General features: G+C 39.7%; 2 protein-coding genes and 1 pseudogene across 12 annotated transcripts; 1 reads left to right on the top strand and 2 right to left on the bottom strand.

Annotated features, from left to right (window-relative positions):
- Positions 1 to 956: 956 nt before the first annotated feature.
- LYRM7 (LYR motif containing 7) lies at positions 957 to 145,689 on the bottom strand. Of its 10 annotated transcripts, none has more exons than XM_064366289.1 (6): positions 145,447 to 145,679; positions 127,383 to 127,455; positions 124,121 to 124,191; positions 122,541 to 122,622; positions 102,014 to 102,068; positions 100,021 to 100,756 (listed from the first exon to the last, which is right to left on the bottom strand). In XM_064366289.1, coding segments are annotated over exons 1-6 (426 nt in total). In that variant the 5' UTR covers positions 145,591 to 145,679; the 3' UTR covers positions 100,021 to 100,755. The 10 variants fall into 10 exon arrangements, 8 of the variants coding, with proteins under 8 accessions (XP_064222361.1, XP_064222359.1, XP_064222358.1 ...); XR_001106654.2 differs by lacking the exons at positions 100,021 to 100,756; positions 102,014 to 102,068 and adding exons at positions 109,407 to 109,454; positions 112,397 to 112,533 and having other exon boundaries at positions 145,447 to 145,673; XR_010338761.1 differs by lacking the exons at positions 100,021 to 100,756; positions 102,014 to 102,068 and adding exons at positions 109,407 to 109,454; positions 112,397 to 112,538 and having other exon boundaries at positions 145,447 to 145,672.
- A 98-nt stretch (positions 145,690 to 145,787) lies between these two features.
- Positions 145,788 to 161,096, top strand: HINT1 (histidine triad nucleotide binding protein 1). Of its 2 annotated transcripts, none has more exons than XM_012447878.2 (3): positions 145,788 to 145,946; positions 153,481 to 153,585; positions 160,777 to 161,096. In XM_012447878.2, exons 1-3 carry the CDS (start codon positions 145,908 to 145,910, stop codon positions 160,939 to 160,941), a joined length of 309 nt encoding a protein of 102 aa, XP_012303301.1. In that variant the 5' UTR covers positions 145,788 to 145,907; the 3' UTR covers positions 160,942 to 161,096. The 2 variants fall into 2 exon arrangements, with proteins under 2 accessions (XP_012303301.1, XP_012303294.1); XM_012447871.2 differs by lacking the exon at positions 145,788 to 145,946 and adding an exon at positions 150,838 to 151,064.
- A 26,702-nt stretch (positions 161,097 to 187,798) lies between these two features.
- On the bottom strand, positions 187,799 to 189,046 carry LOC105716219 (RNA-binding motif protein, X chromosome-like; annotated as a pseudogene).
- Between the last annotated feature and the right edge of the window lie 54,747 nt (positions 189,047 to 243,793).

Raw genomic sequence — 243,793 nt, 5'->3', positions numbered from 1 at the left:
GAATATAAACATAGCCCTTGACTTCATAAAGCTTATAAGTGGCTAAAAAGAACATGATCAAGTAGAAATGCATGTGACATTGAAAAAAAAAACGCTTTGGGTAATCAGAAAAGGAAGAAATCAAACTAATCTATACGATTTCTACAGAAAATAACAGGAAATCTCAAGGCAAAACTGCTTAAACAATAAGAAAATTTAGGTAGAGTGGCTACAGGCATAGTAAATGGGACTCTAGCTATTTTTCTCCAATTCCCTTGGATCTCCCTCCTTCACATAAGACATCACCTTCAGGCTACTAAAAAGATGGCTGCAGCACTTTCACATGTCACATCCAGGTAACATCAGCTCTGCAGAGAAGAGGGGCCATCTATTTTCTTCTTTTTCTCAAAAGCAAGAAAAATTTCCCCAAAAGCCTCTTGCAGATGTTCCTTTTGTCTCTCACTGGACAAAACCATCTCTCATGTCCATTCCTAAAACAATCACTCCCAAAGAGAATGAGACCTACCACAACCAAGATTAGAATGGATGCTAGTAACTATCATGATCATCATTTTAGCGCTGGCTGAATATTTCAATATGATATTTCAGGCCTTGGACTGAAGAAGAAATAACAAAGAAAAATGCCTAGGCAAAGGAAAGGATGTGCCTAACTGGAAGAAGAAAGCCAAGCTCTGAAATCATACATTAAACATGTTAGGGATAAATAATTCCCTTAAACTGCACTGCTGTCCTCCCCTGTAATTCAAAAATTAACATCAGCAAATGCTAAGAATGTAGAAGTCATCCTCTTTTTATGGAAAGGCTTAAGGTTATTTAATTATCAGTGGGGATAATCAGACTTACCACTCCTCATCAATAGAGTAACACATTCAGCTACTTCTGGTTTGAGAACATTCCATATTATGCATACAGATGACTCTGCAGATTCACTGTCAGTAGTTATTCCTTGCAGATTTCTTCTCATTTGGGTTCCAGGTTTCACTCAAAAATTCACACACTCAAAACTGGCCCTATCTGCAAATGAAAGTATGCAATTAGGAGGCAAAAAGCTACAGAGAGTTAATTCTCCTTCCCTCATCTATAATTAACTGATCCATAATAAGACCGAATTCAAACACTAGACTCACTAACTACCATGTTTAACCTAAGCAACCTGCACTTCAACACCATAATGTGCTTATTATACATAGTTACCACACTTTTCCCACCATATAAATTTATTGTTGCTTCCACAGTATAGCTACCCACCAGGCAGAATCCAGCAGACAGATACCTTTGGTGGACCCACACTAAGTTGGTTTGTATGGTTAAAGGATAACTGCCTACATTTATAAATCGGGAGTTTTTAATCCAGACTTCGGACCTCTTTTGAAAAATCCAAATATCTGGCAATACTAGGCTCACATTCCCATAGGGAAACAATCTACTGGAGCTGATTAGCAGCTAACTAACTCTGTGGATGGGGCTTTGCAGTTCTCCACAGAGGTCACCACTCTCTTCTATATTACAACCTGGCTCACAGTTACTTGTCTGTACCCTGCAGGCATCTGAGTCTCCAAACTCTGCTACCTATTTCTGATAGCTCCCAGGGAACATTTTATTATTTTCACAGCCAAGCATATTTTCTGACTTGAGGATATAATATAGCATAAAGGGATAACAACATGGACTTAAGAGTCAGAAGCTGGAGTTCAAATTCTGCAAATGACTAGCTGTGTGACCTCAAGTCCAAATAAACCTATAAGCCTTAACACAGTAGACAAAACAAACCTAAAATATAACATGTCCAACCAGAATTGATAATCCTAAATTCACTGCTTCTTCAGTCTTCATCATCTCAATAAATCCCACCATAATTCACGTAACTTCCGCTCAAGCCACAAACTCTCCCTTGTCTCTCAAAGTCATCACCAAGGCAATTGATTCTCCCTCCAAAATACATAATTTGAACAGACTCTTAGAATTCCAGCCATAAAAACAAACAGCAATTCATCCTTCAGAATCAACTACTTTACTGAAATTGCCTATAAATTTAACACCTTAAATAATGGTAGCTTGAAGTGTCAAGGTTCCATATTATGAGGAATACTAGTACTTCATTAAAGGAAAAATGAAAACCACTGGGGCAGTTGCATTTCACTCCTTGCAAGATATTGATATTACATTGTATATACTTACACATTTCTTCAACTCTAAACTGACAGTAAACTAAGAGGCTATGCTAACTCTGAAAATGAAATTAGGAAAACCAAAAGACTACTATTAACTGAATAAGTTTAGGAAGGTTGCAGGATCAATACTCAAAAGTCAAGATTAATACTCAAAAATCAATTATATTTCTGTAGAACAACTGTACAAAGAACAATCAGCCGGGCACAGTGGCTCGTATCTGTAATCCCAGCACTTTGGGGGGCCAGGGTGGGAGGATTGCTTGAGGCCAGAATTTGAAGAACAGCCTGGGAAAACATAGTGAGACCCTGTCTCAACAACAACAAAAAAATGTTTAAGTTAACCAAACATGGTGGAGCATGCCTGTAATCCCAGCTACTCGAGAGGCTGAGGCAGGAGAATCAGAGGCGGAGGTTGCGGTGAGCTGAGATTGTGCCATTGCACTCCAGCCTGGGCAACAGAGCAAAACTCCATCTATAAAAAAAAAAAAAAAAATCTCAGCTGATCTTTTTGTAGAAGAAACTGGCATGTTTATTCTAAAACTATGGTTTAGCCGGATGTGGTGGCACACACCTGTAATTCCAGCTACTCGGAAGGCTGAGGGCTGAGGGAGGAAGATCGCTTGAACCCAGGAGACAGAGCTTGCAGTGAGCCAAGATTGTGCCACTGTACTACAGGCAGGGTGACACAGTGAGACTCCATCTCAAAATAAATTAATTAATTAAATAAAATCACATGGAAATGCCAGAGAGCTAGATCAATCAAAATGGCTTTTAAAAAGGGCAAAAATTTTGGGAGCCTTATACAACCAGAATTCAATGTTTATTGTAAAGCTACAGAAACACTGGTGCTAGCATGTGGAGAGACTAATAGGTCAATAAAACAAAATTGAGAGTCCAGAAATACAACTACACGCCTGTGGTCAACTTATTTTCCACAAGAGTACAAAGGCAATCCAGTAGAGAAAGAATAGTTTTCTCAACAAGTGAAGCTGGAATAACTGAATACTCATACCTCATGCCAAAATTAACTCAAAATCAGTCACAGACCTAAAAGGAAACCTAAAACCATAAAATTTCATAAAACTTTATAAGATGGGCTGGGCGCGGTGGCTCACGCCTGTAATCCCAGCACTTTGGGAGGCCAAGGCAGGCAGATCATGAGGTCAGGAGATCGAGACCATCCTGGCTAACACAGTAAAACCCCATCTTTACTAAAAATACAAAAATTAGCTGGGCGTGGTGGCAGGCGCCTGTAATCCCAGCTACTCGGGAGGTTGAGGAAGGAGAATTGCTTGAACCTGGAAGAATTGCTTGAATCTAGGAGGCGGAGGTTGCAGTGAGCCCAGACTGTGCCACTGCACTCAAGCCTGAGCGACAGACCAAGACTCTACCTGAAAAAAAGAAAAGAAAAGAAAAGAAAACCATAAAGCTTCCACCAAAAAACTGTTAGAACTGATAAACCAAGTAAAGTCACAGGGTGCAAAATCAACAGACAAAAATGAGCAGACAAAGAATACAAAATCAACAGACAAAGAATCAGCGTTTCTTTATACTAACAACAATCTGAAAAAAGAAATTAAGAAATCTATTCATAATAGCTTCCATAAAATATATACATTTAGGAGTAAATTTAACCAAGGAGGTGAAAGATCTGTATACTGAAAACTATAAAACACTGATGAAAGAAACTACAGATAATACAAATAAATGTGATGGTATCCCATGTTCAGGGATTGGAATCATCGATATTGTTAAAATCACAGTACCCAAAGCAATCTACAGATTCAATGCAAACTCTACCAAAATTCCAACGTTGTTTTTAAAAGAACGCTAAAATTCATAGAAAACCACAAAAGACCTCAAACAGCCAAAGCAATCTTGAGCAAAACAAAGCTGGAGGCATCACACTACCTAGCTTCAAAATCTACTACAAAGCTATAGTAATCAATATAGAATGTACTGGCATAAAATTTACAGACACACTGACCAATAGAACAGACAGAAAGCCCAGAAACAAACCTACAAATTTATGGTTAACTGACTTTCAACAAAGTTGCCAAGAATACACAACAGAGAAAGGACAGTCTCTTCGATATAGTAATCTCCCCTTATCTGTGAGGGATATGTTCTAAGACCTCCTGCGGATATTACTGAAACCTAAATATACTATGCTTATTCAATCTGATAAACTAGACAGCTACTAAGTGACTTATGAGCAGCTAGTATACACAGCATGGATATGCTGGACAAGGGAGGATTCATTTCCCAGCCAGGACAAGCCAGGACGGCATAAGATTTCATCACACTTCTCAAATGGCACATAATTTTTAAGAATTATTTTCTGGAATTTTCTGTACACTATTTTCAGATCATGGTTTACCAAAGTTAACTCGAAGTGCAGAATGCAAAACCACAGATAAGGTGAGACTACTGTAAATGATGCTAGGAAAACTGGATATCCACAAGCAAAAGAAAAAAATTGGACCAGTGGGCCGGGCGCAGTGGCTCACGCCTGTAATCCCAGCAATTTGAGAGGCCGAGGTCAGGAGATTGAGACTACCCTGGACAACATGGTGAAACCCCATCTCTACTAAAATACAAAAATAAGCTGGTCTTGGTGGCACACCCCTGTGGTCCTAGCTACTTGGAGGCTGAGGCAGCGGAATTGCTTGAACCCAGGAGGCAGAGGTTGCAGTGAGCCAAGATCACACCACTGAACTTCATTCAGCCTGATGACAGAGGAAGACTCCATCACAAAAAAAAAAGAATAAAATTGGACCATTATCTCACACCATATACAAAAATCAACTCAAAATGGATTAAAGACTTAAACGTAAGACCTGAAACTGTCAAACTACCAGAAGAAAACATAGGGGAATAGTTACATGACATTGGTCAAAACAATTTTTAGATTTTTTAAAGATATAACCCCAAATATACAGGCAACAAAAGCAAAAATAAACAGGACTGCATCAAACTAAAAAGCTTCTGCACAGCAAAGGAAACAATTAATAGATGGAAGGGACGATCCACGTATTGGGAGAAAATATTTTAAAAACATGTATCTGATAAAGGGCTAATATCCAAAATATATAAGGAACTCAAACTCAATAGCAAGAAAACCACCTAATCAAAAAATAGGCAAAGGACCTAAACAGACACTTCTCAAAAGAAGACAACAAACATGTGAATCTCAGCAAATCACAAGCAGCCAAGCTTCAGCTAATCACAAGCTACCAACTGATCAGACCATGTTCAAATAAGGCAAACGAGGAGCTGTAACTAATCAATGTATGTATGTACTTTGCTTCTCATTTCTGTCTATTCTTACTGCCCAGGTTGCACAGCAGAGCTCTCGGAACCTTTTCTGGTCCTGAGTGCTGCCCAATTCATGTATCCTTCTTTGCTCAAATAAATTCTGCTACATTTACATTGTCTAAAGTTTTTCTTTTAACAGAGAGACAAAAACTGGAAACAATTCATCAACTGGTGGATGGATAAACCTGCGGTATACACTACTCTCAATAAAAAAGAATGATTAAATACACCCATCAACATGGATGAATCTCAAAATAATTATGCTGAAGCAAAGAAGCCACACAAAGAATATATACTGTAGAATACATTTATACAAAATTCTAGAAAATAGAAACTAATCTCTAGTGATAGAAAAGCAGATCAGCTAATTGCCTAGGAATGTAGGCAGGTGGACAAAAGAAGGGCCTACAAAGGGCTGAGAAGAAATTTTTAGGGTATCAGATATTTCCAATATCTTCAGTGTAGTTATGATTTCACAGGAATATATGTATGCCAAAATTTATCAAGCTGAACACTTTAAATATATGCATTTAATTTTATGTTTAAAACAATGTAATTGATTACATATTAATAACTGGTAGCAAGACTGGTTAAAATGAAAAGCAAGATCCTTTTACTGCATTAAATTTGAAAATTATGGCCACAATCTTTTTCTTCAGAAAGTAACTCTTCCAAAAGTATAACATCTCAATGCTAAGGATCAGAAACACTAATTACAAAGAAAGCATATGCCAAAAACAGTACTCTAACCTAATATAATATAATTTGGCATGAAAAAAGGAAATTTGGTGAATTTCCACCCTGTTAATTCGATTATAGTCCAGAGTACCTCAGTCCTCCATTACATTTGGTAGAAATTAGATTTAAAATACTGTCATTTAATTGTTGACCAAAAAGACATTTTAATATAATTATTCAATGATTGTCATCTGGATACCATTATAAAATGAACTTCATATTCTGCTTAGAATTCATGAAAAAGTCACGAAAGCAGATCCAATCTAACTGCTAAGTGCTGGTATGCCTTGGTGCTTTCTGTATCATATTAAATGCCACCTCTATCCCCAGCTGCTTGTCCTTTATACTGAAGAGACAGAGAAAGATGAATTATTTCCTTAGCTGAATTTAACCATTAAATTTTATTTTAGGTGGGGTGCACTGGCTCATACCTGTAATTCCAGCACTTTGGGAGGCCAAGGCAGGAGGACTGTTTGGGCACAGAAGTTCAAGACCAGCCTGGGCAATGTAGAGAGACCATATCTCTACAAAAAACTAAAAATTTAAAAATTTAAAATACAAATAAATTAGCCAGGCATGGTGGTGCATGCCTGTGGTCCCAGCTACTTGGGAGGCTGAGGTGCAAGGATTGCTTGGGCTGGGAAGGTCAAGGTTGCAGTGAGCCATAATCATGCCACTGCACTCCAGCCAGGGCAACAGAGCAAGACTGTCTCAAAAAAAATTTTTTTTTAGACAAGAAGAAAGATGTACACTCCACCTCTATTCAGAGATTTCTAGTCTCAAAGTTAATTAGTCTCAGTTCCATCATATTGCTATGGAGAAAAGACTGCATCTCTTTTTTTTTTTTTTTTTTTTGAGACGGAGTTTTGCTCTCGTTGCCCAGGCTGGAGTGCAATGGCGTGATCTTGGCTCACCACAACCTCCACCTCCTGGGTTCAAGTGATTCTCCCGTCTCAGCTTCCCAAGAAGCTGGGATTATAGGCATGCACCACCACACCCAGCTAATTTTGTATTTTTAGTAGAGACAGGGTTTCTCCATGTTGGTCAGTCTGTTCTCAAACTCCTGAACTCAAGTGATCCACCAGCCTCGGCCTTCCAAAGTATTGGGATTACAGACATGAGCTACTGCACCCAGCCAAGACTGCATCTTTAAAGAAGTAAGTTATCCACGCTACATCCAAATACTTTTAGGCAAGTCACAAAGAAAAATTATGCTAGTTTTGCATCATCCCAAATGGCACAATTCCAATGAATGAGTACAGGCTACATGCTCTATTAGTACATCTTTCTATGTCGCTGCCTAAAGTGGAATGTCCTGCCTTAGGGTATCTCTTATCAGAGGTCAGGATGTTAGGCTAATGATTCAAAAGTCCTGCTGACAGATGATTTAGACCAACTTTAAGATTCCTTTCAATCCTCAGATCTTCTTATAAATTAAAAATAAAATTGATTTTTAAGTGCCAATCCACTACAATTCAAAAGTCTTAGTTTTCAGCTGATAAACTACAAGACGCTAAAGTCCTAAGTCTTCCAGTAACATTTTGTGTACTTTCCACTTTCCTCAAGAGACAGTGGCTTAATTTTTCAGGTCTTGACCCTATTAAATCACTCTGATGTTGAATGAAAAATAAGTACTTAAATACATGTTCCATTTCTATGCATGATCATTTAATGTCAAATACCAATTCCCTTTTTCTTCTCAAAGAAATACAGATATGTCAGGGACAAATATAGACCTGTAAGAAATCCAGTTCGATTTCCTCATTTTATAGGCTCAGAAAGGTAAAGAAACTTGACTTAAAATCACATAACTAATTAGTACAATATCTATTAGCACTGTAATAAACCACTGTCATTTATTTCCTCTGTAAATACACTGCAAAGAAATGCAGATAATCATTCACTTAAATAGTTTAAGTAAAAAGGCATCTGAGCAAAAATGTAGCCAGTGGTGACATTAAGACTCAAGACATTTTAGTTTGATTCTTGCTATTATTTGCTGGTGCTCTTAACATTCTAAGACCCTAAACGTGTAACATGTAGTTGAGCTATAGAAGTGGGTACAGGTGAGGGTAGCTGTGAATGAGGCAAAAATTTTAAAGGGGAGAAAAGCTATTTTAACTGCTGGAGTTTCAGAATCTGCTTGTCTTAATAAAAACAAAATTTTTTTAAAAAAAGAGTCATGAGGCAATAAAAACTGACTACTCACAGTAATTCAAAATGATACAACCTCTTTTTAAACAATTTGTCAACCTTCTCATAAAGGCATATATACATTTACCATGCTCCCTAACAAACCCACTCCTAAGAGAAATGAAAACATGTCCAGACAAAGAATATAGCTAAAGGAGGCGGTACAGGATAGCAGTTAAGAAAAGAGGTGCTGGGTGGGCATGGTGGCTTAGGTCCATAATCCCAGCAATTTGGGAGGCCAAGGCAGGTGGATCACTTGAAGTCAGGAGTTCCAAGACCAGCCTGGCCAACATAGCGTAACCCCGTCTCTACTAAAAACACAAAAATTAGCCAGGCAGTAGTGGCGCAGCACCTGTAGTCCCAGCTACTCTGGAGGCCAAGGCAGGAGAATTGCTTGAGCCCAGGAGGCAGAGGTTGCGGTGAGCCAAGATCTTGCCACTGCACTCTAGTCTGGGCAAGAGAGTGAGACCCTATCTCAAAAAAAAGGCTGGGCGTGGTGGCTCACACCTGTAATTCCAGCACTTTGGGAGGCCAAGGCGGGTGAATCACCTGAGGTCAGAAATTTCAGACCAGCCTAACCAACATGGAGAAGCTCCATCTCTACTAAAAATACAGAATTAGCCAGGTGTGGTGGCACATGCCTATAATCCCAGCTACTCAGGAGGCTGAGGCAGGAGAACTGCTTGAACCTGGAAGGCAGAGGTTGTGGTGAGCCGAAATTGCACCACTGTACTCAGCCTGGGCAACAAAAGCAAAACTCCATCTCAAAAAAAAGAAAGAAAAGAAAAAAGGTGCTGCTGTCAAACTGTCTTCAGGGTTTGAAATCTGGCTCTGCCACTTACTAAATGTACTGATTCAAAAATAGGCTCTCAGAATGGGAAGGGGCTTAATATTATGACAATACATTATGCTAGTAATTAGCAAGTCGGGATTGTTTCTTTAAAGGACTTAACTTTTTAAATTTTTTAATTGACATATAATTGTACATATTTACGGGGTACATAGTGATGTTTCAATACATAAAATGTATAGTGGTCTGGGTAATTAGCATATCACTATTTCAAACATTTATAATTTGTGTTGGCCAACATTCAGTATCCTCCCTTCTAGCTATTTGAAGCTATATGTTATTAACTATAGTCATCCTCCAGTGCCATAGAACACTAGAACATACTCCTCCTATTTGTAATTTTGTATCCTTTAACCCCACCTCTCCTTCTCTCTCCCTCTTCCCCCTACCCTTTCCAGCCTCAGAAGACATTTTAAAATACATACACATACCCACAGCAACTGTAGTGTAGAATGCAGTATTTAATAGTTTATGTTAATTTTGTGTATGGTCAAATAAATATGGTTTCCAATTCTGACTGCCATAGAGAATTGCTGGGAAGCTACTTACCTCCCTGAGATTTGGTTTCACTAACTATAAAATGAAGATAATGCCATCTCAGAGGATTATTGTAAGAATGTAAAATAATATGTATAAAGTGCTTACTTAGTACAATGCTTGACATATGTAGCTAAAAACTGAAACTACTTTATTATGCAATTAGTAAGTACATTATAACTAGAGTGACCATCCTTCTTTGCTTGTGATACTCACAATTATGCCAATTTTTACAACATAATTATTAATGGACATTTTCTATATCGATAAGTTCCAGTTTAGATGATAAATTATATGGTCACTCTAACTTACAACTAAAATACAGTCAAGATTTTTTCCCTTATTTAGCTCTTTGTTCTCTTATTCCCTTTTTAGTGATATTTCTTCTTTGCTATCCAACTCACTATTCTCCCTTTTCCAACCTCTCTCTTGCTCTCACTTGTTCTCACCCCCCTTAACCAGGTGCTTGGCAACCTCAGTGCTGCAAGACCAGGTTCTTCTGTGATCCTAAACTCCTCAGTAAGGTCATGTTTTTCAAATCTTATCTTTCTCAAATTCCCATCTATCCTTTCACTGAATTCCAGAATAAAAAGCCAGTGACCCTAAAAACACTACCACCATCACCAACAGTGGGATTAATATTTGAGGTCTCTAAGAACAACAACATTTTAACAGGCAATTTCTAGAGAGACAACACCTTAAGCCAAAGTAGAGAAACTAACAACATAAATTTCAGATACTGTGACAGGCTGGATAGGATAGACCATTTGAGAACAACTTTACTTTTCGAATCAAATAATTTAGGTGGGTGTCTACTAAATACCTGTATCAGAACAGCCCTGATTTCCTACTTTTTGGTGGTTCTCAGGTAATCCAGTCAAAACACCAAAAGCTCTTAGCTCAAATACTAACATTACATTATTCTTAGGGGTTTTGTCCTATGCCCTTATCTTTCACTCTATAAATGCTCCCCTAGGTTATTTTAATCACTCCCTTGAGTTCAATTACCATCAATGCCGATAGCCAAATCTACATTTCCAGCCCACAGCTGTCTCCAGCCCAAAGCTCTCCAGACTCGGTGTCTTTTAGTTTAGTCTCACACCCAGCTGCATGTAGTATACAGCTTCACTCGATGTGCTACCTCTACTTAAAACTTTACTGAACCCTGCTTCTTAACTGAACTCTGCTTCTTCCTTACCCCACCCCAATCCTATTCAATTTATTTTCATTTAATTCCCTCTCATCCAACCAGTTTCCGAAGCCAGAAATAAGTGTTATCCTTAACTCTTGCCTTTCCATCTCATCCCTCAGTCAAACGACCATGTTCTATTTTTACAATTGGTTTCTCCCCAACCCTAGAAGTCACCAGTCGAGTTCTAGACACCACCATCATCTCTAAACAAATACCATAATAGCTGCTAACTGACCCCTGGCAACCACTCTTGGCCCTTCCAATTTGTTCCCATTTTGGCTAGAATGATACTTCTAAAATGAATGTCTGATCATGTTACTACTGACGTAAAATACCCTTTAATGACTATTATCCTCAGGAAAGTTTCCTCTTAAGACTTTTCAGGGTCTTTACAATTTGGTCCCCACTTTTCTCTTCAACCTCATTTACTACCTTTTCTATTTGATGCCCCATGACTGTGCCATCCAACCATTCTCAATTTCTTTCTGTTGCCTACAGGACATCACACTTACTGTTCACTTCTGTCTTTTCTGTGTGGCATACTCTTTAGAACTTGATATGGCTATCACTTCCTTCAGGAATCGTTCCCCAAATACCCCAAGTCTATTCAGGCACTCTTCCAATGTATCTTTTACCTTCCTTTCAGGGCATTTATATTACAGAAGTTACTAATCCTGGCTGCACCTCCAAATAATGGGGGAAACTCAGTCCCAGAATTTTAGATTCAGAAATTTGGGAAAATGACATTCAATTCTGGGTGTCAGATTTAGCTTAGCAAAAAACACAGGGGAAGATATGACACCCTTCAAAGATTTGTAGGTCTTAGCAGAGCATGTGAAAGAGGAAGCCAACCTGTTACGGGGTACCAAAGCCACTATGCAGAAGTTTCAGGAAGGCAATTTTTGGTTTAAAAAAAGAAAAAACAATCTACAAGTCTAACTGCCCCCAAAAAGATACTGGGATGCCTATAAAGTGGTGAATTCACAGTCACTAGAGATTTTTCAGTATCAGGGACACTAAAAGAATTCCTTTATTTGCGACAATGTCATGCCAGATAATATCCACAGTTCAAATCAATTCTAAGATTCTATGACACCTAAATTCATAATTTTTTTTGAGATGGAGTCTTGCTCTGTCACCAGGCTAGAGTCTTACTCTGTCACCAGGCTGGAGTGCAATGGCGCAATCTCTGCTCACTGCAACTTCCGACTCCCTGGTTCAAGGGATTCTCCTGCCTCAGCCTCCCGAGTAGCTGAGATTACAGGCATGCGCCACCATGCCCAGCTAATTTTTGTATTTTTAGTAGAGACAGGGTTTCACCATGTTGACCAGGATGATGTCAATCTCCTGACCTCACGATCCACCCACCTTGGCCTCCCAAAGTGCTGGGATTACAGACATGAGCCACTGCACCTGGTCCAAAATTCATAAAATATTTTAAAGATGACTAGACAGCAGCTGAATTAAAGAACATTACTCTAACCCACCCCAAAAGGAAGCATAACTTTCTAAGAAATGAGATTTAACTGCCTGTTTTACAAAACTCAGTGGAACTACTCATAAAAATAGCTAAATACATTACGTTTTCCTGTATTAATGAACTTTTTAAAGAAAAATATTAAAAACTGTCATTAAGACTGGAAATAGAGAGAATCCCCTAGTTTTTATTTGACCCTGTGTGAAAAAACAAAAGAAACCAATTTGTCAATGCCAATTTGTCAACCTATTATTTCTCAAAGGGTAAAATGACATCAAAAAGGCTTTTTTAGGATGCAGTAACTTTTAAAAAGCTTTGTAGACTAACAAATATTTGTCTTCTCATGTATACATGAGAAACAGGGAAAGAAGAGAAAGAGTTAAAGGTTTCTTAATGCTTTATATAATTATAATTGGGTATGGGTAGAAGAAAAACCATGGAGAAGAATGGAACTAAATAACGGCTTCATTCTCTCTGCTGTCGTATCTTATTATATCTTGAGGTCAAAGTGATCTGGAAAGAAGACACTTTTGCATAAGAGAGAAAAAAATGCAAAAAAAAAAAAAATGGAATATATGATATTTAATCTGAAGTCATCGTTTTCCTATGACTTTTATAAAAAGCACAAAAAATGTCTAGTTACTGACATCTTTAACTCACTACTATATATAATCTACATACTTTTATGTTACAACACTTAAGAGAAAACATTCTACTTTCATTATGTTAGTTATAATAAATATGCTGCAATCTTAGGATGGATTTATTAAGAGAGGTGGGGGAGTATTTTCTCCCCATAAGAAAACCTTTTATAATAATATATTTTTTAAAAACTTGTAAAACATTATCTTTCCATACAACTTTCCAAAACACATTTTCACATATGGAAGACTGCTATAGAGAAGCAACAAAATCAAATTGGAAAGCCTCTGTTATGGGTTGAATTTGCCCACTCCTCTCCAGAAAAGATATGTTGAAATCCTAACCCCCCAGGACCTCTGAATGTGACCTTATGTTGCAGATGTTACTAGTTAAGATGCGCTCATAATCCAGTATGATTGCTGTCCTTTTAAGAAGCCAACTGTACGAAAACAGAGACACACAAGGAGAAGGCCATGTGATGACAAAGGCAAGTGATTGGAGTTAAGTAGCTGTAAGCCAAAGACTGCCAGCAAACCATGTGAAGCTAAGTAGAGGCAAGAAAGGTTTTCCCTCCAGATTTCATGGGGAATACAGCCATGTTGATACCCTGATTTCGGACTTCTAACCTTCAGAATTCTAACCATGAGACACCACACTTCTGTTGTTTTAAGTCACCTAGTTTGTGGTACCTTGTGGGAAATCCAGGAAACAAATACAGCCTCCATTTGATGAGAAGAGTAAAAAAAAAAAAAAAAAAAAGTCACACAAATCTGAGTTATAATCGTGTTCACCATAATCAGTTACCCAATCAAAACAGGATTTTGGCCTTGCTTCAGCGTGGTCACTGTCAACACGGTCTCCAGCTCATCAAAACTGAATCCATGTTTCTATTAGATATCCCATTTACTCAGTATCTAGGTTAGACAGTTATCTAGTCCACTAAATTTAATAAATGTGTGTCTGTTTTCCCACACGTTACAGGACAGTCACGTTTGTACTTTATATTGTATGTATTTTGACCGGGTAGGACACACCCATAGTAAAACTGGATAAAAAGAAATGTGTTTCCCTCTCACTCTCCTGTCCACAAATCACTGTTCCCCACCCCAGAGACAAACATCATTACTAGTTTCTTCTGTGTCTTTCCAGTAAGATTCCATGCATTAATAAAAGTACTATAAATATTATGTATGTGACCCATATAAATGGTAGCATACTCTACATATTCTGAACCTTTTTTTAACCACTTCACATGTGTCTTGGAGACCATTCTGTATATGCAGAACTTATTTTTCATTTGCAGTACAATATTCCATTATGCGGATGCACCATACATATTTAACGAATTCTCTATAGATAGATATTCAAGTCACTATCAATACTTAACTTTATCACAATGATGCCACCTTTTCTTTTTTTCCAGACTCGCTGTTCCACCAGGTTGGAGTGCAATGGCATGATCTCAGCTCACTGCAACCTCCACCTCCTGGATTTAAGCGATTCTCGTGCCTTAGCCTCAGGAGTAGCTGGGATTACAGGTGCCTGCCACCATGCCAGGCATATTTTTGTATTTTTAGTAGAGATGGGGTTCTGCCATGTTGGCCAGGCTGGTCTTGAACTCCTGACCTCAAGTGATCTGCCCACCTCAGCCTCTCAAAGTGCTGGGATTACAGGTGTGAGCCACCACGTCCAGCTGAGGGCCCGCTTTCTCTTAGATGTTACCTTCTCACTGTATCCTCACATGGTAGAAGGGTAGAGCTAACACCTCTCTGGGATCTCTTTTACAAGGGCACTAATCCCAATTACGAGAGTCTAATCATCTCTCAAAGGCCTCACCTCATATTACCATCACCTTGGGGGTTAGAATTTCAACATATGAATTTGGGGGGAGGAGAGACACAAATATTGAGATCAGAGCATTATTCATTTTTAGATTATTAAAATCTGACAAATGTGCAAGTAGTATTATCAAAATATCTCTATATGTTCAATCATCCAACATTCAAATTAAGAACTATGCTCTTTTGCTGTATTATAGTTTGTTGAGATAGAGTCTCACACTGTCACCCAGGCTGAGTGCAGTGGTACAATCTCAGTTCACTACAGCCTCAACCTCCCCGGGCTCAAGTGATCCTCCCACCTCATGCTCCCATGAGTAGCTGGGACTACAGGTGTATGCCACCATGCCTGGCTGATCTTTTTTTAAGAGATGGGGTTTCGCCATGTTTCTCAGAATTGTCTTGAACTCCTTGGCTCAAGTGATCCACCAACTTCTGCCTCCCAGAGTGCCGGGATTGCAGGTATGAGCCACCACACCCAGCCCTAACTGTGTACTTTTTAAATTATGAAGATCTTTTTTTTTTTTTGATATGGAGTCTCGCTCTGTCACCCAGGTTAGAGTTCAGTGGTGCGATCTTGGCTCACTGCAACCTCTGCTTCCTGGGTTCAAGTGATGCTCCTGCCTCAGGCTCCCAAGTAGCTGGGATTATAGGCATGCACCACCACGCTATGCTTTTTGGATTTTTGTAGAGATGAGATTTCATCATGTTGGCCAGGCTAATCTCAAACTCCTGACCTCAGCCTCCCAAAGCAGAGATGAGGTTTGGTTATGTTGCCCAAGCTGATGTCAGGCTCTTAGGCTCAGGTGATCCCCTCACCTCGGCCTCCCAAAGTGTTAGGATTACATGTGTGAGCCACTGTGCCCAGCCAGGAATATCTTCATTTTTAAGATACTTAATAATCAAGAGTTAATTCCAAGAGAATATAACAGGCTGGTTTCCTAACTATCTTCCCCCCACTTCTACATATGTACAGCCTTGTCTATTACCAAGTACCAAATAACCCCTTAACTTACCACAGAAATCATCAGAAAGGGTGATGAGTCCTGGGTGGTGGTTGTTACATCAGTATTTTTGAAGGGTTATTTATATTTTAAAAGGAGAGGGAAAAGGTAATACAAAATTTGCTAGATTACTTAGATATAAGTGGCAATCTTAATCTTACATGTATTTTGAAAACTGTATTTCTAAGTAAGAATTTGTATTTTTGAAAAGTTATGGCTAGGAATACTACGCAGCCATAAAAAACAATGAGTTCATGTCCTTGGTAGGCACATGATGAATCTGGAAATCATCATTCTCAGCAACCTGACACAAGAACAGAAAACCAAACACTGCATGTTCTCACTCATAGGCCAGTATTGAACAATGAGAACACATGGGCACAGGGAGAGGAACGTCACACACTGGGGTTGGCTGGGGGGTGAGGGGCTAGGGGAGGGATAGCAGGGGGCAGGGAGGCTGGGGAGGGAAAACACTGTGAGAAATGCCTGATGTTGGTGATGGGGGCACAGAGACTGCAAACCACCATGGCATGTGTGTACCTATGCAACAACCCTGAGGGGTGTGCACATGTACTCCAGAGCTTAAAGTACATTAAAAAAAAAGTTATGACTATAAAACAATAATTTGAAGATTACTTCTTTAATAAGAAAAAGGAGCATGCTGGACTCTATAATGTTATATTTAGTCTTTTAGTGTAACAAACTGAGTTCAAGGGAAGGAGAAAGAAAAGAATAACAAACAAAACAAAATAAGGCTCAAAGTGAAAACAAATCCTTCAAAAACATAGTTTTCAATTCCAGCTGGGTAGTAAAATAAACTGGTGAGCTTTTAAAGCACTATTAATGCCAAAGCCCCACACTGACAAATTAATCAATTCCTAGGAGTGGTTCCTAGGAATCTGTGCTTTGTTAAGGGTACCTCCAGACTATCTTACTGTCTGCCAAGGTAGAGAACCACCATTCTAAATAAGTCTTTTTTAAAAAAAAACAACATTACGTACATAAATTCATGCACTATAACATTCACCTTCATTATATGAACATTTTTTGAGCGATTAAGATATGACAATTTGACATGGCTAACCAAACAGCATTAAGAAATAACAAAACTACAACTACAGACCATAGAACAATCTTACTTATTAATCAGGCACACTTTTTAAGTATTTCTCTACAAGGCTTCTTGTGAAAGCCTTCCCCATACCCAAGAGTTTTTATATTGACCTATATTTTTTCCTAGTATTTTTCAGGTTTTCCTTTTTTATACTGAACTCAGGAAAAATCAAGAATTTACCTTGGTATAGAGTAAAAGACAAAGATCCAGTTTTTTTTTTTTCCCCCAATTTTTATATTTTGGCAATCACTTTCATAAGATTTAATTACCATGTTTGCTGGCCTGTAGAGTACTATAAAAACTACACTGGTTTAATCAGTTATGGCCAGGCATGGTGGCTCAGGCCTATAATCCCAGCACTCTAGGAGGCTGAGGTGGGTGGATCACCTGAGCCCAGGAGTCTGACATCAGCCTGGGCAAAATGGCCAAACCCCATCTCTACTAAAAATACCAAAATTAACCAGTGCTCTAGTGCCAGCCTCTAGTCTCAGCTACTCAGGAGTCTGAGGTGGGAAGATCGTTTGAGCCTGGGAGGCAGAGGCTGCATTGCCCTAAGATTGTATCACTGTACTCCAGCCTGAGTGACAGAGCCACATCCTGTTTCAAAAAAATAAAAAAGTAAAAGAAAAAAGAAAGAAAAAGCCAGTTACACAGTTTCTCAAAACAAAACTTTCCAGGTAAAATTAAAAAGTGAAATAATTTACTTCAAAAGATAAATACACAATACCAATTAAGGCAGAAGATAAGCTGTTCCCTTAACTCAAGAGTCCTGAACCCAGTATAAGGTTTGACGTTTTCCAGGGGGTACAGAGGTCTAGAAAATTCTAAGGAAATCAATTTTCAGATTACCAACTGCCTTTTGTATTCTTCTAAAATTGATATATCCAAGCATCAGGATTCCTTGTCTCTTCCATCTTTACTTTCACAATAGCTCTTCTATGTTATAAAAGGAAGTTGGCTGGGCGTGGTGGCTCACACCTGTAATCCCAGCACCTTGGGAGGCCAAGGCAGATCATGAGGTCAGGAGATCGAGACCATCCTGGCCAATACAGTGAAACCCCATCTCTACTAAAAATACAAAAATTAGCTGGGTATGGTGGCACGCATCTGTAATCCCAGCTACTCAGGAGGGTGAAGCAAGAGAATCGCTGTCACTTTATAGTTAGTATTGGGAATGCAAACAAGTTAGTATTGGAAATGCTAACAAATCTCACAAGAGGGCCTCTTATGAGATTTGTAAAGCAGAAGTGATATGGAAGCTATCTTTCTGCAGCTGATTTAAGTGGTGAGGAATAACACCAAAAAGATTTAGAAGCAATTGCGATAGCCAAACTCTACTCACCAGGTATGAAGGCAACTAGAAGCAGTTATGGCACCAGATTCAGCATTCCTATGACTACTTACCAGTTTGCTTCCTGACCTCTCAGTCACAGCTATGGTCTTACGTTCTTGAATAACCTAGTGATAACCCTTTGATTCCAGCTCTTCAAATTGCCTACCATAAGGTATCTTTCTGCCTAAAAAATCCTGGAATAGAGTTTTCTTGCAAGGAACTCTGAAAGATACAATACTGTTCATTATGTTCAAAATATGTATTGCCTATATTTTTCCTCTCCGTCATTTCGGAAGTCAAATACACAAGAATTAGTATTACTCTATGCTGCTATTATAAATTGAAATTTTTAGGTCAACATGAAGAATTAAAAGTTCTCTTAGCCATAGAAGGAAATTATTTTATTTATAATACATGCTAATCGTGAATCAAAATAGAATGTTAACATTCCTCACACTGAATGATCCTGCTCTTCTTGGCTGAATAAATTTATGTCAGTAACCTACAAAGATACAGGTACTGTCAGTTTTTCGGTTTGGGGGGTTTTTTGGGCAACAGGGTCTCACTCTGTCATCCAAGCTAGAGTGCAGTGGCACAATCCCAGCTCACAACAGCCTCAACCTTCCATGCTCAAGAGATCTTCCTGTCTCAGCCTCCTGAGTTACTGGGACTACAGGTGTGTACCACCATGCCAGGCAATTTTTTTTTCTTCAGAGATGGGGCCTTTTTATGTTGCCCAGGTTGTTCTCAAACTCCCAGGCTCAAGTGATCCTCCCACCTTGACCTCCCAGAGGGTTGGGATTACAGGCATGAGCCACTGTCCCTGGCCTGGGTTTTGGTTTTTAGAGACAGGGTCTCATTATGTTGTCCAGGCTGGACTCAAATCCTTGGGCTCAAGCAATCCTCTCACCTCAGTCTCCCAAGTAGCTGGGACTAAAGCACACATCATCACATGCAACTTCTATGGTCATTTTTAAAAATTATTTTTACTTCGATTATCCAAGAAATAAATGATTATTGTAAAAAAGCGTGGAAAATACAGAAACATTTTTAAATTGGGGGCTGGGCCCTATGTAGCTCATGCCTTTTGTAATTGCAGTGCTTTGGGAAGCTATGGCAGAGGATTGCTTGAGCCTAGTAGTTCACAACCAACCTGGGCAACATACCAAGACCCTATCTCTACCAAAAAAAGTTTAAAAACTAGCTGGGCAAGATGACATGTGCCTGTAGTCCTAGCTACTCAGGGAACTGAGGTGGGAGGTCCACTTGAGCCCTGGAGTTTGAGGTTATAGCAAGTGTGATCACACTACTGCACTCCACCCTGGGCAACAGAGGAGACTGTCTCTCAAAAAATTAAAAATGAAGAAATAACCATCCCCTCAAACCAGGTATATTGAACAGCTGTACATGTACAATTCTGTATCCTACTTTAGCACTACAACAATTGTTTTCCCTTGAAATTCTTCATAATGAATTACTAAGAGAAGATACATGCAGACGTACTTAATTTAACGATTACTCTTTATTGAAAATTAAGGTAATTTTCAACTTTAAAAAAAAAATGCTTCACTGGACATTTTTGGATAAAAGCTTTTTGAAGGATAAATGTGTTCTATCCACGCAATGGAATATTATTCAGCGGTTAAAAGGAATGAAGTACTGATACATACTACAACATGGATAAACCTTGAACATATTATGCTAAGTGAAAGAAGCCAGTTATAAAAGGCCAGAAATTTCCTATACTGCTGAGAGAAACATAATATCATGCAGCCACTTTAGAAAACAGTCTAACAGTTTCACAAAATGTTAAACACAGAGTTACCATACAGCCCAACAATTCTACTCTTAGGTATATATACTCAAGATAAATTAAAACAAATCCACGCAAAAAATTGTACATGAATGCCCATATTTATAGCAGCATTATTCATAATAACTGAAATGTGGAAAGAACTCAATGTCCATTAACTGATGAATGGACAAATAAAATATTGTATAACCATTCAATGGAATAATATTCAGCCATAAAAGAGAATGATGTACTGATACATGCTATATAAATAAATCTTGAAACACTATGCTAAATGAAAAGTCAGACACAAAAGGTCACATGGCATGATTCCACTTACACTAAATGTCCAAAGAGGCAAATCTAGAAAGAGAAAATATGTAGTGGCTATCAGAGGACGTGGGGAGGGAAGAACAGAAATGACTACTCATTTCCTTTTAGAGTGATGAAAATATAAAATTAGTAGCAACCGTTGTACAACACCGACTTATGTAAAAAATGATTTTCGCCAGGCACAGTGGCTCACGTCTGTAATCCCAGCACTTTGGAAGGCAGAGGCAGGCAGATCACCTGAGGTTGGGAGTTTGAGACCAACCTGACCAACATGGAGAAACCACATCTCTACTAAAAATACATAAGTAGCCGGGCATGGTGGCACATGCCTGTAACACCAGCTACTCGAGAGGCTGAGGAAGGAGAATCACTTGAACCTAGGAGGCAAAGGTTGCGGTGAGCCGGGATCACACCTTTGCACTCCAGCCTGGGCTGGAGTCTCTGCAAAGCGAGACTCTAGCCCCCCCCCCCCCCCAAAAAAGTGATTTTTCTATGTGAATTATCTCAATCGGGTGTCATTAATAAAAATAAACAAACAACAAAAAAAAACAACTCCTCTCCCTACAAAAAAGAAATAAAGAAGGTTACTTCCTTAGGATAACCTCTCAGAAGTGGAAATACAAGGTTTTACTCTTTGACATATGCCAAAGCGCTTTTGAAACAGGTTCCAGATTTATACTACCTCCAACATATTAAGTACCTGTGTCACTGTACTCAGGTCTGAACCAGCACCATTTCTTAAATCTTAAAATCAGAGAAGAGAAACTTGTTATTGTTTATTATTTTAAAAATGAACACTTTCTCCCCATATCTTAATCACAAACTTTTCAAAGGGTCCATTCTTAGCCTTTACAATTGACTTCTCTATGCATATAACACAAATGTTTCAATTTCTCAGGAAATGTAGAAATGTACTTTTTTATAGTTTTGGTCAGCAATAATTAACTCATCCCAACTCAGTTCTATTTCAGCTTTTAACATTAAAACTTTCCTTAAAGTCAAATATATTTTGAAACAGTAAAGAACTGAAGAACTACTCTCCTCCTTAGACAGGGAAATTAAATTTCCCTAAAAGATCACTACCTGGGTTACACATGTTTCTAGTTTCCTGACTGCACTTAACTTTCAAGTAAAATGTCCAAGTGGCTCCCAAGACATTTAAAAATGATATGGTATAGTTGAAAGGAAATTAAACATTTATTAACATCTTCTACAAGCCAAGTGCTTTATGTGCATTACTTCATTTAATCCTAACAAATGTATTACTCACACTTAACTGAAAAGGAAAATGAAAATCACCAATGGTAAGAACTTGCCACCCAGCAAATACGTGACAAAGTTAAGAGATCAAATTGAGGTGTGTCTAAATTTCAAAGTCCATATTCTTTCTGCCACTTTACAGTGCTTTCCAAGCTAAATGACTATGGAAAATCAGGCAAGACTTTGAATACATGTTCTGCCACTTACTGTGTGACTAATTTCTAAACTTCTTCAGAGTAGAGTTTACAAAAAAAAGGTCACTGTTCACAAAATAAATATTAAAAGGAAAGGCTAAAAATTCACTGTGAAATGAAACTTTTAAAAAATACTATTTTTTCAACAGCAAAATGTGTGAAATAATTCTAAACTGTTTTCTTGAACTTGTCTCAAGATTCACTTTACCTTCCAACAAGCAGAAGCACTTGCATATCATTCACAAACATGCAATGTAGATAAAAAACATTTATTTAGGGACTGCCAGTCTCTTCTGTAGACCACAAACACATCATTTCTCAGTAGAAAAGGCCACATCAACAACATTGCTCTTTATTTTTCTTTACCACATGAGGAATGTTTTCAGTAACATAAGCACCATCCAGGAAGTAGCACAAGGGGTAAGAGAAATGGCTACTGAAGAGAAAAAGACTGAAGGAGCTTGTGAGCAAGCAGTAATACAACACAGAAAGGACAAGGTTAAGAACAATAAAAATGAAAGCAAAACATCAGCAGTCTATTCTATCTCAGGTAATGAATATCACTATGGTCAAGAAAAAAAATCCTTAAAGGATCTTTAATTAGCTTTTAAAATTGCTACTTAACAACCCAAACAACCACTTGACAAGTTTGAAACTGGTGATTTCCAAAGAATGCAACATACAAATATATACGTGCAATTCTTCCACAAGGATTTTTCACATTCATAAAACAAAGATCAAAGGAAACATTAACATAAGAATTCTTATATGCTAAAATTTTTCCAAGAACTACTTTGCTCCTTATTCTGACACATAAACAGAGTAGCAATATCTAATAAAATTGTCATACTACAGATAAAGGCCTTCAATAAAACACAGTTTTCTTCCAAAATTATTTTACTATTAAAAAATAAGTCAGACTTGGACAGACTAAAAAATATAAACTTATCTACAGGCTCATATTTTACCCTAGGGCTATTATTAAAATAATTCTGCTGTACATAGAATCCTGTATGGTTTTCATCAGCTAGTATAAAACAATCAGGCTATTGTGCAACGGCAAGAGGGCTCTTAAAAAAAAAATTTACTGCTGAAGTAATTCTTTTCTCCAGTTGACTTACCACATTCTACTCTCTATAAACACCATTGTTTTTAATCACAACTTTACTTACAGCTTTATCCCTGTCAAACAAAATTTTCACTTTCCAATATGACCCTTTCAAACTGAATAAAAAGTAATTTTACTATTATAATATTTGTTAAAGTGAAATGTTATAGAATAGCATGGTAAGATTTTGTTCAAAAACATGTATTTATATTGATGTATCTGGAAGGATGTTCATCAAAACATGACCACCAACTAGTTATTATATCTTAGGCTGGTAGGATTAAAATTTTTTACCTTGTGTATATTTTCTGATGTTCTACATTAAATTCGGTTTGTGTGTGTGTGCATAAAAGAGAACAATTTCAGTTAAAGGATAAGTAGTGTAGGTGCCATATTTTAATTCATCTTTACCATATTTTAGTTCAACAGCACTAGTTCAAATCCAGTTATTCAATTTAAAAAAGCAATTATTGCTCAGAAAATGCCAGTAAACTCCCTTGAGTCAACAAAGTTCAATTTTTCTTTTTTTTTTTTTTTTTTTTTTTTTGAGACAGGGTCTTGCTCTGTCACCCAGGCTGGAGTGCAGTGGTGAGAGCTTGATTCACTGCAGCCTTGACATTCTGGGCTCAAGCGATCCTCCCACCTCAGACCCCAAGTGGCCGGGGATATAGACACACTGATGCCTGGTTAATTTTTGTATTTTTTATAGAGATAGGGTTTCACCATGTTGCCCAGGGACATCTAGAACTCCTGTAGTCAAGCAATCTGCCCACCTCAGGGTCCCAAAGTGCTGGGATTACAAGCATTAGCCAACCATTGTGCCGGGTCTCAAAGTTCAATTTTTAAACAATAAATTTCCTCCAATCAGAGAATGGAGGCTATAACTTTGTGTCTCTTTATAGAACTGGGTGAGAAGGTGGGGAGAGTGTGGAGAATAGGTTGGAACGTCCAGGTGACCATAGGAAGGGTAACAGGAAAAAAACTTGGGAAAAGAAGACAAAACCATTTCACTGATTCACAAAAAAAAAATCACAGAGTAGTGGAAAGTAAATCATCAGAGAAAGTAAGCAAGCACTTAAAGGGTAAGGTAAAGCAGAAAAAAGCCAGAAAAACAACTCAAAAGAATCGAACTCAGGAGTATTTATGTAAAATCATTCTGAAAAGTGGGGGAGAGGGCAGAGGAAATACTATATAACAAGCTGAATAAGCTCTGCTTTCTTGACCAGAAAAGGACCGCTTTTCAATAGGCTTATTTAGCATCAGCAGCAAAACCAAGAACACTCTCAGAGGAATCTGAAGATCTTTTGTGCTGCTTTGGAATGAACTAAACTATTAGATATACAGTTAAAGAATATACAAACATATAAATAGCCCATTTTTATGCATTAAATGAATCTAGAAGTAATCATCAGACGTAAAGAGAACATAACTTTGAAAAAGAAAAAAGGTAAAAGCACTGATATAATTCCACTTCTTTAAACCAAAATAAGTAATTCTGCTAGATTAAACCATAAGAAATTGCCAATTTTGGCCAGGTGCAATGGCTCACGCTGTAATCTCAGCACTTTGGGAGGCCAAGTCATGTGGATCACTTGAGATCGGGAGTTCACGACCAGTCTGGTCAACATGATGAAACCCTGTTTCTACTGAAAATACAAAAATTAGTCAGGCATGATGGTGCACACCTGTAGTCCCAGCTACTTAGGAGGCTGAGGCAGGAGAATCACTTGAACCTGGGAGGCAGAGGTTGGCAGTGAGCTGAGACCGTGCCACTGCACTCCAGCCTGGGCGACAGAGCCAGACTGTGAAAAGAAAAGAAAAGAGAAAAGAAAGAAGAGAGAGGAGAGAGAGGAGGGAGAGGAGAGAGAGAAGAGAGAGGAGAGAGAAAAGAGAAAGAAAGGAGAGAGGAGAATGAGAGAGAGAGAGGGAGAGAGAGAGAAAGAAAGAAAGAAAGAAAAAGAAAAAGTGAGCCAATAATCAGGCATTTTGTCTATAAAAACAACAAATTCATATGGTCCCAACCACCAGTGGTATGTTAATAAATATTTAATCACCTTTTTGAGAAAAAGGGCCCTGATTTGTAGCTTCTGCAGTCTGCCATGTTGTAAATGTCCCACCATAGCCAGTTTCAAGCTACTAACATGATGTCACTCAACATGGAGTTGGAGAGAGAGGCAAAATCAGCTAACCAGCTCCACCACAACCAGCTCACCTGCTCCAGCACAACACTGGCTCCACTTACTACTCTGATCTAAGGATCATCACAACGGTTCCTAAATTTTCTCATTATTTTCTAAAACAGGCTTTTATCTGAATAATCCAGATCCTTTTCTAGGCTAGGAGAGATATACTTTTGACATTTTAAATTATTAATGCACTAAAATCATTCACAAGAAAGAACAGGCCAGGTGCACTGGCTCACACCTGTAATTCCAGCACTTTGGGAGACCCAGGCAAGTGGATCACGTTCTCAACTAGCCTAGCCATCAAGGAGAAACCCCATCTCTACTAAAAATACAAAAATTGGCTAGCGTGGTGGCACACGCCTGTAATTCCAGCTACTTAGGTGACTGAGGCACAAGAATTGATAGGACCCAGAAAGCAGAGGCTGCAGTGAGGCCAGATCATACCACTGAACTCCAGCCTGGGCAACAGAGCAAGACTCCACTTAAAAAAAGGTTGGGGGGGCAGTGGGCTTTATCCTCTCAACACTTTTTTTTAACTGAATACCTATTTGGTGCCAGCTATTGTTTCAGGCATTGTAGACAGCAAGGAACAAAACAAAGGAGGTCCCTGCTGTATAAAAATAAATTTTAAAAAACACGTAACTTCAAGGACTGACAAATGGCATGAAGAAATTAAAACAGTGATGGGGAGGAGCTATTTTTAACTGAGTGGTGAGGAAGCAAGAGGTGATATTTAAGCTGAGATTGGAAAGGTAAAGGGCCAGGCTGAAAAACACCTGGGAAAGAGAGGGTGCATTGGCTCACACCTGTAATCCCGGCACTTTGGGAGGCTGAGATGGGTGGATCACCTGAGATCAGGAGTTTGAGACCAGCCTGGCTAACATGATGAAACCCTGTTTCTACTAATAATACAAGAAATTAGCCAGGCACGATGGCACGCACCTGTAATCCCAGCTACTTGGGAGGCTAAGGCAGGAGAATCGCGTGAACCCAGGAGACGGTGGTTCCAATGAGCCAAGATCGTGCCATTGTACTCCAGACTTGGGCAACAAGAGCAAAACTCTGTCTCAAAAAAAAAAAACTGGAAAACTGTCAGGCATGGTAGCTCATGCCTGTAATCCCAGCACTTTGGGAGGCTGAGGCAGGCAGATCACCTGAGGTCAGGAGTTCGAGACCAGCCTGACCAACTTGGAGAAACCCTGTCACTACTAAAAGTACAAAATTAGCCGGGTGTGATGGTGCATGCCTGTAATCCCAGATACTCGGGAGGCAGAGGCATGAGAATTGCTTGAACCCAGGAGGTGGAGGTTGTGGTGAGCCAAGACAGCGCCACTGCACTCCAGCCTGGCCAACAAGAGCGAAACTCCATCTCAAAAAAAAAAAAAAAAAAACAATCTGGGAAAATACCATTTCAGTCAAAGGAAACAACTAATGTAGAAGCTCTAAGCCAGCTGGGCACAGTGACTCACACCTGTAATCCTAGCATTTTGGGAGGCAGAGGTGGGCGGATCACAAGGTCAGGGGTTCGAGACCAGCCTGGCCAACATGGTGAAACCCCATCTCTACTAAAAATATAAAAATTAGCCGGACATGGTGGCACGCGCCTGTAGCCCCAGCTGCTCAGGAGGCTGAGGCGTGAGAACCACTTGAACCCGGGAGGCAGAGGTTGCAGTGAGCTGAGATTATGCTACTGCACTCCAGCCTGGGCAACAAGAGTGAGACCCCATCTCATAAAACAAAACACCATAAGCCAAGACCAAGAATGGCATGTTTGAGAAACTATGAACAGACTAACTTGGCTAGAGTATAGTGAGCAAAGGTGAAATAAGAGGCTGTTAGGGCCAAATTATGTACAGAATGTTGAGTTTGTATTTTCTGGGTAAGTATAGTTTATATCTTATTCTGAATTGGTTGGGAAACAATTTCACATAGTAGTTTGATAAATGTACTAAATAGAATAAATGAAGGCTTTTTTTATTTTAATGACTCCTTATGAGACTGGGGTCACACCTCGTAATTGTATTCACTTTTCTCATTATGATCATTTTGATTACTTAATAATCTATACAGAATATTACGAAGCTAAAGTAGGATGACAAGCATCAAACTATGAATATAGCTGAAATAAACTGAGTGGTAGGACTATACAACAGCTCAGAAGTAAGGATCTGATTAATCCAAGATGGTTATTTTATGTGTAAAATGCTAATATATGAATTCAAGTAAGTCAATGTCAAATTCTAACGAACATGACCTAATTTGTCTATAAAATAGATTATTTCAAAACTGTAGAGAAACATTTCTAGTGTTTCATCTAACATTATTTTATTTGGTATATAAACAGGCTTTTAAAAAATTATCATGGTCATGTTTATCTTAATGTGAAAGAAAAATACAATATCAAGTCTGATTTTTATGAATATTATTAATGAGGAGTTAAAGTAAAATATCAAGCATATGAGTCTAAATTTTATCTGCATGTTACAAAAACTGTAAAGATACACACACACACACACACACACATTGTAGCCACATGAAAGTCCCAAAATACAAGTCAATAAGGACATAAATTATTGCACATTATACAATAATGGGAAAATGTTTACACTGGTTTATAGAGAATAATTTACACTTGCAGACAAATATTATCTCTTCATTCATCAACTTCTGAGTCACCTATTTTAACAATTTATCTAAAAGATTTTTTTTTTTGAAACAGGGTCTCACTCCATCACCCAGGGTGGAATGCAGTGGTGCAATCTTGGCTCGCTGCAGCCTTGACTTTCCAGGCTCAAACGATCCACCCACTTCAGCCTCCTGAGTAGCTGGCACTCTGGGTGTACATGCCTGGCTAATTTTTCTTTCTTTTTTTTGGAGAGATGAGGTTTCACCTTGTTGCCCAGGCTGGTCTCAAACTCCTGACTGGGCTCAAGCAATCCACTCACCTCAGCCTCCTAAAGTGCTGAGATCACAGACTTGGGCTATCATGCCCAAGATTTTTTTTATCAACCAACAGGAAATGAGATCTACAGCTCAGGGAAAAAAACACACACACACACACACAACTTGTCTCTGCACAATGAAATACCGAAACTTCACATATCATTAATTTCTTTTGCACTTTCATTTCTTAACTATCAGTAAAATTGCAGTTTTAGTATGTACGAGCATTTTTAAGAGCACCAATGTGTATATGCATTTAATAAATACTACTCAATAGAGTTATGTACATTATTGTAACTAGCTGCTAGTTTACCACAGAAATAAAATAAACGTACTTATATGCTCTATTTCTTTTTTTGAAAGGACAGTAACTAGGCAGTACAGCACTAAGAGGACAGGCATACTAATAAATTTTTGTTCACTGAAAAATCCCTCCCTAAAACTGTGAGACTTCAATTTGAGCTTTCAAAAACAAAAATGTGCAGGATGCCATCGAGCTATCTCAGTAACAGTAACTGCTTTTCTTTAACCAAAGAAGTTTAGCAAAAACTAGCAAAAAAATTTTTTTAAAAAATGAAGTTTTGGCCTCCAATCTTATTTTAACCTATATCTTTGATAAAAAGAAAGTTATAAGGCTGGGTACAGTGGCTCACACCTGTAATCCCAGCACTCTGGGAGGTCAAGGTGGGTGGTTCACTTGAGGTCAGGAGTTTGAGACCAGCCTGGCTAACATGGTGAAACCTCTTCCCTGCTAAAAACACAAAATTAGCCAGGCATGGTGGCAGACTCCTGTAATCCCAGCTACTTGGGAGGCTGAGGCACAAAAATCTCTTGAACCTGGGAGACAGAGGTTGCAGTGAGCCAAGATCACACCACTGCACTTGAGTCTAGGCAACAGAGCAACACTCAATCTCAAAAAGGTTATAACAGGCTGGGCGCCGTGGCTCACATCTGTAATTCCAGCACTTTGGGAAGTTGAGGCAGGAGGACTGCCTGAGATTAGGAGTTCGAGACCAGTCTGGTCAACATGGTGAAACCCTGTCTCTACTAAAAATAAAAAAAAAAAATTAGTCGGGCACAGTGGCGGGTGCCTCTAATCCCAGCTACTCTGGAGGCTGAGGCTGAAGAATCGCTTGAACCTGGGAGGTGGAGGTTGCAGTGAGCCTAGATCGCGCCACTGCACTCCAGCCTGGGCAACAAGAGTGAAACTGTCTCAAAAAAATAAAAATGAAAAGGTTATAATACAGTCCAATTTGAAGGGTCTAAGTCCATGTAAATCATCAACACTCAGAATTCAAGAAACATCACTTTAAAAAACATATGGGGCAAGACCAAAACATAATTTTTTTTTTAAGGTTTTGTCACCCTACTGCCAAATCAGGTTTTCCTTTTCTTCATGCTACTGATTTACTTCTCTTCTTTTCTTTCCTACCTTCTCTGTCACTTACGATTTTACTGTGTATTTTCACTTTACATACACAAAAACTGATTTGAAACTTACTTTATCCTCTTGTATCTAAATTTGTTTCTACTTAATTCTTACAGGACTATATGGTTTTAAGTGAAGTTCAAATACTTTTAGTTACAGAAACATTCATATAAGATTTTAACAAAGATGTGAGTAACAAGATTAGCAGCCATTCATTCAGGAAATGTGAGTGCCCATTATGTGCCATCCGCTGTTCTGAATACTGGGTATTCTGCAGTGAATAAAACAAAGCTCCATTCCTAAGGGCACTAAAACAACACTATGGCTGGCAAGTTCAAGAAACCTCAAGGAGGTCTACATGTGGCCAGAATGGAAGAAGTCAAGGAAAAACTGGTAAGACATGAAATCAGACAGACAGGAGGTATAGACAATGAAGGCTCAAGACTTCTTGAATACATAAAAGTGCATTTACTATACTTATATACTTAACTTAGGTATTAAGTATTCCAGTTTTTATAAATGATATGGCAAGCCACTAAGGGTTTGAACACAGGAGTAAAATAATCAGATTCTCATTTTCAAAGGTTCGCCCTGGTTTCTGGCTTGAGAACAGAACTCAGCAAAGCAGCAGACAGATTAGAGACTACTAAAATAATACAGGCAGAGATGACAGTTGCTTACAGAGATGGCAGCAGATAGAGAGAGCAAATCATGGTTGCATTTATTCTTATGGCAGTTTTTAAGGTAGATAAGGGACACGCTTTCATACTAATTATTTGAATCAGATGTGAGAGTATGAGAAAGAAGAGAGTCAAGAATGTCTACTAGGTTTTTGGCCAGAGAAACTGAAAGATGGAGTTGGCATTTAATAGGATGAGGAAGACCGGAATGGGAACAATTATTGGGGGGGTGGTGATAGAAAAGAGGGAGGAGTTCAGTTTCGATGTGAAATTTGGGATGTCTATTAGAAATCTACTTAAAATGCTGAGTAGGCAGATGGATATAGAAGTCTGGAGGTTAAGAAAAAGATCCAGACTGAAGATAAACATTTTAGTTTGAAATATGTAATTCTACGCTGGGTGCAATAGCTCATGCCTGTAGTCGCAGCACTTTGGGGGGCCCAAGCAGGCAGATCATTTGAGCCCAAGATCAGCTTGGGCAGCACGGCAAAAACCCATCTCTACAAAAATTACAAAAACTAGCCAGATGTGATGGCACACACCTGTGGTCTCAGCTACTTGGGAGACTAAGGTAGGAGGATCACCTGAGCCCAGGAGGTCAAGGCTACAGTGAGCCAAGATCACACTATTACACTCCAGTCTGGAGAACAGAGCAAGATCCTAAGAAAAATTTTTTTAATTAAAAAAAATAATAAAGCCGGGCACAGTGGCTCACACCTGTAATCCCAGCACTTTGGGGGGCCAAGGCGGGCGAATCACTTGAGGTCAGGAGTTTAAGACCAGCCTGGCTAACATGGTGAAACTGTGTCTCTACTAAAAATACAAAAATTAGCTGGGCATGATGGCGCGTGCCTGTAGTCCCAGCTACTCAGGAGGCTGAGGCACAAGAATCTCATGAACCCAGAAAGCAGAGGTTGTAGTGAGCCAAGATCACACCACTGCACTTCAGCCTGGGCGACAGAGTGAAACTCTGTCTCAAAAAATTAATTAATTAATTATTATAGAACAATACATAAATAAATAATACATTTCTAGCTAGACAGAATGAGATCACATGGGACTAAAAATAAATATAAATATAGAAGAGGTCTAAACATATGTCCCTGAAAACACTGCCTCATTTTTTAGAAGTTGGGACAATGAAAAGGAACCAGCAAAAGAAACTGAAAATAGGCAGTAATATCCCAGAAGCATAGGGAAGAAAGATTTCAAACATAATGATATTATCAACCACATCAAATGCTGCTACTGCTTCTACGCCCACTGAGATTAGGCTTGAGAACTAGGAATTTACCATCAACAGTCACTTAGTAATCTCAAAAAGAACTGTTATGGTAGAACGGAAGAGAAAAAAAGCTGATTGTAGTGGATTCGAACAAGACAGGGAGCACTGATGACCACAAATATTTACCTTTTGGGAGAGTAGTAACTAAAGAAAGATGTGGCATTTTGGAAAGGTTTTTTTTTTTTTTTTTTTTTTTCAAAGATGGGAGATATTTCAGTGTATCTGTATGCTGATAGGGATAATCCAGTAGAAATGGGAAAATGATGCAGCTCATTAGCATGCAGGAGAATGAGATGAATACTGAAGCAATGCAACGTCCTCAAGAGGAGAAAGGAGGAAGAGTGGAGACCATGATGACAGAATAGTAGGAAAGGCAAAGTATGGGTAAAAGATACAAGGAGACATATAAAGTTTTCTTCTGACTGCTTTCATTTTTAATATACAGGAAACAAGGTCATGAGCTGAAAAGGAAGAGGAGAAAAGGAGTGCTAGAGGTTTGATGAGAGGCATTAAAAGTCATCTGTGGTGATTCAATCAGGAAATGTACTAGGATTATAGGATTAGGCCGGGTACTGTGGCTCACACCTGTAATCCCAGCATTTTGGGAAGCCAAGGCAGGCAGATCACTTGACGTCAGGAGTTAAGAGTTCGAGACCAGCCTGTCCAACATGGTGAAACCCCATCTCTACTAAAAAAAAAAAAAAAAAAAAAAAAAAAAAAAAAAAAAAATCAGCCGGGTGGGATGATTGGCACCTGTAATCTCAGCTACTCAGGAGGCTAAGGCAGGAGAATTGCTTGAACCCAGGAGGCAGAGGTTGCAGTGAGTCTGTCTCAAAAAAAAAAAAAAAAGGACCAGCAGCACAAGGGGCTCTCCTTAGGTCAGTGGTCATGAATTTAAAGGGAAAGCCGGGTCAGCTTGTGTGTGTTTTCCTCAAAGGATGCTCAACTACCCCAGTGCAGGCTGGAACAGATGGAGAACTGGATACAGAGAGGAGGTTTGGCCAGGTGAATTACAATAGAAGAGTGCTGCAAGGGAGCTGAATATGTATGAAAAGTAGAAATTATAATAGTGGACCACAGATTTATGGCAGGGTAAATAAGTGAGGACGTGGAAGGAGGTGGTCTTGGGACAGCAAAGAGGTGGTAGCAGCAATGGATTACAGATCGCAGACATACAGAAGTACTGTTGAAGAGGGCTTTTACAGCCATTCCTCGGTATGCACGGGTGATTGATTTCAGGAACCCCGCCCCCTCCCAAATCCCCAGATGCTCAAGTCCCTTACATACATAAAATGGCATGGTATCTGAATATAACCTAGGCACATCCACCTGTATACTTTAAATCATCTCTAGACTATGTATACCTAATAAAATGTAAATGCCATGTATAGTTGTTATGCTGTAGCTTTTTACTTTGTTGTTCTGTTTTTTCTTTTTAAATATTTTTGATACACGGCTGGTTGAATACTCAGATGTGAAACCTGCTGATTTGGAGGGTCTCCTGTATTTTATGGAAGGACTTGTTAAGACAGGATATTGAGAACCCAGTGGCATTACTGAAATTGTGTCTATAAAATATCCTTAATAAAGCACGGGCAGTTCTGGTTAAAATGTTACCTATCTAAAAAATAAAAAAAAAATTCACCCTGGGCAAAGTAAGCCTTCAAGATGAAGGAGACTGGAAGGCTAAATTGAAGTTGGAGAAGAACTGTATCACAGGAATTATAACTGAAGGTTCCCAGACATAGAATCCTCAACTATTTCCAGCACTCCTGAAGAAAGAGTTAGCTTTGTGCAACCTGGCCAACTCAGAAGGCAAAAATGCCAGATCACAGATAAGCCATAATAAAACTATACCTTGCCCCACCCTCCCTCCCACCCCCAAATATTTTCTCCACTGAGCTGCATCCTGAAGTGGTAAGGATACCACTTTGAAGAGGATCTGGCAAAGCAAAAAAGAAGCCCGCTAGGATTCTTCCTCCAAAATAAGCTTCTAGGTTCAAAGCAGTTTTGAGCCAAAGAAAAGTTCTGAAATGTAGAGTTTGAACACTACTATATTGTACCTTCTAATGACTAAAATAAGACTATTATTGACAAGTGATCAGAAGACTTTTTATTACCTAAAAGTGACTTAAAAAGCTAACTGATCATGCTAAGAGCTCATCTAGAAGCAGAAAAAGACTTAATCTACAGAGAGTGTTTTGGAGGCACAGTGAGTGTTTTCTGCTTAAACCTTACCAAGTTCCACAGATACCCATAAACTCCCACTATACATAGGATGTAAAATATACACAATGCTGAATGTAGTCAAAATCCATTTTTGCTTCACCAAGCAAAAAGTGAAAGTCGGCCGGGCGCGGTGGCTCAAGCCTGTAATCCCAGCACTTTGGGAGGCCGAGGCGGGTGGATCACGAGGTCAAGAGATCGAGACCATCCTGGTCAACATGGTGAAACCCCGTCTCTACTAATACAAAAAATTAGCTGGGCACGGTGGCGCGTGCCTGTAATCCCAGCTACTCAGGAGGCTGAGGCAGGAGAATTGCCTGAACCCAGGAGGCGGAGGTTGCGGTGAGCCGAGATCGCGCCATTGCACTCCAGCCTGGGTATCAAGAGCGAAACTCCGCCTCAAAAAAAAAAAAAAAAGTGAAAGTCGATTTTTTATTAAGTAAAATGAAACAAAAATAATTTGTTTTTTTTGTTTTTTTTTTTTTTGAGACAGAGTCTTGCTCTGTCACCCAGGCTGGAGTCCAGGGACACCATCTCAGCTCACTGCAACCTCTGCCTCCCGGGTTCAAGTGATTCTCCTGCCTCAGCTTCCCAAATAGCTGGGATTATAGGCGTGCACCACCACGCCCAGCTAATTTTTGTATTTTTAGTAGAGACAAGGTTTCACAGGCCAGGTTGGTCTCGAACTCCTGACCTTAGGTGATCTGCCCACCTTGACCTCCCACAGTGCTGGGATTACAGGCGTGAGCTACCATGCCCAGCCATTAATGTTTTAGTACAAGATATAAAAATTCAATCATGCAGATTTCATATAAAATCATAGCATGAGTTTCTAAGTGGGTAAGCAACAAAATAGATATCAGGCCTCATCATTTAGTCACTTTCAAAGGTACCTAGATTTAATATGAACTTACCTAACACTTTCTAGGAAAAAGAGGGAGTATGTTTTACCACAGTCCATTTGACTAAAATACATTTACAGGTACTTTACAGTGTCAGGATAAAGACAACTTATTACCAAGTCTTTCTGGCACTTTAATTCAGGAACTCCCTTTGGATGGGGGCCCAGAGCAGTCTCAGCTAAATCCTGCACTGTTCATTATTTGTTAGCATTATAGAAAGATTCAAGTATACTTAAGCTTTGAACTGAGGTAGCAGGATCCACAAAATTAATAATTAAAAAGCTAAATTCCAAGTTTTTCCAGGTAGTATGAAAATAATCAGAAAAAAATGCCCTCACCTAACTAGCAAGTAAGTATTAAGAATAAGCACATGGTTAAGTTCCTCTCAAGAAGGCACGGGGAAACTATAATGTTCCCCTCTGAGACAGACCTAAAATATTACTAACATTCAATATTCAATAAAATGTTAAAACATTTCATTCATGAAAACTGAGGATAACAATATAGCAGATCAAAACCAATACGCATTTTTTTTTTGAGATGGAGTCTTGCTCTTGCTGCCCAGGCTGCAGTGCACTGGTGCAATCTCAGCTCACTTTAACCTCCATCTCCCAGATTGAAGCGATTCTCCTACCTCAGCCTCTTGAGTAGCTGGGATTACAAGCTCCCACCACCACGCCCGGCTAATTTTTGTACTTTTAGTAGAGACAGAGTTTTGCCATGTTGGCCAGGCTAGTCTCGAACTCCTGACCTCAGGTGATCTGCCCACCTTGGTCTCCCAAAGTGCTGGAATTACGGGCATGAGCCACCGCGCCCAGCCACCAATATGCATTTTGAATTGTGAAAAAATCTTATAAAACCTTAACAATATAGCTCAGACTCATCTCATCTTAAAGCAGATGAGGAACCTAAATAAACTCTTTCATGATTTTAAAAAGACCACTGGCTCTTAAAAACGTAATAGCAGCCTATCCCAGAAAATAATGTGAGAAATTAGTTATGAAGTATTTAAATAAACATTTTTTAAATTAAAACACTCACAATCTGCAGGCAAATGAGCACAGCTGCAATATGCCACGTTAGTATCATTCTTAATCACTTTATTAATTACATCTGAGGAAAAAGAAATGCTTTCTAAATCATTCTAAACACTCTTATAAAAAAATGAACTACCCTCTCCCCAACAGACACACAAACCCTGATGAAGAAAACACCAACATTTCAAATATTCCAGCAATTATAAAACAAGATAATCATGAAATTTATTTAGTCTCAAAACATTATGAACTTCTCCAAGGAAGGAATAATACTTTGAAAACACTTACTAGTATTTTTAAGGTACAAAAAAAAAAAAACCTCACTATGAGTTCTCATTTCTTGGAAAAATATATTTTAAGCTGTTAAAGCTGGTGATTGTCAAGAATTCTGATGATGAGCTTATTGAAAAAAAAAAAAAGTCAAACCCTTTTTACTTAACACATCACACCTTGCTTACATTGTTCTTTATCATCACTATTACTATTTACAATTAGGTTTCTCTTCAACACCAGACTATCAGTGGTACATTGTCAACTAACTCTTCCTCCCAGAAATATATATTTAAAGAAAACTTATATGTACATTTAAACAGAAAGTATCACAACTAAAATTTGAAGGATTATTTTCCTTATTACTCCTAGAAACAACTATAAAAAGGTAATAGCGCATTTTGGGAGGCCGAAGTAGGCAGATAACTTGAGACCAGGAGTTCGAGACCTATTTGGCCAGCATGGAGAAAACCCCTCTCTACTGAAAATACAAAAAATAGGGCGTGGTGGTGCATGTCTTTAATCCTAGCTACATGGGAGGCTGAGGCATGCGAATAGCTTGAGCCCCAAAGGCGGAGGTTGCAGTTAGCTTAGATCTTGCCACTGCACTCCAGTCTGGGTGACAGAGCAGACTCCATCTCAAAAAAAAAAGTTAATAGCCAGGAAGTCCAAAATCTGAAAGTTCTATTTGAATGTACACATTATCTTTAACAATGTATTAAGTATTATAAGCATTAACAGTCAAAAGGGCCACTTAAATTCCAAAGCTAAGTGTAAAAAAAAATTAATAATCTACATTATTTCATAATGATCAAGACTGACTTTTGAGCACATTAGTCTGATTCTTGAAGCAAATAAAGTATTACTGCTTTATAAACATATATAAATAGATTAAAATAGGCAATGCAACATTATGTTCAGAATAAATGCAAAACTGCAAATCTCATCCTCTTTTTAGTCAGCAGTTTCATCACTGTTGCAATACTCAAGGATAAGTCCACATATGGAACCACAAATTATTACTAATAACCCTGCCCTTTTCAGCACTATCAAGTTTATACATTACATTTATTTCATTTATTTGTAAATGGTGAACACGAGGACAAAATAAAATTCCTGAAATGGAGCTTTATTTTAAAACATTTCTTATAGAAGGGAATCCACCGTTTATTGTCAGGGATTTTTAAAAATAGAAAATGTTATTGTAAAGAATATTTACAGAAAACAGAATCAGAAGACATTATCCTTCAATAAATACACTGTACCTAAGTCTAACAGGGGCAAGAGAGAGAATAAAAATACTAGTTTATTAAATGTCTTCCTCCTTTCATTTTAAAATGTAGACAGATTCTATTAAACTGACAATATAAAAGCTTAACCCAATAATCTTAGCTGTACAAAGTTACTTATTAACCTTTAAAGACTGTTGTGAATTTACACTTCCTGCAGTTCACCTGCCATCTTTCCCAACTTGAATAGCCACTACGGGTTTAAGACAGTCCTAACTTGCGGCATCAATAATAAGGAAAGAACTTTACATTCAAGTTTAAGAAAAGGGTAATTGTGGATTTTGCTTGTGCCCAGAAACAGTATGCAACACAGGTCTCAGCACGTAACAGGTGCTTAATGAATATATGTTGAGTAAATAGTAACATTTTATTATATTAATGCAACATTAATATTTCCCCCTAAAATGTAGAGTTCTCCCTCGCTAAAAAAGCAGCAAGACCATACCGCAATCCCTTCTCAAAAACACATTAACTTCTTTATTCATAATGAAACAGAAAGCTGGGTGTCAAATACAATCTCACTACCTCTTTATCTTCTCCATTATTTTTAAAGATTAAAAATAAGGCCGGTTTTTAAGAAACAGAAAATGTATACTAACTTCTCTCAAATCAAAAAAGAAAATCCACATTTGATACATATTTTCTATGTTCATAGTATTGAGAGTAAGAACCGACTGTTCATCAACAGTATGTTATGTAGGGTAAAAACCAAAAACCAACGAGCATCAAAAATACATGTTGTTTGCTGACATTCTTTCCTTAATCAGTCAAGAGGGTATATGTGCCTAAATTTTACTAGATATGAGGTAAGCTTTGTCTGTTGCTTCAAGGTTCATTCATTCAACAAATACTTTACTGAGCACGTACTAGAAGCCAGGCCCTTCAACAAACCATTTAAAATTTGTAAACTGCACATCACCCCCCAAAATTCCCCTTAAAAAGCTCATCATTTAAAATAACTGCAAGTCAAAGAGGAATCCCCAATGTTGTCTCTTACACAGTGAAGTCAGCGGATTGGGGTTCTTTTTCAGCTGTTAATGCGGCATCAGGGAGCCGCTACCTACCACACCCGTGCCTAAAATCGCAACTGAAGCAGCAAGCGCAGGGTAAAACAACCTGTAAGAGTAGCTCAGCTCCCGCGACAAGGTGGCCAAGGGGTTTCACGCCCGGGGCTCGGGGCGAACCGCAGCAGGACCAGAGGGTGGAACGCGTCGGGCGCCTCAACCGAGAGTCCAGGCTTGGGAGCCAGGTGTCCCTGCTCCCTAAAACCCTCGCCTAGAGACCCCGGGCCCTCCCCGCCCGCCCCTCGCACCACCCTCCCGACTTCCAGACCTGAAAAGTTGGGGGGAGGGGGTCTGTCTCTTCATTTCACATCAGGCGGTCAGTTGGCTGCCTCAGCAGTCCGCCTGCGGTGAATTCTGAACTGAGTGTGTAACCATTCCTCAGAGGGAATGGAAGAAAAACAGAAGGCAGGGTCCTAGGGCAAGAGGACCTCGCCCAGACCTGAAAATGGAGCCGCAGGCTCTGCCCACAGCCCACAGCGCGCGGCTGGCAGGGCCGGGCCGCGCTCACCCCAGAGCCCTCAGAGACGAGGGTTCGGGGCTTCGGGACCCCGCCCAAGGGGCCGAGAGGGCGAGGCATGGGGGCCGACGCGCGACTGGAGCTGGCACTGCACTCACCGTCGTCTTTGTCTCCGCCGCCCGCTCCGGCCGCAGCCCCTCTCAGCGCCGGCTCCGCGGTTCCTGCCGCCCCCACGCCTGCAGCTGCGCTCCCCGGCGCGCTCGCAGCTTCCTGACTCCCCCTCCCCGCCCAGGCTCGCGCGCGGGGTGGGCGGAGCGAGAAGCGGCGCGCGCCCTCAGAGCGGCTGAAGGGGCGGGCTCCGTTGCGCAGCTGCAGCAGCCGCCGCGGTGGCCCCGCCCTTGCCCAGGCCCCGCCCCAGCCGTACCTCCGGGATAGGCGGGTCGGCCGGCAGGCGGTGGGACCCTCTGGTTTCGAGCCTCGCGGGTTAGGAATTTGCCTCTGGAGCGAACGGACGCCTGAGGGCCGGGCTGAGGCACGCGCGGTAAAGGACGCTCGGAAAGATGGCGACCAAACCTGGGCGGGAGCGGGCGGGAGCCCCTTCCTACCCCGGCCCGGGCCGCGGACATCTGCGCGGAGGGGCGCTGTCTACGCCCATTGTGGGGCGGTGGACGCGCCCAGTCGAGGGTGGGTGGGTGCTGAGCGGTTCTGGGACGAGGGATATCTCATTGACAGATGAGAGCCCATCCTCAGACCACTGGTTTTTCATGTAAAAAAAAATCAGACCACTGATTTTTCAGAATCGTTGAATCAATCATTGACTAGTTTAAGGCTGAGAACATCCACCTGGCCTTTGAAATGGGTCAAAATTACACATGTGACTGAACTGCTGTGACTCCTTTAGGTGTGTATTTTACGTATCTCACAAAGCAGAAACATGAGTGCCCTATCTAGCAGCCATTTCTCCACCAAAAGGCCTACAAAACTTTATCGTAAGGTCAAAAGTATAAAGAAAGTATTAATACCACTGAAGTAAGCTCTCAAACCTGTGCTACTTTGAATAAGTAATATGTGGTCTTCTCCTTCTAGGCTGATGGCGAGGATTTCTAGTTGCTCAGGCCAAAAATTTTATATCATCCATAACTCGTCTTATACTCTCGTTTTCACTTACAATCTGTCAAGAAAGCTTGTTGATTGTACCTTCAAAAGAGAACAGACTGGGCAACATAACGAGATCCTGTCCCTACCCCACCCCCCGCCAAAAAAAATTAGCCTGGTGTGGTGGTGCGTGCCTATAATCCCAGGTACTCTGGAGGCTGAGGCCAGGAGTTTGAGGTTAAGTGAGCCATCATCAGGCCACTGTACTCCAGCTTGGGTGACACAATGAGACCTGTTTCCAAAAAAAAATTATCAATCTTTCCTACCTTGCTCTTTTTTCTTCTTCCCATGACACCTCCCACCTTGTAATAATCTTTATAGTTTACAGTCAGCCCTCCACATCCATGGGTTCTGCGTTTCTGGATTCAACCGAACACAGATGGAAATATTTGGGAAAAAAACAACACAACAATTTAAAAATACAAATAAAAACCAATACAGTGTAACAGCTATTTACATAGCACTTACATTGTATCGTAAGTAATCTAGAGATAATTTAAAGTATACAGGAGGATATATGTGGGTTATGTGCAAATACTATACCATTTTATATAAGATACCTGAGAGGATTTTGGTATTGGTGGGGGTCCTAGAACCAATCCCCCTCGAACACTGAGGTATGCCTGTATTTATTTGATATGTTTATCTTTTAGTGTCTGCTTTCCCAGTACAAGCTGGGATTTTTGTCTTTTGTTCAACTCATGTATCCCAAGTGCCCAGAATAAATGAAAAATTTAAAAATTCCCTGAGATTAAAAGAAACTAAAGCAACAAAAAAGACCTTTTTTTATTTTAAATTTTCTCTTGGTTTCTGTTTCAGTTAACCATAAGATCTTTATCTATATCATACTATAAGCATTTTTTATTTTCCAGTTACTCTGAATACAGTGATAACCATTTACTTGATATTTAATGCAGTGTTTTTACCAATGATACTCTACAATCCTGTTTCACTGAATGAAAATAGCATGATAGAGTAGAGGAAGATTACATAAAGACTATTCTAAAAATTTCCTACAACAAACAAAAAAACCCAAAATTCCTGAACTTGATATATGTGCTTGTAAGCCTTCCTTTGAATTACAAATGTAGTAACCTTGTGTGAATGCCTTAAGTAGTAAATTTTCTATCATTCATCTATCATGTAAACATTTATTTTCAGATTTTTCATATTTTGTAACAACAGCACGTGATTGAATAGCATGATCTAATTTCAGTTGCTATAGTTATTCATACACGCTTCTCATCAGTTAAAAAAAAAGGCAATTAAGGACACAATGCCATTCATTTGAATGACACTTTTGTGAGTATGTGTGCGCGTGTGTGTGTGTGTGTGAGAGAGAGAGAGAGAGAGAGAGAGAGAAAGAGAGAGAGAGGGTCTCACTCTGTCACCCAAGCTGGAGTGCAGTGGCCTAATCTGTGTGATCTCGACTCACTGTAACCTCTGTTTTCTGGACTCAAGTGATCCTCCCACCTCAGCCTCCCAAGGAGCTAGGACTGCAAATGCACACTACCACACCTGGCTAATTTTTGTATTTTTGGTAGACAGGGTGTCGCTATGTTGCCCAGGCTGGTCTGAAACTCCCAGGCTCATACAATCTGCCCTCCTTGCCTCCCAAAGTGCTGGGGTTACAGGCGTGAGCCATGGCGTCTGGCCTGGATGATACTTTTTGTAGAGTATGTGTGCGTAATTATTTGCTCAATGTTATATTCATAGCAGTCTCTTTACACATTTAATTTATCCTTTCTGATTTAAAACAATTTAAAGCTGCAGATTACATGTTACAATCTGAATTTTTCATAAAATTAAATAGACTTGTTTATAAAAACATTGACAGTGTGTTTCATCAATGTCAATCTGTAGTTTGTAATTACAATAATGCCAAATGATATTTTTCTGAAGTCATTATGATGTATCTGCACTGTCCTTAACACTGTTACCAAGTAAAATCTTATTCCAAAAGAAAGACAAGGGTAAAAAATAGACACTGTTCTTAATTTATTCACATAATATACAGTGAAAATACTGATAAAAGTAAAAGCAACTATTATAGTCCAGAAGTAACTGTTCTGCACTCCTATTAGTCCATAACAAGTGGAAACATTACACCAAAGACAATAGGAAGGAATACTTTGTTCTAACCAACTGCTAAATAGCCTTGAGATCATTCAACTGCGACATTGGCCTGGTTCTGCACTCTTTTACTTAGATAAATTTTCCTTAAAAATGTTAAAGCAAATGGATTTTCCTGGTGCCTGCCACCACGCCAGGCTAATTTTTCTATTTTTAGCAGAGACACGGTTTCGCCATGTTGGCCAGGCTGGTCTCAAACTCCTGACCTCAGGTGATCTGTCTGCCTCAGTCTCCCAAAGTACTGGGATTACAGATGTGAGCCACCACATCAATCTATTTTTTTATTTTATTTTATTTTTTTTTGAGACAGAGTCTCACTCTGTCGCACAGGCTCCAGAACAGTGGCGCCATCTTGGCTCACGGCAACCTCCCTCTCCTGGGTTCAAGTGATTCTCCTATCTCAGGCTCCTGAGTACCTGGGATTACAGGCACCCACCACCACGCCCAGCTAATTTTTGTATTTTTGGTAGAGACAGGGTTTCACCATGTTGGCTAGGCTGGTCTTGAACTCCTGACCTCAGGTGATCTGCCCACCCCAGTCTCCCAATGAGCCACCATGCCCGGTCACTATTAATATTTTTAAAATCTGCTTTCCACAGTTTGATAGCAGTTCTTTCTTACATTTAGGGATCATGGTGTATGGAGTCAGAGTCTGGAGTTCAAATCCAAATTCTGCTGCGTAGTTAGGTGACTGTGAACAAAGTTCTTTCTAAACCTGTCTTTTCTTCTAGTTTAATGAGAACCAATAATATTACCTACCTGTGAGGTCTGTTGTGAGAAATCTCAAAGAGAACCCAAGTAAAATTGTTAGCCCCAGGCCTGGCACAGGCTGTGCTGGTAAAAGCTAGCTATTATCATTACACAAGCATATAATTAAGCTCATTGTCCTACATTTGTAATACTGAGAAAATGACTCATAAAAGGCCCCAAATGGGATGGTATGAGCTCTACATCAATATAGTATAATGTTTAAATAAATGAACATTTTTAAAGGGGCACTAACACTTCTTCTACCTCCACAATGTACCAGGCACAATTCCAGGCAACAAAGGAAGCTAAGAGAAATAAGGCCCAGACCTAGAACAACTTTACAGTTGAATGACAAGAGACATACGTTTAATAGATAACTACATTCAAGGTAGCATGACCACACTTCCTGATTTATCAGGAATCTGTTGTCCTGGCTTAATATTTATGTCTTCTTTTATGCTCAGTTGTGTCCAGGTCTGCTGATAAATTAGATGATCATTCCTAACTAGGTGTTAGGGATGCTTGGGATACAAGAGAAGAAACCATCAGTTCTGTGTAAGGCTATAGGGACTTAAATTGCTCCTTTAAAGGAACATCTGGGCCAGGCATGGTGGCTCACACCTGTAATCCCCACACTTTGGGAGGCTGAGATGGGAGGATCGCCAGAGGTCAGGAGTTTGAGACCAGCCTGGCCAACATGGTGAAACCCTGTCTCTACTAAAAGAAAGTACAAAAATTAGCCAGGCGTGGTGGCAGATGCCTGTAATCCCAACTACTAGGGAAGCTGAGGCAGGAGAATTGCTTGAACCCTGGAGGTGGAGGTTTCAGTGAGCCAAAATCACGCCACTGCACTCCAGCCTGGACAACAGAGTAAGACGCCATATGAAAAAAAAAAAAAAAGGAACATCTGAATGGGCCACCTGAATTAAAAGAAAGAGGAAAGGCAGAGGGAAGATTTAATTGTTATTATTCTGAGTCAGAACTACAAAGCTTTCTATACCTGTGCTAAAAACATTAACTGATAGGAAACAGTAAATCCACTTGACCAATGTTATATAAATTAGTTTTGGAATTTAGTATTTTTTCTTGTAGATATAACAGGTGTACTCCGAGAAACAAATGATTCAACACGTATTTTTTTATGTATACAACATACAGTATATCTATAGAGCATATACATATATTATGTATACGTGGTCTGTCTTTAGTGTGATAGAAGATACAAAAAAAAATTATAAGGCACAGACAAGCATCAAAAAATCTAATGGCAAACACCAAATATCTTGGTTAATTAGTCAATAAGGTGATGAGACATACGGCACATGAATTGTGATTTGGGAAGGTTGAGAAAAAGCAGGACTCATGGAATTTATTGAAAAAGGAGAAAATAACCAACTCTCAGGAGAACCACAGACAGAGGCCCTTTCTGTGACTGAAGCAGCCAAAGATAGGAAGGAAAGCTAAGTCAAACTTTGCTTTACACTCTTATCTGTGGCTGACCCTCGCTGCTCATCAAACCACAAATATTCATTGAATGCCTGCTGTTTGCCAGGTAGCATACCAAGTGCTGTGGAAAAATTCAGTATAAAGCATGGTCTTTGTCTTTAATGAAATGTCACACATCAACATTTGAATAAATAGACACATTAGCTTTATGAATGTGGTTGAGGGGATCACTGAGGTCTGAATTGGCTAGAAAAGTCTTTTCAAAGGGAAAGGAATTCGAGATGGGTCTCTGTGAAGAAGGTAGTCAGATCAGTGTTTCCCAAACTATGCATTGCACACCTCTGGTGGTGTGGGAGATGAGTTTAGGTAATACACTTCATTGAGGTTCGGAAGTGGAAGGATGGAGAGAGGTAGATTAGGGTACATGCAACTTGTCTAGCTTCAACACACAGCCCATGATCTAATTGCATTTCAGCCCCTCAGCTCAAAAACAAAGTTAGGAATTGTAATAAAATGCTTCTGGGGACAATCAGAGAAGAGAAAAGGAGTCTGTTGAGATCACTCTGCTATGTTAGGTCAGAAACTAGTAACTAAGAACTCTTTTTTTTTTTTTTTTTTTTGAGATGGAATCTCACTCTGTCACCCAGGCTGGAGTGCAGTGGTGTGATCTTGGCTCACTGCAACTTTTGCCTCCTGAGTTGGAGCAATTCTCCTGCCTCAGCCGCCCGGGTAGCTGGGATTACAGGTGTGTGCCACCATGCCTGGCAAATTTTTGTATTTTTAGTAGAGATGGGGTGTTGCTATGTTGGCCAGGCTGGTCTTGAACTCCTGATCTCAAGTGATCCACCCACCTTGGCCTCCCAGAGTGCTGGGATTACAGGCGTGAGCCACTGCTCCCAGCCCTTTTTCTTTTTTTTAAACAGCTAACATCTATATATGGCAAGTATTACTAATTTTCCACATATGATAACAATAAAAGTTTCCCTTATATGTTTGTTAAAGTTAAAAATATGAGTCAGCTAAAAGAAACCTAATAAGTAAGCAATAGTGGCAATAAATCTTATGGTTTTCACACAGGAAAAAAAAGGGCAATAAAGAGAAAGGGGATGTGGCGCTAATTTAGGAAGCACAAAGCTTAGTGAGCAAAGGTTCAGAAATTGGCACCTTAAAGGTGTGTTCCCAGGGAGAGCAAGAACCACAGTGGATCTTGAATTGAGTATTGGCAGGCTGGCATACAAGAGTGGGGAAAGATGAAGTCCAAAAGGTAGGTAACAAGAGGGAGTGGAGTCTGCTGGTGATTAAGACTCAGCACCAGGGCTGCAGAAGAGAGGACACTTCTCCCTGCATCTTGTGGAAGCCCCTTACCCCAGAGGAATCAACAGAACTAGCACCAGTGTGTTAGGAAGCCATTCAGCAAGCACCAGGGGGTCTCCCATCTTTGGGGTTTACCAGGAATCTGGGAAGAGGAGACACGGAGTATCTTGTTAGATGCCCTTATAGCACCTGGAGCTTTGGTGCCCTTAAATTTAGCATGTGGGGCCAGATGTGGTGGTTCATGCCTGTGATCCTAGAACACTGGGAGGCCAAGGCAGGTGGATTTCCTTAGCTCAGGAGTTTGAGACCAGCCTGGGCAAACTGGTGAATGGTAAAACCTCGTCTTTACTAAAATACAAGAAATTAGCTAGGTGTGGTGGCGCACACCTCTAGTCCCAGCTATTGAGAAGCTGAGGCTGGAGAATTGCTTGAAGCCGGGAGACAGAAGTTTCAGTGAGCCGAGATCATGCCAGCCTGAGTAACAGAGCAAGACCCTATCTCAACAACAACAACAAACAACAAAAATTAGCAAGTGGAACAGAAATGTTGCCACTTCCTCCTAGCACAGAGATACACATGTTGCTTTCAAAAGAAAGTTCATGATGAGGCCAGGTGCAGTGGCTCACACCTGTAATCTCAGCACTTTGGGAGGTTGAGGCAGGCTGATCACTTGAGGCCAGGAGTTTGAGACCAGGCTGGCCAACATGGTGAAAACCCATCTCTACTAAAATAATAATAATAATAATAATAATAATTTTTTAAAAAAGAAGTTCATGATGAGTAAAAATTGGAAGTAAAGTTGGAAGATGGGGAAACCAAGATTCTTCACAACCCATCTACATTCCTCTCCCAGCAAGTGTTACTGCCTTATAGTGATTCAGCTCTTGCTTTTGACTCCACCACTAGCTGGGCTGGTTAGCTGGGAGTGTTCTGATGCCTCGTTCCCTGCCACTGTCACTGTGGTGGTGTATATACCCTATGTAATCACCAGGACTGTGATGGGCAGATTGCTAAAAATGCACCACCCCCTTCTCCCAGTACTATTTGTCCCAATCTCCAGAACCTATGGATAGGATGAGATAGCATTCCTATGATTACATTAGGTTGTGTGTCATAGTTGACCTTAACATAAGGAGATTATCTGAGTGGGACTGGTCTAATTACATGAGCCTTTGAAAGTGAAAAGTTTTCTCTCACTGGTGGCAGAAAGAAGTCAGAAAGATTCAAAGCATGAAAAGAATGTGATACTTTGTTGCTGGCTTGAAGATGGGGGTGGGTGCACATGGCAAAGAATGCAAGTAGCCTCTAGAAGCAGAAAGCGGCCCTTGGCTGACAGCTAGTAAGGAAACAGGACCTCAGTCTTATACCGTCAAGTAACTGAATTCTATGTACAATAGAAAGAGCTTAGGAGAAGAATTCCCCCACACCTGGGAGAACTCATACTTGCAAACACCTTGATTTCAGCCTGATACTGTGATCAGAGAACCTGGCCCTGCTGTGCTGAACTTCTGACCTACAGAGAATATGAACTAATAAACAGATGTTGTTTCAGGCCACTAAGTTTGTATTAATTTGTTATACATCAATGGAAAACACAGCCACTGTCACAGACCGAAGTCTTCTCTAGACTAGCTTTGAGGTGACCCTTCAGCCTTGAGTTTCCATTCCATTGTCAAGCCATAAAGACAAATGCATCAATTCTCAGGCATTAGTAAACAAGCCTGAGATTTTTATGATTATACAGGGGAGGGAAACCATGGGAAAAGATTGGAATTCCCGATAATTTTGCATATGGGGACTGTGTTATTTCCACTTGGGCAAAAAAGCAAATGTGACATTATTTCAAAGTAACAAGCTGGTAGTCCTCTCATCTGTGGGTGGTAACAGAATTTCTGGTAGCATATGGTGCCAATCTTTGAAGACAAAAGACAGTGGAAAGACAGTGTCCTTTAGTAAAAAGAGAATGATCTCTAGTGTCAGGTGGGTTTGGGTTTATTTTGCAGATTATCTGACCTTGGGCTTATGGGCAATTTTCTTAACATCTTTGAGTCCCAGTCTACTTGTCATAAAATAGAATAATACCTTACTAATTACCTAAAAAAAATTGGCAAGAATTAAATTTAATAATTCATATAAAATCTCAATGTCTGCAACACAGTATACTATCAATAATTTGCTTCCATTATTATAGTGGAATTGTTCAACAACTTCCTTGCAGCCTTTTTTTCCCCCCGGCTGAGACAGTCTTCCTTTGTCGCCCAGGCTGGAGTGCAGTGGCGCGATCTCAGCTCACTGCAACCTCTGCCTCCCCAGTTCAAGCAATTCTTCTGCCTCAGCCTCTGGAGTAGCTGGGATTACAGGTACACACTACCACGCCTGGCTAATTTTTGTATTCTTAGTAGAGACGGGGTTTTATCATGTTGGCCAGGCTGGTCTCAAACTCTTGACCTCCTGATCCGCCTGCCTCGGCCTCCCAAAGTGCTGGGATTACAGGCGTGAGCCACTGAACTCAGCCAAGACTTACTACTACTGTACACACATGAAAAATTTCTGTAAAATGTGTGGCGTGTCCACTGGACAGAAAACCCTGTGGAATATTCAGAGATGATTCAGACAGTGTTCTTTCTCCTAAGGTAGGCTCAGAAAATATAGGACACATCCAAACATGTATGATGCAAGGTAGAACACTGAAAGAGACTATGAGAGATACCAAGACAACATATCACAAGTCTTTGTCAAAAGACAATCCTTCATAATGGGAATGAAAGGTTTCCTGGAAAAGTATCCTTTGTAAGAAGTTCTTTTTTTGAGACAGAGTTTCACTCTTGTTGCCCAGGCTGGAGTGCAATGATGTGATCTCAGCTCACTGCAACCTCCGACTCCTGGGTTCAAGCGATTCTCCTGCCTCAGCCTCCTGAGTAGCTGGGAATCCAGGTATGTGCCACCATGCCTGGCTAATTTTTGTATTTTTAATAGAGGTGGGGTTTCACCAAGTTGTTCAGGCTGGACTCAAACTCCTGACCTCAGGTGATCAGTCTGCCTCGGTCTCCCAAAATGCTGAGATTACAGGCATGAGCTACCATGCCTGGCCTGTAGGAAGTTCTAAAGCATGGTCTTTAAGGGAGGGTTAATAGGACTCAATTCAATGCAACAGATTTTTGCTGTCTGCCTACTGTGTGGCAAGCCCTATAGTAGGTAGTAGGGATTTTGTGACGGAAATCTCTATCCTTAAGTCGTTGGGTTGGTGATGAAGAATGGTGGAAGAAAATGCAGCAATTCAGCACTGTTATGTATTCCAAAAGCTCTTTTCACCTCATACTACCTCTGACATCCCTTTGCCTCTGGGGTCCTCCAAAGTTCATCTCCCATTCACCCAAACAACTTTTTGCTGCTTCTCTTTGTTTAGCCCTCTATTTAGAATATGGCTCTCAGTCTTGGTCTTGCTCTCAGAACAGCGTTACCATGAGATGAGTGTTTCATTCTCTGACAGAGGTCCCGCAGCCACATGCAGACTCTGCCCGTCCTCGGCTCTGACTCTAGCTCTAGTCAGGAAGCTGCTGAATCAAGAATCGTCTACCACAGCTTCCGGCTCCAATATTACCCTTACGTGAAGAGGAAGTTGGGCAGTTTAGAAGTATTATCGTAGAGATAGATCTAGTGAAGGGGCATTTGACCTAAACTGTTGTGATCCAGAAAGGATTCCTAAAAGAGCATATGCCTGAGAGGAACTACCCAAGAATGAAGGGAAAGGTGAAATTCTCTGTGCATAGAACAACACGTATAAAATCAGGAAGAGAGAGTTTGATGCCTTTAGGGAACTAGAGAGCGAGTTCAGGGCTAGAGGAAGGGTGCATGTGGGCTCAGTGATACTGGACCTGCAGAAAGAGGCACTAGATCATGATAAGGAGTTTTTTCTTGGTGGGGGGGAGGGGCAGTGTCTCACTCTTGCCCAGGGTGGAGTGCAGTGGTGCAATCTCGGCTCACTGCAACCTCCACCTCCCTAGTTTAAGCAATTTTTATTGTTAGATATAGTGAACTCCAAATTTCTCTTCAAAGAATCAGTATGTCAGTATGTTCAGCTCTCTTATTTTTTAATTCTCCATTTTAAAGTTTTTAACTTCCTGGTTCTCTGTGCCCCCTTGCCTCTAGTTTCAGTAAACAACTTTCCTGCCAGTTCTAATCAGTAGACATCTATTCCCCTGGTCACATCTATTCCCCCGGTCACCTGCTTTGACCTGAGTCACCCCTGGTCACCTGCTCTGACCAGTTCACATCTATTCCCCTGGTCACCTGCTTTGACCTGAGTCACCCCTGGTCACCTACTCTGACCTGTTCCATAACTGTCCTTCTCACCAAACTACCCACTCCGACACTCTGGTTTGTACCCCTGCTCTATTTAAAACAGCCAATCGGAATTAGCTTAGACTATGCAGTCCAACCCTAACCAATAGGGGAACAACATAGAAGTAGGGGCTACCTGCCTCAGGAACAAGAACCCCTTCCCCTCCCTTGTCCAGGTGTGTGCTTGCCATTGCTCCATCTGTGAGACACAACCTTCTATAGAAGTAAATTGCCTTCTGAGAAAATGTATATTCAAGTGCTACTTCTTTTGTGGCATCAAAAGTTTATATATAACACTCTCCCTCAGCCTCCTGAGTAGCTGGGATTACAGGTGTGCGCCGCCACACCCAGCTAATTTTTTAATATTTTTAGTAGAGACAGGGTTTCACCATGTTGGCCAGACTGGTTTCAAACTCCTGACCTCAGGCAATCCACCTGCCTTGACCTCCCAAAGTGCTGGGATTACAGGCGTGAGCCACCATGCCCGGCCAATAAGGAGTTTGACCTTATTTAGAGTATGATAATGAGTCAGGCAGAAGGACAAAATGTACTAATGATGTTGCTTTAGGAGTAAAGTTCAAATATATGAACATACGCTTAATATATCATACAAAACCTTTGAACTGTAAAATAGTCTTGCTTTAATTACTTTACTTATCTTTGATAAGTAGCCTTCATTCATAAAGGATAGTATGTGAGAACTTGAAATGGAATTTTAGTACCTGTGTGATCCCTCCCTCCCCTCCCCTCCCTCCCTCTCTCCCTCTTTCCCTCCCTCCATCCCTTTCTTCCTTCCTTCCTCCCTTCCTTCCTCCCTCCCTCCCTTCCTTCCTTCCTCTCTCTTTTCCTCTTTCTTTCTTCTTTCTTTCTTTCTTGTTCTGTTGCCCAGGCTCTAGTGCAGTGGCACAATCATGGCTCACTACAGCCTTAATCTCCTAGGCTCAAGCCATCCTTCTGCTGACTCAGCCTCCCTAGTAGCTAGGACTGGAGGCGTGTGCCACCATGCCCAGCAAATTTTAATTTTTTTGTAGAGACAAAGTCTCACTGTGTTGCTTAGGTTGGTCTCAAACTCATAGGCTCAAGTGATCTACCGTCTTTGGAATCCCAAAGTGCTGGAATTACAGGCAGTCACCACGCCCCGCCCCTGGTTTATTTTTTTATTAATTGAAACAGTTTTATATTAGCTGGAGTTATCTCCTTAGAAGAGTAATTGCACACATATGGGATTCAACCTGGGCAATGTTAGTTCCATGTGGCAGTCTGCTATTCATGTACTTTCTCCCAGACAATTTTTTTTTCTTTTTTTAGTTTTGCTTTCTCTCACAATATAAAATTGCATATTCTATCCTACTAAAAAGCAGGTTACATGCAAAGATAAATATATAAGAACCTGTTAGAAGAGGCTGATGACTTAAAAGAGAAAGGAAATTAACTTACTTGATGTTAACATTTTGGCTGTTTGACAAGCTGATGGGAATTTTCTAAATGGGGAAAAGATGAAAGGTTTCTTGAAAATGATTACCTTTAGTAAAAAGAATTATCTCCAGAGTGATTTCTTGGTGTAGAAAAGAAGGAACTCAAAAAGGATTATTATGGTCTTCTACTCCAGACAGGAACTACACAACATATTCTTTTGCACAATACAAAAGAATTTCAGTTCTACTTTCATATTGTTAACTGATAAATTGTAATTGAATAAAACAGATGTACAAAATGTTAAAATAAGTCATTTGTTTGTTAAGAATTCTGATAAGTAGCTATAATGTTATTGCTAATCATTTCTTAGCTTTTTTTATATAGTTTTATTATATCTGTATGTTCTTTAAAAGTACCTTAAAAAATTTAAAATTAATAAAATTTTGAAAAATAGTTTTAGGTTGACAGAGCAGAAAGTATGGAGAGTTCTCATATAACCCTACTTCCCTCTCTGTCCCTCCCTCCAGTTTCCCCTTTTGTTGACATGCTGGATTCCTGTAGCATCTTTGTTGTAATTGCCGAGCCAATATTACATATTTTTAAAAAGACCCTGGGGTCTTGCTATGTTTCCCAACTCCTGAGTTCAACCAATCCTCCTACTTCAACCTCCCAAAGTGCTGGCATTACAGATGGAGCCACCATGCCATGCCCAAGCTATAGTTTTGTTAACTAAAGTTCATAGTTTTTTACAAGAGAGCTCACTCTTTTTATTATACATTTTATGGGTTTTGACAAATGTATAATAACATAGTATCATTCAGAATGGTTTCACAGTCCTAAAAATCTCCTATGCTCCACCTATTCATTTCTTCCTCCCCTCCCCACCACCTCCTCCCCTGGCCCTTCAGTCCTAGGCAACCATTGATCTTTTTACTGTCTCCATAGTTTTGCCTTTTCCAGAATGTCATATAGTTGGATTGACAATATGATTTTCAGATTTACTTCTTTCAGTTAGCAATATGTATTTAAGTTTTTTCCCTGTATTTTTGTGGCTTGATAGCTCATTTGAAATTATTGTTTCCTATATCTAACAGTGTAGAACTTATTCTTTTCAACTAACATTATGTTGTCAATATAAGTTCATATTGTTGCTATCACTGTAAATTACTTATTTTGACTGTTGCATATTTTCTGTTGAAATATGCCACAGATTATTTATCCAGTCTGTAGATGGGCATATGGGTGGTTTCCGAGTTTTTGCTTTTGTAAAAAGTGGAGCTATGATTGTTCTTGTACCTGGTGCCTATTGTACATGTGCGAGTTTCTCTTGATGTATACCTAACAGTAGAATTGTTGACTCATAGGGCATATGAATATTCAGTTTGGAGTGATAATGACACAATTCGCCAATTTGCATTTTCTTTTTTCTTCTTTGTTTAGTACACATTATGCCCCAAAACCAACTTTCATTTTCATAGGCAATGGATCCACAGCCTTCCCAACACTTAATACAGACTCCTCAAGTTGTTGCCTTTTGAATGAACATAAAATGATGTCTCCCTATGCTCTTTTTCAGAGATAGCATCTCACTCCGTTGCCCAGATTGGAGTGCAGTAGTGCAATTATAACTCACTGCAACCTTGAACTCCTAGGCTCAAGTGATCCTCTCACCTTAGCCTCCTGAGTAGCTAGGACTACAGGCATGCACCACCACACCCAGCTAATCTCTGCAGTCTTTATTTGCATTTTTCTGATCCATAAAGCTGTTGAACAAAAGTTCTCAATTTTTTTTTTTTTAAAGACAGAGTTTTGCTCTTGTTGCCCAGGCTGGAGTGAAATGGCCTCATCTCAACTCACTGCAAACTCTGCCTACTGAGTTCAAGCTATTCTCTTGACTCAGCCTCCTGAGTAGCTGGGATTACAGTCATGCACCACCACGCCCAGCTAATTTTGTACTTTTAATAGAGACGGGGCTTTCTCCATGTTGGTCAGGCTGGTCTCAAACTCCTGACCTCAGGTGATCTGCCTGCCTTGGTCTCCCAAAGTGCTGGGATTACAGGCATGAGCCACTGTGCCTAGCCAAAAGTTCTCAATTTTAATATTTTTTAGGAGATGTTCATTACAAAGAGTTTTTTTTTTGTTGTTTTTTTGAGACAGAGTCTTGTTCTGTCCCCAGGCGCCAGGCTGGAGTGCAGTGGTGCGATCTCAGCCTGCTGCAACCTCTGCCTCCCAGGTTCAAGCAATTCTCCTGCCTCAGCCTCCTGAATAGCTGGGACTACAGGTGCATGCCAACACATCCAGCTAATTTTTGTATTTTAGTAGAGATGGAGTTTCACCATATTGGCCAGGATGGTCTCAATCTTCTTACCTCGTGATCTACTCGCCTCGGCCTCCCAAAGTGCTGGGATTACAGGTGTGAGCCACTGGACCCAGCCCTACAAAAAGTTTTTAACTTTTGTTTTTGACAGTAAAGTCATCAAAGCAAATGGAGGAGATTTTTTGATTTGGTACAAGGTAGGAATCCAGTTTCTTCCTGCTATTTATTAAGCAGTCCCTCCTTTTCCCCACTTTTCTGACATGTCATCTTTGTCATATATCAAACATTTATGTGTGGGTCTGTTTCTAAGATAGCCATTCTATTTCATTGGTTAATTTATTTATTGCTGCACCAATCACACACCATCTTATTAATTATAGTTTCATAATAAATATTGATAGTCACTAGGACAAATTCTCTCTCACTGATACTGCTTTAGAAGTAACCTGGCCAGGATCAGTGGCTCACACCTGTAATCCTAGCACTTTGGGAGGCTGAGGTGGGTGGATTGCCTGAGGTCAGGAGTTCGTGACCAGCCTGGCTAATATGGTGAAACCTCATCCCCACTAAAAATACAGAAAATAGCCAGGTATGGTGGTACACACCTGTAGTCCCAGCTACTTGGGAGGCTGAGGCAGGAGAATTGCTTGAACCCAAGAGGCGGAGGTTGCAGTGAGCCGAGATCACGTCAGTGTACTCACTCTAGCCTGGGCAACAGAGCAAGACTCTGTCTCAAAAAAAGAAAAAAAAAAAGAAAAAGAAAAAAAGAAGTAATCTGGCTAATCATGGACACTTGTTCTTCAATATATATTTTAGAGTAATCTTATCAAGTTCCGTGAAAGCTCTTGTAGGAATTTTAATTGAAATTACATTGGCTATTTTGATAAATTTGGGGACAATTGATACATTCATAATTATGTCTTCCTACACATTAAAAAGGTATAGCTCTTCATTTACTCAGAACTTTTTGATATTTCTTAATGTGTTATAATTTCCCCTAAAGAGATCTTGGCTAACTTCTGTTAGATTTATTCCTAGATAGTTGATATTCTCTGATATTACTGTAAACAGTTTATTCTCTTCATGTTTTCTAGTTGTTTGCTGCTAGTGTGTAGTAATGCAATTGACTTTTGTTTTACATCAAACATCTTGTTAATTTGAAGATTATTTTTGGGTTTCTAAGTAAACAATCATATCAACCACAAATACAGTTTTATTTCCTCCTTGCCAATTCTTATGCCTCTGTATTGGTTAGGACCACCAATGCAGATTAAATAGAAAAGATGATAGGGAAATCTTCATCTCATTCCTGTTTTAAAAGGGAAAGTTTCTAATATTCTCCCATGTAGAATGACGTTTCTTTAGATTTTCTAGTATAGATAATCAATTAAGGAAGTCTCCATCTACTATTAATGTACTAAAACTTTCTAATTATTAAAAAGTTAAAAATAATTTTTAAAATTATGACTAGCTGGATGCAGCAAACCACCACCATGTCATGTGTATACCTATGTAACAAATCTGCACATTCTGCACATGTACCCCAGAACTTAGAGTATTATAAATAAATTTTTTTTAAATTATGAATAGCTGTCAAATTTTTTTTGTTTGTTGTTTGTTTGTTTTTGAGAAACAGGCTGGAGTGCAGTGGTGCAATCTCGGCTCACTGCAACCTGAGCCTCCTGGGTCCAAGTGATTCTCTTGCCTCAGCCTCCTGAATAGCTGGGACTGCAGGCGCATGCCACCATGCTTAGCTAATTTTGCATTTTTAGTAGAGACAGGATCAGGCTGGTCTTGAACTCCTGACCTCAGGTGATCCACCCTCCTCGGCCTCCCAAAGTGCTGGGATTACAGGCGTGAGCCACTGTGCCTGGCCTAGCTGTCAAATTTTGTAAAATACTTGTTGTATTTTACAAAATTTGTAAAATACAAATTTTTGTATTTTTGGTAGAGACAGGGTTTCACCATCTTGGCCAGGCGAACTCCTGACTTCGTGATCCGCCCGCCTTGGCCTCCGGAAGTGCTGGGATTACAGGCGTGAGCCACTGCACCCGGCCTACTTTTTAATTTATTTATTTCTGGTCAACGCAGGAGGATCACTTGAAGCCTGGAGGCCAACGCAGGAGGATCACTTGAAGCCTGGAGTTCAAGACCAGGCTAGGAAACAAAGCAAGGACCTGTCTTTACAAAAAAAATTTTTAAAGTTATTTGGGCTTGGTGTGCTTAGAATCCAGCTATTTAGGAGGCTGAGGCGAGACTATCACCTGAATACAGGGGTTCCAGGTTACAGTGAGTTATGATCCTATCACTGCACTCCAGCCTGAGTGACACAGTGAAACTCTATCTCTAAAAATAAATAAATAAATAAATACTTGTTTTACATGTGTGTGGTTTCTTTTTTCTAGAATCAGAGTCTTGCTCTGTCACCCAGGCTGGAGTGCCATGGTACATTCCTAGCTCCCTGCAACTTCTGCCTCTTGGGTTCAAGCGATTCTCCTGTCTCAGTCTCCCAAGTAGCTAGGATCACAGGTGCCTGCCACCACACCAAGCTAAGTTTTTGTATTTTAGTAGAGATGGGGTTTCACCATGTTGGCCAGGCTGGTCTTAAACTCCTGACTTTGTGATCTGCCAGCCTCGGGCCCCCAAAAGTGCTAGGATTACAGGCATGAGCCACCGTGCTGAACTGTTTTATATATATTTTCTTCCAAGATGGAGTCTCACTCTATTGCCCAGGCTGGAGTGCAGTGGCATAATCTCGGCTCATTGCAACCTCTGCCTCCCAGGTTCAAACAATTCTCTGCCTCAGCCTCCTGAGTAGCTGGGATTACAGGCACCCGCCACCATGCCCAGCTGATTTTTTTTGTATTTTTAGTAGAGATGGGTTTCACCATCTTGGCCAGGCTGGTCTTGAACTCCTGACCTTGTCATTCACCTGCCTCAGCCTCTCAAAGTGCTGGGATTACAGATGTGAGCCCCCAGGCCTGGCCTCTGTTTTACATTTTTAATATGATCATACAAGCATTTGTAATTTTAATCTGCTGATGTGACAAATTACATACATAGATTTTCTAATATTAAACTATGGTTGTAGGATATTATCTTTTTTAAATACCTTGTTGGATTTGATTTGCTAATATTTTGTTTAGTATTTCTGCAAAAATAATAACTACTATTTGTCTCAAGAAAAGGCATTACTAAAAACCTAGCAAGAGACATAGAGCAAAAGATTGAGGAAAGTTTACAAGATGAAATGGAATTAAAGCAAGAGTTTAAAAGAATTGGAGTGCCAAATATAGGTAAGGATGATAAGAAAGGAGGACCAACATGTGCATAATTGGTGTCCTCACAAACATGGACCCTCTCCAACCCAAAAAAGAACCATCATATGTATTTAAGACATAAATAAAGAAAAATTATTTCTCCAGAAAAAGGTAACTTATCTCTATTATGAAATAACCAACATGAAACATATCCTAGCAAAAAAGTTGTTGAATGTCAAAGACAAAGAAAATGGCAAAAGTTTAAATCACAAAAATTGTGGCTGGAGTGCAGTGGCATGATCTCAGCTCACTGCAACCTCCACCTCCCAGGTTCAAGCAATTCTCCTGCCTCAGCCTCCTGAGCAGCTGGGATCACAGGTGTGTGCCACCATACCCGGCTAATTTTTGTATTTTTAGTAAAGTTGGGGTTTTACTATGTTGGTCAGGCTGGTCTTGAACTCCTGACCTTGTGATCCATCTGCCTTGGCCTCCCAAAGTGCTGGGATTACAGGTGTGAGCCACCACGCTCAGTCCAGAGTTTCATTCTTGTCACCCAGGCTGGAGTGCAATGGTGATCTTGGCTCACTGCAACTTCTGCCTCCTGGGTTCAAGCAACTCTCCTGCATCAGCCTCCAGGGTAGCTGAGATTACAGGCCACCACCCCCAGCTACTTTTTGTATTTTTGGTAGAGATGTATTGTATTTTAGTTTCACCATGTTGGCCAGGCTGGTCTTGAACTCCTGACCACCTCAGTCTCCCAAAGTGCTGGGATTACAGGTATGAGCCACCACACCCGGTATCATTTCTTCATAGCGCTGACTAGAAGTCAGTAAAATAATGTTCTCAAGGAACTCAAAGTCCTCAGGGAAAGAAAGCATGACTCAACAATTTTATGTCCAGTTAAACTGTTTTTTAGGTATAAAAGTAATAGAAGTACAATTCTGAATATGAAAGAATTAAGCCAATATAACCCCTGTGAGTTCTTGAACAAACTACTTCAGGATTTACTTTCAGCCAAGTGAGAGATGGAGAAACTATAGCTAAAGGACAAAATGTGAAGTATCAAATTCATTTAGCTGTCATAGACTATAAAACAGACTATATAGACTAAAACAATAGACTAAGATAAAAGTGAAGTTTATAGTTAAAGATAAGACATAAACGTCATAAATTCTGATGTTAAGGAATGTTAGTTTTAATAAAAATAGAAACAGGAAGAAAAAAGAAGGTAAAGACTCAAGTAAGCTCAAGTATTATGTTTAAATATAATTAATCTCACATTGGGATTTTTTTAAAGAAGCTCTCCAGGTGGTTCTAATATGCAGGAAAATTTAGGCACCATTACATTATGAGAATAACATTAATTACTCACCTGTGTAAGCCTCAATGGACCATGGTAAGCCACCAAACACTGTTAACTTCTATCAGCCTTCAGAACCCTTAAACTAGAACTGGAGACAGCCGTGTGTAACAACTGGTATGTTAAACATTATGTGAGAAGACTAAGTACGTTTTTATTTCTTCTTAGCATGACACATTGTTTCAATGTACAATCTTAGTAAGAACAGGCTGTTCTTGACTATGAATCTGGTCGATTGTTATAGAAATCACCAATGGTTACATTGAATAAATCCAATCATTATGTCAGTACCCAGAACAGTATCAATTATGGTGACTGACAAAAGAACAGTAGGCACAGTACAGACCAGAAATAAATAAATTAAAAAGTAGGCCGGGTGCAGTGGCTCACGCCTGTAATCCCAGCACTTCCGGAGGCCAAGGCGGGCGGATCACGAAGTCAGGAGTTCGCCTGGCCAAGATGGTGAAACCCTGTCTCTACCAAAAATACAAAAATTAGCTGGGCATGGTGGCGTGCTCCTGTAGTCCCAGCTACTCAGGAGGCTGAGGCAGGAGAATTGCTTGAACTCGGGAGGCAGAGGTTGCAGTGAGACGAGATTGTGCCTCTGCACTCCAGCCTGGGCAACAGAGCTAGACTCCATCTCAAAAGAAAAAAAGAAAAGGAAAAAAGAAAGAAAGAAAGGGGCTAGGCACAGTGGCTCACGCCTGTAATCTCAGCACTTTGGGAGGCCAAGGTGGGCGGATCATGAGGTCAGGAGATCGAGACTATCCTGGCCAACATGGTGAAACCCTGTCTCTACTAAAAATAAAAATAAAAATATTAGGTGGGTGTGGTGGTGCATGCCTGTAGTCCCAGCTACTTGGGAGGCTGAGGCAGGAGAATTGCTTGAACCCAGGAGGTGGAGATTGTATTGAGCCGAGATGGCACCACTACACTACAACCTGGGTGACAGTTCCAGACTCCATCTCAAAAAGAAGAAAGAAAGAAAGAGAGAAAGAGGAAAGAGGAAAGAAAGAGAAAGAAAGAAAGAAAGAAAGAAAGAAGAAAGGAAGAAAGCAAACAGACAAAACCCGAAAGCAACCACTTGTAAGCTTTGGTGTCTAGAAAATTCAATAATGTTTGCTGCCTCCTCCTTGGGAGGAGTTGGGGACTGACTCCCAGATGTTATTCTTGTCTTTTCCTTCCTGTTGTCATATTTATTTTCTTATTCCATTCTGGGTGTTCCCACCAGTCTATTGGTTGGTTTGTGGATTTGTACCCATAAGGCTAGCTGCAGTTCTGAGCAGCCACTGATAACCACTATCTTAGCTTTGCCATTACATTTTCTTTTTCCTTTTTTTGTTTTTGAGATGGAATCTTGCTCTATCACCCAGGCTAGAGTGCAGTGGCATAATCTCAGCTCACTTCAACCTCCGCCTCTTGGGTTCAAGTGATTCTCCTGCCTCAGCCTCCCGAGTAGCTGGGATTACAGGCACCACTACCACACCCTGCTAATTTTTGTACTTTTAGTAGAGACAGGGTTTCACTATGTTGACCAGGCTGGTCTTGAATTCCTGACCTTGTGATCCATTCACCTCAGCATCCCAAAGTGCTGGGATTACAGGCATGAGCCACCGTGCCTGGCCTTGACAGCTACTTTCTTTCAGCACATTGCTGAATTGCTGCCATTCCATTGTCTTCTGGATTCCATTGCTGTTGTTGGGATCTAACTATGGCTCCCTTAAAGGTATAAACTGCAGATATGAGCCTAGGCAGCAGGAACCTCAACTCAGATAATTTATCCACTTTCTCATGGACTGAGATTACGAGTCTGCTGGGCTAAATCAGAAACACAAGCTAAATTTACAAGCAACTTTAAATTTGTACTGATATCAGAACTTCTCTATTTTCACCAATAATCATTGTTTTAGAAATGACCAAATTCTGAGACCAGGATTGGCTACATAATTTGTAGGGCCCTGTGCAAAATGAAAAAGCAGGGCTGCTTTTAAAAAAATTATTAAAGATATCAAGTTGGCAATAGAAAAACATTAAGCCTAGTGCAGGCTCCTTCTGATCATGGAGCCCTGTGCAACTGCACAGATTGCACACCCATGAGGCTGCCTGTGTGAGAGGGACTATGGTTGCTGAACTCATCTGCAAAAATGGACTTATTTGTTCCATTAGGACTACAGTGAAATTCAAAGGATAAGAAAGGTACACACAAAAAATGAGTCATAAGATTACTCAAAGATTTCACTTTAGAAGTCCATAGTCCCCAAAAGGACTAAGGATGCATAAGTGCTTACTGCTCCAGGTAGTTCTCAATAGTTCTGGGATCCTTTACTAGTAATTTGCATGATTGTAAGAACTAGGCTTAGATAACCTCCTAACCAAAAATCAGTGCCCTGTGCCCTTTGTTCACAATGTTGACATGACCAGTATAACTGATACACTACCTCCCTTGAACCTTCTGGGAGGCTTTTCTCAGTGTATAGTTCAGGCACCATTACTTACCCTAGAGAAGTGAAGACTACTATGACTAGAAAGAATCTTGGTGTGTTGGCTAGCATCCAGTAAGAGGTTCTTAGACCAACATGGCCACCTAACCTGTGAATCCTGGCTGCCTGAAATTTTTGGTTACATTTAAAAAAAGATTAAACAAGAGCATACATATAAACTAGCTCCTGTTGTATAGGTGGTGGTTGCCAGAACTTGTGGACAGATGTGATAGAAATGAATTTTATTAATTATATAATTTTGAACTATTTAATTCAGCTAAAGTGACACCAGACCCATTTGATGAATAAAAAGATTGCATGAATAAAAGGAGTCATAAAATTTTAGAAAGAAATGGGTAATCTTCTTGCAAACATGAAAACTTTTTCTAGAGAGAATATATAAACAAATGAATTCTTACAATTTTCAGCCATTGACTTCAGAAGACTACTTATTCTGATTATTATAAGCAAGTAGAATGTCAAAGAGGTGAAAGGACTTGCTTTTGTTCAATTTTCTGCAAACATTTATAAGAAGGTAATACTGAAGCAGAAGGAAAAAAGAATCCAGAATTCAGTTCTGCTTTCCGAACATTTCCCCATGCTATTGGTTTGGTAAAGAACAGCTACTACCTGTCCTTTAGATTTCACTGTGAAAATAATAACTTAGGTGAAACAAATGCATACCAGCAAGGAAATAATAATTGTGTGATGTATGCCTGGAAAAGTATCAAGCCTAATTAAAATTTAGATATCTGATAAGATACGAGGCTTTCATTAGGTGGGGCAAATGAAAAGCAATACTATTATTCATTCATTCAACAAACGCTTATTGAGTGTTTTCCATATGTCAAGTGGCAAGATAGTGAAAAAAGATTTATATGTATATAATCTTGTATATATGTAATCTATTATACATAAGATCATATGATATTACATAGTACCAGAGATTCGTATAAAGAGGAAAAAAGCAGGCAAAAGGAGCCATAAGTAGAGAGGGGTTAAAATTTTAAATAAGGTGGTGGTCAAGGTAAACTTCACTGAGAAGATGGCATTTAAAGAAACACTTGAAGAAGATGCAGAAATTATGAGAGTTTGAGTGTTTGTGGATATGAAAAAATGGAAGATAAAAGGGAAGAAATAAATAATGGAAGAAAGTCTGGGAGGTGAGAAAGGCGTGAATCAAGGGGTATAGGCAAAGGGGGTGGGCTCAGTAAAGGGGAAAGACAATTCATTTTCTGAGATCAGAGAAAATGACCTAAGTATCAGTTAAGAGTAAAAGGGCAATTGTAACTTGTTGACTTTTATACAAAGTTAAGGTCATATCAGCAATCTTAAATCCAGTGGCATATGATGCAGTCTAAAGAAATAGTGATGATAATCAGTAGAAAAAAGAAAGGTAAAAATATATAACTTTGAGGCCTGAGGAATAGCATAAGGAAAAACAAGCTTATTTAGAATAATGCATGGATAGATTCAGTATTTAATAAATTATTATTATGACAGTTTATAAAGAAAGCACCAAGCAAAATAAGGCCCTGACTTTATAACCATGAAAGAAAACATAAAACCATCTGAAGGAAATTCAGGAAACACATTATCCAGCATATACCAGAAAAGTATCATTGCTAAACACTGGTTTGGATTCCATGGTCCCCAGCAATGAAAGCAAAAATGAATTCGATTATGGCATATATTTTTCATTTTCTGACAAAAGAGTGTTTCCAAAATCACTGGTATGGGCACATTGTTTTCCAGAACTAAGCTTTACGACAAATTCACCACAACCCCTTTTACGTTTAAAAAGAATTGGAAATATAACAGATATTTTTACCATGATTTTATTAAAACCAGGGAATTGCTACTCAAAATTTTATAAACCAGAGAATGTAACATCAAATCATGGTGAACAAGGGTGTAGGTCACTTATTCTGTGATGATCTCACAATACAAGGATGTTTACTCTTTGAGAAACTTGCTTAATACACCCCCATGCCTTTGTGTGTGTGTGCTTTTTTTCAAACAAAGAAACTTGCATAAGTTCTGAATAAGATCTGCCTGAGTTATGTTTGGTTGCACCTTGATATTATAAATACACTTTTCTGATACCTTTTACAAGGTTCTAAAATAAATGGACAGTAGATATTTGATGTAGTTTGAGAGACAACCAAGCAAAAATAAACATACAAAGAAATGTTAGGAGAGAAACCCAATACTGTTATATTTATGAATGAATGACTAGAATGGAAAAGTAGTTTAGATTCTGAGCTAAGACAAAACATAACAAAAATTCATGAATTTGTAAATTTAGAAAAATGTTGCATAAAACATGGAGAAATATTTAAAGTCTGTCACTGAGCCTATGAGAAAGAGAAAATTTCCTGGTGCCAGAAATTACAGATAACTCATTTCTAGAGTGGACAGTGTATTAACTGATACTAAGATAGATTACTGGATACAAATATTGATCCTAATAGCCTGGGGGTGGGGTGGGGGGGTGGGTTAATAATCAAAGGAGAACATAAAATACAATCTTGACCCTTCTAAAGCAGGGATATAAAACTGATACTTCCTTAAGAAAGCAATGATCTAGAGGAGGTGACAAGATGGCCAAATTAGGAACAGCTCTGGATGGCAGTTCCCAGCAAAAATGCAGAGCGTGAGTGATCACTGCATTTCCAAACTAATTTTTACTGACCACAGACCAGGAGATTCCTGGGCGGAAAAGTGCCAGGAGTCTCCAGCATGGCTGTTTCAACCAGCACAGCGGGTCTCCACACAAAAACTCACACAAATCTGGGCACCATTTCAACTGGTACCTGGAACATGTGGGAGACAGAGTCGCCCATTCAACTGAAAAAAAGTGGGCTGAAACAGGGAGCCAGGTGATCTGGCTCAGCCGGTCCCACCCCCACAAAGACTAGCAAACTGAAATGCTCTAGATGGACTGAGAGTTTCACAGCAAGCGCAGCTAGACCCATGATGGTCCAGCTCTGTGGGGGGAAGGGTGTCAGCCATTACTGAGGCAGTCCGCCATTACTAAGGCAGACCGCCATTACTGAGGCAGTTCTAACTATACCTCTATAAACAAAACAGCAAGGAAGTTCACACAGCAGCTGGGCAGAGCCTATGGCTGCTCAGCAACGCCTCTGCTGGTAGACTGTGACTAGGCTACCTTCTTGCTGGGCAGGGCATCCCTGAAAAAAAGCAGTAGCACATCAGGAACTTATAAATAAAGCCCCACCTTCCTGGGACAGAGCACCTGGGGAAAAAAAGGCGTTTATGAGTTCCACTGCAGCAGACTTAAATGTACCTGCCCAGCAGCTCTGAATGGAACAACAGAGCTCACAGCTCAGCACTTGAGCTCCTATAAGAGACAGATTGTCTCCTCAAGGAAATCCCTGACCCCTGTATATCGAAAGAGACACCTCATAAAGGAGAGTTCAGGCTGACATCTGGAGGGTATCCTTCTGGGACAAAGATAACAGAAGAAGAAACTGGCAGCAACCCTTACTGTTCTGTAGCTGCTGCAGGTGATCCCCAGGCAAACAGGGTCTGGAGTGGACCTCCAGCAGTCCTAGAGCAGAGGGGCCTGACTGTTAGAAGGAAAACTAAAAAACAGAAGGAAATAACTTCAACATCAGCAAAAAGTATGTCCACTCAGAGACCCGATCTGAAAGTCACCAACTACAAAGACCACAGGTAGATAAATCCACAAAGATGGGAAGAAACCAGCACAAAAGGGATGAAACACCCCGAACCAGAATGCCTCTCCTCTCCAAGGGATCACAACTCCTCACCAGCAAGGGAACAAGGCTGGATGAAGAATGAGTCTGATGAATTGACAGAAACAGGCTTCAGAAAGTGGGTAATAACAGACTTCTCTGGGCTGAGTGCGGTGACTCAAGCCTGTAATCCCAGCACTTTGGGAGGCTGAGGTGGGTGGATCACGAGGTCAAAGATCAAGACCATCCTGGCCAACATGGTGAAACTCCATCTCTATTAAAAATACAAAAAAAAAAAAAATAGCTGGGCATGGTGGCGTGTGCCTGTAGTCCCAGCTGCCTGGGAAGTTGAGGCAGGGGAATTGCTTGAACCTGGGAGGTGGAGGTTGCAGTGAGCCAAGATCGTGCCATTGCACTCCAGCCTGGGTAACAAGAGCGAAACTCCATCTCAAAAAAAAAAAAAAAAAAAAATTCTCTGAGCTAAAGAACATGTTCTAACACAATGCAAAGATACTAAGAACCTTGAAAAAAAGTTTGATGAAATGCTAATGAGAATAAACAGCTTAGATAGGAAGATAAATGAATCGATGGAGCTCAAAAACACAACACGAGAATTTTGTGAAGCATGCACAAGTTTCAATAGCCGAATCAACCAAGTAGAAGAAAGGATATCAGAGATTGAAGATCAACTCAATGAAATAAAATGAGAAGGCAAGATTAGAGAAAAAAGTGAAAAGAAATTAGCAAAGCCTCCAAGAAATATGGGATTATGTGAAAAGACCTAATGTACATTTGATAGGTGTACCTTAATGTGATGGAGAGAATGAATCCAAGCTGGAAAACACTCTTCAGGATATTATCCAGGAGAACTTCCCCAACCTAGCAAGGCAGGCCAATATTCAAGTACAGGAAATACAGAGAACACCACAAAGATATTCCTCAAGAAGAACAACCCTAAGGCACATAATTGTCAGATTCACCAGGGTTGAGATGAAGGAAAAAATGCTAAGGGCAGCCAGAGAGAAAGGTCAGGTCACCCACAAAGGGAAGCCTATCAAACTCACAGCAGATCTCTCAGCAGAAACCCTATAAGCCAGAAGAGATTGGGGTCCAATATATAATAACATCCTTAAAGAAAAGAACTTTCAACCCAGAATTTCATATCCAGCCAAACTAAGCTTCATAAGTGAAGGAGAAATAAAATCCTTTATGAACAAGCAATTGCTCAGAGATTTCATCACCATGAGGCCTGCCTTACAAAAGCTCCTGAAAGAAGCACTAAATACAGAAAGGAACAACCAGTACAGTCACTCCAAAAATGTACCAAATGGTAAAGAGCATCAACACAATGAAGAAACTGCATGAACTAATGGGCAAAACAACAAGCTAGCATCAAAATGGCAGGATCAAAATTCACACATAACAACATTAACCTTAAATGTAAATGGGCTAAATGCCCCAATCAAAAGACACAGACTGGCAAATTGGATAAAAAGTCAAAACCCATTGGGGTGCCATATGCAGAAAACCCATCTCACACACAAGGATACACACAGTCTCAAAATAAAGGGTTGGAGGAAGATTTACCAAGCAAATGGAGAGCAAAAGAAAGCAGGAGTTGCATCCTAGTCTCTGATAAAATAGACTTTAAACCAACAAAGATCAAAAGAGACAAAAAAGGGCATTACATAATAGTAAAAGGATCAATGCAACAAGAAGAGCTAACGATCCTAAATATATACCCAATAGAGGAGCACCCAGATACATAAAGCAAGTTCTCAACAACCTGCAAAGAGACTCAGACTCCCACACAATAATAGTGGGAGACCTTAACAATCCACTGTCAATATTAGATCAACCAGACAGAAAATTAACAAGGATATCCAGGACTTGAACTCAGATCTGGACCAAGCAAACCTAATAGACATTTACAAAACTCTCCACCCCAAATTCACAGAATATACATTCTTCTCAGGACCACATCACACCTACTCTAAAACTGACCACATAATTGGAAGTAAATCACTCCTCAGCAAATGCAAAAGAATCGAAATCATAACAAACAGTCTCTCAGACCACAGTGCAATCAAATTAGAACTCAGGATTAAGAAACTAACTCAGAACCACACAACTTCATGGAAATTGAACAACTGTCTCTTGAATGTTGACTGGATAAACAATGAAATGAAGGCAGAAATAAAGATGTTCTTTGAAACCAACGAGAATGAAGATACAACATACCAAAATCTCTGGGATACATTTAAAGCAGTGTCTAGAGGAAAATATATGGCAACAAATGCCCACATGAGAAGTAAGGAAAGATCTAAAATTGACACCCTATCATCAAAATTGAAAGAGCTTGAGGAGCAAGATCAAAAAAACTCAAAACCTAGCAGAAGACAACAAATAACTAAGATCAGAGCAGAACTCAAGGGGACAGAGACACAAAAAACCCTTCAAAAAATCAATAAATCCAGGAGCTGGTTTTTTGAAAAGATCAACAAAATAGACAGACCACTAGCCAGATTAATAAAAAAGAAAAGAGATAAGAATCAAATAGATGCAATAAAAAATGATAAAGGGGATATCACCAAAGATTCCACAGAAATACAAATCACCATCAGAGATTACTATAAACAACTCTATGCACATAAACCAGTAAACCTGGAAGAAATGGGTAAATTCCTGGACACTTGCATCCTCCCAAGCATAAACCAGGAAGAAGTTGAAACCCTGAATAGACCAATAACAAGGGCTGAAGTTGAGGCAGCAATTAATAGCCTACCAACAAAAAACAGCCCAGGTCCAGATGAGTTCACAGCCAAATTCTACCAGACATACAAAGAGGAACTGGTACCACTCCTTCTGAAACTTTTGCAAACAATCCAAAAAGAGGAAATCCTTCCCAAATCATTTTATGAGACCAACATCGTCCTGATACCAAAACCCAGCAGAGACTCAACAAAAGAAGAAAACTTCAGGCCAATAACCATGATGAACATAGATGCTAAAATCTTCAATAAAAAACTGGCAAACCAATTGCAACAGCACATCAAAAAGCTTATCCATCACGATCAAGTAGGCTTCATCCTGAGGATGCAAGGCTGGTTCAACGTATGCAAGTCCATAAACGTAATCCACTACATAAATAGAACCAAAGACAAAAAACCACATGATTATCTCAATAGATGCAGAGAAGGCCTTTGACAAAATTCAGCAGCGCTTTATGCTAAAAACTCTGAATATACTAGGTATCGATGGAACATATCTCAAAATAATAAAAGCTATTTACAACAAACCAACAGCCAATATCATACTGAATGGGCAAAAACTGGAAGCATTCCCTTTGAAACCTGGCACTAGACAAGGATGCCCTCTCTCACCACTCCTATTCAATATGGTACTGCAAGTTCTAGCCAGAGCAATAAGGCAAGAAAAAGAAATAAAGCCTATTCAATTAGGAAAGGAGGAAGTCAAATTGTCTCTATTTGCAGATGACATGCTTGTATATTTACAAGACCCCATGTGTCTCAGCCCAAAATCTCCTGAAACTGATAAGCAACTTCAGCAAAGTCTCAGGATACAAAATCAATGTGCAAAAATCACAAGCATTCCTATACACCAATAACAGACTTAAAGAGAACCAAATCAAGAACGAACTGCCATTCACAATTGCTAAAAAGAGAATAAAATATCTAGGAATACAACTAACAAAGGATGTAAAGGACCTCTTCAAGGAGAACTACATACCACAGCTCAAGGAAATAAGAGGACACAAACAGACGGAAAAACATTCCATGCTGATGGTTAGGAAGAATCAATATTGTGAAAATGGCCGTACTTCCCAACGTAATTTACAGATTCAATGCTATCTCCATCAAACTACCTATGACCCTCTTCACAGAACTGGAAAAAAATCACCTTAAACTTCATATGGAACCAAAAGAAAGCCCACATAGCCAAGTCAATTCTAAGCAAAAAGAACAAAGCGGGAGGCATCACACTACTGGACATCAAACTATACTACAAGTCTACAGTAATCAAAACAGCATGGTACTGGTACCAAAACAGAGATATAGACCAATGGAACAGAACAGAGGCCTTGGAGGCAATGCCACACATCAACGACCATCTGATCTTTGACAAACCTCACAAAAACAAGCAAAGGGGAAAGGATTCCCTGTTTAATAAATGGTGTTGAGAAAACTGGCTAGCCATGTGCAGAAAGCAGAAACTGGACCCCTTCTTGACACCACACACTAAAATTAACTCCAGATGGATTAAAGACTTAAACATAATACCTAACACCATAAAAACCCTAGAAGAAAATCTAGGCAAAACCATTCAGGACATAGGCATACGCAAGGACTTCATGACTAAAACACCAAAAGCATTGGCAACGAAAGCCAAAATAGACAAATGGGATCTAATTAAACTCCAGAACTTCTGCACAGCAAAAGAAACAATCATTGGAGTGAACTGACAACCAATAGAATGGGAAAAAATTTTTGCAATCTACTAATCTGACAAAGGACTTATATCCAGAATTTACAAAGAACTAAAACAGATTTACAAGAAAAAAACAAACCCATTCAAAAGTGGTGAAGGATATGAACAGATTATTTTTCAAAAGAAGACATATATGAGGCCAAAAAACATGAAAAAATGCTCATCCTCACTGGTCATTAGAGAAATGTAAATCAAAACTACATTGAGATACCATCTCATGCCAGTTAGAACGGCGATCATTAAAAAATCTGGAGGCAACAGATGCTGGAGAGGATGTGGAGAAATAGGAACACTTTTACACTGTTGGTGGGAGTGTAAATTAGTTCAACCATTGTGGAAGACAGTGTGGCAATTCCTCAAGGACCTAGAAATAGAAATTCCATTTGATTCAGCAATCCCATTACTGAGTATATATCCAAAGGACTATAAGTCATTCTGTTATAAAGACACATGCACACGAATGTTCATTGCAGCACTGTTTACAATAGCAAAGACTTGGAACCAACCCAAATGCTCATCAATGATAGACTGGACAGGGCAAATGTGGTACATATACACCATAGAATACTATGCAGCCATAAAAAATGATGAGTTCATGCCCTTTGTAGGGACATGGATGAACCTGGAAACTATCATTCTCAGCAAACTGACACAAGAACAGAAAATAAAACACCGCCATGTTCTCACTCATAGGTGGGTGCTGAACAATGAGAACACATGGACACAGGGAGGGGAGCATCACACACTGAGGTCTGTTGAGGGGGTACTAGGGTAGGGACAGTTGGGGATAGTCAGCTGGGGAGGGATAACATGGGGAGAAATGCCAGATATAGGTGATGGGGATGGAGACAGTAGGCCACATTGCTGTATATGTACCTATGCAATCATCCTGCATGTTCTTCACATGTACCCCAGAACCTAAAATGAAATTTAAAATATCTATCTATCTATCTATCTATCTATCTATCTATCTATCTATCTATATAAATAAACACAAAAAAAGAAAGCAATGATCTAATGAAGGAGTTCTCCTCTAAATAAGAGGATAGAAAAACTGTCAAATCAGAGACAAGGAAGCTAGCTCTGAGCCAGACTCTGTTTGGGATAGAGATCCCCTTCCCCAAATGAGAAACCAAAACTTAAAGTTAAGCCTCTTCTGGATGCGGAATCTGAATTTATTCTACCCCTATGGTGAGTGAAGTCCAAGCTGAGACATTAATATTAAAACTGATGCAGGACCCCAGTAAAAAATACCTAGGGTGCCTCGCAGAAGCAAACACAAAACTGCTCTATAGGGATGATCTTTCAACAATGCTCACATGAATTTTACACTCTAGCTAAGTTCACAATAAAACATAGCAAAGTCACTCAAAATACACAATTAAAAAAACAACAAAACATAAAATTAGATTACAGACCCTCCAAACACAATAAACAGGAGGATAAGCAACCTCAAGCCCTTGAGTTATAGAAAAATATTTCTTTTTTCTTTTTCTTTTTTGAGACAGGGTCTTGCTCTGTTGCCCAGGCTGGAGTGCAGTGGTGCGATCACAGCTCCCTGAAGCCTTGACACTGGGGGCTCAAGTGATTCTCCAACCTTAGCCTTCTGAGTAGTTGGGATTATATTCATAAGCCACCATGCCCAGCCAGAAAATGTTTCTGAAAAATAATTATCTTTTAAGTTATTAAAAAGATTTTTAGAAAACTAATTCTGAAAGAAATAATAATAATACTTTTTTTAATATGGAGTCTCACTCTGTTGCCCAGGCTGGTGTGCAGTGACACCATCTTGGCTCACTGCAACCTCCACCTCCTGGGTTCTAGTGATTCTCCTGCCTCAGCCTCCTGAGTAGGTGGGATTACAGGCACTGCCATCATGCCCAGATAATCCTGTATATTTAGTAGAGACGGGGTTTCACCATGAAGGTCAGGCTGGTCTTGAACTCCTGACCTCAGGTGCTCTGCCCTCTTCGGCCTCTCAAAATGCTGGGATTACAGGTGTGAGCCACCATGGCTGGCAAAATAATAATTTTTAAAGATAAAAAGATTTTTAAAAGACCAAAGATTTAAAAAAAGAACCAAAATTATAGGATGATGCATATGAAAAAAAACAGACATTTTTGATTTTGAAAAACAAAATTTCTAGAAATTAAAAACAGTTATTTGAATTAAAAAAAGTAATTAACTAGTTGTTAGCTAGTTGTTATTAAAGTACAGATTATACAAGCCTGAAGAAAAAAATAGTAAAATGGAAGACAAAGAAGAGAAAATTATTATTATTATTAAGGTTTTTTTTTTTTTTTTTTTTTTTTTACTTTAAGTTCCGGGATGCATGTGCAGAATGTGCAGGTTTGTTACATAGGTGTGTATGTGCCATGGTGGTTTGTTGCACCTATCAATCCGTCATCTAGATTTTTAAGCCCCACATGCATTAGTTATTTGTCCTAATGCTCTTCCTCTCCTTGCCCCTCATCCCTGAGAAACTTAGAATGCACCATGCAGTGATAAAAGGATGAAAAATATGATTGAATGTTATGAGACATGAAGATAAACGGATAGGCTCAATATATGTCTGATAGTAGGTTCAGAAAGAATAGTGAGAATGCAAGAGAGACTATGTATAACATAATGGCTGATAATATTCCAAAGATTATAAAAGAAGTAAATTCCCAAATAGAGGAGCACACTGAGACTGGAAAAGAATAAATAAAAATAAAATAAAGCCACATGCAGTGACTCACACCTGTAATTCCAGTGCTTTGGGAGGCCAAGGCAGGAGGATTATCACTTGAGGCCAGGAGTTTGGACTAAGCCTGGGCAATATAGTGAGATTCCAAGTCTACAAAAAAGAAAAATGTTAGCTGGGCCATGGTGGTATGTGTCTATAGTCCTATATCGTCCTAGCTATTCAGGAGGCTGAGCAGGAGGCTTGCCTGAGCCCAGGAATTTGAGGCTGCAGTAAGCTATGCTCATCACTGCACTCCAACCTGGTGACAGAGTGAGAGACCCTGTCTCAAAAATAAATACATACAAAAAAAATAAAATAAAATAAACACAAAATAAATGTGATGTATGTATTTCTAAACACATCACAGTGATACTAGAAAATCTCTGAAGAAGAAAAACTCTTAAGGCAACCTTGAGAAAAGATGGACATTATAAAATACCTCAGATATAAAGGGAAATCAGAAATGTAACCTGGAAAAACAGTTTCACTGACAACAGATATATCAGTAGCAACTACAGAAATCAGAAAACAAAGAATAATTATGTCAAGGTGATGAAGGAAACAAAAACAATCAGAATAGAATTCTATGTCAAGTGAAACTATCATTCAAGAGTGAAAGAGAAGTAAAAAGATTTCAGACACGCTGATTGAGGCAGTCTCCATCTTAGACTTTTTCAGAAAGAACTTTCTTAATAGAAAGAGAAATGAACTAAGGAAGAGTAGGATGCAAGAAACAATGATGATCAAAGGATTTTAAAATATTGACCTAACAAAAAACAATAAAATGACTAAATTTGGTTTTAAATGAGGTGATTCCTGCTGTCTCTGGCAAACTTTTATTTTTTGAGAACTAGATGAGCTTATTTTAAAGTTTATGTGGAAAAATAAGCCAGAATAGTTGGGATAAACTGTGAAATAGAAGAGTAATGTATGGGAACTCTGTCTATAAGTTATTAAAACATTTTACAAAGATAATTAGGGTAATGTGGTACTGGCAGGCGGAAAAACAGACAAATCAGTGAAACAATAGAAAGTACAGAAATTGTTGTAACATATATTTAGTATATAATAAAGGTCAGACTTAAGTCTTGTGGAAGACAGATCAAGCAATTAGTACCTTAAAACAACTGATAGCTATTAGGGAAAGAAGTAAATTTAATCGACCAGGCTCAGTGGCTCACGTCTGTAATCTCAACACTTTGAGAGGCTGAGGCAGCGGATAACTTGAGGACAGGAGTTCAAGATCAGCCTGGACAACATAATGAAACCCTGTCTCTACTAAAAATACAAAACTTAGCTGGCCATGGTGGTACACGCCTGTAGTCCCAACTACTTGGGAGGCTCAGGCACAAGAATTGCTTGAACCCGAGGCAGAGGGTGCAGTGAGCTGAGATCATGCCATTGCACTCCAGTCTGGGCAACAGAGCGAGACCTTGTCTCAAAAAAAAAAAAGAAGTAAATTTAATCTCTATCTACCTCAAACCCCACAAGAAAACAAAATCTAAGTGGATCAAAGATTTAAATGTAAAAAATTAAACTATAAAAATGCTGCAAGAAAATATGGAAAAATATTAAAAATCGTGAAGTGATGAAGACTTTTCTAAATCTGACAAAAAATGCAAAAACTATAAAAGAAGCTATTACTAAAGTTATTACACATAAAATTATGCAAAAATTCCTGCAGGGAAAAAAGCCAACAGACCCATAAACAAAGTTAAAAGACAAATGACAATCTGAGAAAAAATACTTGCAATTCATATGATAATCATAAGAAAAAAGCTAACAATTCTATAAATGAAGGGACATAGGATGTGAAGTGACAGTTCACAAAGAAGGAAATACCAATGGTTCTTAATATATGAACATATATAAAGAAGGTTTCTGACTTATGTCATAATAAGTGTGATGGTTAGTTATACGTGTTAACGTGAATGGCCTAAGGGATGCCAGATAGCTGGTAAAATTATTTCTGGATGCCACCGGGCATAGTGGCTCATGCCTGTAATCCCAGCACTTTGGAAGGGTGAGGTGGGCGGATCACCAGGTCAGGAGCTCGAGACCAGCCTGACCAACATAGTGAAACCCCGTCTCTACTAAAAATACAAAATTTAGCCGGCTACTCAGGAGGCTGAGGTGGGAGAATCGCTTGAACCCAGGAGGCAGAGGTTGCAGTGAGTCTAGACCACGCCATTGTACTCCAGCCTGAGTGACAGAGTGGGACTCTGTCTCAAAAAAAAAAAAAAAAAAATTATTTCTGGATATGTCTGTGAGAGAGAGTATTTCTAAAAGAGATTTGCATTTGAATCAGTAAACTGAGTAAAGAATATCTGCTTTCACCAAGCAGGTAATCTGCTGAGGGCCCTATTGGAACAAAAAGGTAGAGGAAAGAAATTATTTTTTCTGCTGCCCTTGGACATTGGACCACCAGCTTTTCTGGTTCTCTAGCTTGCAGACGGCAATAACTTCTTGGTTTCCATAATTATTGCATGAGCCCCTTCCCATAACAAATCTTCTCTTTATCTATCTATCTATCTATCTATCTATCTATCTATCTATCTATCTATCTCTCTATTGCCTATTGATTCGGTTTATCCAGAAAATCCTAATAAGAAAATGCAACTTAAAACTTAAGTAAGATGAATTCTTTACCTATCTGATTTGCAAACAACAAATATTTCTAATCATTGGTGAGGATAAAGAGAAATCTTTTTTTAGAAATTACTTCTAAAAATTTAGTGAGTTTGTAAGGTGACTAGGTAGGGAAATGCTAGTTGCTGCATTACATAAACTCCATCATTTCATTTATGTAATACAACAGAATTTTCTTTTCTTTTTGCACGTATAATAATCCAATGCAGGATTTCCTAGTGTTAGAAGCAGGTACAGGAAGAGGAAGAGGTGGGGATGGAGGTCTGATTCATGAAGTCATGTAGGGACTTAGTTGATGGTGACTCTGTCCTCTTCAACATGTGGCTTCAAGGTTGCCCTGAGTATCAACATCCACTAATAAAAGCAGAAAAAGTATGGAGAGAGGTACATGGGAAGTTTTAATGAGGAAGGCTATAGGAAGATAATGAAAGAAATTTGGAGAATTGATTGAATTAAAACATACATGCCCTTTGATGCATGCCCTTTAAGGAATTTATACTACAAATACGCTGTGTACATTGTGCAGAATGAGGTCTATACAAATATATTCACTACAATATTGTTTTTAGGCCGGGCATGGTGGCTCACACCCGTAATCCAAGCACTTTGGGAGGCCGAGGAGTGGTGGAGAAATCACCTGAGGTCAGGAGTTCAAGACCAGCCTGGCCAACATGGTGAAACCCCATCTCTACTAAAAATACAAAAAGTAGCTGGATGTGGTGGCGCATGCCTGTAATCCCAGCCACTCGGGAGGCTGAAGTGGGAGAATCGCTTAAACCTGGAGGCAGAGGTTGCAGTGAGCCGATGCTGTACTACTACACTCCAGCCTGGGTGACACAGTGAGACTCGCTCTCAAGAAAAAATTGTTTTCAGTAGCAAGGACATTAAACAACACAAAAACATAGTAGGTGATCGATATTGATATATAATATTAAATATATGATGCTACATGCACGCAATGGCCATTTTAAGAATTTTAAAACCATTATATGATCATAAATATTTATATAAATTATAAAGAATTATAGCTACATATGTACTGATAGGAAAAAATCTCCAAGAAATATTTTTAGATGAAAAAAACAACATGCAGAACAGTGTGTGTCTTATGGCATCCCTTACATGAGAAAGGAAAAAATGTATACAGACCCATATGTGTTTGTATATGCATATATTACTTTTGGTGGGATATTCGGGAAGCCAGTACTAATGGTTGCCTCTGAGAAGGTGATCTTGGAAGCAAGAGACAGAGATGGGAAGAAGCCTTTCCACTGTATACCTTTTTGGAGCTTTCAAACATTTTTTTTTCTTTTTCCTTTTTCTTTTTTTTTTAACTGTATGTAGCCTAGTCGAAACATAAAATATTTAAAAATAAATTAAAATATCAGAGAACAATAATATGGAGGATGATGGGAATTAGGCAGAAAAACTGTGATGAGAATTAGTCAAAAAGACGGTGAACACATTTTAAACTTGAGCTATTTTAAAGACAGGATAACATTTTATTTTTATTTTTATTTTTTTGAGATGGAGTTTTTCTCTTGTTGCCCAGACTGGAGTGCAGTGGCACAATCTCTGCTCACTGCAATCTCCATCTCCCAGGTTCAAGTGATTCTCCTGCCTCAGCCTCTCAAGTAGCCAAGTAGCTGGGACTACAGGCACCTGCCACCATGCCCAGCTAATGTTTGGTATTTTTAGTAGAGACAGGGTTTCACCATGTTGGCCAGGCTGGTCTCAAACTTCTGATCTCAAATGATCCACCAACCTCGGCCTCCCAAAATGCTGGGATTACAGGCTTGAGCCACTGCACCCAGGAAAATATTTTTAAAGTAACCACTAAAAGAATAAGTATAGGCAGGACATGGTGGCTCACACCTGTAATCCTAGCACTTTGGGAGGCCGACATGGGCAGATCACGTGAGCTCAGGAGTTCAAGACCAGCCTGGGCAACATGGCGAAACCTCGTCTCTACGAAAAATACAAAAATTAGCAGGACTTGGTGGTACATGCCTGTAGTCCCAGCTACAAGGGAGGCTGAGGTGGGAGGATCAAGCCACTGCACTCCAGCCTGGGCTACTGGAGTCAGACCTTGTCTCAAAAAAAAAAAGAATAGGTATCAGCCAGGCACAGTGGCTCACGACTGCAATCCCAGCACTTTGGGAAGCCAAGGCGGGTGGATCACGAGGTCAGGAGATTGAGATCATCCTGGCTAACATGGTGAAACCCTGTCTCTACTAAAAATACAAAAATTAGCTGGACATGGTGGCGCGCACCTGTAATCCCAGCTACTCCGGAGACTGAGGCAGGAAAATCGCTTGAACCCGGGAGGCAGAGGCTGTAGTGAGCTGGAATTACGCCACTGCACTCCAGCCTGGTGATAGAACGAGACTCTGTCTAAAAAGAAAATAATAGGTAATAAATGTATAGTAATTCAAGGCCAGGCATGGTGACTCACGCCTGTAATCCCAGCACTTTGGGAGGCCAAGGTGGGTGGATCACTTGAAGTCAGAAGTTTGAAACCAGCATAGCCAACATGGTGAAACCCTGTCTCTCCTTAAAATACAAAAATTAGCCAGGCATTGTGGCCTGCGCCTGTAATCCCAGCTACTAGGGAGGCTGAGGCAGGAGAATAGCTTGAACCTGGGAGGCCGAGGTGGGAGGCGGAAGTTGCAGTGAGCCAAGATCACCCCACTGCACTCCAGCCTAGGTAACAGAGCGAGACTTCATCTCCAAAAAGAAAGAAAGAAAAAAAGAAAAAGAAAAATGTATAGTAATTCTAAAATATAGGAAGGGTAAAGAAAAGTTAATGATTTCAACAGTAAGCAAAAAGGAAGAAACAAAAAGCAAGGGTAATACTGGAAGACTGGTAATAAATTCAAATACATCAGAGATCACAATGAATGTGAACTGATTAAACTTATAAGTAAAAGACAAGGTAATTTCAGACAGGCCTCTCTAGATTAACCAGCCAGCCAACCACCAGAGAGCTGAGAAAGGTCATGTTAGATTAGACCATTTAGTCCCAGCCAAACTGGCCCAGACTGAAAGAAATCATTCAGCCAACTCACAGAATCATAACAAACAATACATGTTTTTTGTTGTTTTTGCATGGTTTATTATGCAACAAAAATGAACTGACAGGGTTGGGATATTAAACATTATTTTAAAATACTTTTAATAGCTTTATGTCACTGAATTTGAAAATCTTTAAAAATGATAATATTCTAGAAAAATATTAATTCCAGAAACGGATTCAAAAAGAAAAATATGAATGAAAATACAATCATTAATCTAAAACAAATCCTCATTTAAAGTACTAGGTTTAGTGTTTTATAAGGGATTTTTAAAAAGCCAAACTTCAAATAACAGTTAATCTTCCAGAGAATTAAAAAGGAGGGAGAAGACACAAACTGGTATAACTTTGATACAAAATTACACAAAGACAGTATGGAAAAAGAAAAACTAAAGGTCAATACTGCTGATAAACATATACGTAAAATCCCTAAACAAAATGTTAGGAAATAAAATCAAGCATATAAATACACATATAGAAAACATATATACACGTGTGTGTGCATATATGTTTATAGATGTATCTATCATGATCAAGTAGGCTTTATAGTACAGATGCAAAACAGGTTTAACAATGAGAAAATCCTTACTATAATTCATTATGATCGTTAAGAGTTAAAAAGCAAAGCTGTATTATCGTCTCAGTAGCTGCAGAAAAAGTAAACAAACAATACATCCCTTGGAAGACTATGAATAGAAAGAAACTCCCCATTGTGAAGGAGAATATTGTGAAATTTATTTGACTTTTAGCTTTGGTTTCTTTCCTGATTTGCGTTTTGTGTTCTCTATCTCCAGAGGGCTGGAAGGCTGACAACTACATTTCCCATGTTCCCTTGCTGTGGTTTGGTTCTATTCTGCCAGTAGGAGACAATGGTGGGGATTTAAAGGGTGGCAAAGGGAGCGAAGTCATTTGTTTTCTTCCTCGGCTGGCTCCAGCAGCAGCAGCAGCAGCCTCCATCAGCAGAAATAGCTGTGCTGCAGCTGCTAGGAAGCACAGCCTTCCTGGGTTTGGAGTAACATCATTTTTCACATTTTTGACCCTTCGCCTTTTCAATAATTTTGTAATTAGTTCCCTGTGCTAACTTTCCTGTTTGAACTACTTAAGTGGTTTCCATTAAAAAAAATTGGTTAATAATCGAAATAGGTATCCAGTAAACTGCAACAAACATCATTAGGAGTGGTGAAACAGTAGAAACATTTCCTTTGAAGACATGTACAGGACAAAGATGACTGCCCTTAATGCTTTCCAGTGAACATTGTACTGGAAGCCTTAGATTTGGCAATAGGAAAAGCCCAAAGGAAATTTACGAAATTAAAAGGAGGCAACAGAATTGTCATTAGAACAAATAGGATGTTCAGCAACTTTCTAGTGCTTCTGGGTACTAGATCATTAAATAAAATCAGTAGCATGCTTATAAATGATATTGGAAAGGTTTTATTTCTTAAATGAAAAGAAAGAAAATATGGTAAAATGATGGTGTTAAATCTTGGCTCTGTGTACATAGACACCTATTACAGTTTTCTTTCTTTCTTCTTTTTTTTGTCACCCAGGCTGGAGTGCATTGGTGTGATCTTGACTCACTGTAACCTCTATCTCCCAGGGTCCAGTGATCCTCTCTCCTCAGCCTCCTGAGTAGCTGGGATAACAGGCTCGTACCACCATGCCTGGCTAATTTTTATATTTTTAGTAGAGATGGGGTTTCCCCATGTTGCCCAGGCTGGTTTCAAACTCCTGGGCTCAAGAGATCCACCCACCTTAGCCTCCGAAAGTGCTGGGATTATAGGCATGAACCACCATGCCCGGCCTCTCTTCTTTATTTAAAAACAAACAAACAATTTTAGGTCAGAGCTCAAAGTTCTCTTAAATTGCTAAAAAAAAAAAAAAAAAATCACAGAGTAAATTAGACAGGTGCAGTGGGACGTGACCATAATCTCAGCTCCTTGGGAGGCTGTGGCAGGAGAATTGCTTGAGCCCAGAAGTTCAAGACCAGCTCAGGCAACATAGTGAGACTCCCCTCTCAAATAAAAAAATAATAATAACAAAAATATAATTACATAGTAAATTAAATTATAGGCTACAGGAAGAAATTGTATAGGGTTAATTAATGTGCAGTATATATTAAATAAAAGAAAAATAGGCTCGGTTTAATGGCTCACGCCTGTAATCCTAGCACTTTGGGAGGCTGAGGTGGGAGGATCACTTAAGTCCATGAGCTCAAGACCAGTCTGGACAACATAGCAAGAATCCTGTCTCTACAAATACACACACACACACACACACACACACCCCAAAAGGTAATTATAATTCTATGCAGTTTTTAAAATTTCTAGGAATGAGAGCCTGGTTATCTCCATGAGAATGAGTTGATTTTGCTCCACACAGACAGTAGCATTCTGGGACTTGAGAAACTTCAGGATATACTTCTGAAAGAACTTCAGGACTGTATTAGTCAGCTCCAGCTGCCATAACAAAATACCACACACTGGATGGTTTAATCGGCAGAAATTAATTTTCTCAGAGTTCTGGAAGCTAAAAGTCCAAGATCAATGTTCTGGCTGATTTAGTTTCTAGTGAGAGCTGTCTTCCTGGCTTGCAGACAGCTAGCTGCCTTCTTGCTGTGTCCTCACATGGCCTTCCTTGGTGTATACGCTCAAGGGAGCGAGTTAGCAAACTCTCTGGTGTCTCTTCTTATAAAGCCATCCTTATGGTCACATAACCTCAATCACTTCCTCAGCGGCCCCCTTACCTAATACAGCCACACAGGGAATTAGAGCCTGAACATGTGATTTTGAGGGGGACAGAAACATTCTGTCCATGACGAAGATATATGCCCTAAAAGAGGGTAAGGAGCTAAGGGTGCTGGTGTTTGCACTATAGAAAAAATTGATGGGTTTTTTTTTTTTTTTTTTTTGAGACAGAGTTTTGCTTTTGTTGCCCAGGCTGGAATAAAATGGCATGATCTTGGCTCACTGCAACCTCCACCTCCCGGGTTCAAGCAACTCTCCTACCTCAGCCTCCTGAGTAGCTGGGATTACAGGCATGTGCCACCATGCCCGGCTAATTTTTTGTACTTTTAGTAGAGACAGGGTTTCTCCATGTTTGTCAGGCTGGTCTTGAACTCCCATTCCCAGGTGATCCGCCTGCCCCAGCCTCTCAAAGTGCTGGGATTACAGGCATGAGCCATCAAGCATGGCCCATGTATCTTAATTACTTTTAGAGTCATGTGTGTTTTATTGCAGGGAACAGAACCTTGACTAACTCACATAAAGGATACAAATCTCACAGAAGTCAAAGACTGAAGCCAAAATTCCAATGGACTTCATAGAAAATGGAAAGCTATCAGGACCAGAGTTGCTCTCTGTTTAATCTTTATTCTCTCTCCCTCTCTCTGTCTCTCTTTTTTTCTTGAGACAAGGTCTCGCTCTGTCATTCAGGCTGGAGTCCAGTGGCACAATCACAGCTCACTGTAGCCTCAATTTCCTGGGCTCTAGCTATCCTCCCACCAAAGCCTCCTGAGCAGCTGGGACTACAGGTACCCACCACCACATCTAGATAATTTTTTTTTTGAAACAGGGTCTTGCTCTGTCTCCCAGGCTGGAGTGCAGTGGCGAAATCTCAGCTCACTGCAGCCTCTACCTCCCAGGTTCAAGTGATTCTCATGTCTCAGCCTCCCAAGTAGCTGGGATTACAGGTGTGCACCACCACGCCCGGCTATTTTTTATGTTTTTAGTAGAGACAGGGTTTCGCTATGTTGGCCACACTGGTCTCTAACTCCTGACCTTCAGTGATCTGCTTGCCTTGGCCTCCCAAAGTGTTGGGATTACAGGCGTGAGCCACTATGCCTGGCCCCCAGATGATTTTTGTATTTTTTGGTAGAGATGGGATTTTGCCATGTTGCCCAGGCTGGTCTCAAACTCCTGCACTTAAGTGATCTGCCTACCTTGGCCTCCCAAAGTGCTTGGATTACAAGCGTCAGCCACTGCAGTTGGCCAAATTTCCTATTTCAAACTTCTTTATATCACCTTGAATTCTAAAATTCTGGAAATTGTTGAACTACCCCATATTTGAAAGTCACTGGATTTCAATAATGCAAATAAACAGAACTTTTCACTTTAGGTATGTATGTATGTATTTATTTATTTTTGTTTCTTTGTTTGTTTTTTGAGACGGAGTCTTGCTCTGTTGCCACGCTGGAGTGAGTGGCGCGATTTTGACTCACTGCAACCTCCGTCTCTCAGGTTCAAGGGATTCCCCTGCCTCAGCCTCCTGAGTAGCTGGGACTACTGGCATGTGCCATTATGCCTGGCTAAGTTTTTAAAGTAGAGACGGAGTTTCACCATGGCCAGATGGTCTCGATCTCCTGACCTCTTGAGTCGCTTGCCTCAGCTCCCAAAGTGCTGGGATTACAGGCATGAGCTACTGCACCCAGGCTTAGAACTTTTCACTTTTATGCTTGGTAAGAAATGTTGCCAAAGGATACCTAAATAGAAGTCAAAACTGAAATAAAATTCTCTATTTATGCCTAACTATATATAGCTAGAATCATATTAGTAACTCAGATAAACTCTAAAATAGTCTTACTTAGTAATTGTATGAGTCAGGGTTTGATCAGGGAAGCAGACCAGTTATTTATTTGGTAAGTAGAGGCAGTTGTGGTAGCTTTGATTTCACCTTTCTACTATAATAACCTTCACTCCAAAAGAAAGGAAACCAATGCAGGCTACTGCAAGCTGCTGAGTATGTCTATTCCAACTACACATGCCAGAATTGGGTAAATAACCACAGGGTGAGTTTAAGAACCTACTGAGCTTGCTATGAAGCCGAACATAGGCCAAAACTTCAACAATCACCTGACCTTCATTCATAAGACCCGACCCTACTCTGGCTGCTGGACCATAGTGGTGCTTTGGTCCTTTAGGAATTAGTGCCAATTTAAAGCCAGCATTTTGTAATCTCTACAAAGTTTGGCTATTCCACCTTCCCCAGTGTATATCACCCTGGTAAATGAATGACTCCAGGTCCCTTTGGGGAAGGTGAGGAGGAAGATTTATGGCATAAACTTTTGGCTGTGTATTAGGATTGGTCCTTCAGGAACTTGGCCTCCTCTTTATTCAAGGGTCTCTAAATTCGTGAATTGGTTCAAGTATAGGAATTGGTTAAGGGGCCAAGACTATTGTGTAATTAAAGTCGGACATCTGCTTATCAAACCTAGAGCTTTCCTGCTTATTCAAATCATACTACATACAAATGATACTAAATTGCTATACTAAAGTGAGATTCCAGTAGACTGTCCACCTAATTCAGACTTGGGACACCATGAGCAATTAGCTAACACCAAAGATCTCTGCAGGTCAACCCTCTGGTTACTACTTCGCTTTGCCGCTGATTGTGGCAACCATACCCACCTTGTCTTTGGCAATTAAACAGGGCCAGTTGACCATTACTACCCCAGGACCTATTATCCTTTGGTTCAAGGTTCCAGTGAACAGTCATGGAAATGGCTAAAGACACTTTCAGTTTCTTGGGCTAACACGTCAAACTGAGAATCTCTGCTTCATGTACCCATATCAATAAAATTGGCTTGATCCTATTTTACATTCATTCCACCAGATCCAACAGTCTTGAGATTCCAAACATGTTCCACACATTTTTATCAATCACAATTGGTAAGATCTTGCTATTTTTTTTTTTTTTTTTTGGTGTGTTTAGTTCCTTCTTATAGGTCACTTGGTAACTGGCTTCCTGAGGCCTGCTGGGATTTAAGTAAGTCTGATTGTAGGTTTAGAAACAATGAGAGATGGTAGGAATAGGTCCTGAGGAGGATCTGTCTCCTACAAAGTCACTCTCCCAGGTTCTTCATGCAAACAAAGACTGACTTTCTCAGGCAGGGAAGAGGGCAAGCAAAGGAACCTTGGCAGAACCTAGAGGTCAAGGACCAAGCGTCATTCACATCTTTCTATGGAATCCTCATACCAATTTTCAAAGCCCCACTTCTTCCCAATCAATGTTTTTGTTCAAGTACAACATTGATTGGGAAGAAGTGGGACTTGGAAAATTGGTATGAGGATTGCCTTGTAATTCAATCACCCACAGGATTAGCCTCTGTGTTTGTTTTTCAGAAACCTTGACGTCACTACTGCATGAGACAGTTTCTTTTAGGACAGTCATAAACAAGTATGTAGTTCTGTATGTCCCTATAACTCCCTGGCTTGTGGGTATACATAAAGTCACCTTAATATTTACGCCTGAAATTCCACTAGTTTGAAAGCTCTTACACAAATAACTGTAAAACTGTAGACCTCTTTTTCAAGGTTCTCTCTTATGGACACATCTCTAGGGTTTTTAGAGGTTGTTACATAGTGTCATGAATCAAGAGAAGCCACGGTCTGTGGCGTTCCTTTGCTTTGCTCCGGTCTTCCCCTGGCTCTGAGCCACCACCTTGACTCCAACCAGGCTGCTGCTCTCCTCTGAGTTTGCCTCAGGGCTCCACCTAAGCCACTGTTCACACAGCAGCTACTGCTTACCCTCTCTGCCTGCCATGCCTGCCATAGCTGCTTCATGTCGACTCCCATTGCTTGTCCACCAGTCTGCTGCTTCTGCCTCTAGGTCCCCTACTGGGCACCCGCACATAGGCTGCTGCTGGCCTAATGCCTTCACTCTACCCCGTTGCTGCTTCTGCTTGCCCTGCTGCCTTGTCCTACTCCCTTGCCTGACCTTCTGCTTTGGCTCCTGCATCAGCTGTGGTCACCCTTTTCTCTGTGGCCATGCAGCACACTTCACTCTTAAAAGAGACAATGTTGAGACTCTTGTAAGAATTTTGGCTTTCGTTCTGAGGAAAACGGGAAGTTATTGCAGGACTTTGAACAGACAAATGATAGCAGCTGTCTTACATTTATAAAGCTCACTCTGGCTGCTGTTTTGAGAACAGACTATGGAGTTTAAGTTAGAGGAAGAGAGATAGGGAGGAAGTTATTGGGTTAGGCCAGGTGAGAGAGGTTGGTGGTTCAGAGCAAGGCAGTCATCAAGGAGGTGGTGGGTGGTCAGATACTGTATATATTTGAAGGGAGAACCCAATAGGACCTCCTGACAGACTGGATGTGAGATGTGAGAGAGAGGATTCATAGCTAACTCTAAGACTTTTGACCTGAGCAGATGAAAAAATGGAGTTGCCATGAAGGCTATAGATGAGGCAGGTTAGAAAAGTAAGATCCACAATCCTGACTGAGATCTATTCAGTTTGAGATACCCAGTAGATATTCGAGTAGAGATGTTGAGTAGATAGTTAGATATGTGAGTCAGAAGTTCAAGAGAGAGGCTTGAGTTGGAGAAATCCATTGATGAATTGTCAGATTAGTGGTGGCATTGATGGCCCAGGAAACAGATGTGATTATCAAGAAAGTGAGTGTGGAGAGAGAAGAAAAAAAGGCTCCGGACTGAGTCTGGGCACTCCAACACTGAGAGGTTAGAGAATAAAGACCAAGTCAGCCAGATACTGAGAAGAAACAGAAGAAAACAAAGAGGGTGCGCCATCCTGGCAGCCAAGTGTAGACGGTACAACAAGGAGGAGGGAATGGTCAGTGTCATAAAATGCTGCTGGTCAGGTAAGGTGAGGACTGAGGATTGACCATTGGAATGATCAACATGGAGGGCACTTGGTGGCTTTGACAAGAATAGTTTTGGTGGAGTCATGTGGGCAAAAGCCTTATTGGGGTCACTTCAAGACAGAGTGGTAAGGGAAAAATTGGGGACAGAATTTACAGATGGCTATTAAGAAGTTTAGCTATTTAAAAATTGGGCAGTAGATAGAGGGGAAAGTAGACAAAAAGTTTTTTGTTCATTTTATTAAAGATGTTACACCTAATGGCATTGTAGTAGGCTGACGGAAATGATATAGTGAAGGGTGAAAAATTGGGCTAGGAAGCAGGGAATATTGGTGCAATGTCCTTTACTGGGTGAGAGGAATTAGGATCTAGTACATAAACAGAACAGAAACAGGCTTTAAAACAGAACAGAAATAGTTCACATATGGTAACAAGCAATTTGAGGGGAGTTTTTGTTTTACATAGAAAATTGCACTTTTTATCTGAGTTGTGATATTCATTATAAGAAAGCAACAGTGTTTGTTGAATCAATGGAAAGTTAGCTTCAAAGTTGGCAGCTGTGCCCCTAAGACATCTTTCCAGTACTCATCCTGCAGAAACATGCCTATCCCAAAAGCAAAGGTCAAGGGACAGATGATCAAAAACATGCCCCAGGTGTTTTTAGGGGAAAGCCAGAGAAGGGGGATTCCTGATGGTCTGAAGATGCTCCATATTATATTATAAAATGTCTGGTGGGACTAGAGGAAAGAAAGAAACAGTTATGGGGAGAGATCCAAGATGGCTGATGATTAGCAGCTCGGGCACGTACCTCCCAGTGAAAGCGCAGAGAACGAGAGGACGCCACACTTTCAGACGAATATTAGTTGCTCACGGACCAGGAGATTCCCAGTGGAGGAGTTCCACGGGTCGCCAGGGCGACTCTTGTGGCCGGCGTGGCGGTTTTGCTGGTGCCTTAGCACGCCAGTTCTTGGTGCAGAGTCTGGAGATTCCCGGGCAGAAAAGCACCATCAATCTTAACACCGCTGTTTTGGCCGGCTCAGTGGATTGCTCAGATTTCGGCGCAGGGAATCAACAAGTTGGACATCAGAGACCCAGTTAGAAAGTCGGTAATTATAAAGACGACAGACGGACAAATATATAATGAAGGGAAGAAACCAGCATAAAAAGGCAGAGAATACTCAAAATCAGAATGCCTCTCCCTCTACAGGGGATTGCAATTCCTCATCAGTAACGGAACAAGGCTTAATAGATTACACGTGTGTTCCAATAACAGAAGCAGGTTTCAAAACGTGGGTGATAAGAAACTTCTGTGAATTAAAAGAACTTGTTCTAACCCAATGCAAAGAAACTAAGAACCTTGAAAAAAGGTTTGACGAACTGTTAACGAGAATGGACAATTTAGAGAAGAATATAAGTGAATTGATGGAGCTGAAAAACACAACACGAGAACTTCGCGAAGCATGCACAAGTTTAAACAGTCGAATTGATCAAGCAGAAGGAAGGATATCAGAAGTCAAGGACCAGCTCAGTGAAATGAAACGAGAAGACAAGAATGCAGAAAAAAGGATGAAAAGGAATGAGCAAAGTCTCCAGGAAATATGGGACTATGTGAAAAGACCTAATTTACGTTTGATAGGTGTACCTGAATGTGATGAAGAGAATGAATCCAAGTTGGAAAATACTCTTCAGGATATCATTCAGGAAAATTTTCCCAACCTGGCAAGGCAGGGTAATATTCAACTCCAGGTAATACAGAGAACACCACAAAGATATTCTTCAAGAAGACCAACCCCAAGGCACATAATCGCCAGATTTATTAGGGTTGAAATGAAGGAGAAATTACTAAGGGCAGCCAGAGAGAAAGGTCAGGTTACCCATAAAGGGAAACCTATCAGACTTACAGCAGATCTCTCAGCAGAAACCCTACAAGCCAGAAAAGAGTGGGGACCAATATTTAACATCCTTAAAGAAAAGAACTTTCGACCCAGAATTTCCTATCCAGCCAAACTAAGCTTTATGAGCGAAGGAAAAATTAAATCTTTTGAGAACAAACAAGTACTTAGAGAGTTCACCACCACCAGGCCTGCTTTACAAAAGCTTCTGAAAGAAGCACTATACATATAAAGGAACAACCAATATCAGCCTTTCCAAAAATATATCAAAAAGCAAAGAACTTTAACACAATAAAAAATTTACATCAACTAATGGGCAAAACAGCCAGCTAGCATCAAACGCCGGTATTAAACTTATATATATTTTAATTGGATAAAAAGCCAAAACCCATCGGTATGCTGCATCCGGGCCCATCTTACATGTAACAATACACAAAGACTCAGAGAGAAGGAGGAAGATTTACTAATCAAACAGAGAGTAAAAATAAACTAATAAACAAAAAGCAGGAGATGCAATTCTCGCCTCTGATAAAGTAGTCTTTAAAGCAACAAAGATCAAAAGAGGCGAGGAATGACATTACATAATGGCAAAAGGATCAATGCAACAAGAAGAGCTAACGATTCTATAGATCAACGAGATAGAAAATTAACAAGGATATTCAGAACTTGAACTCAGACCCGGAACAAGTAAACTTAATAAACATTTATAGAACTCTCCACTTCTAATACACAAAACATACATTACCACCTCACACCTATTCCAAAGGTGACTATATAATTGGAAGTAAATCACTCCTCAGTAATCGCATAGCATTTCATAGGTTTAAATTAAATATTGGTTGGCTGTTTGTTTGTTATCTTCTTCCCTTATTCCTTCCTGACTACATCATTAAGTATAATTATCAGTATAAAAGAGGTTTTCAATACCCATTACTAAATTGCATTCTAGCCTGGGCAAGAAAGCAATACTCCCATTCTCTCTCCCTCTTTCTTTTCCTTCTCCCTCCTCCCCATTCTCTCTCTCTCTTTCTCTTCCTTTTTCCTCCTTCCTATTCTCTCTCTCTTTCACTTTAAAAAAAAAAAAAAAAAAAAGAGTTATGGCTGTGTGTCCTGAATGACACCTTAGGACCCATCCTGCTTCCACCTCCTTCTCCATAAAATAGAAACAAAAAAAAAAAAAAAAAAAGAAACAGTTATGTTTTATAGTCACTTAAGTTCCACAGAGGATTGGAAAGGAAGTGAAAAAAGGGTAGACAACAATTTTCTATTTTAAAGTAATTGGATAGGATAATGATGAGTCAAATTAGCTAAGCAACAGTGCTTGGAAGTAGGAGAGAAAGTAATCTGCTATTTTAAGAAAATGGATGGGGTGACAATGATTTAATTACATTAGCTAAGAAGCCAGTCAGCATTTATTACACCTTTCAGGGTGAGAGGGCTGGAGGCTTGAATCTAGGACAAAGCTGAATGCTTGGCAGCAAGAGCAGAGTCAGAAGCAAAGGCTGGAGTAAGTAGCAGGATGAAGAAAATGATATTGTTATAGTATCTGTCTTTCTGAGGAAATCACTGGGAATGTTATTGAGAAGTGAATAGTGCCATGCCCCCCACTCACATCCTCTTCTGTGTCCACGCCAATGCATATCTCACTGTTAAAGAAGCCTGCTGAGATAAAACAGCTGGACAAGGAGCAGACAGTGTGCCATCTGAGGCCAAAACAAGATTGCAGGGTACTCAGCTGACAGCGTACATGCAGTAGAAATACAGAAGTAAGTGCAGGGAAGTGGGAGAGTCTTCACCTCCATTCATTTTATGTTTGTTTAAAATTTCATGTAGCAATGTCTTAGTTTCTTTGATTCAGTATCATTATCAAATAATGCAAAGAATAGCTAACATGTTCAGTGCTTATAATGTGCCAGGTAGTGTTCTAAGTAGTTCAAATGTATTAACTAATTTCAGGTAGAGACTGTTATTCATTCTCCCTTTACAGATGAGAAAACTGAGGCATAGAGCCTAGGTAACCTGACCCTGCACATAGTTAGTGGGGAAGCTGGGAGTCAGCCCAGGCATCTTGTTGCAAACTCCTATGCTTTTAACCAGTATGTAAAAATCTATCTCAGAGAATTTTAGATTGCTAAGAACTCCTTATTGACTTTGTGTGTGCTTGTGAGAAAGCCGTTTCATTTTTGTATTATGATATTCCATCCCAAATTAGTAAAATTTGATTTAGTGGAAATTTCTTGTCATCACAGATACATTAAAGTAGAAACAGCTACTCTTTTTTATAAATTCAAACAATTTCTCAAACACTCACCCATGTGAGCATTATGTAATGATGAGTCAGAGCTGTTTGAAAGGTTGGGGAGTGATTCCTTATTAACATTGCTAATTGTCTAATCAAGCTAAAATTGTATTGACTAAAGATTCTTCATATATTATTTAAATGATTTCTGACCTCAGGTATACATATGAATAAATGGTAACTTGCTATATTCTTCTCAATACCAACATTTAACAATTAATAAAATATTAAATTTATGCAATTCACCTGTGGAAAAGAGCTAATGGGAAGTGGGAAAAGGGAGAGGAAAAAATGCTGTAAATGATAGTGAAAAAATGAGAAAGAATTCAATTTTGTAAGTGTTAGAAATTATTTATTGAAGAGAAAAAAATGAAACAAATAAGTCAGATACGACAGGCATGAAGCTTCTCCATCCTGAAATAGAAGTAGTGTGAGAAAACCTTCTGGAAAAAATGGGTATTCTAGAGCCACTTATTTTCTTTGTTTTTTCACTGATAATGTGCTCACACAAGAGAATATTACATTGTGAACTCTGAGGGTGGGGTCACATTTCTCACTTTTTTTTTCTTTTTTGGGACAGAGTTTTGCTCTTGTTGCTCAGGCTGGAGTGCAATGGCGTGATCTCGGCTCACTGCAACCTCCGCTTCCCGGGTTCAAACAACTCGCCTGTCTCAGCCTCTCAAGTAGCTGAGATTACAGGCGCCCACCACAACACCCAGCTAATTTTTGTAGTTTTTTAGTAGAGATGGGGTTTCACCATGTTGGCCAGGCTGGTCCTGAACTCCTGATCTCAGGTAATCCACCTGCCTCAGCTTCCCAAAGTGTTGGGATTAGAGGCGTGAGCCACCGCGCCTGGCCTGGTATTTTGTATAGTAGCTTATGCTGTGCTTTGCATGTAGGAGGGTGTTGATGAATATTGATTTGACTGGAAGATGGAATGGATGAGCAGAACATTTAAAGCAGCGGTGTCCAATCTACTGGCTTCCCTGGGCCACATGGGAAGAAGAATTGTCTTGGGCCACATGTAAAATACACTAGCACTAATGATAGCTGACGAGCTTAAAAAAAAAAAAAAAATCGCAAAAAAACTCATAATGTTTTATGCAAGTTTACGAATTTGTGTTGGGCGGTATTCAAAGCCATCTTGTGCCGCATGCGGCTGGTGGGCTGTGGGTTGGACAAGCTCGATTTAAAGTCTCTGGTGAGGCTGGGCGTCTATAATTCCAGCACTCTGGAAGGCCAAGGTGGGCCAATCACCTGAGGTAAGGAACTTGAGACCAGCCTGGTCAACATGGTGAAATCCCGTCTCTATTAATAATATAAAATATTAGCTGGGTGTGGTGGTGGGTGCCTGTAGTCCCAACTACTTGGGAGGCTGAGGCAGAAGAATTGCTTGAACCCAGAGGTGAAGGCTGCAGTGAGCTGAGATTGGGCCACAGCACTTTAGCCTGGGGGGCAGAGTGAAACTCCATCTCACACACACACACAAAAGTCTCTGTTGAGGTTCTCCTGGATACATTTTGGTTTGGCAGACACAAAAATGAGGATGTAGGGCTTGGAAATTGTGGTCAAATGTGTACAGACATATGCACATTCTACTGAACTGTGCTCTAGTAATCAGGTCATAACATCATAGCATATGTGTCAGGAAAACAATACCTGGCAAATGGCTCATCCTGAGCACAATTCCAGTTAACAGTTCTGCCATGATTTATTTTGTGATTGCAAGTAATGTATTAACTTCTGTCATTCTAACTTGTTTTCTGTGTCTATAATGGAATATTCTGTCAAAGTACCCTAGAGTCACTTAGCTAACTATAATGTTGCAGATGTAAATAAGTGTTATTTGCTGCTTGCTTAGAAACATTTCTGAGACAAAGGTCAAAAGTATTTTAAAAACAAGGTTATTCTTAAAACAATGGCATACTTAAATGTAAGCATATGACCACAGCATTATATGCTAACAACTTACATGTATAAAAATGCAATGTTTCTTAGTAATCCCTGATCAAACATACCGGCATGAAATATAGAGGGATTAGAGTGATTATATTACAGTTGCTGTGGCAACCCACAACTTTTTTTTCTTGTCTGTTTGAGACAGGTTCTTGCTCTGTCGTCCAGGCTGGAGTGCAGTGGTGCAATCAGGGTTCACTGCAACTCTGCCTCCCGGGCTCAAGTGATTCACCCATCTCAACCTCCTAAGTAGCTGGGATTACAGGCATGCGCCACCACACCCAGATAATTTTTTTATTGGTAGTAGAGATGGGTTTTTGCCATGTTGCCCAGGCTGGTCTTGAACCCCTGAGCTGAAGCAATCCGGCTGCCTCCTCCTCCCAAAGTTTTGGGATTACAGGAGTGGGCCACCGTGCCTTGTCTCTTTTTCTGCATTGTGTATCAAAGCCACAACATGATGTTTTTGTAAGTGACGTTATAGCAGCCCAAGGTCTGAGTACAATAGTTAATGACTCATCCCAATGAATTGTGTTTTTCAGTCTTACTTGTTCACTGCCATGGAGGGAAGTATTAAAGCCTTACAGTTCCCAGAAAAAATGGCCAGACTTTATTTTTAGTTTAAAGGGTCAAAATTTTATTCTTCTGAAAAGGATACTGAGGTGCATTGAGAATAAACAACAAATGTGGGCTTATATATCCATGAGGTGATTTCCCAGAGCCAGACTTAAATGGTTATTGATAATTTTTAAATCTTGAAACATTACAGGATTGTAGGCTTATCACTTACTTGGTTAATCTATACCATTATCAGTAACAAAAATGCTTTTTCCCCAAATATGTAATATGTTGAAGTCCCTATGTCAAGATCATAAGATCTAACAACCTAACATAAATTACACTTTATTTTGAAATAAAAATTTTTCTCATAGCATAATATTTTTAGTACAACATTTTCTTATAACAAATAAAAGCAGACAAATCACAAGTGTATGAGCTCAATGAATTCTCACAATTGCATAACCTCCACTTAGGCCAAAAATATAGAATATTGCTAGCACCCTAGTAATTCCTTGTTCTTTCTCTTTTTTTTTTTTTTTTTTTTTTGAGACGGAGTTTCGCTCTTGTTACCCAGGCTGGAGTGCAATGGCACGATCTCGGCTCACCGCAACCTCCGCCTCCTGGGTTCAGGCAATTCTTCCTGCCTCAGCCTCCTGAGTAGCTGGGATTACAGGCACGCGCCACCGTGCCCAGCTAATTTTTTGTATTTTAGTAGAGACGGGGTTTCACCATGTTGACCAGGATGGTCTCGATCTCTTGACCTCGTGATCCACCCGCCTCGGCCTCCCAAAGTGCTGGGATTACAGGCTTGAGCCACTGCGCCCGGCCCCCTTGTTCTTTTTCTTAATCACTATCTGTCTTTTTTCAAAAGTTATCCACTATCTTAGCTTCTAAGTCATAGATTGGCTTTAGCCTTTCAAAAATATAAACATTTTAATTAAAGTATAACAAATATGCAAAAAGCACACAAATCATAAGCACACAACCAACAAATTTTCATAAACCGGACATCCGTATCTAACCAGCACCCAGTTGAAAAACCAGAAAATTACCAGCATCCCAGAAGGCGATCCCCCTTCTGTCCCCATCAGGTGATTTCCTCCCCCATGGCGAGGAAAACCACTACCCTGATTTATAACATTATATGTCAATTTTACCTGTTTTCAAACTTTCATTCTCATTGCTGTATAGTATCTCATGGTATGAATACATCATTTACTCTTTCTATTGTATTGGTCATGTGAGTTGTTTCATTTGGGCTAATACAAATGGTAATGTTGTGAACATTTTTGTGCATATCTTTCAGTGGACATCATTCCATACCTCAGAGTGCAAGTGATGGGTCACAGGATATGCATATGTACAGCTGTAGTATATATTGCCAAGCACATTTCCAAAGTTGTACTAATTTGTGTTCTTATCGGTAGCATGTGCAAACTCCAAGTGCTCCATGTCCTTGCTAACCCTTGATATTATTTGTTATTTAGTCATTTTGGGAGGCATGTAGTGATATTACATTATAATTTTATTTTCCATTCTCATGATGATTAATATCATTGAACACCTTCTCATGGGTTTATTGGCCAATTAGATATCCTCTTCTTTGAGGTGTCTATTAGTCTTATGCTCATTTTTTTCTTTTCTTCTTCTTTTTTTTGTTTTATTGTTTTGTTTTTGAGGCAGGGTCTTGCTCTCACCCAGCCTGGAGTGCAGTGGTGTGATCATGTCTCATTGCAACCTTGACCTTCCAGGCTCAAGTGATCCTCCTGCCTCAGCCTCCCAAGTAGCTGGGACTACAGGCATGTACCACCATGCCTTAGCTAATTTTTGCAATTTTTGTAGGGACACAGTTTCGCCATGTTGCCCAGGCTGGTCTCCAACCCCTCAGCTCAAGCAATCCACCCACCTTGTTCTCCAAAAGTGCTGGGATTACAGGCATGAGTCACTGTACCTGGCTTCATTTTTCTGATGTACGTCTTTGTGTGTTATTTGTTGGAAGTATTTATATATTCTGGATACGAATCAGATATATGTATCATAAATATCTTTTTCCACTCTAGAGCTTGCCTATTCATTTTCTTATTGGTGTCTTTGGCAAACAGAGGTTATTAGGTTTAATGTAGTTCAATTGATCAATTTTTTCCTTTATAGTTAATGCTTTTTGTGTGTCATAGATGGGAACTCTGCCTACTCCAGAGTCATGAAGATATTTTCCTATGTTTTCCTTTAAAAGTTTTATTGTTTTCTCTTTTACGTTTAGATCTACACACCATTCAAAATGGATTCTTGTGCGATATGGTCCACTATTTTTTTCCCATGTTGATATCCTATGCACTCAGTACTGTCAGTTGAAAAGAACATTTTTTCTAAATCATGCTTTTGAGACAAGCCTATATGAGAGGCACTTTCAGAAAAGATAAGCCTTTAAAAGCAGAATTATGTCTAATTATGTGCCAAATTTGGAATGCCCTAAATTGCCAATACAGATTAATATAGGAAAATCAATTTCTTTGTTACTAGACCAGGGATCAGCAGATTCGTTATGTAAAGAGCTAGATAGTAAATAATTTAGGCTTTGTGGGCCATACAGTCTCTGTCATAACTACTGAACTGCATTGCTGTAGCAAGAAAGTAGTAGCTATAGACAATATGCAAATAATGGGCATAGTTATATTCCAATCATACTTTATTTACAAAAGCATGTGGAAGACTATTTGGTCCAAGTCCTGCCTGTAGTCTGCCACCAAAATTATCAAATAATTATGCATTTGTCTATTTCCTTGCATCAGTGAAAATCTGGTACAGGAATAGATCTCAGGCAGTTCCCTGGCCTGATCCTGCTTGATGATTATTCAATGGAGTGGATATTGATTGACCCAGTCTAAGCTACCTCAGCTCTTTCCTAAGTATCTATGGTAAGACTGAATGAATCAGTATCAACTTCTCCAGTGAACCATCCACAGGCAGTCATGTGGTGAGAGTCTTCAGGATGGTTTGTAAGGATTAATGTGGCATAAAGTTCCCCATATGGATGGAAGAGAATGGATTTCTTGAAGGAGTTGACTGGACAGTCCCCCACACTCAGGTCATTTTATTGGCAGCTTGCAATCTTTGTGGGTACCTGAAGGTTAGGGATGTTTGCACCCAGGACTGGAAACACTGGTATGTCCCCTGCTCTGTGTGTAGATGAGTTGTGTCCTCTAGCTAAATTAAAGGAGACTGTATCCCTGTGTTCTCACCCTGTGTCAATGGCCTCTGTCAATCTTTTCACAAACCCTTATGACAGCTACACTTCTGGTTATAGACTATAATTTTTTTTTTTTTTTCTTCAGACATGGTTTCATTCTGTTGTCCAGGCTAGAGTTCAGTGGTGTGACCACAGCTCACTGCAGCCTTGACCTCCCGGGCTCAGGCAATCCTTCCATCTCAGCCTCCCAAGTAGCTGGGACCACAGGCACATACCACCATGCCTGGCTAATATTTTTTGTATTTTTGTTTTGTAGAGACAAGGTCTCTCTATATTGCCCAGACTGGTCTCAAACTTCTGAGCCCAAGTTATCTGCTCACCTTGGCCTCCCAAAGTGCTGGGATTACAGGTGTGAGCTACTGTGCTTGGCCTAGACTATCGCTTTCATTTTAAGGGAATGTCAGAAATTGGCCTAAGCCATAAACCAATCAGGAATCAGGAAAAACTACCAAGTGGCTTAAACACTGAGCATATTCCTTCTCTGAAAATATTCTTTGTATATTGATTGATGTGTTATTACCAGGTGAACCCTATCAGTTTTGTTATGGGTCTAAACAGAAAAGTGAGTTTTTTATTTGTTTGTTTGTTTGTTTGTTTCAGATGGAGTCTTGCTCTTGTCACCCAGCCTGGAGTGCAATGGGACGATGTTGGCTCACTGCAACCTCTGCCTCCCGGGTTCAAGAGATTCTCCTGCCTTAGCCTCCCGAGTAGCTGGGATTGCAGGCACCCACCACCATGCCTGACTAAGTTTTATATTTTTAGTAGAGATGGGGTTTTGCCATATTGGCCAGGCTAGTCTTGAACTCCTGACCTTGTGATCTGCCCGCCTTGGCCTCCCAAAGTGTTGGAATTATAGGCATGAGCAACCATGCCTGGCCTTAGAAAACTGAATTTATAAATGAATTTTGCTGTGGGTTTTCTGCTTCAGCTTTCCTCATTTATTGTCACATTTCCAATAGCAATTTATATATTTTAATTAGCCATCATAATTTTAAAAAGACAAAAAGCATCACTTAAGGAGCAGTGAGAAAGTAATTAAATCTTATTACTTAAGTAGTTAGTTCTTTAAAAAATAAAATAGAGGATTGTACAGAGAACACAGTGAACATCTTGGTTGCCAAACATTCCTCTAAATCTTTTCTGGAAACCTCCTCTGCTGAGTTCCTTTTCCAGACCCAGGTTTTTGAATGAGAGGTTGTTCTGTTGATCTAAAACAAGGCCAATGAACTCTGTTCTCAAACAACATAGAATTCAGATAAAGAGATTTTAGCTTGAGTGTGGCTGCTCTGCTGAGTAGAGGAGTTGAAAACTCAGGAGTGGCCAGATGCAGTGGCTCATGCCTGTAATTCCGGCACTTTGGGAGGCTGAGGCAGGCGGATCACCTAAGGTCAGGAGTTCGAGACCAGCCTGACCAACATAGTGAAATCCTGTTTCCACTAAAAATACAAAAATTAGCCGGGTGTGGTGGTGCGCACCTGTAGTCCCAGCTACTCGGGAAACTGAGGCAGGAGACTTGCTTGAACCTGGGAGGTGGAGGTTGTAGTGAGCTGACATCATGCCACTGCACTCCAGCCTGGTGACAGAGCGAGACTCCGTCTCAGACAAAAAAAAAAAAAAAAAAAAAAAAAACCCAGGAGTGACCGTCAGTAGTTGTTTTCATCATGTAAACTAAAAAAAAAAAAAAAAAAAAAAAAAACAAAAAACAACAACAACGGAGTAAGCTGGACTACAGCAATAGTGAAGAATGACAAAAGAGCAGAGTTAGGGGTGCAGGACATCGCTAGGCTGCCCATAGCATTCCAGATGGTTCTGTAAGCCCAGCTCCAACACCTAGGTCTATAAGACATAATTTATTCTTTAAACCAATTCCTCCTTTTTCTGTTTCTTTTCTTTCTCTCCTTTCTTTTTAAGGCTGGCTAAAACGAGTATCTGTTACTTGCACTTAAAATAATTCTAACTAATGCATCATCTAGTCCAGACTTCTTATTGTACAAGAAAAGAAACAGAAGCCCAGGAATGATCAATGATTTGCTCAGAGACCCTATTTTCAGTGACACAGCTGTGACTAGAACTCAGTCTCCTCCTCCCTCTTTGGTGGACTTTTCTCCAGGTGATGCTAGTCTGACATTTATTGAATGAACTCACCTTGAACCTAAACTTGGAATTAGGTCTTTTTGAATGGATTTGTCATCTTCTGGTTTGGGTAGGTAACTGACTGTCCCTGAGGTCCTTACTCACCAGAAGAGAAGCACTCAGCTTTACAGTTTTGCTTCTCCTGCTTCAGCAATTTGAGCTAATTATGGAAAAGCCTTATTTGATGTAATGGATTCTGTGTACCATCCAGATGTCCCTTTCAGAAACAGACATTTATTTCCCTAGCTCCTGGGAGTGTTGGCTGCAGAAGCGGACAGATATGGCTCTAAGAGTTGCCCCACTGATGGGAATTGTCTCACTAAGGTTATGTCTCTTCCCTGGGGCAGGCCTGCCCTCAATGCTAGGGAACAGAAGCCTGGTCCCCAACTCAATTCAGAACAATTCTGAAGGCCATTTCAGCTCCAGGCCCCCTCTGCAGCTGCATCGAAAATCAACTACTCCCTCCAATCTTGCTTCCCTCACTTCCTGAGAGCACTCCCTAATTTAAACCTCCTGTGTACAAATCTCTGTACCAGTCTGTTTCTCTGGGAATCCTGTCTAAAACAGTAGGCTTTTTACTGTTCCTTTGCCAAAGAGAAAGATAAGAGGAAAAAAAAAGGCTACATAGAGCAGTTTGTGGCAGGAAGCTTAAGATCCCTCAAAGTACTCCTCCTGCAGAAACAAAATCCTGTGTTTCTCTTTCCAATTTATATATTTTTAATTTTGTTTTTTTCTGGAGACATGGTCTCACTGTGTTGCCCAGGCTAGAGTGCAGTGACTATTTTCAGATGTGATCACTGCTCACTGCAGACTTGAATTTCCTGGTCTCAAGTCACCTGCCTCCTGAGTAGCTAGGACTACAGGCTTGTCACCCAAACTCACCTCCAATTTACATTTTAAAAAATGGTGTTGGGTGTGAATTATTTCATACCAGGTTATTTCTTTAAGACACTAAAAATACATCATATTGTGTCTCTATTACATTTTACAAAGCTTGTTCTAATAATTTTTATTTTTTTAATTTTTGAGACAGAGTTTCGCTCTTGTTAACCAGGCTGGAGTGCAATGGCGCAATCTCGGCTCACCACAACCTCTGACTCCTGGGTTCAAGCAATTCTCCTGCCTCAGCCTCCCGAGTAGCTGGGGCTACAGGCGTGTGCCACCATGCCCAGCTAATTTTTGTATTTTTAGTAGAGACAGGGTTTCACCATGTTGACCAGGCTGGTCCTGAACTCCTGACCTTAGGTGATCCACCCGCCTTGGCCTCCCAAAGTGCTGGGATTATAGGCATGAGCCACTGTGCCCAGCCCATTATTTTTATATTTTTAAAACACTGTACTTAATTGCTAATTAGCACTAGTTTCATCGAAATTGCCTACTTCCTTGCTGGTCTTCCACACTAGATTGTCTTGTCTTTGAGTCACTAGCACCTATCTTTGAGACTGACTCTGGGCAAGTATTCAGTTAATCTTGGTTGAATAAATAAAGAGATTGCATTCAGTTGAAATTGGGGAAAAGATTATAGCAGAAAAAAAAATCCTAAAGGCCCAAATCATGTTTCATTGAATAAGATTTCTTATCCTCAGAAGACTAGAGATATTTAACAATGAATTGCCAGAAAGACATTTTAGAAACTTGTTTTTTGTTTCAAAAAGAATCAATATCTGGGCTAGGTGCAGTGGTTCACGCTCGTAATCCCAGAACTTTAGGAGGCTGAAGTGGGAGAATCACTTGAGGCCAGGAATTCAAGACCAGACTGGGCAACACAGTGAGACCCTGTCTCTACAAAACTAAAAAAAAAATTGGCCAGGTGTGGTGGTGTGCACCTGTAGTCCAAGCTACTTGGGAGGCTGAGGCAGGAGGATCACTTGAGCCCAGGAGGTTGAGGCTGCAGTGGAGCCATGACTGTGCCTACACTCCAGCCTTAGTGACAGAGCAATGCCTTGTATCAAAATAATAATAATAAAGGAAAGAAAAAGAAAAAAGAATTGCTATCTGGAATTCTGAGTTTGGCAATATGTAGACTAAGTTAATAGAACCCTACTCATAACAAAATTATGTATGAGATTCAATTTTAATTTCCTCCAACATTTTATTTTGAAAAACTTCAAAGCTAAAATAAAAAGTTGGAGAATAAAAAAGAGCTTTCCCCCCTTTTTCCCTTTCTCTCTTTATGAATTCATGGATGATGACGATTATATTTTTTGAGACAGAGTTTTGCTCTTGTTGCCCAGGCGGGAGTGCAATGGCATGATCTCAGCTCACCTCAACCTCTACCTCTTGGGTTCAGTCAATTCTCCTGCCTCAGCCTCCTGAGTAGCTGGGATTACAGGCATGTGCCACCATGTTTGGCTAATTTTGTATTTTTAGTAGAGAGGGGGTTTCTCCATGTTGGTCAGGCTGGACTTGAACTCCCAACCTCAGGTGATCTGCCTGCCTCAGCCTTCCAAAGTGCTGGGATTATAGGTGTGAGCCACCACGCCCGGCTGGATTATTATTATTTTTATACAACGTGCTAGTCTATCATGGTCATTATTTTTGATGCATAAATTGTCCCAAGTTTGATCAGCAAGTCTTCCTTCAATCTGACTTCTGTGTCCTTTTAACATGATCCCACTAATCTTTTGTCATTTCTTTTCATTCTGGCACATACTACATGGCTGAACTTACAAGAAAGGAAATCCCCATATGCCAGAAAGAAAAGAGATCTGAAACCAAAGTAGTGCATAACTGTACACTGACACTGATGTAGTCCTGGAGGCAATTAGGGAACTTAGAAATAAACCCTAACAGCTACACATATATAGCTAGGTGTGGTGGCAGCCTCCTGTAGTCCCAGCTACTCAGGAAGCTGAGACAGGAGAATCACTTGAACCCAGGAGTTGGAGGTTGCAGTGAGCTGAGACTGTGTCTAGCCTGGGCAACAGAGTAAGACTGTCTCAAAAAAAAAAAAAATTGCCATACTGTGTGGTGATTTAGATTATTTAAATTTAATTAAATAAAGTTATTTTACTTTACTTTTTATTTATTTTTTTCAGATGGAGTTACACTCTGTTACACAGGCTGAAGTGCAGTGGTGTCATCATGGCTCACCACAGCCTTCACCTCCCTGATCCTCCCACCTGAGCCCCCCTCGTAGCAGAGACTATAGGCACGTGCCACCGAGCCCGGCTCATTTTTAAATTTTTTTGTAGACATGGAGTTTTGCCCTGTTGCCCAGTCTGGTCTTGAAATCCTGGGCTTAAGCGATCCTCCTGCCTCGGCCTCCAAAAGTTCTGAGATTACAGGCATGAGCCACTGTACCAGGCAGTTTAGTTTTAAATTATTTGTGTGGTATGGAAATCTCCAAGATACCCTCAGGGTGCCTAGCACAGGCATGCACAAAATCTATTTGGAGGGACATTCCCATAATCCACAACTCAACATATCTTCATAGAATTAACAATTGCCATTCAAGATGTATCCACAATCAAAAATGACAAGACACATAAGGAAAGAACATGTGGTGAACAAAGAGGAGAATTGACCATGTAGTACTTGATAGGTGAGGACATTCTGAAAGAAAGTATAAAATTAGAATCTTTAATTGGTGAAAAAACGAGGAACCAAAATTAAACAAATCACTAATGTATTTTTCTAACAATTTATTTCTAATAATGTAGCAATTAAACAATAAACTCAATGAAATTATATGAGAATACACGGGGTAGATAAACAACTGATGAGACACAACTGAGGAGAGTAGTGAATTAGAGCAGGTACCAAATTTGTGAAATTGAATAAATTAACCAGAATGAAGCATAATGAAAGAAGCCTAACAGGAGTTCCTGTAGGAAAGAATAGAGATGGCGGGGCATGGTGGCTCACACCTATAATCCCAACACTTTGGGAGGCCGAGGAGGGCGGATCACTTGAGATCAGGAATTCAAGACCAGCCCGGCCAACATGGTGAAACCTCATCTCCACTAAAAATACACAAATTAGCTGGGCATGGTGGTGCACACCTGTAGTCCCAGCTACTCAGGAGGCTGAGGCAGGAGAATCGCTTGAACTAGTAGGAGCAGGTTGCAGCGAGCTGGGCAGCCTGGGCGACAGAGTGATAATCCATCTTAAAAAAAAAAAAAAGAAAAGAAAGAAAGAAAAAGAAAAATAGAGTTTTAATGAGGCAGTATTTGAAAATGGATGAGAAATTTCTAGAATTGATGCACAATTATAAATTCTCAGTAAGATGAAGCAGACTGTCAAGTGAGATAAATAAAAATAAAACCTCTACCTAGAATACCAAAGAAAAGACAAAAATCTTACAAGAAATCATAAAGAAAGGGTGGATTAGCCAAAAGGATTTGCAAAGAGATAATAGACTTTTTAGCAGTAAAATGAGAGGGTAAAAGACAATGCAATATTATCTGTGAAGTGTTAAAGGAAAATAAAGCCTATGTAGAATTCTATACCAAACTACTATTCAGGAGTAAGGATGAAGATAAATATTTTCAGGGACAGTTTCACTGAAAGAACTATTAAGAATGTACTTCAAGAAGGAGAAAATTGAATTGAAAAAGGAAAGAGGATTCAAGAAGCAATGGTGAACAAAGAAAATGTTGAATATGTAATTATATTTTAATAAGCATTTAGTGTAAATTGAAAAGTTAATGACTAATAGGGAGTGGTTAAAAGAAAGGTGAACTTAAACATAAGGAGATTAACAGTTAGAATAAATTGCCTCTATCACCTCTGTATCAGTCTGTTTGCATTGCTGTAAGCGAATACGTGAGGCTGGGTAATTCATAAAGAAAAGAAGTTTAATTGGCTCACCATTCTGCAGGCTGTACAAGCATGACACCAGCATCTGCTCTGCTTCTGATGAGGCCTTATGAAAGAAAGTGAAGAGGGAGCCAACTTATCACAGAGAAAGAGCAGGAGCAACAGAGAGGGGGAGATGTGCCATGCTATTTTAAACAAACAGGTCTCTCATGAACTACCAGAGTGAGAACTCATCACCAAGGTGATGGGGTTAAGCCATGCATGAAGGATCCAGATCCATGATCCAAACACCTCCTATCAGGCCCCGCCTCCAACACTGGGATTACATTTCAACATGAGATTTGAAGGTAACAAATATCCAAACTACATCATCATCCTCAACTTTCCTCATGCCCATTTTTAATCATTCTTGGCCACCTGTCCCCCTGCCCTCATCTCTTGGAAACCACTGATCTGCTTTCTGTCACTATTGAGACAGGCAGGATGATTAGTTCCATTTTATTGTGGTCTGGAAGAAAAGAACAAAAGCCCCTTGCCTAAGTGCTAGCTTACGTCTCAGCCAATCAGCAACAAATGCCTAAAAAACGATTAAAAACAACTGCCTCCCCCAGGGAGCTAGGGACTTGCCCAGGGCTCTGCATGTGCAGTTAGACTTCAACTCCAACCTACAGTTATCCCTTTCTCATTTTAATGCTAACAATTAAACCCAGGGTGTGGAGATTTAAAATGCTAATGCTACGTAGGATGTACGAAGAAGCATGTAGAACCACTGTGCAAGTTCTAGAAAAACCCCTCCCATATATGCCCTGACCCAAACCTTCCCTATAGAAAGACTCACTAAAACTAACCCACACACTACCCTCAGGGAGCAGCCCATTCCTTTTGTTTTCATGGTGCTGGCTTCCATGTGCACAAACTGAATAAACTCTCCTTTGCTGCGATGTGTGGTGATCTCTCGATTTATTTATTTATTTATTATTATTATTATTATCATCATTTTTTTAAAGATGGGGTTTCACCACATTGGTCAGGCTGGTCTTGAACTCCTGACCTCAGGTGATCTGCCTGCCTCAGCCTCCGAAATTGCTGGGATTACAGGCGTGAGCCACTGCGCCCAGCTCTCTCTTGGTTTCTTTACTGGGGGCAAGAATCCAAGTCATCTGCCAGTAACACTATGAATTAGTTTGTAGTTTCTAAAATTTCATATAAATGGAGTCATACAATATATACCTTTTTTTGGTCTGGTTTCTTTCACTCAGGATATATATCTTGAGATTCCTCCATGACACTGCAGTAGATATTGCTATTTCTTTGTATTCCTCAGAAGTATTCCATTGTATGAATTTACCACAATTTATCCCTTAATCTGTTGATAATATTTGGATTGTTTCCAGTTTCTGACCATTTCAAATAAAGCTACTATAAATAAATCTTTGTATGGATAAATGCTTTCATTTTTCTTAGGTAAATACCAGGAGTAGAAAATTTGGATTATATGTGAGGTATATGTTTAACTTTTTAAGAAACTGAACGCCTGGGTGCAGTGGCTCACACCTTTAATCCCAGCACTTTGGGAGGCCAAGGCGGGCAGATTATGAGGTCAGGAGCTTGAGACCAGCCTGGCCAACATGGTGAAAACCTGTCTCTACTAAAAATACAAAAAAAAAAAAAAAAAAAAAATTAGGTGGTGTGCGCCTGTAATCCCAGCTACTCGGAAGGTTGAGGCAAGAGAATTGCTTGAACCCGGAAGGTGGAGGTTGCAGTGAGCTGAGATGGTGCCACTGCACTCCAGCCTGAGTGACACAGCAAGACTCCAACTGGGTGGGGAAAAAAACACTAAACAGTTTTCCATAGTTGTTCTGCTATTTTACATTCCCATCAGCAACTTAAGAAAATTCCAGGCCAGGTGTGGTGGCTCATGCCTGTAATTCCAGCACTTTGGAAGGCCAAGGCAGATGGATCATTTGAGGTCAGGAGTTTGAGACCAGTCTAGACAATATGGTGAAACCCATCTCTACTAAAAATACAAAAGTTAGCTGGGTGTGGTGGCACACACCTGTAATCCCAGCTAATAAGGAGCCTGAAACATGAGACTTGTCAACATTTGGTATGGTCAGCCATTCTATTACTGGCCATTTTAATAGATATGTAGTAGTATTTCATTGTAATTTTTAATTTCCAGTGACTAATGATGTTGAACAACTTTTCATATACTTACTTTCCACTTGTGTATCTTTTTGGAGGAAGTGTCTGTTCAAATATTTATCTATTTTAAAAATTGGGTTGTTTTCTTATTATTGAAAGTTCTTAATATCTTGTAGGTAAAAGTTATCAGATACACAATTTATAAATACTTTCTCCCAGTCTGTGGCTTGTGTTTTCATTCTCTTAATAGTTACTTTCGCAGAGCAAAAGATTTTTATGAAGTTCAGTTAGTTTTTTAAAAATGTATTATGCTTTTGGTGTTATACCTAAAAAATCTTTTCCCAAAAAAGGTCACAAAGATTTTTCCCTTGTTTACTTCAAGTAGTTTTGTAGTTTTAGGTGTGAAAGGAAAGTATCTTGGGCCCCTAAAATCACTATGCTAAAGGGAAAATTCAAGCTGGGAACTGCTTAGGGCAAACCCGCCTCCCATTCTGTTCAGTTATTCCTCTGTTCAATGAGATAAATGCATATCTGATCCTCTTTTGGAAAGACTAAGCAGAAACTCAAAAGAATGCTACCTTTGAGTCTTGTGGGTTGATGTCTCATGTGTCCCTAAAATGTAAAAAACCAAGTTTATCCCGACTACCTTGGTCATATAGCTTCTGGACTTCCTGAGGTTGTATCATGAGCATGCATCCTCAACCTTGGCAAGATAAAATTTTTAAATTAATTGAGTCCTGTCACAAATTTTGGGGATTCACATAGGTTGTATATTAAGTTCTAATTATTGATTTTTATTTAATTTTTGTATATGGTATGAGGTATAGATCAAAGTTTTTTTAGATATGGAGATCTAATTTTAATCTTCGTCATGACTGATTTAGCTGTTTACGGACCTTTATTATTCTTCCTAAAGTTTTGAGTTTTCCTAGTTCCTTAAATCTTATGGCATTTTAATTGCAATTACAGTCAATGTAGAGATCAATTTAGGGGAAAATCAACATGAGCCTACAGTGTTTCTCCAGGTGTTTCACTGACACTGACTTGCCAAAGTCATCAGTTACCTCCATATTGCTAAATCCAACAGGCAAGTTTTAATCTAAATCTTACTTGACCTCTCAGTAGCATTTGGCAAAGGGTATCATTTCCTCTTCAATGAAACTTGGTTTCCAGGACCTCTATACCAGAGATCACCAACCTTTTACTGGAAAGGGCCAGACAGCAACTCTAAACTTTGAGGACCTTACAGTGTCTTTTGCAATTACTCAACTTTGTGTGTACTGACAACAGTGTGAAAACAGCCATAGACAATATGTAAACAAATAAAAGGCAGCAAGTCAGATTTGGCCTCTGTGAGCTATAGTTCACCAACTTTTGCTCTACATTCTCCTTGTTCTAATCCTATCTTTAATTCATCCTTACCTTACCTTTTCTGTCTCTTGTGTTTGTTGCTCCCCATTCTCCTAACCTGTTAACATCAGAGCACCCCAGGACCTAATTTTTGACTTTTCAATAGATTTGTTGATAACACCCAATGTCATAATTTTGAGCATTTTATCTATGCTAATAATCCCAAATTTATATCTCCAGCTCAGATCATGTACTGAACTCCAGATGTTATATCCAATGTCCTTTTAATATCTCCACTTTGATATCTAATAAGCATCTTAATCAAGACATGTCCAGAACTCCTGTCTTCACAAACCTACTCTGTTTCCAACATAGTATTAGTCAAGGTCTCCAGAGAAAAAGAATCAATAGGATATATGTATATTTATACCTATGTATTGACTGATAAAGGAAATCCATTATAGCTACTGGCTCACACAGTTACAAAGGCTAAGAAGTTCAACAATCTTCCATGTGCAAGCTGAAGAACCAGGAAAGCTGGTGGTGTAATTTAGCTCAAGTCCAAAGGCCTGAGAACTGGGAGCTGACAGTGTAAGTCCTGGTCTTAACCTGAAAGCCTGAGAACCAGGAGCAGTGGTATCAGTAGATAGATGTCTTAGTTCAAGCAGAGAGAGCAAATTGCCCTTCCTTAGCCTTTTGATTCTAGTCTGGACTTCAAAAAATTGGATGATGCCCACCCACATTGATGAGAGTGATATTCTTTACTCAGACTACCAAGTGAAATGATAATCTCTCCTAGAAAAACACTCACAGACACCCCAGAAATAATATTTACCAGCTACATGGGCATCCCTTAGCCCAGTCAAGTTTATCATAAACTAAAAGACAAGTCCCATATTGGAAAAAGAGAATTAACAAAGGACTAGTATCCAGAATATATAAAGCATTGGTCAGAAAAAGCCAGACAACTCAACAGAGAAAAGAAAGAGGACAAAGATAGAGACACACATTCATAATGGAATTCATAATGCGCCACCACACCCAGCTAATTTTGTATTTTTAGTAGAGACAGGGTTTTGCCATGTTGGCCAGGTTACTCTTGAACTCCCGACCTCAGATGACCCACATGCCTCAGCCTCCCAATGTGCTGGGATTACAGGTGTGAGCCACTGTGCCAAGATTTAAGGCCAGGCACAGTGGCTCACACCTGTAATCCTAGCACTTTGAGAGGCTGAGGTGGGCGGATCACGAGGTCAAGAGATTGAGACCATCCTGGCCAACATGGTGAAACCTCATCTCTACTAAAAATACAAAAAATTAGCTGGGCTAATTTGGTGCACATCTGTAGTCCCAGCTACCTGGCTGAGGCAGTAGGATTCCTTGAACCCAGGAGGCAGAGGTTGCAGTGAGCCGAGATCGACCCATTGCACTCCAGCCTGGTGACAGAGACTCTGTCTCAAAACAAAACAAAACAAAACACACACACACACACACACACACACACAGATTTAATTAAATGTTGACATTACACAACAGAAAACTTAGGTACTTAATCATCAACCTCAACATTTCAAAAAGTAGTTTACATAGCCGAGTGCGTGCATCATGCCTGTAATCCCAGAGCTTTAGGGGACTGAGGCAGGTGAATTGCTTGAGTTCAGGAATTTGAGACCAGCCTGGCCAACATGGTGAAACCCCATCTCTCCTAAAAAAAAAAAAAAAAAAGCCAGATATAATGATGTGCATGCTGTGGTCCCAGCTACTTGGCAGGCTGAGGCAGGAGGAGCCCAGAAGGTGGAGGTTGCAGTGAGCTGAGATCCTGCCACTGTACTGCTTCCTAGATGACAGAGCAAGACCCTGTTTCAATTAAAAAAATTTTTTTTTTTTTTGCAAAATAAACCCTATACAGGTGTAGTAGTTTGCTTTTTAGAATACTGATTCTCAATCTTTATTTTGCAACATGCCAAGAACTCATTAATTACTTTATCTAATTAAACTATTAAATAACCAGTTAAAATGCATTTGAAATATAAATAAATGCTTATAAGAATAGGCAGGGTGCAGTGGCTCATACCTGTAATGCCAGCACTTTGGGAGGCCAAGATGGAAGGATCACCTGAGCTCAGGAATTTGAGACCAGTCTGGCCAACATAGTGAGACCTTGTCCTTACTAAAAATAAAAAAGATTAACTAGGTATGGTGGTGCATGTCTCTAGTCTTGGTTATTCGGGAGGCTTAGGTGGGAGAATTGCTGAGCCCCAGAGGTCAAGGCTTTAGTGAGCCATGATTGCGCCACTGCACTCCAACCTGGGTGACACAGCAAGACTCGATCTCAAAAAATAAATAAATAAGTATATGCTATATAAGAATAGAGTGTCACATCTTTCAGAATTTTGTGACAGTCGAGCCTGTTGTTGACATGTTGATATACTTCACAGGAACTTTATTGTATAGTCTCACAGTATGAAAGTATACTATCACATCTACCTATCTATATCAATATATCTTAAAACCTCTAAGCCACTATCTTTAATAAACATGTAAATTATTAACCTCATCTGCTACTAATGATGACTATAAGAAAGAAATCTGGAGATATTTAAATTAATGTGAATGAAAAATGGTACCAGGGAATTCAGGTTAAAGAAAAAAAGCTCAGTGATAAAATATTCGATAATACTAAAATATAGAATACATATTAAATTTAAATGTCAGCTAACTTTCCTCTAAATATGTCATACAGATACTAAAATAACTGTAAGTCAGCACATTTATACAGTGATTATATACTGTGATGACATTCAATATTCTCATATAAAGGCAAATTTCAAATTTGAAACAACTTTCATTTTTCTCTAGGTATAATTTCTAGATACATCACAATGCTTGCATTGAGAATCTTACAAAAATTAAAAACTCTGTATCATCATCAAATGAGAGAATTTATCAGTGAATGGGAGAAAACATACTATTAACTGAGAAAACAGAATGGCAAAGATACACAGATAAAAGAGAAATAAGAAAAATATTAAACAGGATTTTACAGTTCCTAGTGTTAGACGATAGAATGCCTGGCCCTTTGTGATACTGCCCATCTTGTCAAGGACAGGACATGTGGAAGAAGAGAGGACATTTAAGTTTCATTAATTAAAACAAAGAGAATGTAGCCACCTATTACATTTCACAAGAAAGTCTAACTTGGTTTAAATACAGCTAATTCTACTACGGCCATATTAAATAGTTTAATCAAGGGTCACTATTTCCACTTTAAATTAGGATTTCTTTATTCCATAGTGACCCTAGGTGATTTTAATATTTTATTCAACTATTTTCAGAAGACTGTTAAAAAATGTCTTTATAAGAACACAGAGATACTCTGTATCTCCAAAAAGAAACTGTACAATTACATATTAGCTACAGAAATAATCCCAGTGCTTTAGAAAACAAAGGCCACTTCTGCAGAGAGCTGGCACACACTGTGATTTTTTTTGGAACAATTTAATATTTTTCAGGACTAAATATCATTTTAATCTAATAATTTAAATCTAATAATTGCATTTCATATGGGAAAAAAACTCACCAACTTGTAAAAACACCACATTCTCAAATAACTATGGAAAGACCAAATATTCATCAAGGTCAGCGAGAAGTGAATATATCTCCCTAAGCGTTTATTTTGCTTTATGGCATTTGATTTTCAATGAAAATGAAATGTTTTCTTATCTAATTTCCTTTAGAAATACTTAATTATGTTCTTCAGTTCTCAGTAATGACCTTTCAACATGAAATTTAAATATGAAGTTATTCTGTAATTCATTCATTTTCAATATGCCAGTTCAGAGAAAGATGTCTACATTTCCAGGGCTTTGGCAGTGTTACAGATTTTAAAGTTAAAATGTGCAAAGACTTATTTTATCCTAGAAAACTCATTGCTTCTGAGTTGGTGTGTCACAATATGGCACATTTTCTATAAGAAGGTCTTTCCTAGGGACCAGTTCTGAAAGAAAAAAAAAAAAAGAGAGAATAATTAACATCACTAAAATTAGAATTAAATGCAAGGACACTCATTTCCCCCTGAAGTTTATAATAGTAAAATGTCTAGTTTTAAGATAAATCTTCCAGGGATATTTTATTTCAGTTGATATCTAAGGTGGAGTCCTTGACTCTAATTAGAATTAATAGCATTCTCATTTCAGATTATATAAAAACACATATGATCAACTTAACCCTTTATCATTTATTAAATACAGCAAATTAAATAACTGAACAGAATTCAGCTAAAACTTCTATTATTAGCCATTTAATTACCAATTACTGATAATGAAAACAATTGGAAATTTTGCTTATACTATCTACTATATGAAAAGCAAGACTGGTCTCCTAATTTAAAGATTCAAAATTTCATAGAACAATGGTTCTTAAAAGAGGGTGTTTTGGGTGGTCAAATCAACTGGAGAATGCTACTGGAATTTACAGGACAGGAGTCAGGGATGCTAAATCTCCTGTAATGTGTGGGACAGTCTGGCACAGCGAAGAACTGTCCTGTACAAAATGCCCATAGTGCCCATGTTGAGAAACATCATAAAACAACAACAAAAACCTGTTAAGTCCTAGGTAAGACATCTTGCTGGAGTCAAGATAAAGCTCTTAAAATACAAATTTTTGGCCAGGTGTGGTGACTCACGCCTGCAATACCAGAACTTTGGGAGGCTAAGATGGGAGGTCTGGAGTTCAAGACTAGCCTAATCAACATGGTGAAACCCCATCTCTACGAAATATACAAAAAAATTAGCCGGGTGTGGTGGCACATGCCTGTAGTCCTAGCTACTTGGGAGGCTGAGGCAGGAGAATGGCCTGAACCCAGGAGACGGATGTTCTAGTGAGCTGAGATGGCGCCACTGCACTCTAGCCTGGGTGAGAGAGCAAGACTCCATCTCAAAAAGAAAAGATACAAATTTTTGAGGAGATACATGATTTCTTCTTTTTTCCAGAAGAGCTGAACCTAGGTGAGCTGTTATACTCAAAAAATGCTTACATGACCTTTTTTTTTTTTTTGAGATGGAGTTTCGCTCTTGTTACCCAGGCTGGAGTGCAATGGCGCAATCTCGGCTCACCGCAACCTCCGCCTCCTGGGTTCAGGCAATTCTCCTGCCTCAGCCTCCTGAGTAGCTGGGATTACAGGCACGCGCCACCATGCCCAGCTAATTTTTTGTATTTATAGTAGAGACGGGGTTTCACCATGTTGACCAGGATGGTCTCGATCTCTTGACCTCGTGATCCACCTGTCTCGGCCTCCCAAAGTGCTGGGATTACAGGCTTGAGCCACCGCGCCCAGCCTACATGACCTTTTAAAAAAATAACCTGCCTATACTTTTTAAAACATCATGGTCATGAAAGACAAAGAAAGACTGAAGGACTGCTCTAGATTAAGGATGACTAAAGAGATATGATGACTACATGCAACGTGTGATCCCCAATAGGATACTGGTCACAGGGATTTTTTTTTTTTCATTTTGTCATAAAGGGCATTATCAGGACAAATGGAAAGAGTCAAATGTTAGTATTGCATCAATGTTAATACGCTGGTTTTGATAATTATATTGCAATTACATTAGAGAATGTCCTTGTATATTTAGGAAATATACATTGAAATATTTTAAAGAAATATACTCTAAAGTATTTCTCCAGAAGCTCTAAACTCAAATGAGCTGTCATAATTTTAAAAATGCTCATTTTGGGGTAAATAGGCATTATGTCTGCAACTTACTCTCAGAAAGTTCAGGGAAAAAATTAGGAAAACATAATAAACCAAATATGGTAAAATGTTAGCACTTGTAGAATCTGGGTTATACACATATATACACACACACATATATATAACCTACATATATATACAACCTATATATATATATAACTTATACATATATATATAAAACCTTTATATATATATACACACACACATACATACTATATAGAGATATATATACACACACACTATATATATACACACATATATACTACACATGTGTATTTATATATAGGTTATATATGTATAGGTTACACACACATATATATATAAAAATACTGGCCAGGTACAGCAGCTCATGCCTGTAATTCTGGCACTTTGGGAAGCTGAGGTGGGAAGACTGCTTCAGGCTACGAGTTTGAGACCAACTTGGGAAACATAGTGAGACTCCGTCTCTACAAAAAATTTTTTTAAAAATTAGCTAGGCATGGCGGTGTACACCTGTATTCCTAGCTACTCAAGAGGCTGAGGCAGGAGGATTGCCTGAGCCCAAGAGTTTGAGGTTACAGTGAGCAATGATTATTCCACTGCATTCCAGCCTGGGAGACAGAGAGACTCTGTCTCAACAACAACAACAACAACAACAACAGCACTAAAACAAATTCAACCCAAAAGGCAAACTGAAAATTTTCCTTAAAGAAGAACTGGTCTGACAAAAATTAAGCTCTTATTAGCCAGATGATAAATTTGGCTTACAAAAATAAAAACCAGTTAAGTTAGTATTATTTAACCTTTGTTTACCTTGCACTTACTTTTACCAAACCTTTGGAGGTTTCAGCAGAAAATAAATTTTAGTGTACGTTTTAACTTGTTAACAATGGCAATAATTTGTTTCACTTATCAAACCTGTATGTGCCTGTTTCATGCCAGACATTAGGTCAATAAATTAAGGTATGAATGTGAATATATAATAGTCTCTTCAGCTTCAAGGAGCATATAATCTAATGGAAAAGACAGGTAGACAAACAACAAATTGTAGTATAATATAATGTGTTACAAAAGTGGTACAAGACTTTTATAGGAGAAGGGAAAAATGAATGGCTAAATATAGCCCTATCATTTTAGAATATGTTCAGCTCTGAATAACCAAAGTCCAACAAGCTGGTTTAAATAAGGGATTTAATTTTTCTCACATCATCAAGAAATACAGATTAAGGCAGTCCTGGGCTAGTGTTGTCCTTAGTGATACTAAAGACCCAGGCTCTTTCTCTCTTCTTGTTCTGCTACCTTCCATGAGTGTTTTGTCTTCACTGCTGCTGCCATATTACATCTGCACTCCACGTGGGAAGAAGAGAGAAGAAAAAAGGGTAAAAGGAGAGTGCCAGCTCAGTCTATTCCTTTTAAACAGGAAAACAATGACTTTCTTGGAAGTAACACCCAGTTGATAGGGTTTATATAGACCAGAAACGTGTCACATGGTCTGGAAAATAACCTTTTTTTTTTTTTTGCTAGGTACATTGCACCCTGAACACAACTTTTCAGTTAGTAAAAAAGGATAGGAGAAGCCGGGCATGGTGTCTCACGGCTGTAATCCTAGTACTGTGGGAGGCCAAGGTGGTCAGATTGCTTGAGCTGTAGTTCCAGCTACTCAGCAGGCTGAGGCACAAGAATCACTTGAACCTGGGAGGCAGAGGTTGCAGTGAGCTGAGATGGTGCCGGAAGCAGACTCTATCGCCAAAAAAAAAAAGAACAGGAGAATAGATACTGGAGAGGCAACAAGCATTACCCTTTTGGCTACACAAAATGCATCCTTCTTTCCATCTGTAGAATACATCCACTTACTTCCTGTCTCCTAAGGTCTCATCGAGACTGAAATAAAGTATTTTTGGTTATAGTGCTAGTTTTCCAGAAGGTCCTGCTGAGTCTCATTGTTCTACGATGGAGATATTCAGAAAGATGCCCTTCCTTGGGTCTTTAAAAGCTTTCATAGTCCATTTCCTGGTGACACGAGTTTAGGGGCCCAGATTTGGCCTTAAGAAGTGAAAAGAGCTAGTCAGGCCTGGAGTTTCTTGGCAATAAAATTCACTCAAAAACTTTAAGAGCTTCAAATTAGTTTCCAGTCATTTCCATGCACTAGTAGCCACAGAAAAATAAGCACGAAGACTGTCATCCTTTGGTAACAGCCTCTACATTCTGTCCAATCCCCTAACCCTTACCTTAGTGGCCACTTCTTTTTTTTTTTTTTTTTGAGACGGAGTTTCGCGACTGTTACCCAGGCTGGAGTGCAATGGCGCGATCTCAGCTCACCGCAACCTCCACCTCCTGGGTTCAGGCAATTCTCCTGCCTCAGCCTCCTGAGTAGCTGGGATTACAGGCACGCGCCACCATGCTCAGCTAATTTTTTATATTTTTAGTAGAGACGGGGTTTCACCATGTTGACCAGGATGGTCTCGATCTCTTGACCTCGTGATCCACCCGCCTCGGCCTCCCAAAGTGCTGGGATTACAGGCGTGAGCCACAGCGCCCGGCCCGGCCACTTCTTAAAGTAGTGAAGAATAATAAGCTCCAGTGAGTAAATGAATCATACATCTAATCTTTGTCTGGAAGAATAAGAAAGTCTTGAAGCATTGATCTTATTTCATGTTCAGCTCAGAATTCTCCTGTTTGCATTGGCTTTAGTTTTAGTGGATAAGAACAATTAGCATTTTTAACTCTCCAAGGTTCTAAATTATGGGACTTTTCAATCGATTAGGCTCTAGGCTGTAGACAGAAGAGTGCTTTTTAGCAAAGAAATACTTCTTTCTATCTCTGCTTTGCAGACTAGCTTAATCTGCATTCATCCTCCTTTTCAATTTTAATTATTATTATTAATTGTTGAGACAGAACCTCGCTCTGTCTCCCAGGCTGGAGTGCAACGGCACAATCTCGGCTCACTGCAACCTCAGCCTCCCGGTTTCAAGAGACTCCTGTCTCAGTCTCCCGAGTAGCTGGGATTATAGGCGCCCGCCACCATGCCTGGCCAATTTTTGTACTTTTCAGTAGAGGTGGGGTTTTGCCATGTTGGCCAGGCTACTCTGGAACTCATGACCTCAGGTGATCTGCCCACCTCGGCCTCCCAAAGTGTTGGGATTACAGGCAAGAGCCACTGTGCCCAGCCAATTTTATTTTGCCTAACTCATATCACCAGGAAGTGGACTATAAAAACTTTAACTGTCGGTCTTCGTTACAAGTCACAGAACCAGCCTCTGGCTGCTTAGAAGCTGAAAAGGCATTAAACAGGTTGTTTCAAATTGTCAAGAACCAGGCAGGCCTGAGACTAAGCTTCCAGGAGCAATGACCAAAGCCATACCACAGAAATAGGTTAATGATAAAAACGGCTGCTCTCCTCTGGGGTGCCAGAAGAAACTGCTGCCATTTTTACCCTCATGGAACACAAGACGCTACACTTCTGATGTTGCCAGAAACTCAACTTTACTATGTCTGCTCTTGCCACCATACCAATGCTACTTCTCTTCTCCATGAGGAATCTGATCCAGAAACCAATGATGCTACTCCTGCCAGCAAAACAGATTCTGTGCTGAATACAGGTGAGCGTGCTTCACCTAATCAAATGCCCATGCCTGAGCTACAAAGGAAACTGAGGAACTGAAATTTTCTAGATTCTGTTTTACAGATTTAGAATTCAGGCAGATGGAAAGTCTTGAAACAAAGCGGGGTTATTTGAAGAGTACTAAATAACCAGAAAACCTGTCAAATATCCACTATTCTGTTTCTTTACCTAATTCACCTTATTCAATAATCTTTGACATCAAAAGATACTTTACAACTGAATTCTTCTGTATTCATTAACTGTTAACTCTTTAATTAGGTCAAATGTACCACAAGTATACTGTTTTCACTATAATTTTGTTTTATTGATTATAAAATCCCTGACTTTGCTCTCCACATTAGATACTGAGTAGTATAATAGCATTAGTTTGTTGATGATGACAGATCTTCAAAAAGGAACTGCATTGAGATGATGGTTTATTTCCTGTACATTAAGCCCTTGAAATGCCTTATCTACTCTGGTCATATTAAATATATCAATAAAAAGCAATTCCTTGAAATAAAGTCTTTATCTCAATTTTGGAACAAAATAAAAATTTAGATAAAGATTTTAAAATAATTAGGTATAGCATAGTTTATAATAGTGTGACAATCAGAGAGATATTTTGAATCTGAATAATTTAAAGGACATTAAAATATTTCACACTGAAATTCCAGAAACACTTCTAAATATTTCAAGCACGTTATGTGTATTATATAAATGATAACTTCAAATTAGGGAAACTATAACCCAAAAGTGTTTTCTTCTAAGAACCTGTCCCTAACTCATGAAGTTTGGATCTGCAGCTCTGCTTATGTGCCTCAAAAATCTCTGCCTCCTATCATGGCACTGAATGAACTAAAACTGTACATTTAATTGTCTGTCTTTTACATAGCACTCTAAGTTTCACTGGATAGGAACCAGATCTGTCTTGCCCATTGTTCTATCCCAGGCATCTAGCATAATAGTGATTCATTGTTTGTTGAGTCACATTAATATGTCTTAGAACACAAACCATAAGATAGTTTTAGACAATGACAAATCTAAATAAACCAAAAGGCAGAAGTTTAAAATACATCTGAAAAACAGCTTCTTAGAGATTTTTAAAAAATTGTATCATTTGTTTAGAAGTACATCCCTATTTTTTCTTACATAAATGCCAGAGAGGAAGTTAAAAAATATGGATTTTACTAAAAAACTAAGTACCATAAAAAATAATGACCTGAAGTCCTAGGTTTTCTTGGGACCATCTTTACCATAAATTTATATGAATGAAAATATACATGTTTGTCAAAGGACAACACTGAAACCAGGTGACTAATATGCACATTAGAAACAGGGTTTTGACAAATGTCAATAATCAAATAGAAAGCAAGTATGAATAATGAATAACCTGAGTATCTTCCTAACTCATAAAGGCTATGCTAGACCAATGATGAGTGATACGAATAAAAAATTATGATTTATACAAATTCATGCACCTAAGTGTAATACAAAATACAGAAAAAGTAGAGACCATTTGAAAATAAAAATAGTTTCCAAAATATTTTTTAAAGATTTTAAAAAGAAGGAATTATTTCAAATGATGAATTATCCTTGTTATAACTTTGAATTCACCTGCAGGGATAAAGGAATAAATGTTTTCCTTTTATTATTATTTTTTTTTGAGATGGAGTCTCACTTTGCCGCCAGGCTGGAGTGCAGTGGCGTGATCTCTGCTCACTACAATCTCCGCCTCCCGAGTTCAAGTGATTCTCCTGCCTCAGTCTACCGAATAGCTGAGACTACAGGCACACGCCACCATGCCCAGCAAATTTTTGTATTTTTAGTAGAGATGGGGTTTCACCATGTTGGCTAGGATGCTCTTGATCCCTTGACCTCGTGATCTGTCCGCCTCAGCCTCCCAAAGTGTTGGGATTACAGGCGTGAGCCACTGCACCTGGTCTGTTTTTATTAAATTGATACATACTAAATATATGTATATTTAAAGGGTACAGAGTGATATTTCAATACATGTATATGTGTGATGATCAAATCAGGGTAATTAGCATATCTATGACCTCATTTATCATTTCTTTATGTTAGGAATATTCAAAATTTGCTCTTCTAGCTATTTGAAAATATACAATAAATTGTTAATTATAGTCACCCTACAGTGGTATAGAACATTAGAACTTCTTCCTCCTAGCTAACTAATTTCGGACCCATTAACCAACCTCTGGCTATCCCCCTCCAACCCTTCCTGGCCTCTAGTAACCACTATCTGCTCTCTGTTTCTGTAAGCTGAACTTTTTTAGATTCCACATGAGTGAGAACATGCAATATTTGTCTTTCGTGCCTGGCTTATTTCACTTAACATAATGTCCCCCAGGTTCACGTTTGTTGTCACAAATGATAAGATTTCCTTGTTTTTATAACTGAATAGTATTCCATTGTTATATATACAGATATACTACGTTTTCTTTGTCCATCTGTTGATGGATTCTTAGGTTGATTCTGTATCTTGGCTATTGTGAATAGTGCCACAATAAACATGGAAATGCAGCTATCTCTTGGATACAGTGATTTCCTTTCCTTTGGATACATACCCAGTAGAGGAATTACTAGATCATGCAATAGTTCTAATTTTAGTTTTTGAGGAACCTCTTTACTGTTTTTTATAATGGCTATCCTAATTTACATTCCCACCAACAGTGTATAACAGTTCTTCTTTCTCCACATTCTTGTCAGCATTTGTTATTTTTTTGTCTTTTTGACAATAGTCATATCTGGGTGAGATATCTCATTGTGGTTTTAATTTTTATTTCCCTGATTAGTGATGCTGAGTATTTTTTCATATACTTGTTGGCCATTTGTATGTCATCTTTTGAGAGATGTCTGGAAGTGATTTAAAAAAAAATGAGAGGTTACTTAAGATAAGGAGTTCCTGCTGGGATTCAACATTTAATTTCCACCATAGATATTATTTGAATGAAAGAAAAAGAGAGATGGATTTAGAATTCACTCATGCATACAAGGTGATTACTCTTCCAAATGAAGTTTCATTTTATAACTTTCAATTTCTATTATTTTTACTTTGGGACATTATATGATTTTTTTTTTTTTTTTTTTTCTGAGACGTAGTCTTGCTCTGTCGCCAGGCTGGAGTATAGTGGTGCCATCTCGGCTCACTGCAACCTCCACTTCCTGGGTTCAAGTGATTCTCCTGCCTTAGCCTCCCAAGTAGCTGGGACTACAGGCACATGCCACCATGGCCAGCTAAGTTTTGTATTTTTAGTAGAGACGGGGTTCCACCATGTTGGCCAGGGTGGTCTCAATTTCTTGACCTTGTGATCTGCCGGCCTCAGCCTCCCAAAGTGCTGGGATTGCAGGCGTGAGCCACCACGCCTGGCATTATATGATATTTTTTAGAAACACATAATCACAATTCTCCATTTTCTAAACAAGAAGCAGAATTTTAGTTCTTGCCATTTCTATGTGACAGTGTAGACACTGCTAAAATATTTTGAGGAATTGTGTTTAAAGTAACTTTTAGAAAGAGAGATTAAGGAATTAAATTTGTTACATTTTGGACATATACAAATAAAGTAGGAAAAAAGATATATATATGTGTATTCACACACGCACAGACACATACACCCACACAGAAAGAATGAGGCTATTATTAAGGCAATCTATATTAATACTCCTAAAAGAGTCAAAATATTTAATTGTGTGGGAAAATTAAAATATACATAAAACCAAAAAATAAAAAGAAATCTAAACCAATATTCAATATTGTTATATCTAAAACCAGGCATTTGAAACATAGATACTAAATTTTAGTTATTTGAAATAACCTAAAACTTTATTCATATGATAAAAATAATACATATCTGTGATTGCCAACATAAAATGTTGGCTATACTACACAGAAACTCTAAAGATCATTATTATGATAAAAGCTGATGACTACACATTTTAAATTTAGGATTAACTATGTTTGCTGCCCTTATAAACATAATTCGAATCAGCCAGGTGCAGTCATTCAAACCTATAATTCCAGCACTTTGGGAGGCCGAGGTGGGTGGATCACCTGAGGTCAAGAGTTCCAGACCAGCCTGGCCAACATGGTGAAACCTCATCTCTACTAAAAATACAAAAATTAGCTGGGCATGGTGGCAAGCTCCCATAATCCCAGCTGCTTGGGGGGCTGAGGCAGGAGAATCACTTGAACCTGGGAGGCAGAGGTTGTAGTGAGCTGATATCGTGTTACTGCACTCTAGCCTGGGCAACAAGAGTGAAACTCCGTCTCAAAAAAAAAAAAAAAGAAAAACAGGCCGAAGCGGCAGTTCGGGCGCGGTGGCTCACATCTGTAATCCCAACACTTCAGGAGGCTGAGGTGGGCGGATCACAAGGTCAGGAGTTGGAAACCAGCCTGGTCAATATGATGAAACCCCATCTCTACTTAAAACTCAAAAATTAGCCGGGTGTTGTGGTAGGTGCATGTAGTCCCAGCTACCCAGGAGGCTGAGGCAGGAGAATCACTTGAACCTGGAAGGCGGAGGCTGCAGTGAGTTGAGATCAAGCCACTGCACTTTGGGCTGGGCAACAGAGCAAGACTGTTGTCTCAAAAAAAAAAAAAAAAAGCCCCAAAAAACAGAAACCACCCCCACCCCCAAAACAAACATAACTCAGATCTAATATTTTTCTTTTCTTTTCTTTTTTTTTTTGTGACAGAGTCTGGCTCTGTCACCAAGGCTGGAGTGTAGTTGTACAATCTCCGCGCATTGCAACACCACCTCCCAGGCTCAAGTGATCCTTCCACCTCAGCCTCCTGAGTAACTGGGATCATGGGCACATCTCCATGCCTGGCAAATATTTTGTATTTCTGGTAGAGACAGAGTTTCACCATGTTGCCCTGGCTAGTCTCGAATTCCTGAGCTCAAGTGATTCACCTACCTTAGCCTCCCAAAGTGCTGGCATTATAGGTAAGAACCACAGTGCCCAGCCCAAGATCTAATAATTTTTGGTAAGTCCCCATTAACTAAAAGTAACTTTAAAAATCCTTTGGACTTACACTACCCAGTAGAAAGACCTAGTATAAGGCTGTAATAATCAAGACATTATGGTATGTGATGCAGGACAGAAAAACAGATTGAAGAGATTATAAAGTCCAGAAACAGATAGACACATATATAGTTCTTTGATTTTATGACAAAGGTGATCCTACAGAGTAGTGGGGGAAAGAGTGGTGTTTTCAATAAGTGTTGCTGGATCAACTGGATAATCACACGTAAAAAAATAAATCTTGACCCCTTATCTCACACCATATACAAAACAACTCTAGTTGATATAAACAACCAAATGGAAAACATCAAACAATATAGCTTTTTTTTTTTTTTTCGAGATGGAGTCTCACTCTGTTGCCCAGGCTGGAATGTGGTGGCATGATCTTGGCTCACTGCAGCCTCCACCTCCCAGGTTCTAGTGCTTCTCCTGCCTCAGCTTCCTGAGTAGCTGGAATTACAGGCATGCACCACCATGCTTGGCTAATTTTTGTAGTTTTAGTGGAGACAGCGTTTCACCATGTTTGCCAGGTTGGTCTTGAACTCCTGACCTCAGGTGATCCACCTGCCTCAGCCTCCCAAAGTGCTGGGATTACAGGCGTGAGCCACCACGCCCAGCCTACAATAAAGGTTTTGGAAGAAAGCATAGGAGAATCTCTTCATGATCTGGCTTGAGCTAGGCAAAGATTTCTTTTCTTTTTTTTTTTGAGACGGAGTTTCGCTCTTGTTACCCAGGCTGGAGTGCAATGGTGTGATCTCGGCTCACCGCAACCTCCGCCTCCTGGGTTCAGGCAATTCTCCTGCCTCAGCCTCCTGAGTAGCTGGGATTACAGGCACACGCCACTATGCCCAGCTAATTTTTTGTATTTTTAGTAGAGATGGGGTTTCATCATGTTGACCAGGATGGTCTCGATCTCTTGACCTCGTGATCCACCTGCCTCGGCCTCCCAAAGTGCTGGGATTACAGGCTTGAGCCACCACGCCCGGCCAAGATTTCTTTAATAGAATTCAAAAGTACTAATTATTTTAAAAAATCCATAAATATGACTACATTAAAATTAAGAACTTCTCATAGAAAGATAACATTACCAATGTGAAAAGGAAAGCCACAAAGTAGAAGATTCTTGTAATACATACACCCACCAAAAATTCTATATTCAAAACATATAAAGAAATCCTTTAAATCAACAATAAAAAGGCAGACAAACCCTTAGAAAAATGGACAAAAGTCTCAAACAGGTACTTCATAAAAAAGAATATCCAAATGTCCATTAAACAACTGAAAAGGTCCTCATACTTCATTAGTTACCAGAGAAATATAAATTAAAATCACAATGTGATACCACCACATATCCATCAGAAAGGCTAATTTTTTTTTAACCTGTGGCTGGTTGTGCATGTTGATTACATGAGTATTTTGTTTTATGAAAATTTACTGAGCTATACAATTACAAATTGAGTACTTTTTTGTTTGCATGCTCTACTTCCATAGTCTGCTTAAAAAACAAAGCCTTTCAATATATATATATATTTTTGAGGCAGGGTCTTACTCTGTCGCCCAGGCTGGAGTACAGTGGCATACTTACGGTTCACTAAAGCCTCAACCTGCTGGTGAAGCTAAAGTCTCACTAAAGGCTCACTAATGCCTCAACCTCAAGTGATCCTCCCACCGCAGCCTCCCTAGTAGCTGGAACTACAGGTGTGCACCACCACATCCTGCTAATTTTTGTATATTTTGTAGAGGTGGGGTTTTGTCATGTTACCCAGGCTGGTCTTGAATTCCTGGGCTCAACTGAGACTCCTGCCTTGGCCTCCCAAAGTGCTGAGACTACAGGAATGAGTCACTGCATGTGGCCAACAATTTTGAATGTCATCTTTTTGTTGTTATTGTCCCCAAACATTTTTTAGAGAATAAAAACAAAATATAATGTGAAATTTTATGAAGCACCATCCAGAGTCTTGAGGTATAAAGGAGGATCCTCAACTATATTTCCATTTCCTATAATCCTAAATCTTCTGACTTAAAATAACTAATTACAGGCTGGGTGCAGTGGCTCATGGATGTAATCCCAGCACTTAAGGAGGCTAAGACAGGCAGATCACCTGTGGTCAGGAATTTGAGACTAGCCTGGCCAACTATAGTGAAACCCCATCTCTACTAAAAATACAAAAACTAGCTGGGCATGGTGGTGTGGGCCTGTAGTCCTAGCTAACTAGGAGGCTGAGTCATGAAAAATGCTTGAACCTAGGAAGTGGAGCTTGCAGTGGGCCAAGATCGCACCACTGCACTCCAGCCTGGGGGACAAAGCAAGATTTCATTAAAAAAAACAAAAAACAAAAAACAAAACTAATTATAGAGAAAAAGGTAAAGAAATAGTCTAGGTAAGTGATAAATGATGCCAGAAAAATTAAGAACTGCAAATAAATATAATAAAAATGTATAGTAGTACTGCCCTTGTAGTTTTGTAATATAACAAGATAAAAATAAAAAATTAAAATTAATTAAAAAGAAACAAATGTGGTAAAACAAAATTTCATAATTCAATATTATAGACTATAACCTTATAAAATATATATGCTATATACCACATTGCCTGGCAAAATCAAGCTGTTTTACCACTCACCATTACATGTGCTATAATTATTTAATATTTTAAAACACATTGCAGTTAGAAACCATTTTTCTTTAATTTTACTTACTCAGTATATTGTGGCCTGTGTGAATACCTTGTACAACAGATGTTCTGAGTAGCAATTCAACATCAGAACCTATTTTCATTAACTGTTAAGAAAACCAAACAAATAGATTAAGTCCTTTGGGTGTTTCATATGAATGTACTGTTTTTGAAAATGATGGTTTTACTACAATTTCTTTTCAGGTAATACAGTAGTTTCTCCTTATCTACAGTTTCAGTTACCCGTGGTCAACTATAGTATGAAAATATTAAATAGAAAATTCCCCAAATAAATAATGTATAAGTTTTTTTTTTTTTTTTTTGAGACGGAGTTTCGCTCTTGATACCCAGGCTGGAGTGCAATGGCGCGATCTCGGCTCACCGCAACCTCCGCCTCCTGGGTTCAGGCAATTCTCCTGCCTCAGCCTCCTGAGTAGCTGGGATTACAGGCACGCGCCACCGTGCCCAGCTAATTTTTTTTTTTTTTTTTTTTGTATTAGTAGAGACGGGGTTTCACCATGTTGACCAGGATGGTCTCGATCTCTTGACCTCGTGATCCACCCGCCTCGGCCTCCCAAAGTGCTGGGATTACAGGCTTGAGCCACCGCGCCCGGCCATGTATAAGTTTTTAATCACATGTCACTCTGAGTAATCTCATGCCATCTGCTCCAGCCTGTCCGGGATGTGAATCATTTGTTTGTCCAGCATATCCATGTTGTATACACTGTCCACCTGTGGTCATTCAGTAGCCATCTCAGTTATCAAGATTGACTGTTGTCACACTGCAGTGTTGATATTCAAGTAACTCTTATTTTACTTAATAATAGCTCCAAAGCATAAGAGTACTATGGCTAATTTATAAATTAAACTTTATCATAGGTATGCATATATAATAAAATGTAGGATTTGGTACTATCAGAGATTTGAGGCATCCACTGAGGATTTTAGAATTTATCCTCTAAGGATAAAGGGGGACTACTGTACTGCTTTTAACTTTTTTATCATTCCAAGTAGCATAGAAAGCTCAGATATGATTTTAGTTTTAACTTTTATCTATCAATTCTATATTTTGTTCCAAAACAGATTTAGAGTATTTCTCTATTGCATTTTGGGTGCTGGCAGATGACCTTGACGAGGTGAGCCACACCAAATAAGTGAAGGTTATCTACAGTTGTGATGGCCTTAACTATCAAGTAATGTTTTTTATTTCACATAACCTCCCTATCTTTTTTTTTTTTTTTTTTTTTTGAGACGGAGTTTCGCTCTTGATACCCAGGCTGGAGTGCAATGGCGCGATCTCGGCTCACCGCAACCTCCGCCTCCTGGGTTCAGGCAATTCTCCTGCCTCAGCCTCCTGAGTAGCTGGGATTACAGGCACGCGCCACCGTGCCCAGCTAATTTTTTGTATTAGTAGAGACGGGGTTTCACCATGTTGACCAGGATGGTCTCGATCTCTTGACCTCGTGATCCACCCGCCTCGGCCTCCCAAAGTGCTGGGATTACAGGCGTGAGCCACCGCGCCCGGCCTAACCTCCCTATCTTTATCATTTCCTCTTTGTCAAAAAAATTGTATAAGTTTTACTGTAACTGAAAAAATTACTGTACCTCTTCTATTTTCTTAGGAGAAGTTTCACTTTTATTATTTTTGAATTCTTCATTTATCTTTATTCTGGCTGCTACAAAAAGAAAAATACATATAGTTACTTGCTTTTGTAATCTATAATTCCTATCTCAATAATTTACATGTTATAATTATGAATGGCTACATTTTCTATACTTCTCTAGTATAGAAAACGGTTTTGCCCTGATGAAGAACAAAGCATAAGAATAAAAAATTTGCCAGGCGCAGTGGCTCACACCTGTAATCCCAGCACTTTGGGAGGCTAAGGTGGGGGGATCACGAGGTCAAGAGATCAAGACCATCCTGGCCAACATGGTGAAAACCCGTCTCTACTAAAAAATACAAAAATTAGCTGGGTGTGGTGGTGCACACCTGTAGTCCCAGCTACTTGGGAGGCTGAGGCAGGAGAATTGCTTGAACCGGGAGGCAGAGGTTGCAGTCAGCCAAGACCGTGCCACTGCACTCCAGCCTGGTGCCTGGTGACAGAGAGAGACTCTGTCTAAAAAAAAAAAAAAGAATAAGAAGTTTACTAATGAAGTCTCTTGAAGAGCTTTTGACAGGCTGACAAATTTATAAGTAAACCTACTATAAAACTTTGGCACCCTAATACTTTTTCTTCCACTGATTTTTACTCTCAAATTCATTTGTATACCTATATCTATTGAATTCTAATAAATCTAATTTAATGTTTTATTTTTACAAATCTAAGGATTTCTATTAAAATGCTTTTTTTTAAGATGGTAAAATTCAATAGTAGAAGTATGTTAAACTATATACACACACAAAGATTGGCAGCAAACAGGATATATGTGTACATATATAAAATTTTAAGTGTCTTGGCTGACATATAAAGCGAGTGAAAAATAAAACTTTTGTTCACATATACCTCTGAGAGTCTGGTATCATCACAGTAGCATACTTTGGTAGAATCTCACTGGCCTTATTGTGCTGCTATAAGCATTTGATGGAACAATCCATATAGAGTGTTTAGCAATTATGCCACAAATTGTTAGCTGTTCTTATAACTATTCCACTTAAAAAATTTAAAGCACCAAAAGTATTCCATGTTGATAATTACCATAAAAACTTTCTTCTATGTTCTGTGTGTGTATATATACATATATATATATATATTTTTTTTTTTTCAGATGGAGTCTTGCTTTGTTGCCCAGGCTGGAGTGCAGTGGCATGATCTCAGCTCACTGCAACCTCTGCTTCTGGATTCAAGCAATTCTCCTGCATCAGCCTCCCAAGTAGCTGGGATTACAGGTATGTGCCATCATGCTTGGTGAATTTTTGTATTTTTGGTAGGGGGGGATTTCACCATATTAGCCAGGTTGGTCTCTAACTCCTGATCTCAAGCGATCTGCCTACCTTGGCCTCCCAAAGTGCTGGAAGTATAGGTGTGAGCCACCGTGCCCAGCCTATGTTGCATATATTTTAATATATAAGGTGGTTTAGAGTTTGCACTTTTGTTTTTTGGTTTTTTTTTAGACAGAGTCTTAGTCTGTTGCCCAGCCTGGAATGCAGTGGCACGATCTCAGCTCACTGCAGCCTCAGCCTCCCAGGTTCAAGTGATTCTCCTGCCTCAGCCTCCTGAGTAGCTGGGACTACAAGCATACGCTACCATGCCTGGCTAATTTTTGTATTTTTAGTAGAGATGGGGTTTCACCATGTTGGCCAGGCTGGTCTCAAATTCCTGACCTTGTGATCCCCCGACCTTGGCCTCCCAAAGTGATGGAATTACAGGCGGAGCCACCATGGCCGGCCTAGAGTTTGGACTTTTGAATCAGACGGCTTAGGCTAAATCCCAGGTCCACCTCTTACTAAGTATGATGTGGGACAAATATTTTCACATTTTATCAATTTTCTCATTTGCAAAAACAGTAATTATAATAGTAATCATCTCACAGAAATGTTATAAGAATTAAATCAGGAATTCATGTAAAGTACATACAATACATATATCTTAATCATTCAGAAATTATTTTTGATGAGTTACAAAAACTTAAATCCTTGGAAAACAGTGGGGACACTTTTCCTAGGTGCACTCTTAAGGAGGTTTAGAAATGTATGAGGAGTGGGCCAGGCACAGTGGCTCACGCCTGTAATCCCTGCACTTTGGGAGGCCGAGGTGGGCGGATCACTTGAGGTCAGGACTTCCAGACCAGCCTGACCAACATGGAGAAATCCTGTATTTACTAAAAATACAAAACTAGCTGGGCGTGGTGGCACATGCCTGTAGTCCCAGCTACTAGGGAGGCTGAGGCAGGAGAATTGCTTGAATCTGGGAGGCAGAGGTTGTGGTGAGCTGAGATGGCACCATTGCATTCCAGCCTGGGCAAGGAGAGTGAAATTTTGTCTCAAAAATAAACAAACAAATAAATAAATAAAAATAAAAAATAGAAACGTATGAGGAGTAGAATTGAACATGACTATCACAGAACCTAAATTTCAGAGCCTGTGACTTCCAGGTAAGATATAAATTACCTAAAACAGTGAGATACTGAATCTGAAATCTTTTGGGATAGCTTCTCTTTCACAGCTGCTCTTTTAGACTGACATAAGACATAACAACATGGTAATATATAGTCCTAGAAAGTGTGAAAATTTGATTATGTAACAGAAAGTTCAATGGCTTGAATATAAGGCAAGCAATGGTAAACACTGAAATTCTGGTCCCTTGCCTTTTTTTAACTGACTCTTTATCAAGACTTAATCTTTAAAAATTTTTCTTTAAGTAGATATTCCTCAAATAAGTGTAATATGGCTGGGCATGGTGACTCAACGCCTGTAATCCCAGTACTTTGGGAAGCCAAGGTGGGTGGATCATGAGGTCAGGAGATTGAGACCATCCTGGGTAACATGGTGAAACCCCGTCTCTACTAAAAATACTCTACTCTGTAAAAACCCTGTCTCTACGAAAAATTAGATGAGTGTGGTGGCAGGCGTCTGTAATCCCAGATACTTAGGAGGCCGAGGAAGGAGAATCACTTGAACCTGGGAGGTGAAGGTTGCAGTGAGTGGAGATCATGCCACTGCCCTCCAGCCTGGGAGACAGAGCAAGACTCTGTCTCTAAAAAAGCAAAAAAAAGTGTAATATAAGCTAATCTTTATAAAAGGATATTAGGGAAAGGTAGTGAAGGTCATTCCCTAAGATGGGTCTTAACCACACAGGGTTTCTCAGATAGATTAGGAGTCATCTAAAAAGTAGACTGGCTCCAAAGAGGTAAAGAACATACTTACCTTCTAATGCTCTGGCATCATTTTTAAAAACTTGTTGTCTGGTCCTGTGCAGTGTTTTAAAGAGCTGTAAAACCTGTTAAGAAAATCAGAATTCAAGGCTGGGCACAGTGGCTCATGCCTGTAATCCCAGCACTTTGAGAGGTTGAGGTAGCAGGATTGCTTGAGTCCAAGAGTTTGAGACAAACCTGGGTGATATGAAACCTCATCTCTACAAAAAAAAGAAAAAAATTTTTTTTTTTTTTTGAGACGAGTCTCACTCTGTTGCCCAGGCTGGTCGTGATCTCAGCTCACTGCAACCTCTGCCTCCCTGGTTCAAGCAATTCTCCTTCCTCAGCCTCTCGAGTAGCTGGGATTACAGGCACATGCCACCACGCCCGACTAATTTTTTGTATCTTTATTAGAGATGGGGTTTCACCATGTTGGCCAGACTGGTCTCGAACTCCTGACCTCAGGCAATCCGCCTGCCTTGGCTTCCCAAAGTGCTGGAATTATAGGCGTGAGCCATCAAGCCTGGCCCTTTTAATTGCTATTTCATAAAAGACAAGTGAAATGTTGAGACTTATGAATATTCTGAGTCTGTATTTAAAAAAAAAAAAAAGAGAAAAGAGCCTGGCATTTGGTAAAAGACAGATTGTGAAGAGGCTTTAGTGATAGGTTGAGGTCACTTCACAGTTCTCAAGTCCAAAAAGGTACTCACTACTGTTCTCCAATATTGCTCTTCTCCATTATTCTCTATTTTAGTTACTGGAGGCCACCAAGTTTCTGAAGCCAGAAATCTGTAGGTCATCCTTTTAATCTACCTTACTCTTGTTGTGGAAACTTTAGGAATGTCTCTATCACCTTTCTTATATCCTCTGTTAACAAAACTACTTACATTCAGGTGCTCCCCATCTCTTAGACTACTTTCAAAGGTTTGTCATTTTGCCACCACATCCTCCTCTCCTCCAGTCTGTTGTACAAATAATTTCTAATATTTACTAAGCATACTGTGTGCTAGTCACCATTTTAAGTGTTTTACATGTATTAGAAAACCTACAACATAAAAGGCAGACACGAAAACAGAAACAAAAAACAGCAAAAAAACTTAAAAAATAGAACAAAACCCAAGCAGCCATAAAAAACTTCCTCAAAAATACGTTATTGCAGAGGTGGAATAACATCAATGAAAAGCTATAGTAAATTTAAAAAGAAACATTCAGAAAACTCCCAAAAGCACTTGGCTATCAAACAGGTGAGAGTAAGGATTAAATAAGAAAAACTGCCCAGAATATAGAATAAAAGTTCAGAAATAGAAATTGAGGAGAGGAAAGATACGAAAATTAAGGAGAAGGCCCAACAGTTAGATTAGCAGAAGAGCCAACAAAAGAAAAAACAGAAAACAGAGGAAAGAAATTTTAAAAATTTCACTTAATGTTTGTAAAAGGGAAGAAAAAGAATTTCACTAAACAAGGCACATGAGTTACAAGATAGAAAGGGTTCCACCAAGTGCCCAACGTAAAAGTTATACCACAGCACAGCATGATGTAAGTTCAGTGTGATGCTGATAATGATAAAATCTCAGAGAAAAAACAATTCACATGTAAAGAAAAAAAAAAATCAGAATGGCCCTTGATTTCTAAATAGCATCGCTGTAAGAAGACAGTGGAATAATGAATATTATTCAAGTTTTGAAAAAAAAGTCTGCCTTAGGACACCATAGATACTCAAACTATCACTCAAAGACAAGGGCAAATACATATTCTCAGAAACACAAAAAGTCTCTTATCTGTCATACACACTTTATTGGAAAGCTACAGAAGAATATATTCCATCAAAATAAGCAAATGAACCACAAAAGGAAAAGACATGGGAACCCAGGAGACAAGTGGTCTAATGTGGGAGAAGCAAAGACCACGGGGAAGGAGAAATGCTAGTCAACATTTGTGCAGCCAGACTAGAAAGCAACTAGTCAGGACTATATAGCAAAAGGCTGAATTGCTCCAGAAAAGGTACTGCTAGGAAAAATGAAACTGGTAGACTCTTTTTGTCTAGAATTTGGGAATAGATATCTAGGATATCTATTAAAGAATATTTTTAAAAAGTAATAATTTTTAAAAGGCAGTTATTAATTTAAAGATGAACTGGGAAAAAAGACAATGTAATCATATATAGTACTAAAGGGCTCAGCTGTGGGTAATTTTTATAGTAATAACATCAAAGATAAAAGCTAATTCATCAATATTTATATACTGAAGAGTTAGTGAGTAAGGGGGAGCTAGTCCTCATCTTCCATAGTTAAAAGTCAATAAATATCTCTAAAAAGAAGTGCCAATAAATAGCAGTTTAAATATGTTATTCAGAAACATTGAGATAAATTCCAGAAGAAATAGCTAAAATGATTAAAAGTGCTTATCACTAAGAAGCAGGAATTGAAAGTAGGTAGAAGGAAATAGGCACCTAATGGTTTTCTATGTAACATTATTTTACTTCTTAAACTTTATACATTTATTATACTTATAAAAATTTATATTATAAAGAGGAAGGGAAAGAGCATTATCAAAACAGGAAAAACACCCTTTTGTCTTTGGGTCAAAAAAGAAAAGAAAAAAGAAAAAAACCCCACAGATGAGAATGTCAAGAAAACTTGAGTAAAAGAAAAAAAATCCCACAGAATGGAAGAAAATGTTTGCAAATCATATGGCTGATAAGGGCCTAGGATCAAGAGTATATAAAGAACTCTTACAACTCAACAGTAATAAAATTTTTAAATCCTAATATAAAAATAGGAAAACATATATGACAAACCCATAGCCAATATCACACTGAATGGGGAAAAGTTGAAAACATTCCCTCTTAAACCTGGAACAAGACAAAGATGTCCACGCTCACCATTCCTAGTTTACATAGTGCCAGAAGTCTAGCCAGAGAAATCAGGCAAGGAAAAGAAGTAAAAGGCATCCAAATTGGAAAAGAGGAAGTCAAATTATCTCTGTCTGCAGATGGCAGGATCTTATACCTAGAAAACCCTGAAGATTCCTCCAAAAGACTTCTAGACCTGATAAACAACTTCACCAAAGTTTCAGGATACAAAATTAAAGCATTAAACAGCTGCATTTCTATATACCAAAAACATTCAAGCTAAGAACCAAATCAAGAACTCAATTCCATTTACAATAGCCACAGACACACACACAATACCTGGGAATTCATTTAACCAAGGAGGTGAAACATCTCCACAAGGAGAACTTCAAAACATTGGTGAAAGAATTCATAGATGACACAGACACATATGGAAAAACATTCCATGTTCATTAACATGAAAAATCAGTATCTTTAAAATGACTGTGCTACCCAAAGCAATCTACAAATTCAATACAATTCTCAAATTATCAATGTCACTTTCACAGAATTAGAAAAAAAAAATCCTAAAATTCTTATGGAACCAAAAAAGAGCCTGAATAGCCAAAGCAATCCTAAGCAACAAACAAACAAAAAATAAAGCTGAAGGCATCATATTACCTGACTTCAAACTACACTACAAGACTACGGTAACCAAAATAGCATGGTACTATGCAAAAATAGACACATAGATCAATGGAACAGAATAGAGAACCCAGAAATAAAGCCACACACCTACAGCCATTTGATCTTGAACACAGTGAACAAAAATAAACAATGAGGAAAGGACATCTTATTCAATAAATACTGCTGAGAAAACTGGCTAGCCATATTTAGTAAAAAGAAACTGGATCCCTATCTCTCACCATATACAAAAATTAACTCAGGATGGATTAAAGACTTAAATCTAAAACCTCAACTTATAAAAACCCTAGAAGAAAACCTAGGGAAAATTCCTCTGGACATTGGCCTTGGTAATAAATGACTAAGATTTCAAAAGCAAATGCAACAAAACCAAAAGTAGACAAATGGAACTTAATGACACTAAAGAGCTTCTGTGCGGCAAAAGAAACAATCAACAGAGCAAACAGATCACCTACAGAATGGGAGAAAATATTTGCAAACTGTATATCCAAAAAAGGACTAATATCTAGATTCTATAAGGAATGGAAACAAATCAGCCACAAAAAAATTCCAAATAGCCCCATTAAAATGTGGACAAAAGACAAAAGAAGACATACAAGCTGCCAACAAACAAGGAAAAAAAATGTTTAACAACACTAATCAACAGAGAAATGCAAATGAAAACCACAAGGAAATACCATATCGCACCAGCCAAGATGACCATTAAAAAGAAAAAAAAAAAACAACAACAGATGTTAGGCACGGTGGCTTATGCCTGTGGTCCCAGCACTTTGGAAGGCTGAGGCGGGTGGATCACCTCAGGTCAGCAGTTCAAGACCAGCCTGGCCAGCATGGAGAAACCCCATCTCTACTAAAGACACAAAAAATTAGCTGGGCATGGTGGTACATGCCTATAATCCCAGTTACTTGGGAGGCTGAGGCAGGAGATGCTTGAACCTGGGAGGTGGAGGTTGCCGTGAGCCAAGATCGTGCCATTGCACTCCAGCCTGGACAGCAAGAGCAAAACTCTATCTCAAAAAAACCAAAATGAAACAAAACAAACCAAACAGATATTGGTGAGGATGCAGAGAAAAGGGAACACTTATACACTGTTCGTAGAAATATAAATGAGTTCAACCTCCATGGAAATCAGTACGAAGATTTCTCAAAGAACTAAAAATAGAACTACAATTCAGCCCAGCAATCCCACTAGTAGGTAACTACACAAAAGAAAATAAATGGTTTTATCAAAAAGACACCTGTGCTCATACGTTTATTGCAGCACTATTTACAATAGCAAAGTCATGGAATCAACCTAAGTGTCTATCAACAGCTGACTGGATAAAGAAAATGAGGAGAAGATCCAAGATGGCAGGTTAGGAGCAGCTCAGGATTGCAGCTCCCAGTGAAAGCGCAGAGGGTGAGTGGATGCCGCATTTCCAGATGGATTTTCATTGCCCACAGACCAGGAGACTCCCAGGCGGAGGAGCCCCACGGGTCGCCAGCGTGGCTGTTTTGGCTGGCGCGGCTGTTTTGCCAGCGCCCCGGCGCAGCAGTTCTCCGTACAAAACACACTGGTGTGGGTCTGGCGAGTGGAAGTCCGGGAAGCTACAGTTGTCCATTCATCTGATTAAAAAAGGGGACTGAAACAGGGCGCCAGGCCAGGAGATTCCCAGGCAAAAAAGTGCCACGAATCTCAGAGCCGCTGTTTCAGCCGGCACAGTGGGTTGCCGCACGGGAAATCATACAGATCCTGGTGCCTTTTTAACAGGCGAACAGAACACCTGGAAGAGAGCCGACTGTTCAACTAAAAAACAAAAGGCTCTGAGGGAGGGAGCCAGGTGATCAGGCCTGGCTGGTCGCACCCAAACAAAAACAAAAACAAAAACAAAAAAACAGCAATTGGAAATGCTCTGGATTGAGTTTCACAGCAAGCACAGCTGAACCCAGGACAGTCCAGCTCTGTGGGGGAGGGCCGTCGACCATTACCGAGGAACTCCACCACTACAGAGGCAGACCGCCATTGCTGAGGCAGTCTGCCGTTGCTGAGGCAACGCGCCATTGCCAAGGCAACCCACCATTACAGAGAGAGTCTGTCATTACAGAGGCGGGCCACCATTGCCGAGGCAGTTCTAACTACACCCATATAAACAGGACTGCAGGGAAGTTCACATGGCAGCTGGGCGGAGCCCACAGCAGCTCAGCGAAGCCTCTGTAGGCAGACAGTGACTAGGCTGCCTCCTTGCCAGGCAGGGCAGCCCTGAAAAAAAAAAAAAAAAAAGGCAGCAGCACAGCGGAAACTCATAAATAAAGCCCTAACTCCCTGGGACAGAACACCTGGGGAAAAAAAAGGGGGTTATGAGTTCTGCTGCAGCAGACTTAAACATACCTGCCCAGTAGCTCTGAATGAACAACAGAGCTCACAGCTCAGCACGTGAGCTACTATAAAGGACAGACTGTCTCCTCAAGCAGCTCCCTGACCTCCGTATATCCAAAGAGCCACCTCATAAAGGAGAGCTCAGACTGACATTTGGCAGGTATCCTTCTGGGACAAAGCAGAAGAAGAAACAGGTAGCAACCTTTACTGTTCTGCAGCTGCTGCAGGTGATCCCCAGGCAAGCAGGGCCTGGAGTGGACCTCAGCAGTCCTATAGCAGAGGGGACAGACTGTTAGAAGGAAAACTAAGAAACAGAAATAACTTCATCATCAACAAACAGGATGCCCACTCAGAGACCCAATCAGAAAGCCAGCAACTACAAAGACGACAGGTGGATAAATCCACAAAGATGGGAAGAAACCAGCACAAAAAGGATGAAAACACCCGAAACCAGAACACCTCTCCTCCTACAAGGGATCACAACTCCTCACCAGCAAGGGAACAAGACTGGATGGAGAAAGAGAGTGTGATGAAATGACAGAATCAGGCTTCAGAAGGTGGGTAATAAGAAACTTCCATGAGCTAAAAGAACATGTTCTAACCCAATGCAAAGAAACTAAGAACCTTGAAAAAAGATTTGATGAAATGCTAACGAGAATGGACAACTCAGAGAGGAATATAAGTGAATTGATGGAGCTGAAAAACACAACACGAGAACTTCACGAAGCATGCACAAGTTTCAACAGCCGAATTGACAAAGCAGAAGAAAGGATATCAGAGGTCAAAAACCAACTCAGTGAAATAAAATGAGAAGGCAAGATTAGAGAAAACAGGGTAAAAAGGAATGAACAAAGTCAACAAGAAATATGGGACTATGTGAAAAGACCTAATCTATGTGTGATAGGGGTACCTGAATGTGATGAAGAGAATGAATCCAAGCTGGAAAATATTCTTCAGGAAATTATCCAGGAAAACTTCCCCAACCTAGCAAGGCAGGCTAATATTCAAGTCCAGGAAATAAAGAGAACACCACAAAGATATTCCTCAAGAAGAGCAACCCCAAGGCACATAATCGTCAGATTCACCAGGGTTGAAATGAAGGAAAAAATGCTAAGGGCAGCCAGAGAGAAAGGTTGGGTTACCCACAAAGGGAAGCCCATCAGACTCACAGCAGATCTCTCAGCAGAAACCCTACAAGCCAGAAGAGAGTGGGGGCCGATATTCAACATCTTTAAAGAAAAGAACTTTCAACTGAGAATATCATATCCAGCCAAACTAAGCTTCATAAGGGAAGGAAAAATAAAATCCTTTGTGAACAAGCAAGTACTCAGAGATTTTATCACCACCAGGCCTGCTTTACAAGAGCTCCTGAAAGAGGCACTACACATAGAAAAGAACAACCAGTACCAGCTACTCCAAAAACATATCAAATGGTAAAGAGCATCAACACAATGAAGAATCTGCATCAACTAACGGGCAAAACAACCAGCTAGCATCAAAATGGCAGTATCAAATTCACACATAACAATATTAAGCCTAAACGTAAATGGACTAAATGCCCCAATCAAAAGACACAGACTAGCAAATTGGATAAAAAGCCAAAACCCAAAACCCATTGGTGTGCTGTATCCAGGAAACCCATCTCACATGCAAGGATACACAAAGGCTCAAAATAAAGGGATGGAGGAAGATTTACCAAGCAAATGGAGAGCAAAAAAAAGCAGGAGTTTCAATTCTCATCTCTGATAAAATAGACTTTAAAGCAACAAAGATCAAAAGAGACAAAGAAGGACATTACATAATGGTAAAAAGATCAATTCAACAAGAAGAGCTAACGATCCTAAATATATATGCACCTAATACAGGAGCACCCAGATACATAAGGCAAGTTCTTAATGACTTACAAAGAGACTTAGACTCCCACACAATAATAGTGGGAGAATTTAACACTCCACTGTCAATATTAGACAGATTAACAAGACAGAAAATTAACAAAGATATCCAGGACTTGAACTCAGACCTGGACCAAGCAAACCTAATAGACATTTACAGAACTCTCCACCCCAAATCCACAGAATATACATTCTTCTCAGCACCATATCACATCTACTCTAAAACTGACCACCTAATTGGAAGTAAATCACTCCTCAGAAAATGCAAAAGAACGGAAACCATAACAGTCTCTCAGACCACAGTGCAATCAAGTTAGAACTCAGAATTCAGAAACCAATCCAGAACTGCACAGCTTCATGGAAACTGAAAAACTTTCTCTTGAATGTTGACTGGATAAACAATGAAATGAAGGCAGAAATAAAGATGTTCTTCAAAACCAATGAGAATGAAGACACCATATACCAGAATCTCTGGGACACATTTAAAGCAGTCTCTAGAGGAAAATATATAGCAATAAGTGCCCACATGAGAAGCAAGGAGAGATCTAAAATTGACACCCTATTATCAAAATTGAAAGAGCTAGAGGAGCAAGATCAAAAAAACTCAAAACCTAGCAAAAGACAAGAAATAACTGAGATCAGAGCAGAACTGAAGGAGATAGAGACATAAAAAAACCCTTCAAAAAATCAATAAATCCAGGAGCTGGTTTTTTGAAAAAATCAACAAAATAGACAGACCACTAGCCAGATTAATAAAAAAGAAAAGAGAGAATAACCAAATAGATGCAATAAAAAACAGTAAAGGGGATATCACCACAGATTCCACAGAAATTCAAACCATCATCAGAGACTATTACAAACAACTCTATGCACATAAACTAGAAAACCTGGAAGAAATGGATAAATTCCTGGACACTTGCCTCCTCCAAAGCCTAAACCAGGAAGTAGTTGAAACCCTGAATAGACCAATAACAAGGTCTGAAGTTGAGGCAGCAATTAAAAAGCCCAGGTCCAGATGGGTTCACAGCCGAATTCTACCAGACATACAAAGAGGAACTGGTACCATTCCTTCTGAAACTATTCCAAATAATCCAAAAAGAGGGAATCCTTCCCAAATCATTTTATGAGACCAACATCATCCTGATACCAAAACCTGGCAGAGACTCAACAAGAAAAGAAAACTACAGACCAATATCCATGATGAACATAGATGCAAAAATCTTCAATAAAATACTGGCAAGCCGAATGCAACAGCACATCAAAAAGCTTATCCACCATGATCAAGTAGGATTCATCCCGGGGATGCAAGGCTGGTTCAACATATGCAAGTCTATAAACGTAATTCACCACATAAACAGAACCAAAGACAAAAACCACATGATTATCTCAACTGATGCAGAGAAGGCCGTCGACAAAATTCAACAGCGCTTTATGCTAAAAATCCTCAATAAACTAGGTATTGACGAAACGTATTTCAAAATAATAAAAGCTATTTATGACAAACCAACAGCCAATATCATACTGAATGGGCAAAAACTGGAAGCATTCCCTTTGAAATCTGGCACTAGACAAGGATGCCCTCTCTCACCACTCCTATTCAATATAGTACTGGAAGTTCTAGCCAGAGCAATAAGGCAAGAAAAAGAAATAAAGGATTTTCAAATAGGAAAGGAGGAAGTCAAATTGTCTCTATTTGCAGATGACATGATTGTATATCTATAAGACCCCATCGTCTCAGCCCAAAATCTCCTTAAACTGATAAGCAACTTCAGCAAAGTCTCAGGATACAAAATCAATGTGCAAAAATCACAAGCATTCCTATACACCAATAACAGACTTAAAGAGAGCCAAATCAAGAACGAACTGCCATTCACAATTGCTACAAAGAGAATAAAATACCTAGGAATACAACTAACAAGGAATATAAAGGACCTCTTCAAGGAGAACGACAAACCACTGCTCAACGAAATAAGAGAGGACACAAACAGATGGAGAAACATTCCATGTTCATGGTTAGGAAGAATCAATATCATGAAAATGGCCATACTGCCCAAAATAATTTACAGATTCAACACTATCCCCATCAAGCTACCAATGACCTTCTTCACAGAACTGGAAAAAACCCCACCTTAAACTTCATATGGAACCAAAAGAGAGCCCACATAGCCAAGTCAATTCTAAGCAAAAAGAACAAAGCGGGAGGCATCACACTCCCGGACATCAAACTATACTACAAGGCTACAGTAATCAAAACAGCATGGTACTGGTGCCAAAACAGAGATATAGACCAATGGAACAGAACAGAGGCCTCGGAGGCAACACAACATATCTACAACCATCCAATCTTTGACAAACCTGAAAAAAACAAGCAATGGAAAAAAGATTCCCTGTTTAATAAGTGGTGTTGGGAAAACTGGCTAGCCATATGCAGAAAGCAGAAACTGGACCCCTTCCTGACACCTTACACTAAAATTAATTCCAGATGGATTAAAGGCTTAAACATACGCTGGGTGTGGTGGCTCAAGCATGTAATCCCAGCACTTTGGGAGGCAGAGGTGGGTGGATTACGAGGTCAAGAGATCGAGACCATCCTGGTCAACATGGTGAAACCCCGTCTCTACTAAAAATACAAAAACTTAGCTGGGCATAGTGGCATGTGCCTGTAATCCCAGCTACTCAGGAGGCTTAAGCAGGAGAATTGCCTGTACCCAGGAGGCGGAGGTGGCGGTGAGCTGAGATCGCGCCATTGCACTCCAGCCTGGGTAACAAGAGTGAAACTCCGTCTCAAAAAAAAAAAAAAAAAGACTTAAACATAAGACCTAATACCATAAAAATCCTAGAAGAAAATCTAGGTAAAACCATTGAGGACATAGTCGTAGGCAAGGACTTCATGACCAAAACACCAAAAGCATTGGCAACAAAAGCCAAAATAGACAAATGGGACCTAATCAAACTCCACAGCTTCTGCACGGCAAAAAAAAACAGTCATTAGAGTGAATCGGCAACCAACAGAATAGGAAAAAGTTTTTGCAGCTTACCCATCTAACAAAGGGCTGATATCCAGAATTTACAAAGAAGTAAAACAGATTTACAAGAAAAAAGCAAAGAGGCCCATTCAAAAGTGGACAAAGGATATGAACAGATACTTTACAAAAGAAGACATACATGACGCCAAGAAACATGAAAAATGCTCATCATCACTGGTCATTAGAGAAATACAAATCAAAACTACATTGAGATACCATTTCACGCCAGTTAGAATGGCGATCATTAAAAAATCTGGAGACAACAGATGCTGGAGAGGATGTGGAGAAATAGGAACACTTTTACACTGTTGGTGGGAGTGTAAATTAGTTCAACCATTGTGGAAGACAGTGTGGCGATTCCTCAAGGACCTAGAAATAGAAATTCCATTTGACCCAGTGATCCCATTACTGGGTATATATCCAAAGGATTATAAATCGTTCTACTATAAGGACACATGCACACAAATGTTCATTGCAGCACAGTTTACAATAGCAAAGACTTGGAACCAACCCAAATGCCCATCGATGATAGACTCGACAGGGAAAACGTGGCACATATACACCATGGAATATTATGCAGCCATCAAAAATGATGAGTTCACGTCCTTTTTAGGGACATGGATGAACCTGGAAACCATCATTCTCAGCAAACTGACACAAGAACACAAAATCAAACACCACATGTTCTCACTCATAGGCGGGTGTTGAACAATGAGAACACATGGACACAGGGAGGGGAGCACTACACACTGGGGTCTGTTGGGGGGAAATAGGGGAGGGACGGGGGGGGTGGGGAGTTGGGAAGAGATAGCATGGGGAGAAATGCCAGATATAGGTGAAGGGGAGGAAGGCAGCAAATCACACTGACACGTATGCACCTATGCAACAATCTTGCATGTTCTTCACATGTACCCCCAAACCTAAAATGCAATAAAAAAATTAAAAAAATAAAAAAATATCAGTGCTTAGTTCTCACTTTCCTGCATCTAGGAAGAGATGGACTTAGTAAGCTAATATTCCTAAACTGCTGTACCACAAAGCACTGTCCATTTGATCTAAGGAGATTATTTAGATGAGTAATTTATATGGAAGAAAATAGAAACAAGTGGATCTTTCTCTGTACCATTATATTTGATACTTTATAATAATCACATGTGAAAACAGCAAAAGCTAGCCTTTCTGGCCCTAAATGAGAAAATAAAAATTACTAGTAGATGTTATCACTATCAGTCATCTAAAATATAAAGGAAGGAATCAGAAAGGTCCTGCCATTTCTGGGAAAATAACTTTTTTTTTCCTCTCTGTCCCTCCTGAGGCTGGAAACCTTATCAATTCAGGCATTTTAAACAAAAGAAGAAACTCTCTGTAGCAAAAGGCTGAAAAACCACATCTGGAAATAGATGTTCTTACTTGATATTATTATGAGTAGGAAATAAAGAGGTCCTGTTCTTCATTGAAAAAGAAAAAAAAAAAAGAAAATGTGTGTGGGGTGTGTGTGTGTGTGTATATATATATAATATATATCATGGAATACCATGTAGCCATAAAAAAGAATGAAGTCACGTCCTTTGCAGCAGCTGCTGGAGACCATTATCCTAAATGACATAATTCAGAAACAGAAAAATCAAATACTGCATATTCTCACTTATAAGTAGATGCTAAACAATGAGTATACATGGATAGAATGATAGAAGTAATAGACACTGGGGACTCCAAAAGGGAGGAGGATAGGAAAGGGGTTGAGGGTGGAAAAATTATCTATTGTGTACAATATTTACTATTTGGGTGATGGGTTCACTAGGCCAAACCTCACCATTATGTAATCTACCCATATAATAAGCCTGTATTTGTACTCTCTGAATCTAAAATAAAATTAAGAAAAATAAAAATAGTCAAAGGATTTGAATAGGTATTTCTCCCCCCACAAAAATACCCCCAGAAATGGCCAATAAGCCATGAAAAGATGTTCAATGTCCTGTGCCATCCAGAAATACAAATCTAAACCTCAATGAGATACCATTTCATCCCAGTAGAATGGCTACCATAAAAAAAGACAGTCAATAACAAGAGCTGGCAAAGATGTGGAAAAACAGGAACTCTTATACATTGTTGTTTGGCATTTAAAATGGTACAGCTGCTTTGGGAAACAGTTTCTACAGTTATCTTATGACCTAGAAATTCTACTACTAGGTACATACTCAAAACATGTTCACACAAAAACCTGTACACTAATGTTCATGGTAGTATTATTCATAATAGTGATGAAGTAGAAATAACCTAAATGTCCATCAACTCATGAAAAGGGAAGTAAAATGCAAAATATCCATATTAATAAGAGCTTAATTAGCTCTTAATAAGCTAATGCAGGCCAGACATGGTGGCTCATGCCTATAATCCCAACCCGTTGGGAAGCTGAGGTGGGTGGATCCCTTGAGCTCAGGAGTTCAAGACCAGCCTGGGCCTGGCGCAGTGGCTCACGTCTGTAATCCCAGCACTTTAGGAGGTCAAGGCATGTGGATCACCTGAGGTCAGGAGTTCAAGACCAGCCTGGCCAACATAGTGAAACCCTGTCTCTATTAAAAACTACAAAAAATTAGCTGGACGTGGTGGCGGCCACCTGTAATCTCAGCTACTCAGGAGGCTGAGACAGGAAAATCATTTGAACCTGGGAGGTGGAGGTTGCAGTAAGCCAAGATCATGTCACTGCACTCCAGCCTCGGTGACAGAGTGAGACTTTGTCTCAAAAACAACAACAACAACAAAAACAAACAAACAAACAAAACCAAACAAAAAACCAGCCTGGGCAGCATGGCAAAACCCTGTCTTTATAAAAAATAGAAAAATTAGCCAGGTGTGGTGGAGTAGCCAGCCTTTTTTTGTAAAGACAAGGCAGTAAGGCAAAACCCTGTCTTTACAAAAAATAGAAAAGTTAGCCAGTCATGGTGGCCTGTGTTCCCAGGTACTTGGGAGGCTGAGGTGGGAGGATCTCTTGAGCTTGGGAGGCAGAGGTTGCGGTGAGCTGAGATAATACCACTGCATTCCAGGCTGGGTGACAGAGTGAGACTCTGTCTCAAAACAAAACAAAAACAAAAACAAAAACACCCCCCAAAACCCAAAGAAGAGCTAATGGCCGGGCATGGTGGCTCATGCCTGTAATCCCAGAACTTTGGGAGGCTGAGGCGGGCAGATCGCCTGAGGTTTGGAGTTTGAAATCAGCCTGGGCAACATGGTGAAACTCTGTCTCTATTAAAAATACCAAAATTAGCCGGGCGTGGTGGTGGGCACCTGTAATCCCAGCTGCTCAAGAGGCTGAGGCAGGTGCTATATGTTACATTGAGTAATGTGTAGAGGCTGGCTTGACCTCGGGAGGCAGAGGTTGCAGTGAGTGGAGATTGCACCATTGCACTCCAGCCAGGAACACAGAGCAAGACTCTGTCTCAAAAAAAAAAAAAGAAGAAAAAGAAAAAGAATTATGCTAAATCTACTCTACCTGTGCTCTACAAATCAACAAAGCACATCTGTTTAAAGCACGGTTCACTGAATATTTTAAGCCCACTGTGGAGATCTACTTCTCAGAAGAAAAAAAGATTTCTTTAAAAATATTATCGCTCACTGACAACATACCTCATCACCCAAGAGCTCTGATGGAAATGTACAAGGAAATTAATATTGCTTTCATGACTGCCAAAACAACATCCATTTTGCAACCCACAGGTCAAGGTCAAGTAGTAATTTTGACTTTCAAGTCCTTTTTATTTGTTTTGAGACAGGGCCTTGTACTGTCACCCAGGCTGGAGTGCAGTGGTACAATCATGGCTTACTGATGAAGCCTTGACCTCCTGGGCTCAAGTGATCCTCCCACCTCAGCCTTCCAAGTTGCTGGGAGCACAGGCGCATGCCACCACATTGAGCTAATTTTTGTACTTTTTGTAGAGATGGGTTTTGCCATGTTGCCCAGGTTGGTCTTGAACTCCTGAACTTGAGCAATCTGCCACCTTGGCCTCCCATAATGCTGGGATTAAAGGCATAAGCCAGACTTCCAAGTCTTATTTAAAAGACTCATAAGGATACAGCTGCCATAGTGATTCCTCTGATGAATTTAGGCAAAGTATATTGAAAACCTCCTGGGAAGGATTCACCATTCTAGATGCCATTCTGAGAATTCAAGAGAGGAGGTGAAAAAAGCAACAATAACAGGCATTTGGAAGAAACTGATTTGAATACTCATGGATGACTTTGGGGATTCAAGTCTTCAGTGGAAGAATTAACTGCAGATATGTGGAAAGTGCAAGTGAAATTAGGATAAGAAGTGGAGCCTTAAGACGTGACTGATTTGCTGCAATCTTGATAAAACTTAAATGCATGAGGAGTTGCATGGTTAAGCAAAGAAAGTGGATTCTTGAGTTTATGAAGATCATCACTCACATCACTTCACTCCTGGTGAAGATGCTGTGAACATTGCTGAAATAACAACAAAGGATTTAGAATATTATATAAACTTAGCTGATAAACTTAGTTGATAAGTGGCCAGGGTTGAGAGGATTGAATCCAATTTTGAAAGTTGCTCTACTATGGGTAAAATGCTATCAAACTGGATCGCATGGTACAGCTAAATCTTTTGTGATACAGAAAGTCAATCAATGTGGTAAACTTTATTGTTGCCTTATTTTAAGAAATTGTCACAGTCATCCCAACCTTCAGCAACTACTAATCTGATCAATTAGCAGCCATCAACATTAGATAAGATCTTTCATCAGCAAAAAGATAACAACTTGCTGCAAATCAGATAATTGTTAGCATTTTCTAGCAATAAAGTATTTTTAATTTAAGGTATGTACTTTCAAAAGACATAATGCTATTGCACACTTAATAGACTACATTATAGTGTAAACATAACTTTCACATGCACTGGGACCAAAAAACTTGTATTACTTGCTTTAATGCAATATATGCTTTGTTGCCATGGCCTTGAACCAAACCCGTAGCATCATCTAGGTATGCCTGTATCTAAAAATGTGGAAGTGGCTTTGGAATTGAGTAATGTGAAGAGGCTAGAATAATTCTGAGGTGCTTGATAGTAAAAGCCTAGACTGCCTTGAAAAGATTGTTGGTAAAAATACGAACTCTGCAAGCATCATAGAATCCCAGGGACTTTAATATTGCAAGAGCAGACACATATTGCATGGGGTTTAAAAGGTGAGAAGTAAGTAAACCTAATGGTTTTACATGCTGTTTAGAGAAGACAGATGATTCCATTAGTACGACAAATTAGCATCCCTAATTTAAGAGGACTAGTATAAGAAAATGTTATCATTATTGCCATAGCACTATTGCAGTTAACATTACCTTGGAGCAGATAAACTTTTATTAAAATGTAGAAAGCCAGGTCACAGACTGTATTCTTTTTCTTATTTACTTATACTGATTGGACAAATTCAGGGAGTGTATATGAAAAGTGGATTCTTTATAGTCAGATCAGTTTGAATCTGAGATTGTCACGTAACGTAAGATTGGACAAGTAACAGCCTTTTGACCTCAATTTTCTTGAGTAATGGCTTAATTTTAAGGGTTATAATTTTTGTGCTAGGTTTCACTTTCTTTTTTTTTTGAGACAGGGTCTTGTTGATACCCTGGCTGGATTGGTCACCTTTGTATCTTTCCACATGTTGCATAAGTGCCTTCTGTACATGATAGGCTTTACCAAAAGTGTTTTTGGAATGAATCCTACTTAATTTCATTTGTATCCAAGTTTTCCAACCAAATCCCCACTTCAAGGACTTTCCATGTGCTAGCTGCCTTTTCTGGAATGCTTTTTTCTCTCCTCTAGCTAATTTCTAATCAAACTTCAGGTCTGAACTTCCTTGAGAGATTATTTATTTTTTGAGATGAAGTCTTGCTCTGTCACCCAGGCTGGAGTGCAGTGGTGCAATCTCAGCTCACTGAAACCTCCACCTTCCAGGTTCAAGAAATTCTTGTGCCTCAGCCTCCTGAGTAGCTGCAATTACAGGAATCTGCCACCATGCCAAGCTAATTTTTGTATTTCTAGTACAGAGGGGGCTTCACCATGTTGCTCAGGCTGGTCTCAAACTCCTGACCTCAGGTGATCCTCCCGCCTCGGCCTCCCAAGGTGCTGGGATTACAGGTGTGAGCCATTGCACTTGGCCCCTTGAGAGATCTTTTAAAGTCCCTCCAGGTATGTTAAATCCCAGTTATATGCTCACAAAACACTGTATTTTCAAATCAAAGCACTTACTACAACCATAACGAAATAACTGTTTAAAGTTTCCCTACCTGCTAGATTTCCTTATGAAGGCAAGGATGTTCAGTTTATTGTGGCATTCACTATGCTTAGACAATATAGGTTAAATGTTGGCTGTTGGCTATAATAATAACTATTATGGACATTTAAAGAATTTTTTGAATGAATAACCCTGAGCGGTTCTGTTTCTATTGGTGCTGTGACATTATGTATAAAAGTACATGAGGACTGTTTGGTGGCTCCCTATTATTGATCAAGCGCAAACACTGCTTTTCTTCACCGTATTATAGCAGACCATTTCCACGTTTCCTTGTTTATGTTTCAGCCAGTGACAACTACAGGTCCCAAATGGCCACGCTGATATTAAACGTTAATGGACGGCTGCCAATGAGAACTGTGCACCGGGCAGGAACAGGCATCAAGCTTGGGTGTGAGAAATGAATCTGAGATCAGGTAAGTACTCAGAGAGATGATCCAAGCACAGCCAGCACACGCCAAGCTCATTCAGTGAGCTCAGGTCTCACCAGCCCCTGCTCTGTCTTGCTGTGTTACTTCTGACAAGTAATTTTGCTGAGGTTCGGTTTCCTCGGCTGCTAGACTTCTGTGCACCTTCTGTTTATTCAAATAAACTTTTCACTTCATTGAACTGCTGTTGCTCAGGTCTGCCTTTGGCGTCTCCTATACTTCTCAGGGATGTGAAATGGGTCCCTCAGACAAATACTCGGTCTGAAGATGAAATGGGGGCAGAACTCAAGTCGCGGGCTTGTATCTTGGAAAAACACTGCGTACCTCGTAGTGAACCACACGGGTGCCTCCCGCTCTCCTCCGCACCTGCACAAACCCGCACCTGCCCCTCGGAGTTGGTCATTTGACTTCTCTGGGGTAACAGCCACATCCTCCGTAAAGGGTCCGGAACCCCAGCCTCCAGAGACTCCAGACAATTTTCTCAAGTCCGCGAACTTACCCTCCCCGTCGTCATGGCACCCACCCCTTCCCCGGGCCCTGTCACCTTGACTGCCTGGCTCATGGCGCTCCTCACCGCGGCCGCTACCTCCGGAGCAGTCGACGAGCCCCGCCTCTCAGCAACCAAGCAAAGCCTGAATTGTCCAATTCCCAGTAGCCGCATTACTAACGCGCCACAACCAATCACCATGCGGCGTCTCCGTTTTAGCCCCGCCGTCCTCGAAAAGGACCAAGCTGGAGGCGTATGCTAAACGGATGGCAACTGGTAAAACCGCGAGAAGCAGCAGAGCCCAATTACTGTTCAGAAGAGAACGGAAATCGCCTGGACGCCATGTTAGTTGGGGGTAGAGTCACTTCCGCCGCAGGGAACCGCTGTAACACAGACTGGGTTTGTATTTAGCGGATGGCCTCGGTGCCGGCGTATTGTTACCTCCTGTTGAGGGTTTAGGAGCGTCTGTAAAATAACCCTTATTTTAGCGTTTCCCAGTTGCTACCGTCTCTTTGGAAATGTGCAGAATAAAAGCCAAGTCCCAACAACTGCAGCAGGTATTGATTGGACCGCTAACTCCTAAAAATTCTATGCGTATATTCTCTTATTTATTTCCCCAGAAGGTGAGGTTAAATTACTCTCGCAGGTTCTCATGGCTAGTAAATGGACATCTGGAATGCAAATCCGCTATGCTTGACCGCAAAGCCTAGTCTTACCCTTTACATTTTGCCTATTCAACTCTCTCAACTCCTTTGTTTTGCTGATAAAGAGGTAGGAAATAGGTAATCAGCAGCAGCATAATCAGAAACAATCATAAGGCATTTATTTAAGTGTGTTTTAACTTATGACTTTGCAAGCATCAAGAAAAAACTGTAGACATGTTACTAACGTGCCACAACCTTTTCCTGTTGTTCTTATTGCATACTTGTTCTCCTTCCCTACCCCTATAGGCTTTCAGGTTAACTTTTAGGTAAAATTTACTTCTTATTGAAAATGAAAGATCTGGACCAATGGATTTCCAAGGCCCTTTTTCTTCTATGTGATCAATGTTATTTATTTTATTTTATTTTATTTTATTTTATTTTTTTTGAGACGGAGTTTCGCTCTTGATAGCCAGGCTGGAGTGCAATGGCGCCATCTCGGCTCACTGCAACCTCCGCCTCCTGGGTTCAGGCAATTCTCCTGCCTCAGCCTCCTGAGTAGCTGGGATTACAGGCATGCGCCACCGTGCCCAGCTAATTTTTTGTATTAGTAGAGACGGGGTTTCACCATGTTGACCAGGATGGTCTCGATTTCTTGACCTCGTGATCCACCCGCCTCGGCCTCCCAAAGTGCTGGGATTACAGGCTTGAGCCACCGCGCCCGGCCCGATCAATGTTATTTTAAGGAATTATTGCAAGTCATTCTGAGAATAGCAAGATAATTGATTTTTTTAAAATTAAGGTGCATTCGATTTGCAGAACATTTAACGTAAGGAAGCAATTAAACCAAGTGTACTGGATATTGTTTTTTATCTAGGAAACAATAAATTAGATGATCTTGGACCTTGCACTGTATCTCCTGAATGCTGACAGTGATTTAAAAGATGCCCCATCCTTGCTCCCCCATTTTCACTGTAGAATGATAGTGCAGCTTCCTGAAAATTTGTAACTTACTGTGATGATTTCTTGCTAGCTAGTGTCCTGTATTTAGTTAACCAAAACCACTCATCTGCTGATATTTGAAAACAGTTCATATAATGACAGAATCAGTTCAGTTCTGTGGCCCTTCTTTTCTTAGATAAATCTGCATGGGTCTTTTAACTGTTCTGCATATGAGGTGGGCTCTTTACTATCCTAGTTGTTCTGGGAACATCGCCTGGTTTGTCTTGTCACCCTAAAATAATCAAAAGGCTAAGGAACCAGTTAAAAGGGTTTATTCAGCTGGAAAGTATGAGGGCAGTCACATGGGAACATGTAGACACCAAAAATGGTGATACATGCTTCCAGTTTGAGGAAAAGTGAAGATTGTTTATAGAAGACAAAATGGAGATGCTGAAAAGAATTACAACATCTTCCGAACAACGGATAACATCCAGATTTAAGATCTGATTGACTGCTATTGATTACACCCTAAGGTGGTTACTTAATATTTTTTGTAAAAAAGTAACAATCACAAGGGTCTACAGCTCCAATATTATGTAGTCTAGGTTCGAATGAAGAATAGGGAGTCTGATTAATATATAACATTTCAACATAAAGGTCAGGAAGCAACAATAGTCATGCACCAGAGAAGAAAAACAGCTGTATTACACCACTCAGTTTTCAGGACTTAACTTTTCTCCCTTGGCTTAATAAATTTGGAAGGTTCTGAAATTTCATTTTCTTTTTAAAGTTTGTATCTCAAAATACAAGTTGCAGAACTGAACAGGCAATTCCAACATGTTCATCATGTAAGTTCACAAAGCTATGTAGTAGGCAGAATAATGGCCTCCAGAAGATGTGTTCAGATTCCAGGAACCTCTGACTATGTTATATATGACAAGAGACTTTGAAGATGTCATCAAGTATTTTGAGATGGGAAGATTATCCTGGATTGTCTGGTGGACTCTCTAATCACAAGGATCTTTATAAGTGAAAGAAGGAAACAGGTCAGGGAGAAGTTTGAAGATGTTCTGCTGCTGGCTTTGAAGATGGAGGAAGGGGCCATAAACCAAGGAAAGCAGCCCTCCTGTAGAAACTGGAAAAGGTGAGGGAATGGTTTTTTCCCTACAGCAACAAGGAGGAATGCACCCTTGCTAACACTTGATTTTAGCTTAGTGAAACTCAATTTGGACTTCTGACTTCCAAAAATGCTACCTGTTTTTGGCTCCTTCCATTTTCAAAGCCAATAATCGAGCATCTTCAAATCTCAGACTCTCACCTCTGCTTCTGTGGTCACGTTTCCTCTTACTCTCACTCTTCTTTGTCTCTCTTTAACTTACAAGCGCTCTTGTGATTACTTTGGGCCCACCTGGATAATCCAGGAACCTCCCTATTCCAAGATCCTTAACTTAATCACATCTACAGAATTCCACATACCATGTAAAGTAACATATTCACAGGATTCAGGGATTAGGACATGGGCATCTTCTGCCTAGCACACTGAGTTTGGGTAATGCCAGTAAATAAGGTTGAAATGGAAAGAAATGAGGTAGAAGCAGCAGCAATGGACCTGATCACATAGTGTCCTATAAGCCAAGGTAAGGATTTTGGATTTTATTCTGTGATGGTATACACTAGCATATTACCAGCAGGAGAGTGACATTATGATTTATATTTTATAAAGATCATTTTGGGTGCTGTGTGGCAAATTACAATGGAAGCAGAGAGGTTCTCCAACTAGGAGCCTTTCAAAGTATTCCAGGAAAGAGATGTTAGTAGCTTGGATTAGAGTAGTGGAGGTAGAGGAGGTAAGAAGTGATTAGATTCTTAGTGATGTGTGCGGAAAGTACAGAGAGAAGATTTAAGGATAATTTCAAGGCTTTTGGCTGGAGTAATTGGGTGAATGGTGGTACAGCAGATATACTGCAAAAGGAGGTTTTGGTTTGTTTGTTGTGGAGGGAATCAAAATAAAATTGCAATGCCTGGTAGCCATCTAAGTGGAGATGGTCAGTAGGCTGTGATGTATATCGTTGTGATGTATATCACAGCCTATTGACCACCTCCACTTAGATGGAATTAAGGGGAGAGGTAGGTCAAGAGACAAATACTTGAGAGTCACTACTCCATAGATGGTAAAGCCTTCAGACAGAGTGAAAGCTGCCCATAGTATTTATTATCCAAACCAGCACACATTTTAACTTTTTATTTTGACAATTTCAGACACAGAAAAGTTGCAAGAATAATACATAGAATTTGCATATGCCTTTCACTCATCCTCCAAATGTTAACATTTTATTATAATTGCTTTATTCTTTTCTATTTATCTACTTATCTATAGACAGACACTTTTTCTCTGAATTGTTTGAAAATAAGTTGCAGACATGATACCCATACCCTTAAATACTTCAGTGGATTTTTCCTACAAAGTCATTCCCTTGTATCACTAGTTCTTAAAGTATGGTTCTTGGGCCAGCTGCAACTGTATATCACCTGGAAAGTTGGAAACCTAACTTGTAGGACCCCACCCCAGACCAACTGATTTTGAAAATTTTTCTGTGGTTGTGAAAGGAAATTAACATGACTTCAAAACTATTATCTAATTTATAGGCATTATTTAGATTTTACCAATTGTCCCAGTAATATCTTTGATAGCAAAAGTACCAATGGGACACTTTTGAGATTAAAGAGAACCACAGTCAGTAATTTTGCCAAGACAGAGTAGTAGAGTGTAATCATAAAAGGCAGTTGGGCTCACACCTGTAATCCCAGCACTTTGGGAGGCCGAGGCAGCCGTCTTACCTGAAGTCAGAAGTTTGAGACCAGCCTGGCCAGCATAGGGAAACCCTGTCTCTACTAAAAATAAAAAAATTAGCCGGGTGTGGTGGTGTATGCCTGTAGTCCTAGCTACTTGGGAGGCCAAGGTACGAGAATCACTTGAACCCGGGAGGCAGAGGTTACACTGAGCCGAGATTGTGCTACTGCACTTGAGCCTGGGCGACAGAGCAAGACTCTGTCTGAAAAAAAAAAAAGGCATTGAAGAGGTATACTTTATCTTAATACGTATACTTAGAAGTCTAAGGTCTAGCATGATGAGAGCTGGAATTGTCATAGGATTTTATAAATTGATGTTCTCAGTGACCTTGACAAGAGGGAAATGGACTCAAAAATGAAAGATAAGAAAGCCGACACGGTATGTAGAAAACTCCTTTTTAAAAGGAGCAAAGATACGGAGGGGGATGTGGGATTAAGTAAGATTTTGTTCTTTTAAGGTGGGCCATTAATACATTAAGTTGATTGCTGCTGGGAAAAATTCTTTGCAGAACTGTCTAGGGAGGTTTACAAACTACGGATGCCTGGAGTAGTTTCATCTCCAAAGATTCTGATTTAATGGATCAGCCAGGCTCACGGGGACATTTAAAAGCCCCCCAAGTGATTTTAATGTGTAGTCAAGATTGAAAACCACTGGTAGAGAGAGAAAAAAATCTGCTGCAGAGAGGATTAAAAAAAATAATCTGTCGCTGGAGCAAGACCTTAAATAAATAAGTGCTAAAGTGCTAAGCCAGCACCACTTGAATGATCAAATCTTGTCAGTTACAGTATCCAACTTTTCCTACAAGCGTCCATAGGCAGACGAAGGGTTTATACCAGTAACTCCATTCCCCAGGAGACAAGAAAGGAGGATAGAAAAACGACTCAGGAATCTCCTTGTAGCTAAAGATCGGGAACTTGCTCCAGCGAATCCCCGCCGCAGTTCCTGCAGAGCTCCCGCGCTCTGGCTGCACGCGCAGCCCAGGTCGCCAGTGCGCACGCGCAGGATTCGCTGGGGCTCAAGAGCCCGGGTCCTTGCGCAGGCTTCGCTGCGCGCTCTCGCGCCGCACGCTCCGCGGGTTCCTCTCTCCTTCCGAGCCTCTCCCTTGGCCGCCGCGCGGGAGAGAGGCAGAGATGGCAGATGAGATCGCCAAGGCTCAGGTCGCTCGGCCTGGTGGCGACACGATCTTCGGGAAGATCATCCGCAAGGAAATCCCAGCCAAAATCATTTTTGAGGATGACCGGGTGGGTACCAGGCACCGCTTCGCTTGCCTGCTGAGGCGGGGGGTATAGCCCGCGGATCCTCTGGTTTCCCGTGGAGGGGTCGCGAGTGCCGCGGTGAAGGGAGGGTACCCGAGGGGACCCGGCCGCCCTAGCCGAGCGGGCCCCCCGCCAGCGGGCAGGGCCCGGGCACTCCAAGGCGGCCTGCTGGCGCGTGCCAGCGCTCCGGTTACGCGTTATCTGCCCCGGGCGCGGGCCAGGCCGCCGGGCGCCCTGGGTGCCACACCGCGGGGCCTGGGCACGTGTCGGGGCGCACTGGGGCCCCCGCGTGGAAGCCCGCCGGCTCCCCGGCTGCCTCAGATCTCGCCTGTGTCAGGAATCTCGAAATCTCGCCAGCGCTCTGCCTGACAGAGAGAAACCCGATCGCGCTCTGACTCAGGCCCAATCTCCGCGATCTCCCGCGCACAGCCAGCCGGCCTGCCAGGGCCCGGCGTTCCTGGGCGCTGCTTGGCACGATATTGTGCTCGAGGGCCCCAGGGTCGCAGGAATGCGCCGGGACCTGCTGGGCCTGCCGGCTTCTTTCGCGGGTTGCAGCTTGGCACCCTCACCCCTACCCGTACCCCTATCCCCACCCCAAGGCCCACCCTGGGCCAGCGAGGCGATCTCCCCTCCTGCGATAAGTGGGCCCGCCTGGGATTTGCTTTCCGTTGACCTCTCCAGCTGAACATTGTGGACTTAACAAACAGGGGAATGATTTCTTTTATATTCAACAGGAAGTAATTTTATGCCAAGAGACTAAGATTTTTGTTGACTTCCTCGTAGGTAAAATCCCAGTTGATGTGACTTTGAGACATCTTGTGTAAATTATTTAGTGAACAGTTGTATTTTGGGGATTGGATCTCAGATAAAGCTGGGTAGAAGATTGGCTGATTTAAATAGGAAAAATTTTGTAAACATTTTGTTAAATTTAGGAAATATGAAATATAAGAAAAACATTTATTCTACTAGGATAATGTTATCTAAGATTTAATTAGGTTCCTCCAGGTGAATTTTTAAAAAATACTTTGTCGGCCGGGCGCGGTGGCTCAAGCCTGTAATCCCAGCACTTTGGGAGGCCGAGGCGGGTGGATCACGAGGTCAAGAGATCGAGACCATCCTGGTCAACATGGTGAAACCCCGTCTCTACTAATACAAAAAATTAGCTGGGCATGGTGGCGCGTGCCTGTAATCCCAGCTACTCAGGAGGCTGAGGCAGGAGAATTGCCTGAACCCAGGAGGCGGAGGTTGCGGTGAGCCGAGATCGCGCCATTGCACTCCAGCCTGGGTAACGAGCGAAACTCCGTCTAAAAAAAAAAAAAAAAAAAAAAAAAAAAATACTTTGTCTCTAGTCAGGGGAAATTCTTTTCTTTTAGAAGAAATATTTATTTGTAAAGTTTGCAGTTGCCTTTGAGAAATGGTTGAAAAATTTACATTTGAACCACCAAAGTCCAACAGTATAACAGCGAGAAGCATTCTAAATGAATCAGCATTTTGTAGGGAGGACCCAGTAGAATTACTCCTGAGACGACTAAGTGTGGATGGGTTTTACTAAAACAGCTCTCATTTCAGCAGGGAGCAAGAAATACAAAAATACTCATGCAGTATGTGTATTTACAGACACTGTGGTAAATAATTTGTCTAAATGCTACATAATTTGTCTAAATACACAAAAAATAGGTATATTTCTTAAATAGTTAAGTGAGAATAGATATTAATCAAATATCAGACAAATATGTACTTACAAAACTCATCGCTACCATAAAGAAAAAAACCCCAGGAAATTGCACAACTAGGACTCTGCTCTGACCTGGGAATAGTGGGAGGGGGAGAGGAAGCAGAGTTTTGTTTTCTCTTTTTTTTTTCCCCTTCCAGAAATAATATATGTGCTGGGAATGGAATGGAGGAATGACCAGCAGTTTAAGTTAGACAGAAGTTGGGGTTTGGAGGGAGAGAGGATCATTGAAAAAGTCCTGAGGGCAGAGATCTCAGAAGGACAGTTTGATGTGAAGAGTTGCAGAAGATCTGGAGAGGTAGACAAGAATTAGCATGGCCAATTTCCATGCATCCATAGGCTCCCAATTTAAATGTTACTGCCTCAGAGTTGTTGTCCCTAAACACTTAATCAAAATCAGGCTTTTCCTGTGATAATCATTCATATTATCCTTTACTTTTCCTTTGTAATATGTATGACCTTTGGTGATTATACCTTTATTTAGAGTTGGTCTTCCCATAAGACTTCTATGGAAAGGACCATGGCACCATTCATAATGTGTACATTTCTGTTTTCTTAGCATCTAGTGCCTCCCATGTAGTTAGTGCTCAGTAAATACTTGTTGAAATAAGTTTTAGCCTACCAATATGCTAAAACTTTGATTTATTTGTTACTTTCCCTTTTCCCTAGTGCCTTGCTTTCCATGACATTTCTCCTCAAGCACCAACACATTTTCTGGTGATACCCAAGAAACATATAGCCCAGATTTCTGCAGCAGAAGATGATGATGAAAGTGTAAGTAAATTTCTAACATGATTTATTTTCTTGCTTTTTAAATTGGGAGATTAATTTTGTCCTTAAAGTGCTGTCCTTAAATATTAATTTCATCTTGCTAAGGTCATTACTAAAGAGAAATAGAAAAACCGTTAGGACTTCAGTTGGCCAGCTATTTTCCAGAGTTGCTGCGTCATTTTGTATTCCCACCAGCAATGAATGAGCGTGCCAATTTATTCATATCCTCATCAACACTTGCTATTATCTTTGACTCTAGCCATCCTATTAAGTGTGCAATGGTATCTCATGTTTTGATTTGCATTTCTCTAATAGTAGGTAGACTTTTAAGGTACTATTTCCAAACTATCTTTTTTCTTGTATTAATTATCTATTTGTATCATATAAGACATTTTAGTTTAATCCAGATTAATATAATCTATGAGCTCAAGAGTGTCCCAGTTTAATTCAGTCTCTCTGGCCAAGGAGATACTATTCCTCCTGTTTCTTAATTTTAACTCAAATGGTGTATACTTAATTGGGTCTCTGCCTCCTTAAAAGTAGTGGCCTGCCTGTATTGGCAATATCTTTGACACACAATTCCTTCTATTATTACTCCTAGGTAATTGTAGAAAGTACTGAAATTCCAGTTTATTTTGGAAAAGCCAGTACATGTTCAATTTGTCCTAGTTGAAGTTAAAACGTATGGTAAATTTCTATCATTCCTTTGCAGATAGATCAGTCTGCATTTCAGTCAGGCCTTGGCACACCAGTGATGTGGGGGGTGATACTAATGAAGGAGGATCGTGATTCTAGCCTCGAAAGTTAGGGAAATATACTGTATCAGAAGACAGAGCCGGGTGCGGTGGCTCATGCCTGTAATCCCAGCACTTTGGGAGGCCAAGGCGGGTGGATCATGAGGTCAAGAGATCGAGACCATCCTAGCCAACATGGTGAAACCCCGCCTCTACTAAAAATACAAAAAATTAGCCGGGCATGGTGGCACATGCCTGTAATCTCAGCTACTTGGGTGGCTGAGGCAGAAGAATCGCTTGAACCCAGGAGGCGGAGGTTTCGGTGAGCCAAGATTGCGCCATTGCACTCCAGCCTGGGCAACAAGAACAAAACTCCGTCTCAAAATAAAAGAAGACAGAGACCTCCTCTTTTTTGAGACAGTGTCTTGATCTGTCACCCAGGCTGGAGTGCAGTGGCACGATCTTGCCTCACTGCAACCTCCGCCTCCCAGGTTCAAGCAATTCTACTGCCTCAGCCTCCCAAGTAGCTGGGATCCTTTTTTTTGAGACAGGTCTTGCTATGTCATCCAGGCTGGAGTGCAGTGGTACAGTCACGGCTCACTGCAGCCTCAAACTCCTGGGCTCAAGCGATCCTCCCACTTCTGCCTCCCAAGTAGCTGAAACCGCAGACACATGCCACCACGCCTGGCTAGTTTTTGTATTTTTTTATAGAGATGGGGTTTTGCCATGTTGCACAGACTGGTCTTGAACTGCTAGGCTCAGGTGATTTGCCTGCCTTAGCCTCCCAAAATGTTGGAATTACAGGTGTGAGCCACTGCACCTGGCCTCAAGACCTCTTAATATTACATTTTCTTTGATATGTTTTTGATGTCTCATTTCAGCTATATGTTTAGTATTTATCAATCATATACTCTTATTCTAAGCAAGTAAATAAGGCAACTCTATTTTTACTTCTTAACAATTTGTCAAAGAGTGATTCAGTTTTCTAATAGCATTTTGTCTTTTTTTTTTTGAGACAGAGTCTCACCCCGTTGCCCAGGGTAGAAGTGCAGTGGTGTGATCTTGGCTTACTGCAACCTCTGCCTCCCAGGTTCAAGTGATTCTCTTATTTCAACCTCCCAGGTAGCTGGAACTACAGTTGTGCACCACCACAACTGGCTAATTTTTGCATTTTTAGTACAGACGGGGTTTCACCATGTTGGCCAGGCTGATCTTGAACTCCTGACCTCAAGTGATCTGCCTGCCTTGGCCTCCCGAAGTGCTGGGATTACAGGCATAAGCCACCATGTCCAGCCTTCTAATAGCATTTTATCTGACATCCTACTTGTTGGATATGGCCTTTATCTCTTGTGGTCTGGGGTTAACCATGTATATTTATTTCTCAGTCTGGACTCAATCTTGCATACAAACTTCATAAGTAATATAGCTACACAATGACATTGACTCTTAAGAAAGTTACGTGGCCTGAGGTAGGAATAGAGGCATTCTGTTAGAGTTAGTAAGGCTCCAGACCTCGGACATAATGGAGGTCATTACATTATAACTGAAACCTAGGAGTGATAGGCAAGATGGAAAGTCCATTTTATATCAAATCTCAGTGCCAATTTTTTTTTTATTAAAAGACTATTGACAGTCTAAGTAAATGGAGAGATATTCTATGTTCCTGGATTAGAAGACTTAAATATGAAGATGTCAGCTAAGTGCAGTGGCTCATAATATAATCCTAACACTTTGGGAGGCTGAGATGGGACGATCACTTGAGGCCAGAAGTTCAAGGCTGCAGTGAGCTATGATCGTGCCACTGCACTCCAGCCTGGGCAGCAGAGTGAGATACTGCTTCTTAAGGAAAAAAAAAAAAAAAAAGATAGGACTGGGTGTGGTGGCTCATGGCTGTAATCCAAGCACTTTGGGAGGCTGAGGCAGGTGGATCAGGAGTTCGAGACCAACCTGACCAACACGGTGAAAACCCTTCTCTACTAAAAATACAAAAGTTAGCTGGGTGTGGTGGCGCACACCTGTAATCTCTGCTACTCAGGAGGCTGAGGCAGGAGAATCTCTTGAACTAGGGAGGTGGAGGTTGCAGTGAGCTGAGGTTGCAGTGAGCTGAGATCGCGCCGTTGCACTCCAGCCTGGGTGACAGAGCGAGACTCCATCTCAAAAAAACAAAGATGTTATTTCCCTCAGTTTAAAACTATAGATTCAATTAAAATGAACATTTTGAATTTTGACAACCACTTGTCAAAATTCAGATTCCAGAATATTTGTGGAAAATGCAAAGGTTCAACAATAGTTAAAAACCTTGAAGAACAAGATAGGTCTGTTTTTTTTTTTTTTTTTTAATAGCTGCAGTAATTAAGACGGAGTGGTATCAACCCAAGGATAGTGGACCTTTAGAACAAAATACAGAGTCCAAACATAGACCTTCACATATGTGTATCTTCAGTATGACAGTTCTATTCCAGATCAGGACTGAGGAAAGGAAGGGTTTTGTTTTGTTTCTTACTTATGATGGAAAATTTCAGCCATTCAGAGAAGGGAGAATAGTAAGTGTAACAAGTTCTCAGCTATGTATCATCCAACTTCAACATTTATTAATATATTCATCCTTAACCCATATTTTCCCTATCTCCAGTTTTGCTTTTGGTTTTTTTTTCTTAAAGCAAGTTATAGACATATCATTTCAGGATGGACTTCTAAATGATTATGCTAAGATAATTTTTTTTTTTTTTTGAGACGGAGTTTTGCTCAGATAATTTTTTTTTTTTGAGACAGAGTTTTGAGGCTGGAGTGCAATGGCGTGATCTCGGCTCACTGCAACCTCCGCCTCCTGGGTTCAAGCAATTCTCCTGCCTCAGCCTCCCGAGTAGCTGGGACTACAGGCGCGCGCCACCATGCACAGCTAATTTTTGTATTTTTAGTAGAGATGGGGTTTCACCTTGTTGACCAGGATGGTCTCCATCTCTTGACCTCGTGATCCACCCGCCTCGGCCTCCCAAAGTGCTAGGATTATAGGTGTGAGCCACTGTGCCCGGCCTGCTAAGATAATTATTATTCATATTAAAATGAAATTGGACCACAACCTCATACTATGTATAAGCATCAATTCAGGTACCTTAAAGACCTATTAAGAATGATTTTTTTTAGAAGTCAAGATTAGAGAATAACTTTATGATCTTAGGGTTGGGAAGAATTCCTTAACAATAAATATAAAGTACCATCCATAAAAGAAATAGATTGATTAAATTAAGCACATTAAAGTTAAGGACTTCTTTTCTCCTATGAAGAGAGTGAAAAGGCAAACCACAAACTGAGAAGAGATTTGTAACTTCTGAATTAAGGGGGAAGGTGGAGAAAGTAACAGAATAGGGTCATTTGGAAGCCTCTAGAGTATGGTAATGTTCTGTTCTTTCATCTGGTAGGTATGTAAATATTTTTTTATTATTCTTCAAACTGTATGTTTTATACATTATCTCTATATAGTATTTTACAATAAAATTTTTTAAAATGTTGGAATTAAGAAAAGGACATTTTGCCTCTTTAGTATCTTAATTACAGTTGACCCTTGAACAGCACAGGGGTAAGGGATGCTAGTCTACACAGTCGAAAGTCCACATATTACTTTTGACTCCCCCAAAACTTGCTAATAGCCTACCGTTGACTAGAAGCCTTACAGTAACAGCTTTACGATAAACAGTGAACACGTTTTGTATGTTATATGCATTATGTATTGTCTTCTTAAAGTAAGCTAGAAAAAAGAAAAGGTGGTTAAGAAAAATCATAAGGAAGAGAAAATATATTTACTGTTCATTAAGTGGAGCGAATCATAAAGGTCTTTATCCTTGTCATCTTCATGTTGAGTAGGCTGAGGAAGAAGAGGGGTTGGTTTGGCTGTCTCAGGGGTGGCAGAGGCAGAAGAAAATTTGAATATAAGTGGACCTGCACAGGTCAAACCCATGTTGTACAAGGGTCAGTTGTATTTACTTGGGGATACCTTTTTAAAGTGAGACGTTATTTCTGAAACTTAGAAACTTCACGACATTAATTTTTAATTCAATATATTTGTACAAATCAGAGTTAAAAGATTAGAGTGAGTACTTAATGGTAAAATACTGTCTTATATGCAGTAACATTAAAACTTCAGAATACAATTTTTTTTTTTCTTGAGACGGAGCTTTTGTTCTTGTTGCCCAGGCTGGAGTGCAATTTCACAGTCTGTGCTCACTGCAACCTCTGCCTCCTGGGTTCAAGCAATTCTCCTGCCTCAGCCTCCCGAGTAGCTGGGATTACAGGCATGCGCCACCATGCCCGGCTAATTTTGTGTTTTTAGTAGAGACAGGGTTTCTCCATGATGGTCAGGCTGGTCTCAAACTCCCAATCTCAGGTGATCCACTCACCTAGGCCTCCCAAAGTGCTGAGATTACAGGCGTGAGCCACCGCACCCAGCCCCAGAATACAAAATTTTAACATTTAGTATAATTACACAATCATGGCATTTTAAGGTCAGAGCTTCTTACTCAGATGCAGCTCTTTTCTGTAAGAATAGATAAAATCTTAATTTTTACGCAGTTAACATTCTAAATTAGTGTTTTAAGGTCAGCTCTTTTACATAGAAGACAGTTGTTTGCCAGGAAACATTTACTGAACCAACTTTAAAACTGTACTAACTCGGCCGGGCGCGGTGGCTCAAGCCTGTAATCCCAGCACTTTGGGAGGCCGAGGCGGGTGGATCACGAGGTCAAGAGATCGAGACTATCCTGGTCAACATGGTGAAACCCCGTCTCTACTAATAGAAAAAATTAGCTGGGCACGGTGGCGCGTGCCTGTAATCCCAGCTACTCAGGAGGCTGAGGCAGGAGAATTGCCTGAACCCAGGAGGCGGAGGTTGCGGTGAGCCGAGATCGCGCCATTGCACTCCAGCCTGGGTAACAAGAGCGAAACTCCGTCTCAAAAAAAAAAAAAAAAAAAAAAAAAAAAAAAAAAAAAAAACTGTACTAACTCATAATTAAATTTTGTGACCAGCATAGGTATCTGCTGTACAAAATTTTATATAGATGCTCCTCAACTTAAGATGAGTTTACATTCTGATAAACCTATAAGTTGAAAATATTGTATGTTGAAATGCATGTAATACACCCAACTTACTGAACATTATAGCCTAGCCTACACGAACTTAAGCTTGCTCAGAACACTTAACATTAACCAACAGTTGGTGAAAATCATCTAATACTGAGTGTATTCTGTAACAAAGTGTTAAGTATCTCATGTAAGAGTATTTTACTGCGTATCACCAGCCTGGAAAAAGATCAAAATTTGAAGTATGGTTTCCACACCAATGTCAAGTTGAAAAATCATAATTTCCCCAACTTATGATTTTTGTCCATTGTCCATCTGTACAATGGACTTTACTGCATGAGCAGCAGAGTCCACTATCCTGGGCTTACTAAGGTAAGAGGAATAGAAACGTAAGACTCTCCCTTCCCTCTTTTCTTGCAATGGGAATTAAAGGAGTTCCCTTTCCTGAGAGCTTTTTAGAATGTTGAAGTTAACCTGCCCAACTTTTTTCTCTCACCATGGGAAAGCATAAGTAGTGAAATGGTAAAGTTTTTTTCTCTTACCAGCCTTCTCCACTTTAACTTTTAATAGGGAAGAAAGCTGGCAACACGCAAGTGGACTCCATGTGTAAATAGAGACAAATTGACTGTAGATAGAACCAAAAAACAAACAGGATGACGCAGAATAAGACTAGGTATTTGCCACAGGATCTTACAAGTCCCCAGACAATGCACTAGATCTGGTAGTGTTCATAGAAAATCCATAATGGTCACAAGGAAGTCATAAAGAAAGCAAGATGTCTTGCTTTATGAAGAAAACTTAAACACCACTTGGAATATAATTAAAATTTTTTTTTGGTCGGGCATAGTGCCTTGTGCCTGTAATCCCAGCATTTCAGAGGTTAAGATGGGCAGACTGCCCGAGCTCAGGAGTTCGAGATCAGCCTGGGCAACATGGAAAAAGCCCTGTCTCAACAAAAAAATACACAAATTAGCTGGGCGTGGAGGCATGCGCCTGTAGTGCCAGCTACTTGGGTGGCTGAGGCAGGAGGATCACTTGAGCCTGGGAGGTCAAGGCTACAGTGAGCTGAGATCGTACCACTTCACTCCAGCCTGAGTGACAGAGCAAGACCCTGTCTCTTAAAAAAAAACAAAGCAAACTTTAATTGAATAGCAGATCTTATGTCTAATTTGTTTCTTGAAATTAGTAATGAATCCAAATACCTAATCTTAATGGGTCTCCAATTGTAGATTATGCTCTGTTGGGATTAAGAGTTTCCAAGTATTTGCTCAAAGGAGTGTGTTTCAAGGAGAGTTTTAAGATTTGATATTTCAGCTTGACAATTTGTTATGTAATGGCAAAAAGTTATAAATTGCCTGTGCCTAAGAAACTTTTTTTTCTTTTCCAGCTTCTTGGACACTTAATGATTGTTGGCAAGAAATGTGCTGCAGATCTGGGCCTGAATAAGGGTTACCGAATGGTAGTGAATGAAGGTTCAGATGGTGGACAATCTGTCTATCACGTTCATCTCCATGTTCTTGGAGGTCGGCAAATGCATTGGCCTCCTGGTTAAGCATGTTTTGGGGATAATTTTCCCTTCTCTAGGCAATGATTAAGTTAGGCAAGTTCTAGTATGTTAAGTGGCACACTTATTTTTGCCTGTGTATGGAGAGATCCAATAAATAATTTTCAAACTGTATACATAATAAAAGACATTGTTGCATGGTTTACAGTCTCTCTGCATTTTGCCTTTGATTTGTTATTTTAGAAATATATTTGTTGGAATATGTGAAAGTGGGTTTATAAATTTTGGAGGTTTCTTCCCAAAGAGGACTCTATGAACATCACATTGTCTTAAAGGTGTTGTTAGTCTTTGAAGACAAATTATGAGAGATTATAAATTTAACGTTGAAATATTTTTCCAAGCTAAAATAGGTCCAAATTAGATTTTTTTTTTTGAGATGGAGTTTCGCTTTTGTTGTCCAGGCTGGAGTACAATGGTGCGATCTTGGCTCATTGCAACCCCCACCTCCTGGGTTCAAGTGATTCTCCTGCCTCAGCCTCCTGAGTAGCTGGGATTACAGGTATGCGCCACCACGCCCGGCTAATTTTGTATTTTTAGTAGAGATGGGGTTCCTCCATGTTGGTCAGGCTGGTCTTGAACTCCTGACCTCAGGTGATCCACCCACCTCAGCCTCCCAAAGTGCTGGGATTACAGGTGTGAGCCACTGCACCTGGCCTCCAAATTAGATTGTTAAGCTAATTCTCACATTTTCTAAGAACACAGGAATATTAATGTAATTGATCCAGAAAATGACCGTTTTGGGTTTAGAAACAATGCTTTCCCCTGGACTCTGGGTGTAATTTGGAAAGGATGAAAGCAGGTTTGTCACACAATCTTTGATGACCATGGGGCTATTTTCTTGCTATTTAAACTCCATCTGAATATTTATTATAAAGACTTGAAAACATTTTACCTAGAGTTCATTTTTCTGGTTGAAAACCCACTGTTCTAAATGTGTATGCACATATTAATAAAAATATTTAAGTTGTGCACGAATCTGGCCATGTCATAGAGTAGGAAAGGGAACTTGTCAGGATCTGAGTTTTCATGTAGACTGAAACCAACTTTTTGGTTTTAGTCTCACCATGTACCCTGGCCTTTTTAAATTTTGTTTTTTTTGAAACAGTCTCGCTCTTTTGCTCAGGCTGGAGTGCAGTGGTGTGATCTCAGCTAACTGCAGCCTCCACTTCCTGGGTTCAAGCGATTCTCCTGTCTCACTTAGTCTCCTGAGTAGCTGTGATTACTGTTGTGTGCCACCACACCTGGCTAATTTTTGTATTTTTGGTAGAGACGGGGTTTTACCATGTTAGCCAGGCTGGTCTCAAACTCCTGACCTCAGGTGATCCATCTGCCTTGTCCTCCTGGCCTGTAAGTTTCTATTTAATACAAGGTTAATAGCTTTGCTTCTTTGCTTTCCGTTATGTAGGCACTTTCCAGCTTCTAAAACTTGTTTTTGTTTGGTCTCTCATTCATCTTATGGGTTTCTTCCTTTTTTTTTTTTGAGACAGAGTCTCACTCTGTCATTCAAACTGGAGTGCAATGGTGTAATCTCGGCTGTCTGCAATTTCTGCCTCCTAGGTTCAAGCAATTCTGCCTCAGCCTCCCGAGTAGCTGGGACTACAGGTGCATGCCACCACGCCTGGTTAATTTTTGTATTTTTTGGTAGAGACTGGATTTCACCATGTCGTCCAGGCTCCTGACAGGTGATCCACCCACTTTGGCCTCCCAAAGTGCTCGGATTACAGGTATGAGCCATTGCGCCTGGCCTTCCATTTTTAGTCTCTAAAAAGATTGTTGTAGGGTTTTTGACACACTTAATTGAAAATTGTTTTTCTTAAAATTTTATTTCCTGTGATTTTTTAAAATAGGTTTTTTTGGGGGGTGTGAGGAGAGGAGGGAAATTTGCTTTTTATGTGTAACACATAATTTTTTTCCCGATTTGTCATTTGTCTCCTTACTTTGTTTATAGTGTCTGGGATGTTTATATAGTTAATGCATCCATTTTAAATTTATTTCACAAGGCTTTCCCACCCCAAGAGGATTTTTAAATACTATTCTTTTTTTTTTTTTGACCTAGTACTTTTGTGACTTTATATTGAGGAAAGGTGTAGGGAGGAGTTTTGGAGGGATTTGTGCCACAGTAAAGAATGAAATAATGAGATGCATTTGTATTATGTATAGGAGGGCTGGCTCTGCTTTTTCATGCATGTCTTTCCCACTGATTTAGTTAAGCTGGTGTTAATAAATTAGGTAGACAACCACCAAGTTGTCCTGCTGGTTCTGTGTGTCACCTCTCCGCCCCAAACTGTCTTGTGGCATATATTCACCAAACCTCAGGTGGTAGCCAGTCTCCAGGATAGCCCACAAGGATCCTCGTGTCTGATATTTACACCCTTGTGTCTCTTCTCATATTGAATTTGAGCTGGTATCTGTGACCAACAGTATGGAACGAGTGACAGTATGATTTCTGAGACTGGATCACAAAAAGCTCATTATGATTTACACTGTGGTTTCTTGGATTGCTCACTGCTATTGACTGAATTTTGTTTCCCAAAATTCATATGTTGAAATTCTAACCTCCAATGTGATGGTATTAGGGGGTGGGGTCTTTGGAAGGTGATTAAGTGATGAGGCTGGAGCTTTTATGAATGGGATAAGTGCTCTTATAAAAGAGACTTTGGAGAGCTCCTGCCCCTTTCACCACGTGGGAACCCAATGAGAAGAAAGTCCTTACAAACCAGGAAGTGGCTCACCAGACATTGAATCAGCCAGTGACTTGATCTTAGACTTCCCATCCTCTAGAACTGTGAGAAATTGCTGTTGTTTATGAGCCACCCAGTCTATAGTATTCATTTTTTTTTTTTTTTTGAAACAGGGTTTCTCTCTGTCACCCAGGCTGGAGTGCAGTGGTGCGATCATGGCTCCCTGCAGCCTCCACCTCCCTGGGCTCGGGTGATTCTCCCACCTCGCCTCCTGAGTAGCTGGAACTACAGGTGCATGCCATCACATCTGGTTAATTTTTGTATTTTTTGTAGAGATGGGATTTTGCCATGTTACCCAGGCTGCCACAGTATTCTTTTCTAGCAGCCAGAACAGACTAAGATACTTGGGAAAGCCAACTGTTAATAGCCAGGGACACTCAAGCAGCCCACTAAAAAGGGGTTATTATGAGAGGAACTGAGGCCTGCCAACAACCAGCAATAATATGTCAGCTATGCGAATAAACCACCTTGAAAGCAGACCCTCCCCAGCCCCAGCTGAGCCTTCAAGATGACTGCAGTCCTGATTAGCATCTGCCTGCAACCTCATGAGAAAGAACCCACAGTACAAGCACCTGTCTAATCTCCCAAATTCCTGACTCAGAAATGGAGTGATAATAAAGTCATCAAGTTTTGGGGTAATTTGTAACAGCAGTGTTAACAAAAATACCCTGTTGTCTTAATTGGTTTTGTTGTTTTTTTAGCATACAGCTAGACTGCATTTTCCTGCATCCTTTCAGCTGTGTGGGGCCATATGCCTATTGTCTGGTTAATGAGATGTGTGAGGAACTGATGTATTTCATTTCCAAGACTGTGAAGTATCTCCCATGCACTCTTCTTTGCTTTTTCTTTTTCTTAGTTGACAAGATGCAGAAAGGATTCAACAAAGGAGATTGAGATGTTTGATGGAATAAGCCTGAGTCTCCAAATGACTGCATGGAGCAGTATTCGCCACCCTCCTGACCCACATTGAATTTTGTCAAACCACTGAGATTTCGGGATTTGGGTAATAATACTTAGGAGTATTTATTGTAATTAATACAAGACCTATGATTCAGGAGTGATGAAACTTTTCTGTATAAGGTGGCTTGGGATTTTAACAATCGTAGCAGCCTATTTGATTGTTCTGCCCTTAGAAATAGCTCGAAGGTTGGGATTGTCAGGGTAAAGAGGGGTTAGAACTTGGAGATAACAATTGGGCTTTTAAGTAGAGTGTAAGCCAGTGTGGAGATGATAGTACCACATTTTTTTTTTTTTGAGCCAGAGTCTCACTCTGTTGCCCAGGATGGAGTGATGTGATTTCGTCTCATTGTAACCTCTGCCTTATGGATTCAAGTGATTCTTGTGCCTCAGCTTCTCAAGTAGCTGAGGTTACAGGTGTGCACCACCACTCCCAGCTAATTTTTTTTTTTCATTTTTAACAGAGGCGGGGTTTCACTATGTTGGCCAGGCTAGTTTCAAACTCCTGACCTCAGGTGATCTGCCCACCTTGACCTCCCAAAGTGTTGGGATTACAGGCATAAGCCATGCAGACAGCCAATACCACATCTTGATTGAACTGATCTGAGGGGGCTACATGGAAAATAACTCTTATCTTTAATATTAAATGCTAAATTTTAGAACTGAAGTGATAAGTTCAGGTCATTTGAGGAACTTAGTTTATCATTGAAATAATTTCCTTGAGTAAGCCACTCAGAAAATCAAAGTGATCTTTAATCTTTATTTTAAAATATATGTATTCTTGCCAGGTGTGGTGGCTCATGCCTGTAACCTTAACACTTTGGGAGTGTTAAGGAGGTGGGAGGATTTCTTGATCCCAGGAGTTTAAGACCAGCCTGGGCAACATGACAAAACCTCATTTCTACAAAAAGTAGAAAAAAAAAAATTAACTAGAATGGTGGTGTGAGCCTGTAGTTCCAGCTGCTTGGGAAGGCTGAGTTGCTGGGAGACTGAAGTGGGAGGAATGCTTTAGCCTGGGAGGCAGAGGTTGCACTGAGCCAAGATCATGCCACTGCACTCCAACCTGCGTGGCAGAACAAGACCCTGTCTACCAAAAAAAAAAAAAAAAAAGTGTATTTTTCATTTATGGAGGTTAGAATTAGCCTGCATAATATTAAAAAAAAAGATTTAAATGAGATAATAAAGGCTTATTTTTTCTTTCAAGTTATAGAATCCCCTAAGGTGGCAATCCAGGGCTCTTTTGGCATCTTCATGACATCCGCAAGAATTCAGGCTCCTATCTTTCTTCTCTATCATACTTTATATCCTCAGGGTCACTTCATGATGCATGGATTGATGCAGCTTCAGCTTTCAGATTCCCCCATCAAAAAGAAAAAGAGGGAAGGAAAATGGCAAAAATCATGTCAGCATTATGTATGTCCTTTTTAAAAAGAGCTTTTACAGAGGTCCTTCCAGACCTTCTGCTTATATACTATTGGTCACCCCAAGATATAAGACAGGCTGGGTACCTTGCTACCCAGAATTAAACTAAAAGGGAATAAATCTAGAGTAGATACTGACAGGTAGGTCACAGCATATGCCTCATCACTGATAGCCAGTGTTCATGACTGTAAAAGCAGCCAGGCATTCTTAGACCTTGCCAAGGTACTGAAAGGACTGCTTAGGTAGCTGCAATTTGGCTATATTCACTCTTCTCTCCAACACTGAGTCAAGACCAGCAGGCATTTTGTTGACCATCCGCTATTTTCTGTGGACAGCGGGTGCAACTGTAATTCAAAGCAAAGCTCCTTCTTTGCTACTCTCATTTCTAGTACTTTATCATACTGATTACACTTTTTTCTATTTACTTTATGGCTTGCAAAATAATAGGTAAAATTTCAAAAGCCTTCCCCACATTTTTTCATTTTTTTTGAGACATAGTCTCACCCTGTTATCCAAGCTGCAGTGCAATGTCACAATGACCTTTCACCTGAGGTCAGGAGATCAAGACCAGCTAGCCAACATGGTGAAACCCTGTTTCTACTAAAAACAAAAAAACAAAAAAATTGGCAAGGCATAATGGCAGGTGCCTGTAATCCTAGCTATTCTGGAGTCTGAGGCAAGAGAATCGCTTGAACCTGGGAGGCAGAGGTTGCAGTGAGCCAAGATTGTGCCATTGCACTTCAGCCTGGGAGACAGAGGGATACTCTGTCTCAAAAAGAAAAAAAGAAAAGAAGACTTATAGAAAAGAACAGGTGGTGTGGCAAGTCCTCTGAAGCTTTCCTGAAAGGGCCTAATAGGCATCTTGCTTGACCAGTACAGTAAAACTGAAAATTAGTATACTGATTACAAATATCAGCCTGCCATTCAAATGTGCAATAAATATACCTCTTTTTGTTTTTGTGTAACAACTTTTCTGTTTTGAGTCTCTGATCCATTATGGTGAAAGAAACTTACTTGTAGTCAATTTGGGGTTTTCCCCCTCCCATCCCTGGGGTGGTACCTAATTTCTGGAGGGTCTTAAATAGTGCCATGGGATCTGGAGAGGTGATCTAGTTCTCCTTGTCATTGGTCTCTACAGTTTACCTGAGACTTTTGTTACCTTATTTAATCCTTGTTCATTGATCCCTGTAGGTTGACGTTTTGTAATGATGATGACCATGATTATGCTAGTATTATGATAGTAATTATGAAAATATTATGGTAACATTAATAACAGTTTCTATTTGTTTAATGCTTTCTATGAGACAGGCACTATGTTATATATATTAAAAATACTATTGCTGGCTGGGTGCAGTGGCTCATGCCTGTAATTCCAGCACTTTGGGAGGCCGAGGTGCACAGATCACGAAGTCGGGAGATTGAGACCATCTTGGTCAACATGGTGAAACCCTGTATCTACTAAGAATACAAAAATTAGGTGGGCGTGGCAGCGCTGCCTGTAATCCCAGCTACTCAGTCTGAGGCAGGAGAATTGCTTGAACTCAGGAGGCGGAGGTTGCAGTGAGCCAAGATCACGCCACTGCACTCGAGCCTGGTGACAGACCTAGATTCCGTCTCAAAAAAAAAGAAAAAAAAATAGTATTGCTAAAAACAACTCTGTGTACATGTTATATTCTGTGGCATTTGCACAGAGCATATGTGTAATGGACATTTGTAATTATCAAGGTCCAGCTTTTGAAGTCCCTTCCTTTTTGAGGGATTCCTTGCCTCCCAAAACAGAAGTTGAAATGAACAGACACCTAGTATTCTAGTTCCTCTGCCAGCTGGGATGTAGGCCCTTGACTCAGGCTCTGCCGATCAGATGCACTCATCTGGGATTTTGAATTTGAAACTAATGACACAAAGAAACAAGGACAGTAGAGATTTCTTTCTGGTGTCAGTGGCAGCAGCATCAAGTCGGCAAGTACAAAAATGTCTGTGTTGCCAACTCTTGGATCCAGTGTTGAATACCAGGGATGACAACAGTGCAAACTGCAGTTCCTGTGTTCAGTGGCAGTGGTAGCAGTGTACCAGTAGACTGACTCTCTGCTTCTATTTTTTTTTTTTTTTTTTTGGGGAGACGGAGTTTCACTTTTGTTGCCCAGGCCAGAGTGCAGTGGCATGATCTTGGCTCACTGCAACCTCCAACTCCCGGGTTCATTCAAGCAATTCTCCTGCCTCTGCCCCCCAAGTAGTTGGAATTACAGGCATGAGCCACCACACCCAACTAATTTTGTATTTTTAGTAGAGACAAGGTTTCTGCATGTTGGTCAGGCTGGTCTTGAACTCCTGACTTCAGGTGATCTGCCCGCCTCAGCCTCTCAAAGTGCTGGGATTACAGGCGTGAGCCACTGTGCCTGGCCTCTAGTTCTATTTTTGTTTGTGGTATTATCTACTCTTTATTCCTGTCTGTTTTCCCAGTTTGTCTGTGAGCCATTCATTAAATAGTTTCAGAAATTAGCTGATGGAGAAATTCTTAGCAGGAGTGATTGTAGGCAATAGGAGAAGGGTAGGTGGGGTGGGGTGATGGAGAGCTTGGGGTTGGTTAATTGTCCTGGTTTAGGATGGAGGCAAAGAGAACCCAGCTAACATTAAGGAACTGGATTTTCACAGCCCATGGCAAATAGTGTTTTTTTTTTTTTTTTTCAGACAAGGGCTTCCTCTATTGCCCAGGCTGGAGGAGTGCAGTGGAGATTATAGCTCACTGCAGCCTTGAACTCCTGGGCTCGTGACCCTTTTAACTCAGCCTCCCAAGTAGTTGGGATGATAGGCCTGTGCCACCACACCTGGTTCAAAATAGCTAATTAAATCATTCATTTGATCATCTGCAGTGACATGCTAATTGAAGCCAAGGCTTAGAGTTTCCAAATCCTATTGCCATAGGATCATATAAAGGGTAGGCATGGAATTTGAGATTGTGAAGGTGTTGTCACTGCTTCTAATATTGCTGAACATCTTAAAAAATAATAACAAGGCTGAGTACAGTGGCTTATGCCTGTAATCCCAGCACTTTCAGAGGCCACGATGGGCAGATCACTTGAGGTCAGGAGTTCGAGACCAACCTGGGCAACATAATACAACCCCATCTCTACTAAAAATACAAAAATTAACCAGGTGTGGTGGCAGGCGCCTGTAGTCCCAGCTACTTGGGAGGCTGACATATGAGGATCGCTCGAACCTGGGAGGCAGAGGTTGCAGTCAGCCGAGCTGAGATTGTACCACTGCACTCCAGCCTGGGGGCGGCAGAGTGAGACTGTCTCAAAACAACAACAACAAACCAAACAAACGAAAAACAAGTTATCAGTGAAACCCAGGGAATTTCTGTGGCTCTGCTACAAAAATCTATAAGAGATTTTGCAAGACATAAGCTCTTGCAGCTGAAGAACTGGAACAATTGTAGGCCAAACACAGTGTTTGATCCTCCGGGTTGCCAAATTTAATTGGTTTGATTCATGGACTTATATATAGTCTCTTATGAGGAAGTCAGGATGTTGATCAGGAAAGAGCGGTGTCTAAATATTTAGAATGAGCTAAGATGGAGAATTTGGCTGACTCAGATGACCTCAAATTCCCAACCTACTGAAACTCCCTTTTCAGCTGAAGTGACCTTTTCTTTTGTGTGGAACCTATTTTTGGTTGCTTGAAGACGTTTTCTTGATTACTTCTCTTGTATACTACAGCTATTCCTGTGCCTCTCTCTTTAAATGGAAAGGGAACTCTCTCATACCTGATTAACTTCCTTCCATGCACCTCTTGCATTTCTTTCTTACCCTCTTTGTAATTATATATTAGAAGATCCCAAGAGATCCTAAATGGTACATTGGGACCATCCTTAGAACTTTAAAAAGAAAAATTGCCAGGCAAAACTAGCACCTTCTATTATTATTATTATTATTATTATTATTATTATTATTTGGGTTTTTTTGAGACACAGTCTCACTCTGTTGCCCAGGCTAGAGTGCAGTGGCATGATCTTGGCTCACTGCAGCCTCTGCCTCCCAGGTTCAAGCAATTCTCGTGCTTCAGCCTCCTTAGTAGCTGGGATTATAGGCGTGTACCACCACACTTGGCTAATTTTTGTATTTTTAGTAGAGATGGGGTTTCGTCATGTTGACAAGGCTGGTCTTGAACTCCTGACCTCAAGTGATCCACTTCCCTTGGCCTCCCAAAGTACTGGGATTACAGGTATGAACCACCATGCCCGGCCCTTCTATTTTGAATAGGGATGAAGAAAGATAGGAAACAACCAGGAGTTAATAATCTAAAAGTAAATAAAAAAGATAGAAAAGGAGACCCTAAAATCAAACACGAAGAGAACCAAATGAAGTAAACAGTGTAAAAATATTAAAATCATAAACACACAGAAAATATAATTCAAGTTTATTTTGAACACAGCACACTGACCCTATATCCTTAATAGGATGAATTCTAAAGACAAGGAACAAATGCAAATAAATTTAGACTTTTATCTAATAAACTTGTTGTTGTTGTAATGGTGAAATTACTTTTTGTGTGTATAGTAGGTAGCCCAAATGAGTAAAGATATTGGTTTGAATGGGAATCAAGGTTTTCGTTATGGAAGAAGAGAGATAAACACGTGGAATGGAAAAGTTGATAACCTCTGTAAAATTGAGAAATATGTCTATCCTGATTTTTTTTTTTTTTAAAGAAAATCTAGCTCTGTTTACTGTCAAGGACTAGTAACAGTAAACACTACGTAACACTCAGCTCTTGGTTTTTAAATACCATTCTCTACTAGAAGGCATCAGGTTTCTGTGAAAGAAATGGCTGATTCCAGGTGTAGGGCAAGGAAAGTTCAAGGTGAGCATGGAGCATCTTGCTGTGGTTGTAGCCTGGGAAGTGGAAGTGCTCAAAGACTGAAGAGGTTATGTCAAAAAGACATAGGAGTTAGGTTGGAGGGTTCCCTATGGCCAAATTTGGGTCAAGATGAGCATAATCATGATTAATCATGGCCTGGGCACAGTGGCCTTTAATCCCAGCACTTTGGGAAGCCGAAGCGGGGTAGATTGCTTCAACTCAGGAGTTTGATACCAGCCTGGGCAACATGGTGAAACCCTGTCTCTACTAAAAATACAAAAATTTGCCAGGCGTGCTGGTGTGTGCCTCTAATCTCAGCTACTTGGGGGATTGAGGCTGGAGGATGGCTTAAGCCCAAGAGACAGAGGTTGCAGTGAGCCGAAATCAAACCACTGCACCCCATCCTGGGTGACAGAGTGAGACCCTGTCTTAAAAAGGAAAATAAATTAATAATGTCATAATACATGAGGAAAGAAATCTGTAAATCTATATTGATATGAAAGAGAGAAATGCTTTTTTTTTTAAAAAAAAAACAACAAAGTTCCAACTAGTAAACATAGAAGAGATGATCAAATGATAAAAAAATAACTATTTTTCAATTCACAACATAAAAATGGATTCAGGCAAGGATTATCAATGCATGCTAACACCATCGGTGAAAAGCTGGGGACATGGTCTCAAAGTATCACTTCCAAGTAATTTATTAATTGTAAAGGGGAAAGATATACTTCATTTATGATGAAGAGGTCTGATAGTACATTAAATATCTTAACAAAAATAGCATCACTAATGGTGATACAATAAAATACACAACACCATCTATGTATTATTCTTGCCATCTATTTCTTATTCTGAATCTAGGGATGAAGAAACAATCAGATATTAATAATAAATCTCAAGTCCAGAGTGTGGAGCATTTTATAAGAACATTGGGCTGAACTGTTAAAACAAAAAGTCAATGTCATGAGAAACATCAGTATCACCACCACTACCAACCTCATAAACAACAAACACTACCATCAAAAGATATGAGAACTATTCTAGATTAAAAGAGGCAAAAGAGAATTAATGTAATGCAATGTACTACTAATAATCAAATCTTGGATTAAAAAACAGCTATACAAGCTAATAAAAGACATTTTTGGGACAATTAGGGAGATTTGAATATAAATTGTATATTAAATGACATTATTGATTTGTTAATTTTCCTGGGTAGATAACTGGTTGTCGTTTTATAGGAGAATGTCTTCTTAGGGGAATGCATGACTAAGTATTTAGGGATAAAATGAAGCTTAAAGAAGCCGGGTACAGTGGCTCACGCCTGTAATTTCAGTACTTTTGGATGCTGAGGTGGGCGGATCACCTGAGGTTGGAAGCTCGAGAGCAGCCTGACCAACATGGAGAAACCCTGTCTCTACTGAAAATACAAAATCAGCTGGGCATGGTGGGGCATGCCGGTAATCCCAGCTACTTGGGAGGCTGAGGCAGGAGAATTGCTTGAACCCAGGAGGCAGAGGTTGCGGTGAGCCGAGATCATGCCATTGCACTCCAGCCCGGGCAACAAGAGTGAATTCCATCTCAAAAAAAAAAAAAAAAAAAAAAGCTTCTGCAATTTACCCATAGACAGTGACTCCCTGTTTCCTTTCAAACCCACCTATCCCCAGCCCTCGGCAATCACTATCTATTTTCTGTTTTTGTGGATTTGCCTATCCTGAACATTTTATGTAAATGGAGTAATGCAGTACATATGGTCTTTTGTGACTGGCTTCTTTCATTTAGCATCCATGTTGTGGTCTCAGTAACTTCATTGTTTTTTCTTGCTAAATAATATTCTGTTGTTTAGATATGCCACATTTTGTTTACCTATTCATCAGTTGAGGGGGACTTTTGGGTTGTTTCCACATTCAGCTATTATGTATAATGATGCTGTGAACATTCATGGACAATTTTTTGTGTGGATATATGTTTTCATTTCTCTTAGTTGTATGCCTGGGAGTGGACTTGCTTTTGTGGTTACTCAATTGGTCATATGGTTACTCTGTGTTTAACATTTTGAGGAACTGCTAAACTTTTCCAAAGTGGCTGAGCCATTTTACAATCCCACCAGCTTTTGGTATCTAAGAAACCATTGTCTAATCACAGAGTTTAAGATCACAGAGTTTTTTGCTTATATTTTTTTCAAAACCTTTTATAGCTTTAAGTCTTAAATTTACATATTTGATCCATTATGAGTTAAGTCTTTGTATGTGGCATGAGGTTCAACTTCATTGCTTTGCGTGTGGCTGTCCAGTTGTTTCAGTATCATTTAAAAAGACTATTCTTTTCCATCAGACATGGGACTAAAAAAAAAAAGACTATTCTTTCCTTATTGTCTTGGCACCCTTTTCAAAATCAATTGACTTTATAAATGTGATGCTTTAATTTTGGACTCTCCATTCTCTCTTACTGACCCATATGTTTATACTTAGGTCCATACCACCATGTCTTAATTCCTATTGTCTTGTTTTAAGTTTTGAAACTGAGAAGTGTGAGTCCTCCAACATTTTTCTTTTTAAAGATTACCTGACTATTTGGGTACCTTGTATTTTCTATATGGATTTTTAATAAGTAAGCTTTTTTTTAGAGCAGTTTTAGATTCATAGCAAAACTGGGTGGAAAGTGCAGACAGTTCCTACATACCTATCCTGGACCCTATGCACATCTTCCACCACTATCAACATTCTGCACCAAATTGGTATTTTCTTTCTTTCTTTTTGAGACAGAGTCTCACTGTGTCACCCAGGCTGGAGTGCAATGGCACAATCTTGGCTCACTGCAACGTCTGCCTCCCAGGTTCAAGCAATTCTTCTGCCTCAGCCTCATAAGTAGCTGGGATTACAGGTGCACACCACCACACCCAGTTAATTTTTGTATTTTTAGTAGAGATGGGGTTTCACCATGTTGATCAGTCTGGTCTCAAACTCCTGACCTCATGATCTGCCCACCTCGGTTTCCCAAAGTGCTGAAATTACAGGGGTGAGCCACTGCGCCTGGCTGGTACTTTCTTATAATTCATGACATTGACACATCATTACCACCTGAAGTCCATAGTTTTATATTACAGTTTACTCTTGGTGTTGTATAGGTTTTGGCAAAATATAATGACATGTTATAGTATTATACAGAACAGTTTCATTGTCCTAAAAATTCTCTAGGCTCTACTTTTTCATTCCTTCCTCCCCACTAACTCTTGGCAACCACTGATTTTTTTACTGTCTTCATACATAGTTTTGCCTTTTCCAGAATGTCAAGTATTTGGAGTCATAAATTATATAGTCTTTTCAGTTGGCTTCTTTCACTTAGCAATACGCATTTAAGGTTCTTCCAGGTCTTTTCATGTTTTGATAGCTCATTGCTTTTTAGCACTGTATAATATTTTATTGTCTGGATGTATCACATTTAATTTATTCATTCACCTACTGAAGGACACTTGGTTTGCTTACAAGTTTTGGCAATTATGAATAAAGCTGCTATAAAATCCATGTGCAGGTTTTTCTGTGGGCGTAAATTTTCAACTCATTTAAGTAAGCACGTAGGAGCATTATTGCTGCATTGTTTTTTGTAAGAGTAGGTTTAGTTTTGTAAGAAACTGCTAAGTTGTCCTCCAAAGTGGCTGTACCATTTTGTATTCCCAGCAGCAATGAATGAGAGTTCCTGATGTTCCTCATTCTCACCAGCATTTGGTGGTGTTGGTGTTTTGATTTTTTTTTTTTTTTTTGAGACCGAGTGTTGCTCTGTCACCCAGGCTAGAATGCAGTGGGGTGATCTCGACTCACTGCAACCTCTGTCTCCCAGGTTCAAGCGTTTCTCCTGCCTCAGCCTCTCAAGTAGCTGGGATTACAGGCACCTGCCACCATGCCCAGCTCATTTTGGTATTTTTAGTAGAAACAAGGTTTCACCATGTTGGCCAGGCTTGTCTCGAACTCCTGACCTCAGGTGATCTGCCCACCTTGGCCTCCCAAAGTGCTGGGATTACAGGCATGAGCCACTGTGCCTGGCCTAGTTAGTGGCATTTTATTGTTTTAATTCCCCGATGACATATGATGTTGAGAATCTTTTCATATGTTGGTTGCTATCTGTATATCTCTTTGATCAGGTGCCTGTTCAGATCTTTCTGGGTTTTTTTTTGAGATGTAGTCTTTTTTGAGACTTTCTGTTTTTGTTTTTTTTTGAGATGGTCTCACTCTGTCACCCAGGCTGGAGTGCAGCGATAGATCTTGGCTCACTGCAACCTCTGCTTCCTGGGTTCAAGTGATTCTCCTGCCTCAGCCTCCTGAGTAGTTGGGACTATAGGCGTGTGTCACCACGCCCAGCTAATTTTTGTATTTTTAGTAGAGACCGGGTTTCACCATGTTGGCCAGGCTGCTCTCGAACTCCTGAATGCGAATGATCCACCCACCTTGGCCTCCCAAAGTGCTAGGATTACAGGCATGAGCCACTGTGCCTGGCCCTTTGCCCATTTTTTTTTTTTTGAGATTGAGTCTCGCTCTATCACCCAGGCTGGAGTGTAGTGGCACAATCTTGGCTCACTGCAACCTCTGCTTCAAGCAATTCTCCTGCCTCAGCCTTCTGAGTAGCTGGGGTTACAGGCATGAGCCACCATGCCCATCTAATTTTTGTATTTTTAGTAGAGACAGGGTTTCACCATGTTGGCCAGTCTGGGCACGAATTCCTGAATGCAAGTGATCCACCATCTTGGCCTCTCAAAGTGCTGAGATTACAGGTGGGAGCCACTGCGCCTGGCCCTTTTGCTGATTTTTAATTGGGTTGTTTGTTTTCTTGTTGTTGAGTTTTATGAGTTCTTTATATATTCTGATAACAATCCCTTGTCAGATATGTCTTTTGCAAATATTTTTTCCCACTCTATGGTTTGTCATTTCATTCTCTCAACAGTGTCTTTCACAGAGTAGAAATTTTTAATTTTAATGAAGTCCAACTTATCAATTATTTCTTTCAAGGATTGGGCCTTTGATGTTGTAGCTAAAAAGTCATTACCAAACCCAAGGTCATCTGGATTTTCTTCTATGTTATATTCCAAGGGTTTTATAGTTTTCCATTTTACATTTTCATCTGTAATCCAATTTGAGTTAATTTTTGTGAGTGATGAAAGGTCTGTGTGTAGACTAATATTTTTTCTTTTTTGCATGTGGATGTCCAGTTGTTACAGCACCATTTGTTGAAAATATTTTATTTTCTTTATTGTATTACCTTTGCTTCTTTGCCTAAGATCAATGAGGAGGTAGAAGTGGTGAGCAGAGAAAAAAATACAAGCTGACTGTATTTATGGGAATCTTTTTCTGGGCTCTCTATTCCATTCCAGGGATCTGTCTATTCTTTCTCCCGTAGCACACTATCTTGCCTAATGTAGCTTTATTATCCTGGGCCAGGCATGGTGGCCCATGCCTGTAATTGCAGCACTTTGTGAGGCCAAGGCAAGTGGATCACGAGGTCAGGAGATCGAGACCATCCTGGCCAACATAGGGAAACCCTGTCTCTACTAAAATACAAAAAATTAGCCAGGCATGGTGGCACTTGCCTCTAGTCCCAGCTACTTGGGAGGCTGAGGGAGGGGAATCGCTTGAACCCAGGCGGCGGAGGTTGCAGTGAACCGAGATGGTGCCATTGCACTCCAGCTGGGTAACAGAGCAAGACTCAGTCTCAAAAAAAAAAAAAAAGTTCTGAATGAAGTTGGATACTGTTATCTTTGGCTCTTCTGGGTCTTTCTTCTCTCCATATAAATGTAAGAATCAGTTTGTTGATACCCACAAAAATAACTTGCTTTGATTTTGGTCGACACTAAATCTATAGATTGTAATTCCTCAACTTCTAAAGTTTCTAAGCAACTGCCAGAGGTCAGTTAGTCCCCACTTAATTCTCATCTCCTCACAAGCACGAACTTCAGTGCTAACCTGATTTTAATCATGAGGGTACCTGGACCACGGGCAAAGTTTTAATAACTGGCTGCTATGTAGGAGGAAGATCAGACTTGTAGTGTCTACTGATTTCTGTGATACAAACACTCTCACTGTGGCTTATTTCAAGCTGCCAACTGAAAGTAAAGTTGAGAGGAGATCTGCAGTAGCACACCGTTACAGAGTATGTCCACCATGCAAACACAATAGATAGCAATATCCTCAAGAACGCAGGTAATAGCAAAGTTGTAGTAAAATAATTAGAAAGTGATTATGTTTGAGAATTTATTACTTAAGGAAACTTTTTCTTTGGAAATAATTACAGACTCATAAGAAGTTACAGCACAGCACAGGGAGATTCTGTGCACTGTCAACCTAAATAACAAACAGAAAGAGGCTCTCTGAAAGAAATTTATTTGGGAGTAGAGACTTACAACGGTCATGCACATGCCACAGTAAACTACTTGCATATTTTGGAGGGTGGGGCAGAAAAAGGAAGACAAAGGTTTTTGAAGGAAAAAGTGAGGAGGATCTCCTAATTGTTTTGAAATAATTATCCTTGGTTAAAAAGATAAATAACAAGGGTGACAGTAGTTTAAGGTTGGACAGGCAGTTGCTGGGCAGGATATTATTGCAGAAAAAACTTTTTGGGTAAGGTTGTGATGGCTTTTGTACAAGCTTGTGTTTTTTTGTAGACTTGTTTTTGTTATCAAGCATATAAGCATGAGAACCTCTCTTCATGCCTTCCTTGATTCTATTTGTCAGGGTTTTCTTAACATTAGTGACGCTGTTTTGATTCTGACAACATTCACAGTACCCATTCTCCAGCTTCCCATGATGATAATTTTTTTTTTTTTTTTTGCTATCCAGGCTGCAGTACAGTGGCACCATCATGCATGGCTCATTGCAACCTCCACCTCTGGGGCTCAATCAATCCTCCTGCCTTAGCCTCTTGAGTAGCTAGAATTACAGGTGTGTGCCACCATGCCTGGCTAATTTCTTCTATTTTTTGTTGAGATGGGGTTTTGCCATGTTGTTCAGGCTGGGCTCAAACTCCTGGACTCAAGCGATCTGCCTGCCTCCGTCTCTCAAGGTGCTGGGATTACAGGTGTGAGCCACCAGACCCAGCCAGTAATATCTTACTTAATTATGTATTACCAAAACCAGGAAATTGGGACTTTATTGCCTTTTTATTTTTTGAATTTAAGAAAACTTTAAATTGTGGTAACATACACATAGTATAAAATGTATTATCTTAACCATTTATTAGTATACCATAGTTTTAAGTATATTCACATTGCTGTAAAACAGAGCTCCAGAACTTTTTCACCTTGCAACACTGAAACTCTGTACCCATTAAACATTAACTGCCCATTTTTCTCCTTTCCTACCCCTTAGCAACTACTCTCTACTTTCTGCCTCTATGAATTTGACTCTAGGTATCTCATGTAAATGGAATTATACTTGCATTTTTGTGACTGTCTTATGTCACTATGCATAATGTCCACAAGGTTCATCCATGTTAGAGCATACATCAGAATTTCCTTCCTTTTTAGGCTAAATAATATTCCATTGTATACCACATTTTGCTTATCCATCCACCTGTCCATGGATGCTTGGTTGCTTCCACTTTTTGTCTATTGCGAATAATGGTGCTATAAATACAAATATCTTTGTATTTAATATGACTTATTTAAATTATAACTTTTTTTTGAGACATTTTCTCTCTCTGTCGCCCAGGCTGGAGTGCAGTGGCACAACCTCAGCTCACTGCAACTTCTGCCTCTCAGGTTCAAGTGATTCTCCTGCCTCAGCCTCCTGAGTAGCTGGGATTACAGGTGTGTGCCACTATGCCTGGCTTATTTCTGACTTTTAGTAGAGTTGGGATTTCACCATGTTAACCAGGCTGGTCTCAAACTGCTGGCCTCAAGTGATCTGCCTGCCTTGGCCTCTCAAAGTGCTGGGATTACAGGTGTGAGCCATGATGCCTGGCCAATAATAACTACACAATTTAATGTTTAATAATGGCTATCTTAACAACTAGTTTGAAAAATTTCTGAAAATTTAACAACTGGCTATTGAGAGTCACTATACCAGCTCCAGCACAGGAGTGGGTCTGAGTCACTTCAGGCATGAGAATAGGCACTATTTGTTTCAAGACAGCAGGGGAAGAGAAGCCAAAACAGAGCTCTAACATTTCCCCTTCTCTTCTGTCCTTTCTTGCTGGATTGCCCTTTGCCTTGGCCAAAGCCACCATACCCTGTACATACAATTTCAAAGCATTTCCCTCATTAGGAATTTCTCAGTTTTCCTTCTCTTTTTTTTTTTTTTTATTTCCTATACTATAACAGCCTCAGGATTCATAGCTCTGCATTCCAAAATACTGAAAACAATGATGTGACCTAATGTTTAGTACAAAATGATGGTCACCAGATTTACAGCCTACAAAATTATTTTCCTTATTATACATATTCTCATGTCTAATTAGCCAATTCTATAATCTGGATCCTGCTACTGTGTATTGGCAATACACAAGGCTACAACTGGTATTCAATTTTGAATAAAATTTGACGGCATATAATTGAAATCCCCCATAAGTGGTTTAAATAGACACTCAATTTTTCCCATGCGAAAAAAAAAAAATCCAGGTTAGGTAGACATTCTGGAACAAATGTTTTCTACTATCGTTAGCACGTGGCTTCCATCCTCAATGTTACCTCTTTCTCTAATATGGATGCTGATATTCCAGTGCCAGCTTCAAGTATACATGTTTGGAAAGAAGGAAGTATAGGAAGAATAAAAGGGCACACACAATCTGGTTATCTCAAAGTGCCACATTAAATACACACCTGTTATATTTCATTGGTGTCCAAAGTGGCAAGGGAGTCTGCAAAAGCAAGCTTTTACTCAACAAACTCTTTTTTTTTTTTTTTTAGGAAGAAAAAGGAAGAGAAAGAGAGAGAGAGAATGGGAGTATTGCTTTCTTGCCCAGGCTAGAATGCAGTTTAGTAATGGGTATTGAAAACCTCTTTTATACCAATAATTATACTTGATGTAGACAGGAAGGAATAAGGGAAGAAAATAACAAACAAGCAGCCAACCAATATTTCATTTAAAACCTATAAAATGCTATGCGATTACTGAGGAGTGATTTACTTCCAATTATGTAGTCACTTTTGGAATAGGTGTGAGGTGGTAATGTATGTTTTGTGTATTTGAAGTGGAGAGTTCTATAAATGTTTATTAAGTTTACTTGTTCTGGGTCTGAGTTCAAGTCCTGGATGTCCTTGTTAATTTTCTGTCTCGTTGATCTATAAAATCGTTAGCTCTTCTTGTTACATTGATCCTTTTGCCATTATATAATGTCCTTCTTTGCCTCTTTTGCTCTTTGTTGCTTTATTTTTTATTTATTTATTTATTTATTTATTTTTTTTTTTTAGAGAGAGAGAGAGAGAATAGGAAGGAGGAAAAAGGAAGAGAAAGAGAGAGAGAGAATGGGGAGGAGGAAGAAGGAAAAGAAAGAGGGAGAGAGAATGGAAGTATTGCTTTCTTGCTCAGACTAGAATGCAATTTAGTAATGGGTATTGAAAACCTCTTTTATACTGATAATTATACTTAATGATGTAGTCAGGAAGGAATAAGGGAAGAAGATAACAAACAAACAGCCAACCAATATTTAATTTAAACCTATGAAATGCTATGCGATTACTGAGGAGTGATTTACTTCCAATTATATAGTCACCTTTGGAATAGGTGTGAGGTGGTAATGTATGTTTTGTGTATTTGAAGTGGAGAGTTCTATAAATGTTTATTAAGTTTACTTGTTCCGGGTCTGAGTTCAAGTTCTGAATATCCTTGTTAATTTTCTATCTCGTTGATCTATAGAATCGTTAGCTCTTCTTGTTGCATTGATCCTTTTGCCATTATGTAATGTCATTCCTCGCCTCTTTTGATCTTTGTTGCTTTAAAGTCTACTTTATCAGAGGCGAGAATTGCATCTCCTGCTTTTTGTTTATTAGTTTATTTTTACTCTCTGATTGGTAAATCTTCCTCCTTCTCTCTGAGTCTTTGTGTATTGTTGCATGTAAGATGGGCCCGGATGCAGCATACCGATGGGTTTTGGCTTTTTATCCAATTAAAATATATATAAGTTTAATACCGGCGTTTGATGCTAGCTAGCTGTTTTGCCCATTAGTTGATGTAAATTTTTTATTGTGTTAAAGTTCTTTGCTTTTTGATGTATTTTTGGAAAGGCTGATATTGGTTGTTCCTTTATATGTATAGTGCTTCTTTCAGAAGCTCTTGTAAAGCAGGCCTGGTGGTGGTGAACTCTCTAAGTACTTGTTTGTTCGCAAAAGATTTAATTTTTCCTTCGCTCATAAAGCTTAGTTTGGCTGGATAGGAGATTCTGGGTTGAAAGTTCTTTTCTTTAAGGATGTTAAATATTGGTCCCCACTCTTTTCTGACTTGTAGGGTTTCTGCTGAGAGATCTGCTGTAAGTCTGATAGGTTTCCCTTTATGGGTAACCTGAACTTTCTCTCTAGCTGCCCTTAGTATTTTCTCCTTCATTTCAACCCTAATAAATCTGGCAATTATGTGCCTTGGGGTTGGTCTTCTTGAAGAATATCTTTGTGGTGTTCTCTGTATTACCTGGAGTTGAATATTACCCTGCCTTGCCAGGTTGGGAAAATTTTCCTGAATGATATCCTGAAGAGTATTTTCCAACTTGGATTCATTCTCTTCATCACATTCAGGTACACCTATCAAACGTAAATTAGGTCTTTTCACATAGTCCCATATTTCCTGGAGACTTTGCTCATTCCTTTTCATCCTTTTTTCCGCATTCTTGTCTTCTCGTTTCATTTCACTGAGCTGGTCCTCGACTTCTGATATCCTTCCTTCCGCTTGATCAATTCGACTGTTTAAACTTGTGCATGCTTCGCGAAGTTCTCGTGTTGTGTTTTTCAGCTCCATCAATTCACTTATATTCTTCTCTAAATTGTCCATTCTCATTAACATTTCGTTAAACCTTTTTTCAAGGTTCTTAGTTTCTTTGCATTGGGTTAGAATAAGTTCTTTTAATTCACAGAAGTTTCTTATCACCCACGTTTGGAAACCTGCTTCTGTTATTGGAATACCGGTGTAATCTATTAAGCCTTGTTCCGTTACTGATGAGGAATTGCAATCCCCTGTAGAGGGAGAGGCATTCTGATTTTGAGTATTCTCTACCTTTTTACGCTGGTTTCTTCCCTTCATTATATATTTGTCCGTCTGTTGTCTTTATAATTACCGACTTTCTAACTGGGTCTCTGACGTCCAACTTGTTGATTCCCTGCGCCGAAATCTGAGCAATCCACTGAGCCGGCCAAAACAGCGGTGTTAAGATTGATGGTGCTTTTCTGCCCGGGAATATCCGGACTCTGCACCAAGAACTGGCGTGCTAAGGCACCAGCAAAACCGCCACGCCGGCCACAAGAGTCGCCCTGGCGACCCGTGGAGCTCCTCCACTGGGAATCTCGTGGTCCGTGAGCAACTAATATTCGTCTGAAAGTGTGGCGTCCTCTCGTTCTTTGCGCTTTCACTGGGAGGTACGTGCCCGAGCTGCTAATCATCAGCCATCTTGGATCTCTCTTCTTTGTTGCTTTAAAGTCTACTTTATCAGAGGCGAAAATTGCATCTCCTGCTTTTTGTTTATTTGTTTATTTTTACTCTCTGGTTGGTTGATAAATCTTCCTCCTTCTCTTTGTTTTGAGTCTTTGTGTATTGTTGCATGTGAGATGGGTCTGGATGCAGCATACCGATGGGTTTTGGCTTTTTATCCAGTTAGAATATATATAAGTTTAATACTGGCATTTGATGCTAGCTGGCTGTTTTGCCCATTAGTTAGTGTAAATTTTTCATTGTGTGAATGCTTTCTTTTTGATATATTTTTGGAAAGGCTGATATTGATTGTTCTTTTATGTGTATAGTGCTTCTTTCAGAAGCTCTTGTAAAGCAGGCCTGGTGGTGGTGAAGTCTCTAAGTACTTGTTTGTTCACAAAAGATTTAATTTTTCCTTCAATTATAAAGCTTAGTTTGGCTGGATAGGAAATTCTGGGTTGAAAGTTCTTCTCTTTAAGGATATTAAATATTGGTCCCCACTCTTTTCTGGCTTGTAGGGTTTCTGCTGAGAAATCTGCTGTAAGTCTGATAGGTTTCCCTTTATGGGTAACCTGACCTTTCTCTCTGGCTGCCCTTAGTATTTTCTCCTTCATTTCAACCCTAATAAATCTGGCAATTATGTGCCTTGGGGTTGGTCTTCTTGAAGAATATCTTTGTGGTGTTCTCTGTATTACCTGGAGTTGAATATTACCCTGCCTTGCCAGGTTGGGAAAGTTTTCCTGAATGATACCCTGAAGAGTATTTTCCAACTTGGATTCATTCTCTTCGTCACATTCAGGTACACCTATCAAACGTAAATTAGGTCTTTTCACATAGTCCCATATTTCCTGGAGACTTTGCTCGTTCCTTTCCATCCTTTTTTCTCCAATCTTGTCTTCTCGTTTCATTTCACTGAGCTGGTTCTCGACTTCTGATGTCCTTTCTTCTACTTGATCAATTCGACTGTTTAAACTTGTGCATGCTTCGCGAAGTTCTCATGTTGTGTTTTTCAGCTCCATCAATTCACTTATATTCTTCTCTAAATTGTCCATTCTCGTTAACATTTCGTCAAACCTTTTTTCAAGGTTCTTAGTTTCTTTGCATTGGGTTAGAACAAGTTCTTTTAATTCACAGAAGTTTCTTATCACCCACGTTTTGAAACCTGCTTCTGTTATTGGAACACACTCGTAATCTATTAAGCCTTGTTCCGTTACTGATGAGGAATTGCAATCCCCTGTAGAGGGAGAGGCATTCTGATTTTGAGTATTCTCTACCTTTTTACGCTGGTTTCTTCCCTTCATTATATATTTATCCATCTGTCGTCTTTGTAATACCGACTTTCTAACTAGGTCTGTGAGCAGACGTCCAACTTGTTGATTCCCAGTGCTGAAATCTGAGCAATCCACTGCGCCAGCCAAAACAGCAGTGTTAAGATTGAAGGTGCTTTTCTGCCCGGGAATCTCCGGACTCTGCACCACAAACTGGCGCGCTAAGGCGCCAGCAAAACTGCCCCGCCGGCCACAAGAGTCACCCTGGCGACCTGTGGGGCTCCTCTGCTGGGAATCTCCTGGTCTGTGAGCAACAAATATTCGTCTGAAAGTGTGGCGTCCTCTCGTTCTCTGCACTTTCACTGGGAGCTATGTGCCCGAGCTGCTAGTGATCAGCCATCTTGGATCTCTCTCCTCAACCTCAGTTTTCCTTCTCTACATTTTTGGGGCTGATCTTGTAGGAGGGGAATAAGAATAGAATGCCTGTCCCCTTTTATGGGAGTATAATCTGCTAATGCTCTGCTCCATGCTTGCTGGTGCCCTTATCATGGAGGAGGAGGTGTCTATGCCTTGAGAGAGAATCTTTCATCTTATCTCAAGGACATTTCCAGGGTATGGGTGTCTTTTCACTTGTTCCTAGTGATTTTTCTCTTCTAAATTGTCAATCTCTGGATGAAAGAACTCATCCTGGGAGGTTTTGTGGACTGCGTTAGTTTCTCTGAATGAATAACGAGGGAAGAGAATTGCTGCTTCAAACTGGGAATTGCAAATTGGGAGACTTAGTTAGGAATTCATAAAGATACTGTTCAAGTAGAGCAAAGAACCTCACTTTATTCATGGCTTGTACAAGCGTTAATTTTCCAGGAAACTTTTGATGTGTGTGCTTTTCTTAAGTGCAGCATACAATTAGAAGTTATAGTAGGCCACTTACATGACACGGTTATATATTTGGTGACTGCTCTTCATAAATATTAGTCATGCACTTTGGGGAATCATTAAATTTGATTTAGGTGACATATTAAAAAAACTCATAGATTTAATAGGATGTTATAATTAATCTGTGTTTTTCTGCAGGGAGGAAGCCAAGAAATGTAACATTTTATAAGGCATTAGTGAGAAGTTAAATAGAGGGAAATCCTCAGAAAGGCAGGTGTGCAGGACTAGCTGGTAAGTCTGTAGGACCCAGAGGATGCACCAGGAGATATGCAGAATGGCTGCCTAATTTTCTAAGGCTCACTGGAGACTGCACAAACAGCCAGCTGGACATGTTCACTTTTCCCTTTTCTTCTTAATGGAATATATCACAATGTTTGAGCAAGAGAGCTTCTTTCTCTCCCTAAATATTGGTTATGACTCAGTACTTTTGCTAATCATTTTAGTAGGCTTTATAAGTGTGTTCTCATGCATCGTTTGCTGAGTATACAGCATGTACCATCCAGCATTTTTTTTTCCTTCAGACAGAGTTTCGCAGTGGCCTGGTCACAGCTCACTACAGCCTCAGCCTCCTGGGCTCTAGTGAATCTTCCCACCTCAGTCTCCTGGGTAGCTGAGAATACAAGCATGTGCCACCATGCCCAGTTAATTTTTTGGTATTTTTTGTAGACATGGAGTTTCACCATGTTGCCCATGCTGGTCTCGTACTGCTGGGCTCAAGTGATCCATCCACCTCAGCCTCTCAAAGTGCTGAGATTTCAGGAGTGAGCCACCACCCTCAGCCTAGCACATTTAAAAAAATGTACTTTTGAATATGTAATATTTTTTTCAATCTCTCTCTGTCTTTTTTTTTGGATACAAAGTCTTGCTCTGTCACGCAGGCTGGAGTGCAGTGGCACAATCTTGGCCCATCATGACCTCTGCCTCCCAGGTTCAAGTGATTCTCCTTCCTCAGCCTCCTGAGTCTGCACCTGGCTAGTTTTTTGTATTTTCAGTACAGACAGGGTTTCACCATGTTGGCCAGGCTGATCTTGAACTCCTGACCTCAGGTAATCTGCCCACCTCAGCCTCCCAAAGTGCTAGGATTATAGGTGTGAGCCACTGCGCCTGGCCTCAATCTCTTTTAAGTTCAGGGGTACTTGTGCAGGTTTGTTACATAGGTAAACTTGTGTCATGGGGTTTGGTTTACAGATTATTTCATCATCCAGGTATTAAGCCTGGTACTCCTTTGTTGTTTTTCCTGATTCTCTCTCTCCTCCCACCCTTCTACAAGCCCCAGTGTGTGTTGTTCCCCTCTATGTGTCCATGGGTTCTCATCGTTTAGCTCCCACTTATAAGTGAGAACGTGCAGTATATGGTTCCTGTGCTTGTTTGCTCAGAAAATGCCCTTCAGCTCCATCCATGTGCCTGCAAAGGTCTTGATTTTGTTCTTTTTTATGACTGCGTAGTATTCCATGGTGTATATATACCACATTTCCTTTATCCAGTCTATCATTGATGGGCATTTAGGTTGATTCTGTGTCTTTGCTGTCATGAATAGTGTTGCAATGAACATAAGGATGCATGTGTTTTTACAATAGAATGATTTATATTTCTTTAGGCATATAGCCATAATGGGATTGCCAGGTCGAATGGTATTTCTGTCTTTAGATCTTTGAGGAATTTCCACAGTGTCTTCCACAATAGTTGAACTAATTTACAACAGTGTATAGGGTTCCTTTCTCTCCACAACCTTGACAGCATCTGTTATTTTTTGACTTTTTAATAGTAGCCATTCTGACTGGTATGAGATGGTATCTCATTGTGGTTTTGACTTGCATTTCTTTAATGATCAGTGATGTTGAGCTTTTTGTTATATGATTGCTGGCCGCTTGAATGTCTTCTTTTGAAAAGTGTGTTCATGTCCTTTGCCCACTTTTTAATGAGGTTGTTTGTTTTTTTTTCTTGTAAATTTAAGTTCCTTATAGATACTGGAGATTAAACCTTTGTTGAATGGACAGTTTGCAAAAAATTACTCCCTTTCTGTAGGTTGTCTGTTTACTCTGTTGATAGTCTCCTTTGCTGTGTGGGAACTCTTTGGTTTAATTAGATCCCATTGGTCAATTTTTGCTTTTGTTGCAATTGCTTTTGGCATTTTGAGAATGACATCTTTGTCTGTGTCTATGTCTTGAATGGTATTGCCTAGGTTGTCTTACAGAGGTTTTATAGTTTTAGGTTTTACCTTTAAGTCTTTAATCCATCTTAGGTTAGTTCTTGTATAGGGTGTGTATTAATCCATTTTCACACTGCTAGTAAAGACATACCCAAGACTGGGCAATTTACAAAATAAAGAGGTTTAATGGACTTAAAGGTCTATGTGGCTGGGGAGGCCTCACTATCATGACAGAAGGTGAAAGTCATGTCTCACATGGTGTCAGATGAGAGAAAAGAGCTTTGCAGGGAAACTCCCATTTTGGTTTTTTTTTTTTTGGTCAAACTTTTTATTTGGTATTCTGTAGTTGTTTAACACACTTAAATGGTCTTACTGGGAGAGGAGAAAAGGGAGGTTCTTGCAGATTCTCAAGGAAACATCAGAAAGGCAAAATGGCCAGCACTATCCATTTCCTTTTTTGGGTTTACTGAGTGAATAGCACTTACCTTACATAGGCATCTGATTTCAGGTTTTTCATACTGAGAACATTGAGATTTCAGTTGGAAGACACCATGAAATCTTATGAGTGGCCTACCCCAACCACCCTCTAATAGCTAGCTTGTTTGTATAAGTGGAACGATTCATCTCTCCATTTTAGATGGCTAGATATTTTGTGAAAGATCTTAGAATTGCTTGCCTCATTTACTGGGAAAAATCAGATAGGAAGTGGCCTTTAGGGACACTTTTACTTGGAAAGTTACAAAATTAGTACAACAAATCTTAACACATTTAACTTTTTTTTGTTGAAAAGCAATGTCATAAAGTCAAATAAAATTAAACGTGTTTTACTTTTTTCCTCACAAGAACATAAAAATTATGGAGGGGAACTTAACAGGGAATTTAAAAAAGGTAACACAACTTTTTCTTTTAGTAGTCCCTGGGTAGTTATGACAGAATAGTTTCCACTTTTTGTTTGTTTCTTTGAACTGGGATTTTGGTCCAAAGTTTTGTTTGTTTATAGTATCTGCTTCTGCCTCCTCCTCTATCAGATGGGTTTCCTCCACTGCCACCACCTCTTGGTGCTCCGCAGCTTGAACTGCTGTAGGAATCACACGGAGGAGGGTACCCCCTTTCCATAGAAGGAGGAAGCCCTCTTTCTTGTCTGCCAACCCAATCATGACCACCCAAGTAAAGATCACTTCGGCTGCTTGAGTAACTGTCTCGACTTTCACCATATCCGTCATATGAGCTGCTGTAATCATCATAGTGACAGTGTCCACCATAAGATGGTGGAGGCCCTCATGTAGGTGGAGCACCACCTGAGTTACCCTGTCATGTGAATCCCTGTAGGAATCTCCACTTGAATGATCTGAATAGTCACGATCACGACCATATCCATCTCTATTGCCATTGCTATAACCTCTTGATGGATAGTCATCTTGTGAACTGACCATAATCACGGTAAATATAATCTCGTGGTGGTGGTGCATAATAATCTCTTGTATCATGAGCGCTTAGGTAATCTATGCTTGAATAGCTGTCTTTAGTAGAATACCCATAATTTCTTGGGGACAAATAAACATCTCTATGAGAGGGCAGCAGTTCTCTTCATGGTGGACCTCCATAACTATCTCTTCCACGTGATATAGGAGCTCTTCCTCCCTTTCCACTGCTGCTGTGAACTCGTCCTGAAGGTGCAGATCTCTTAGGAGGAGGACCCCCACTCATTGGTGGTGGTCCTCTTTTTACTGGGAGTGGTCCCCTGGAAGAACTCATGTTAAAATTCATGGAATATCCACCATCATCCATGTGTCCTCCCCATGAGAGAGGGCTCCTGGTTCCTTCACTTCTTCCTTTTCCACCTCTAAGATCTCTTGAAGGGCCTCTATTTCTTGGAGGTAGAGAAGGTCCACACCTGCCACTTTCAAATGATGGTTTGGTGGCTTGTTCCACTTTGATGGCTTTTCCATGTAATGACTTTTCATTCATGTCTCTGGCTGCATCCTTAGCATCTGTTGAGCTTTCAAAGGTGACAAAAGAAATTCCTCTTGATTTGTTGGTTTCATAGTCTTTCATCAAGAGTACTTCCACTATTCATCCATATTTGCCAAATACTGCTTCAAGAGCTTTCTCATTCGTTTCCGTATTAAGCCCACCAATGAAGAGCTTTCTTGTGTGATCTGCTTCAACCATTTTTTTCTTCCAGTGAGTGGGAGGGGTGACAATGGGTCCAAGCTCCAATAAGCTCACCAATAGGGGCTTCCTAGCAGCTCAGCACCAGTGGTGACTGCTGGATCCAAGGACCAAACCGTGAAGCCTCTAGCACTATTATGCAACAAGTGAAACTCCCATTTTAAAAACTATCAGATCTAGTGGGACTTACTATCATGAGAACAGCATGGGAAAGACCTGCCCCCCATGATTCAGTTATCTCCTACTGGAACCCTTCCACAACACATGGGAATTCTGGGAGTTAAAATTCAAGATGGGATTTGGGTGGGGACACAGCCAAATCATATCATTCCACCCCTGGCCCCTCCCAAATCTCATGTCCTCACATTTGAAAACCAATCATGCCTCCCAACAGTCCCCCAAAGTCTTAACTCCAAAGTCCATGTCCAAAGTCTTATCTGAGACAAGGCAAGTCCCTCCTGCCTATGAGCCTGTAAAATTGCAAGCTAGGCACTTCCTAGATACAATGAATGTCCAGGCATTGGGTCAATACAAACATTCTAAATGGGAGAAACTAGCCAAAACAAAGGGGCCACGGGGCCCATGCAAGTCCAAAATCCAGCAGGGCAGTCAAATCTTAAAGCTCCAAAATGATCTCCTTTGACTCCATGTCTCACATTCAGGTCATGGTGATGCAAGAGGTGGGTTCTGATGGTCTTGGGCAGCTCTGCCCCTGTGGCCTTGCAGGGTGTAGCCTCCCTCCCAGCCACTTTCATGGGCTGGCATTGAGTGTCTGTGGCTTTCCAGGCACAGGGTGGAAGCTGTAGGTGGATCTACCTTTCTGGGGTCTGGAAGATGGTGGCCCTCTTCTCACAGCTCCATTAGGTGGTGCCTCAGTAGGCACTCTCTGTGGGGGCTCCAACCCCATATTTCCCGTCTTCTCCCACCCCATATTTCCCTAGCAGAGTTCTACAGAAGAGCCCTCCTCCTGCAGCAAACTTCTGCCTGGACTTTCGGGCATTTTTATACATCCTCTGAAATCTAGGTGGTGGTTCTCAAACCTCAGTTCTTGAGTTCTGTGTACCTGCAGGCTCAATTGCACGTGGAAGCTGCCAAGACTTGGGGCTTGCACCTTCTGAAGCCATGGCCAAAGCTTTATGTTGGTCCCTTTCAGCCATGGCTGGAGTGGCTGGGACACAGGGCACCAAGTCCCTAGACTGCACACAGCAGAGGGATCCTGGGCCTAGCCCATGAAACCATTTTTTCCTTCTAGGCCTCTGGGTCTGTGATGGGAGGGGCTGCTGTGAAGACCTCTGATATGCCCTGGAGATATTTTCCCCATTGTCTTGGGAATTAACATTCAGTTCCTTATGCAAATTTCTGCAGCTGGCTTTAATTTTTCCTCAGAAAATGGGATTTTCTTATCTATCACATTGTCAGGCTGCAAATTTTTCTGAACTTTTATGCTCTGCTTCCCTTATAAAGCTGAATGCCTTTAACAGTAACCAAGTCAATTTTTGAATGCCTTACTGCTTAGAAATTTCTTCTGCCAGATACCCTAAATCATCTCCCTCAAGTTGAAAGTTCCACAAATCTCTAGGGCAGTGGCAAAATGCCACTAGTCTGCTCAAACATAACAAAAGTCACCTTTGCTCCAGTTCCTAACAAGTTCCTCTTTTCTAACTGAGACCACCTCAGTCTGGAACTTTGTTGTCCATATCATTATCAGCATTTTGGGCAAAGCCATTCAAGTCTCTAGGAAGTTCCCACATTTTTCTGTCTTCTTCTGAGCCCTCCAAGCTGTTCCAACCTCTGCCTGTTATCCAGTTCCACAGTCACTTTCACATTTTCAGGTATCTTTTCAGCAATGCCCCACCATACTGGTACCAATTTACTGTATCATTTCATTTTCACACTGCTAATAAAGGCATACCCAAGACTGGGCAATTGACAAAAGAAAGAGGTTTAATGAACTTATAGTTCTACATGGCTGGGGAGGCCTCACAATCATGGCAGAAGGTGAAAGACATGTCTCACATGGTGGCAGATAAGAGAAGAGATGGAAACTTCCATTTTTAAAACCATCAGATCTCATGAAACTTATTCATTATCATGAGAACAGCATGGGAAAGACCTGCTCTATGATTCAATTACCTCCCACTGGGTCACTTCCACACACATGAGAATTGTGGGAGTTACAATTCAAAATGAGATTTGGGTGGGGACACAGCCAAACCATATCATGGTGTAAGAAAGTGGTTCAGTTTCAGTCTTGTGCATATGGCTAGCCAGTTATCCCAGCACCTTTTATTAAATAGGGAATCCTTTTCTCATTGCCTATTTTTGTCAGCTTTGTTGAAGATCTGACAGTTGTAGGTCAGTGGTTTTATTTCTGGGTGCTCTGTTCTGTTCCATTGGTTCATGTGTCTGCTTTTGTACCAGTACCATCCTGTTTTGGTTACTACAGTGCTGCAATATAATTTGAGGTTGGGTAGCATGATGCCTCCAACTTTGTTCTTTTTTGCTTAGGATTGCCTTGGCTATTTGGGGTCTTTTTTAGTTCCATATGAATTTTGAAATGGTTTTTCTGTGAAGAATCTCAGTGGTAGTTTAATAGGAATAGCATTGAATCTATAATTTGCTTTGAGTAGTGTGGCATTTTAACAATATTGATTCTTCCCATCCACGAGCATGAAGTGTGTTTCCATTTGTTTGTGTCATCTTGGATTTCTTTGAGCAGTGGTTTGTAGTTCTTCTTGTAGAGATCTTTTACCTCCTTAGTTAGCTGTATTCCTAGGTATTTTATTCTTTTTGTGGCAACTGTGAATGTGAGTTCATTCATGATTTGGCTCTTGGTTTGATTGTTGTTCATATATATGAATGCTAGTTATTTCTGCACATTGATTTTGCATCCTGAAATTTTGCTGAAGTTGTTTATTAGCTTAAAGAGCTTTTGGGCTGAGACTATGGGGTTTTCTAGATATAGGATCATGTCACCTTCACACAGGGATAGCTTGAGTTCCTCTCTTCTTATTTAGATGCACCTTATTTCTTTCTCTTGCCTGATTGCCCTGGTCAGGACTCCCAATACTATGTTGAATAGGAGTTGCGAGAGAGGGCATTCTTGTCTTGTGCCAGCTTTTAAGAGGAATGCTTCCAGCTTTTGCCCATTCAGTATGATGTTGGCTGTGGGTTTGTTGTATATGGCTTTTATTATTTTGAGGTATGTTCCTTTAATACCTAGTTTATTGAGAATTTTTTTTAACATGAAGGGATGTTGACTTTTATTAAAAGCCTTTTCTGCATCCATTGAGATAATTGTGTTTTTTGCCTTTAGTTCTGTTAATGTGATGAATCGCATTTATTGTTAAACCAACCTCGCATCCCAGGAATACAGCCTACTTGATTGTGGTGGATAAGCTTTTTGATGAGCCTAGTACATTTGACCATTTATTCAAAATAGATTTACTTTGATATTCTCACCACTTATTCTACCTATGTGCTATATCTCCTTAGGGAATAGACATTGCTTCCTGTGGCCAGGTGCAGTGGCTCATGCCTGTAATCCCGGCACTTTGGGAGGCCAAGACAAGTGGATCACTTGAGGTCAGGAAATCAAAACCAGCCTGGCCAACAAAGTGAAACCCTGTATCTACTAAAAATAAAAAAAATTTGCTGGGTTTGGTGGCAGGCACCTGTAATCCCCACTACTCAGGAGGCTAAGGCAGGAGAATTGCTTGAGCCTGGGCAGTGGAGGTTGCAGTGAGCAGAGATTGCACCACTGCACTCCAGCCTGGGAGACAGAGTGAGACTCCATCTCAAAAAGAAAAAAAAGATATTGCTTCATGTTCGATAAGCAGGTTTTGGGCAGAAAGTCCTGCTTGTAAGAATATTTCTTAGGTGTATTAGAAAAAACCTTAGAGACAAATTTTAACAATAAGTAAAGGTATATTGTGTGTGTCTCCCCCTCCTACCACCTCTTGCTGTTTGCAAGGGAGTCCAGCTTTCAGAAGTACTGGCTCACTAAATTGAAAGAACAAACTATTCGTAACATACCAAAATGGCAATCCAGAATTCTAATTAGATGACATTCGGGTCAGTTTTGATTTAGAAAAAATATAAGATGTGCCTCTGTTTTGTTAAAGGAAACCAGAATGTTCTATTATTCATGGCTTTTCTTGGAATGCAAGGCTTTTAGGAAGGTTAGTCTTTTTTCAGATTCTGTATGCAAACTTGCTTAGCTGAATGGTGTAGAGTTAGGCTAAGAGTGGGATGTCAGCTTTTCTGACATCAGGTGAATAAAATTTATTATTTTAAAGTTAGGAGGAAAGTGTTGATTGTACCTACTCTATAAGTGTCTTATAAAGGCATGTGTGTGCATGCACACCCTTCCCTGCTTATGAGAATCTTATCACCTGTGGTAGAATTTGGACTGTTAGATGGTCTCTGGCTCAGAAGAGAAGGGGAAGCAGTTGGGAAAACCAGAAAAAGAGTGAGGGAGCTCAACCTCATCCATAACATTTTACACCCTTACACTTTTCTTCCAAAAATTGCACTATTCTTTTTTAGTTGTCCATGTCATCTTTTCTTTTTAACTGCATGTATTTCTATAGATAATTATTCATTTGGGTGAATAAATATTATCATTAAAAATATGAAAAATCTGGAGAGTTAAAAGACAGTCATTTACAGACAGGGTGAGTCTTTTCGCTTATTCTTCCTGGGTCACATGGAACTCTGCTCTCAGAATAATCTATTCAGCTACATCACATTTATTTATTTAGATTATATATGAAATTCATGAGTTAATGCTTATTATAAAAAATCAAATAATTTGGGTATATATAGAGTAAAAATGTAATCCACTTATGTATCTTCTTAATTTCTTTCCCCTCCATAGGTCTAAGCACACACACATGCTTTTCACTTAACAATATATTTTGAATATATTGATTAGTTAAAGTTAAAATTTAACTAAATTGTTGCATGAGGCCGGGTGCAGTGGCTCATGCCTGTAATCCCAGCACTTTCAGAGGCCAAAGTGGGTGAATTACCTGAGGTCAGGAGTTCGAGACCAGCCTGGCCAACATGGTGAAACTCTGTCTCTACTAAAAATACAAAAATTAGTGTGATGGCACATGCCTGTAATCCCAGCTACTCAGGAGGATGAGGCAGGAGAATCGCTTGAACCCCTGAGGCGGAGGTTGCAATTAGCTGAGATTGTGCCACTGCATTCCGGCCTGGGTAACAGAGCGGGACTCCGTCTCAAAAAAAAAAATGTTGCATGATATCACATTAGGTAGAAATAAAAAGTTATAAACAAAAGTTCAGCTTTGGTTAAAATGAGAGTAAAGAGAACCATAGTTTTTAAGTCTCAATGGTATATAACAAGAAATCATGAGGAAAATAAAAGGATGAAGCTATTTATCAAGTTAATTTCCAAAAGGAAGGAAATAAAGGAAGAATAAGTATGCTTATAGTTGATGATCCTAAGAACATAATGGACAAGATTTGCATTCAAAAATTCTTTAAGGATAGTTTAATTTAGTTTCTTCATTTTTTATTTTTTGAGATGTGGTCTCACTCTGTTGCCCAGGCTGGAGTGCAGTGGTACAGTCACCGCTCACTGCAGTTTCAAACTCCTAGGCTTGAACAATTTTCCTGCCTTAGCCTCCCTGGTAGCTAGGACCAGACATATGCACCACCATGCCTGGCTAATTTTTAAAAATTATTATTTTAAAAAGTAGACCTTATAGAGATGAGGTCTCACTATGTTGCCCTAGCTGGTCTTAAACTCTCGGGCTCAAGAGATCCTGCCACTTAGGATTCCTAAAGTGCTGAGATTACAGGCATGAGCCACATGCCTGGCCAGTTTCTTTGAAACTTCAGTGTGTGATAACTGCTATTAAAGGTTATAATCTGTAAACTTAAGTAAATACAGAGTACACTTTTTGTAGGAAATTATAATTTGCTCCAAGGAATTGATTTTGTTCAGGAGATTAAATATTTTCACCACCTTTGTGATAATTTATTCATTAATATGATCTCACTCATCTTCTTATAATTAATACATTGATATATACATTATGTAAATTGTCTTCCCAAGCAATGGAAAATATCTAGACTCAGAATTGTAGATAGCCTTTTCTTCTTGCCAGTTGAATCAAGTTTAAAAATTTTGTGGCTCTAAAATATTTATTTTTCAATTTTAAAATTATTTTTAAAAAATAATTTCAACTTTTAGATTCAGGAGGTACAAATGCAAGTTTGTTACACAGATTTATTTTTCAAAACAGACACAAAATTTCATTTTTTTTTTTTTTTGAGATGGAGTCTTGCTCTGTCACCAGGCTGAAGTGCAGTGGTGCCATCTTGGCTCACTGCAACCTCCTCCTCCCAGGTTCAAGCGATTCCCCTGCCTGAGTAGCTGGGACTACAGGCGCCCACCACCATGCCTGGCTAAAGTTTTGTATTTTAGTAGAGATGGGGTTTCACCTTGTTGGCCAGGATGGTCTCAATCTCCTGACCTCAGGATCCACCAGCCCTGGCCTCACAAAGCACTGGGATTACAGTCATGAGCCACCACGTCTGGCCCAAAATTTCATTCTTTAACAATAGCATGAAAGTACCATGATCTATTTAATCACTCTCCTACTGAAGAGCCTTTGGGTTGATTTCTATATTTAACTATTACAACATCCTGTGACAAACATCTTTATACACATTTTTGTAATTATGTGCAGATATGTGCAAACAGGAGAGATGTCTAGAATTGGAATTTCTGTATCAAAGTATATGTATATTTTACCTTTTCAAAGAGAAACTGCCCTCTTAAAAGGCTATTTCCATGGGTATATGAGACATCAGTTATCCAGTACCATTACCAATAAAGCATTTTTAAAAATTACAGCTTTATTGAAATATAATTCACATGCCATATAATTCACCTGCTTAAAGTATACAATTCATTGGTCCTTAGTATGTTCACAGAAGTGTGCCATCATTGCCACAATCTAATTTTAGAATACTTTCTTTACTCCAAAAAGAAGCCATGTACCCCTTAACAGTCACTCTACTTTCTCCCAACTCCTAGTCTTCTAGCACTACGTAGTACTAATCTGCTTTCTGTCTCTATAGGGTTGCCTACTTTGGACATTTCACATAAACTGAGTCCTACAGCATATGGTCTTTTGTTTCTGGCTTCTTTCACTTAGCGTACATTTTCAAGGTTCATCCTTGTTGTAGCTTGTATCAGTACGTCATTCGTTTTTAGGATTGAATAATATTCCATTGAATGGATATATCCCATTTTGTTTATTCATCAGTTAATGGACATCTGGATTGTTTCCACTTTTTGGCTATTATGAAAAATGCTGCTATGAATATTTGTGGATAAGTTTTTTTGTGTGTGGATGTATGTTTCTGTTTCTCTAGGAGTGGAATTGCTGGGTTACATAGTAACTCTATGTTAAACTTTTTGAGAAACTGTCAAACTTTTCTATAGTGGCTGTACCATTTTACATTCTCATCAGGGTTTCGATTTCTTTGTATCCTCACTAACACTTGTTATTGTCTGTCTTTGTGGTTCCAGCCATTCTAGTGGGTGTGAGGTGGAGTCTTATTGTTATTGTTATTTTTTTTTGAGACGGAGTCTTGCTCTGTCACCTAGGCTGGAGTGCAGTGGCAGTGATCTTGCTCACTGCAACCTCCACCTCCCAGGTTCAAGTGATTCTCTCACCTCACCTCAGCCTCCTGAGTAGCTGGGACCACAGGTGCGCATCACCATGCCCATCTTTTATTTGTGTGTGTGTGTGTGTATTTAGTAGAAATGGGGCCTCACCATATTGCCCAGGCTGGTTTAGAAATCCTGGGCTCAAGAGATCAGCCTGCTTCAGCCTCCCAAAGTGCTGGGATTACAGGTGTGAGCCGTCAGGCCCAGCCAAGGGCTTCCTATTGACTAATTTGTATTCCATTTTCTCCAGGTTGAACAGATTTTCATATATTAGCTAATAATAGTGCTTCTAATGTGTGTTGCCTGGTTCTGTATTTTGCCGAGTTTTGTTTGATCCTTTATTTTTAAAAAATCTAGCTAACATTTGATGAAAACATTCTATTCTGGCTTCCTTCCTTGCTCATATACCTTAGTAAGGACCTGGAAGGCTAGGTTCAGATTTTTCAGACTCTTAGGGGATTTCTGTCAGAATGTGGCTTTGCAAGGCTGGCTCCCAATGCAGCTCCAAGTCCACAGGCCGCCTCCTTTTTTCTTCTGTTCTGGTGGCAGCTCTGCCCAGCATCTCATAGCAAGGCGCTGGTGCACAGTGTGCAAACACCGCAGCTCTCTTGACCGTGCTCCTTCCATCTCTCCACTAAACACCTCCCTGCTTTGGCACCGGGCAAGCTGGGCAGAGCGTGTACCTGTAGAAGGGGCCAGCTCTAGGTGGGTGTGTCCTGTGTCCCTGTGGGTTCCTAGCTCCAGGCACAGGCAGAGGGGTGAGCAGGAGCAGGTTCAGAGCAGGACTTCAAGATGTGGGGCCCCTATCTTGCAGGGGTCTAATGATTAAACATTTTGTAACAACAACAACCACAACCACAACAAGAAGAAGCAGCTTTGCTAAAAGTAAATGCCATTATTATTAGCATTTAAATGGCAAAACTTGGCAGAGCATTGTGGTCATGCCTGTAATCCTAATACTTTGGGAAGCCAAGTTGGGTGGATTGCTTGAGCCCAAGGGGTTTGAGACCAGCCTGGGTGACATAATGAGAACCTGTCTCCAGAAAAAATAAAAAATTAGCTAGACCTGGGGGTTCCTGTAATCTCAGCACTTTGGGAGGCCTAGGCGCGTGGATCACTTGAGGTCATGAATTCAAGACCAATCTGGCACACATGGCAAAACCTCATCTCTACTAAAAATTCAAAAAATTAGCTGGGCATAGTGGAGGGTGCCTGTAATCTCAACTACTTGGGAGACTGAGGTGAGAGGATTGCTTGAGCACGAGTGGTTGAGGCTGCAGTGAGTCAAGATCGTGCCACTACACTCCAGCCTGGGGAACAGAGTAAGACACAGTCTAAAAAAAAAAAAAAAAAGCTTTTGCAATTTACTTATTATTTTGTAAGCCATAATGTAAATAGAAAAAAAAATAAGTGAATAAATGGGAAAATCCATCACAATTTCCATTCAATTGACTTGTCAATTAACTTTTTGTAAACCACTTATAAGTTTGAAACTATGTTCTATCAAGTCAGTGTTAACTTGATCCTAGTTTTTTCATTTGTTCATTCCTGATAGTAGTTGTAAACTGCCACGAGCATAGTCAGTCTGGGGGTAGGAATTTTATTTTTGAAAATATAAGATATATTGACTTCCAGGAGCTTACTGAAAAAATAAAAATGTAATCTGGAGTTTTCCAAAACGTGTTCACAAGATTGAAGTTTACAACTCTAAATGATGGATGGTGGTAGCTTCATAGTGACCAAACAAACAAAACCAAAGAAAAACAAAAGCACTAGACAAAACAAAACCAAAATCAAAACAAAACAAAACAAAATCCAAAACCAAATAAATAAGCAAACAAATAAGAAGCAGGCAGAAAGTAGATGCCTTGTGAAGACCAAGCCATAGGAACTCCTTGGGAACTCTCATATGAATGTCTAGATTTTAGAAACAACATTTAATTATGTTAGATCATGGGGGAAAATATACAAACTTCAGGAAAGTAGAATCATTTCAGGTTCATTTTGGGCCTTCAGATGAGACTTCAATGCTAACCAACTTATTTTAAAGTGAGCCTGCTTAATATATAACAGAATAAATAATTGTCATGCTTTATTGTTTTTATAATTTTGTCAGCATCTTTTTTCTTTCAATGTTAAAAACAGTAGGAAGAAAACATGTAATTGTCAGATGCAGTTGCAATACTTTCTGTTTATTCAGTTTTGATAGGCATTTCTTAATCAAGGTTAGTCTGGTTAATGGTATCGCTTCAGGGCTGTGAACCAAACATCTTTGTATAAGTGAAATAAATGCTGCACTAGGAGGTAGGATACTTGGACTTGGATTCGGACTCTCACTTGAGAAGTGGTCTCAGGCTTACCTATTTACCTAGAGGTCTTTGAATGTCTTGTGTGCCCTGAGGTTCCCTGTCTTTCTCAGAGTGTTGTGTACGAGCAACAGAAAACACTTATGTGAAAGCACTTTGAAAAGTATAAGTAACTAATACCCATCTCATGGACTTGTGAAGATTAAATGAATTAATATTGGCCTGGTGCCTGACATATAGTTATCACTCAACCAATGTTAATTATTACTGTTATCCCTGTGTTTCACTTTTAAACTTGTAATCATGTTTTATACACCACCAAGAGACATTTCACATGGAAGAAATAGAAAATAAGTATTTAGAAACATTAAATTCAACTTTACAAGTGGGTGAATTAAAAACTGACATTTGCTGGCCAGGCACAGTGGCTCACGCCTGTAATCCCAGCACTTTGAGAGGCCAAGGCGGGTGGTTCACCTGAGGTTGGGAGTTCGAGACCAGCCTGGCCAACATGGAGAAACCCTGTTTCTACTAAAAATACAAAATTAGCCGGGCATGGTGCCGTATGCCTGTAGTCCCAGCTACTCTGGAGGCTGAGGCAGGAGAATCGCTTGAACCTGGGAGGCAGAGGTTGCAGTGAGCCGAGATCATGCCATTGCACTCCAGCCTGGGCAACAAGAATGAAACTCCATCTCAAAAAAAAAAAAACCCAAACAAACAGACAAAAACAAACAAACAAATAACCACACACACACACACACACACACACACACAACTTGACATTTGCAAATCACTTTCCAAGTCATTTATATCTTATTGTTTTGCATCTTGTAAGAGTATACTCAGAAAATATAAATATCTGGCATGGGTTTCTCATTAATAGAGAAGCCTCTGGATTTTATTTATACTTAGCCTCTTTCTCTGACTAACGGTATTTGCATTAGCTGATTCTGAATTCTGAGCATCTTCTCATGCACTTCTCAGTATTCCCACAGAGGGGCAGAGCAACACCATTTATTAAATTAACACTAATCTAGCTGTTTCTTAACTGGATTCTGCAGTCTAATATGAAGCCCTGTGAATGCTTTGTTTGAAGTTGTGCTTGTTAAATTTACAAGTCTTTCCTGAGAAGTTTCCATGCCCTCTGAGCACTTTGTGAGTGTACGTGTGTATGTGTATGTGTTCAACATAGTCAGTGTGTGCATGTGTGTATGTGTGTGTGTATTTAACATAGAAGGACAACTGGATGTTTACTCTGAATGTTTATATAACTGCCTTTCATTTTGACTGATGGATTCCTCTGAGGAAGGTGAGAGAATCCTAGCTTTGTGCTTGGGACAACCAATGGTTTTGCAGTTGTGACTCAGAAGTATTCCTCTGGGAAACCAGGAACTTGATGTTTATGCTGGTCTCTTCACTCCTTAGATGTAGAAGTGAAATTACAAAGGGATGTATACAAGGTTTACACATGTTGTCCATTGCACAGGGATCTAGACAGCTTGTTGAAACTATCCCTAGAGCTTGACTTCTAGACTAATCTATAGGTAGGTCTCTGTGAGGACACTGGTAAATTAAAAAAAAAAAAAAAGCAAAAATATGTATAGTAAATGAAGATACGTGGGCAAAATGCTCAAATGACTAGTTTTAAGCCTAATCACATACTATTCACTTTATTTGCAAGATAGCATTTACCTTGCTACCTTATTCCATAAAGTTTAGGACCTTCACTGACACCGGTATTTTTCTATGACTTGATAAATGTAAAAAAAAAAAAAAACCCACAAAACTTTGTAGCCCTTAATTGGAGCAAGATGTAGTTTGTTTGTTTGTTTTTTTGATGAGGGAGGACATTTGTGTGTTTAAAGTCTTACTTGGAAGGCCAGGCATGGTGGCTCAGGCCTGTAATCCCAGCACTTTGGGAGACTGAGGCAGGCAGATTACTTTTGCCTGGCCAACATGGTGAAACTGTCTCTACTAAAAATTCAAAAGTTAGCTTGGCATAGTGGTGGGCCTGTAATCCCAACTACTAGGGAGGCAGAGGCATGATAATTGTTTGAATCTGAGAGGTGAAGTTTACAATGAGCCAAGACGGTGTGACTGTACTTCAGCTTGGGTGACAGAGTGAGACTCTGTCGAAAAAAATAAATAAACAAAATTATTGCTTGGCAGACCTGTGTACAAGTACACAAGTGTTTGTTAAATATTATTTTATTGGGCTGGATATGATGGCTCTAACCTGTAATCCTGGTGCTTTGGGAGGCTGAGGTGGGTGGATTGCTTGAGAGCAGGAGTTTGAGATCAGCCTGGGCTATATGGAAAGACCCCTGTCCCTGCAAAAAATAAAAAATAAAATAGTCTGGCATGCTGGCATGTGCCTGTAGTCCCAGCTATTCAGGAGGCTGAGGTGGGAGGACTGCTTGAGCCCAGGAATTTGAGGCTTCAGTAAGCTATGATTGTATCACTGCTCTCCAGCCTGGGCAACAGACCAAGGCTCTGTCTTTAACAACAACAATGGCAACAATAATAACACTAATGCAAAAAAAAAAAAAAAAAGTTCTGAACATTCTGGTAACCGGGAAGATTAGATTTCAAACCAGCAAGGAATATAGGCTTCACAAATGTGCAGTTTGGGGTTAGGAGCGAAGATGTAGTGAATGGTGAACAACTATTAGCATCCTAAATTTTTATCATGTACTTAGGTTTTTCTAGTTCTAAAATTTTGATTCTACAATTTTGAAGATAAAGAAAAGAATATATAAGCAGATGTTAAATTTTGTGGCACAAATCTAAGTATTGCTTTGGAAGATTAACAATGATGATAATTATTAAAAGTTGATATTTTGGTTTCAAAATTATTGCTAATGATTAATTAGTGTGCAAAAGGAAGAATTTTTTATCTTTTTCCTTCCATTTTGAGAACTACACAACCAAAGCTTGTCCATCTTCTGCGGGCTTTCTACTATTTCCCAACAATAGTTACTTAGAATAAAACTGAGCATTGTAAACTGTTCTCAATAACTATTTTTGGCATATTAATTATCTTAAAAGCTAGCTTTAATTTGAATTCAATCAACAAGTATTTCGGGAGCCACTTACTGTGTGCAAACCATGGGAAATGCAAAGACAAGAAGCCCTTATTGTTCTACATTACACAGATCCATTTTGTTGTATTTATTGTGATCTCTAATGAAAAATACTAGTTGTGGCGTATGCTCAGCCTATTCTTCTCTCTCTTGGGATAACAAAAACATAGGGCATGATTTTCTTGTGTGTCCACAATATCTGTGGCTTCTCAGAAGCCAGAAGCTCTTCTTGGACTATAGTTTCAATATTGGCAGAAACTTCCCCTACACAAATGACTTCCAAATCCACATCCCTAACTTTGAACACTTCTGATTTCTAGTCACAAATCTCCAACTACTTGGTGAAAATGCACTTGGATTATTGGTGCACCTCAGCTGAACTTGACCATAAACTGTCATCATCACCCCCTTACTGACAAAAAGACTTTTTTTTTTTTTTAATGATGAGTACCATCATTGCTGTGTTCGCTGAGGGTTGAAATGGATGTTATCGTAGATTCCCGTCTTCCTTTTACATCATGATCAGTCTGTCAGTTCTTACTTCATAACATCTCCCATATTAGACTCCTCCTCTTGACTTCTGAAGTCACTCTAAGTTTAAACCCTTATCGTCTGTCACTTACCTTCTCACCTTCAGACTCTCTGTCCTCTAATCTAGCCAGCCATCATTTCCATATGAGTCTTTGGAAGGTGCTACATAGACCTCTAAAGGCATTTCCAGTTCAAAGATATTACTATTTTTTATATTGTGCAATTTCAATAGATATTTTTGTTTAAAAGATATTAACTGACAAAAAATTATATATATTTATCATGCACAACATGTTGTTTTGAAATATGTATAATTTGTGGCATGGCTGAATTGAGCTAATTGACATATGCATTACCTCACATACTTATCACTTTTTGTGTGTGGTGAGAACAGTTAAAATCTGTTTTAGCAATTTCCAAGACTGCAGTATATTTTTTTCCACATTTCTTTTTTTTATGGCTATATTTATTTTATTTTTTATTTATTTATTTTTTATTGTACTTTAGGTTCTGGGGTACATGTGCAAAACATGCAGGATTGTTGCACAGGTACATACATGGCAATGTGGTTTGCTGCCTCCATCCCCCCATCACCTATATCTGGCATTTCTCCCCCTGTTATCCCTCCCCACCTCATTACCCACTGCTGTCCATCCCCTATTCCCCCGCAACAGACCCCAGTGTGTGATGCTCCCCTCCCTGTGTCCATGAGTTCTCATTGTTCAACACCCTCCTATGAGTGAGAACATGCGGTGTTTGGTTTTCTGTTCTTGTGTCAGTTTGATGAGAATGCTGGTTTCCAGATTCATCCACGTCCCTACAAAGGACACGAACTCATTGTTTTTTATGGCTGCATAGTATTCCATGGTGTATATGTGCTACATTTTCCTTGTCCGGTCTATCATCGATGGGCATTTGGGTTGGCTCCAGGTCTTTGCTATTGTAAACAGTGCTGCAATGACTACAATATATTGTTATCAACTACAGTCACCAAGCTGTACAACAGATTTCTTGAACTTCTTCTTCCTAATTGAAATTTTGTATCCTTTGATTAACATCTCCCCACTCCCCTCCTCCCTGCAGCCCCTGATACACCATCCCACACTACTTTTATGAGTTCAACTTTTTTAGATTTTACATATAAGTGAGATCATGCAGTATTTGTTTTTCTGTGCCTGGCTTACTTCACTTAGTATATTGTCCTTTAAGTTTATCCATGTTGTTATAAGTGACATGATTTTCTTCTTTCTGAAGGCTGAATAGTATTCTGTTGTATACCTATAGCACATTTTCTTTATCCATTCATCTCATGGACACAGACTGATTCCATATCGTGGCTGTTGTAAATAATGCTGTAATAAATATAGGAGTCCATATATCTATTCCACATACTGATTTCATTTCTTTGGTTGTATAGCCAGAAATGGGATTGCTTAATCATGTGCTTAGTTCTATTTTTCATTTTTAATATTTTGAGAACCTTAGTTCAAATATGTTATAAATCGATTATTCTTCTACTCAAGAACTTTAGAACTTTTCAGTTATTTAGAAGATTAAGCCCAAATTGGCATTCAAGGATTTCCAGTCTGGTTCTAGCACACCCTTCCAATTACACCCTTATCAGGACCCTCTGCAGCAGGTTTAGCAGTGCATTCATGCCTTAGTATACTTTCATACTTTATTTATCTGCTTTGTTTTTTCTCCATTTCCATGCATTTATTACCTGTCCAAGCTAAGCCCCGGTATCTTTTTTTTTCTTCAATAAAATCTTCCTTGTCTTCTCCATTTGTAGCGATCTCTCTATTGGCTGCACCAACAGTAATGTATATGTCTGTCTATGGCCCTGCTGCATATGTGATGTTTCTAATTCTCCTATTTAAATGGAGGCTGCCCATTATTTCCTGTATCCCTAACCTCATGTAGGTAAAGCTGCTCTCAGTAAGTACTTGTTGACTAGCCAACTGAATGAATGATTTAGTAAATGGAGAATGAATGAAGAGTTGGAACAAGCTGACTTTTGACCACTGAAAACTTTAAGAATGGTATTATGTTCTTCCCAAATGCTTACACTGGACTGTAATCAAGTCAGGAAAAAAAGATCATCTGTCCCTCTGGAAGAAATTCTAGGCTGGGAAAGTTAGTCAGGAAATTTCTGCTGGAGTGCCCAAAGGGCATATGTAGTCCTACATCCTTATGAATCTCAAGTCTCTGAATATTCTGTGAAGATTGACATTCGCAGAGAGATAAAAAGAGTTCAGGATTTGCCTTCATTCTGTCTGGAATAAATGGAAAACCAAAGGTCTCCAATTTTCTTTCCAGACTTTTGGGAAATGCCTCTGCCTTGAAGGCACTGAGCATTCCTCTGCACTGGGTTAAGAGGCTTTGAAAAATATTCACTGACCTATATTGGATATTTATCATTAGAACTGTCAGCTGGAGTAAGGGATGCCATATTCTTAGAGGTGTTCAAAGGCTTGGCATGATTAGGATTACCTTGGGGTTCAGAGCTAAGAGTTTATCTGCCCAGATTGACACACAAATAAGTCCACAGAACACGTAAAATGTCTATTAAATAACTTACTATGTGTAACGGAACCAAGAGGAAAACTGATTAACTCTGTATCCTTTTTTTTTTGGAGATGGAGTTTCACTCATTTTGCTCAGGCTGAAGTGCAGTGGTGCAATATCAGTTCACTGCAACCTCTGCCTCCCTGGTTCAAGTGATTCTCCTGCCTCAGTCTCCTGAGTAGCTGGGATTACAGGCATGTGCCACCACATCCAGCTAATTTTGTACTTTTAGTAGAGACAGGGTTTTGCCATGTTGGCCAGGCTGGTCTCGAACTCCTGACCTCAGGGGATCTGCCCGCCTTAGCCTCTGAAAGTGCTGGGATTACAGGTGTGAGCCACCACACCTGGCCAACTCTGTATCCTCTTTATTGACAACATTATGCACCATTTATGCTTGTACATTTGTATGAAGAAAGCATGATGTAATACCAAAAAGTTATTTATTTTATTTTAAGATTGTTTTATTGTGATTTGGTTAAAAAGTGAAATGAAGAATTAGTCTTCATTCTACTACTAATCAGTTTGTTGTGTGCATGGTTAAGATATTTCCCCTTGGCCAAATTTTTCATGACCAGCCACTGCTTAGGATCTATGTGATTGTTGGCCAAACAAGTTGACTTTGTAGACGCTCTAATGACACAACTTTCTATAATTGGTTTTCTACACTGCAGCAGAAAGAAGACTTCCTTTTCCCTTTTGCATACTTTTTTTTTTGTGTGTGTGGATGGGAAGAATGATAGAAGCCTTTTCCTGACACTGCGATGGTGGTTTAGTGTGAGGCTAGGCTTTCACAATAATCAAAGAATACATACACGATTTCCATGTTCTCAAATAGGTATTCTGAGCCTGAGAATATTCCTCTGCTCTTTTTCTTAGGAGGTTCACTGAAGATCAATATTTCTGAGACTTGCTTCTATTTCTTCTTTAACGGTCAAGCAGAAGTCTTATGTTTACTCAGTCTTTCCCTCAAAAAACACCCACCGTAGAACTGTACTACATTTCCTAGTCTTTGAGAATTTCTAGGGCACCATGACCTCTAATGAATCTTTGTTAGTTTTAAACAGATGGTTACTTAATATCAGCACCACTGTGGTGACGAGGCACCTCACTGAGAAATTAGTAACATCGATAAATGATTGATTAAAGATGAAGGTGGGTTACTAAAGATGACCCTTTTGACTAGAAACCACTCATTCATTCAACAAATGGTTCCTGAATACCTACTTTATGCCAAGCACTATGTTAGTAACTGGGGATACACTGGTGAACAAGGTAGGAAGCTTCCTCATTTTGTTGATCTTATGTTCTTTTTTTTTTTTTTTTTTTTTTGAGACAAAGTTTTGTTCTTGTTGTCCAGACTGGAGTGCAATGGCACAATCTTGGCTCACTGCAACCTCTGCCTTACAGGTTCAAGCGATTCTCCTGCCTCAGCCTCCTGAGGAGTAGCTGGGATTATAGGCAGCTGCCACCACACCCCACTAACTTTTTTTAGTAGAGACAGAGTTACATCATGTTGGACAGGCTGGTCTTGAACTCCTGACCTCAGGTGATCTGCCTGCCTCGTCTTCCCAAAGTGCTGGGATTACAGGTGTGAGTCACTGTGCCTGCCCTGATCTTATGCTTGAATAGGCAAGACAGACAACAGGCAAGTAGAAAAGTTAATAACATAATTGCACATTCCACTGTGTTATTAAGGAAATAACCAAGCATTGTGATTGGGTGGTCATGGAACTCTTTTCTGAGAAGGTGATATTTATGTGGAAACCTGATGGCCGTAAGAAAGCTAAATTCATGAAAAGTTAAGGAAGAGCTTCCCAAGAAGATGCATCAGCAAGTGTAAAAGGCTTAAGGGTGGAAATGTTGGTGTTTTCTAGAGACTGACAGATGAATATGACTAGAGCATAGTGGGCAAGGGGAAAAGTGAAACTACGTAGGGTGGAGTGATGCTTGGTGTCCAAATTATTTAGAGAGAATCTTGAAGGGCAAGGTATGAAAATTGTTCATTATGGAATTCTAAGTGGAATTGGACAGGCTGAAGGACAGTAAATTTTAATCAAGGTAGTAAATTTATTTTGAAGAATCATTCTGATTGCTGTAAAGAGGTGGGGGGTGGAGGAAGGTTAGAAGCAAGGAGGCCAATTAGGGGTTGGGTGTGTGTGTGTGTGTGTGTGTGTGTGTATGTGTGTGTGTGTGTGTGTGTTTGTGTATATATATATATATATATGCCAATGTCTTCTGTTTTCTCCTTGAGATCTACCTTGTGGATCTGCCTAGGAGGCTGATCTGTAGTATGATTAATTAAACAGGGAGATCTTAGACTATTTAAAAACATCTTTTTGCAATCTCAGGATATATATTCACGCGCGCACACACACACACACACACACACACACACACAGGAAGTTGTTAGAATCAAAATGAAGTCACTTATGCCAAACCCTAACAAAATGAAATCAGAAGGCCATAAAGGAGGGGCTCACACACACACATTCCTATGATAAAAAGCTATTAGAAAGAGTCCCTGAAAAAATCACAACCTTGCACAAAGGCCACTGCAACTTCATACAAAGACTTCTTCTGGAAGTGCATCTGCGTAACAACTGTCTAGTCAGCCTTGAACTGATGCCACCTTTGTTATTGATTCTTAGACAAAGATAGTTATTTCAAAATAATGTATGTAACCGTCCTCATTTTGCCTTTGAAAACTCTTGCCTTCCTTTGCCTCTTTGAAGGCCCACCCCCATGGTTCACCATGGTGTTCCTGGATTGCAATTTATCATTTGTTCCTGAGTAAGCTAATTTTACAGCCACTCTCTCTATTGTTATATTAGGTTGGTAATATATATGCATATATGTCACGAATAAAAAAGACACAGATATTTTACAAAAGCCCCAAACCAACCAAAAGAAAACTCTAAACTGCAACATATGATATGTCTAATAGGCCCTTTGCTGAAAAAGTGTCTCCCAAGAAAATTTGAATATTAATCAATTGATGGGAACTATACAGCTCACAAAGTAAGGCAACTAGTGTTGGCCCAAGAAACAGTATGGGGTGAGATTTTCAAGAGGTACCTAAGGTTCTCAAAGGTATCACAGGGAGAAAGGCTTGTTGATTGTCCTGATAGAAAAGGTGGGCTTACATGAGAAAAAGAAGGAATTACTGAATGATTTGTGGGCAAAGCAATTCTACTGTCAATATAGAAGGTGTTTTGTCCTGTGAAATTGCCATTGGGTATGGAATTGGGCTCTGTGCAGGTCTAGGAACCCACTTTGCATAAATATACTTTAATATCTAAACTATTCTATTCATGCAGTCAAACGAAGAGGAGCAGTAGGGTTGATGATCCTAATCAAGGACCTAAGATTTGAATTACTTTAGCTCACTGGTTCTTAACAGAGGGTGATTTTGCTCTTTGGAGGATTTATGGCAATGTCTGAATGCATTTTTGGTTGTCACAACTTGAGGAGTTTCTATTGGTATCTAGTGGGTGGGAGCCAAGGATGCTGCTAAACGTCCCACCATGCACAGAAAAGCCCCCACTACATAGCATTGTCTGGCCCCAAATGTTAATAGTGCCAAGACTGATAAATCTTGCTTTTGGATAACCTATTTGAGAAACTGATTATTATTTTCTTTTCCTGGTAGTTTACAGCTTAGGCTAATTGCTTTAAAACCCAACTACTTGTATTTGGGAAAGAAATGACTTATACGTTTCATGTTGTCCCTCAAACCTGTGGGACAGCAAGTTATCCCATAATAGGATTTTACTGTATGAAGCTTTGTTGCAATCCATAAAGACTAACCAACTGATACTGTGTGTGAGGTTTTTTTTGGGTGGGGAGGTGGAATAGGGCAGAAATATCGTATGTAGCAGCAATTTGGGGGTTCAAAATTTGTTCTGGATAAGTCACAACTTGGGTGATATACCTACTGATAATTTTGGTTTGATTGTCTTAACCTTTCCTTGGATTCAAGAGAGACTGGGATAAAATTACTATGGGAGTTTGAAATTAATACAACGTATTCATTAAATTACAGGATCTTTGGTTTTGTTTTTCGTTTTTCAAAAAAGGATATAATTTTTTACTAGGACGTATATTTTTTTTTCTGGAGTACATACTTCACTTCTTTGATGGGTAATTTTCACCTCAAAAACATCAAAGGGTTTTCCACCCCATCTAAAACTAGAAAATTTGTAACCTATGTTTTCAGAGACTTTAGGGGCAATGTGCAATGAGCAATTGCTCCAGCTGAAGGAGTAATGTGGAAATGGATTGATCACAGTTTGAAAAATCAAGCTAGACTGACACATCCTCTAACCACAAAATATATTTGACTCAAGTAGTCCAATTGGTATTATAAGCTTTTGAAAAATGAAGAGTCTTCTTGGCTGCAGAGTAAATATACTAATTCTTCCATTTCTGGAGGCTTCTCAGAAATGCAAAAGCACAGAGGAAACATAATAAATGTGCTCCCTTGGTGAGAGTGAAGGAAAAGTTCAGCAGTAAATAACTTACTGAGTTCATTGTAAATTCTTAAAATCTCCTTTCCATCATCATATTCTTTTAAATGCAAACTCAAAGCAAAAAAAAAAAAAAAAAAAAAAAGCTCATCTCAGGCTTGTCTTTTATGACAGCAGTGTAGGAGGATTAATAAATGTTATGAGATTTTCTGAAGAATAAAGGCACTTTTCAGAGTGAATAAAAGTAGTTTTAATAGATACAAATACCATTTTCCTCAACATCAGTTTTGAATTTTCCCTAAGGTGAATAGACAGATAAGGGAGAGAGCCAGGGTAACTAGTTGGTTGTTTTACTGTGGAATACCCCAACATGAATGGCAGTCCAAGGATTCAGTTTTCAGTATTGTCTGTCACTACACCTTCTCTGTTGTTATGCTCCCTATATATTTCTAATATTTTCTTCCTTCTAACCAAGTTGATGTCAGAGACATGAAGCTGGGAGAGCTTGCTCCAAATTACCACATGTATTCTACGTATAGATTTTTGAGGTGTATAACGAGAAGATTTCTAAACCTCTGATTCACATAATATTTATCTCTCCCTCCCCGCCACCCGCTGGATACTTGCATCAACATTCCCATCTATGCTGAGGTTCTGTTGTCAGAATAAAGCCTACCAGTTGAGTCTATATGATGTAAACTCTGTGGTCTCAGATAAAGAATCCTTGGACTCCTTTTCTCCTCCTCCTCTCTCTACTGCTCCTATTCTTCCTCCTTGTATCTTCTTAATGATTCAGTGTCACTAAAGCCACCTGAGATTCCTCCTGGCTACATAGGACTTTCACTTGCTTATTTTGGGGTATGGCTGCAGCTGATATGTACTGTGTGTATCACCTCCTTCAGTATATTTACTATCATGTACCATTCAAACTTTTCCATTTACCTTCCTTCCCAAGACAGTTTCAAATATGTACTTCATTTACTTGGGGATTATTCTAAATTATGTAGAGCCCAATGAGAAGGTCTGCTAGAGCATGACTGAGTTTGATCCTGGGGTTGAAGGCATCAGTTAGCTAAAACCTGCTTGCAGTTCCAAGACACACTATATTATTGGTTATCTACTTCTTTAATCTTTCTAGAATTTGATACCTCTGGATTCAATAATCTTATTTCTACTTAGGAGAGAGTTGAATTTGATGAAGTTAGGGAAGGAGTAACTGAGCATTAGTTCTTGCTAACGTATAAGTAAAGCAATAGAACAGCAAGGTGGATAGAACTTAGTCAACTTAAAATGTATTTTTTGAGATACATTCTATTGAAATATAATTCACATACCATAAAATTTACCCTCTTAAAATATACAACCCAGTGGGATTTTTTTTTAAGGATTTTTACAAGGCTGTGCCACTCTTACCACTATGTAATTTTAGAACATTTTCATAATCCTAGACTTACTTTGACTTGAAAAAAGTACTTTTGCCTTGTAATGGTTTAAGAGGGAAAAGATGATGTGGTAGGAAGAATAATGGCCCCTCGGAGATGTCTACATGCTAATTTCCAGAACCTGTGGCTATGTTAAATTACATGGAAAGGATATTATAGTTATAGATGAAATTATAGTTGTTAATAATGGGGAGATTATTCTGGATATCTGGATGGGCCCAACGCAATCACAAGGGTCCTTGAAAATGGAAGAGAGAGTTCAAGGAGTCTGTCAGAGTTAGGGAAGATGTGATGATGAAAGCAGTGGCCAAAGTGTTGTGATCATTGATTTGAAGATGCAGAAGAGGCTGCAAGTTAAAGAATCCAGAAGACATCTAGAAGTGGGAAAAGGCAAGGAAACAGATTCCTCATAGAGGCTTCAGGAGGAATGCAGCCTTGATGACACATTGATTTTAATTCAGTGAGACCCACTTTGGACTTCTGTAACATAGCACATTTGTGTTGTTTTAAGCCACTAACTTTGTGGTAACTTGTTACAGTAGCCATAGGAAACTTACATAGATTGAGAAAGATGGCAGGTGGGAGAGTGAGGGAAAGAGGGAGAGAGAGGATCAACCATTAAGTACTATTTGTATGTCTAACCCCATTTGATAATGTCCCAGACTAAGAGCTGGCTTTGCCATTTCACTTGATCCTGTTGGTCTTTGAAAGAGTGGGCTCTTTCCTCAAATGTTTGTCGATCATTTGATGTTTTTCTCCTATTTAGACCTCAGGAATTCCACTAATGCTGATGTGAATGGACTAGAACTTTGACTGCTCTTGAGAATTTACTGGGTTTCTCAAGAAGCTGCTGGGAAGTGGAACTTGTTAATCAGGGTGAACAAAGAGCTGTACACCTCCATTCCCACCTACTGACTCCATTTCAGGTGAAGCAAATTGCACAAGAGAAACCCCTTGATATCAAGAAGGAGTCAGATAATTAACTTGATTATAGCGCTATGACTCAGTTTTGCTTATGAACTGTTTAAAACATCAAAGTTTGACAAAGTTTAAAAGTAGAAAGAGCATGAATGGTGATGTAATGTGCTTTTCATTTCTTTTTAAGAAAAATTTTAAAAGGTTCTGTAAAATCTGTTGTTACCTTTTTTTATAAAAGCAAAAAAGGCAATGAATCTTGAAATTAATTCTTCATTTTTGCTTTCTAAAATACAAATATATTAAGGGCTAAGCACAGTGGCTCACAATTGTAATCCCAGCATTTTCAGAGGCTGAGGTGGGAGGATTGGCTGAGGCCAGGAGTTCAAGACCAGCCTGGGAAACATGGTGAGACTTCATTTCTACGGAAATTTGAAAAAGTAGCCAAGTGTAATGGTGTGTGCCTATGGTCCCAGCTACTTGGGAGGCTGGGGTGGGAGGATCACTTGAGCCCAAGAGGTTGAGGCTGCAGCGAGCTGTTTTTGCACCACTGCACTCTAGCACTGTAGCTTGGACAACAGAGTGAGACCCTGTTTCAAAAAGAGAGAGAGAAAAAAAAAAAAGAAGACGCAAGTTACAGAATGGGAGAAAATATTAGTAATCTATCCATCTGACAAAGGTCTAATATCCAGAATCTATAAGGAACTTAAACAAATTTAAAACAACCCCATTAAAAAGTGGTCAAAGAATACGAACAGACATTTCTTAAAAGGACACATTTATGTGGCCAACAAACACATAAAAAAAAAATTCATCATCAGCGGTCATTAGAGAAATACAAATCAAAACCACATTGAGATACCATCTCATGCCAGTTAGAATGACAATTATTAAAAAGTCAGGAAACAATAGATGCTGGCGAGGCCGTGGAGAATGCTTTTACATTGTTGGTGGGAGTGTAAATTAGTTCAACCATTGTGGAAGACAGTGTGGTGATGCCTCAAGAATGTAGAACCAGAAATACCATTTGACCCAGTAATCCCATTACTAGGTATATACCCAAAGGAGTATAAATCATTCTACTATAAAGACACATGCACATGTATTTTTATTGCTGCACTGTTCACAACAGCAAAGACTTGGAACCAACCCAAATGCCCATCAACAATAGACTAGAAAATGTGGCACATATATACCATGGAATACCATACAGCCATAAAAAGGATGAGTTCATGTCCTTTGCAGGGACATGGATGAAACTAGACGCCATTATTCTCAGCAAACTAACACAGGAACAGAAAACCAAATACTGCATGTTCTCACTCATAAGTGGGAGTCAAACAATGAGAACACATGAACACAGGGAAGGGAACATCACACACCAGGGCCTGTTGGGGGTAGAGGGCAAGGGGAGGGAGAGGATTAGAACAAATATCCAATGCATGCAGGGCTTAAAAACTAGATGGCGGGTTGATAGGTGCAGCAAACCACCATGGCACATGTATACCTATATAACAAACCTGCACGTTCTGCACATGTATCCTAGAACTTAAAAGTAAAATTAAAAAAAAAAGTATTCCATTATACTTCAGGATATCTTTTCTGCCAGAATTTTGGCAACAACTGGAAATGTAACAGAAAATACAAGAATGCTGATGGTTCTGGGAAGATGGCTGCGTAGTGTGCACCACACAGAATCTGTCCCTCTAACCTAACGTCAATTGTACTAGCAGAATCATCTGATGTAACTGTTTTGGAAGTCTGAAGTCTACTGAAGGCTTGCAACTTTCTGGGGGAAGGCTTAAACAGTAAATTGTAGTTAATTTGGTCAATTTTGGCTTAGTACTGTTGCAACTACTCATTCTCCACCCCTCAGCTATATGGCAGGCAGCCATGGATGTGTATCTGAAGCAACCTGCACCCAACTTGCAAGAGCGAGTGAGCAAAACGACCCTGTGCTCCTCATATTGGGGATCTGTGCTCTGACTGCTGATTGCTGCTTCTGATCACAGAGGTGTAGACAGAGAGGCAGGCAATCATTGTGATTGCACTTCTCTCACCCCACATTGTTGCAAATCTCTCTCTCTCTGGCTGAAGTAACTTCCAGGGTACTTAAAGGGCTGGTACCTTTCTCTGCCTCATTTTTTTCCTCTGTTGGGGAGACACACATTAAAGACTAGGACATTCAAAACCAATTGCATATAGAGGGAGAAATAGAAAGTGACTGCACATGCCCAGAGAAAGGTGCAGGCTCCAAAAGGATTTGAGAAAACCTTCAGTTTGCAACTCAGTGACGTTTATACCTCACAAGTTTAATCCTTGGCAGAGAGATAGCCTACAACAATAATAAAAACAACAAAAGGCAACAAGCTCTGGGAAAAGGGTGCAATAAAATTTCCAGAAGTACCACATTATTAGATTGAAATGTCCAGTTTTCAACAAAATAAATCACATGGTGTACAAAGAAACAGGAAAACATGGCTCACTCAAAGGAAAGAAAAAAAACCCAGAAACTGACTAATAAAAAGACCTCACAGCAAATCTAGAGAAATTTTTTTAAATATTTGTCTTAAAGGATGCTCAAAGAACTAAGGAATATGTGGAAAAAGTCAAGAAAATGATGTATTAACAAAACAGAAATATCAATAAACAGAAAAAAATCTAAAAAGAAACCAAAAGAAATTATGGTGATGAAAATTACAGTAACTAAAATGAAAAATTTACGAGAAACCACACTAAGACACATTATATTCAAACTTTTAAAAGCCCAAGACATGGACAATTGTAAAAGCCAGTATTATTGTAACAACAGTTTGTTACTTCACTTTCTGTTTTCTACCTGGTGTAAGATACTGATCCATTAAAAAAAAGTTTAAGGTTGGGCACTGTGGCTCATGCCTGAACCCCAGCACTTTGGGTGGCCAAGGTGGGAAGATTGCTTAAGCCCAGGAGTTTGAGACAAGCCTAGGCAACATAGGGAGACCCCCATCTTAACAAATGGAAAAAAATTAGCCAGGTATGGTGGCATGCACCTGTGGTCCTAGCTACTTGGGAGGCTGAGGCAGGAAAATCATTTGAGTATGGGCGATCAAGGTTGCATGAGCTGTGATTGCACCACTACACTCCAGCTTGGTGAAATAGCAAGACCACACCTTTCCAAAAAAAAAAAGAATGTGTAAAAGCTAATATTATTGTAATTTTGGTTTATGATTCCACATTTTGTTTTCTATTTAACATGATAATGCATTTAAAAGAATTATTTTTTTTTGGCACACTAAAGATATAGTATCTGCAACTGACATGACCACTGAAAAAGGTGGCGATGGAGCTATAAAGGAGCAGATGCATGTTATTGAAGTTAAGCTGGTATAAATTCAACTTAGAGTGCTGTAACTGTAGAATGTTAGAGGCAATCCCTATGGTAACCACAAAGAAAATAGCTAAAGAATATACAGAAAAGAAAATGAGAAAGTAATTTAAATATTTCACTACAAAAAGTCAACTAAACACAAAAGAACCCAGTAATGCAGGAAATAAAGGACAAAAACAAGCTGGGAAGGCATATAAAAAACAAATAGCAAAATGACAGAAGATAAGTCTCTCCTTATCAGTAATTACTTAAATGTAAATAGATTTTTTCCAGATTATATATATATATGTATATATTTATATATATATAAAATATATATATACGTATATATTTATATATATATAAAATATATATATACGTATATATTTATATATATATATAAATATATGTATATATTTATATATATATTTTATTGCATTTTAGGTTCTGGGGTATATGTAAAGAACATGCAGGATTGTTGCATAGATACATACATGGCAGTGCGGTTTGCTGCCTCCATCCCTGTCACCTATATCTGGCATTTCTCCCCATGTTATCCCTCCCCAACTCCCTACCCCGCACTGTTCCTCCACTAGTCACCCCTGACAGACCTCAGTGTGTGATGCTCCCCTCCCTGTGTCCATGTGTTCTCATTGTTCAACACCTGCCTGTGAGTGAGAACATGCGGTGTTTGATTTTCTGTTCTCGTGTCAGTTTGCTGAGATTGATCATTTCCAGGTTCATCTGTGTCCCTACAAAGGACATGAACTCATTATTTTTTATGGCTGCATAGTATTCCGTGGTATATATGTGCCACATTTTCCCTGTCCAGTTTATCACCGATGGGCATTTGGGTTGGTTCTAAGTCTTTGCTATTGTAAACAGTGCTGCAATGAACATTCGTGTGCATGTGTCCTTTTAATAGAGTGGTTTATAATCCTTTGGATATATACCCAGTAATGGGATCGCTGAGTCAAATGGAATTTCTATTTCTAGGTCCTTGAGGAATCGCCACACTGTCTTCCACAATGGTTGAACTAATTTACACTCCCACCAACAGTGTTTCTATTTCTCCACATCCTCTCCAGCATCTGTTGTCTCCAGATATTTCAATGATCGCCATTCTAACTGGTGTGAGATGGTATCTCAGTGTAGTTTTGATTTGCATTTTTCTAATGACCAGTGGGGATGAGCATTTTTTAATATGTTTGTTGGCCTCATATATGTCTTCTTTTGAAAAGTGTCTGTTCATATCCTTTGACCACTTTTGAATGGGTTTGTTTGTTTTTTCTTGTAAATCTGTTTTACTTCTTTGTAGATTCTGGGTATTAGCCCTTTGTCAGATGGGTAGATTGCAAAAATTTTTCCCATTCTGTTGGTTGCTGGTTCACTCTAATGATTGTTTCTTTTGCTGTGCAGAAGCTCTGGAGTTTAATTAGATCCCATTTGTCTATTTTGGCTTTTGTTGCCAATGCTTTTGGTGTTTTAGTCATGAAGTCCTTGCCTATGCCTATGTCCTGAATGGTTTTACCTAGGTTTTCTTCTAAGGTTTTTATGGTGTTAGGTCTTATGTTTAAGTCTTTAATCCATCTGGAGTTAATTTTAGTGTATGGTGTCAGGAAGGGGTCCAGTTTCTGCTTTCTGCACATGGCTAGCCAGTTTTCCCAACACCATTTATTTAACAGGGGATCCTTTCTCATTGCTTGTTTTTGTGAGGTTTGTCAAAGATCAAATGGTTGTAGATGTGTGGCATTGCCTCCGAGGCCTCTGTTCTGTTCCATTGGTCTATATCTGTTTTTGTACCAGTACCATGCTGTTTTGATTATTGTAGCCTTGTAGTATAGTTTGAAGTCAGGTAGTGTGATGCCTCCAGCTTTGTTCTTTTTTTTTAGAATTGACTTGGCTATGTGGGCTCTCTTTTGGTTCTATATGATGTTTAAGGTGTTCCCCCCCCAATTCTGTGAAGAAAGTCATTGGTAGCTTTATGGGGATAGGATTGAATCTATAAGTTACTTTGGGCACTATGGCCATTTTCATGATGTTGATTCTTCCTAACCATGAGCATGGAATGTTTTTCCATCTGTTTGTGTCCTCTCTTATTTCCTTTGTCTTTGAACAGTGGTTTGTAATTCTCCTTGAAGAAGTTCTTCACATCCCTTGTTAATTGTATTCCTAGCTATTTTATTCTCTTTTTAGCAATTGTGAATGGCAGTTCACTTATGATTTGGCTCTCTGTCTACTATTGGTGTATAGGAATGCTTGCAATTTTTGCACATTGATATTGTATCCTGAGACTTTGCTGAAGTTGTTTATCAGCTTAAGGAGATTTTGGGCTGAGATGATGGGGTTTTCTAAATATGCAATCATGTCATCTGCAAACAGGGACAATTTGATGTCCTCTCTTCCTATTCAAATACCTTTTATTTCTTTCTCTTGCCTGATGGCCCTAGCCAGAACTTCCAATATTATGTTGAATAAGAGTGGTGAGAGAGGGCATCCTTGTCTTGTGCCAGTTTTCAAAGGGAATGCTTCCAGTTTTTGCCCGTTCAGTATAATATTGGCTGTAGGTTTGTCATAAATAGCTCTTATTATTTTAATGTACAATCTATCAATTACTTAGTTTATTGAGAGTTTTTAGCATAAAGAGCTGTTGAATTTTGTCAAAGGCCTTCTCCGCATCTATTGAGATAATCATGTGGTTTTTGTCTTTGGTTGTTTATATGATGGATTATGTTTATAGATTTGTGTATGTTGAACCAGCCTTGCATCCCAGGGATGAAGCTGACTTGATTGTGATGGATAAGCTTTTTGATGTGCTGTTGGATTTGGTTTACCAGTATTTTATTGAAGATTTTTGCATCTATGTTCATCATGGATATTGGCCTGAACTTTTCTTTTTCAGTTGTGTCTCTGCCAGGTTTGGTATCAGGATGATGGTGGTCTCATAAAATGAGTTAGGGGGGATCCCCTGTTTTTGTATTGTTTGAAATAGTTTCAAAAGGAATGGTACCAGCTTCTCTTTGTACCTCAGGTAGAATTCGTCTGTGAACCTGTCTGGTCCTGTACTTTTTTTGGTTGGTAGGCTATTAATTGCTTCCTCAACTTCAGACCCCATTATTGGTTGATTCAGGGATTCAACTTCTTCCTGGTTTAGTCTTGGGAGGGTGCAAGTATCCAGGAATTTATCCATTTCTCCCAGATTTACTGGTTTGTATGGTTGGAGGTGTTTGTAGTAATCTCTGATAGTAGTTTGTATTTCTGTGGAATTGGTGGTGATATCTCCTTTATCATTTTGTATTGCATCTATTCGATTCTTCTCTCTCTTCTTTTTTATTAGTCTGGCTAGCAGTCTGTTTTGTTGATCTAAAAAAAAAAAAACCAGCTCCTGGATTTATTATTTTTTTATGTCTCTATCTCCTTCACTTCTTCTCTGATCTTAGTTATTTCTTGTCTTCTGGTAGCTTTTTAGCTAAAGAAGCATGTTCTAAACCAATACAAGGAAACTAAGAACCTTGAAAAAAGGTTAGATGAAATACTGATGAAAATAACCAGCATAGAGAAGAACATAAACGACTTGATGGAGCTGAAAAACACAGCACGAGATCTTCATGAAGCATACACAAGTTTCAACAGCTGAATTGATCAAGTGGAAGAAAGGATATTAGCGACTGAAGACCAACTCAAGAAATAAGGCAAGAAGGTAAGATTAGAGAAAAAAGAGTGAAAAGAAATGAACAAAACCTCCAAGACTTATGGGATTATGTGAAAAGACCAAATCTACATTTGATAAGTGTACCTGAATGTGATGGCAAGAATGAAACCAAGTTGGAAAACACTCTTCAGGATACTATCAAGGAAAACTTCCCCAACCTAGCAAGGCAGGCCAACATTCAAATTCAGGAAATACGGAGAACACTGAAAAGATATTCCTCAAGAAGAGCAATCCCAAGGCACATAATCATCATTCACCAGAGTTGAAATGAAGGAAAAAAAGGTAAAGGCAGCCAGAGAGAAAGGTAGGGTTACTCACAAAGGGAAGCCCATCAGACTCACAGCAAATCTCTCAGCAGAAACCTTATAAGCCAGAAGAGAGTGGGGGCCAATATTCAACATCTTTAAAAAAAAGAATTTTTAACCCAGAATTTCATATCCAGCCAAACTAATCTTCATAAATGAAGGAGAAATAAAATCCTTTACAGACTTGCTGAGAGGTTTTGTCACCACCAGACTTGCCTTACAAGAGCTCCTGAAGGAAGCACTAAACATGGAAAGGAATAACTAGTACCACTGCAAAAGCATACCAAATGGTAAAGACCATTGACACTATGAAGAAACTGCATCAACTAATGGGCAAAACAATCAGCTAGTATCAAAATGGCAGGATCAAATTCACACATAACAATATTAACCTTAAATGTAAATGGGCCAAATGCCCCAATTAAAAGACACAGACTGGCAGATCAGATAAAGAGTCAGGACCCATCAGTGTGCTATATTCAGGACACCCATCTCACATGCAAAGACACACATAGACTCAAAATAAGGGGATGGGGGAAGATTTACCAAGCAAATGGAGAGCAAATAAAGGCAGGGATTGCAATCCTAGTCTTTGATAAAACAGACTTTAAACCAACAAAGATCAAAAGAGACAAAGAAGGGCATTACATAATGGTAAAGGGATCAATGCAACAAGAAGAGCTAACTATCCTAAATATATATGCACCCAATGTAGGAGCACCCAGATACATAAAGCAAGTTCTTAGTGGCCTACAAAGAGACTTAGACTCTTTATACAATACAATAATAGTGGGAGACTAGAACACTCCACTGTCAGTATTAGAGAGAACAATGAGACAGAAAATTAAAAAGGAAATCCAGGACTTGAACTCAGATCTGGACCAAGTGGACCTAATAGACATCTACAGAACTCTCCACCCTAAATCCACAAAATATGCATTCTTCTCAGCACCACATCACACGTACTCTAAAATTGACCACATAATTGGAAATAAATCACTCCTTAGCAAATGCAAAAGAATGGAAATCATAACAAACAGTCTCTCAGACCACAATGCATTCAAATTAGAACTCAGGATTAAGAAACTCACTGAAAACTGCACAGCTACATGGAAACTGACCAACCTGCTCCTGAATGACTACTGAATAAATAATGAAATGAAGGCAGAAATAAAGATGTTCTTTAAGACCAATGAAAATGAAGACACAGCGTATCAGAATCTCTGGGACACTTTTAAAGCAGAGATTCTTTGCTTTAAAAGATCTTTACTTTAAAAGTGTCCCTCTAGAGGGACATTTATAGCACTAAATGCCCACCTAAGAAGCAACGAATGATCTAAAATTGACACCCTAACATCAGTGATGAATGATCTAAAATCGACACCCTAACGTCATGATTAAAAGAACTAGAGGAACAAGATCAAACGAATTCAAAATAGGTTTATGGAAACTAAGTGGTCCCCAGGATAACACAGAAAAACAATTTAGTTTTTTTTTGGATAAATTTAACAAAGAGGTTGAAATAATTAAAAAAAGTAAACAGAAATGTTGGAACTGATAAATATGTTTGCCGAACTGAAAAATTTATTAGAGGCTCTCAACAGCAGAATGGATCAAATACAGGAAAGAATAAGTGAACTACTTGAAAATAGTCAGAGGAGAAAATAGAATGAAAAGGAATGAATATTGCCTACAGGATATAGAAAATCACCTCAAAAGAGAAAATCTAAGCATTATTGGTACTCAAGAAGGAGTTGAGCAAGAGCAAGGGGTAGAAAGCTTATACAAAGAAATGACTAAGGCAATAAAATTAGTAAGTTGAAGAGTATCTACACTTCCATGTTTATGGCAGCACCATTCACAATAGCCAAGGTAGGGAATCAACCCATTTTTATCAACATCAACTCATGTTCATCCATTTTCTTTCCCCGATAAATGGAGAAAGAAAATGTGGTATATAATTATGATGAAATACTATTCTGCCATAAAAATAAGAAAATTCTGTCATTTGTGACATATATGAACCCACAGAACATTATGTTTAGTGAAATAAGCTAGGCATAGAAAGACAAATACCACATGATCTCACTCATAAGTAGAATCTAAAAAAGTTGGATTCATAGAGAAGAGAGCAGAAGTGTGTTACCCAAGGCTGGGTTGCTTAGGGGAAGTGGAGGATGAGGAGATGTTAAAGGATATATTAATACAGTTAAATAGGAGGAATACATTCAAGAGATCTATTGTACAGCATAGTGACTATAGTTAGTGAACATATATTACATTCTTGAAAAAGATACTGGATGTTAAGTGGTCTTATCACAAAAATGGTAACTGTGGAGTAATGCAATTGTTAATTAGCTAGATTTAACTCTTCCACAATGTATAGATACTTTAATACATTATATTGCACATGATAAATACATTTCTAAAAAAGTGGGAAGGGCTAAATTTCAGAAAGGAGTAGGACTAGTAAAATGTGTCAAAGAAAGAAAGAAGAGGATCATTTAGTTTCCTGGTACCATTAAATGCAGCTGAGACTGATGCCCAGGATCCGATTTTAGTAGTTTTAGCTTCCTCTAGGCACAGAACTTTAGCTGCTTCTTATCTCTTCTATGAGATCAGAAACATTTCTGGTAGTTTACAGAGAATGGTTATTTCTTCATAGGAAGAACAAAATCTGACTGTATTCTGCCAGGCTTATACATGCTTTGGTTGAGATATAGTAGGACAATAAACTACGCATAGTTAGTCCCTCCTATACTTAACAGTGCCACTATCCTTCCTTCTAGGTGGCTTCACTTCTTCCTAGCCTGAGTGTGTCCCCAGAACACATTCACTAAAATATGAGGTTTTGTAGAGAGAAGGTGAGAAAAAGAAACCTGGTGACTGAGAGCTACTATCGCTCATGATTAAATCCTGGCCTATACCTCTTGACTTTTCCTCTTCACCCTTTCTCTTTACCATTTCCTAGACAATGTCCAAATATATTTCTCTTGTAATCTGAGTAAATTTCAAAGGCTCCATGTTGCCCAGTCTCAGCATGCTGTCACATTTAAAGAAAGAGTTGATCAGGCTGGGCATGGTGGCTCATGCCTATAATCTCAGCACTTTGGGAGACTGAGGTGGGAGGATCATTTGAGCCCAGGAGTTTGAGATCAGCATTGGCAACTTCGTGGGACCCCCATCTCTACAAAAAATAAAAAAAAATTAGCTGAGTATGGTGGCACATGCCTGTCCCAGTTACTTGGTAAGCTGAGGTGGGAGGGTCTCTTGAGCCTGGGAGGTCAAGGCTATTGTGAGCCATGATGGCCCCACTGCACTCCAGCCTGGGTGACAGAGTGAGATCCTATCTCAAAAGAAAGAAAGAAGGAAGGAAGGAAGGAAGGATGGATGGAAGGAAGGAGAGAAAGAGAAAGAGTTGATCAATGAAAAGTATGTAATTAAAATTAATTCAAACTTTTACTTAAGTCTCTCAAAGAACATTAATGGAGATCCAATTCAAAATTCACAGGATCATTTTTAAAGCTAGCTATTTTCCCATTCTTCTCACCCTCCAGCTATCTCACAGCCCCCATGCTTCCGTGGATTATGAATTCCTGTCAGATTCCTTAATTCTCTGTGCTCACTGATGACTTATTTCTGCACAATAGGGTTGAGTGGTGGTGAGGAAAGAGACATGCCAAAAGTTCCTTAGTGGGCTGTGGTAGAAGAGACTATTGGTTTTGATTACAATGTACTTGAACTTTTAACGCTTTATTGCAATTACTTACCTACATGTTTTTCTCTAACACTTAGATCAGCAGTCTTCCACAGAAGTATCCTAGTCCACTAATGTGTGGGAATCAGGCTGGAGTTATACTATTGCTCAGGGAATTATGTACAACTTTCACTGTATGCCAAAGCCTGAAATAAGTGACTATAAAAATCTGGATATATTGAGGCAGTAAAATTTTACATAGAAAAATCTGAAAGGGTAGGGACAGCCACTACAAGCATTTCTATTCCTTAGCTGTAGAAAGAATGAATATATGCATTTTCATTATGTAGACTGGGATTTATTTATGCCTTAAACTACAGTAATTATAATGTAGGTCTTAATCACATATCAGTTTCTTTCAGCTTGAAGTTATTAACACAGATTTTATGACCTACACATTCCTAAAAGGAATGAATTGGAGAGGAGGAATGAAGAAGAAAGAAGGCAAAGGCCAATTCTTAACTCAGCTGATGGATACAACTTTCAGGAACTTTTCATTTTTTTTTCTCCAGGAAGGATAATGAGTCTTACATTATTAGTTCAGATCTCATGATGCAGGATTTGCTTGAAACCCAGCATGATATTTGCTGCTAGAGATTTCATATGACTCTGTATTGATTCTCTACTAAAAGGATATAGAAAACTCATTTTAGACAAATAGTGAATGTGTGCTGGATGATTTCTCTCTCTCTCTCTCTTTAACTTTGCTTTGTCATGTACTATTGCCAAACTCCTTGTGCTTGTGTGCTCATGTGGCTGTGTTCTCCTGGGTAGCATTCCATCTGTTTGATTTACCAAACCTGTGATGCCATCCCTTTGGGTTGGAAAAAGTAGATGTGGTTTGGGTGCCAGAGTCAGTTTCTGCTAATGTACATATCAAATCAGCAAATCACCAGATAAGTCAGTGGTAGAGAATTAAAAGTCACACTCTTGGACAATAGTACAGACTTTTCCAAATAAACAGTAATTTCATTTTTCTATCAATGTTTTCTTCTTATAATATCAGTACTTTCTTGGAGTGGGTTTAACAGGAAAAAATTTGCCTTAATCATTCTTTTATGTGACATTTTAGTGACCATATTTTTGTTGGATTATTTAAATGGAGAATTATAAACTATTTTACATTATAAAGACTTGTAAAGGAGTTGTAATCTTTGAAAAACAGCATAGCAAGATTTAGACCATCTTGCCAACTGGTCTGAATTATTGCAACTCCACATAGCAACTATTAATCTTTTTCTTATTTTTGATTGCTTTGGATTTATCATAAATTTAATAACATATGTTTATACTTAGTATGTTTCTCTTTTTTGTTCCCAAAACAAAAAGGATATTATTTTTATTCTTTATAAATTTTGGGCTTTTGTATATTTTTAATGTTAAACTTTTTTTTTCAGGTGAATACCAATAGATACTATTTAAACCAAGTAGGAATTCAACTGTTGGAGAAGTGATTGTAATTGTTTGTTACACTTCTGCTCTTGTAGACAACATGTAATTGGGTCTTTCCCATCCACTTTGCCAGTCTCTCTTTCAAGTAGTATATTTAGACCACTCAAATGTAAAGTGATTTTTTTATATAGTTGGAGTAATCTCTGACCACATTTTAAATGTTCTCTATTTCTTGTTTTTTCTTTTTCTTTTCTTTCACCCTTTTCTGCCTTCTCTGGTTTTACTTGAACATTATATATGATTTCATTTTCTCTCTTGTCTTAGCATATCAATTATACTTCTTTAATAATTTTTTTAGCAGTTACCATACAGTTTGCAGTATATGTTCATAATTAATCTAATTTCACTTTCAAATAACACTGTACTGCTTCATGAATAGCACAAGTACTTTATGATAGAGTATACCAATTCCTCTCTCCTGCACTTTATAACTTTTTTGCTGCTATTCATTTCCCTTATCTGTAAGCTATAATCATTGAATGCATTGTTGCTATTATTACTTTGAATGGTTAACTGTTAGGTCAACCAAGAATAAGAAAAACAGGCTGGGTGCAGTGGCTCAGGCCTGTAATCCCAGTACTCTGGGAGGCTGCAGTGGGAGAATCACTTGAGGCCAGGAGTTCAAGACTAGCCTAGACAATATAATGAGACCCCATGTTTACAAAAAATTAAAAACAATTAGCCTGGCATGGTGGTGCTCACTTGTAGTCTCAGATACTTGGCAGCTGAGGTGGGAAGCTTTCTTGGGAGCCCAGGAGTTGGAGGCTGCAGTGAGCTATGATTGAGCCACTGAAGTCCAGCCTGGGTGACAGAGCAAGACAGAGATAGGCTGTATTTATTGTTTGCTGTGGTTATAGTGTCAGGGGCTATAATTTCCTCTGATGTCCCTGTTTTCATGTCTCCTGTTGTCTTTGGGTTTTCCTGGAGACTCCTTATATAGAAACTGAGGCATGCAGTGTTTTTTTTAGTGGTAATTCCCTGTTTTATAGAAGAGCACTATTAATGTGGTGGTAAGGTGTGAGGGGAAGGCATTCTATAGGCCTGTGATTAGGCCTTAGTCTTTTAATGAATCTAAGTTGGGTATTCTCAACTCACGTGAAAGGCTGGAGAGGGCTGGATGTCATTTCCCTTCTACCAGGTTGGCTAGGTGCTGGTAAACCCCCAGTCAAGCTCGTGTAAGTTTCCTTTGAGGGTAGACCTTTTTAAGGAGAACAGAGAGCTCTGTGCATATTTAAAAATGGATGCTTTCCCCCTTCTCCTGTGTTGGGCTCTCCCTGAGCCTGGATTCCCTTGGAGTTTAACTCTCAAGCTAGTCTACCATTGAGCCTCTAGCAATTTGTCGATTTTAGTTTTAAGCATTCCTATTGATATTGGCTCCCTCTGCAGGCTTCTGCTCCTGTTAAGCTGTGATTCTTTGTATATGCCTGTCTGTCTCTCCTCTTTTCCAAGCAGCAGTTTGACCTGTTTGCTCAATTCTCTGATCAAAGAAGAGTTGTTAGTTTTCAGTTTGTTCAGTTTTTTTATAGTTATGAGAACTGGATTGATAAGTTCAAAGCTCTTTACATGTCAGACTGGAATCTGGAAGTCAACAGGCCTGCTTTAAAGGAAAAAGAATATAAAATCCTTAACATAAAAGCAGTAGTCTATGGACAATTCAGAATAATAATTATCATCTGACTACCAGTCTCACATTTAATCACTTGCTTGTTATATTAGTAACATCTGGAGTATCCACATTACAGTTGTGTGTATTATTAGGACATAAATATGAAGAGTAAAACAGGCTTTGAGATTATAATTCAAGTCCCACAATTGGTTAGTTGTTCATTTCCGTCAGGCTCTCTGTATATGCTGTTTCCTCTTCCTGGGATACCATTCCCCCACTAAATGAGATTCTGGCAGGGGATGGGGGCAGGCAGGAATCTGTATTTTCCAATAAGTTCCCTAAGTGATTCTGATAATAAACAGAGTTCTGGAACTATTGGATGACACATGATTTTCTTTTATTACCCATGACCCCCAACACAGGGTTTTTGGGTCCTTAGCCCCTTCTCTCCTTTGAAAAGCTTGAAGATTTTTAGTCACTCATGTAATAATTTTACCATTTTCCTTGGAGAACAGAGATAATTAACAGACTGTGACTGTTGTTTATTATTTTTAATTTATCTATTATTGTAACTTATGAAGCCAAGGTTTTTGTGTCCTTTTCCCAGAAGAAATATAAATCTTGCTGAATCCTAGCATTGTTTTTTGGTACGTTGTACCAGCTTGACTTTGATCCATTGGAAAATAAGAAAATAAAAGAGCCCTATCCATTAGTACCTCAAATTAGGTATCAAATTTGTGATAGGATATAACCATTAAACTTTCACTAAATGTTGTAATAGGATTAGAGCATAGACCCATCATGTCTGCCCAAGGAGACATAACATTAACCTAACCTAACCTAACCTAACCTAACCCAAGAACAGTTAATACTGCCAAAATGCCTTGTGTCCCCGAAGCACTTTACCTGGTTGTGACCACATGGCTTAATTAAGATTTTAAGCAAATCTCTCTCACTGTTTTTTATAACCAGTTGAGCTCTTCTAGGACGGAGACCCAGACTACTCTGGGAGTAAGCAATCCTACCTTACAGCAGAGGGCCAGCAAACATTTGAGTATTTTTTGGCATTGTGTTGGAGAGGATATAAAGGGATGGTATACCTGTTTCTGGCTCTGAGAGTCTGAAGCTTCCATCTAATTGTGACTAAAGAGGAAAGATATTTCTAACATTGGCAGATTATAAAACAGATGATATATAGTAGATATGTGATACAGATTTATCAAATGAATGAATGAAGAGTCACCACCCATGTGGTGACTTTATATATTCTGTCTGGATAAAAAAAATAAAAGTGTAAAGTATAAAAACAACAACAACAACAAACCATCCCTCTCTCCCATTTTTGTCCTGAAAGCTATAGTACATTCATGGGTATAGAATAAAGAAATGGAAAGACATTTGGTAATTTTGATATTCAGTTAACTTAATTATGGTGAACAGATGTTCTAAAACCTACTTATAAGTTTAAGCAAAATTAACATGATATTTTATGAGAGCATTTTCTTTCATAGAATGATTATGCTTGATAAAAAAGGGATGTGTCTTTTTTTCTTCTTAGCTTTCATACTAAATAGAAACTGAAATTGATAATAGAAATTTAAAAAATTATACAAAGGATCTAATATTTAGTGTTAAGAAAATCAAAATTATTGAAAAGTTGGTTACAAACCAAGATTCATTATCTATTTTCATTTTCAAGTTGCAGTCTGTTGACCTACAGACAAAATACGTTACTTGGCATGCTAGTGATATGTAGAAATTAATACAGCTTCCTAAAGTCCTCAGCTTTTTCAATATAACCTTATAACATTTGGATGGAAACTTAGCCTTTTAATCTACATGACAATAAATACTAAATTTGTAGGTTGAGGAATAAAACAACCTAGATGTATAGGTTTATTTGGTTTCTGATACTAAAGTTTGGTACAATTTGGCAAGGTACCTAACTTTTTTGAGCTTCAATTGCTGAGCCTATAAACATAAGAGGTGATATAGGTGATATTTGACACTGTAAAAAATTCAAACTAGAAGATAGGAAGACAGCTATAGGACTAATTACATGGCTGATTATATGAGCACGGACTCACTACAATCACATAGAAATGTTTGAAAAACTACAACAAAAAATTAAAATAAATCCATAGCAGAGCTATAAATAAATAAATTAAAAGTAAATAAGTAAATAAATAAATAAATAAAATTCCCAATCAAATGAATAGGGAAAAGATAGTTGGATTGAAAATGCAGGAGCTGTCTTTCTGGCTGCCCATGTGGTTGGAGGACTCAGATACAGGCTTTGGAAATGAGAGGCTTCAATTTTATCACACCCTCCTGGACAGAATATGTGATACTAGAATTGCACAAAGCTGGGGCCTAACCCTTTGATCTCGGCATAAAACAAGGACTTTGAAATATCAGTCTCTCTTGGAAAAGGGAGAAGAAAAGCTGTTCAGTATTTCAATAAAGTTTCAAGAATGCTTTTATCTGGTTTGGGATCTGTATGGAAAAAAGGCTCCTGTGATAATTCTGAGACTTATTTCTGTACTATGCCCAGATTTAGTCAGAATTTATAGTTCACATGTGGTGTGGGAGTCCTGAGCCAATAAATTAATATAAGAACAAATCCTATATTAGTGAACTCTCTGGAGTACCTGGAAGAAATGATTGTAAAACACTTTTGAGGAGATATTTTTATGAAAGTTACATAAAACTCTTATTTTTAAAAAAGTTTATAGTAAAGATTAGCTTCCAGTAAAAAATTACAAATCACATGAGATAGTTTGGATATTTGTCCCCTTCAAACCTCATGTTGAAATGTGATCCCCAATGTTGGAGGTGGGGCCTAATGGGAGGTGATTGGGTCATGGCAGCTTGAATGGCTTGGTGCCCTCCCCATGGTAATGAGTGAGTTTTTACTCAGTTTATGTGAGAGCTGGTTGTTTAAAAGAGCCTGGCTCCTCCTCCTTTCTCTCTTGCTCCCTCTCCCACCATGTGACATGTCAGCTCCTTTTCCCTTCTCCATGATTAAAAATTTCCTGAGACCTCACCAGAAGCTGAGCAGATGCAGGTGCCATGCTTATTGTATGGCCTGAAGGACTGTGAGCCAAATAAACCTCTTTCTTTACAAATTGTCCAGTCTCAGGTATTCCTTTATAGTAACGCAAATGGACTAACACACCACATGAACTACTTTATCATTTGAAGTGGACAGACACAGTGAATACAATTGGCAAACTTAGACCTTGAGATAATATAAAAGATTTCAAGAGACCATTAAGTAAGCATGATTTATATAATTATTGGTATACAAAGAAATTAAAGCAAAAGGTAAGAAAATAAATATTGTGAAAAGTAGAAAATAAATATTATGAGAAATAACCAGATAGATCTTTTTTGGAAGAGGGGGATAGGGTCTTATTCTGTTGCCCCAGCTGAAGTGCAGTGGTATGATCGCAGCTTATAGCAGCCTCAATCTTCAAAGGCTCAGGTGATCCTAATGCCTCAGTCCCTTGAGTAGCTGGGGCTACTGGTGCACACCACCACACTCACCTAACTTTTGTATTTTTAGTAGAGATGGGGTTTCATCATGTTGGCCAGGCTGGTCTTGAACTCCTGACTCAAGTGATTCACCCAAAGTTAGACTTCCAAAGTTCTGGGATTTACAGGCATGAGCCACCATACCTGGCCTTAGCTAGATCTTCTAGAAATAAAAATATATAGTCATAGAAATTAAAAATGCAATAATTTGGATTAAAGAACAGATTAGATATAGCATCAGAGAGACCTAAAAAAACTAAATAGAATATAGCATGTAGGGTTTGAGAGGAAACAAATGGATGAGAAATGTGAGAGTAGAGTGAGAAGGTTCAGAAAGAGGTGATAGAATAAGGAAGAAGTTCCATTCAAAGTAATAATGATTGACAGTTTCTCAAAATTGATGAAAGATATGAAACCTTAGATTGAATAAACACAATTAATTCTGTGTGAAATAAAAAATAAACTCATGCTTTGATATATTAGACAAACTGCAGAAGACCAATGACAAAATGAAAAATCTTAAAAGTGATGAGAGAGAAATGACAAATTATTTATAAAGTAATGGCAATGTGACAGATTATCAATACTCAGCAACAGTAGAGTCTAGACAGCAATGAAATAATATCTTCAAAAGACTGAAGGGAGATAACTTTTAACCTATCTAAAATATCATGTAAGAATAAAGTGAAAATAAAGTTATTTTTAGATGAAATCTGAAAGGCTTTACTGCTGACTCTAACAAAAAATAAAACATTCACTGACCCTAATAAAAAATAACTCTTAAGTGGGGCACTGAGTACAGAAGAAAGGAGTGGGATATAAAATGCAAAGTAAATATTAAGTGGAGTCACTTAAAATTGTTGGTATTTGGCTAATTTTGAAATATAAAAATAGCAATTTAGGCCAGGCACAGTGGCTCACACCTGTAATCCCAGCACTTTGGGAGGCTCAGGAGGGTGGATCACTTGAGGTCAGGAGTTCAAGACTAGCCTGGTCAGCATGGTGAAACCCCATCTCTACTAAATATAAAAAAATTAGCTGGGTGTGGTGGTAGGTGCCTGTAGTTCCAGCTACTTGAGAGGCTGAGGCAGGAGAATCACTTGACCCTGAGAAGCGGAGGTTGCAATCAGCCAAGATTGCACCACTGCACTCCAGCCTGGGTGACAGAGCAACATTCTGTCTCAAAAAAAAAAAAAAAAAATTAATATGGTCTAACCTAGTACTAATAAGTATTGCTCTAAATAACAATGACAATAATAATAATGATTAATTTTGGAGGATTTGAAAATAAAGTGGAACTAAAATACAAATTGTCTATAACAATGACATGCAAGATGAGAGGGCTCTTGATTGCAGTTAAAACTTTCTTAGGTCTTTAGAGTTTTTGATACATTGTGAAAGGGGAGACCCTCTCCTCTCCTCCCACTTCCTGGCCTCCACCTCCTCCTCCCCTCCAGATGGGAAGGACGGTGAAAGAAAAAAAAGAAATAAAATACCAAAGAGCTGGAAAGATGACTCCCTTTTCGGTTCCCATTGTCTCTGCTATCTGTAAGCCTTGAAAGAGTTGCAAATGAATGTTATCCCTACCAACTGGAGCCCAGCACTGGGTCACACCCCTATGTCAGCATGGCCCATGCCCCTGCATGGAAACACCTCTGCCAACTAATAGTTTACTGCCTTTGTCTTGTCTCTGTAAGCCCCCTCCCCTGCCTGTTCCTGCTCACACTGCATATTAATTAGCAAATCAATGAAACCAAAAGATTGTAAGTTCTGACATCCAGCAAATGGAGAATGACATAGTTTCATCTCAGTTTCCCCTTTAGCATTATAAGCCTATAAAAGGGGAGAGAAGCTGCTTCTTGGGGAGCTCAGTGAATGAGGCTGTAGCCACACCCCCACCCCCCACCACAGCTCCTGGCTGAATAAAAAGCCACTTCCTTCCTCAGTTCGGTGTTTGAGAGGTTTGTTTCTCGCCACTCCTGCTTCGATAGTATGCTTCGGTAAATGAAGTATGTATGTAAACTTTAGGAATATCAGCAACTACATAGAGAATACACAATTTTTGAAGCAGAAAAGGGTAAAAATGGCAAGGAGAGAGACAAGGGAAAAAACCCTCAATCAAAGTGATAGAAGGCAAATAGAAGAAAAAGAAGCAAAGCCAATAATGCTGGATACAAACCAGAAGAAATGTTGATAGACATATTCTAATATAGTAATAAATGCAGATTGGATTTATCAATTAAAGAACAGAAACTGAGATTTGATTTATACAATATCTAGCTATATGCCATTTATAAGAGGCACAACTGTAATGACACAGAAAGTTTGAGAGTGAAGAGATGAAAAAAGTCATACTTGGAAAAAACAAACCATAAATAATGTCCAGTCTCAGGACTGGAGATTAAATAATGTCCAGTCTCAGAACTGGAGATTATTAATTTCACACCTAACAGACTTTCAGGCAAAATTTTTATCAGAAATTGTAGAGATAGAATTAATCTACAGCTGGAAAGGAAAACCATTATATTTATCTCTGAGAATGCTTGGGTGTCTGGGTTTTGACTTTTGGCCAAGATATGGGCAGTGGAATTTGTGATGTGTCATTTAAGGTCCAAAACTCCCATAGTGATTCTCAAGGTCAGTTTCTTTACTGATAAATTCCAACTGGCTTAACTGGTGTGACAAGCTGGTTTGATTGTGGCCAGAAGGACTTAAAGCCCCCCTACTGAAAAATTCTCTTTGAGTTCTTCTAAAGCTAAAATTATTTGTACACATCTTGGTGGTTAAAGTCGGGCCCTGGGGAGCTTACCTGTAATCACTTTCTCTTGCTACACTGTGTTCTTTGTCTTTAAAAGCCTTACAGGCCTATATGGATGCTCCTCAATTTATGGTAGTGTTATGTCCCAATAAACCTATTTTAAGTTGAAAATACTGTATGTTGAAAATGCATTTATTATACCTAACCTACTAGCCTAGCTTAGCCTAGCCTACCTTAAATGTGCTCAGAACACTTACTAATTCCTACAGTTGGGCAAAATAATCTAATATGAAGCCTATTGTGTAAGAAAGTGTTAAAAATCTAATGTAACTTGTTAAACACTGTAGTAAAAGAAACAGAATGCTTGTATGGTACTCAAAGTACAGTTTCTACTGAATGTGTATCACTTTCACACCATCTATAAAGTCAAAAAAAAATCTGAAGTTGAACTACTGTCAGTCAGGAGCCATCTGTATTCTGTATTTTGGGAAGTCTGGTGTGAGTCCTTTCAAATATCTAAACTGGGGCAAACTTTACATAGGTAAAAAGGGTCAAAATATAACGAAAAAAGAATATTTTACCCAGATGATGTAGCAATTTTCAACTTATTTGTGCCTAGAAACATAATCTTAAAATATATAAGGCAAAAATATAGAAGAATTACTCAGAGGACAAATCTATAATTACTCCCCATAGAAACTGTTAAATCAAGTGTATTAAAATTAGTTAACATAGTTATATGGCAGAGTTGCATATGTGTGCGTCAATTGTACTGCAGTGAGCATAGAAAGTCAACACCAAGACAAAAGTATGCTAAATTGTAGGGTTTTTATTGCCGGTGGCCACGGAGGACTCGCATCTCTCAAACCTGTGGCCCCAAAAGGAGGGTGTTAAGACCTTTTATACATGTAAAACCACCTCAGGAGTGAGGGTGAGGGGCAGGGGTGGGGGTGAGGGGCTTCAGACATTCTGAGGGCTAGGGGATTCTGTAAATCACCTCCTGGACGGAGATGAGGGTGAGGGGCTCTGGACATTCCAGTGGATTCCTGGGCGAAGATGATGGTGAGGGGCTCCAGACATTCCGAGGGCCAGGGGACTTTTGACATTCTGATTGTTACTTAAGTGGTTCACAAAAGTTAAGATAAGCATTTGTTTACACATTGTCTGGGTAGGGTGGAAATCACAGACCTTAATTACTTATTACAAGCTGCAGAGGCCAAGATGGCATGGGTTTGGACTACTTGCCTGTCACATTAGGGGTTACAGAGAGCAGTTTCAACAGAAAGCAGAGGTATGGTTGAGGTATGCAGTTTTATGGGACTTTTACCATGTTACAAATAATCTGTTTTCCCATTTCCCTCTCTCCCTCCCTCCCTATCTCTCTCTCTCTCTCTCTCTCTCTTGTTCTCTCTTTCTCTCTTTCTTATGGAGTCTCACTGTTACCCAGGCTGGAGTGTAGTGGTGTGATCTCGGCTCACCACAACCTCTGCCTCCTGGGTTCAAGTGATTCTCCTGCCTCAGCCTCCAGAGTAGCTGGGATTACAGGCACGTGCCACCATGCCCAACTAATTTTTGCATTTTTAGTAGAGATAGGGGTTTCACCATGTTGGCCAGGCTGGTCTCAAACTCCTGACCTCAGGTGATCCACCCATCTTGGCCTCCCAAAGTCTTGGGATTACAGGTGTAAGTAGTGTAGGGCTGTGGCTGGGAAAATTATGTAGTTTTTCTGCTCTTATATTCACTTCTTGTGACTGCATCTGCTTCCACAGCCAAGCCATGGAAAGATGGGGGAAAAAAAAAAAAAAAAGCAACTGCATTTCCCTCCTGCTCTTGGAACCCAAGTTCTGGCCAGAGAGAAGAGCTCTTTACCCTTAGAGTTTTAGGTGCTTGCACAGCTGCCACTGCCTCTATGTCTGTTGCTCCAGGGGACTGCCTGGGAGCAGCAATAAGAAAGAACAGAAAAGAACACTCCAAGGGATTTTCTTACTCTGGTCCTTAAAGGCTCCCTTTTCTGCTTTTTGGACCAGAATGAGAGGCCTTCTTTTGGAGTTCTTTCTATTTGCACCTAGTGTAGAGTTCCGGGTTTTGGGGTGCTTTTGAATCTAAGGCCAGAAAATAGTGGGAGTGAAGAGGACAAAACTCACCAGTGGATTGATCTTACTTTGAGTTCTGTTTTGTCTTCCAAACCAGTCTGCTATTATTTACTTTTTAGAGTCCCCAGATAACTGCTCCCTGCCTTCTTTGCAAGGTTTTTAGTTGCTTCATTGAATGAGGCAGGGTTCAGTGTGCTTACTTCATCTTAATTGCAACCACCCTCTGGAATCATTGTCTTTTAATTAAAAATCAGTGGTTTTACGTTTTGTTCTTCCAGAGTGCATTTAACATGGAGCCCAAGGCATCTCTTCTTTCCTTAGCTTCTTAAATCTTCCATCAGGAATAAACATGAGATGATTATAAAAAATTTACTAACTACACATATTCTTTCTCTTGTATATGAGCACAAGATACTAGAGGTAGAGGAAATTGCTACCTCAGTGAACATGCATGTACTTCAAGACCTGTTTGGAGTTCTTTTTTTTTTTGAGATGGAGTTTCGCTCTTGTTACCCAGGCTGGAGTGCAATGGCACGATCTCGGCTCACCGCAACCTCCGCCTCCTGGGTTCAGGCAATTCTCCTGCCTCAGTGTTTGGCGTTTTTAAGAAAATATTTCTTCACTCATTGCACTTAGGCTTTCAAATGGAAAAAGAATAGCTTGAAATGCATTAGAACAGCAAGTTTCTCATGTGAAACTTCATTTCTTGGCAGCCTCTTCCTGAAGAGACCAAGCAATATCCTGTATTGCTCTGAAAGCATGGGGCAGCCACTCTAGGCTGTCAACCCAGCCAGGCTTAATTTCAAAGACTGACTACAGTGCTAGTTCAGCGCTTAGCAATTAACATTGCACAGACCACATGGTCGACCTTTATTTTAAGTGTTTTTACAGTTTCAGAATGTATCTAGAGAAAGAGCTTATAATATATTCTTCAGTTAAAAGCAACAAAGAGAAAACTTGCTTCTTATTTCCAACAGGGCATGACTTTTATGTATAAAAAATTCAAAATTCAATAAACAACTATAAGGCTATTTTTCATAAGTACACAACCACAATAAAAACAGTCTTGAAGTTGGCACAGCATAATTTCTTGAGAACAAAGAGTCACATCACCACTACCATCACAACAAGGCAGGGGGCCAAGAAAGGGGGAGGGAGGGAGGGGGAGAGAGAGAGAGGGAGGGAGAGAGAGAGAGAGAATATCATTTAGTTGATTGGGCATTTATGGTTTGAAAAACGATCATTAATTGCAGTTTGTTCTTAAAACAGTAGATGACGCCTTAGACCTGAAATAGTTGAGAATGATATTTTTGTAAGGACAGTGTAGAAATATAATTCAAGTAGGGAGATCTGGTACTGGTTCCTTTTGCTAGAAAGGCAATCTATTGTTACATTATGAGGTCAGGCACTCAGAAATATATTATCTGAACTTCCCAGAATTGGTGGTGTTGAGGGTGAATCAATGATAAGGAGACATAAAATCCAATTTTGTTATCCTTTTGCTGTGGGATCTAGCATAACATTGTTGAGATTCTTGCCATGGATGCAATTGTCTCTAGGGTCAGGAGGTGCATCAGTAAGCACAAGACTCAATAGCTGTAACAGATGAAATAGGAAGAATTGCCACTGAATGAGATATTCTGAAAGAGTTGGAATTATTTTTTTGTTTTGGGAATGGGAAAGAAGAGTATAGAATTTGGCGATATTAACAAGACAAAACTTTCTCATGACACCATAGATTTATTCTAAATAAAAATGGAGTGGCTGAATAGGGATCTTTGGTTTTAATGCAAATGCCAGAGAATTACTTTGTAACAGAAACTTGGGAAGCACTAGTTTGTAACCTTTTTGATGAGGGAATCAATATAATTGGAGGTGAAAGATTCATGCACACTTAGAAATAAGCAGTTGGGTCTTTGGAAGAGCAGGAATGGGAAGATGGGTCTACAATCAAAGCAACAGGAGTGTTCTGCCCTTAACTTGACTCATTTAGCCTTTGTCCATCTGCTTCTCTCTATTTTGATGACAAGTATCTCCTTGATCCTCTGTTCTAATTTTTTAAATCTTCCTCCTAACTTCTGCTTACTCATAGTTTTGTTTCCCTCGTAATTTCTGCTTGAACATGGTCTGTTGTGGTTTTCTTGCTCAATTTCTACATTAGATCATCTCACTTCAGTTTCATTTTGTTGACTTCCCCTTTCTTTTGTTTTTTTTTTCCCTTGATGATCAGTCTCATCAATTTCACTTTCTGAAGAAGAGAAATTGATGAGACTGATCTCAATTCTTGTCCCAGGCCACATTGTATTTTTTTGTGTGCAGTTTTTGGTTTAACATTCTTTTGGATCAGGTGTTCTCCTATTTATCTGGCAAGGCTAGAAAGGATATAAAGCATGTTTGCATAAGTCCAGCTTCTTCTGCATGGTGAGGGATAGGGCAGAGGACCTAGAATCAGAATTTGGATTATTTAGAACTAGGGTGACCACATGTCCAAGTTTTTCTGGAAGATTCACAACTTAAATATGTTGTTTTGCATCCAGTGTAGTTTAGCATTTTTCTCAGGCCTTTCATTTTTTAATAAAATTAGGCCAGGCGTGGTAGCTCAAGCCTGTAATCCCAGCACTTTGAGAGGCCGAGGCAGGTGGATCATGAGGTCAAGAGATCGAGACCATCCTGGCCAACATAGTGAAACACTGTCTCTACTAAAAATACAAAAAAAATTAGCTGGGCATGGTGGCATGTGCCTGTAGTCCCAGCTACCTGGGAGGCTGAGGCAGGAGAATTGCTTGAATCCAGGAGGTGGAGGTTGCAGTGAGCCGAGATTGTGCTACTGTACTCCAGTACAGTAGTGGTGACAGAGTGAGACTCTGTCTCAAAAAATAAAATAAATTAAAAAATAAAATTAAATTAAATTAAAAAAATTCATACTTGTGGTGGTGGACATGGATATACATTGCCCAAATCTACTTTTCAGGAGGATTTGCTTTCTAGCTGGTGGAGTGCAGCCAGCAAACACCTCCAGCTGTCAGCTTCTTTGGGATTACTTGAGCTGCCCTGAACTGCATCATCCAAGGTCACACCTTTTCCAAGGCAGCCTGTGTCTGGTGACTGACTGAGGTGGGGGAATAAAGTCCTGGCCATTTCACCCTAATTGGGGAAGTCTCTGTATCAGTTTGTTTTCACACTGCTATAAAGAAATACCAGAAACCAGGTTATTTTTAAGAAAAGAGAGTTAATTGACTCATAGCTCCACAGACTATAAAGGAAGCATGACTTGGGAAACCCCAGGAAACTCACAATCATAGCTGGTGTTGAGCACCTGTAGCATTTCCAGGTGCACAGAGAAGCTTCTCATGGATCTACGATTCTGGGGTCTGGAGGACAGTGACCCTCTTCTTGCAGCTACCGGCAGTGCCCCAGTGGGGACTCCGTGTGGAGATTCCAACCTCACATTGTGCACTGCCCTAGGAGAGGTTCTCCTAAGAGAGGTTCTCCATGAGAGCTTTGCCCGTGCAGCCTATTTCTGCCTGGACATCCAGGCATTTTCATACATCCTCTGAAATCTAAGTGGAGGCTCCCAAGCCTCAATTCTTGCCCTTTACACACCTGCAATTCTTGCCCTCTGCACACCTCAATTCTTTAACCACGTGAAAGCAGCCAAGGCTTATGGTTTCTGGAACAGTGGCCTGAGACATATTTGGGATCCTTTTAGCCATAGCTGGAACTGGAGCAGCTGGGATGCAGGGAGCAGTGTCCTGAGGTGACACAGGGCAGTAGGGCCCTGGGCCCAGCCTACAAAACCATTCTTCCCTCATAGGCCTCTGGGCCTATGATGGTAGGGGCTGTCATGAAGGTCTCTGAAATGCCTTTGAGGCATTTTTCCCAGTGTTGTGCCTATTAACATTTAGCTCCTCTTTACTTATGTAAATTTTTGCAGCTGGCTTGAATTCCTCTCCAGAAGATGGTTTTTTCTACCACATGGTCAAGCTGCAAATTTTCTAAACTTCTATGCAATGCTTTTCTTTTAAATATGAGTTCCAGTTTCAGTTTATCTCTTTGCTCATGCATGTGACCAAATGCTGTTAGAAGTAGCCAGGTTGCTTCTTGAATGCTTTGCTCCTTAGAAATTTCTGCCAGATACCCTAAATCATCACTCTCAAGTTCAAAATTTCATGGATCCCTAGGGTGGGGCACAATGCTGCCAGTCTCTTTGCTAATGTATAACAAAAATGACCTTTGCTCCAGTTCCCAGTAAGTTCTTCATCTTCATCTGAGACCACCTCGGCCTAGACTTTATTGTTCATATCACTATCAGCATTTTTGGTCACAACAATTTAATAAGTCTCTAGGAAGTTCCAACATTTCCCTCATCCTCCTGTCTTCTTCTGAGCTATTCCAAACTCTGCTCATTACCCAGTTGCAAAGCTGTTTCCACATTTCCAGTCATCTTTATAGCAATGCCTCACTCCCAGTATCAATTTTCTGAATTAGTCAGTTTTTACACTGCTATAAAGAAATGCCTGAAACTGAGTAATTTTTAAGAAAAGAAAAGAGGTTTAATGGACTCATAGCTCTGCAAGCCATACAGGAAGCATGCCTGGGGAGGCCTCAGGAAACTCACAATCATAGCAGAAGGTGAAGGGGAAGCAGACGTGCCTTACATGGCTGGAGAAGGAGGAAGAGAAAGGGGGGTGCCTCACATTTTTAAACAAGCAGATCTTGTGATAACTGACTCACTATCACAAGAACAGGAAGGGGGAAATCTGCCCCCATGATCCAATAATCTCCTACCAGGCCCCTCCAACACTGGGGATTATAATTCCACCTGAGAATTGGGCAGAGACACAAATCTGAACCATGTTGGTGCTGCATTCTGACTGGTAACATTTACTCTAGAGCTCTCTACCATGTTGACCAAGCCTTTCTCAGGCCTGCATCACACTCCAACTTCTGCCTGATTTGCTCTCTCAACACTTCCTTCGCAGGTATTGATCCCTACTAAACATCTTATACCCCAAACTCTATCTCAGCATCTACCTCTAGAAAACCTAACTGGTGGTGGTTGCTAGCAAGAGTTGTCTGAAAAACCAGATGCGGTTTTGAAGCTGGGTGTCTCATTGCCTGTCTGGTAAAGAGGACCCCATACTGATGGTGAATGGAGCACAGACAGCCCATGGTACTTGCTACAACTCATCAGTGGTGAATTGGGAATGTTTGTCAGAAGGGAATGTACTTGAAGATGCAATGTATCAAGTATTTAAGAGTTATGGATAAATTAATAGATATAAGGAAAAGATTGACTGCTTGCTTATTGCTAAGAACCACTGATGCTCTTCAGGAAGAAAAGGAACTGCTGAGTCTAAGTAATACACTCTTGAAAGCTAGGTATAAAAGCCAGGGTGCCTCTTCAGTTGCATGCAGAAAGCTCTCATCTCCTACAAAGGCAAGGCAAACAAAGCTGAGGGCCAAGCTGAGACCTAGTAACAGTTTGATAGCAGAACTTCAAAGATTAAATGTCCTATCAAGGCAGGTATGTTATGCCAAGGTCAGGCCTCTGTTTCGGAAGACCTCAGAACTTGAGTTGTAGGATGGAGATATCTGGGTGACTGTTCTCAAAGATTTTGATTCCCCAGACACTTTTGAACCTTTTGGATCTATAGAAGAGGTCCACCCTTTTCTAGTAAAAGCTAACATGCCCCTGTGGTAGAAAACAATATAAAGTCTTCTCCTTTGAAAGACAAAGAAGGCCTCTGTCAGGCCTCTGCCCCTACCTGCTTTTCTAGCCAATGAATCTTTAACTCAAGTCTCAGTACACCTCAGCTAGGAATGTGCTGGGACTGATAAGGAGGAAATGGATATACCTCAAAGGAGCTGAAAGACCTAGGTAACATGTACCAGGAAGAACCTGGGGAACATATATAGGCTTGGATTTAACAGGTTCTTGATCAAGGAAACAGAATGTAAAATTGGATAGAAAAGAGTTTATTGATTTGGAAGTGCTCTCCCAAGATCAAGATTTGATATCCTGGCAAAATCCTTAGGATGGTGAAAACTTGACACTAGGATACATGGAAAAATCGATGACCCATACTGAACAAATATGAAATGCCATGACTTCTGTGGCAGATGATAGAGAAAGGGATTAGGAGACTCAGGGAAGTGGACATGATGGAGTGGGTACTGGAAGACTCAGCAGATGATTATGTTTTATATCTTTGTTGTGAGCACCCAAGATTCTGACTGATTTAAAAATTGTGATAAAATAGCATAAAGTTTATTATTTTAATCATTTGTAAGTGTACACTTCAGTGGCAGTAAGGACATTCACATTGTTGTGCAACCATCACTACCATCCATCTCTAGAACTTTTAAAAAAACTTCCTAAACTGGAACTTTGTATCCCTTAAACAATAACTTACCATTGTCCTTTTCACCCCTAGCCCCTGAAGACTGTCCTTCTACCTCTGTCCCTATGAATTTGACTGCTTTAATTTGATTACCTTATAAGAGTGGAATAATATAATATTTGTCCTTTTGTGACTGAATTCTTTCAGTCAGCATAATATCTTCAAGATTCATTCATGTTCTAGCATGTGTCAAAATTTCATCCCTTTTTAAGGCTGAATAATATTTCATTCTATATACACACCAGTTTGTTACCCATTGACCTATCAACGGACCCTTGGATTTCTTCTACCTTTTGACTTTTGTGAATAAGGCTGCTATGAACATAGGTGTACAATTATCTATTTGAGGCCCTGCTTTCAATTACTTTGGGTACATACTCAGAAATGGAATGGCTAGATCATATGGTAATTTTAATTTATTCATTTATTTTACATTAGGTGCATACTGTAGCTGGCATTTTTCCCATGCTATCCCTACCCACCCTCCTCTCCCTCCCCAACCCCCACTGTCTCTCCCCTATCCCCCACAACTGTCCCCAGTGTGTGACACTCCTCTCCCTGAGTCCGCGTGTTCTCGTTGTTCAACACCCACCAATGAGTGAGAACATACGGTGTTTGGCTTTCTGTTCTTGTGTCAGTTTGCTGAGAATGATGGGTTCCAGATTCATCCAAAGGACACGAACTCATCATTTTTTATGGCTGCATAGTATTCCATGGTGTATATGTACATTTTCTTTGTCCAGTCTATCATTGATGGGCATTTGGGTTGGTTCCAGGTCTTTGCTATTGTACAGGCTGCAATGAACATGCGTGTGCATGTGTCTTTATAGTAGAATGATTTATAGTTCTTTAGGTATATACCCAGTAGTGGGATTGCTGGGTCAAATGGAATTTCTATTTTTAGATCCTTGAGAAATCGCCACAGTCTTCCACAATGGTTGAACTAATTTACACTCCCACCAACTGTGTAAGAGTGTTCCTAGGTAATTTTGTTTTTAATTTTTTTTTTTCAGTTTTTCAACTGTGGCAAAATATATATAACACCTAATTTATTTATTATTTTTATTATACTTTAAGTTCTGGGGTACATGTGCAGATCATGCAGGATTGTTACATAGGTATACGGTATACACATGCTACGGTCACTTGCTGCATTCATTCCCCAATCATCTACATTAGATATTTCTCCTAATGTTATCCCTCCCCAATCCCCCAAGCCTGTGCTATCCCTCCCCTAGCTCCCCTACCCTGGTATGTGATGTTCCCCTCCCTGTGTCCATGTGTTCTCATTAACACCCCTTATGAGTGAGAACATGCAGTGTTTGGTTTTCTGTTCTTATGTCAACTTGCTGAGAATGATGGTTTCCAGCTTCATTCATGTCCCTGCAAAAGACATGAACTCATCCATTGTTTTTTTTTTTTTTTTTAAATAAAGATGGGGTTTCACCATGTTGGTCAGGCTGGTCTTGAACTCCCGACCTCAGGTGATCCACCTGCCTTGGCCTCCAAAGTGCTTGGATTACAGGCATGAGCCACCACGCCTGGCCGAACTAATCCTTTTTTATGGTTGCATAGTATTCCATGGTGTATACGTGCCACATTTTCTTTATCCAGTCTATCACTGATGGGCATTTGGGTTGGTTCCAAGTCTTTGCTGTTGTAAACAGTGCCACAATGAACATACGTGTGCATGTATATTTCTAACAACATGATTTATAACCCTTTGGGTATATACTCAGTAATGGGATTGCTGGGTCAAATGGTATTTCTATTTCTACATCCTCGAGGAATCGCCACACTGTCTTCCACAGTGGTCTAACTAATTTACACTCCCACCAACAGTGTAAAAGTGTTCCTATTTCTTCACATCCTCTCCAGCATCTGCTGTCTCTGGATTTTTTAATAATCATCATTCTAATTGGCGTGAGGTGTATCTCAATGTGGTTTTGATTTGCATTTCTGTAATGACAGTGATGATGAGTATTTTTTCATATGTTTCTTGGCTACATAAATGTCTTCTTTTGAAAAGTGTCTATTCATATCCTTCACCCACTTTTTGATGGGGCTAACACCTAATTTATTATCTTAACCACTTTTAAGTGTACAGTTCAGTGATATTAAATACATTAATAATGTTGTGCAACAATCACCACCATCCATCTTCATAACTCTTTTCATCTCCTATAACTGAAACTCTATACCCATTAACAATAACTTCCCATTACTTTACCCTAGCTCTTGGCAACTACACTTCTACTTTCTCTCTAAGATTTTGACTACTCTAAGTACATCATATAAGTGGAGTCATGCAGTATTTGTCTTTTTGTGACTAGTTTATTGCACTCAACATAATGTCCTCAAGGTTTATCTAGGTTGTAGCATGTGTCAGAATTTCCTTCCTTTTTAAGGCTGTACAATAATCCATTATAATCTTGCTCCTCTAGCTCTTTCAATTTTGACAATAGGGTGTTGATTTTAGATCTTTCCTTGCTTCTCATGTGGCCATTTATTGCTATATATTTTCCTCTAGACACTACTTTAAATGTGTCCCAGAGATTCTGGTATGTTGTGTCTTTGTTCTCCTTGGTGTCAAAGAACATCTTTATTTCTCCCTTCATTTCATTGTTATCCAGTCAACATTCGAGAGCCAGTTTTTCAGTTTCCATGAAGTTGTGCAGTTCTGAGTTAGTTTTTGAATTCTGAGTTCTAATTTGATTGCACTGTGGTCTGAGAGACTATTTGTTGTGATTTC

The sequence above is a fragment of the Aotus nancymaae genome, unplaced genomic scaffold (assembly GCF_030222135.1).
Source record: "Aotus nancymaae isolate 86718 unplaced genomic scaffold, 86718_ANA_hifiasm-v0.15.2.pri h1tg000064l_1, whole genome shotgun sequence".
NCBI lineage: Eukaryota > Metazoa > Chordata > Mammalia > Primates > Aotidae > Aotus > Aotus nancymaae.
Note: the sequence above shows the minus strand (reverse complement) of the source record. Positions and strands in the feature narration are given on the sequence as shown.

Excerpts from the sequence above, each read along its gene's own strand:
- LYRM7 (XM_064366286.1), bottom strand. The coding sequence starts at position 145,590 with ATGGTGATTGGTTGTGGCGCGTTAGTAATGCGGCTACTGGGAATTGGA. Across the intron at positions 127,456-145,446 it reads CCATGAGCCAGGCAGTCAAG|GTTTTACAGCTCTTTAAAAC; the intron begins GTGACAGGGCCC and ends TTTTCTTAACAG. Across the intron at positions 124,192-127,382 it reads TGATGCCAGAGCATTAGAAG|CAGCCAGAATAAAGATAAAT; the intron begins GTAAGTATGTTC and ends TTCTTTTTGTAG.
- HINT1 (XM_012447871.2), top strand. The coding sequence starts at position 150,954 with ATGGCAGATGAGATCGCCAAGGCTCAGGTCGCTCGGCCTGGTGGCGAC. Across the intron at positions 151,065-153,480 it reads TCATTTTTGAGGATGACCGG|TGCCTTGCTTTCCATGACAT; the intron begins GTGGGTACCAGG and ends CCTTTTCCCTAG. Across the intron at positions 153,586-160,776 it reads CAGAAGATGATGATGAAAGT|CTTCTTGGACACTTAATGAT; the intron begins GTAAGTAAATTT and ends TTTCTTTTCCAG.